This window comes from Monodelphis domestica, chromosome 4 (assembly GCF_027887165.1).
Source record: "Monodelphis domestica isolate mMonDom1 chromosome 4, mMonDom1.pri, whole genome shotgun sequence".
In the NCBI taxonomy this organism is placed as follows: Eukaryota; Metazoa; Chordata; class Mammalia; order Didelphimorphia; family Didelphidae; genus Monodelphis; species Monodelphis domestica.
Window position 1 is genome coordinate 302,243,700 of NC_077230.1, and position 288,358 is coordinate 302,532,057.

Here is a 288,358-nt window from a genome sequence, read left to right on the forward strand (position 1 = left end):
AAAAAAATCAACTATATCAATGCCCAAATCTTCAAGAAACATAGATATGTTTATTTGTAGGTTTATTATTGGAAAGGATAGGGAAAATAGATTAGAAAGCATTTGAGAAATTATGCAGCATTTTCAGTGAAAATAAACTATTAATGAATATTAAAAACTCAATTTCATATCACTTTTTTCATGGTGATGTCATCTGTGAATTTTAAAACTACTCCACCCTACTCAGACTATACTTTAGAAGATGTGATTTAGCTATTTCCTGATTTGTAAAAATGGAAATATTTGGTCTAACAGAATCAGGTCTTGGGAACTCTACATTGCTCCACCCTACTTAGTTTAACAAGGTCAGGAATGTCTGCACCCATACTCAAGGATTTAGTATCTAAGAAGATGGCCTTCAACAGACATGTGCAGAAACAGCTGACAGACCCCTGGGCTGTCCTAGCTAACATTGGTACAGATGAGATGCAGGAAAGTGACGTAAAACCGCCTATATAGGGCACGTCACTTCCTCTCTTCTGCCTCTTTCCACGGAGAGGCAGGTCTGACTGGCAGCGTGCTAAGCGTTCTGACATCTTGGCTGTAAAAATGGAGACTTGAATCCAGGACTTCAATCCCCAGAAGTCCTTGCTCCACTTCCCCAGAATGCTTTGTAATATCACTGAATTCTCACCTGGGCCGAGATCAAGATGGGGTATTTAACCTGATTGGAAAGGCTTCTGGGCTCTCTTATCTTCCTGTCTCCACTGGCAGGCAGACACGTCTCATGATATGAGTGAAATTGAATTGGGCCTCTTGGCCCACCTAGCACATGCCTTTCTTACTTGTATTTTTCTTAAATTCCCAACTTTTAATAAACCTCTAAAAATATCATACTCCTTGCAGAGAGAAACTAATTTCTACCTGCCTCAGTTTCCCTAAATTTTAACTGTTACATGGCGTGGTGGCAGCTATTTGTCTGGGTTTTGGCAGTGAGTTTGCCCTTGGGCTAATTCAGGTTCAGACATCTTGGCTGAGCCCTCTTGGAGTTCAGGCTGATTTCTTCCTCCTTTACTCTCCAAAACCTTACCTTCCTAGAGCCTCTAATCTTCCCCCTGGCACAAGTCAGGCTAGAGAAATCCTATACCCTTTCCTTCTCCCTTCTTCTTAATTCCTTTCCACTATATTAATTAAATCACCATAAATTTCCAGCTGACTTGGGTATTTTTTTTTAATTTGGGATATCCATGGCGACCAAATAATTAATAGAGTTTAGGTCACAATGCTAAAATTATACTTTACACATCACCATGGTTCTGAATTATAGAACTCCAACATCTCACAAGAAGATCAATTGCAATTGATCTAAAAGTCAAAGAAAAGAAACATCATAGTAAGTCACAACTTCTAAGTGCTTAAAGGCATCTCTTTAAAACTACAAGTTATAAGAGTTGGACATTATAAGTTATAAGAGTATGGACATTAGTGGAGGAAATTTTCATGCCAGCAATTCCCTCCATCAATAAAACAACAGGGTCAGACTCAAAAAGTAAAGAAATCAGGTCAGACTATCCTTTTGACACTTTTCTTAAGCTTTAAGAAAAGACTATTACTCCAGCATTTCAGATTATTAACTTTTCCAAGTAGTTTTCTGACATTGAGCAATCATCAGATGAATTCAAATTATATTCACCATTCAAAATATTTTTTGCATCTATCCATATTTACAGATTCTACCTGGTCTTCAGTAAGCCCCCTTCTACTTTTCTACACATAAGTAGACCAAAGGTTATTAATTTTTATATTTCATTAATTCTTTTGGCAGTATAGTGAGGCCTATGTATGATGTATATATAATGACTCTCTTCTCAGAATAATGTTATTAAATATAAAGAATTATAATAATAAAGAATAAAAAAGATAGGGAAATTAAATTATCTCTGTATGCATATGAAATTGAAATATTGTACAGCATTGTTCACTGACAATAAATTAAAGTTGCAAAAGTACAACTTCTTTACATTAATTTTTAATGGTGACCTCGAGGCTCTGAATCATATAATATAGATAACTAGACAGATAGACGGCTAGATGACATTTAGACGTCTAGACAGCAGCTAGACATCTAGACAGCAGCTAGACAACAGCTAGGAAGCTAGACAATCAGACAGCTATATATATGTATATATATATATATTTTTTTTTGATGGTTCAAAGAGGAAACTGACAACAGAGCCATCAATTTTATTATTTGCAATAATAGGAATGTACACTTGGAAGTAGAATGTAATCCCATAAGATTTCAAGAAAAAGACTAGGGTTCTACTTAATTGTAAACTTGTTATATCCTCTAAACAGAATATAAGTCCTTTGAAAACAAGGATTCTTTATATTTTTATTGAAATTTCTATAAAGCAAACCTAAGTAATGTTTGTTGATTGACTCTCAAATCATTACTAAGATTGCTAGAAAAGGTTTCAATGGTTTGGTTTTTTTTTAACATTTTTTCTTTATTTGTTATACTAATAGACCTTCTGTCTAGAGTGGCTTCTTGCTATTCAAATGGGAAATCTATGGGTCTTGTTTAACTATAGTACTGCTCCTTGTTAAGGTCTACCCTTGACTTCACTCAACTTGCATGGTTATGGACCAACTATGGAGATGTTTGCCATCAAGAAGACATAGAAGAGAATGGCCACCGATTTTAAGCATCTGACTTCATAGAAAATTCTTGGTTTTAACAGCAGACTTCACAATAGCTCATGTTGGGAGTGAGAAATGAGACAAAATTATGCTTTGGCTGGGGACCACAAGAAACATCAGAGAACACTCAGTGGAAGGTATTATGGTAATCTGGTACACAGTATTGTGGAATTTTGTATGAAATTTGACCATTTCAAAATACATTTTCTACTTTTAGTTTTCTATTAATAAAAATTACAGATATTGGAATTCACACAGTTTTTTCTCATGTAGTTTTCTATTTCTCCCCTTAGTAGCAAGTGTGGGAGAGATGTCAGGGAAGGAAGGAAAGGAGAAATGATGTGAATATTTTGTATTCTAAATGAAAGTAAAGCCTCATCAAAGCAAATTTTAAAAGATAATAGCATTGTGCTACAAATGTATTTTACCCAATGAATCTAGAGAAAGAAGGTAAATCAGTTTCCTTTATCTTCTGAGGCTTACTTACCTCTCATATATTTGAATAAGAATATGGTCTCTGTCCAAAAGAAAATTCAGGAGATATTGAAAGTGTGGTGTTTTATTTTGGTTGTTTTCAAATATATAAGATTATTCCTAAACATCTTATGGAAATAAAGCCAACAGCAATGTCCTTGAAATAAGTGAAGAGTAAGTCTTGGTTACAATAGCCTGGACATTTGTTTTTGAAAATGTATAACCAGTTTGCCAAACAGTAAGTATAATTTCTAACCTCATTTTCATCGCATATTGTAGGTAAAATTACAAGTAATCCAAAGGCCAATGGAAAGACTCATGTTGCCTACAAGTGGGCTATAGAACAGCAATTGGACAAGAGAAGGGGCGATCATCAGCAATTTGTCATCAAATTGTCAAAGATGTTTTGAAAAATAATATTACATAGGTGCAGCTGTTGAAAATTGACACCCTAATAAACAGTTGCTATAGTTTTAAGTTCAATCTTTTTTTAGAAAGGGTGTGAATTTACCTAAGAATCACTATAAAAAAATATTCATACAATCTTTTACCAATAATAATAACAGCAAAATTATAAAGAAGTTAATAAAATATGATCATAATATTAAACAGAGTGAAGAAAACAGAACCAAAAGAAAAAATATACATACATAGTGACATATTCAGTGTAAACAGACTATATATAAATAAAGCAGCAGCAAAATCCTGATAAATGCACAGGACAAGATGTTTAGAAGGGTCTAGATAACTTTTTTACAACCTTGTTAACATTAAAAGGCATGAATATTAATAACTTTTTAAAAAATTGATTAGGCACACATTTTAAATAAATTTTTTGAAATATTCTTTGCTAAATTAAAATATCCAATTAATTCTCTCTCACCCTCCCCTACTCCCATTAGAAAAGGCATACCTTAACAAAAAGATATATGTTTATATAAAACAATTTCTTACCTATTTCTATTTATCAGTTCATTCTCTCTAGAGGTGGACTTACACAAGTCATTCTTCAAAAAATATTTCTGTGGCTGCATATAATGTTCTCGTTGCTCTTCATTTCACTCTTCATAATTTCATGTAGGTCTTTCCACATTTTCCCAAAATTAACCTGTTCATCATTTTTAATAACTTATAACATTACTCAATCAATAAAACTTGTTCAAAAATACAGAGAGAGAAATAGATAGATAGATAGATAGATAGATAGATAGATAGATAGATAGATAGATAGATAGTGTTAGATTTAAAATAGTTTTGAGCGTTAAATAGTTGTAGATAAGAGAGTGGGAGCCATAAACTGTGATAATTAAAATGTTTGGGAGCAAGGGAAATATATAACAATTATGACCGCTGAAATATGTTTCTACTGTGTCTTGGGTTTATATAAATATAAGATGGTCGCCAGGGAATATATTCCCAATTTATGAATATGCCCAAGCCAACTGGGTTTTCTAGCGAAATTTAATTTATAATACACTGATTAATCAATAGAAAAAGAGAGAAAGTAAGAAAGGAATAAGAATGAATAAATCAGTCAGTTGGTTTTATCACTCACCCAAGATCTCTCTAGGTAAGGCTTCTCATGCCAACCTCAGGCTCCACCTTCAAGAGACCCTCCTTTCAAGAAATGTTTCCAGAGAATTCTCCTCCTGACTCCTCCTGAGTTCTCCTTCCACTGCCTCCTTCAAGATCTCTCCAGGAGCTCTCCCTCCAGGACCTCTCTCCTCTCAGACCTCCTTCAGAGCAAAATAGATAATCAGACAGATTCTCTATTGCTGAATAGTTATAATTCTGCTCTAGATATAGAGAGTATTAGCATATATACAGAAATAAATCACATAATTTGCAAGTAACTTTTGAATTTACTGTAGTTAACATACACATTTCTCTTCATATATTTTATATTTGTCTGTGTGTATGTATATATTTAGTTGTTATTATTATAGGTGGCTCAGTGATAGAGTGCCAGGCCTGGAGTCAGGAAAAGCTGAGTTCAAATCAAAACAATTTTTACATAGTGAAACATGTTTAATAAGTGATTATTAAAATAATCATAAATTATCTTTTCATTACCAAAAGACTCAAATCTTCCCCTATAATTAAAGTAACCATTTGATATCATACAAAAGTATTTTTATTGCATTCATGAATACAGACTCAATATTTCAATACAACTATGTATATGATTCACAAATCTAAGTGTCGGTGAGAAATTAAAATTTCTTCAAATACTTCAAATACAAAAAAAGGTTTCACATTGCATGCTATTGGCATACTTATATTCACAGTTTTCAAAGTAAGAAAAACAAATGTTTAATTTAATTTAATTTCTAAAACAAATGCAAATAATATAACACATTCACTAGTTCTGGTGTTTGGCCTCAGAAACTTATTAGCTGGGTGACCCTAGGCAAGTCATTTAACTTTTGTCTTAACCTAGGAAAAAAGGAAATGACAAACCATCCTACTATCTTTTCCAAGAAAACCCCACAGACAGTCCATGGGGTCATGAAGACTTGGACACAACTGAACAACAAAAACATGTCTATTTATGTGTATGTATATTTTTTGTCAACACAATGAAAAATAACTTCCTTGCCAAAATAAAGTCCTCCAGTGAAGGAAATAAAAGAATAAGAGATTAAGATCTGTTTAATGGAAATACGAAGGGGATAAGTGGAAGGAGGAGTGTGAGAAGGTAATCACTACAAAATGGAGCTGCCAAATGATTCAAAAGAAGAAAGAAGTGTCAACATTGATTGGGCATAAGGTCTTGCTAGGACAAGGCAGTAACTATGCCAATTCCTCTGTCCAGATTTAATCTGTATTTTAAGAAGCCCTTGTAGCGTATCTTTGTTTCTTAGTAATTCTCTGAAGTGTTTCCAGAACAACCTCTTATTCCAAAAATACATGAAGGTTCACTGTAATAACTGAGTGCTTACCCTGAACCTTTCATTAGCTGAGCTCAAAGCACTTTACCAACCCTGCCTCATTAAAAGTCTCATCATTACACCCAGGGATGAGAATATATTATTCCCATTTTTCAGAGGAAAAATAGAGGCCTTAAAGCACATCAAAAAGAGAAATAGGACCTAAAAATGTCTTTTCTGATTCCAAATCCAATGTTCTGGCCAGACACTCATGACCACCTCATTTTGGGTAACAATATCCATTTATTGAACATCCACTCAACTCCCCACCCTTTCTGATGAGCCTGAGTGTGAAAAGATGACTTTAATTAAACAGCTCTAATATGCATCGCTCAACACTATTATTCATAGATGTTAAATATATTCATTTTTACCCTATTTGATAAAATACATACAATTCCAGGACCATGCTTCCATGAAGAAACTCACAATCTCTGTTCGAATCAGATGAGCCTCTTTACAAGACAAATCTCTAAACTCCCAAATCAAGAACAAGATTCAACGGGAATTTCTTACTTAATCTCTTTGTGCCTCAATTTCCTTATCTCTAAAATGAAATAATACATTAACTATCATGTTGACCCAACTCACTTTTCCTACATTTACCTCTTCATTCTTGGAACCAAGACATAGCATTGATTCCAAGATGGAAAATAAGGTTAAAAAACAACTACAACGAGCTAATTATGTGCCAGGCATTGTGCTAAGAATTGGGGATCAAATACAAGTGAAAAGGAAGGCTGTCTGTTCCCTCCAGGAGCTTCCACTCTAATAAGGGAAAATAAAAGACAAAAGGGGACTGTAATAGGTGGGAGAGGTACCCACCCTTAGAGGCATGATGTTGAAGTCTGGAAAGTCAGAAGCAGAATGTGACAAGGAAATCACTTTAAAAGACTGATATATATTAATTTAAGGTCACCAAGGAATTTAGCTATGTAATTCCTTAATGAAAACTCAAGTCAGCAGTCAACCTTTTATGGAGTTTAATTACAAACAGGAGGAAGAAAGGTATTAGAGAGAGAGAGAGAGAGAGAGAGAGAGAGAGAGAGAGAGAGAGAGAAAGAGAGAGAGAGAGAGAAGGGAATAGGGCTTAATTACCCCCTCTGTTTAGGCTGGGCCAAAAGGCCCAAGCCCCTAGATAGCTGAGGCAAAGAAAGAGATCAGTCCCTATCACTCACGTGACCAAAATGGAGAAACAGTCTCAGGGGCCTCCACCTCCAGCTTCCTTCAGAGCAAGCCTCTCAGAGCACAACCTCTCAGAGCAAAACCTCTCCAACCAACCTAGTCCTCAGACCCCCACTATCTTTAAGGAAAACATCTAAGTTCCCTCCCCTCAGTTCTCACATCTACCAATCACTGTCCATGTCTTCCCTGTGCCAATGGTGGCTCTAGATTAACCCAGGACCACCCAGAGGTCTGTGGCTTTGCACATGTCTGTTGAAGATCATATTCTCAAATAATTAAATCTTGATCCTTTGCTGCAGCCCTTCCTAAATCCTGTTACCCTGAGTAGGGTGGAGATTGTATTTTCCAAGACCTGGTTCTGTCATTCCAAGTATCTCTATTGTATCAATTCTAAAATCAATCATGACTCAAAGAACTTCCTGTTCTATGCTTAAGCATAAGTCAAAGCCCTTTCCATTGTTCAGCAAAAGGTTTCTGTCCTAAAGTAGTCTTAAGTAGGGAGGAGAAGGACCCTCCCATGCCAAGGGGGGGTTCACATTCCAATAGACTATCAGTAGGAAATTTTTTCCAGTATGAAATTTCCCAATGGTGAAATTTCCAACATTTATAAGTCTAAGAAATTTTAAGGTTTACAAGAACTAGGGACAAATGAAGGTTGGCTCTCTGCTCCCTCTACCAAATAAAGGCCCCAGGAGAAACTCACCAATGGGAAAAAGCAGAAGACCAAACAGAGGGATCTTCCAGGATGAAATGTTCCAAAACACAAGAGAAATTAGGACTAATAAAAAGGCAACACTACTGTTGACAATAGGGTTTTTTATTAATTTTTTATTTTATTTTCCCAATTCTATATAATAACAATTTCAACTTACATTTTCTGAAATTATAAGATCCAAATTATCATCCTCTCTCCCTTCCCTCCCCTCTCTTAGAGAGATAAGAAATTTGACCAATGTTGTACTTGTTTGATCATGCAAAACATGCTTCCATATTGGTTAGACAATAGGTTTTTTGAGTTTTTTTAAACCCTTACCTTCTGTCTTAGAATCAATACTGTGTATTGGTTCCAAGACAGATGAACAGTAAGAACTGGACAATGGGAATTAAGTGACTTACCTAGGGTCACACAGCCAGGAAGTATCTGAGGTCAGATCTGAACCCAGGACCTCCTATCTATAGATCTGGTTCTCTATCCATCAAGCCACCTATCTGCCTCTGACAATAGGTGTTTAATAAACAGTTTGTCCCCCTTCACATAAACTCTTCTTAAAAAAGAAAGATTTTTCCCCAACAATACAAAAATCTAAATTATTTTATTAAAAATTTATTTAAAATGTATTAAGTATTATTAAAAAATATTAGATTTACCTAACATTCACCGTTCCCCAAAAGATTCCTTATCTTGGCATGGAGGTGACCTTGGATTTTCTAAGCCAAGTACATCCCTACAAAATGAAAAGACACTTGAATAGAGTCCAAGCAAGAGATGAAGCAACTGTTGTCTGAGGCCCTACTAAATACCTTCTTTGCCATGCTCCATGGCTATGACACAAGACTTTTTCTCCAAGGATACTATAACATATTACAAAATTATCCCACCTCTTCTTTGTAGGAAATACCTCATATCTCTTGGGTTACACACTTAATGCTCCAATTTCAGCAGATAATTGGTTTATATATTTATAGGCAGTATGGTGTGACTAGTAACTGACAATAGTTCCTTCTGTGGTCCACATGGCACATGGACTCAACTAGCCAGGCTGGTCCAAGAGGCCCCTGAAGGCCTTGCCTCTCCTGAATACACAAAGTCCCATGAATGATGAAAACAAAAGCAGCTTCCCACATCCTAGTAGCAGACCCAGCAGCAATAACAAATTTGAACTTCTGACAAAGAAAGTATTGGCTTTTGAGGGGAAGTACCCAGAACAAAAGAAGATTCTACTTGTCGTTTGTCAAACTATTCCCAATGAAGTTAATTAACAGCCTGGTAAAGACTAATGGGGTAGCAAGGTGACACAGTGTATAGAGTGCCAGGTCTGAAGTCAGGAAGACTCTATGTTCCTAAATTCAAATCTGGCCTCACAGCCCTGCAAGCCAGCAGCAGAGGAGACAGAATCTGCAGCTTTCAGAATTCCCAGTCCAAAGCAAAAAAAGGCTGGGAAAATGAGCAAACAGCAAAAGAAACTTCTAACCCTAGAAAATTTCTAGGGTGACAAAGACCGAAACATAGTCAATAGGGGACTGTGAGATTCAAGCAACCACGTGCAAAATGTCAAAGACAAATTAAAATTGGTCTCTAGCACTGTCAGAACTCAAAAAGGAATTCAAAAATCAAATATGACAGGTTAAAGAAAAATGGGGGGGAAAATGAAACTAATGCAAAAAGAAAACAACAACTTAAAAAGTAAAAGTGGTTAACTGGCAAAAGAGGATCAAAAATCCATTGAAGAAAATAATTTTTTTTAAACCAGAATAGACCTACTGGGAAAAAAGAGACAAAACAGTCTAATGAAGAAAACGAGTTCCATGAAAAGTAGAATGAATCAAACAGAGAAGGAGAATCAAAAGGTCATAGAAAAAAATCATTCTTTAAAAATTAGAATTGGGCAAATAGAATCTAATGACTTCATGAGGCATCGAGAAACATTAAAACAAAATAAAGAGAATGAAAAAAATAGAAGAAAATATGAAATATCTCAATGAGAAAACACCTGACCTGGAAAATAAACCCAAGAAAAGCAATTTATACCCTTCTGCCTTGGAACCAAAAGATAGAAGGGAAGGAAGGAAGGAAGGAAGGAAGGAAGGAAGGAAGGAAGGAAGGAAGGAAGGAAGGAAGGAAGGAAGGAAGGAAGGAAGGAAGGAAGGAAGGAAGGAAGGAAAACACAGACACAACTGAAACAACTGAACAACAAAAAACTAATGATGTCTCATTGATGGTAGCCTCATAGTAGATGTACTAGTTAGCACTAATAAGTTACTGGATTCTGCTCTAATCATGCTATGGTTATTATCATTTCTCATGAAGTATGAGAATAAGCTTCATGTTCTACTCCTGATTCATTTATACATCAAGAATCTTTTTATTCTCTCCCTTTCTGTGGAGAACCCTTCGACTTTTATCTCATATATATAACTAGAAACTTTCCTTAGAGTAGCTAAGGTGAGGATAAAGAGCCAAAGGATATGAGAATCAGGGAGCCTATTTTATCTGTTGAGAAACTAAATGATCCCAAAACAATGAACCTAGCATAAGCCTCATCAGCAGGGAAAAGTCAAGGATAGGTGCTGGTTGCAGGCTCCTGTGGCCTCCTGAATGGACCTAATGATCCACTTTTCAAGACTAGATTTATGACAGGGAAGTAAGGCAGGATGTTAGACAATGGCTGGAAAGGAAAATGACAGGGGTCCCTTTGCTGACTCTGGGTGCAAGACTTGTTTCATTGCCCCTACACAGATCCAGGTCACAGTCCTGGGTTATGGTCTAATCTAATACTATATTGATTCCAAGAGAGAAGAGCAGTAAAGACAAGGCAATTGGGATATAAGCAACTTCCTTGCCCAGGGTTACACAGTTCAAAGTGCCTGAGGTCAGATTTAAACCCAAGACCTCCAGGCCCAACACTATCCACTAAGCCACTTAGGTGTCCCCATATGAAGTGATTTTTGCAGATATTTCTGGACTCATTTGACCCTTGTTTTAAGTTGGCTATCCTCACTGAATTCAACTACTATCTGGTGCCTTCCATCAGGAAGAAAACAAGGTTTAACCACTATAGATTATAAATCATTATTTCCCTATAGTCTCTTTCAGCATTCTAAGCCCTGACTTAATTCTCTTTCTAGTCAAAAACCTTCTGCTGTATTTGGGTAGGCCTCAAGGAATACTAGAGTCCTTGAGAAAGAAGAGTGACCTGGAATTGGAGTAACAAAAATGTATACAAGGTAATAGAAAAGGATGGAATGAACCTCAAAAGAGGAGAGATTGCAAAGTGATAGTGGTAGAAGAAGCGGCAAGGATTTGGGAAGAAAGCAAGGAGTTGGGTATGTCTTTCCTCTTGACCAACTGTGTGGAGATTTTAAAGCAGGAGCAAGCCACATTAGAAAGTGGTGCATTTTTTTCTCAAGAGCAAGAACCACCAGAAGATGCAAAGAATGTAAAATAAATGGGTCCAAGATGAAGGGGTATTTGTCTACATTAAGGGTATAACGGTATTATCTCCTTCCATTTCAATCACTTCTAGAGCTCTAATCTCTACTCAGTAGGGATCTGTCTTCCCTGGTTCCAGTGAATTCCTTCTTCAGATTCCACTGAAAATGGAGAAGTTCTCACCTGCTCTCTTTTTTTGGATTTGCCGCAGTCAGGGTCCAGCCCCACTCGTGACTCCAGATCAGTCAAAATAAATAACAAATGGAAGACGGCTTAATCATTATGGCCATGGGACTGCTTTGCATCTGACAGCTGCTCCACCATTCCCAGGCTTGATTTTTATTTTTATACCCATTTTCTTGGCAGGCAGATTACATTACCTAACACATATATTCAAAGAGAGATAATTGGAAAAGTGATAAACTTTTTAACAAATCACCTAACATTCTATATTTTTGAATTGTGATTACAGACAGAATACAAGATAAATTATTTCATCACAGGTGGCTTCCTAGGGAGTTTGAGTTACTGAATTGTGTAATTGAGTCACTGAGGCATATTGAAGCTTAGTGTACCTATACTGTACCTGTACATATTGTATGGGCCTTTATGATTGATTTGTGTGCTGGCTTCATGAGAAAGTTTTGGTCTTGGCCTGTAGCTGCGGTTTTGCTGGGAATTATGTACCAAAGTTAACCCACAATAGTCTTTTGGGATTGGGTTTGAGGGTCTGATCTTTTGGTGATGTTTTAGAGAATTAGGGTACAGGTGTTTTGCTCTTGCATTATTTCTTTTGAGACTAGGGGGAATAATAATCATGTCAATTCATAGGTAAGGGGCATTGATGAAAGAAGTCATGCAAGGGGGATAGAGTGGTCACATCTCGCCAAGGACCACTCTGTGGTCTCCCCAGCTACCATGCATGACTCTGTCAAGGCGTTCTGGTCTGATGGCCCCCAGCATGGATTGAGGAAACCCTGAGCAAAAGATGATTCCATTCCAGGAGAGAAATGAAAGATTCCAAGAGACAATGAGAGGGACCAAGCTAAAACCAAAGGTAGCATGATGATGTAAGAAATATATTGGAATTAGAGTCAAAAAATCTGGATTCAGTTCCTAGCTTCTATATTTCATAGATGAATGACTTTGGACATCAACCTCTTTGTATCTAAGTTTCCCCATCTGTTAAAAAAAAAAAAAGAGTGAGTGGATTAAATGATCTTGAAAGTCCCTTCTAGCTCTAAATCCTATGTTACTATAAACTCAATGTTTATTATGTTTATTTAGTAGTATAGCTGGAGATTTTTGAAGATAGCAAAATGGAGCCTTCTGAACCTAAAACACAAAATCAACAACATTCCTGAATTTTTAGGGGAAGGAATAGAGAAAAGAATAGAACTGTGGGGATAGGAAAAGTAGTCCTCTAATTAAGTACCAGGCTACCTTTATTGGCAATGGCACCAGCAAATTGATACATAATCCCAAAATGTGTCAATCTTCCATGGGACCCCCCCCTTTTTTGGTGCTTTTTTCACATGAGAACCCTTACCTTCTGACCTGACTACCATCCCAGCTTTTCCATGGGTCCCTAACCCAGGAAGCCAACAATATAAAAAATTTGGCAGATATGAAGAAGAAATGAAAACTGTGGGAAAACATAAGTGGTGGTAATTATAAATATAGATGTTGAAGATAGAAAGATCTGTGTCTTTCCATAATGCTGTATTCTATTTTTACCACAACTAGATATCATACTGTAAAGTTCCGTTTTCTAACCAAGTTCCCCAAGAGTCATCCAAACTGATTCTTGTCATTTTAAATTTTTTTTATAAATGCATGGTGTCCAGAATTACACTTCCAATTCAACATTTTCCATTGCTTGGCATTAGTCCCCAGATGGAAAGAACAGAATTCTAAAGATATGAATAAAACTCAACCTTCACACATCAAATGTCTTTTTAAGATAGAATTCTTTTTGTTGAATCTTTGCCTCTGGGTACTCTATTTCAGTGGTTAACAATTTAGAATTTAAACTGTGATTTTTTTTTTGGTACCGTCCAAAATTCATACAGTCCACTTTTGCCAAACCACATTGGTTCTGGGTTTAAAGTTTCTAAATTTAAAAGGTTCTGATGGCATAATCATTCAGTAATGTGGTTTGGTCCATGCTACTGATATCACCCTCCCAAATTCCTATGTTAACCTCAGAATGGGCTTTCTGCTTTTTCTATATTGGTTCAATCTTTTTTGAAATTTGTGCTGTCTTCTTGCTCCCTATGCAAGGTTTGGCATTGTTTTGTTTTTGGTCTTTTTAATCCTTCTACAAGCTTGGAATTAAGTACAAAAAATACAGAGCTACCTACTACTGGGAGAATTCTTTTTTTTAACGTCTGATCCAGGGAGGGAGGAGGAGGCTCAGGTATCAGCAGACCAAAGGAGACCTCTTTCCCAACCTTGGCCACTTCCATCTCAGTCACCATGGCCACCAAACTGCCTGGCCGCCCTCCCCTCCCCCAAATGGCTTGTTCTCTCTCTGCTGATTGTATAACTCGCTCACGAAAATGACCCAGTTTGTTTGGCAAGATCTGATTTTTTTTTATAAACTCACCCTGCTTTTCCTGGTCACGATTCTCTCGTGGATGTTTAGAGAGTCTCGCTTAGTATTTGTTCGGCTGTGTTGCTAAGCTAAGGATTGATAGCTTTCTCACCAGCTGCTCCTTTGCAGGCTCCCTCCCTCCTCTCTCTCCAGCAGATCTGGGACACATTTGCCTTTATGCAGTGGTTTGCTAGCTCTGTAGTTATCTTCTAAATAGATTTTTTTTTTTAAATAAGACTTCTGATATAAGTTGACATTCAGGCCGACAGTTTTTTTAAAAATAGGCTAATTTGTCCTAATTAACAGGGATAAGGTGGGAGAGAGAAAAGCAGGGAGAATTTGTAAGGACTATGAATTAGAGAAGGTAATTAAAGAAATGTCCTTTTACTTTCAAGTACATCTGGTACCCAGAGCCTCATTTTGCTCTGCAAAGAGGGGATGAGAGACGCGAGCTCTCCTACATCAAAGGGCTGTTGTAAGGATCAAATGAGATAAAATAGTGTAAAGTATTATAATGGCAAAGCTTTTCTCCAAAGAAGAGATTTGAGGGTGTACCTGCGCTCATTTTTTGCAGAGCTAAGGGATTATAGATGTAGTACATTACCTAGAGCAACCCGTGGGTCAGCAAGTATTTATTAAGCACCTATGAACCTAGTATTTATGGGTAGCTAGATGGCATGGTGGATAGAGTGCTGGATCTGAAGTCAGAAAAATTCATCTTACCAAGTTCAAATCCAGCCTCAGGCATTTTATTAGCTGGGTGACCTTGAGCAAGTTACTTAACCCTATTGGCCTCAGTTTCCTTATCTGTAAAATGAGCTGGAGAAGGAAATGGCAAACCACTCCAATTTCTTTGCCACCAAAAAAAAAAACAAAACAGGGTCATAAAGTCAGACAGGACTGAAATGATTGTACAATAAAAACCAGATATTTCTATGTACTAAGTATTGTGAAAGGTAAAGATACAAATACAATGAATTAAATAATCTCTAGTAGGAATGAGTTTATATTCTAAAGGGGAGACAAAAGTATGTGTGTATATATAAAAGAAAACTTAGACATGCTACTGATGTCTATTTTAAATACATATACATTTACATGTGAATAAATATATATATATATATGTTAGCATGTATATAATAAAAAGTCTTAATACAATAGATTTAACCATAGGTGACCATGAGGGCAAGCACCAGCTTGAAAGACCAGTTATAGGGTCCATGTGCCTGAGCTGGGGCTTAGAAGAATGTCAAACCTGGTTGATGTATTTGTTAGTTTTGCTGCATGGGAGGATTTTTTTTCTTTTTTTCTTTTATTCTTGGTTACAAGGGTTGGCTCTTGGGAAAGGAGACAGAGAAGAATGAAGGATAGTGAGTGGATGGCTGATTTGACTGGAAAAAGGAACTGCCAGCAGGTCAGTCAAAACCTTTCCTAGAACTAACTGTCTTAAGCAAGTTGCCTAAGAGCAGCAATTCTCAAACTTTTTGGCCTTAGGATCCTATAGTGAATAGAGATTCATTTGATCACATTCCTTTTTTTTTTAAATAAAAAATACCAGGGAGGGAAACAATGTGATTATTGTAACCAAGGAATAATGTTCTAAATTGACTAAATAAACTTATTCAAATGGGAAAAATAAATAAATAAATAAATAAATAAATAAAGATTACCAGTTAGAAAATTTTAAAGGGAGAATTTAAGGAAATGAAAAGTGCTTTGTAAACTATGAAACAAGATTTATTAAGCACTCATGCTATGAAGAACACAATCCAGGAGCCGGGGATACCCAACGTTTAGATAAGATGCCGGCCCAACCCTTCAGAAGCTTTTAGTCCAGGAGAGGGATAAGCCATCAATTCACATAATTCTAATACATGATGAAAATGAACGCCCAGTCCTATAGCACATCACCCGGGGCCTTGATCTCCACCAAAAATAAGGAGTCACATATTAATGGGCTTTGGGATTGGTGTCATAAATGCATTAAATAGTTGAAATTCTATGAGAGAGAATGCTGGGGATCAAGAAGGGCCTCAAAGAGAAGGGGCTCTATAACCTGGGCTCTGAAGGATGTTTGATAACTTATCAGTCAAAGCAAGAGAGGAGGGGATACTGCAGTCACAAGGAGCAGCCGGAGTAAGCAAAAGTCCGAAGGCATGGAAGCACGTTGTCATACACTTGTCAGTGTGTACATGGAAGGGAAATCACATCATAGCTTCCACATGAGCCTCATTCGCACAAACCCAGATTTACCCAGATTTTAGCAAAGGATTTGCTATTCTCACAGAATAAATGAGGAGATGGGGGCTTTAGGATAGCGCTCTAAAATGATTTTAGAACTGGTTGAATTGCTGGAAATTGGTCATTGAAGAAATAATGTCATTTTTGAAGGGAAATATCCGACAGGGATTTGTGCTTATCCCTGAATTAATGTTTTTATCAATGACTTTTTAATCATTTTCTATTTTATTATTTAATATTTTTTTAATATTCTAAATCAATGACTTGAAGGCATAGCCTCAAATTTGCAGATGATACAAAGAAAGGAGGGATCATCAACATGCTAAGTGACAATCAGAAAGATTTTGACAGGCTAGAACATTGGGGTAAATCTAAAAGGAAAAGATATTGGCATTCTTTGTTTTTATATGACCATCATTTCCAAATCTCTCTCTTCCTCCTCCACATCTCGAGAAAGCCATCCCTTATAAAAAGAGGAGAAACAGAGACAAGGAGAAAGAGAGAGAAGTGGAAGCCATTCAACAAATGTAACTAATGTATCCATCAAGGCTGATGATATGTGCAATATTTTACATCCATTGTCTTCCACATCTGAAAAGAAAGGAGATAAATTTTCTCAGCTCTTCTTCAGATCCAAATTTGATCATTTTAATTACCTAGGGTTCAATTTCAGAGATCTTTGGTTATTCGGGTTGTTTCCATTTATACCGCTGTAGTCATAGTATATATTGTTTTCCTGGCTCTTACTTCATTCTGCATCAATTCACATAAGTCTTCTCCGGCTTCTTTTATATTCTTCATATTTATTATTTCTTCTGGCTCAGCAATATTCCATTACATTCACATCCCACAGTTTTTCTGGCCTTTCTAGTCCTAATTTCTGGTCCTTTACTTAAAAAAAAAGTATTGACATAAATATTGTCATACATTGAGTACTTTTATTTCTATTTTTGACCTCCTAGGATGATATTTCTGATGGTAGTATCTCTGAATCAAAGAGAATGGACATTTTAGTCACTCCTTAGTATAATTCCAAATTGCTTTCCAGAATCATTTGACCAATTCAGAGCTTCATCAGCGGCGATAAAGAAGCTGCTAGATGGCAGAGTGGAGGGAGCACCAGGCCTGGAATCAAATCTGCACATTTCCTAGCTGTGTGACCCTGGCAGGTCACTTAACTCTGACTACCAGCCGTTACTGCTCTTCTATCCTAAGAGTTAAAACTAAGATAGAAGGTAAAGATTAAAAACAAAATAAAACACTGTGGGTTTTTAAATTAATAACCATTAACTAAATATATTTTATAAAGTTTTATTAATAATAACTAAAACAAAAGAACTGCCTGATTCCAGCCCAGTCACAGGTCTAAGAGAGAAAAGAGGAGTTCCAGCCACTTAAATACAATCATGCAAAATGTGGGGATGTAGGAAAATGAAATTTTGAGAAATACTAAGGGACTTCTGGGGGATAAAGTCCAAAGGCTCAAAATCTCCATTTATACAACACAATGGGTTAAGTATGCCTACTTTCCATACAACCCCTCTGACATTGACTATTCCCATCTTTTATAATCTTTGTCAATTTGCTAAAACCTCAGGATTGCTTGGTTTGCATTTCTCTTTTATTAATGCTTAAAAACTGTCATAGGTTTGACAGTTTGCAAAAGTAAAAATGTAACAGATAAATGACAAGCCTTTACTAAGTACCTACTACAAACCAGGCACTGTTAAGTATTTTACAAATAGTATCTCATTTTAACCTCATAGCTACCCTAGGAGATAGATACTATTCTTATCCCCATTGTACAGATGAGGAAACTGAGGCAAACAGAGGGTAAATGACTTGCCAAGGGGTCATAGAGCTAGTAAGTATTTGATGTCAACTTTTTTTTTGAGTACAATGATTCTTTTTTATTTTTATTTTTTGAAAATTTTATTTAATTAGTTAATTTAGAATATTTTTCCTTAGCTACAAGAATCATGTTCTTTTTCTCCCCTTCCCCTACCCCCTCCCGTAGCTGATGCACAATTTCACTGGGTTTTACATGTATCCTTGATCAAGATCTATTTCCATATTATTGATGTTTGCACCACGGTGATCATTTAGAGTCTAAATCCCCAATCATACCCCGATCAACCCATGTGATCAAGCAGTTATTTTTCTTCTGTTTCTACTCCCACAGTTCTTTCTTTAGATGTGGATAGCATTCTTCCTCCTAAGTTCCTCAGTGTTGTCCTGGATCATTGCATTGCTGCTAGTGGAGAAGTCCATTACAGTAAATTGTGCCAAAATGTTCTTCTGGTTCTGCTCCTCTCACTCTGCATCAGTTCCTGGAGTTTGTTCCAGTTCACATGGAATTCCTCCAGTTCATTATTCCTTTTAGCATAATAGCATTCCATCGTGAGGTCAATTTTTATTTTTAATTCAGGTCTCCCCAACTCCAGGCTCACCACTCTATCACCCTGAAATGACTGAAATAGGAATAAAGTCTTATACCGGGTCAAAAAATCAACTTTACAAATACAAAATGGCCAAGGCATGGCTAGGCCCCAGGTCTTCTGAAAAAGGGTTGAAGGATTTAGTGGACTGCAAACTCATTACAAATGAACAGTGTGGTATGGCAGGCAATGAAAGCTAATGTGATTTTATGCTATGGTAAGAAGCAGAAGGGATTAGTGGATATGGAGTCCAGACTTCCATCCTGTCTGTAGTCTATAACCCTAGTTCCGAGGCTCCGACTTCTGGTCCTTCAGGGATTGCCCGGGTCCTCTGAAGCTGGGATGGAAAAACAAGAGAGACCAGAAACAACCCTTCCCAAGTCCATTTCTCAGAGTGGGAAAAAGAAGGAGCAGGACAAGTCAAGTCCTTCCCTTCTCACCAGGTCACATCCTGGTATCTTGGCTGCAGATGAACTAAGACCTTCCCCTTCACAAGCAGCAAATGGATGCCTCTGAAATGAGCTCCACGGAAAGATGGCGGGAAAGAGTCAAAAAGAGAAAAATCATCCCTGTCTCACAAGTTTTAAAGACAGGCACCCAATCAAAACAGGTCAAACCACCCCTCCCCCCATTTGATAAGGGACAAAGGGACCTTTTTTTTAGGGAGTCCAATGGGCCTGCACAGAGAAGCTGCATTACATGGCATTGTGTTCAGTGCTGTGAGCCACATTTTAGGAAGAGCATGGATAAGATCCAAGGGATGTGAAGGGCCTAGACTTAGGAAGATTGGCTGAAGGAACTTTTCATTTGGAAAAAAAAATCTAGAAGGTGTATAATTACCCTCTTCAAGTACAGGAAAGGCTTTGTGTTTCACAGAGGTAGAATTTGAAAAAAAGGCAAATTTAGAACTGATCTCAGAAAAAAACTAGGTAACAGCCAGAGCTACTCAAAATGAAGGAAAGAAGGAAATAAGCATTAATTAATCTCCTACTGTATGTCAGGCACTATGATAAGCACTTTACAAATATCTCATTTGATCCTGATAACAACACAGTGGGGTCAGGTGGCAGGTGCTATCATTTTCCTTATTTTATGGATGAGGAAACAGACAGACAAGAGTGGTTAGGGTCATGTAGTTAGTGTCTGAGGCTGGCTTTGAACGTGAGTCTTCCTGCCTCTAGGTCGTTGAAATTAGTAGGACCTTTAGTGAGATCTTTTAAGTGAAAGCTAAATGATTACTTTTGGGTATGATTTAGAGATTCTAGTTCATTACGCAGATTGGATTAGATAACCCCAGAGTAATCTTCCAAATCCTATAGCTCCACTATGACTATGTGTCAATTCTTCCTGACCCCATTTAGGGTTTTCTTGGCAAAGACACTGGAGTACTTGACTATTTCCTTCTCCAGCTCATTTTACAGATGAGAAAACTGAGGCAAGCAGTGATTACCCAGAGTCACACCACAAGTAAGTGTCTGAGGTCAAATTTGAACTCTGTGCCTCCTAGCTCCACCATGCATTTCTCTTTTTTTTTTTTAATTTTAAACATTATTTCATTTGGTCATTTCCAAACATTATTCACTGGAAACAAAGATCATTTTCTTTTCCTCCCCGCCTCCACTCCCACCACCTTTCCCTCTCCCATAGCTGACGCATGATTCCATTGGTTATCACATGTGTTCTTGACTCAAACCCATTTCCCTGTTGTTAGTATTTGCATTAGAGTGTTCATTTAGAGTCTCTCCTCAGTCATATCCCCTCAACCCCTGTAGTCAAGCAGTTGCTTTTCATCAGTGTTTTTACTCCCACAGTTTATCCTCTGCTTGTGGATAGTATTTTTTAGATCCCTGCAGATTGTTCAGGGAAATTGCATTGACACTAATGGAGAAGTCCATCACCTTCAATTGTACCACAATGTATCAGTCTCTGTGTACAATGTTCTCCTGGTTCTGCTCCTTTCTCTCTGCATCACTTCCTGGAGGTTTTCCAGTCTCCATGGAATTCCTCCACTTTATTATTCCTTTTAGCACAATAGTATTCCATCACCAACATATACCACAATTTGTTCAGCCATTCCCCAATTGAAGAGCATCCCCTCGTTTTCCAATTTTTGGCCACCACAAAGAGTGCAGCTATGAATATTCTTGTACAAGTCTTTTTCCTTATTATCTCTTTGGGGTACAAAACCAGCAGTGCTATAGCTGGATCAAAGGGCAGACAGTCTTTTATCACCCTTTGGGCATAGTTCCAAATTGCCCTCCAGAATGGTTGGATCAGTTCACAACTCCACCAGCAATGAATTAGTGTCCCTACTTTTCCGCATCCCCTCCAGCATTCATTACTTTCCATAGCTGTCATGTTAGCCAATCTGCTAGGTGTGAGGTGATACCTCAGAGTTGTTTTGATTTGCATCTCTCTGATTATAAGGGATGTAGAGCACTTTTTCATGTGCTTATTAATAGTTTTGATTTCTTTGGCTGAGAATTGCCTGTTCATGTCCCTTGCCCATTTATCAATTCGAGAATGGCTTGATTTTTTGTACAATTGATTTAGTTCTTTGTAAATTTGAGTAATTAAACCTTTGTCAGAGGTTTTTATGAAGATTGTTTTCCAATTTGTTGCTTCCCTTCTGATTTTGGTTACATTGGTTTTGTTTGTACAAAAACTTTCTAATTTGATGTATTCCAGATTATTTATTTTGCATTTTGTAACTCTTTCTAATTCTTGCTTGGTTTTGAAGTCTTTCCCTTCCCAAAGGTCTGACATGTATGCTATTCGGTGTTCGCCTAATTTTCTTATAGTTTCCTTCTTTATGTTCAAGTCATTCACCCATTTTGAATTTATCTTGGTGTAGGGTGTGAGGTGTTGATCTAAACCTAATCTTTCCCACACTGTCCTCCAATTTTCCCAGCAGTTTTTATGAAATAATGGATTTTTGTCCAAAAGCTGGGATCTTTGGGTTTGTCATATACTGTCTTGCTGAGGTCGCTTGCCCCCAGTCTATTCCACTGATCCTCCTTTCTGTCTCTTAGCCAGTACCAAATTGTTTTGATGACCACTGCTTTATAATATAGTCTGAGATCTGGGACTGCAAGGCCCCCTTCCTTTGTATTTTTTTTTCATTATTTCCCTGGATATCCTTGATCTTTTGTTCTTCCAAATGAACTTTGTTATGTTTTTTTCTAAATCATTAAAAAAAATTTTTGGAAGTTCCATGGGTATGGCACTGAATAGATAGATGAGTTTGGGTAGGATGGTCATTTTTATTATATTGGCTTGTCCTACCCATGAGCAGTTAATGTTCTTCCAATTGTTCAAGTCTAGTTTTAGTTGTGTGGAAAGTTTTTTGTAGTTGTGTTCATATAGTTCCTGTGTTTGTCTCGGGAGATAGATTCCTAAGTATTTTATTTTGTCTAAGGTAATTTTGAATGGGATTTCTCTTTCTAGTTCTTGCTGCTGAGCTGGAATTATATAGAAATGCTGATGACTTATGTGGGTTTATTTTGTATCCTGCAACTTTGCTAAAGTTGTTGATTATTTCGATTTAGCTTTTTGGTTGAATCTCTAGGATTCTTTAAGTAGACCATCATGTCATCTGCAAAGAGCGATAATTTGGTCTCCTCCTTGCCTATTTTAATGCCTTCAATTTCTTTTTCTTCTCTAATTGCTACTGCTAGAGTTTCTAATACAATGTCAAATAATAGAGGTGATAATGGGCATCCTTGTTTCACTCCTGATCTTAATGGGAATTGATTTAGTTTATCCCCATTGCAGATGATATTAGTTGATGGTTTTAGATATATACTGTTTATTATTTTTAGGAATGACCCTTCTATTCCTATGCTTTCTAGTGTTTTTAGTAGGAATGGGTGTTGTATTTTACCAAAGGCTTTTTCTGCGTCTATTGAGATAATCATGTGGTTCTTGTTGGTTTGCTTGTTGATGTGGTCAATTATGTGGATAGTTTTCCTAATGTTGAACCAGCCCTGCATCCCTGGTATAAATCCTACTTGATCATGGTGGATGACCCTTCTGATCACTTGCTGGAGTCTTTTTGCTAGTATCCTATTTAAGATTTTTGCATCTATATTCATTAGGGAGATGGGTCTATAATTTTCTTTCTCTGTTTTTGGCCTGCCTGGCTTTGGAATTAGTACCATGTTTGTGTCATAAAAGGAGTTTGGTAGAACTCCCTCTTTGCTTATTATGTCAAATAGCTTGTATAGTATTGGAGTTAGCTGTTCTTTGAATGTTTGATAGAATTCAATGGTGAATCCATCAGGCCCTGGGGATTTTTTCTTAGGAAGTCTTTGATGGCCTATTGGATTTCTTTTTCTGATATGGGATTATTTAAGAAATCTATTTCTTCTTCTGTTAGTCTAGGCAATTTATATTTTTGTAAATATTCATCCATATCACCTAGGTTGGTATATTTATTGCCATATAGTTGGGCAAAGTAGTTTTTAATGATTGCCTTAATTTCCTCTTCATTGGAGGTGCTGTCCCCCTTTTCATCCTTGATGCTGTTAATTTGCCTTTCTTCATTCCTTTTTTTAATTAGATTGACCAGTACTTTGTCTATTTTGTCTGTTTTTTCAAAGTACCAGCTTCTAGTCTTGTTTATTAGCTCAATAGTTCTGTCACTTTCGATTTTATTAATTTCTCCCTTAATTTTTAGGATCTCTAGTTTGGTTTTCTTCTGGGGGGGGGTTAATTTGTTCGTTCTCAAGTTTTTTGATTTGCATTTCCAATTCCTTGATCTCTGTCCTCCCTAATTTGTTAATATATGCACTGAGGGATATGAATTTTCCTCTAAGTACTGCCTTGGCTGCATCCTATAAGGTTTGAAAGGATGTCTCGCCATTGTCATTTTCTTCAACGAAATTATTGTTTCTATGATTTCTTCTCTAACTATCCAATTTTGGAGTATCATATTATTTAATTTCCAATTAATTTTTGATTTGACTCTCCATGTACCCTTACTGATCAATATTTTTGTTGCCTTGTGATCTGAAAAGGCTGCATTTATTATTTCTGCTTTTCTGCATTTGAGTACCATGTTTCTGTGACCTAGTGTATGATCTATTTTTGTGAATGTGCCATGTGGTGCTGAAAAGAAGTTGTATTCCTTTTTGTCCCTATTTATTTTTCTCCATATGTCTATTAACTCTGATTTTTCTAAGATTTCATTCACCTCTTTTACCTCTTTCTTGTTTATTTTTTGGTTTGATTTATCTAAATTTGATAGTGGTTGGTTCAAGTCTCCCACTAATATCGTTTTACTGTCTATTTCCTCCTTCAATTTTCCTAGTTTCTCTATTAAAAATTTGGATGCTATACCATTTGGTGCATACATGTTGATTAGTGATATTTCCTCATTGTCTATACTCCCTTTTAACAGAATATATTTACCTTCCCTATCCCTTTTGATCAGGTCTATTTTTGCTTTGGCTTTGTCAGATATCATGATTGCAACTCCTGCCTTCTAACAGTTGAGGCCCAAAAGGTCTTACTCCAACCTTTAATTCTAACCTTGTGAATGTCAACCCGCCTCATATGTGTTTCTTGAAGACAACAAATGGTAGGATTTTGGGTTCTAATCCAATCTGGTATTTGTCTACGTTTTATGGGTGAGTTCATCCCATTCACGTTCAAAGTTATGATTGTCATTTGTGGATTCACTGGCATTTTGATATCTTCCCCTAGTTCTGACCTTTCTTCTTTAGCTATCTCCTTTTGAACCAGTGATTTTACTTTAGGTCAGTCCCCCTAGTCCCCTCCCTTGAGATGCTTCCCTTTCTAGCCCCTCCCTTTTTATGCTCCCCTCCCCTCCCCCCTCTCCTTCCCTCCCTTTTTATACTCCCTTCCCCCCCCCTCCTTAATTTTCCTTTCTTTCTTGCCCTAATAGATAAGATAGAATTCAGGATCCCACTGGATCTAGATGTTCTTCCCTCTCAGATTTGATTTAACCGAGAGTAAAGTTTAAGTAATTCCACTTCACACTCTCTTCCTCTCCTTCTCATATGAGAGTTCTTCCCCTCCCCTTCCCATGTGTATCTTTATATGGGAAAGATTATTCTATTAAGTCCCCCCCTATTTCTTGAAGTAAATCTTAGTGTTATAGATGGTTCCCCCCTCCCTTTTCCTTTCTTTGCCCCCACTTTCCCCAAATCTTCTTAATGCCCCAATCTTTCCCTATGCATGTTTCTTCTAACTACTCTTATGATGCATACAATTTTTGAGAGTTACACAATACATTTTCCCCACATATTAATATATATAATTTGATGTAAACGTAGTCCTTATAGAAGAGAGTTTGACTTAAAGAAAAAGATAAGATTTATCTCCTTTTCCCTTTCTTTCATATTTACCTTTTCATGTTTCTCTTGCTTTCTGTGCTTGGATATCAAATTTTCCACTAAGTTCTGGTCTTTTCTTAGCAAATGCTTGGAAATCTTCTATTTTGTTGAATGCCCATACTTTCCCCTGGAAGTATATAGTCAGTTTTGCGGGGTAGTTGATTCTTGGTTGGAGACCCACCTCTCTTGCCTTTCTAAATATTGTGTTCCATGCTTTGCAGTCTCTTAGTGTGTTAGCCGCTAAGTCGTGTGTGATCCTTATGGGAGCCCCCTTATATCTGAAGCTCCTCTTCTTGGCTTCTTGTAGATTTTCTCCTTTTCTTGGAAGCTCTTGAATTTGGCAATTACATTCCTAGGGGTTGTCTTTTGGGGATTTAGTATAGAAGGTGTTCTATGAACCCTTTCTATTTCTATTTTGCCCCCTTGCTTCAGAACGTGTGGGCAATTTTCTTTTATAATCTCCTGTAGAATAATAACGAGTTTATTGTTTATCTCTGGTTTTTCTGGGAGACCGATAATTCGGAGGTTGTCTCTTCTCCCTCTGTTTTCCATGTCTGTGACCTTCTCAGTGAGATATTTTATGTTTTCTTCTAATTCATTAATTTTGGGGGTTTGCTTTATTGATTCTTGCTGTTTTATGATCTCACTTTCTTCGAGTTGCTTAATTCTGGTCGTTAGGGACTGGTTTTGCTTTTCAGCTTTGTCTGCCCTTCTATTGGATGCTTTGAGCTCTTTTTCCAATTGAGCAGTCTTATCTGTCAGACTGCTGATCTCTTTCTCCCATTTTTCTTTCCAGGTTTCCATCTTTTGGATAAGTTCCAGTTTGAGATCTTCCAGAGCTTGTTGATAGTTTCCATTTTGGGAGGCATGTTCTGATTTTTTTTTGGATTTCCTCCTCATTCTCCTCTTTTCCTTGGGTACTTCCACCATAAAAGTTTTCAATAGTCACCTTTTTCCCTTTCTTCCTGGAGGCTTGATTTTGGGCCATGTGAGCCATCCCTTTTGGGTAAGGGAATCCTAATCTCTGAGGAACTGAAGTCAAATGCCAGTCAAAGCATCCCTAAAGCATATGGTGGGCAGGGCATGACTATAGCACATTATAAGTGAGGAATAGTGCAGTAGAAGTGATGGAAGGAGTACCACCAAGAAAATGTAACCATAGAAAAATGATGGGCAATTCTTGTGGTAAACAACTAATCATTGAGAATGCTCTTCTTTAGTCCCACAATGTAAAGATTGCTTCAGACCTGCAGTCAGGGCATCTAGGACTCAAATCCCATCTCAGATACTTATTAGCTGTGTGACTGGGCAAATTACTGAACTCCTCTGGCTTTCTGTTTCTTCACCTATAAAATGAAGGGACCAGACTCCATGACCTCTATGTTTGCATCTGGCTTTAAATCTAGGAGCCTGTGAATATAAGGAGTCACATATAGTAGGAGGCTCTTGAAGGGTTAATTCATGGGAGTTGAGACAAGAGTTGAACCAGATGGGCAGGAGCTGATTGATTATAATCTACATTATTGGAAGGCATATATCCACATTGATGAGCCCACAGATCTTGTGGGTTTTTAGTCAATTCTTAATAATTTTTAATCAGCAACCATTTATTATCAATGTGTGCCAGGCACTGGGAGTACAAAGAAAGGGAAAAAAAAAAAGATTTCAAAATATCATTCTCCCCGCTCCCCTAGGAAGTGGGCTATTTCTTATAACAAAAACTTTTTTAAAAAAGAAAGGGAAGCAATTCAACAAAACCAACCAACCCATATATTTTAACTAAATCTTCTTAAGTACCATTGCCAATTCCTCCCAGAGTACTCCAGGTATTGGAGTGTTAAGAATCTAAAAGTGATGGTTTTGTTACAGTCATTGGTGAGACTAGGTTACCGTTCCAAAGAACTGTTCTATTGTTTCATCCATAAATCCTTAAAGGCAGATAGGAAGAACAGTGGATGGAGCGCTAGACTTGGGGTCAAGACAAGCTCAAATCTTGCCCTAAACACTAATTATTTAATTCTAGGTAAGAAGGAAAGTTATTTAACCTCTCAGTCACAGTTTCCTCATTTGTAAAATGGGGATAAATAATAGCACCTACCTCACAGAGTTGTGAGAATTAAATGAGTTAACAGAAAAAGTACTTTGAAAACATTCAAGCATTATAATAAATGCTCTATTATTATCATGATGAGTTACCCTCCTCCATAATATTTTATAAATGCACTCTGTAAACCGCCAAAATGTGGTTGCCAAGACTGTGAATGTTAAAAACTGTAAATGCCAAACTCTGTAAAGGTTTTGGCCAAACTGTAAAGGATAGTTTTTAGTGTCTTGACTTAAAATCAAAAATAAGTGGTTGCCATGGGAAATTCCCAAATATGAAAATACCCAAGTAAACTGGGATTTATGGAGATTTTTAATTAATATAAATGAAGGAATTAAGGGAAGGAGAGAGAGAAAGAGAGAGAGAGATTGAGAGAGAGAGAGAGAGAGAGAGAGAATAGCCAAGTAGTAGAAAAGGGCCTAGGCCAGATGGCGTAGGCCTGAGCCTAAGGGAGAGCAAGTCAGTCTTTATCACTCACCACAAGATCATCTCCAAGCAAGCTCCAGTCCTCACTTCAACTCCAAACTCCAACTACTCCGAACTCCAACTAAATCCAACTACTCAATTTCGAACTCCCCTTCCTTTTAAAGAAATTTTCTCTTGTGTCATCTCCCCTAAATTTTCATATCTACCAATCACAGCAGACACTTTTTCCCAGTACTGCCCATTCTTAGTTCTCATATTCTTTTGTTCTCACTTTCTCTGGTTAGATAAAATCCTCTGAGCACTTCACACCTCTTTTGTTAAGCTTGCCTTTTGTAAGTTGCTTGACCTTTTAGTGATTAATTTAATCTTTATAGGTACTTAGCATCCTTTTGTATTAGATCTAAAAAATAGTCCTAGCTTAAGGTTCTAGCTTTACTATAAGGTATGAGTTAGGGACTTTTCATTGTTCAATGAGGAATTTGCAATTTTATCTTCCCCTAAGGCACTGTCTGAGTAGGGTGGAGTAATTTTAAAATTTCTCAAGACATTCTTGATCAAGTATCTCCATTGTTACAATAAGGGACTAGCTAAACCAAATCTTCTAAGGTACAGTCTGAGTGGTTTTTAAGATTCACAACTCTAAATAGGCATTAACACCTGCACTCATCTTACCTTTCAATAATTTCCTGAACTTATCTAGCCATTCTGAAGGGCAATTTAGAACTATGACCAAAGGACTATAAAGCTTTTATATACCTTTGATCTGCTAATACCACTACTGGGCCTGTATCCCAAAGAGATAATTAAAAAGGGTAAAGGACTTACTTGTACAAAAATATTTAGAGTAGCTCTTTTTGTACTGGAAAAGAATTGGAAATTATGGGGATATTCATCAATTAGGGAATGGCTGAACAAACTGTGATACGTGGTGGTGAAGGAATACTATTGTGCTATAAGAAATGATAAGTAAGATGATTTCAGAAAAAGCTGGAAAGATCTGCAGGAACTGATGTAGAGAGAAATAACCAGAACTGGAAGAACATTGTACACAGCAACAGCAATATTGGATGATGATTATCTGTGAAAACTTGGCTACTCTCAGCAATGCAATGATCTGGGACAATCCTGAAAGACATATGATGGGGAATGCTATCCACCTTGTTGACTGGGAAAAAAACACAGAACTATTAAATAGTCAAAATCACTCTTTAATTAAGGTGAAAGGGGTTCAATGCAATAGTAGGCCTCGACACAGAGCTATGCAATACACGGCTGCATAGAATCCAAGGATTGAACTCTGGCCACTCGGGACACTGACCCCTGAGAGTGCCACCTTGCTAGATGTGGACTCCAAGAAACATTCACGTGACCGATCTGAAGGAAAGCTGTCTGTGGGCCTCCTCCCTGCTCAAGCTCCTAGCACAAACTGCTGCCTAGACCTATCCACAGGAAGTGAGCAAATTCCAGAGTCTCTTCCCTACCTCACTCCTGTGCCTCACAAGTGCCAATGGTGGCTCAAGCTTGGCTTAGGACAGCCCAGGTAGGCAGTTAGTTATTTCTGATTTGTCATTGACTAGCACATGCCCGTGTAGTGTGGGTGTGCACAAATTTGGGTGCTAGACCAAGCAAGATGGAGATTTAAAAATTCACAATGTAAAAGTCATTCAGAAAAAGTTGTTATGTTGTTGAGAAGAACTTATTCTAGAATTTGAAATTGGGAATCCTTCAAATCAGATTTGTTTAATGTATGTGCTGTCAGAATTGTAATGTATGTGCTGTCAGAATTAGCAGCAAGAACTCATGTGACACACAAGAAGTTTTTAAAGTGGTTAATCTGTGCATGGGATTTAATAATTGAGTATTTTTCAAAGGATGGAATTTTTAAATGGTGTCTTTGATCAAGGTTATATGAATTGTTTTTAAATGTGAAAAATGCATAGGAAGGGGGGAAGCTGGGTAGCTCAGTGGATTGAGAGCCAGGCCTAGAGATGGGAGGTCCTAGGTTCAAATCTGGCCTCAGATACTTCCCAGCTGTGTGACCCTGGGCAAGTCACTTGACCCCCATTGCCTAGCCCTTACCACTCTTCTGCCTTGGAGCCAATACACAGTATTGACTCCAAGACAGAAGGTAAGGGTTTAAAAAAAAATGCATAGGAAGGACTTTGTGATCTAGAGATGAACATGTATTCAGATACCAAATGCTGGAAATTAGTAATGGAGTGAATACAAATTATGTGTGCATTTGTATTTTGGAGAGAATTAAGTTTTACACCTAAATAAGTTAGGAGTATAAGAAATAAGAGTAATGAATAGAGGTACTAACGGATATTATGAATTCTAGTATGAAATAGATATAACAAATTATAAATTGGAATAATGTTGATGGACTTTAATTAGGAATGTAACAATGAGCTAGAAAGAAACTAAACTGGAGGTTCTATTCTACTTTAGACAGGTTTGAGAGAAGTACAGGTAAATGCTTTGCACTTCAGCTTGGTTACACTGAAACATTGCTAAAGGACTTAATCAGAGTTATTTGGAAGTGTGGAGTTCAAACTGAAATCCACTGAGAGTAAATTATTATGAAAAGGTTTTGATACATTCAAACTTTTAAATTATAGTAAGCTCACTGGTTAAAAAAGGATGGGACAAGGTTGCTAAGTAATAAAATCTAAATCAAGCCAAGCAGCCTTAGGATAAATTTCTAAGAAGCTATTAACCCCTTCCTTGTACACAGGAAGGAGAAAGAAGTGCTTATAATTGTTCCACACTGATACTTAGGGACTGAAATAGGGATCTAAAGAAGTTGACAATCACTGTGTGATAGAACTTAAAGATGAGTATATTTTAATTGTATATTTTGGAGGTTTTAAGGTGCTCAAGCAAGCAAATATTTCCAGCCCTGTCTGACCAAAAAGCTTGTTTGAAGCTGTGGAATCTTAATGCAAACATTCCAGGTCCAGAGTGATAAAATGAGTTGAGTGATGTGTAATTGATAAGTCACCTCACACGAGTTTGGGAATTTGTTGGCTGATATTTTGACTACATTTTTATCTGTATAAGGATATATGTTGCAAACAGTAGCCAAAGAGTGCGTAGGATGTTAAAAATGGCATATATGTGAAGAATGTTTGCTCAGAATTTTATGATTGTTATGTGAGTTGATGCTAAAATATGTGTTTTAAGTATTGTTTGGATGTGAACAAAAGCTCATTGTAAACCTGTGCCATAGATTTTGTTCAATAATCAGTGGTTACCTCAGTTTACCAATTAGTACTATTAGCTGAAATTTATAATGGATGAGCCCTATGCTAAAGATAGTGTTTCAATGATGTAATCCTTTAAATCAGAATTTGTTTGGGTTACCAATTTGTTTGATATGAGTTAGTCAGAGAGGGTGGGATGGTGTGTTGAATTTGAATTTGGAGGGAAGGGACTTTGATCTAAAGTCCATAGAGCTAACTTAGTGTGTGGGTTTGTGAAGGAGGAATGGAAGTTGTGTTCTGCTTTCTAAGCAAAGGGGTTTTGAAGGAAGAAAGAGAGAGAGAGAGAGAGAGAGAGAGAGAGAGAGAGAGAGAGAGAGAGAGAGAGAGAGAGAGAGAGAGGAGAAGGTGAAAGAAAATGGATGGATGTTCTGCCCTTATAACTGGATCCCTGACCTAGGGATAATCGCTAAAATTAATGTATGTGTTGTGGGAAAATCACACATGATTCTTTAATTTCTCTGGACAGTTGCCCTGGAGTGATTTCTGTATGGCCTGGTCTTAGTCTTTCTGAGGGCCTAGGTCCAAGAGATGATACAGCTCTGATTTATATTACTATGGAGCTACTCAATTCAGCACTCATGTTCTTATTCCAGGCTTTGTGACTAAAGTGTGATGTGTAAACTATTGACAAAATACCTAAGAATAATTGAGTGATCAGTCTTGTAGAGATATAAAAGGCTTGTTTGGGGGAATGGAGATTTGTTTCTGGATTGCTGATAAGCAGAATTTCTCTCAGCTAAAATGGGTGAGACTTGTCTTTTACTACAAACAAAGGCTTCTGGAATTTAATGGTGACAAAGTACACCAAGGACAGTGAATGTCCTGGAATGGTTACAGGGGCTCACCTCAGAATAGGACCTTTTTCTGAACATCTAGGCTGTTGATTACCTGCCTGTGAAGCCACTCACTGGGTCCTTTGGGACCTGAGGACATATTTCCCTTGGTAATAATATCCCATGATCAGCATATAATGCAAATTGTGATATTAAAGTTTCCATTTCCTCAAACAACCCTAATAATTTAAAATTCTCAAATTGTTAGGAGCATACTTTGAAAAGTAGGTGAAGTTTACTCATAGATGGCTTGTATTTGCAGCCTTAATTTACCACAGTTGAGGTTTGGATCTTGAGCTTGGAAATATATAGCTCAAAGCTTTCTTAAATTTCCCCCAGTATCTGGGGTAAAGCAATACATCTGTTAAATATTGTTACTCCAGTGTTTATAGATGTTATAATTAATGTTTACTATGCAAAAGGGTATTCTTTAAAAGAAACATCACATACCAGCTCTTCAAACAACTCAGGAATCTGATTTCCTAAAGGGATCTATTCTTGACAGAAGATGATTTCTGAAGATGAAGTCTGTTGGCTAAGATACCCAAATGCAAATGTGTGATGCCAATTACTGTTGTACTAATGTTCTGTTTCTATCTGGTGTTCTAGTTTTTGCCCCGGTGCTGGTTTCTACTCTTCTATCTTAGGGGCTGACTCTCCTTCTTGTGACCTGTCTGCCAATCGGGGGGAAACAATGGCTGAACACCCTTCAGATCTCCAAGCAGGTCTCCACCGACCTGGGAACCCAGCATTCACTGAGGACATGCCCCTAAAGACCCTGTGTCTGCAGCCTTTCCCTCCCTGTTCAAGTTTTGGCTACTTCCCTGTGGGATATGTCTTTGTATACATTTGTCACGTTGGCAACTGTTCCAGCCTGAAAGCCCTGGACATTGCCTATAGCCAATGCCTCTCTCCTGACCATAGGCAGGGACAGCTCTACACCCCTTCTCAGCTCTGAAGAAGCTACAGAAGACTTGGATCTTCACCCTTTTTCCCTTAGATACTTGGAGAAGGGAGGGGGCACTGAACCAGGAGGGGTTCCTCACTGCTAGTACAAAGATATCCGGAACGGGCCTGAGATTCTGACCCTCCTGAAGGCTGTATGGTTCCCCTATGGAAGGCTGGGCCTGCCAGATGGCAGGACTCACCAGAAGCAGTGGGGAGACAGCTAGCAAAAAGAAGACATGACACCACACATAGGAGAGGCACAAACCTGAGTGATATACTAGATGGAGATTTTTTTCTTTCATACTATGCAGCGAATCTAGAAAGACATCCCTTAGAGATGTGAAACATCTATGCGGGTTAATCAAAAGAAGGGACCAAAGGAACCAGGGGGCACCCGGTGAAGAGGGCTGGAGTCAGGAGAACAGTGGGAGGTAAACATTACAGAAATCAAGCCAGGGACATATGGGTACAGGTGCCTTTTAGTCTTGATAGACACTTTTTCAGGTTGGGTAGAAGCCTATCCAACAAAACATGAAACTGTATCAGTGGTAGTTAAGCCTCACCACCCTGATCTCCACTATAGCCAGACTGGTTCTTCCTTATCACTTTCGGGCCTTGTCAGCAGTATCAGGCCCTGCCAGACCCCCTTGATGGCTACGCTAATGCCCTGCCCCTGGAGGTCTCCGCTCGCCCCTGAATGAGCATCATAAAATAAAAAGAACTGGGGAATGAAGGGGGTGGGGGTTGCACTGTGTCCAAGTGAACAGTTCCTGGAAAGAACTGCAAGGCCATAGTTGATAGAGATCCTAGAAGAAACTGCAAGGCCACAGCTGTTGAGACAGATATCTTGCTTATTCCCCCTTTCAAGCTGCTCTCTATAAATATGCACTCTCGGGTTGCCCTGGGACGATTCTTTTTGTTAATCGTCCTAGCAAGCGGCATGCTAGAAATAAACCTCTCCCTGATGCCTTTTGCATTGTCTTTGTGTGTTCCTTTGTGGGGTACTTCTACTCGGACCCTAACAGTTCATGATTTCATACATAACTATTGTTTTGATTCTTTGTATGTGGAAACATTCATGCTTGTTTCTATTTGTTAAGCTACTAATAAAACAAAGACAGTTGGAAGGGGAAATTGATTTTCCTCCTTTTTATATGTTTTTGCAAGAAGTGTCTGCGAAACCAAATTACTAGTGGGTTCTTTTTCTCTGGATATTTGCTCTAGCCACATTGTTCTCTTTAATAAGCTTAATTAATATTAATTCATTGAGTTTCCTTGATCCTTCTTTTCCCTGAGATTTTAAACTGATTAAGCATGAACTCCCACACTCTCTTTTCCATTCCTTGTTCTAACTTGTCCTTAATCTTTGGGAAAATGCCTCAGATCTTCCTCATTCTCTATTTTTCTTACAGGAAAACTGTCTTGTCATTGACTTCATGGCTCATATTCTCAAGTCTCCCATCTCTTCAGACATCAAAATCTTCTTTATCCTAATCTTCTTGTTAAGTATTTAGTAGACATTTAGTACATTTAGCATTATTTAGTAATACTGAATATCTTTGAGTGTGTTCCTTCTTTGGTACCAGCATAATGCACATTTATATTCATTCTAAGGGTTACAAAGATAAAGTGTCTAGGACAAGTGTTACTATCCCCATTTTGCAAATGAGTAAATGGAGATTCAATAAGTTGGAGTGACTTGCTCAAGGTCCTAAATAGACCCTGGCCTGGAATCTGCCAGTGCCTTTTCTAGTTTCTTTATTTTAAATCAGAATCCATTTTTTTAGACCCTTACCTTTTGTCTTAGAATCCATACTAAGTATTCAATTCCAGGACAAAAAAAAAACCAGTTAGGGCTAGGGATTGAGGTTAAGTGACTTGCCCAGAGTCACACAGCTAGGAAATATCCAAAGGTCACATTTGAACCTAAGCCTGGCTCTATGTACCGAGCTACCTAACTGGCCCCAGAATCAATTTTCTATTGTCTCTAAAGTATTACAATACAACATATTTTAATTTTTAATATTTAAATAAGCGATCATTTATTCTCAAACTTTGATTAAATTTAAAACTATTTTCATGGTAACATTATGGTATAATAAAAGATAGCATTAGGTTGTTACTAAGACATTTATAAATGTAAACAGAACTGTGGTAAGTACCTGCCTACCTACCAGTGGGCAGCACAATGGAGATTTACCTGATGGGTTATACCAATTGCAATATGATTACCAAAAATAAATAAACATTCAAAATGGTAGAATCACAGCTGATTGTTTGAAGTCATGTGAAAGGCTTACTGTTTATATACAAGTAAATAAAGTTAAAAAGAAACCCCAGGATAGTTACTGGGATAGAAAGACCCATAGGTTTCCACAGAGGCAAGGATTGTCTCAATCAGGCTGAATTTCAAATCTAATATTGCCTAATCTGGCCATTTTTTTATCTTCCCCAAAAAATCAACTCTTCATTCTGACTTCCCCATTTCAATAAACTCAGGTTTTGAACTTTGATGTTACCTTCTTGGATTTGTTTTTTTTTTCCTTTTCCCTAAAATCCAATTAGTGGTCAAACCTCGTTTTCTCAGGAGCCTGTCCAATCTTTTCCCACTCAGGGTGCTTCCTCCTACCCCATCATCACCTTAATTCATTCTCATTTCCTCTCACTGTGCTAATAGCCTCTTAATTAGCTTTCCTGCCTCTAATCTCTTCCCCATTGAAATCCATCCTTCACACAGTTGCCAAAAGTTTTTCTAATACACAAGTCTGATCAGGGCATTCTCTTGCTCAAAAACCATCTGTAACTCCCATTCCTAATAGTAATAAATGCAAAATCCTTAGCCAAGCATATAAAGACTGCCAATAAATTTGCCTCCCATCTACTTTTTAAGCATTTTTTTCACATTACTCCCCTTACACCACTCTGTATTCCAGACGAAAACAAACTGTTGTTGAACTGGAAAAAACACAGAACTATTAAATAGACAGAAAAGTCAGTCTTTAATCAGGAGAGGGGTTCAGTTCTTTCCTCAAGGCCTCCACACAGAGTTGTGCCCTCAAAATCCAAACAGAGCCCCAGGACACTGGCTACTCTGACTACTGACCACAGGGAGAGCCATCCCATCAAGACTGACAGCTCAGAGAAACAAAAGAATTTGGGGAATTTATAAACCTTTTAAGGAAACTGAGGGTAGGAGAGTATAGTTGATTGGCTTTACAATGGCTACAAAGAAAATGAGGAGTCCTAGACAAGATTATCTGGGAGAGGCTTATGCTTTACAATGAACACAAAAGGGAAAGATCCAGCCTAGGGCTGGGCTTAGAAAGGGCTTTGACACAAATGGAGACACAACCAGGACCAAAGGAGGTCTCTTCATTGCCTGATTAAGACTGCTAACTCCACCTAAAATACTTTAATCTGAAGCTTGTGAAGTTCCTGTGACAAGGCCAATCTTGAGGTCTTCAACTTTCAAGCTAACTGAACTTGGGGGAAGGGGGTGGGGGGTTCAGATCCCATGTGGCTATAAGTTTGGGGGTTTCTAGATTCCACCTTGACACTAAACTAGCATTTCTCTAAGATTTTCACCAAGTGAAAAGTATCTGGAGTTCATTCTCTTTTCAACAATTCTTGAAAACCTCCTCATCCTTCAAAATCCAATTTGAGGGGCTGGTAGGCAGCTCGGTAGATTGAGAACCAGGCCTAGAGACTAGGAGGTCCTGGGTTCAAATTTGACCTCAGACACTTCCTTAGCTGTGTGACCCTGGGCAAGTCACTTAATCCCCATTGCCTCACTCTTACCACTCTTCCTCTTTGGAACCAATAGCTTGTGTTGATTCTAAAATGGAAGATAAGGGTTATAGAAAAAAAAATCCCCTTGAGGAAACACCCCCTTCTAGAAGCCTTCCCTCATCTCTCCTGGTGAAAGTTACCCTGCCTCCTTCATGTCCTTTTGACATGGGCACTGTACCCCCAGAAACCTGGGCGAACTATTATCAGGAAAACTCCCTTGAGCGCTTGTATCCTCTTGACTCTGAACTTAGAAACACCCAATGACACCCCCCCACCAGGGTCCTGAGATGTTTATCCTCCTTGATTGTCCTCTAGATTTAAGATGGACAAAGAGATGACTCTTTATGCCTCCAGGCAGACCCCAGTCAGATGGCCACCCCACCCCACCAAATGCCTGAGGGCTTACCACTCTAAGTCTAGTCCACACCAGGACATAGCATCTGTTGTAAAAAGTATAAAAGCCCCAGGACTGTCCTCCCAGGAACTGCTCCCCATCTTGCTGTCCCACCTTTCTATCCTCCTGGCCATTTTCAACATTACTCCCTAAATAAATAAATTTATCTCTTTGGTTTTAAGCTAAGTTTTGGAGTCTTGCATTCTTGCAAAAGGTATCCTTCCTGAACCCCAGGGGTACTCATCCAAACCCCACAACACTTTTAGCATTTTGTAGGGGCTGCTGGGTGGCGATGGGATAGAGTGCTGGGTCCAGAATCAGGAAATCCTGAGTTCAAATGTGAACATAGTAGCTGTGTGATGGTGGGCATAGCACTCAACCTCTGTCTGCCTCAGTTTCTTCAACTGTAAGGTGATAATTATACCAGTTACCTATAATATAGGTGAGGATCATAATACTGGCAAAGTACTTAGCACAGAAACTACCTGCATAGTTGTTTTCAGTCATATCTGAGTCTTCCTGACCCCACTGGGGGTTTTCTTGGCAGAGACACTGGAGTGGTTTGCCATTTCCTTCTCCAATTCATTTTACAGATAAGAAAACTGAGGCAAACAGAGTCACACAGCTAGGAAGAATCTGAGGCTGGAATTGAATTGCCTGCAGGCCCAGCTCTCCATCTGCTGGGGCAGAAAGTGTTTACTAAATGCTTTTCCTTCCTGCCTTCATCCCATTTCGTTGTGCATCCTCCTTATTTGGGCATATATATTCCCTGCACCTCAAGTACCAGGTGGTCTTCTTCCCATTCCTCTTAGCCTCAGCAGCCACAGTCTCCTCCTCCCTCCTGGCAGGTTCTGTTTTTCTTATTTAGCCCAGCTTGGAAGTGAGAATCTTTCCAGCCCTTTGGTCCCAGCGGTGGCCTGGGTCTGTTCTGCTCTCTGCCTAGTCCATGACCCTCACCTGTAGATATCAGTCTGCAGAGGGGGTAGCCCATCCCCTTTCTAGACCTTCAGCTCCTTCTCCATCCTGGTCTTGGATGGGCAGGGGAAGAAATTAACATCTCCAACAGCACCAACATAGATAACCGAGATGATGGCTTCAACAGATCCTCCTCTGTTCCCTCTTGCCAGGGAAGGCAGGGAGTTCATGGACAGTTAAAGCCAGAAGCCGCTTTTAGCCCACTTTCCTCCTTTTATAGTGATATGATGAAATTACCTGGCTAAGGGAAGGGAACCTAGCTGGTGAAAAAGTCCAGGCCACATACTCTCCCACATGATGTTCTCTCAATTTCATCCCCATTTCCTCCCACGGATTCTCCTGCTGACAGCATAACATCTCCACCATCAAGCAAGCAACATGCGTTTATTTTTTTAAACCCTTACCAGCTATCTTTGAATCAGTGCCCTTCACGTGGAATTGTAGTCTAGGCAGATCCGATGAACTCCAAGTTTTGGGGCTAGCTTGTAAGTTGGAGACCCCAAAGCTTGTACTTGTTCCCAGGGGCATCCACCCCAAAGGGAATCTCTGGCTAGCAGTTTCAGACTGAATAATGGACCCCTTGGTAATTGACTGTCCCAGTTAGGTGGTGCTAAGTATATGCTAAGTATTCTTAGTCTTAGGTAGTCTGCCCCATTGTATCAGAGACCCTTTCCCAAGAAGACCCACACCTGGGCAGGGACCCTCCTTTTAGTATCCATTGGAAGTAGCCCCTTCCCTGATACCCCAGCCTCTGGCTAGGATTCCTTTCCTAATCTTGATTGTATCCTGTCTGTATAGTCTGAACACTCCCATTTCCTTGTAGCTATGGTAATGTCAGTCCATCATCTTTCCCTGCCCCTGAATCTCCCCAAATGATCCATAGGTTCCCCAAATTCTTTTGTTCCTTGGAATAGTCAATCTAGGGGTTGTTTTTTCCCTAGAGTCAGGGATTAGAGCAACCAGAGTTCGATTCTCACACTCTGAGTAGGTGTGTGGTGTGTAGGGCCTAACTCTACCCTGGACCCCTTACCTTAATTAAAGTGTTTTTTTTTTTTCTGACTAATAGTTCTGGGTTATTTTCCCAGTCAACAATTTCAAGGCAGAAGAGCAATAAGGGCTGGGCAATGGGGTGAAGTGACCTGCCCAAGGTCACACAGCTAGGAAATGTCTGAGTTTATAGTGAACCCAGAATCTCTGGTCTCTAGACCTGGATTTCTATCCATTGAGCCACCAAATGCCCCAAATATTCATTTTGTAAGCCATTATATCATGTGCCTTGTGAATCTTAAAATTTCTCAGACTTGTGAATCTTAAAAATTCTCAGACTCTACTTTAGAACATTTGGTTAGGACCATTCCCCATTTTAAAACAATGAAGGGACTTTAGTCAGGAATGTAGGTGGGAACTCTAACATTACTCCACCCATACTTAGGCATACTTTAGGGGAAGATAAAGTTGTAAACTCCTGATTGAACAATGAAAAGTCCCCAACCCATACTTAAAGTGAAGCAAGAACCCTTAAGCTAGGTCTGTTTTTAGATCTAATACAAAGGGGTGCTAAGTACCTATGAAGATCAAATTAATCAGGCAACTTGCAAAGGACAAAATTAGTCTACTCAGGTGTGAATTACTCAAAAGTTTTAGTTTACTCAGGTGTGAATTAAGAATGGTCAGTCCTTTGGAAAATGTCTACTGTGATTGGTAGACATAGAAATTTAGGGGAAGTGACATAGGAGAAAATTTTCTTTAAAAGGAAGGGGTTTAGGGCCTCTGAAGGGAGTTCAGTTTAGGAAACTGAATTGGAGGGCTCGGTGGCTGAACTTAGTTGAGCTCAGGAACTGAACTGGAGGGTCTCTCTGAACACTAGAGTTTTGCGTGGGACAAAATCTTGTGGTGAGTGATTAAAGACTGACTAGTCTCTCTTAAGGCTCAGGCCTGGGCCATGTTGGCCTATGCCCTTCATACTATATTCCTCTTATTCTCTCTCTCCCTTTTCTTAATTCCTTAATTTGTAGTAATTAAAATCTCCATAAAACCCAGCTGACTTGGGTATTTCATATTTGGGAATTTTTCCCATGGCGACCACTTTATTTTTGATATAAAATCAAGACACTAAAAATTATCTTTACAGTTTAGAAATTAAAAGTCTTGAAACCATATTTTCACGGTCACAGTTTAAGGCAGCCACTCTTTTGTCTGTAACAGCATGTGAGTGGGTACTGTTGACTTTGAAAAAACAGAACTATTAAATAAGTCAGAAAAACATTCTTTAATCAAGGAAAAGGGGTTGGTTCAGTGAGATACTATGCAGAGTCCAAGGATTGAACTCTGGATGCTCTAGACACTGACCTTGGGAGAGCCAACCATGGTAGACTGACAACTCCAAGGAACAAAAGAATTGGGGGAACCTATAAACAAACCATTTGGGGGAAATCCAGGGGCAAGGAAAGATGACTGACATTACTATAGAGCTACAAGGAAATCGGAGTGTTCAGACTATACAGACAGGATACAATCAAGATTAGGAAAGGAATCCTAGCCAGAGGCTGGGGTGTCAGGGAAGGGGCTACTTCCAATGGATATCCAATGGATACTAATGGATAGTCCCTGCCCAGCTGTGGGTCTTCTTGGGAAAGGGTCTCTGATACAATGGGGTCCATTATTCAGTCTGAAACTGCTAGCTTGAAATTCCCTTCTGGGTGAATTCTCACAGGAACAGGGAACAAATACAAACTTTGGGGTCTCCAACTTACAAGCGAGTCCTAAAACTTGGGGTTCATCAGATCTTACTAGGCTACAAGTTTGGAGTTTCTAGATTCCATGTTGACAGTATAAATATAAAAGTTAGTTTCTACCCTGGAGCAGATTATACTCCAAGGAGGTTTAGGGGGAAGCAAAGAGAAAGCTTTCATGTATAATGAAATCCAGTATATACACAAAGCCCCCCAAAAGTTATTTTGAATCAGGGGCATTTTGTTGTTGTCGTTACCTACTAGTAGTGTTAGTATTTAGTATACTTAGTATAACTCAGAATAATTAAGTATAACCACTAGTAGAATGAAGAAAGATCTCTTGAGTTGAGTACTGGGATCTCTACTAAGTAGGCATAAGGAAAGAAAAGAGGCATGAGGGACAGATTGAACAAAGAAACCAATAAAGGTGGGAGATAGTGTCAGGAAGATCACCTCCACCCTCAATTAAGCATCAGGTTTAAATTGGACAAGATTTCTTTGGTCCCAAGATCCTGGAATCAATTTTTCTGATTTCTGTTTCCTTATCTGTAAAATGAGATGGAGAAGGAAAGAGCTAACCACTCCAGGTTCTTTGCCAAAAAGATTCCAAATGGCAGGGGCAACTAAATGGCACCAGGGAATAGAGCCCTAGGCTTGGAATCAAGGTGATCCATGTTCATGAGTTCAAATATGACCCCAGATACTTCCTACCTGTATGACCCTAGGCAAGTCACTTCACCCTATTTGCCCTGGTTTCCTCATCTCTAAAATGAACTAGAGAAGGAAATGGCAAACCACTCCAGTTTCTTTGCCAAGAAAAGAAGAGTCAGATTGAACAACAACCATCTTTTCAATAAGAAATTATACTCTGGGGGCAACTGGGTAGCTCAGTGGATTGAGAGCCAGGTCTAGAGATGGGAGGTCCTAGGTTCAAACCTGGCCTCAGACACTTCCCAGCGGTGTGAAACCTGGGCAAGTCACTTGACTCCCATTGCCTAGCCTTTACCACTCTTCTGCCTTGGAGCCAATACACAGTATTGATTCCAAGACAGAAGGTAAGAGTTTTAGGGAAAAAAAAAAGAAGAAATTATACTTTGGTTTAGAACAGTTACAGGATGGTCTCCTACTTTGAAGCAAACAATTAAAAATAAAGTCTTGCTGACTCAATGATATACTATGACACGGGGGCAGATGGATGATTTAGGACAGCAAGTCTTACTTCTCTCATGGCTGTGGCTTGTGCACCGGGGTCATCCCGGAAGCAACAAAAGAGAGGAAGCTTTGCCCCAATAGCCACTAACAGAACAGGGCACAGGTGCACGGAGGTGCAAAGAAGTCGGGGACAAGCACACACTCTGGTGAACTGAAAAGAACAGAACAGATGCACGTGTAACTGGTCTAACTGCCAGGCTTTAACTTCTGCAATCCTAGGCCTGGGGGAGGTGGCACACACCACCATGGCCCTGTGGAACCCAGACTGACGTAGAAGAGGCAAAGCAGAGCCTTTCGGGTGAAGGAAGGTGACTGGATGAGGGAAGGGACCAGGAGAGGGGGCCACAACAGTCAGGGAAGGTCAGTCCCCCAAGCAGGAATGCTGCAGTTCAGAGCTTTGCGAAGCACAGAGACCTGGCAGCTGGCATGGGGAGATTACAGATATGTTAGGCTACTGGAGCATGGCCAGTCAGTTACAAATGAAGGCTTGAATGTCTGTTGTTGTCAAGCTTCCTTCAGGTTTCTTTTATCTTTTTTTTTTCTGTGCAGAAAGACCTGACTGCTTTTAACTGGTCAGACCAGGCTGCTATGTTGTGACCACATCTCCAAAGAAGTTTTGCTTCGCTTTCTTTCATCTTCTGCTTTCCTGGCTCATGAGTTTTGCCATTTGAATTCCAATTGTGTCATTTGTAAAAATCGACAGCCTGGCATTGATTTGAACCAGAATGGTTTTGTCTTTGGTTCCAATACTGTAATGTTTGGTAGCTGTTATTGCATTATACCTGCTTCAGTCTCTTTATCATAATCATAATAATATTATAAATAATATTTTAGGATAACTAGGTGGTTCAGGGAATAGAATGCTGGGCCTGGTCAGGAAGATTCACCTTTCTGAGTTTAAATCTGGTCTCAAGACACTTTCCAGCTGTGTGACATTGGGCAAGTCACTTAATTCTGTTTTCCTTATTTATAAAATGAGATGAAGAAGGAAAGAGCAAACCACTCCAGGATCTTCACCAAAAAAATTACAAATGGAGGGGGCAGCTAGGTAGTTCAGCTGCTAGGGTGCTAACAGGGGGTCCTGAGTTCAGCTACTTCCTAGCTGTATGCCCTTGGGCAAGTCATTTAACCCCAGTTACCTAGCCCTTAATGTTCATCTTCCTTGAAACACACATAGATCCTAAGACATAAAGTGAGAAAATTCCAAAAGGGATCACAGTCAGATACAACTCAACAACAAATAATATATATAATAATAAATATCTAACATAATACAATGTAATATAAAATAATATATATGTGCCAAATACTGTTAAGCACTTTACAAATATTCTCTCGTTTGATCCTCTCAAACAACTCTGACAAGGCGACATGATTTCCCCCATTTTACATATGAGCAAACTGAGGCAGGCAGAGGTAAAGTGCCTTTCCCAGAGCCACAGGGCTGGCAAACATCTAAGTCATCTCCTGCCTCCAAGCCCAGTGCTGTGTGCACTATGGTGCCACCTCCCTGCCGAGGCATACTTCGTGTCATGGATGACGGCCACATCTGGATTTCGATTGGACTCTGCATTGCTTTGACAACCCTGCATTTTCAGTGACAGAAAAGGGCATGGCAGATCTCGGGGAAAGAAGGGACCTCAGAGGCCCCGGAGTCCCGCTCGGCCCTGAAGGATAATCTCTATAAAACTACAGGACACCAGGTCGTTCCATCCCTGCACTGGACAAGGTCGGGCAAGCAAGACTGCATAGAGGAAGAGGGAGGTTCCGCTCTGGCCCCCGGGTGAAATCTCAGTGGGCACAGACCGCTGAGGGATTATTCAGTCAAGAATGGGAGATCAGATAAAAAGGCAGGTCCTGCCCTGCCCTTTGGGGTGCACAGGGCTCCAGGGGGGCCACCGGCTCGGGTGAGAGGAGCTGCACGCTGCTCAGCCTCCTCTGGTGTCCGTCCACCTGGCACCCGCCTCTCCTTTGGGGCTCCAAGAAGCCGTAGCATGAGCAGCCAGCAGCTTCATCCGGGAAAAAGTCTCCGCAAAATGGCTAAACCGGAAGCCTCGATACCCGCCAAGTGGAAGAATGGAAGGGTAAGAACACGTGGTTCCCATGGCTACCGGGGAGGCTGAGACAGCGGCTTGGAGCCCATCAAGCAGCCCCGCCTACCTCCGCTAGTCCTAACTTAGGTCTTGTCACTGTACCTCTGTGACTGGCAGAGACAGGCTGAGAACGCTGTGCAACTCTGCCGCACTCAAATCCAATTTGCTTGCAAGGTAAGACATCACCTGGCGATGTCACCCATCCTTTTCAAAAAAGGAAGACTAAATATAACAATGTGGCAGCTAGGGGGAGCCGTGAACAAAGCACTTGGCTTAGACCCAAGGGAAACAGAGTTCAAGTTTAGCCTTGGACACTTTCGAGTCACGTGATCCTGAGCCACGAGTCACTTACCTCCTGCCTGCCATAGTTGTAGTTTCTTCCGTAAGATGGAAATCATTATACCACCTACCTCCCAGGATTTCGGTGAGGATCATGTAAGAGGATAATTGTAAAGCATTTAGTAAGCATTACATAAATGTTAGCTTTTACTATCATTATTATATTGGGAAATGATTAAAACAGAACCTGACACATAGTAGGCATTCCAAAAGAGCTATCATTATAATTACTATTATTATTAGCGTTTTGAATTTATTTGTGATATGCATACATATATACATGCTAATATATATTTATATGTATATCTAGGTGAAGCCAAAATAATGTATTTGAAAAAGTTGCAAGCATTAGTACCGGGCCTGGCAAGGGAATTGGTGAAAACACCCCTCATTAACTGATTTCCCATCCCAAGCATGCCTCAGGAACCACAGGTTAATTTACTGGAGATCAGTTAAGTGACTTGCCTAAGGTCACAAAGCTAGGAAGCATCTGAGATCACATTTGAACCCAAGACCTCTTATTTCTAGGCCTGGCTCCCAGGCCACTGAGCCACCTACTTCCCCCCATTTGGGGGATTTTTTTTTAATGGCAAGATTAAGGCCACCTGAAAAGGTTGTCTTTCGGGTTGTGTCCCACTCCTTGTGATGTGTGGGCCACAGCACCCCAATGCTGTCTATGGGATTTTCTTTGGCAGAGAGACTGGAATGATTTGCCATCATCCTTCTCCAGTGGATTAATCCAACCTAGGTTAACGGTGGCTCAGGGTCACACAGTAGTCAGAGTCTCCTGCTGGATTTAAACTCAGATTCCAGGCCAAGACTCTGCCACTTCACCCCCTAAATGTGGATAACCCTTGTAAAACCTCCCTTAGCCAAACTCAGCAAAATAATGATCCAGACAGTTCTGAGGGACTTATGACAAAGAATGCTATTTACCTCCAACGACAGAACCGGGGGGGGGGGGGGTCGGAATGCCGATCAAAGCATATGATTTTTCACTTTAGTTGATTTGGGTTTTTACTTGGGGGTTTAAGTTTTATATTAGTATTCTCATACAACAGTGAACACTATAGAAATATATTTTGCATGATAATATATGTATAACCCAGATCCAACTGCTTACCTTCTCTGAGACGGGAAGGGAAACAATTTGGATCCTATAACTTTAGAAAATCTATGTTGAAAATTGTCATTACAATTATAATTGGGAAAATAAAATATCTTTTTTAAAAACCTCCCTTAAAGGGTAATAAGGAGTATCAAAGGTGATAAGGACCTAGGGAAAGCACTTTCAATGGGCTTTTTTATAACTACACTTGCACAGGTTATTATCATTATTACCGTTCCATGATTTTGTTATGTTGTCCAGCTAACCAAACTATCTTGGATGCGGCCTGGCAACTTACTCTCCCAAAGAACAAAGAGAGGGTTTTTGTTGTTGTTGTTGTTTTTGTTTTTTAACTTAAACCCTTACCTTCCGTCTTGGAGTCAATACTGTATATTGGTTCCAAGGCAGAAGAGTGGTATGAGCTAGGCAATGGGGGTCAAGTGACTTGCCCAGGGTCACACAGCTAGGAAGTATCTGAGGTCAAATTTGAACCCAGGACTCCCATCTCTAGGCCTGGTTCTCAATCCACTGAGCTACCCAGCTGCCTCCAAGAGGTTTTTTTTTTTTAAATCAATAATAATACATCATATCAGACACGATATACATATACATTAATGACAAAGATCTAAAATAATTTCTAATTAAAAATCCATATACATTCCTTCACCCAACACACAACCTTGAAAAAAGCTTCATAATTCTGTAAGAGAATTTTTAAAAACTTCAAAATTCTTGGGAAAGAACTACCTAGGAGTCAATAAGAGTGAAAATTAATAAGAAATACTTAATGGATTTTGGAAGAACTTTTCTGAAGAGCATGTGGCCACAGATTCTCTTTGGTTTGTGTTCAGAGAAGATTGTCAAAGAATTTGAAGTCAAAGGTTTCACCAACCAGAGACAGAAATGTCCTCAAAGGTCATCTATTCCAACCTCTTCATTTTTCAGATGAGGAAACTGAGTCCAGCAAGCCTTGACAGTCAGGATTCAAACCCATGTCCTCTGACTCCAAATCCTACCTCATTTCTATTGTCCCAAGCTACCTCTCTATGCCTCTTGGATGAGATAAATTCACTAGTATGAAGAAAAAGAATTTTGAAAACTATTTTCACTTCTCTAGAAAAAAAAAGAAATAAAATATTTAACTCAGTTGCTGGGGAAAGAATTCTGAGCTTTGAGTTCTGCTTACACTAAGGAAAAATGAAGTTGGGCCCCAGGGCATTAATACTTTAGGGACAGCTTGCAATACAACTTCCTTCAGAATAGGGGAGTGAGATGATAAGTAAAATATTATAGTTTCTCAATTTGACTGTTCACAGAATTTGAGTGGGAAGGGACCTCATAGCTCTACTAATAATAGCTTGAATTTATATAGTGCTCTAGGGTTTGCAAAATGGTTTACACAGATTATCTCATTATCTCATATGTCACAACAACTTGGAGAGGTAATTGTCATTATTATCTTTATTATTATCTCCATTGTACAGGTAGGAAAATTGAGTCTGAGAAAGATTAAGTGACTTGCCCAGGATCCCAACTGCCATAAATCTGAGGTGAGACCCTGGGCAAGTCACTTAACCCTGTTTGCCTCAGTTTCCTCATCTATAAAATGGGGCTGGCAAACCACTCCAGGATCTTTGCCAAGAAAACCTCAAATGGGGTCAGAAAGTTATATTCTCCTGGAAACAACTGAACAACAAAAGTTAATTAAGTCTAGCTGACATATCAGCTAATGATCATAGAAAGAACCATTTGTGAGTTACAGTCATTAGAAAAGACACCCCTGGAGCTCTTTGGGGTTATAATCCTAAACCCTAGAGAGTATTGTGTTGGGATATGAAGCTCCAGGGTACAGGCTAAATGAACCAGCCGGAAAGAGAGGGCCATGCAAAGAAGCCTGAGCCTAGAGATCCCCTGGAAAGTTACTGAGCCTTCCAAAGGTTTGTATTCATTGCTTGGGCTTTGGGGGAGAATGAACTTCCTGCCTTTATCTGGCCCAGTGATGGACCAGTGCTGAAAGGACTTGGCTCTGAGAATGATGTGGCAAACTTGAAGTGGCTCCTGGGTCTTCTCCGCCCATAACAATGGCAATGAGATGGAGTGTTGCTTCTGTTAAAAGAAGAAAAAGCTTCCAGATGAATCTGTCTCTCTTAGTGGCAAAGCTCTCCACTGAGGGTTGAGGAAGGACAAATTTCTCTCTCTCTCTCTCTCTCTCTCTCTCTCTCTCTCTCCTCTCTCCCTGTCTCTCCTCTCTTCCTGTCTCTCCTCTCTCTCTCCTTTCTCCCTGTCTCTCCTCTCTCTCTCTCTCCCTGTCTCTCCTTCTCTCTCTCTCTCTCTCTCTCTCCTCTCTCTCTGTCTCTCCTCTCTCCCTGTCTCTCCCTGTCTCTCCCTCTCTCCCTGTCTCTCCTCTCTCTCTCTCTCTCTCTCTCTCTCTCTCTCTCTCTCTCTCTCTCTCTCTCTCTCTCTCTATCTCTCTCTCCTCTCTCTCTGTCTCTCCTCTCTCCCTGTCTCTCCCTGTCTCTCCCTCTCTCCCTGTCTCTCCTCTCTCTCTCTCTCTCTCTCTCTCTCTCTCTCTCTCTCTCTCCCCCTGTCTCTCCTCTCTCTCTCCCTCTCTCTCTCCTCTCTCCCTGTCTCTCCCTCTCTCCCTGTCTCTCCTCTCTCTCTCTCTCTCTCTCTCTCTCTCTCTCTCCTCTCTCTCTGTCTCTCCTCTCTCCCTGTCTCTCCCTCTCTCCCTGTCTCTCTCTCTCTCTCTCTCTCTCTCTCTCTCTCTCTCTCTCTCTCTCTCTCTCTCTCTCTCTTTCTCTCTCTCTCTCTCTCTCTCTCTCTCTCTCTCTCTCTCTCTCTCTCTCTCCTCTCTCTCTGTCTCTCCTCTCTCCCTGTCTCTCCCTCTCTCCCTGTCTCTCTCTCTCTCTCTCTCTCTCTCTCTCTCTCTCTCTCTTTCTCTCTCTCTCTCTCTCTCTCTCTCTCTCTCTCTCTTTCTCTCTTCTCTGTTTCTCTCTGTTCCTCTGTGTTTCTCTCACACTCTCTCTTATCTCATGTGGTACCTAATGCTTGAGGGCTACAACTAAATGAGCTTATTTATACATGGGTCCCTGGAAACCCCTTCCTTTTATGTGTTTTCTTTCAGCTAGGTGGCTTCCATTCAGCCACTAAAATAATTTTACTAAAACACAGGTCCTATCATGTGATGCCCCCTTACTCAAGAAACTCCAGTGGCTCCCTATTGTCTCCAAGAGCAAATACAAAACTACAAAACGTTGTATGGCTTTAGAATCCCCGGGTAAGGTAGCAACCCTCCTACCTTTCCAGTCACCTTAGACTTTACCCCCAGACATGTACTCCTCAATCCAGCAACATTAGCCTCCTGGCTGTTCCATAAACAAGATACTCCATCTCTTGGCTAGGGCCATTCTGTCTGTTTGGCTGTCCCACTGTGCCTGAAACAAATCCTCTTCTTTCTTTGACCCAACCACTAATCTCCTGGACTTCCTTTATGTCCCAACGAAAATCCACCATCTACAGGAAACAATCCCTCTTAATTCCACGACCTTCCCTCTGTTAATTATTTTCTCTTTATCCTAAATATCAGCTTGCTTTGTTTACATGTGTTCTTCCCCTTAGATTGTAAGCTCTTCGAGAGCAGGCACTGTCTTTTGCCTCTTTTTGTCTCCTGAGCACTTAGCAGGCATTTAATGAATGTTGACTGACTGACTGACTGATTTGGGTTTGAAAAATCTAAAAGTCCTGAGCCTGGAAGCTCTGGTGTCCCTGAAGCAACAGTGGCTAACAGCAGAGGACTTGTCTTCCCTTGCAGTGGATGGCCATGGATCAGAGAATCGTCCCAAGCCAGGCCTGGATTTCACTAAGTCGACAGGAGAGCGGAAATGTAAACTGGGAATACCATAAACTGTTTTGTATTCTGATATGGCTTCGATGTCAGCTTTCCAGTTCAGCCTTTCAGGGAAATTATTGAATCCTCTTAATCCTGTTCAGTTGGGCTGTGCTTCTTCCATGATTAGCATGTTTTTCTATGTAGGAATAAATTGCTTTGTCCCATACCTAATTCTTATTGTATGTTGAATATTTTTTTTAATTTCCCTCTTTAGAGAAAAAACCCTAGCTTTAAGCCATATTTTTAATACAACTAGTATCATCCCTGGGACACAGTGGGGAAAACTTGTTAATAAACTAAAGAATATCAGAAAAACTATCGCTCTCTCAGAGGAAAAAGAGGTCGGTCTTTCCCAGGACTGAACCCAGGCCACAAAAGTAGGACAAGGAGGCAGCCCCCAAGGCTTTGTGGATTCCAGTGGGAAGCCCTCTGATCAAGCACTCATGAAGAGGAAACAGCAAGAAAAAGGAAAAGGAGCATTGAATCAGGCACCTGGATGCCAATCCTCCCCCTCCTTTGCTTACTTGTTATCTGGGTGGCCTCTTAGCCAAATTTTCTCATCTACAAAATGACCTAAAGGGAGGGAGGAACTCAGGGACTTCTGAGGTTCGTTCCTTCTACCTGTGGAACTCCGTTCTTAAGTAGAAGAGGGGTGCTTGGGGCCAGCTGGGAGTGGGAAAAGGTCAATTTTGATGCAAAAGACAGGAATCCCCACCAGTAGGGGGCACTGTGGCTGAGCTCATGGTAGGGGAGGGTGATGAGCAGACTAGATCAGCAGAGAAAGCATGCTAGAAGCCCACATCCCAGTGGAGAAGCTGTTGATGCTTAGAGAGAGTCTTATTGTGAATGAAAATGTTTAAACCCTTGGCAGGGCAACATTGGGGGGGATGAATATTCATAAATAAAAATATTCTGGGATATCGAGGGCTTGTAGGTTACTATGGCCCAAACATTACAGAATACAGTTATCTTTTTTTTTTTAACCCTTTCCTTCCATCTTGGATGTTTTGGTTCCAAGGCAGAAGAGTGGTAAGGGCTAGGCAATGGGGGTTAAAGTGACTTGTCCAGAGTGACACAGCTGGAAAGTGTCTGAGTGCAGATTTGAACCTAGGACCTCCCGTCTCTAGGCCTGGCTCTCAATCCACTGAGCTACCCAGCTGCCCCCTCATTTTTTTTTTCTTAACAAAATATTCTTCTCATACATTGAGGCCAATGTATTAAGAAGTGGTAGGGACAGCCTAATGGGCCATTCAGTGGATTTTTTCTGGACTCCTAAGGCACCACATTAAAAAAAAAATGCGACTCCCTCATAAAGTTACAGGATTCTTTCCAAAAGAGGCATTGTCCACATGAGGTTTGTAAAGATCATACAGAAAATTTCAGAGATGGAAGGAAATTCAGAGGGCAACTAGTCCAATTTATGTATGAACAAGAGAGTGGAGACTGAATTTTATTTATCTCAGCTTAGCAGAGTAGTCTGTGTGTAGCAAGTATTCAATATTATTGAATTCTCTTCACTTTCAATGAATTTGGACATTGAATGAATTGGGGAAGCTAGGTGGAATGGTAGATGGATTAAGGAAACTCCATCTTTGTGAGTTCAAATCTGGCCTTGTGCACTTAGTAACTGGACAAGTCACCCAAACTTGTTTGCTTCAGTTTCTTCATTTGTAAAATGATCTGGAGAAGGAAATGGCAATCCACTCCAGTATCTTTGCCAAGAAATCCTCAAATAGGGGGCAACTGGGTGGCTCAGTGGATTGAGAACCAGGCCTAGATATGGGAGGTCCTGGGTTTAAATCTGACCCCACACACTTCCTAGCTATGTGACCCTGGGCAAGTCACTTGACCTCCATTGCCTAGCCCTTACCACTCTTCTGCCTTAGAACCAATACACACTATTGATTATAAGATGAAAGGTAAGGGTTTAAAAAAATAAATAAAAAAAAAGAAATCATCAAATAGGGTCATGAAAAATTGGACCTGACTGAAAATCATTGAAAAACAAATGCCTACAGGAATTTACCTGGATATCTAGGAATATAACCTATGTTTTCCTGGTCTGATCTAATCTCACCCAAAAAAAAAAAATTAGAGAAACCAGTGAAACTGCTTCAGATTTACCAGTTTCATGAAGTCAACATCACAATGTGGCAATTGTTTTCTACACTGTTACCCATCCTGTTGGTATTCACCAATTTCCATTAATTCATCAATTTTTAAAAATTCTAAACTTAATGTAAGTGAATAGTGGATTTCTAATCAGTTGATTCTAACACTATACTTAGGAAGACATAATAAGAAATAATAATGAGGTACTGTGAATTTTAAATTTACTCCACCCTGCTTAGTCTTAGAATTCTAGTAACCAGGAATGTATACACCCCTACTTAAGGATTAAGTGTTGAGAAGGATGGCCTATGACCTACATGTGCTAGCAAGTGACAAATAAGAAACAACTGACAGACCCCTTGGGCTATCCTAAATCAAGCTTAAGTTACCATTGGTACATGTGAGATGAAGGAAGTGATGTAAAGAACTGCCTATATATTTTGCATTACTTCCCCATCCCCACCCCCCCACCCCCAGGTTGGGAACTCCTGGCAGCAGTTTGGTATATGCAGCTTGCTGGTGAGGTGACTGGGAGAATCTCTGTAGAGTAGGTTAGGTGAGGCATCTTCCCTGAGAGACCTTGGTGAGGTGACTGATTCCTCCTTTCCTCCTTTTTTTGACCTCCAACTCCTATCTGGCTTGCCAGAGCAGTCCAATTCCCTTTCCTCTCTCTCTTCTTAATTTCTTCCTACTATTGTAATTAAACCACCATAAAAATCCCAAACTGACTTGAGTATTTTATTGAGATTGAATTTTAATCCCTGGTGACCACTAGTATAATATATTCAATCAACAATCCTAATTTTTACCCTTAACAGTCCTGATGATGTTTTAATACCATCAATATCTTTCTCTAATTGTAAGAGACAATGCCATTGTGGATAATAATAACAATAATAACAGTTAACATTTATATAGTGCTTACGATATATCAGGCATGGTGCTAAGTAAAACCTTTACAATTATTATCTCATTTGATCCTCACAACAACTCTGGGAAGTAGGTACTATTGTTGTCTCCATTTTACAGGTGAAGAAATTGAGGCAGATGGAGGTTAAGTGATTTGCCCAGGATCACATGGCTGGTATGGTCTGAGGCTGGATTTGAGCATAAGTTTTCCCTGCTTCAAGCACATCATTCCATCTACTGCATCACTTCACTGCCTCCTGAAAAGGAAGCTGAAAAGGAGGAGGGAGAGTGAGCACTTCCAAGATGGAACAGTGGCCTAGGACAGAGATGCCAAATATATGGCAGCCTACAACACTCCCAGGTCACTGGCCTGATCCAGATTAAAGTAGAATTGGGAAATATTTAACAAAATAAATTAAAATACAATAAAATATTGGTAATATTAATATATAGTTTTCTTAGACCTCATGCACAATTTAGTGGCCTCCATTCCTATCTGAGTTTGGCACTATTTGTCTCCGTAATTGTACGAGAGTGTGCCTGAAGTTTATATGGGGAAGATGTTTGATTGTTACTTTTCTGTACTTCAACTAGATGACTTCCAAGATAGCCGATATAAAATAGGATGATTCTATTCGCCACCTCCATCTCCCAATACTATTTCTTTAAATGTCTTTTGCTTCTTATGATTGTCTAGGACAGATAATCCCATCAGTGGAGGTCTATGGGTTAATGGGTTTAAAAACAAACAAACAAACACTTATCCTCTGTCTTGGATCAACACTAAATATGGATTCCAAGGCAGAAGAGTGGTAAGGGTTAGGCAATGGGGGTTAAATGACTTGCCCAGGGTCACACAGTTGGGAAAGGTCTGAGGCCATATTTGAACCCAGGACCTCCTGTCTCTAGGTCTGACTGTCAATCCTCTGAGCCACTCAAATTTGGGTAGGCTTGCCTTGGGGACCTGTTATACAACTTGGAATTTGTGTGTGTCTCTGTGTATATATACATATACATAGATGTATTTGTGCACACGTATGTACATGCATGTATATGTGTATGTGTAATATATAATTTATATTTCATGAACTTATATTATTACATTTATATATCATTATATTTATATAATCTATTTTAATTATATATTTATAAATTATAGATATTATATCTCTATATAGATGAAGGATGCCTAGGTGCTAGATGAACTTTTACATAGCATTAACCATAGTCCAGGCTTCCACTTGGACAGTATTACCAAGCACATGTCTAAACCATTGCTCTCAAGCTCAGGCCAAGGCTTTTCCTGATATTCCCCCCGTGGCAGAATATATAATCCAGCCAGGCCTAACTGGACAGCTTTAGATATTTGGGGCCCTGAAGTCTCAATTACACTTTCTGATTTGTTATTACTGACTTCTAGGAAGAAAGTTCATAGCTCCATAAAGCTGGTATTTTGTTCTGAAATTAGAGTATGAAGGCTTCAGTTTATCTGAAAAATCCACTTTGCTCATATAACATTAAATAAGTCTCATGTGCCTAAGAAGGTTGAGAATATCACGCACCTGGAAGCAGCATTTGGAGCTGCAAAGGCAATAGAGTGAGGGCATTAGGGACTTCCTCTTCTCATATTTGGTAGTCACAGGACACTCCAAGGGGGAGCATATTTCAAGCAACTTAACAAGTCTATTAAACTTTCATTCATTGGATTCTTTTTTCAGTCAAACCATGTGTCTGAACACCCACAGGGCCCCATCTTACAAGCTCTCTGACTCAAAATATAGCTGCAGAGTTTGTTCTACTCCTTTATTTTAAATCAACAAAAAGACATTTGAGGATATTTTGTCGAACCAACAGGCGACCACAAAACAAAAACTGAAGGGTAGGTGTGAAAGAGGAAATTTAAAAGAATGAATGAAGCAATTAACCCATGACTCCTGGGGCTCTTGCTTCTAAAGACTCCATCTTAGAAAACAGAGTGCCTGCCCCCATAATCACATTACAAGGCTTCTTCAACCCTATGGATGCCATAGGTGAAAGGAATGATAATAATAATAGCCAACATGTATATAATGCTCTTTAGGTGCCAGGCAATGAGCTAAGTACTTAACCATGATTATCTCTTCTATAGCTGTTGGGGCAGGAGGAGAGAGAGAACCCTAGTTTCTTAAGTTGGATATTAAAATATGTTTTGTTTTATTTTTTCCCATAGATTGGTGTTAAAAAAAGTCCTTTGGTTTTTTTTTTTTTCGGATTAATTTCAACTGCATTTAGTTACCATAAAACACAAACATGGTAAGCAACTGCCTTCTCTAATAAAATCCCAGCTAAACTGTTCAATGATGGAAGCCTTATACCTTAGCCAGGATTTTGTAGACTAGCCTGGGAACCTAGGCACCCTTCATTCATTCAGTCATTTAAGAAATAGAGAGAGAGAAAAATAGACAGACAGACACCATAAAAACCATTGGAACCTTTTTTTTCATCCACAGAGGAAAAGAGGAAGAAGAGACAAGATGAGCAATTTTGAAAACAATGTGTAGAATTTATCATATACTTTCTTTTAAAACCTTTACCTTCTACAGTATCTTGGTTCCAAGGCAGAAGGGCAGTAAATAACTATGGGGGTTAAGTGGCTTGCTCAGGGTCATACATTTTTTGAGGCCATATTTCTTTTTAATTTTATTTAATTGATTAATTTAGAGTATTTTTCCAGGATTACAAAAATCATGTTCTTTCCCTCCCCTCCTCCTAACCCGCTGCCATAGCCAACACACAATTCCACTGGGTTTTACATGTCATTGGTCAAGACCTATTTCCATGTTATTGATATTTGCACTAGGGTGATCATTTAGAGTCTGCATCCCCAATCATATCCCCATTGACCCATGTGATCAAGCAGTTGTTTTTCTTCTGTGTCTCTACACCCCCAGATCTTCCTCTGAGGCTATATTTAAACACAGGATGTCCCATCTCTAGGCCTGAGTCTCAATCCACTGAAGCACCCAGCTGCCCCTTCATATACTTTTTTTAAAGCAAGGGTTATGAAATAGAGATTCACACTTTCATGCAGAATCCTCTTTGCACATTCTGCTATATGCATGGAAATGCATTTTTTTATATTTCAGCTCAGATTTTTTTTTTAATTTTTAACTGAAGATAGCAAAAGACTAAAAATAGCCTTGGTGGTCAAGAGCCTTGAGATCACTGCATATGAAGATTAGATGAAGGAAATGGAGATGTTTCCCCTAAAGAAGAGGAGTCCCAGAGAGAACACTATAACTGTCTTACAGTATCTAATGGCTAAGAGCGAAAAGGGTCATTAGCCAGTCATATTCTGCTTGGAACTGATAGGCACGACTAGAAATGATGGGTGAAAGCTGCACAAAGGCAAATTGAAGTTTTATATAAGGAAAACAACATCTTTCTCTAATGTCTCATAATAGCATGGTGGTAACCTTGAGTTCTTGAAGACTATGGCAGCTCTCCCAGAAGAATACAAGCTATGGCAACAGAAGGTGTGAGGTTTTTTCCCAAGGACTGGCTGAGCAAAGTAGGGAGAGATTCATCACCAGTTGGGCAGCTAGCTGGTGATGAATTCTTTGATCCCAGCAACCCCTGAAACAAAGAAAATAAACAAAATGACCTTCAATATAATGGATAGCCTATTGCAATGTCAGAAGAAAAGGAGAAAGAGGTGCTTCCCCTCCTCTTTGGGCAGACCAAATGGTGGCAAACTTGTGGAAGAAATGTAAAGATTCTACAGGACAGGCAAGCATGGATGAGATGGGTAGGGGTCTGCATCACTGGATCCACATTAATGGGATGATGGCCCTACTTTAGTGTTGAGACTCTAAGGGGAAAAAACTTCCCAACAAACTGTACTATTCAAAAGTAAAATGGGCTGCCTTGGGAGGCAGTGGGTTTTATCTTAAACAGTGTTGGATATCTTCAGTTAAAAGCTAGATGACCATTTGGCAGTGTAATAGAGGAGATACTTAGTCAAGTATGGGGTATGGGTAAGACTACATGGCCTCTGAGGTCTCTTTCAACTTAGAGGTGCTATAATTGGTTAAATTATGGTGCAGCTATACATTTATATAGTGTTTTCATTTTTATTAGCTAACTACCTGATTTTTAAAAATATATAGCCTAATATCTTTGAGGCCAAGAGATTTCATGCCAATATGTAAGACTGATTGGAAATTTTCCTTGAAACTTAAAGACAACCAGCTACCAAAAATTACATTTGAACCTCAAATCAAACGATTCCTGAGCAAGGTCTTTTAGCCTTCTTAGGGCTGTTTACTTGTCTTTTAAATGACTTGTAAATTTCCTTTCTAAGAACTGTTGGAGAGTAGGACCGCAAATGGAAACATACTATTTTTCACTTCTTTATTTGGGTATGTTTTGGGGTTTTTATTTTTTTATTATTCACTTACAAAAATGAACAAATATGTTTTGTGCGATAATACATTTATAAAACTCAGATCTAATTGATTGCCAGCTCTGGAAGAAAGAAGGAAGACAATTAGGATCATATAACCTAGGAAAACTTATGTAGAAATTTGTTATTAGCCATCATTGGTAATAAATAAATAAATGAATAAATAAATAAAAATAAAAGTAAGTTTCCTTTCTATTCTAAATAGTATGATTCCTATTATGAATAGAAATGTTGTTCTTGGACCACTAACAGTGGTTTAGGTCTGATCTTTATTTGGGGCATAAAAAAATATAGGGGGAATCCTACAACTATGTCCTCCAGGTAACTCAAGATTAGGAAGAAGGTGGGAGCCAAATCAGTCAGACAATGAACACCAAGTATATACCAGTTAAGTGCTGGGTATACCAAGAAAAGTAAAAGACAGCCCATGAGGAGCTCAAAAGCTAATGGAGGAAACAACATGCAAATAATTATACACAAACAAGCTATACAGAAGACTTTCCTTATCCATAGTTTTCCAGTCAACTTTAAATTCCAGGGGAAGGAGGGCAACAGGATAGGTTCTGATACCTTGGTACCGATTTTTAGTATTGATTCAAAGATAGAAGATAAGGGCTAAAAAAAAAATTAAGTGAGAAATGTCTATACAGGGTTCAGCTTTGGTTTACCATAGGTTGTTAAATGCACCCCCCTTTAGATATGGTCCCTAGGTATACAGGATCAGATTTAGTTGGGTTGGGGTGTTTCTACACACACACACACACACACACACACACACACACACACACACCACCAAGCATGTGAATCCCTAATGCTGGGCCTCTGGCTATCAATTTCTGGAGAGAATCACTTAACCACCACATGCAACCTTTTCCCACCATAAGGAAAATCATGACTATATCAATCAAGCAAAAGGTCAGCTACTCAGAGGGAATAATCCCATCTTCTATAGAATTCACACAGTCAATCAAGTAATAAGTGCCTGTTGTATGCCAGGAACTCTGCTAGGTGCTGGGGATACAGGGACAAAAAAGAAGCAATCCCTATAAGAGAGGAGCATATAGAGTGGTAAGACTTACATTCTAAGTAGGAGTAGCAATTTCTGCTCTTCTTCACCCAGTAACCCCCTTTTTTGCTATTGTCAAAAGCAGGAAATTGAAACTTGAGTCCAGCAGGTGGATTGAGCAGCTGCAGTATAAGGTAGAGACTCTATTTAATAACTTCTGACTGAAACTGGGGCTCAAAAGTATTTCTGAAAGCCTTAAGATTTTACTTGAAAATACTGGCTTAAGACTATTTTTTGGTTATTTTCTTTCAGGTCCACTAACTAAAATTAAGTGGAATAAAACTGTATGATTTCAAATACCCCACAGAATTTTTAGTGTGTAATGTGGGATGAACTTCCTTAGGAGGATACAAAATTTGTACATTTCTATAGAACCAGGAAAGTGTAAACTTCCAAACCTGGACCTGAGCTGAGGATCTGTGTAAACTGATAACTTGGGTGAGTAAGAGATAAACATTATCCCGTTAACTGTCAGATAAGCTTCCCTGGGTTACACCACCTGTTCTGCCCTTCATCTGCTCAAACAAAGGGGTGGAAAGTCAGTTTACCAAAAGCTAGTATACCACGTACAAAATCTTCCTTGACATCCTTTGGTTGTCAAAAAAAAAAAAAGGAAAGAAAAAAACTTTTATTAAAAGCTTGAGAATTGTATAAATTGTATAAAAATATAGTAACCCATTAATTCTACCTTAACACTCGCAAGGAAGCCCACTCATAGAACCACAGCAGGTATCCTATAAATGGTATAGCATAGAGGAATCTTCTGTACATTTGAAAGCAGGTTCATGTCTGTAAATCAGCTGTCTTTGAGAGCTGAGCCAGCAGTCTCTCAGAGGGTAAGGGTCCTCTGCCTAAGTGTGATGGTCCAATTGAATAATGGAGTGAGAGACACTGTATGCTCTATCCCACCTGTGTAGGCATCACACAGTGTTCTGCCATGGCACAGGGGTTGGTTTATTTTATAGGTTCAGTGAGTATATACTTTCTTGGCACACAATCATTTCTCAATATACATGTTTCCATAGAACATAACAACAAACGCGAAGCCTAAGGAACATTGTTGCTATGACAGAAATAGATGAGTTATATTAACAGGGTGATCTGGAGGTTAGTTCTCCCTGACCTAGGGGTTGACCAGTTAGGAGAACATTGTTATTTTTGGTCAATTTTCACAATCAATCACAATTACTTAGGAGATGGGTAACAAAACATTTTCATAGCTAGGTACAGGGTTAGAAGGTAATTTAAGACTAGAATTGGGACTTTCCTCAATTTCCAAGTTGCATTTTTCTTGTATTTCACTCGGGTACTTGGAGATGTTGCTCTGGCTATTGTGACATAGCAAACCATCGAAGTGTATCCTGTCAACCTGGGCTTGAAAGGTGATTGATGTTCTTGGCTTGCCTGGCTTATAATGGGAGTGAATGTAATTCTGTGGAGAGGGAAAGGAGGGGGGTAATGGGTAATGATCTTTAGGTTTTAATTCTGTGAATGTAATCTTTTAGGGTAATAATCTGGGTGGATTAAGGTGGAATATGTGTGTGTTAACCTTATAAGTATTTGCTCTCATATTATTTCTCCTATATTGAGGAGAGAACAATAATAATAACAATTCCATTAGAGAGAGAAGTCACACAGAGTGGGGTTCAGTGGGTGCCTCATCTTTTCTGAAGGCTGCTTTGCAGATTCCGTTTCTCCCAGACTGTGACTCTATCAGACAACAGGGGTGATGACTCTCTGCATGCTGTGAAAATATATTCAATCAATTGATAGTAGATGTTAAATGCCTACTATATGGCAAGCTTTCATTCTTTTGACGGAGACAAGAGGTGGGGGAGAGAGGGAAACAGAGAGAGAGAGAGAGAGTGAGTTATTTATGTGTATATATATATATATATATATATATATATTCTTTTATGGGAGACAACATACACACACACACACACAAATGTATATGTGTGTGATCTAAGTGGTGCAGTGGATGGAGTGACAGTCTTCAAGTCAGAAAGATTCCTCTTCCTGATTTCAAATCTGGCCTCAGACACTTTCTAGCTATGTGACCCTGGACAAGTCACTTCACCTCGTTTGCCTCAGTTCCTCATTTGTAAAATGAGCTAGAAAAGGAAATAGCAAACCCCTCCAGTACCTCTGCCAAAAAAACTCCAAATAGGGTCATGAAGAGTTGGACAGGACAAAAATAATATAATTTTATATAAATATAAAATAAATACAAGTTAGTTTAAGAAGGAGAACACTAGCAGTTGGGGAGTATCAGTAAAAGCTTCCTAGCAAACAATAGTATTTGAGCTGAGTCTTGAGAGAAATAAGAGATTCCACATGCTGAGATAAGGAGGAATGAATGGACGGGCAAAGTCATGTAGTCCCATGTCTGAAAAACAACATGGTCAGTTTCATCCGACTGGAAAGGTAGATTGTAGCCAAATTATAAAAGGCTTTAAAAGTCAAACAGAGGGGACAGTGGGTGGCTCAGTGGATTGAGAGCCAAGCCTAGAGACAGGAAGTCCTGGGTTCAAATCTGCCCTAGACACTTCCTAGCTGTGGGACCCTGGGCAAGTCACTTAACCCCCATAGCCTAGTCTTAACCACTCTTCTGCCTTGGAATACAGTATTGATTATAAGTCAGACGTTAAGGGTTTAAAATTAATAAAATAAAATAAAAGCCAAGCATAGAAGTCTAAATGATGTGGACATAGCAGACTAACTGATTTCCCTCCCTACTCCACCTTCTTCAGAAGATGAAATCACAGAAGATAAAGAGACAGTTAATAAAAGCATTAATGTCTTACAGGAAATGCAAAGATGGATTTTCCCCTTTTCTATCTCTTTTCAAGGAAGAAGGAAGTTATCCTTGTTGGAATTACAGGAAATATGGACATTAAGTGGACAAAAATCAGCCATGCCTCTGGTAAGACTTTAGAAAACCAACTTTCCAGCCAAGCAGTCAGTAAGTGGCACTAAGGACTCTTTGGAAAAGAGAAGAGTGGCAGTTCAACTCCAAAGAAGGGAAAAAATATTTATGTAGCACCTACTGTATAAGGCACTGTGCTAAACATTTTTTTTCAACAAATATCTCATTTGTTCCTCACAACAATTCTTTAATATTATCCCTATTTTACAACAGAGGAAACCTCAAGCACACTGTGGAAATTCGTTTATGTTCATTTTTTAATCATGATTTTAGTTTCACATAGATCTGAGTTATTTATGGACTACAGGTCAATAGAAAAATGTTGGGATCAACTAGAAGTCTCAGAATAATCAATTATATCTACTTAATTAAGGCAGCTTGGTATCAAAGCAGATTTTAAAGCTCTGGACCCAGAGTCAGGAAGAACTGAGATCAAATCCAGCTTCAGACTAGAATGTAGTTCTTCACAAAGATTGGATGCTTTTTAATAAAGATCTGTTTGAATTTAACTCACAATCCAACTGGGAGGCAGAGAAGATAACTAATATTCAAATACTTTATACACTCAAACCTGGCAAGCAGGTTAAAGTGGTGGACTTGTAAGTCAGTAGTTTTGAACCTAGTTGAAATTCTACCTTGGATTACTTACTAGCTGTGTGACCCTGGACAAGTCACTTAATTTCTTTCTGACTCAATTTCCTCAACTGTAATAATAACAACAGGGCTGTTGTGAGGATCAAATGAGATATTTGTAGTGTTTAGCATACCTGGTACAGAATAGTACTTAAATACCTGTTCCCTTGCCCCTTTATCTCTTTTAGGGAACTCCATCCCTCTCTGAAGCTTTTTAGAATTTGTCTGATTTTCATTTGTCCTAGAAAGAAGAGATGTCAGACCTCCATTTGGATTGTCTTGTATGCTCCAGGGTTCCAGAAGGGGAATTTGAAATGCCCTAGATGTATCAGGGACACTGAACAATGTTTACCTGAGATAGTCTGGTTTTTCAAGACCTCTGTAGGGATCAAGCTTTCTCTGATTTTTCTTTTTCTCTTTCCCTTTATTGTCTTTGGGCTGGGGCAAAACCTTCCCAAATACTCAGACCAGCTGTAACCTATGAGATTTTTGTAAAATGGCATTTGTTTGAGTTACACAGCCGTATATTTGGGTGTGGTGGGTCTACCAGCTATAAAAAGACTAGAAAGTAATGGAAAACAGTTTTTGGACTAAGTATGGAACCCCATGAACTTTGCTTAGATGCTTTGGTAGAAGACACTTGGGGGGAAAAAACTAAAAAAGACCTAAGTTTGAACTTCCTCAAGCCCCTAAAAAGCTATGGCCTAAGGAATATGACTCCACTAATGTCCTCTAAGTGTGTTCTGTACTCTTTGCCCAGACTCTGGGTGTAGTTATGGAAAGTGTACCATAGGTTGGTGGGTTGGCTTAGGGTTCAAGGGAGGTATCACTAGCATAATTGCTAGCATGTATGTGGCTACTTAAGGTTTGCAAAAACTTGATGTTTTATCATTTGATCCTCACAACAACCTTTATAAAGTAGGTGCTATGATTATCCTCATTTTACTGTGAAGAGTGAATCAAACTTTATCTAACAATTAGCAATTTTTAAATTAATCAGTCAAAAATTTAAACACCCCTACTTAACACTGAGTAAGAGAATTCGCAAATCACTTACTAAAGTGGGTGACAAGTCCAGAGGCCATTGCCTTGCCTCTGGGCAGTGCTAAGCAAATTGAAAGACTACAATTAGTTCCCATAAAGTGGAGGAAAGGACAGAAAGTGACATGGAAAAAGGACTATAAAAAGTCCTGAACTTCCTGTCAAGGTGACTTTAGAGCTTAGACCTTTAATCTTGGACCTTGGACTTTTGAGTTGGGACCTTGGACTTTGGCTCTTGGACACCTTCTTGGAGGACTGCTCCTGGATCTTATCCTTTAGATTTTACTGTTGGAGGACTTTGCCTTCAGTTTTCTCCTTTGGAGTATTAGGTGAAGAGCTGGCCTTCCTTTCCTGGTTTCTGGAGAGTTTGGTTTTGGAGATCCCTGCCTTGGTTTTAGAGGAGGGTGTGTTGGGGGAACTCTAGCTGAAAACACCACCGGTCGTGGGGAAGCCCCTGCTGAGTTGAGCCTCACTTCAAGAGAAAAGGACTAGTAGGCTTGTTAAAACCAGTCTCTTTAGCTACCTTTTCCATTTTTTCTTTTTTTTACCTCTTTGTAAATAAAGTTACTAAAATCATTTTTGACTTGTTATATATAATATCTTTACAACAGTGAACACAATATTACTATAGAATTCTCATTTAAATAAAACATAAATTTCTTTTTTAAAATGTTGTGTTAAAAAAGTGCTAAAAAAAAATCCAGTTCAGCTCAGGATGCAATGTTTGTTTGAGTTATGGGGTGTATGAGTCAATTATTTAAAAGAAAAGAAAAACAAAACTAAAAGCATTAGGAAAAAAATGGAAGAAAGTTAAACTTTTGGGAGAAAAAGAAAAAAAATTCAAAATCAGAATAAAAATACCAAAATCTATGTGTATAAAATGTTGAGTAAGCAAGAATAAATTCATAATAGGCCCTTGTGCAGGTCCAATTAAAGTCTGTAGACAGAATGCAGTAATATTTCACTTACCCATTTGCAGCCAAGACTACAGGAAGTTGCCATACTATTAGAAGAAAAGGAACTAGAATTTTATTTTGATACGGAAGTGTCATTCCCTGGTCTGATTTTACCTTCATTCTCAGGGATAGAGGGAGCCCCTTCATTGTATTTGGGAAGTTCCTTGGGCACCCCCCTGAAGGGCACTCCTCTGAGGGGCATTAGCACCCCGAGTATTTTTTGGATGGGCACCACTTAAGCTATATTGTTGTGGAGTCATTTGGTTTAAGTTATCATTTTCTCAATATCTATTCCTATAGTTTTCATTCCTAAAGTTGTAGTTTCCATTATCATTATTATAGTTATTTCTATAATTATCACTGCTATAGTTGTTATTAAACTGCATATTCCTTCTTATTACCTTGAATAAAGTTCTACACTCTATCATTTTGGGGCCCTTCTTCTCACAGAATTGGCAGGTAATGGATTAATAATTAGATTCCTGGAGAGGGGCAAGTGTCATTGGTTGAGTATCATACCCACTTTCCTTTTTAGCCATATTATCTTTTAAGCATCTCAATTCTTTCTTTATTTCCTCCATGAGATCATTATTTTCTTCCTCCTTGCCTTTGTTTCCCTTTGAAACATATAGGGTTGTTTTCCGCAATTCTTCAAGGTCCATCTCTGGCCATCTTGGGCATTGTGTTCTAAAATAATCCCTAATCACTTTGCAAGAGTTATTGACAAAGTGCCTTCTAACTTGTCTTATGCAATTTTCTTTAGATAGGTCAAAATCCAGGTATCTACCCCCAAACTTGATCATTCTGTCCATGAATCTGGAGGGTGTCTCTTCCTCATTTTGCTTAATTTTTTCAAATTCCGTCCACTTATCTGTACTGTCTGCACATTCTCTCATTGCTGTTAAGATGGCCTCTCTACAATGGTATAGTTGTAAAAGATGCTCAGAGTTGTTATAGTCCCATTTGGGATCCTGAGATGGCCAATGTGCTACATTGCAGCCCCGTGTTTTGTTGACATGAGCAATTATTTTATTTTTCTCATGTTCAGTTAAAAAAGCCTGTAGCAAGTTTTCAATGTCCTTGTAAGATGGATTATACTGAAAAAATATGTCTGTCATCTTTTTTGTTACTAGAAAGGGATCTTGTTCATATGTGGAAATATTTCGTGTAAATTCATTTATTTCTTGGGGAATAAACGGTATATTGTGCCTTAAAGTCATCACATCCCTGTTCTGTCCTATTTCAGGTACTTCTCTTAGAGGAAACAGGCCTCTAATTGAATTTGGTACCGGTGGGTCAGTTTGACGAAGATGAGTTTCTTTAGAAGGACGAGATTTCCTTTGGGCTAGAATTTGGTTTGTGTAGGAGAAGAAACATGAGAAACTAGGATTTCAGGAGAAGGGTCTTGGGGATTAAGTTCAGCCAAGATTTGCAGACCATGAGAGAACAAGTCTGTTAACTGAGCTATAGGGAAGATGTTTTCCATCTCTATTTCGGGGAAGGGAATTTCCTCATTTAGAGGTTCAGAAACAGGTCTGTCAGGTCCAGACCTGTTTCTGATGGAGTGGATATTTGCCAGTTGATCCTGAAAGAAACATTTTAAGTTATCCAATTGGGCTTGTATGTTCTCCTGCATTTTGGCCTCAAATTTTTTTATCTTTTCCTGTGTTTTATCTTGCATATTATTTATAATTTTCTGTATTTTAGCTTCAGCTTCTTGCATAATTTCTTGTATTTTAGCTTTGGAATTTTGCATGTTTTTCTGAATTTCAGCTTCAAAGAATTTTTTTATGTTAGCATCTCTAAACACATTACTGAGGAGTACAAAAATGACATTACCTAATAATATAAAAAATTGGAGGTATGCAGAACTCCTCAATATCCCTAATTCTTCAACCACCATATAAATGTCGAAGAATGTATTATTCATTTTTATATATATGTTTTGTAATTATTTTCCTAGCGGGCTTCACAAAACACATGGGGAGCAGGACAAGGCCAAAACTCTCTTTAGGTCCCCCTCACTCCTAATTAAGAGTAATCTAAGCAATTGTTCCCTGAAGGAAAGGGGATTCATAGCTAAACAGCTCTCCCAGTCCTGTCACTTTGGATTAAAAAAAAAAAGACAAACAGCTGTATTCTATCTAATTTAAGGAGGGAAAAAAATCCAAATTTACTTACCTCTATAGCTGATCAAAATAAGCTTTTAAAAGCTGAACTTAGGGATAGGCACAGTACAGAAAAGGTTTGGGAAAGTTAAGAAGATTGAGGGTATTTTGTCAAAACCAACGTGGTCAGCCAAAACTGTAAAGAATAATTTTAGCATGTGTGTATATTAATTATTGGTCGCCATGGATATCCCAAATTAAAAAAAATACCCAAGTCAGCTGGAAATTTATGGTGATTTAATTAATATAGTGGAAAGAAATTAAGAAGGGAGAAAGAAAGGGTGTAGGATTTCTCCCACCTGGCTTGTGCCAGGAGGGAAAATTAGAGGCTCTAGGAAGATAGAGTCTTGGAGAGTAAAGGAGGAAGGAATCAGCCTAAATTCCAAGAGGGCTCAGCCAAGATGCCTGAACCTGAATTAGCCCAAGGGCAAACTCACCGCCAAAACCCAGACAAATAGCTGCCACCACGCCAAGATGTTGGAACTCTTAGCATGCTGCCAGCCAGAGCCACCTCTCTGGGAAAAGAGACCGATGAGAGGAAGCTCCGCAAAAAAACCTAGACGATTAAACCTTACTTTCCTCTGTCTCCTCTGCCCCAATGGTAGCCTAAGTTTGACTTAGGACAGCCCAGGGGTCTGTCAGCTGTTTCTGATTTGTCAATTTCTCTATCAAAGGCCACCCTCTTAAAACTCAATCCTCAAGCATGGTTACAGACATTCCCGATTTTGTTAGACAAAGTAGGATGGAGTAATTCAAAGTTCCCAAGAGATCCCTGATTTTGTTAGAATAAGCATCTTCATTGTTACAAATCAGGAGATAGCTAAATCCAATCTTCACATTTCTTACGCTACAGAAAGGGAAACTGAGGGTGAGAAAAAAAGGAAATGGAGGGTCATATAGCTAATAAATGTCTGATGCACAATTCAGACTCGAGTGTTCCTGACTTCATCCACAGCACCAGCTAGCTGCCTTCATAGCAATGATCACTGAATCCATGAAAGCCAATAAAATCACCAACCATGATAGGGAGTATGAAGCAGAGCTTTTCAAACTTTTTGGTCTCAGAATCCTTTTACATTCTTAAAAATTATTGAGCACCCCAAAGAGCTTTTGTTTATAGGGGTTCTAGCTATTGATATTTACTATATTAGACATTAAAACTGATTTTTAAAAAGATTTTAATATTTATTTGTTTGTTTAAAAATAGTAAGAAACTCATTACAGGTTAACAAAAATAACATATTTCTTTGAAAAATAAACTATTTTCAAAACAAATTAAAATGTAATGAGAAGAATGGCATTGTTTTAAACATTTTTTGCAAATCTCTTTCATGTCTGGCTTAATAGAAGACAGATGGATTCTCATATCTGCTTCTGCATTCAATCTGCTGCAATATGTTGTTTTGGTTGAAGTTTAGGAAGAAATCCGGCCTCACAAAGATATGTAGTTGGAAAAAGGAAGAGTACTTTAATAGTCAAATAACATCTTATTAGTATAAAAATAGTTTTGACCCATGCCCCCCCCATCTCCCAAAGAGGTCAGGGATCCCCAGGGGTCCAAGGACAACACTTTAAGAATCCCTAGTATAGAAAAAGAAAAGAAGGTTTTGTTACTATTGTTCCTAAGATTCCATCTCAGTAAATTCCTTTGCTTTCAGCTGACTGAGTTTATTAGCTGATCTGTGAGGATTTGAGCTGTGGTTTTGGGGAAAGGCAGATAGACAGTCTTGAACCCAAAGTGACTACCCTCCCCTTCCAGGAACCAACCAACTAGAAAGAACTGGACGATACCTCCTGGGGGGATGGATGCTACATATATTTTATCCTAGAGGCAATAATTAACATTAAAAAGTGCTTTAAGGTTTGCAAAGTGCTTTATACATATTATCTCACCTAATTCTCACAATGGTCTTGTGAGGTGGATGCTGTTATTATCCCCAATTTACAGATGAAGAAACTGAGGTAGGCAGTGGTGAAGTGACTTGTCCAGGGGCACACAGCTAGTGTCTGATGTGGAATTCTAACTCAGATTTCCTAACACAATAGTCTAACACTCCAGGATAATACATGTATAAACCAGATCAAATTGTTTACCATCTCCCAGAAGGGGGAGGGAAGAGAGGGAGGGAGACAATTTGGATCCTAAAATTTTGGAAAACATACGTTGAAAATTGTTACTACATGTGATTGGAAAAATAAAATATCACAGCTTACAGAAGGAAAAAAAAAAGCCTGGGCTAATAGGCTAAGAAAAGCACATACCTGCCAGGGTTGTGGAGAAGGTCAAATGAGACACTGGCAAAGTGGTTGGCATAACGCCTCACACATAGAAGGCACTTAATAAAGGCTTATTTATTTAAAAAAACAAATCTAGCACTCTAACCCACTTCACCAGCCAGAAGGAATGAAGATGGAGCGGATATGCTATTGTTTAGCCATTTTTCAGATGTATCTGACTCCTTATGACCCCATTTGGGATTTTCTTGACAAAGATACTGACGAGGTTTGCCATCTCCTCTGGCTCATTTTACAGATGAGGAAACTGAGGCAAGAAGGGTTCTGTGTCTGGCTCAGGATCACAGCGAGTATATGAGGTCAGATCTGAACTCACAAAGATGAGTCTTCTTGACTTCAAGCCTAGTACTCTATCCATTGCACCAAGCAGCCACCCCTTGAGTGTACATACCATCGGGAAATTATGTTGTCTTTCTTTGCCTCCCAGTTGGGCTTGTGAGTTAAATGGAAACAAATCTTAATTAAAGCATCTAATATGTGCCAAAAAAAGGCTTCATTCTATAAAAATAATCACTGGACTTCACTGTTGTTACTTCCCAACAAGAAGGTCTTTATTAGAAAAGTACATTGTAAATCTTTAAAAGTTTTACAGAAATATTAACTAGTATCACCATCCTACCCTTCCTTGTGGCTTTCTGAGTTCCTTGATATTCACCCCTGTGCCTTGTACCCAGAAGCTCAATAAATAGGACCTGATGGTTGATTACAAAAGGAAACTGACTTGGGCCTGGGTGAGATGGACAGACGGCCTCCCTGACCTCCCCTGGCTCTGCCTCGACTTCAGGGATACGGTCAGAAAGACAAGGGCATCTGGGCTTTGCCAGGATGGGAAAGTAAAGCGAATCCTGCCTTCCCACACAGGTCTAAAGACGCCCTCATCATAGGATCATGAGGAGACACTGCAGCCCTTTAAAGTGCTGCATAGGTGTGAGCCATTATTTTCCAAAAGACTATGGTGGGAAATATTCTAAGCAGGAATGAGTTTATCCATTTAAAGTTTCATTGTTGAAAGGGTTCCTTCGCTTAGAAAGCCTGTCTTTTAAGTCAAGTATCACTTTTAAGGAAAATTAAGGGTGGTACCAAGGCAGAACAGAGAAGTATATATAATCTCTGGTCTCCAAAATCCAAACAAAGCAGTGTTTTTGTTTTGTTTTGTTTTTAACAAATATTTATTAGGGGAAAGCTACTAAGTAGTCCAGTGATTAGGCCCCAGGCCTGGACTCAGGAGGACCTGGCTTCTGACACTGCCTAACTGTGTGATCCTGGGCAAGTCACTTAACCCTAATTACCTATTTCTTACTGCTCTTCTGTCTTAGAATTGATATTAAAACAGAAGGTGTTTTAAATAAATACCATTAAATATTAAAAATAATACTAAATAATATTTATTAAGCAAAAAAATAAAACTAGTCAAAATGAAAACATTTTTGTGTGTTTTATATCCACTGTGATAGGTCTGTGGCTACAAACTTGAATAACACACATTCTCTGCCTTAAAAAAAACATATAACTTAACAAAACTATAAATAATCAACAAGCATTGATAAACATACCTACTATATGCCAAATGAAGAGCTAAGTGCTGGGTGATACAGACACAGAAATGTCAGGGAAGCAGCTGGGTGGTGCAGGTGGATAGAGTTGTTAGGGGTCTGGATTCAGGAAGACCTGAATTCAAATCCAGCCTCAGATACTTACTAGCTATGTGACCTTTAGCAAGTGACTTCACCTATTTGTCTCCATTGTAAAGAAATTTTTAGGGTTGTGACTTAAATCTAAATTAATTAGTCGCCAGGGAAAAAATCCCAAATAAAATACCCAAGTCAGTGTGGAAATTTATTGTAAATTTAATTAATATAGAGGGAAGGATTTTAAGGAGAAAGAGGGAAGAGGGTATAGGATTTCTCCCACCTGGCCTGTGCCGGGGGAGTTCAAGATCTCCACCCCTAGGTCTCTGAAGGAGATTAGAGGCTTCTAAGAGGATAAAGTTTGGAAAGTAAAGGAGGAAAAACTCAGCCAGAAACTCACCACCGAACTGGACAATAGCTGTAGCCACTCCAAATGCCAAAAGGCCCAGCATGCTGCCACCAACCAACTCTCCACCACCAAAAGGTACTGGCGAGAAAAAGTGATGTGAAATATATAGACCTTTTACTCTTGTGTCCCCTCCTCTCAATTTTCATGTCTACCAATCACATCAGAGGTTTTTCTCCAGGGCTGTCCATTCTTTAGTTCTCATCTTCTTTGATTAGATTATATCTTACTTCTTTGTTAAGTTCACCTTTTGTTAGTTACTTAACTTTTTTGTGATTAATTTACACTTTATAGTTACTTAACACCTTTTTGTATTAAGATCTTAAAATAGACTTAGCTTAAAGTTCTAGCTTCACTATAAAGTAAGAATTAAGTACCTTCAGGAGATTACAATTTCATCTTCTCCATAAAGTAAGATCTAAGTAGGGTGGAGTAATCTAAATTTCAACCATTTCCTCCCATGTAAAATGGAGATGATAATAATAGTTCCTTCCAGGACTGATATGTGGATCAAATGAAATAATATTGTTAAGGGGCCTAGCACAATGCCTGGTCCATAGGAAAAAATATATAAATTTATTATTATTATCTGCTGATAATAATAGCACCCACCTCATGGGATTGTTGTAAGGATTAAATGAGATCACTTATGTACAGGTCTTTGCAAACCTTAAAATACAGGCATCCCTTCCCTTTCCCCATTGCAATTTCAATATGTCCGAGGTTGGCATAAGAAATGAAATGGGAATTTTGGGGGGCATTTTACAGAAGCTACAGACGGTACATGAAGGCAAGCAGACACTAAAAATGTTTAGAAACTCAGAAATGCATAAAATACATGTATAGTATTACATAAGATCAACATATTTTATATTTTAATACATAAATAGGCACAATTTGCTTTTTAAAGTTAAAATAAATAAAAAGTTAAAGTTTGTAAAAAGAAGGCAAAAGCCAGCAGATAACACACAGAAGCTATAAACGTTAACACTGACCTACATATGTCTTAGGACCAGAGTTAACCCAAATTTTACAATATGGTACTGAAAATCCCCTAAAAGGAAAAGACAAAATTCAGACATCTGATAGATGGGAAGGAGGATTTTCTGGCTCCTGGGTGCTAAGCCCCAGCCCTGCCACCCACTCCCCCATGGAAAAGGGATACCCATACTATGTAACTGCTAGTGATTATTATTATAACGTATAAAGCTCTGCCTTGGAGAGATTTGTATTGGAGGAAAGATGTACTTAGATACAAACATACACAAAATAACTCATAATTTGAAGGGGGTTAGGGTTGGTTGAAACTATGAGATCTGGAAGAGCTTCCTATAGAAGATGGTGCTTTGAAGGAAACCAGAGATTTTAAGAGCATTCCAGAAGTGGGGAAGTCTCCAAAGTATAAAAATTAAATTAGTTTCTCTACTAAAAGTATTATATTTTTAGAGGTTTATTAAAGATTATTAGAAATCAAAGATATAAATCAATAAGTCACGTTTCTAGGGCTGATAAACCCATTCAATTTCACTCACTATTCATCACAATTTCATCTTGAGAGGTGCCTGTGCTTAGAAGCCGAAGAAGAGAGACCACGTAGGTGGTACAGTCAGTTTAAATACAAATTTTGTTCTCTGCCCAGGTGGGGATCTCAGGTGAGATTATAGGGCATTCTGGGAAGTGCCAAGGACTTCTGAGGATTGAAGTCTGGGGTTCAAATCTCCATTTTTATAAAAGCAAAGGAAGAGAGGCATAGAAAATCATGTAGGAGAAACTCACTAAGACAATGAAGAAGACTGGAGCAAAGGATGCAAATAGGGGTGATATATTATAGGCAAATTGGCAAAGGGGGTATAGTGCCAGGCCTAAAGTCAGAAGACTCCTCTTCCTGAGTTCAAATCTGGCCTCAGACACTTCCTAGCTGGGTGACTGAGCAAGTCATTTGACCCTGTTTGCCTCCATTTCCTCATGTGTAAAATGAGCTGAAAAAGGAAATGGCAAATTATTTTCATATCTTTGCCAAGAAAAACACAAATGGGGTCATAAAGAGTAGGACACAACTGAAAAACTACTGAAAAACAAGCAGGCTCAGAACGATCAATTGGAGCCAGGTTCTGAAGACTTTGAAATGGCAAAGGAGTCTGCACGGCTCTGGAATTTATTGGGGCACAGAATGACTTGGTTGGACCTGTATTTTAGGAAAATCGCTTTGGCAACAGTGTGGGAGATAAACCGCTTTAGAAAGAAACTTGAGGAGACTTCTGCAAAGACTCTAGGCAATGAGGGCCACAACAGAGAAGGTAGCCCTTTGGGCTGGATGGTAATGATGTTGTCACTTTAAGATTTGTGAGACACTTTCCATGTGTTATTTCATGTAATCCATAAAAGCACCAAATGAGTTAGGTGCTGGGATTATCCCCCTTCTAGGAATGAGGAAATTGAAGCTGAAAGAAGTTAAATTATTTGCCCAGGGTCACACTGGTGGTAAAGATCTTGATTCAAACTCGGATTTTCTGGAATCAGGGACAACATACTATTCACTCCCAGATCTAGCTGCTTCCCAGGGGAGCCCCAATGGGTGATGGTGATCCCGGGGAGACAGTATTGTCAACATGGAAATATAGAGATCCCCAGTTTATTAGTTTGAGTGTAGAAACCCCAGGTTTTGACCTTGTCACAGGAGAGGTTTCCCCCTGAGGGAAGGTCCCTCTTCACCAGACAGTGAACTTCCTGGTAGTTTGGGTGGGAACAGCTAATCCCATCCAATATTAAACATCCCTTTTGTCCCAATGATTTCTCCCCCTAGGTTAAAGGTGACCCAGCCCTGGGCTGAGTCTTTCCCTTTGTGTCCATGGTAGGGCATCAGCCCCTCACTATTATTCCTGTCTGGAACTCTTCATTTTCCTTTCTTACCATTGTAAAGTCAATCAACTGTCCCTCTAATCCTAAAGCCCCCAGGTCATCTAGAGTGGTATGTAGGTTCCCCAAGTTCTTTTGTTCCTCTGAGTCCATCCTGAGTCGGTGGCACTCCCAGGGGCTGGTGACCGGGGAGTCTTGACTCTGTGCAGTCTTGGAAAGCAGCTCTGTTGTCGTATTAGTATCGCTAACCCCTGTTCCCTTGATTAAAGAGTAATTTTTGACTATTTAATAGTCCTGTTTTTTCTAGTTGACAGTATCCAGGAGATCTGATAATGTCATGGACATTGTACCCCCCCCCCCCCCCCCCGCAAACTATTATCAGGGAAATTCCTTTGCTTCCTTACAGCCTCTGACTCCCAACCCAAAACACCTAACCCTGGGAGGATTGTCTTCCTTTGATTGTCCCATAGATTTGAGATGGACAAAGAAACACATCTCATCCATCAGTCTTCCAAATCATGAGAACCACCCCCATGCCTTCCAGGAAACCTCCTCCCCAGCCCCTTGCCCCAGAGTCCTCATTGCTGTAAAAGAATATAAAACCCCCAGAACTGAAGCATTCTCGAGCAACCTCAGTTGCTCCACTCGTGCTGTCTTGCTTGCCAAAAAGTCAATGTCGAAAAGTCAATCTCTCTTTACTTTTTAAGTTTTGGAGTCTTGCATTCTTGCAAAAGGTATCCTCCCCGAACTCCAGGAGTACACCGTAACCCCACAACAATAACTCATTGCATATGGGGGGAAAAGAGGAAGTGAGCATGATTCCAATGTTGGAACCTACTAGATGAATGGAAGTGTGGTGGGACCTTCAACAAAGAAAGGGAAGTTGGGAGGAGAGATCGGTTTGGGGACAAAGAGTGAATTCTGTAATGAGATCTCCAAGGGACATAGAGCTCAAAATGTCCAGCTGCTTAGGAGAAAAGACGGTCAGGCAGATGGATCCTGGAATCATCTACATGGCAGGAAATGCTGAGGTCACCATTAGATGGGGAAGAAGGCAGCTCAGGAGGAAGCCTTGAGGTATATAGATGAGAGCCCAGCAAAGGCTTCTTAGAAGCTGTTAAGAAATAGGGGACCGAAGAAAAACAAATGCTTAAATACATGGGTCGATGGGATATGGTTGGGGATGAAGACTCTAAATGAACATCCTAGTGTAAACAACAACATGGAAATAGGTTCTGATCAAGGACACAAGTAATACCCAGTGGACTTGCACGTTGGCTGCTGGGAAGGGCAGGTGGAGGGGAGGGAGGGAAATAATGTGATTATTGTAACCAAGGAATAATGTTCTAAATGGACTAAATAAACTAATTCAAATGGAAAAAAAAAAAGAAATAGGGGATCTAAAGGGAGGGGAAGGGGGGGAGGGAAGGTGGGAGATGGGAGAGAAGCACAAGAAAACCCAGAAAAGAGTCATCAACGGTGTCACCTGTTAGAAAGATGAGGACGGAGAAAAGGCCATCAGATCTGGCAATTAAGAAATCAATGCTAATTTCAGAGAACAGTTTCAGTGGCGTGATGGAGTCAAAAGCCAGATTGTAAAAGGTTTTAGAATTGAGTTGGATGGAGAAGAGGCTGCTCTGGGAGGGTGGAAGGTGGTTTGTAGTTTGGCTCTGAAAGATAGGTATGTTAGCTGGAGGGGATGGGTAGGGCCAAGAGAGGAGGAGGGTGTGTTTGTAGGAAAGGGAAGGAATTAAGATTAGAGCAGGAAAGGGTATCTACAAAATGAGACCAGCTGGCTGGGTTAAGGACAACCAGTGACTTTGTTCTGAAAGGTCCCTCTTGGGAGAGGTCACCTATATTTAAGGTAAATATCATGGAAGGCATCATTTGATGGTATCTGAAAATTGGGGATTGAGCAATATCCACTTATTAGAGTGACTGAAAAATAACAAAGGATTTGGCCTGAGGTTTTTTCCTCAATAGTCTTTGGTGGAGATCTGAGTCTTCTACAGTGCCCCAGGTACAGCCTCCCTTTCAGCAATCTCATCATCACAGCTAGCATTCATATAGCACTTTCTATGTCCTGTCCTGTCCCTGTGCTAAGCATTTTATAAATATTATCTCATTAGAGCTCTCAATAATCCTGGGAGGAAGGTGCTATTATACAGATGAGGAAACTCAAGAGAGAAACTGAAGGGAAGTGACTTACCTTCACACACAGCTAGTAACTGGTCTGAGGCTGGATTTGAACTCATGTCTTCCTGAAGGGGATTAACCTTGAAAAGCATGGCTGTGACACTTTTAGACATTACTATCAAGTGTGAGCTTGTGGGGGCAGCTAGGTAGCACAGTAGATAGAGCCCCAGGGCCACAGATGGAGGTCCTGTGCTCAAATGTGGCCTTACTTTCCTAGTTCTATGGCCCTGGGCAAGTCACTTAACCTTCACTGCCTACCCCTAAAGCTCTTCAGCCTTAGAATTAATACATAATAGCATTGATCCTAAGATGGAAGGTAAAGAGTTTTAAAAAATGGGGTGTGGGTGAACTTGTCTGACAAGAACAGCCACAAAAAGAATAACCCTTTTCTGGCTCCTGATCTTAACATGAGGATGTGTGGAGTGGAAATTGAGGGCCCCTTGGACATTTCAAAGTTCACCTTTTACCACTTATTAAAAATCTATGGCTGTGGAAATTGATCATTTAAAATATAATTTTATTACAAATGAGAGATGGGGGTCCCTGCTTCAAGTTATTGACCCAAGACAAGTGCCCAAAAATTCACAGAAAAATCTCCTTTTTCTGGGAGAATCTCGATGTAATCAAGTCTCCCAGAAGGGATTATAACATTTTACAATAGTTACAGTTAGACTAGTTTTACAATGGCTTTACAATGAACACACTCTACCTAATTAACATCTTCAAGAAATTGGAGAAAAGCTTCACAATGGATACATCCAATAGTGTTTACCTCCATAATCCAAATACAAAGATACAATAGAAGAGTCTACTGGGAGAAAAGGATACTCAAGATGGGCATTTAAGATTTTCAGCCTGGGACTCCTGCCTAGGACAATTCCCAGACAGACTCACTTAAAGCTATAAAGCTTTTGTGGGAGGGGGGGAGGCCTCGACCAACTTTTAGATATTAATAACTATTAATAACACTAATTTCTCACTCTACCCCAGGGTAATGGTCAGCTGCTGATCCTTATTGAATTAGATGGTGCAGTAGAGTGCTAGTTCCAGAGTCAAGATCAGATTTTAAAACCACTCTCCCTAACCATGTGACATCTGCCTCAGTTTCCTTATTTGTAAAATGAGCATAATAACGGTTCCTACTTCCCAGGGTTGTGGAAAGGCTCAAATGTGATCATATTTGTCAACAGGATGGGGGAGGGTGGGCATTTGTTGTTCAGTGGTCCTCAACTCTTTATGACACCCACCCAATACCCCACACCCCCCAGGCCGGCTGTCCATAGGATTTTCTTAGCATAGATACTGGAGTGATTCGCTATTCTCTGGTTTTCTGCAGGCAGATGTTAAGTGACTTGTCCAGGGTCAGGGGTCATCTTTGAAGTCGGGTCTTTCGGATTCCGTGGCTGCCTCCCGGCTGCCCCAGCCTGACACACCGCAGGCGCCTAATAGATGCTTATTCCCTCCTCTCCAGCAGGGAGACTCTTTAGCCATGTGTCCATTGCCCTTCCTGGGAAGCAGAGATCACGTTTATTACAGGGAGTACATGGTATCCGGAAGCCTTTTGCTGCCAGTGGGGGAGGGGCAGCAGCTCGCGCTGTGGCGAGAGCGTTGACCTAATTAGCGCGTTTCCCTAACCGTGTGAGCGGAGGGGCTCTTCCCTGACCCCAAGCTCGGCGGACCCAGCGTTTCCACTTCCACTCCATGCAGTCCCAAGAAGCTGAGGCTGGATGATTCATCCAGTCTTTCTTTCGTGAGGCACCAAGGGGCCACCTATTCCTCAAAGTAGTTGCTGGGGTGGAGCACGAGGAGGGAAGGTAACTTTTAGAGGCGGCCAGATCAAACCGGCATCCCAGAGGGGAGGGATGGCACTTAAAAGACAGTCATGCAGTCCTGCCAGTTTCACTCCCTTAATTACTTTTGCTTGCCGTGAGAACATGTGATGAGTGAAGGAAGAGGGAAAAAGAAAAAGAAAGGGAGATCTAATTAAGTGGAATTCAGTTGCACGCTCCTGCAAACAATTTAAGTTGGCTCCATCCTAGAAACAAAGGGCGATGCGGAAGGATCTCCTCCCCTTCGGCTGACGGAGAGGTTAAAGCGACAAGGCTTCTCCGACCAGGCACACGTAGACTTACTTTTCAAGACTTGGTAATCAGGGGCCCGCCCACGCAGGGGGGTCAGAGGTCCGGCTGTACGGACGAGGGCTTTTGTCCAGACAAGTTATTCAACTCCACAAACACTTATTAAGCACCTACTTTAGGCACTGCAAACCTCAGCCCTCTCACCCGGCATCTTTTTTTTAAGTCTTTAAAACCTTAAGGACACTGGAAAAAAGTGTTTGAAATCAACCTAATGTGACCTCTTCCCCCACGCCCCACGTTAATTCTTTTTGATGGGAAAGTTCAGAACGAAAACTCCATTAGCCTAATGTTAATTTCTGCCGAGCTCCAGGAACCAGAAAATAGCCAGTTTCCCTTCTTCCTTAAACATGGCCCCCGAAATGCCCAATAACAATTAAAAAAAAAACTCTCCGTTTTCTTTCAGAACAAAGGGAATAGTTATTGCGCGGCGTTTTGGGGAAGATTCTCTGAAATAAGGAGTGAAAACACATCCAGGCCAAAAATGCACTCACTGCTGCTAAGGCCATTGGTCAGGATTTGTTTATTATCTACCCTACCGCTTTCTGTAGGAAGGATCCCCAAGTCCTCGCGCGATTACCCCGAGGAGACACCTCCCCCACTAAAAACCCCATCCCCGTCTCGGGGAAACCTCCCCGAGAGGTTTTACAAAGTAATCCTCCAGAAGTCTCACAAAGAACACGTTACAGAGCCGGGGGGAGGGGGACGTACAGATGAGCCGTGCCTGGGACTGCGCTCGTTCTTACCAGGAAAAGGGCTCCAACTCTTGATTTTACTTTTCACCTCTTGAGTGCCCACATGGAGCCAAGGGTCCCCCACCTCCAGTGCACCCCTTAGGGCTGTCAAGCCAGGATTCTTTCCAGGCCGGGGGAGGGGGGAGATGGGGGGGAAGGAGCATGCCGCTTTAATTAAAGTCACCACACTCCAATCCACCAGCCTGCATTCCGAGCATTTTCCTTCTAACTGAGGGATGGGAGAGAGGTGGCCCCTCCCCGCCCAGAGGGGCAGGCGAGCCCCGGGCCAGGGACCATCCCAGATCGGCCGAGGGGGGCGGGAGCCGCATGCCTAAATCCTTAATGCTCCAGGTTGGGGGGGGGGGGGGGCGGGAGAGTGGAATCCACTTGCTAACTCGTGGAGTGCTCTTCTTGCCCCGGGAGAGGGAGGAGGGTAAAGAAGCCTACCCCTTTGTCCCCCCGGAGTCTTGCTATGGATTTTGTTATAGATGGAGGCTTGAAAAAAAAATAATAATCCCTCTCCTGCAACTTGTGGCAGGCATTTAGTTAATGATTGCTGGGGTGGCCGCGCCTCCCCGCATGACTGGCGCATGTGACGGGTTGCCGCCTGTGGTTGATACTTGTTAAAAGAATCGAGCTTATGCCTGCTGTAACAAAAAAATAAAAAATTAAAAGCCTGAATAACTTGTCGGTGAAATAGGATTCCCCAGCAAATTGCACAACAAACTGTAGCGTTTGTCATTGCCTGGGGCATCCTACAGCTTCTCTACTGTGCAGGGCGCCCGGTTGTTTTCTAATGGCCAGGAAACAAAGCTTCAGTTATGTTTAGGAGTGGGAAATGCCGCTTTCCACGTGAAGCAAATGTGACGATTCTTGGAAATAAGATCACGAGATTGCTTTCGGTCTCTCCAGAACCAAGCACGGGCTTGCACTCTGGTGAGAAAGGAAGCGGAGGAGAGGGCCCTTTCCCAAGAGACCCCTTCCCTGTCATCAGCTGGGGAGCAGGGACTAGACCTGGGGTCTTGGGAGGAGGAACTCCTCTCTCCCAGAGCTGGACAGCCCATCTTTCTGCAACCAATTTTGCTCAGCTACTACGTTATCAGAGGTAGGACTTGAACTGAGATCATGAGTGCCCAGGCTGGCTCTTTATCCAGTATGTCATGCCGACTCTCACGTTATGAATGATAAAGATAATAAAAAGCACCAAAGTGTGGTTGCAACTGACCTAGAATTTGCAAGTGAGAGACTTGATGTGAGCAATCATTTAATTTCAAAGAACACAAGTGTCTTTAGCCCTTTAAAAGTTTTTTTTTTAAGCCATTATTATCTATTGGGGGGAGTTGTGAAGAATAACTTAGTTATGTATTCTAATTTTTAAAATTAATTTGTAATGTAAAATGTAACTTTCCTGTGATATTCCTAACCTGCAAACAGACACAGGGTAACATTTTAGTCTTACTAATAGAGTTTGTGGGCTATCCACTGGTTAACCTTTAGTCCTATGTTTCAGAGCCCTCTTATTTTTCCCTCCCAATTATACATCTGTGATAACCTTGTAAATATTCAAGAAGACCCAAGTTCAAATCCAGACTCAGACACTGGTCAAGTTACTTAACCTCTATTTGCCTTTTACCTCATCTGTAAAATGGAGGCAGCAATAGCACCTACCTTCCAAGGTTGTTATGAAGTGATCAAAGGAGATACTATTTGTAAAAGTGCTTAGCAGGATGCCTGGCACAGTCAACACTATTTAAATAAATACGTTTTATTGTGTGACTTTTTGTATTGGTATTGCCAACATGTCACAAGAATAATACTCTGTGTTTACTATAAAGCTTGCAAGTTAGATCACAAGAAAGTAAACTTCTAAGTTAATTTAAAAATTAAAGTACATAACTAAGTTTCTTACAACAAACCTAGGAGACAGATGATAGTTTATATGAATTCTTACTACAAAATGACTTCACCGTACCAAACTTTTTTCTGTTTAAGTTTTTTCCTTATTTTATTCCAGTAACAAATTTACATGTAAGTTTTCCAAGTTTAAACAGTTCAAGTTATCTCCCCCACCTTTCCCTCCCCTCTCTGAGTTGTCTTACCAAACTTTTGACATCCACTATTGAATTTAATTCATATAGCTCTGTTAGGTAGCTGCTGATTCAGTATTAGTATCTCTTTTTTTTTCCTGATGAGAAAAAAAATAATGGTTTGTTGTTTAGTCATTTTTCAGATACATCTGACCCTTCCTTGCCCCTTTTGGGATTTTCTTGGCAAAGATAATGGAGTGGTTTGCCATTTCCATCTCCAATGTGTCCCCATTTTACAGCTGAAGAACTGAAGCAAATAGGAATTGTGATTTGCCCAGGGTCATTGAGCTAGTAGGTGTCTGAGTAAACATTTGACAGATCTTCCTGATTCTAACCAGCACCCTAATGTTTATTGACCGACTGACTAATCAAGTATCTCTATATGCCAGGCACTGTGCTAAGTACTAAGGACAGAAAAGGGGGCAAAAGATAGTCCCTGTCCTTAGTTTATAATCTAAAAGGGGAAAGGGGGTATCTAGTTGCTTTTTTGCATATTATCTCCTCCAATAGATTGTGATCCCCTCCAGGAGAGTCTTTTTCTCTTTTTTGTACTTGAATGCTTAGCACAGTGCCTGGCACATAGTAGGCACTTAAAAAATCTTGCTTGATGGATTAAGACGACTGTAGCCTCTCTGTCCTGTGGAGAGGAAAGCACTGAAAAATGTAAAGTTCTGTAGAAATGTGGCCAATTACTTTTCCTTAAAGAACAAGCTGACCTTTTAATTATCACTAGAGAATATCTGTTGTCCCCATTTCTGATTCCACAGGTATTTAAAAAAATAAAAAAAGGCTTTCTATAGAAAAGCTTTATGGCTGCAGGCAGCATGGACTAAAAAAGCTGTGACTCAAACGGTGCGCTGGGCTGGCTCCTTCCATCACGGTGCTTTCTATCCTCCAGTTTCTCCAGCTCGTGAATCTTCAGTGTTTGGCCTTGGGAATCCATTGAAAATAACATGGGGGGGGGGGAGGGGACAAACACACAAAATAGAAGCCACGTGCCAGGCAGACCAGACCAGAGGCATCACGCCAGCCAGGTAAGGGCACTTGGAAATCTTCCAGGTTCCAGCCATGTTTAAGGCATTGGATATGGTTTTTATTCCTAAGAAAAGGATGCCACTTCTTCATTAGTGTTTACAGAAATTAACCTGAGCTGATGAGCTTGGTTTCTAAGTCTTACTCCTTATCTCGGCCTCCTAGATTTCCTCTCTTCCTTCAAGAGCCCACTAAAATCTCACCATTTCTAAAAAGTTTTTGCTGATCCCCCTTTATGCTGTGCCTTCTCTCTTTTGATTATCTCCCCTTTATCCTGTCTTTATCTTGTTTGTACATGGTTTCTTTGTACATTGTCTCCCCCTTGGACTGTGAGCTCCTGGAGAGAAGGTAACTGCCACTAAGCTCTCTTATGACTAAATCTGTGATCCGATAGTTTTCATGGGGCAGTTAGTGGATAGAACCCTGGGGATTAGAATTAGAAAGACTCCTCTTCCTGGGTTCAAATCTGACCTCAGACACTACCTAGCTGTGTGACCCTAGGCAAGTCACTTAACCCTGCTTGCCTCCATTTCCTCATCTATAAAATGAGCTGGAGAAGGAAAGGGCAAACCACTCCAATATATTTGCCAGGAAAACTCCAAATGGGTCATGAAGAGTTGGGTAAAACTGAACAAGAAAAACTCATGTATCTCTAAAAGATAAACAAGTAGTAACTGTCATCTTCTGTTTACAGAAGCAGACACTGAGGCACAGAGTGAAGAAGTTTTGGAAAATTTAGGAATAGAATCAATTATTCCAAACTGCTCCTTCCCTTAAAACTTATACCATTATCTACAATAAATTGGTCTATTTCTAAGTCTCAAGGAACAGAAATGCAGCTTTGCATGCTATTATTTTAACCACAGTCAGTTCTGGTATAATGCTTAGAGTGTCTTTTCCACTTGAAAATTTAACTTCGTTCCAACAGGACTGATAGATGCATTAGGGAACAATTTGAGTTTAACACCATTTTGTGTTTGCTTATGCTCAATTTTAGAGTCCAAGATTCCAGGAAAATTGTAACCCGGTGCATGGATGGTGGAGATGGTGACTGTGGGGGGAGATGTCTGATTCCAGTTGGAGGAAAGCTCCTCCAAAAATATCTCCTTTGATCCAGGATAAGAGAAAGGAAGACAGGGAGATAGCCTATGTGCCACCCTCTGGATGACTGGCCCGTTTGACACCCATCATCTCCTAGTAGGCACCTGCCCAGGGAAAAGTACTGGGGAGTAGGAGCCCATTGCAACACCACTCTTGTGGTCATACGGTGCCACCAGCCTTGACCCTCAGGAGGCAACAGCTGGCTCTCAACCCATGACTCAGATTCCATGGAGGGGGTTCCCACTGGGGCTACAATGGCTTTGAAGAGGGACCAGCTTTGGATACTCCTGTCCAACTTCAGGTCTTTTTCAAGGTAAATTGCCAGATTGTCTATTTCCTGATGCTGTAGGAGCTGTGTGTAGAGAAGGGCTGGATCACCTGCTACCTCCACACCTGCCATATACCTTTCCCTACCTTGGGAACCAAGGGGCTGCCACGCAGCAGCTCACCATCACAGATGCAGCCACTAGTTAATGGACAGTAATGACGTATCCATTAACCATTTTACCATGTATAAAGCTGTGCCACCTTTTGGTATTGCCTTCCTGTCTTTTTATAATGTGTTACTGATGAAGGTTTTTAGTGTTGTGTCATGAAGCCCATTTCCCCTATAAGTACTATATTTTTAATTTCATGATTTTCATATCAGAATGATTATTAGGAATGACTGCACTAGCTTTATTGATAACATCTAAACTACTAGTGATACACACTCATCACAGATATTTGAGAAAAGTGGAGCCTCTTTGACTGGCAGAGCCCAAGATAGAGCTCATGAAATACAGGCTGCCTCAGTTCTTTCCAAATCTGCAAAGTAAATATCCCTTTGTAAAAGCTATAATACATAATATTTTATATATAATATATAATAATGTAATATACAATAATAAAAAAAAATCTATAATAATTGGTTAAATGGAACTGGGATGCTTGTCATGAATGCCTAACTGTGTTGGTCATATACTACTGAACCAACAGCACTATAAAGACTCCCAGACTGTAAAGGACACCCCTAAACCCCAATAGGAACTGGTAGACAGCCTTTTTCTGGAAGAACAAGGTCAGAACAATCCCTACAAAAGTATAATAGCCTCTAAGCAAGGGACAACTAATACTTGACCCAGGTCCTCTGATTAGAAATCGAGAGCTCTCTCTACCATAAAAAGTCCCCCCATCTGCTGTCTATCATTAGTAGTAGTAGTAGTAGTATTTCATTTTTACATTTGTATGGTACTTTATGCTCACAAACTCAAACATATCTCATCTGAACCTTGCAACAAGCCTCTGAGTTAGGTAATAAAAATAATATTATCCTCATTTTGAAGATTAGCAATGTGGGCCTAGTTTCCTCATTCTACTCCTCTTGTTGCCTAGTACTCCTCCCTGTAATATCCAATAAGTGTCCTGGTTTTGACTTTACATAAACATCTCATCTTCTATCAAAATTCACTACTTCCTTATCCCATTCCCTCTATGCCCTGAATAAATTACTCATTACTGTGGATGGATGTGCTTTCCCCTTATTTTTCCACTTCATTTTAAAAGGAACCATTTGTAGTTATGAGGCCTTAATCCAAATAAATGACTCTAAAGTTGAAATTTCAGGTACTCTAATAGACCAGACAAGGAGATAATTGGGGGCAAGAAGGCATTTCTTGAGCCTCTCAACTCACCCTCCATATAGGACTAACTTTGAAAGGAATTATTGCTCCCAGACTTAAGAGGTGACCTTATTCCTCCTTGATTAATTGCTTCAGGGACCAAGTCATTAAGCAGAGAGATTAGTGCTTCCTGTAGACTCTGCCTTTATTTAATTAATCTAAGCCAATTGGTAAAGTGTTAACAAGTGAGGTTAGTACCAGCTCCTCAATCTTTTAATGGAGAATTTTAGTATTATCAGAAGATTTAAAGTACTAAAAATGAAGTTTTGAGAAATGTTGAGTAGACATTCCTAGAAATGAATGACTGAAGAGGGGATGGGAAGGTGTGGCCAACTACCTTTGGGTCCCTTCCTGGTACTTCTTCCTCATATTCTGTTCCTAATTTGATTTCCCAAAATAGGCTCCCATGCCAACAAAGAGATGTTTCCTATGGTAAAAAAGAATACATTTTCAAATAATAAAAATCAGTCTCCTGATCACCCCAGGCTAAGTGTAACAACAGGGTCCCAGATTGGTGCTGGGAGATGAAATATAAGAATGGAAAGATAAGGGCAACTTTATAGGCTTTGTCCTCCTCTCCCCATCCCCTACCCCAGTACTGCCCTAAAATCTAAATCTGATATCATTCAGAGTTCTCTCAAAACATAATTTTGACTTGAACTCCAAAGGTTCCAACTATGACTGATTACATTTACCATTAGATAGGCCCTTGTGTTTCAGTGATTAGTTAGATCTTTAACCAACTTCACCTGGTACAGTAGAAAGATAAATAGCTAGACTATAGATGGAGAGATGATGGAGGGATAGATAAATGATGGAGAGATGACAGGTGATAGACAGATGATAGATGTTGGATGGATAGATTTAGATGATGAATGGACGGTGACTGATAGTGGACTGAGATAATGAGCAGATGGATAGATTTGGATAGATGATAGCTAGATGGTGGATGGATAGATAAGTAGTGGATGGATTAGATGACAGATAATGGATAGATAATGAACAGATATAACAGATGAAAAGATAGATGATGGAGGAATAGATGGCAAATAGATAAATGGATGGTAGAGAGATGATGTAGATAGATAGATGGATAGATAGATAAAGCCCTTGAATGGATACACAGTCTCCTCCTTCAAAGATCTTACATTCTAAATCACATTAAAGGGAATCCAAAAAGCAGGGAAGGTCAGAGAAGCCCAATGAACATGGAGTCACAGGAGGTGGGTTCTAATCCTAGCTTTATCACATATCACCTGTATGACTTTGGACAAGACACTTAACCCTGCTGGTCTCGGGTTCTTTATCTATAAAATGAAGGGGTTATACTAAATTCCCCTCTGGCTTTGAATCTATGGTTTTATGACCCTTTTCTCTTTTCAAGAGTTGCTAGCAGGCCTTTTTTGTGTCCATCCATCCTCATCTGTGCACATTGCCTAGAGTATACGTAATATGCCAGTGGCATCTTTCTAAAAAAGAGGAATATATTCACCTCAGAGGTGGGGAAGTTCAAATGAGATTATGTATAGAAAGTACTTTGCAAACTTTAAAGCAAAATATGAATGCTATTTTTACTACCTGTTCTCAATAAGAAATAATGTCGTTTATCTGCCTAAGCTAAACAGAAAATACAGGCTTTTTTCATCCTCACCCTCTACTGTCTGCTTGTCAAGGCCAAATGAATTCAATACCCATTCTATATGCTATTCAATTAAGGCTGCCAAAAGTCCCATATTTCACACCTTTTCCATTTTCAGCTCATCTAAAGGTCACGTTTGAGGTTGGTCACATATTGCCGATGACTCCTATTAGCACATAATTCTGCTCCTCCCTCCCCTAGCAGAGTAGTGGGCAAGAGAAGTATGAAGGTTGGAATTCTAAAGCCTCCTTAGTGTGATAAATATGACACTTTGCCAGCTCTGCCTTCATTTAAAATAATGGACAATGGCTATTCTGCTCTTTTCCTTTTTCTTTTCTACTCAATTCACACTCAGTCCTTTAACCTTTTAAATTTACGGCTGTTTGGCATGTGTACCTGAGGTCTGGAATCCCAGATGGGAAGGTAATTCATCACAGCTAGTGTGAAAGTTATTGCATTCTGGTTCCCAAGTCTAGTTAAGGCCAAGATAAACATACCCTTCCCACCAATATACCCTCCCCACCATGTACTTAACTTTCAAAAACACACTAGTGGATAAAATGCTTCATGTAAAATAATAATGCCAACAGTGTAATTAAACTTCCAAAAAATATCAATTACCTTATGTTCAGAAAGAAATATGTGAGGGAAACAGGTCAATAGCACAGTGGACAGAGTTTGGGGAGGAACTGGGTTCAAATATGGCCTTAGATACTTCCTAATTGTGTGACTCTGGGCAAGTCACTTAACTCCATTTGCTTAGCCCTTGTCCTTTGGTCTTAGAATTATTACCAGGAGAGAAAATAAAGGTTTTTTGTTTTGTTTTGTTTTTTAAGTACATAAGAAAAGGCATCTAATCATCAAGCATTATTCTGTACTCCTTTTATACACACCAGGCACTGTGCCATTGTGAATTTTAAAACTATTCCACCCTAATCAGACCATTCTTTAGAAGATCTGATTTAGCTATTTCTTGATCAGTAACAATGGAGATACTTGGAATAACAGAATCAGATCTTGGAAACTCTACATTTCTCCTCCCTTCTTAGTTTAACAAGATTTGTAAGGTCTGAATCAAACTCAAGATTTCATTATCTAAGGAAATGGCCTTCAACAGACATGTGCAGAAAAAAGGACAGACCTCTGGGCTATCCTAAGATGAGCTAAGTCAAGTCATCATTGGTACAGATGAGATGCAGAAAAGTGATGTAAAACTGCCTATATAAGGCACATCACTTCCCCTCTCCTCCTCTTTCCCTGGAAAGGCAACTCTGGCTAAGAGTGTGCTAGACTCATCAACATCTTGGAGTGCTGGTGGTGAGTTTTGTCCTTGAGCTGATTCAGGTTGCGGCATCTTTGCTGAACCCCTTTGGAGTTCAGGCTGATTCTTCCCTCCTTCACACTCAAAACCTTACTTTCTAGATCTCCTAATCTTCCCACCCAGTACTAGCCCCTTCCTAATTCCTTCTTCTTAATCTCCTCCACTATATCAATTAAGTCACCATAAAATTTCCACCTGAGTTTGTGTTTCATTAGGGTTTTATAAATAAAGTCCTTGGCGACCAAATATAATTATTACATTCAGTCTCAACCATAATTTTAACCCTTACACCATGCAGTGGGCCCATGAAGAAAGGCCAAAACAGTTCCTATTCTCAAGGATCTCATAGTCTTAATAAAGGGGGGGAATCAACATGCAAACAATTATGTACAAATAGTATATATACAGAAGAAACTGCTAAGGCAGCCTCAGAGATAAAACATCAGCCTTAAGGAGGCCCAGGGAAGGCTTCTCTTAGAAACTGGAATTTTAGCTGAGATGAGAAGAAAGCCAAGAAATAAGAGATCAAGAGGGAGACAATCATAAATGAAAATCTCCCCCAAAATCCTTCCACTTAAATTCCTCACGTTGGAGTGAATAAAAACAAACTGTGTTACTCTTTAAGGATACTATTTTTTAATGTTACAGGACTGGAAAAGGGTATATCTAGATGTGTTCAGTACTTTCTAAGTTCCTTCTCATAGGACACATCCAAGTGATCCTATTTATAACTAGCCCTGTGGACCAAGAGAAATAATGGACATGAAAGGCCTTTGAAAAGTACAAAGTGCTATATCTAAGATATTCCTCAATATTTAAAAAGATCTATGATTTCATCAGTGCAGATACTCCCTTCACATCTCAGTAGTTTTCTGAGTTGGCATGGACTCCAAATTTGTTATTTGATGACCAGCCTTTTAGTAATAAGCCTTTCTTAAGTTAGCTAGACTTCTACTGTGACAGACTCTAGGTTTATGCAAGAATCCCTACTGCAAGCCTTGGCCAACAGGACCTACTACAGCCAATCCTTTTGGGGCATAACTTTTGAGAATTTAGGGTCATGGTCATGTCATGGTCAAACTTTGAAATAAGCCATTAGAGAAAGGGACAGCTAGGTGGCACAGTGGATAAAGCTCTGGCCTCAAACACTTCCTAGCTGTGTGACCCTGAGCAAGTCACTTAACCCCCAAAAAAACCCATTTGTCTAGCCCCTGTCCTTCTGTCTTAGAGTTATAACAAAGACAGAAAATAAGAATTTTTAAAATAAAGAAGAAACAGGTAATTAGAGAAAGTCTATATTCAGGGAGTACCTGATTTTGGGTTGCTGATGGAAAGTAGGATCAAGTTAAGCAACTTGATTATGTGAAAATGAGTTTTTGGAGGGAAATGAGACAAAGGCTGCCAGCTTCATCTATAGCCCCTTTCCAATCGTTCTCTCAAGGTGGGAGCGTGATGAGAACTGAAAGAATTCCCTTTCTCTCTTTCCCTCTCCTTCTCTTTCTCCCTTTCTCTCTCTCCCTCTCTCTCTCTCTCCCTTTCTCTCTCTCCTTTTCTCTCTCCCTTCCTTTCTCTCTCTCTCCCTTTCTCTCTCCTTTTCTCTTTCTCTCTCTCCCTCTCCCTTTCTTTGCCTCTCTCCCTCCCTCTCTCTCTCCCTTTCTGTTTCTCTGATTCTCCCTCTCCTTTCTCTCTATTTCTCTGTCTGGCTCCCTCACCCTTATCCTCTTCCCTCCCTCCCTCTGTCCCCCCTCCCTCTCTCTTTTTCTCTCTCTCCCTCTTTCTCTGTCTCTATGTCTGTCTGTCTCTCACATACTCACAGCCAATTCCTTTGCAGTTTTTGCTAAATGGAATTTCTAGAATGATTTGTAAAGATCCTAGGTGTCCTGGCGTTTGATGGGAGTTCAAAGGAATTTTCTGACCACAACTCAAATAAATAGTTTAAACTGAAGGTGTATGAATGGCAGCAGGGGAGTTCAGTTCAAAAGCCTGAGGGCTTTCTCTAGCCAGCCACCCAGGCTTAACTGGCTAGAATCAAAAATTATAAAAGAGCTAAACAGGCCCTGGAGCTGGGATCTATAGAGCTGGAGGCTGCAGACCAGTGGAGAGACCAGTTCAGCAGAGAGAAGCAGAGAAACTGGAAGCCTGATTGATGACCAGAGGGAGTAAGCAGAAGTATCTGGACAAAGAAAAGCTTTTTCGCAAGAATGTCACCTTAGACAGGCCTCTCCTAAGCTACCTGTTTTCCCTGTATGTTCTCCCCACCATCCCACCCCAGAGTTTATCCCTGTTTGCATAGGGAGTATGTTTTGTTGTTCCATGCTTGGCTAAAAGAAACTCATTGTTGGGAGCTTGTAAACTGTACACACACACACACACACACACACACACACACACGTATACACATATACATGTGTATACACATGTGTATGTGTGTACATTTTAACTATATTTTTATAACTTGTAAACTACATATGAAAACAATGTTTTTATGACAAACTATATAATACACATGCATATATATATTTAAAAACTATTTCTATAACTTATAAACTATATATGAAACTATCTTTTTCTATAACAACTATATATACACATATCTGTGTATGTATTTTAAAACTATGTTTATTACTTGTAAACTATATATAAAAACTATTTTTAATCTAACTTACAAACTATATATACATATATGTATATGTTAAAAAACTATATTTTTATAACTTGTATAAAAACTATTTTGTAGTATAAACTATATATACACATGTGTATGTATATGTTTTAAAACTACATATCTTTTGTAGAATTTGTAAACTATATATAAAAACTACATTTTTATATAACTTATAAACTATATATATGTAAAACCCTTACCTTCTGTCTTAGAATGGATATAGGTTCCACGGTAAGAAGAGTGGTATGGGCTACCTAAGGTTGAGTGACTTGGGTTCATACAGCTAAGAAGTATCCAAGGGCACACTTGAACTCAGAATCACCACCTCCAGTCCAGGCCTTGAGTCTTAGGGTCACTTTCAGGGGATCTCATTATGATAACTAGTGGTCAGTTCATGGTGCTAAAACAAAGTCACAGGTATGATTTCATGAAAAAAAAAAATTAAGTTTAAAGAGACAAAAACAACATTCTTGTCCAGAGATTGTACTGAAAGAAACTCCAGGCATATCTATTAGGGTCCTGGATGAAAAAATCATGGATGATTTAGCTCCCCAAACAATCTATTCAAATTGTCTTGGCAAGGAACTTCATCTCCAGAGAGGAAGGAAAACACTTCATCTGGAATAATGCAGGCTTTTAAAGAGGAATGGGCGCAGAGGACCTGTTGAAATGGAATTCAGACACACAAGCAGAGATAAACAAAAGCTATTACCATGGAAGATTCCTAAAATCACACTTCATGGGCACACTGAGCTCCTGATGATGAAATTGATGCTATCTGGGCAGAGAGCAGCCCTGGAAAAACTTTAAATAACTCACTGCTTGCACGCATGCCCTCCTGGAGCTGCCCAGGCTTGTTTACCAAGAAACAAGGCCTCTACTTGCTAGAAGGAAAGGCAAACAAAACTTGCAGCCTGGCCTGGTGGTTTTAAGGTGCAATAACAACACTACTCTCCATCCCTCAGTTTAGCCAGGGCTTTCTGGGTGGGTTCTGATTTCTCATTTTAAAAGCTTCTCCACCCTAACTTCTTAAGGTCCTCAGGACACCGGGAGGGAGCTTATGCAGCCCATAAGCTTCCCGGCAAGCTTGTTTTTATGTAAGACTCCCATTTAAATATCTTTAGAATTTGCTTTTGCCTTGAAGCAATAGACAAGTATGTGCTGCTCTCTTCTAAATATGGGAACAGTAAGTACAAATAGAAGATTGAAGATCTGCTTTGAAGCTAAACTCTGTAACTGGGCAGGCTGTGGGAACATCAGAAGCGGCGGCAGCCCCAGTGGTGGAGGCGAGGAACATCTTTCTTCTCTTAATTGCTAAGTGTCCTCATTCTGGGAGGTCTCTTGTCAGAGGAGGGGTCGCGGTCTGATTGGGGCTTTCCTGCTAATGGAGATCTTGGGGAGTGCTAGGATGATTGCTGGGATATGACTAATAATTAATGATGATAACGTTGTCTTTAGTGCCTTTCATCCCCCAAAGACTTCAGACCTCTCCATAATCACCCACTGTTGACCTGGAGCTGACTTAGGCAGAGAATGGGGCTCAGGTTGCACAGGACACAGCAACAGTAGGCTTATTTAAAACACGAGTGAAAGAAAAATACCAGTTCAAAAGTGAAGTGTAAATTTTGGGGGTAGGCAAGCTGTAATTATCCAACTTGGAACTCTGCCAGGAAACACATTTTATTACCCCCTTCTCTTGCAAGAAGCACACAGAGTGCTCTCCTGACCATAAGCAGGCCTTGGATTTTTATCTCCTCTGCAACTCAACACCTTCCTGAGCCCGGAGAGGAACTCCGAGGGAAGGACAACTGAAGAATCCAGATTTCTGCCTGCCATAGAGGTACAGGTTGATCCTGGACAAGTACTGACACACCCTGACCTTAAAATTCAGAGATGCCTAAAACAAAATGGCACCGTTGCTTCCAGGGGGAGGGAAAACATTAAAATGAATAATGCCTCAGATCACTTTGCTCTGCACTCATTTTGGCTTTGGTTTGTTTTTAACTTTGACAAGGTCTAAGGGGGTCTATAGCAGGGCAAGACTCAAGTAACTTCAACATCCCTGTTGACCACTTTTCAGATTTTTTGGCTTGATAATGTCTCATCTTTTAAAATTTCTTAGGAGCTCCCTCTTTGTGCCTCAGACCTTTTTACTTTCCAAACACAAATTCTTTGCTTCTCCCATTTTCCAGTCACATCCACAAAGGCTTCATTCATCCTTCCACCCTGACCCTGATCCAAACCTCCAACCTATCGCTTTTTCCCATTTCCCCCCAGTTCATTGGCTCCACTCAATCTGGTCCTCCACCCATCTGATCCAAAATCAAGTCTTTCCTGGTGGCTGGATCTGAAGTCCAACCCCCTAATTTCTAACCTTGCACCACCTGTTTACTAACAATTTTTCCTCACTTCAGCTTCTGAGCTGCAAAGAGTTGTTGGAGCTAAATACAGAATTGTAGCAGTCTAACCAATTATGCAGAATCATCTGGTACATTCCATCAAACTTATCAGAAATTGTACAGCTCCTTGATGCTTATAGCTGTGTAACCCTGGGCAGCAGGGCATGGTGGAAAATTTAACTCATATCCAGCTTAGAAATAAATGTCACACTCCATGTAAAATAAATTCATTTTAGGAACATTTTAATGGAAATAAATTGAAGGGGGGGCTCTATCTTAATTAGATGGCTAAACATTTTTCTGAACTTAGTCAACTGTAACATATACATATCACCAAAAGCTGACAATCATCAGGGAGAATAAATTAACTTTAAAGTACACCTCACATGTACAGTTTTCCCTCTTACAAATGCATTTGCTGAATGTCAGTCCTAGAATTCAACCTTGGGGTCAGAGGAGCTGGTTTCAAATATAGCTTTGCTATTTACTACTTAGCAAATCACTTAAGCTCTCTGGGCTTCATGTGATTCCTTCATGTAAAGTAGGGGATTGCATGAAATGATCTCCGTAAGATCTCTTTTAGATCTGAAACCTAAGATTCCTAGGACTAGGACTAAATCACTTTGCACCTCAATTTCCTCAGAAAATAAGAAGAGCTTTTTTCCTCACAACAATTCTGTCAAGTAAGTCATATAAGTGTGACTGCTTTTATCTTCTCTCTTTTTAAAATGATTTCTCAAGCACTTAACTTTCAACAAAAATAAGGCTAACTATGCATGCATTCGCAACTACTTAGACTTTTAAAAAGTGGATTTATTTTCTTCTGTTTCCTAAACCCTTACCTTCTGTCTTAGAATCAGTACTATGTATTGGTTACAAGGCAAAAGAGAGGGAAGAGTTAGGCAATGGAGGTTAAATGACTTTTTCAGCTAGGACGTGTCTGAGGTCAAATTTGAACCCAGGACCTCCTAACTCCAAGCCTGGCTCATTGATCCCCTAAGCCACCTAGCTGCCCCTTAAAAGTTAATTTCTACAAATAGTACATCCTAATAATTTATTGATTTTCCCCTCTATTTCAGCTATCCATTGGTCTGTGTATTTGTCATGTAGTTTCCCACTTACATAGTCGGTGCCTACTCAATTGTTGGTATAAGGTTTAAAAACAAAACAAAACAAAAAAACGGGTCAGCTAGGTGGCCCAGTGCATTGAGAGTCAGGACTAAAGACAGGAAATTCTAGGTTCAAATCTGTATGACACCGGACAAGTCACTTCTTGCCTATCCATTATCACTCTTCTGCTTTGGAATCAATGCATGATATTCATTTTAAGACAGAAGGTAAGGGTTTAAAAAACAAAGAGATTAAAGAGGAAAAGGTCCTAAACATGCAAGAATATTTATAGCAGCTTTTTTTGTAGTAGCAAAAAGCTGGAAACTGAAGGGATGCCCATCAATTGAGGAATGACTGAATAAATTGTGGTCCATTAATAACAACAGCATTCTTTATTTGATACTTAGCCTACGCCGGGCACTGTGCAAAGCACTTTATAAATATTATCTTAGTTGATCCTCACCACCCTGCAGTTTAGATGCTGTTATTATCCCCACTTCACAAGTAAGGAAGCCCAAGCCCTCAGAGGTTCCGTGGCTCGTCCAAGGTCACTCACCTCATCAGAATCGGAGGGCAGATGGTAACTCGTCTCCCTGCCTCTGGACCCAGCTCTCCATCCTTTTCAGGGCCTGCCTGGGATGAATGCGAGAGGATAGTATCCTGCTGGGAGAAATGAGGACATCGATGATTTGGAAAAGGCATGGAAAGACATGAACCCATGAGAAGGGAACGGAGGCAGAAGAATTTACACTGTGACACGGATATGAATAAAAATGAACAGTTCTGAGGACTTTTATCAAGTGATGAAGAATAAGGTGAGCAGGGTCAGGAGCACCACTGATCTGATAATGGCAACGCTGTCAAAAGCAATAACTGAAATCTGGGAGGTCTTGGATCAACACGGTGACCAGTGGGAGCAATGATGAAGCATGCTATCTCTGGCAGATGAGATGTAGGGGTTTTTTGCAGAGGGCTACTGAAGGAATTTGTTTTGCTTGACCATACATATTCATTAAAGCAGAATTATTTTTCTTGTCTTCCTTCCCTATATCCACTCCCTCACCAATGGGATGAGGAGAAAGAATTATTGAAATTAAAAATAGAAGGGGAAGGAGCATTGCTACAGATGTGGAATATATACTTTCCCACGAGGTCACTGAGTTGTTGTCTTATTTAATTGCTTTTTGGTTTTTGTTACAGGAGACCTTTTAGAAGTGGAGAAGAGAGCACTGGGCCTGGAGTAAGGAGAACCTGAGTTAAAATTCTGCCTCAGACACAGACTATTTGTATGGGCCTGGGAAAGTCACTTTTCTTCTGCCTGCTTCAGTTTCCTTATCTATAAAATGGGGATAACATCACCTACCTCCAAAGTAGTGAAAAGTAACAAATGAAATAATATTTGTAAAATGCTTAGCAAAGCCCTTGGCACACAAGCAGCCGTTTTAAAAAATCCTTACCTTCTGTTCAGTTATCTTACTATCAGTTCTAGGACAGAAGAGCAGCAAGGGCTAGGTAAATTGGAGTTGTAGCTTACACAGGGTCACATAACTAAGAAACAACTCAAATTAGATCTGAATTCAGATCCTCCTGATTTCTGGTCTGACACTATCCATTGTGCTACCTAGCTGCCCCCATAGTATTCATTTAATTAATTTTAAAAATTTTAATAACAAATTTCCACAGAAGTTTTCTGATGTTATACGATCATTATTGTCTCCCTCCCTTCTTCCTTCCCCCCTCCTGAAGCTGACAAGCAATTCAATCTGGGTTATACATGCATTACCACAAAACACGTATTTCCATATTATTCATTTTTCTAAGTAAATAATCTCATAAAACCAAAATCCCAAAACGTACTCAAATAAACAAGTGATAGGCTATATATTTTCATCTGCATTCCTACTCCAACAGTTCTTTCTCTGAAGATGGATAGCATCCTTTTTTCCCAAGTCCCTCTGTTAGTAGCAAAGTCATAGTATGCATTTAATATATACTTGTTTCCCTCTCAAGGAATGAGGTTAATCTGTAAATATCTCTTGTGTTAAAAATGAAACACATCAATAAAAATTTTTTAAATAAATTTACATTCCTAATATCTAGCATTTTAATGACACTAAAGTGTTTCCTTACATTAGCATATTATAGTTTATTCCACTATTCATATTGAGGTTATTTCTAAATCTTTGCAATTACAAATAATGCTACTGTATTTTTTCTATAGCTTTCTTTTTTTCTTTAGGATAATGCATTTAGGAGACACTCCCAATAATGATATGATGATTCAAACTGCAAGGTGATTTTTTCCAATTTGTTTAATATTATCATATTACCCTCCAAAGAAAATAATAATACTAATGTGCAATTCTACTAAAAACATATGAGTATGCCAATTTCTCCTCAACTCCACTTCTCAATAAATTAATCTAACTATAGAGTCATTAATGATATAAAGACTAAAATGTTCACTTATCCCCCCAAAAAGGGATGAGATGTACAGATCCACCTGGAATGAGGTTAGGAGGAAGAAGGTACCCCCTACTCTGTCTGGTTCAAGGAACTGAGATCATCAAAGTTTGTGGCTGAAACCAGACAAGTGAGGTAGTCAAGGCTACTGAATGGTTCTAGATGGATGGTTTTATACTGAGATAGACAAGGAAGATGCTAGCCTCCTTCCCATCAACTAGACCTATAGACAAGAGTTGGTAGAATTTCTCTGAGGCTAGAAATAACACACAGGATCTCAGATATTCATCTGTCACTCTATCAGGATGCCACTTCTTTCTTTGGGAGATAATGATGAGACAGAAGATTTGCCCCAGTATATATTTGTCTGTCTTTCTGAGATCTCAATTTTGTTCCATTGATTTGATTTTCTTTTTTCCTTCCTTCCTTCCTTCCTTCCTTCCTTCCTCCCTCCCTCCCTCCCTCCCTCCCTCCCTCCCTCCCTCCCTTCCTTCCTTCCTTCCTTCCTTCCTTGAAACTCTTACCTTCCATCTTAGAATCAATACTGTGTATTGGCGCCAAGGCAAAAAGACTGGCACAGGCTAGGCAATGGGGGTCAAGTGACTTGCCCAGGGTCACAGAGCTAGAAGATGTCTGAGGCTAAATTTCAATTCAGGTCTACCTGGCTCCAGGCCTGGTGCTATATCCACTGAACCACCCAGCTGGCCCCTTTTTTCTTTCTTATTTTTTGCAGTCCCAGATGTCCCTAGCACTTAGCTCAATGCCTGGCATGTTTATATGTGTGGTATATAGATATATTCCACATGAATAATCTTGTCAACAGGTATTCATTAGTATGTATTAATCTACTAATATAGTTATCTTATATAATTATATATGATTGTGATATATTATTTTAATATAATTATATATACTGTAAACCTTAAAATTTCTTAGACTTGTGAATGTTGGAAATTTCACCATTGAAAGGTTTCATGCTTGGAGGGAATTTCCTACTGATAGTGGGAACTCTATTGGAATGTGAACCCCATTGGCATGGGAGGGTCCTTCTCCTCCCTACTTAAGATTACTTTAGGACAGAAACCTTTTGCTAAACAATGGAAAGGGCTTTGACCTATGCTTAAGCATAGAACAGGAAGTTCTTTGAGTCATGATTGATTTTAGAATTGATACAATGGAGATACTTGGAATCAAATTAGAAGATGAATAAAGGAGAGTGAACAAGAAATTGCAACAGCTTTTCCCTGACCTATTTAAAGGAATGTTGGATGTTGAAAAAAGAGAAAAAGGAAGATACTGGCTTTGATTATCATCATTTCCTGCAAATTTTAAATTATATAAAATTATACAAAAGACCATGACTAAGAGACCAGAAAGTCTCAGAAACCATCTTAATCCCAAAATACTTGATCACCACACCATATAGAAATACCTGGTGTTTAAAATAGAAGTAGTTTAGACTAAAAAATTACTTATAAAATCCTGTGGAGGAGGATGGTGAAAGTTTAATAAGCAATATCTCCTCATTAAAAAAATGTTAAAAAAACAATAGAAGTGAAAATAAATGTATAAAAAGCTTAGCATGAGATCCCTACTGAGTGATATCAACCCAACAACATCCAGAGATGAAATGGGCAGGAATATAGCAAATGACCAGAAATGGAAAAAATTAAGTTCTATAAATGATTTTTCATTATCCGTAATTGTAATATCACCAGATTTGGACCCCTTCTTCAAAGATGTGATATGAAAGGTTGAAATACTACATAAGGAATCAGATTTGCTCAGGAGCCGTATGAGTCACAATATACACCAAGAAAGACCATAGTGAATATAATAATAATATCTTTATTAAATTAATATTAAATTAATATCTTTAAAGATATTAATATCTTTAAAAGCATTGGAGTTGTTGAATAAAATATATCAAGAAGAATATAAGAGGAAAAAATTATGAATCCACAAAAGGTAATAAAAAAGCTGATATATATACCTACTTTATCTTTATAAAATGTTTTAAAATAATAATAAAAAAATCTGTGATTTCCCCACTCTAGAGCATTCCCAACACTCAACTTCTATCATTTCAGGTCAGCACATTCTCAGCAACTGGAGTAATGAGAGGTTAAGTAAGCGCTTGCCCAGGGTCACATCACTATCATAGAGCAGAGGCGGCGCGTGAACTTGGGTCTTCCAAGGCCAGCTCTCTAGCCATTGCCGTGGTGCCTCTCAACAGGACGTCTTTATAAGAATGATCCATATTACTGTATATCCATTGTGCAAAGTGGAAAAGGGAACAAATTCATACGAGTGGTTTTCTATGCAGATATCATCTTTACAGTTACGCAGCTGACTGAGAGGCCGCAAAGGAGGGAGATCTTCATAGTATTGTTTTAAATATATACACATATATATTTTTTACTTTGTAAAGCCAAATTACAGACTTAAAGGAAAGGATTCATTCTCCTGAGGAATTTACATCCTGCTGGAGGAAATAAGCAGTACCTCTAGGCGGTCTAAATAGAAAGTGAATAAATAGATAGTGGTTAAATACAAAGTAGTTTGGGAGTCCAGGGAAGCCTTTGCAGAGAAGAGGGTGCTGGAGCTGGTGGAGGGAAGGCCCAAGCGCACTCCCAGGCACGGGGAATGGCTAATGAGAAGGTGCAGAGATGAGAGAGTGGCGGGTGAGGAACAGAGAGAAAGCCAGCTCGGCTGGATCACAGAGCGCAGGTGGAAAGATAGGTTGGGGCCGGGTTGTAGATGGCTTTGAAAGCTAAGTAGAGGAGTTTCTATTCTATCCTTGGGGCACTAGAAACCCACTGGAATTGAATGACTCGGGGAGTCATTGATACTTATGGAAAATTATTTTGGCAGCTATTGTAGGATGGACTGGAATGGAGAGAGATGGAAAGCAGAGAGACCATTTGCAATAACCTAGGCCAAGAGGGGTGATGGACGGAAGGTAGTTGTCCTTATCGGTACTGTTCCCTGGTCTGGGCAAGCAGGGTCTCAGGGACTGTTTTGGAGGAAGCCCATCACCAGAGGTCCCCAAAATGTTAAGATTAAAATTAAATATTCCAAAAAAAAAATAGTCACCAGCACCACCCCTCCCAGCCACAACTGATAACTGGCTTCAAAAGTGACTGGCTCAAACCAGTTCATTTGTGGGGCAGCTAGGTAGCATGGCGGATAGGGAGCCAGACCTGGAGACTGGAGGTCTTGGGTTCAAATATGACCATAGCTACTTCTTACCAGTGTGACCCTGGACAAGTCATTTAACCCCAGTGGCTGTTCTTCTGACTTGGAATTCATACAGATTTTGGGCCATGTTTAACACCACAAATAAAAAAGTTACGTCATGGAGAGAATAGTAATTTGTGGTTCTCTGAATCACTACCAGAAAGAATCCCTTTAACATCATTAACATCGACAAACAAGTGAATATTGCCTTCTTTGCATGGATATATTGCATGGAATATGGGAATGGATGAATATACCTAAATGAATCTTGTTGTTGGACTATGTCAATAAATCAGGAAACACTAATTCAGTGCCTATGCTGTGCTAAGCAGCAGGGATACAGAGAGGCAAAAAGACCATCCCTGTCCCCAAGAAGCTCCCTATCCAATGGGAGGAAGTCAACCCGGGCAAGGAAGTTGAAAAGGGCAGGGAGGCAAAGGGCGATAAAAGACTGTCTGCCCTTTGATCCAGCCGTAGCACTGCTGGGTTTGTACCCCAAAGAGATAATAAGGAAAAAGACTTGTGCAAGAATATTCATAGCTGCGCTCTTTGTGGTGGCCAAAAATTGGAAAATGAGGGGATGCCCTTCAATTGGGGAATGGCTGAACAAATTGTGGTGTATGTTGGTGATGGAATACTATTGTGCTCAAAGGAATAATGAACTGGAGGAATTCCATGGGGACTGGAATGACCTCCAGGAATTGATGCAGAGTGAGAAGAGCAGAACCAGGAGAACATTGTACACAGAGACTGATACACTGTGGTACAATCGAACGTAATGGACTTCTCCATTAGTGGCAATGCAGTGATCCTGAACAATCTGCAGGGATCTAGGAGAAAAAACACTATCCACAAGCAGAGGACAAACTATGGGAGTAAAAACACCAAGGAAAAGCAACTGTTTGACTACAGGGGTTGAGGAGAGACTAAATGAACACTCTAATGCAAATACCAACAACATGGAAATGGGTTAGAATCAAGAACACATGTGATACCCAGTGGAATCGAGCATCAGCTATGGGGGGGGGGGGGTTGGGAAAGAAAATGATCTTTGTCTCCAATGATTAATGTTTGGAAATAACCAAATAAAATAATGTTTTTAAAAAAATAATAAGATTCAGCTCAAATGTCATATTTACAGGAAGAATTTCCTGGTCTCCCCAGCTGCTAATGCCTTCCCACCTATTTTGTATTTGTTTGACAACATATTGTATTATATAACCTGATCTATATAAGTTTTTGTCTCCTTAACAATAATATAAGCTTCTTAAAAGAAGAGATCACAGTGCCTGGTATTGCCTAATAAAGACTTGTTGAATGATTTTTTAAAAATAAATTAATTAAAACAAAAAAAAAGAAAAGGGCAGGGAGGGTCCTCCAAATGGAGTGCAGCGAGTTCAGGGCCAGCCTTACTCACAGCTTCAAGGGTCCTCAGTTAGGTGTAAGGACAAAGGGGTAAATGAGTGATGGAAGACAGCTATGTGTATCAGCCTGGGGCCAAGCTTTGCATGGAACTGCTTCCACCAGACCCAGGGTTGGTTTTAATTTTATACCCCAATGAATACATATTTTTTGGCATACAGCTACATTATTCAACATACATGTTCAAGGCATATAATTGGATAAGTGATACATTAACTTTTAACAAATTGTTTGATTAACATTCTGTGATCATTCTATGTACTTATATTGTTACTATTGATTTTGACAGCATATACAAAGCTTTTGTAAAAGATAAATGATTTCGTCATAGGCAGCATAGCTAGAGGTCAAGCACAGTGAAGTGCTTGAGCTTGTAGACGAAGAAAATCATTTGGTAATTTTAATAAAAATAGATAATCAGAAGTTCTAGAAGACAATCAACAAACATTATAGCCAAGTCGAAAGATCAAAGGGGTAATAGAAACATAACTTAGTTTTAATATTAGGCTAATCTTATTTCAGTGTTTCATGGGGAGTTTCCAAGATGGATTTTGGTTAGTAAATCAAGTTACTGAGGCATGGTGTACAAGCCTCTTCCTAGGATGATTGATGTACTGGCTTAGGAGAATTTGTTCTGTACATGGGAGTGAGGGATTTCTGAGCACAGCTTTCTTAGAGGTCATATGCATAAGCAGAAGTTAACCTATGGTAGTCTTTTAGGTTTGGTTTTGTAAGTATGATCTTTTGATGGTATTCTGGGGGGATAATGTGGTATATTAATATTAATCCTACAAATATTTTGCTCTCATATTATTTTTCCTGAAGCTAGGGAGAGAAGAATATTCATAGCAATTCCAACAGTAAGGGAAGTTAGTGGGAGAAGTCACATAAAATGGGGGCTAAGTGGGTATCTCATCTTTCCAAGGAGCCACTTTGTGATCTCCTGGTTTCCACGAGTGACTGTGTCAAAACATTGTGGCTTGACGGCCCCCAGCAATGGGATATGATGGAAGTGTAACCAGATGGGAAATGAGGAGATGGGAGGAACTCTCTACAGCTCCTCCACCAGAGGGTACAGAAACCCCAGGACACCCCTGAAGGCCCCAGGAGGTGGGAGTTTCGCAGCTAACATTCCAGAGAGCATGCTGTGATGGTATAAGGTGGCTGAAGCCAAGGGAGCTAAGCTATGGGTGGCTAAGGTGGCTGTATCTCTCCTGTGACCCAGTAGCCTTTTCCCTTTCCAGAATGAGCCGTTGGGGCTCATCTAATTGAGTTTAATTAATCTCCCTCAAAAGCCAGTCCCTGTAGCCATGGATGACCCAGGAGTCTGAGGCAAGGATGGGTGAGGGGAGAGATAAAACCCCCTCATTTTCCCCCAAAGCCCCAGATCAGGCTGGTCCAGATGTATTCCCCATTCTACCTTCCTCAATGGGCTAGGATGTTGGGGGGGGAGGGGGAGAGGAGGGGACTGAACCTGGAAGCAGGACCATGAGCTAGACCAGTCTTGGATCATCTAACTCAGAATGATTTTTCCAGGTATCCCCAGAGCCCCATGTGTAGCCCAGGGGTTGCCTTGGCTGTCGAGGATGCTATAGAAATTTTATAGCAGGATGCCATGGAAATGGCCTTCCACAGTATGGAAAAGTCATTCTGCATGGGTCATGGAGAAAACTGTCACGGCCAAACTGATCTCTTTATCTTTCTCTCAGACTTCAGAATGAGATAGGTAAATGTATCCTGGAGGTTCCAGGTACCAAGAACACAATGGAGACATCATCATTAATAATAATAACAACAACAATAACAAAAACAGCTACAATTACCCAGCGATTTAAGGTTTGAAGGTCATTTATATGTGATCTGACTTAATCCTTACAACATATGAGGTAGAGGTTATTATTATCTCCATTTTTCAGGTGAGAAAACTGAGGATGAGAAAGATTAAGTGACTCAGTCAGAGTTAAACAGGCAGGAGTATAAATGGAGGTCTTCCTGCCTCCAAACCCAGCACATACTTCCCTGTACCTCCTAGACTAGACAACCCAATCATTACCTTTGAAACCTTGGAAATAATCAATTTAAATTTGGAAACATTTCACATTCTCTGTTGTTTGAGAACAAAAAGACTATATAAGTAGTGTGTATAATCTGCAAGAAGACAAATTTCAGCTCAGGATAAGGTCTTGTTGAGAGCTTTTATTTGCTGTGTGAGCCTGGACAAGTCATTTTATACCCTCAGTGATAACTCCTTGATCAAGAAATAAAGGTAAAATAAACCATTTTAAATTATTTTATTAATTAACAGCTGCTATTGTTGAGTCTTATCTGTCTCTTTGTATCCCTATTTGGGGTTTTCTTGACAAAGAAACTTTAGTAATATGCCATTTCCTTCTCCAGGTCATTTTACAGATGAGAAGCTGAGGCAAAAGAGAGGTAAGTGATTTGCTCAGGATCAAACAATTAAGTGTCTGAGGCCAGATTTTGAATTCAGGTGTTCCTGATTCCAAGCCCTACTCTCACTGTGCCAACTACCCGTCCTTTTACTAATGCTACAAAAACCCCTTTTTGTTCCTGCTAAAATATTAATTTTTTAAATCGTTAAATATTGATATTAGTAGCACACACTCTATGTTCTGAGCAGTTAAACTACTGCTTTTGAAGTCCTATATTTACTTCACATTTCCCACACTGGCTTTTTAAGAATTCTGGGTACTTAAATTCTTAATTCACAAAATAAGCTACTATTTCTTCAACTTTGTTTTAAAATACATTATAAAATGCTATAACTGTTAACTATAAATATAAAAATTCTCCTGTCTAAAGAAGAAGCAGATGGTTGGTTGCCATCAAAGCGAATGTACATGTTAGTTCATCACACTGTGTAGGATAGTGCCTTCTGTTATGTAATGTTACCTTTCAGATCAGAATATTTTAATTTTGTATTTTTCACGTTTATATGTATGTTTAAACTGTCATAAACAGTAGTGCAAAAAACAAGGCCTAGTGAAATTTTAATATGAAAATATTGTTATAAGTTTGTATCAACAATTTTAAAGTGACATCTGACTTTTTTAAAATTATAATTTTGATTTATCTTGTCTATTTAATGCAAAGCAATTATTTATTTAAATTCTGAGAAAGAGGGGTTATGGCACCTGAAATTTCAAAAACCAGATCACTATGAAGCACAAAGGCAGTATTAACATTCCATTTTCTGATTTATTTGTACTGCCAATACCACAAATAACACTCTAACTAAACTTTGGCATAAGATTAAATAAAAATTATCTATAAAATTATTTATTTCATAAAAACAAATATCATTACTAGAACTTTCTAGGGGGGAGTGTTTTTTTTTTTAAATGAGAAACACACCAAAACAAAGTTTCAATCTATGTTAAGGTTTTTATTCATCAGGTTTAATTCTCTGACACATACTAGAATGTATATTATTGAACAGTGAAATCAGACTCTGATATATTCTAACTTCTGGGTATCAGCTGTTGAGTGGTCTTGAAAACACTTTCTGAAAATAAAGAATGAAGCTGGAGATACTTGTGGTATTTTCAGGGACTGTGGTCAACACAGAGAGGAGATGAACAGCCACCATTTTCCTGGAATTTCTGAAGAATAGTGTTTCAAACAGCTGAGAAGATGGATGGGGGGGATTCACTGTCAGTGGTCAGACAACTGCTGTCTAGTAGCCATTTATAGTAATACAAATTTAAATAGTCATTTCTGTTATGTACAGTTCAGTGTGCTTATGAAAAGGCAAACGATGTAAGCTAATTCTTCTAAATCTTCATTAAAAAATGAGTATATCTTATACAGGCGTATGAATCTTTTAAGCCCTTACCTTCCATCTTAGACTCAATACTAAGTATTGGTTCTAAGGCAAAGGAGGGCTAAGTAAGGTTCCAAGGCAGAAGAAGTTAGGAAGTGACAGGCCAGATTTAAACCCAAGACTTCCCATCTATAGGCCTGGCTCTTTATCCACTGGGTCACCTAGCTGCCCCTGGCCTGTTAATTTTGTTATAAAATTTTTAAATAGAATTGTTTATGTAGAGAGGGACCCCACAAAAAATGTGGCCTAGAGCAGCCCCTGGTTAAGTAAAAAAGCATTAGATAGGAGTTATTGGGGTTATAGATATAAAATATACACATTTGACAACCAATTGCATATATGGGGTAGGAGAGAGTAAGGAGTTGAGGATAATGCTGAGATTACGAATCTAGGGGGCTAGAAGAAGGGAAGTTCTTCCAAAAGAAACAGGAAGGTTTGGAAGAATGGATTTGGAGAGGGAGGAGGAGTAGCCAGACAAATGAGAAAGAACCAGGAACAAGTAGTAGAGCTTTTCTAATTATTAGTCACAATCAAGGAGGATACTGCCCAAGATCCCAAAGGAAAATGGCATCATTACAAAAGGTGAAGTTCTCCAGTTTTTCTTTTCTGTAAAGGACATTATACTGGTTGCATCAAGCCCAAGAATGTTGTAGGGTCTCCTCAATGGAATCCAAGGTCCAAAGAGATTGATCTAATAGTCCATAAGGGAAAAATTAAGTGGATAAAAACACAGACAAGTTGTGACAGGCAGTTGGATATCCAGCCTATTGAGTTAGCATCTTAGTACATATATGTGGAACAACCACTGCAAGAGATTATTATGTCTAGAATTAAATAAGAGAGGGAAAAAGCAAGCTAGTTTATATTTGGGAAATAGTGCCAGGCTTTGATGGTTCCCATGCTGATCCCCAGCACAAAAACACATCTTTTTTAACTCAAATATATCAGACAACACTGTATGGCATCGATTAATGAAACAGCAGTTTCTGAAGAACTGAAATAGTAGGTGACCCAGAAGGCAATAGTGTGACTCAGTAATAGTACAAGTGGCTATTTCCAATGTGTGCAAGAAGTGGTATGAGAGATATTATCAAACAAAAATGATGAGAAAATGTCAGGTCATTAGATCAAGGGAAATAGATGGAGGCTTCCAACTATAATGGTAAAATGTCTAAAGGCAGACTTCCAGTACTTTGGGTTGATCCTCTGTGAAGGATTTACCTGTAAAGAACATGGATAAAATTCTGACAGAATGAAAAGGTGTAGGCTGGTTACTATCTGTACAAGTGAAGGTATAAACCCAGATCCCTGAATATTGAGGCTCTGGAGCCCCTTACTACTTTTCCCAAGCTTAGTAGGAAGTATTTTGGACAATCAGTTTTTCAAATCATACTGTAAGCCTCCGCCAGTAGGATGCTATCTTGTTTTGAGAAGTAATAGAAGCCTAAATGCAAAAGTATTTAATTAAAATAAGGAAAATTAATTAGTAAAATTAGTGATTAAATTAGTTTTTCTTTCAAAAGTGGTAAATGGAGAAGAAACCTCAAAAGGAAAATGTATGAGCAGTTAGAGAACTATTTCTCAGTGCTTTTATGGATTGTGTGAGCCAACTGTCAATTTTTCCTTCATCTCTCTTTAGCCTAAACCTCAGTGGCCAGCTCATTGATGCTCAGTAGCACACCAGGACACCCTTTTCCATCTTGTTCTCCATCTGTTTGCTTCTATATTCTTTTCCAAGTTTTTGCCCCCTGGACTCTGACATCTTGGAGCATCTACCAGTAAACAGCAGAGTAGCCCCTTTATCTCATCATTTGGGGCACACTAGACCACAATGGAGAACTCCATTAAGAACAACCAGTTATGCCCATATTTTGAGCAATCACAAATCAATTGAAGGGAAAGCCATTTCTTTTTTAATTGGTATTTAATTAAATCTACAATTTAATTCTGAGAGGACTGTCATGCATCCTATGTTTAATAGAACCCTTTCATAATTCAGGAGTCAAAAAGACAGAATGAAGGTTGTATTGATATAATAATGTAATGATATAATAATATATCATTATTAAAATTATGCTTTGACTTTGGAAACAATTCTATTCTAAGTCTAAGAAAGGGCAAATGGCAGAGGGCACAAAACAAGGAATGGTATCCATGAGAAAGATGGGTGGACAGCCATTCAAGGTACCTTTCCAGAAGCTGTTCACAAGAGAAAGGAGTACTGAACCCTAATACAGGGGTGCTAAAGGCAGTGGAATGATATTTCATTGTCTTGCCAGGGAGTGATGAGATCCCTACATCAGTGTACATTTTACATTGTGGATGCACTTCTGAAAAGTCACACATATAGATCGATTTTTTTTACCTATGATGAACATAATGCACTAAGAAAGCTTTATATTAAAGCAATCTTATAATGGGTTATTTTGTAAAGTAAATAACTGTTTTGATTTTCAGCTCTTTCTAAGTCTAGGTTTTAGTGTATTGGATTTGCTGAAAGGAATGCATGCCTTTATATGTGAGGATCAAGTACAAGGTCTGGTACAAGCCATAAGATTTAGAACTGAAAGAGGCTTAAAGAGTATTTGATCCAATCACCTCATTTTATAGATGGGGAAACTGAGACCCAAAGAATGGACTGACGTGCCTACGGTCATATAAATCACAAACAACAAAGTTGGAATATGAAACCATATTCCTTCATTCTAAATTCAGTGTTTTCCAACGATGCCACATAGTCAACCAGAAGCAGCTAGACCATGGGTTTATGCTTCCCAAAGCTGGGTCATTTTAGGGACATCTCTGAACACCCTGATCCAAGGCAAGGCAGTGAGTTGATTACAAAGGGGAAAGAAGGAAAAAGAAAAGGCAATTATAAACCAAAAAAGGCAAACTTCTCCAGGTCAGAGCAGAACTGATTTAAAGATCTTCTTAGGAGGAAACAGGGATTTAGGGAATGGCATTATGTGAAGATCCCATGAGCCATTTCCAGGCCTTGATACTGAAGCAGCTTGGTAAATCTGTTTGGCTCAGCAGGGAGGAGCCATACCGCAAGCATTGGGCAAAAAGCCAATTCGCAGTAGTCCTGCCTCTTTGGTCTCTGTGAATGGTTAGAATCTCTGCTTGTGTTTCTTGGTAAATTATGACTGTCAATCTTTATGCCTTGTAGGAAAAAAAAATCTGGAAGTTCAAGCAATTCCATCTAGGGGAAACTGATGGGAATGAACAATGCCCAAATGTCTCCTCCTCAAAGAAAATCAGGTTATGGAAACCACAAAACACAATTCCCATTTTGTTTATAACTTCAGAACCCCGTAAGTTAACAGGAGCCTGAAGAAACCAGATCAAATGAGGCCTAAAAAGAATGTAATGAGCTTTTTGCCTCTCTTTTCTAAGGACATGGCATGAATGCTAGGGATTTTGTTATGAGGGTCTTTGACCCAAAAGATGGGGAGTAAGGGCAGCAAGTGGGATGGGGATGGTGAAAGATAGCTGGGGGTTGGGAGGAGGCGAAATGGGCAGTGTAAACACAGCATTAGTAATTTGTACAGTTTTGTTTTTCTTGATCTCACAGTGAGTGGGGGGGGGGTGGCTTGGGAGGGAGAGAATTTGGAACTGGAAATAAATAAAAGTGTAATAAAAATATAAGAATAAGAAGCAGTGGGGATGGAGGTCCAGCCTCAGGGTAAGGAAGACCAAGGTCAAGCCCTGACTCTGACACAAAAAGGTTTTAACTACCTCCAATCTATTTGTATTTACTCTATATATTTACACATGGATCTCTTGACTCCTCCCACAATCTGTAAACTTTTGAGAACAGAAACTTTTTTCTTCTATTTTTGTCTTTGTATGTCCAGCATCCAGCACCAAAGAAGCCCCCTGTGGTTGTTTTTCACAGTCATATCTGACTTTTCACAACCCCATTTGGAGTTTTCTTGACAAAGATATGGGGGTGGTTTGCCATTTCCTTCTCAGGATCATTTACAGATAAGGAAGCTTGAGCAAACAGGGTGCTGACTTGCTCAGTCCCACTGCTAGTAAGTGTCTAAGGCTACATTTGAACTCAGGTCTTCCAGACTCCAGGCTTGGTGCTCTATCCTAAACTACCATAGTGCCCCAGGAGGCCTGAATAAATGTTTATTGATTGACGGACCAGATGCAAACCATTTAACCCCTCACTGCCCCATCTAAATGAGATAACGTAAGCAAAGCACTTGGCCAACCTTAAAGCACTCCAGAAATGCTAGTTGTTACTGTTATCTAAGGCTATAAGTGATTGTTGGTGTTTTTCATCAGAGGTCTCCACCCAAAAGGATGAGATCACAGGTCCAACACAATTTTATATTTGTGTATGGGGATACACGCATCCCACACACAGGTGTGCTGGAGCCAGCTAGAAGCAACTCTCAGGCTCATTGTTCGGTTTACCGGTAAGTATTTACACTGAAGATGGGCAAGCCTTAACAAGGGGTTTGGTATCTTGTTTTGTTTGTTGTCTAGAGGACATCCTGGAAAAAATGTTAAATAACAGATTAAATTTTACGTGTCTTGTATAAAGTTTTTTTAGAGCCAGTTGTTAAATATTCACCAGCACAATTGTGTGTATACACATATTTATGTGTCTCTGAGGGTATGTATGTATATATACACATATATAATGTGTGTATGGGTAGAGGTATGCATAGAAGTATATTTGGAGGGATGTGTATGTCTATAGGTATAGGCATGTGTGTCTAGGCATATATGTATTTGTATACTGTTAAGCATGGGGTCTGTAAATATTACAGATATGTGCATGTGTATTACAGGTGCATTTATAAATGTGCACACATATGTGTAGGTGTGAGTGGCGGGCGGGTATGTGGATATGCTTGAAGGTGTTGGAATGGTTATAAGTCTATATGTCACTCTGTCTCCGGGTGACATGTGAGCACACACTCGCGCACCTACACGCGGGGTCCCAAGTCTTGGCGCTGCCTTCAGTTTGCACGAATATCCCTGAGGATGTGCAAGGTCAATAATTATTTAAAAGATCAGTGTGGATCCGAATCCCCTGGTTTTGGCGTTCCTAATCGCAGACGAGGTGGCCCGGGAGCGGAGCGGAGCATTCAATACCGATTCGACTTCTCCCCAGCACAAGGTTACCCAGCAGCTAGAACTCCCCTCCTCCCCCTGCAAGCACAGCGCGTCAAGCGCCTTACTTGACTCCCCTGTGACGTCACAGCTCTGGAGCCCGGTGGGGGGCGGGGGAGGGGCAGGGCTCACTTCGGCCTGCAGGGCCAGGCTCCACCGGCAGGTGTCACTTCCCCGGCTTCAGGCGTCGGCTCCCACCAAATGGAGGCTGTGGAGTTGAGCAGAAGGGAGGAGGAGTTAAGAAGAGGAAGCCTGGGGAGGGGGCGGGGGCGAAGGGGCCTCGCGCGCGCCCGTTCCTTCACTGTTTCTGCAGTCCCTCACCTTCGGTTTCCGCCCTGGATGAAGCCTGGTTTGCGGGGGAGGGGAAAGAGCCCGCCCCCGGTCCTGAAGGGCCCCCCTCCTCATGGGACTGTGCGCTCGGGGGGATGCCTGGCAGTCCCCGGGCACGAGCTTCTCTCCTTCCCAGAAAGCAGTTGGAGGAAGGAACTGCCCTGTTATTCCCTTGGAGGAAATTCAGTTTCTCAATAAGTCCTGTTTTGAAAGAGGCCGCTCGCTCTGTTGGGTAACGACAGCAGCTGTGGCCCCAGCCAAGCCTCCCCTGGCCTCAAAGGAGCTGGCCGGCCGAACCAGGCCCTGCTGGGGACCGTGGAGACCGCCACAACTCAGCTTCTCCCCTCCCCCGGGTCGAGTAGGTGAAGATCTGAGGCATTGTTTGCCCAGTGCTGTGGTTTCAGGAAGGAAGCCAGATCGGGCCCCTAGAGCAAACATACAAGTGTGGTTTGTGGGTACAGGGCTAACTCCCCCAGATTAGGGAACAGGCCTGGTCCAGCTGAGATCCTGGAGAGGGTGACACCCACGTGAGCCAGAGAAGGCCCCAGACCCACAGCCAGCCCACTGACTGGCCAATAAATCCCTAAAGAGAAACGGGATGAGAAGAACCCATCACCAATATTTAAAAACACACACACACACACCTCAAACCTTACTTATTGATGGACACCTGTGAAAGACAAGCCTTCACACATTAATCTGCCATCGAAAATAATCCCTATATATTTATTAGCCCTGCTCTACCGGATGCTCCCTGATCCCATCTTCCCCTTTTAATCTGCTTTCATTTGTTTATTCATTTTTTCAAAAGCTACCATGTATTAAATAACTGATTTGGCAATCAATAAGAGAATATTGAGTGTTTACTAGGCATCCTGGCAGAGAGGCTAAAGAGCCATCCCTACAATCAGGAAGCCTGGGGTTCCAGCCCTTCCTCAGAGATATGCTCAATGACCCTAGGCACTTAACCTTTCCATGCTCCCAGGCAACTCCCTCAAACGGAAACTTGTATGGAATTAGTTCTTTGCTGCTGGATTGATAATACATAGCGTCAAAATTATCAATATTCTTCCAATCATATTTAAGGTCATTGGACTCCAAGTGTGCAGACACAGTCTATAGTATGTGGATAGTAGAGTTCTATTACTCATTTGGAGGGTTCAATTGAAAAGGTACATCTGCTAAGTGATGTGATCATCAAGCTTAATTCCACAATTAAACACTGATGAATATACTTTTCCTGAAGGATAGGATAGTGTAGTCCTTTTTTGCATTATCAGCTAACCAGGTTAAGGGAGACATGATTATTTCGTTGTTTGTCTCTCCTGCCTAGCCTAGTGTAGGCCCTTAATAAATGCTCATTGATATATTGATTGATTCCCTGTATTTAATTTAATTCAGTTCAAGTTGCCAAACATTTTATTAACAATCTGCCCAGTAAGAGGCACTGTGCTAGGTACTAAGGAAATGAAGATAAGAATTCTACAAAAATATGTGCAGCCCTTTGGATTTTTTGTTGTTGTTTTGTGAAAGCATCAGATGTACAGGGGTTTCCAGGAAAGCCTCTCTCCTCACTTAGTAGGTCATCAGAGGACCAGAGTAGCCTCAGCCCCCAGATTCCTCAAGCAGTGACAAATTCAGCAGTTCAGAGAAAACAATCTGAAATTCCCACGGCATACTTATCTTTGCTCTTGGCCTGCTTCTAAAGTGGAGGAGTGTCTTAGTGGTCAAAACATTAGCTGGGAGCTGCCTGGAATGCATCTGGCTGATTTTGTCCTCTCTTTTTTCTGAGTTAGCTACACAGACTGTCTTGTACACCTGCACAGTGCCTGTAGGTTTTTTCAACTTAAACCATCTATAATAAAATAATATATAAATACATGTAAAATTATTATATGTATAGTTGTATATTGTATATGTTTTGTGTTTATGTATATAACATATATTTTTTAAAGCTTAGCACCCTGAATGCTGTGAAGATTTCAAAGACTTGATGGAATTTTCAAAAGAGAAAATGTTTATGTAGCAGAAGATCATAGGAAATGGAGCCCAGAGTCTTTGTTTTTCTGCCCATGCCTACCTAAATCCCAAACTGGTCATCTCAGTTGTCCCTGCAGTTATAATGAAATAATTCATTTCCTGTTGTCAGCTTGAACATATACAGCATTGCAGTTCTCCGTGGAACTATTTCCCTGCTGTGCCCTAAGGGGGAACACTAACATCCCAATGAACAATATTTAGATTAGTGGGAAAAGTGTGATAATCAAAGTATATCCACTGAAGATCAGAGGATGTGGAGATGGGAAGGACCCATCTAACCTGACACCCCACCCCACCCCCCCCCCAGTAAGAAAACTAAGGATCAGAGACAAGTTTGCCCAGAGTGACACAACTAATAAGCTGAAGAGTCAGTGCTGAAAGCCAGGTTTGTTCTTTTTTCTTTTTAAAATCCTTCCCTTCTGTCTTAGAAACAACACTAAGTATCAGTTCCAAGGCAGAAGGGTAGGAAGGACTAGCTAGGCAGCTGGTATAAAGTGACTTGCTCAGGGTCACACAGGAAGAATCTGAGATCAAATTTGAATCCAGTTTTCTTGTTTCCCAATACAAAAGACTAGTGCCTCCCTATTTGTAAAATGAGACATAATTTGGTTGTGAGTAAACTTGAAAGGCAACTTTGGTATAATGGATAAAAAGCCAATTTGACAGTCAAGAAAAACCTTAGTTCAAATCCTGTCCCTGACACATACTAGCTGTGTAACTCTGAGCCCCTTAGTCAGATACTTGATGGGGTTGGGGAAGGAGAGGGGTGTCAAACTGATCTCTAGAACTATAAATTGCAGAGCATTTGATGAGGGAGTTTCCTCACTAAGAATTCTCTATACCAGTGATACCATAGGCAGAATCTGAACCATCTCTTCTCATTTCCCAATAAACTTTAGAAGTATACATTCAGAAGATTCTCTCACCTGGCAAAAATATACCCTTTTATTCATCAAATAGGTATGTTTGCAGAAAAACAATTTCTGTAAAATGAATCTTATAAATATAAATTTGGAAATTAATACTATAGTTAACTGGACTGAAAATTGTCAGTGAGAAAGTACCTGGCCTACCTGGTAAAAATTCCAGGCTGCATTTGCTTTGGTCAGGTCTGGTAGGCCCAGCTCATTTTTCCACTGTAATGCCTTTGTAACTCACAATGCTTTCCCAACTCTGTGGCCTCCATTCAGTCATTCATTGGCTGCTACATCATTCACTCTCTGTGGTTCTGGGTTTGGTTTGCTGGGACAACAAAGGTAACTCCCCAGCAGGCACCCTAGGGCTCAAGAGCTTAGGGCCAGCAGGGCAGAAGTGGGCCTGCCCAAACTGGCCAGAACCACGATCACCCATTAGCAATTTTAAAGGGCTCAGACTGTGGAAGTAAAGCTAGTGCCAGGAGCAGGGGTACAAGCATAAAGCAGGTCTCGAGTTGACACAGTGGCCCCACACTGATCAAAGAGGCTAGGTAATAAATGAAATAAAATCTATAAAATGCACATTTCTTAAAAGTTCTAAGTGAATGCATAATAATAATTACTATTATGATGATTATAATCATTCTATCAATCATCAGAGCAAAGGTGTGCCCTTAATGATTGGGTCAGTCCCTTTCTGAGCGCCTTAGGAAAGGTTATTAAAAAGCAGACAGGTGTAATAGGCAACTAGGAAGCTCAAGCAAAATCTTACAAGCCCCAGAAATGTTTCCTATACAGTGTCCAGGATTGCCTTAAATTAGTATTTCATATTAATTTGCACATATTCCTCTGGATCACAATCATGGGGCTAACAGATCTACCAGCAGGATCTCAGAGCTGGAAGAGATCTCAGGCATAAGAGACATATGCATTTGTAATCCTTTTGTTCCCAGGGAGAACAGCCCATTTGCCTCCTTCTAACAGAAGCTTTTCCAGATTTTCCTGGTTGTTAGTACTTCCTCCCTCCTCAAACTACTGGTATTTACTTATCTGTGTACCAATTGTATCCTTCCAAGAGAATGTAAACTGCCTTGAGGGCAGAAACTTTCTAGTTTTATCTCTGTGCCACCAGTGCTTTGCACATAGTATGCACCTACGACCTTTGTTATAAATCACATTTAACTCTGGGCCTCAGTTTCTTTATCTGTAAAATAAAGGAGTGGAATTAGATGACTTCTGAGGTCCACCCCATCCAGCTCTGAATCTATGTTCCTAAAATCCTTGTTTAGGCTTGGCCTGTAGTCAGAGGACAAAGAGAAAAAAATGTAGAGATTTTTCACCATACTTATAACAATGGGGTTTTGACCCCATGGCCCCACATTTCACTCATGAACATCCCCAGCAGGTTGAATGATAATGATCAAAAAGTATCCCCCGGTTACTGAAGAGGTGATTGGCAAATAGCTTCTTCCCACCACCTGCCTAGTCTGTGCTGCACTAAATTGGCACTTCTAGGAATATCAACCCTCAAACAACTGACAAAGGACAACAGATTTCTAAAGGTAGCAATCTTTAGCAGTAAGAAGCAACAAAACAAAAAAGGTAGATGGAGGTGGAGATACGAAAAAATAACTTTTCTTTTGAGTTTTCAAAATCAAGGCTATTTGAAGCCTGAAGGGAAAGGACTAAACATTTATATAGCACCTACCAAGAGCTTTTAACAAAAGTCACGGAATCCATGTTGACAGTGGTGAGGACTAGGCAATGGTGATTAAATGATTTGCTGAGAAGTCTCTTAGGCTGGATTGGGACTTAAGTCTTTCCAGACTTCTAGATGTAGCTCTCAAACCACTGAGCCACCTAGCTTCCCCCAGAACCATAGGGACCTAAAGATGATCAAATCCAACCTCCTTCAATTTCTAGATGAGAAAATTGAGGTTCAAGAAGGCCTAGGGACATGTACTTAATTAATGGAGGAGCCAGGATTTAAATCCAGTTCTTTTGACCCCCAAGTTCAGTGTTCTTTCCACTCTAGAATCTCAGAATCTAAAATTTAAGAAGGATCACAGACCAGTCCAACTTCTACCTCCACAAGAATCCCCAGACAAATGTTCATCAGCCTTTCCTCAAAGATAACAGTTTGGTACAGAGGAAATGGCACAGACACCTGAGTCAGAGGACATCTAATTCTGCCCTTTTGTTTACTAACTAGAAACAGAACATTTCAATATCCCTGAGCCTGGTTTCCTCTTCTTCAAAATGAGGTTAGACTAGAATGTCTCTGACGTTCTTCCCAAACCAAGCTCTACCATCTTTCTAGTAGAAAAGAAATCCCCTACTTTTTAAATCAGCCTATTCCATTTTAGGAAAGCTCTCATCATGGTTCTCCTACTCAAAAATCCTAAAGTTTTAAGGGATCTTTAAGGTTCTCTATCTAAACTTAACCCTTCATTTTACAGATGATGAAACTGAAGTTCAGAGAAGTCAAACAATTACTGGCAGAACTGGGACCAGAATCTAGTTCCCCACCCAATGCAGTAGTCTTTCCACTATGACCTAGATAGATGGAATAAGAGTGGTATATGATTTGAGGAATACAAAAAAGGCTAGTTTGCCAGAAAATCTCTCATATTGGCTTTCAGAGCTGTATAACAATCACTCTGATTAGAGTTGTGAGATTATTTTCCAGAAAGTCTCTGTTAAAATGTACATCTGTTCCTGAAGGAGTAAATTATTAAGTCACGAGGACCCACCAGGCATGTTAGCATGGATGAGTTTATCAGATTAACTGGGAATGGGATACTGGACAAGTTACCGGGAAGATTTAGCCTGGAGAATTGAGGAATTTAGCAAGAATTAGAAATCCATGTTCAAGTATAACAGAAATTGGCACCTACAGAGAATACCGATGACAGACTCTCCCCATGTAGAGGAGACCAAGCAGCCTCTTTCTGAGTTATTCCTGCTAATTCCTCGAAGAGTGCCTTGGAGAGACTGGAGCATGTATAAATATTCCGTAATTTATTCTGGTCTGCGAACTGCAAAGTTAGAAGCCGTTTTGATTGGCTGTCTAGTTAGAACTAGGGGAGACTTCGAAAAGCAGTAGTAATCAGATCATTGACTATCTTCTCTCCCCAAGTATTCTCTTTAGATGCTCTCTCTTATTTCAACTCCTGCAGTGACAGCATTTTATGAGAGATAGTGTTGTAAAGGAGAGGCCTTGGGCCTTCCTCTCTTCAAGGACACGTGGCTCCCAGGCCTTGTTTTTTTCATTTCAGGCTTCTGAGAATTGCAGGCTGAATTTTGAAAAGTCAGGAATACAAGCATCTAGGCATCTTCATGTCCCAAAGTCCTGCTTTTACAATGGGAGCAACTCTCAAGAGTAATTGACTTTAGAAAAATTAGAGTTAATAGATATATGGAGAAAAATAAATAGGGACAAAAAGGAATACACCTTCTTTTCAGCAGCACATGGTACATTCACAAAGATGGCAAACAAACACAGAAAAGCAGAAATAATAAATGCAACCTTTTCAGATCATAATTCAATAAAAATAATGATCCATAAGGGTATGTGGAGAGCCAAATAAAAAATTAATTGGAAATTAAATAATATGATTCTCCAAAATCAGTTAGTTAGAGAACAAATCATAGAAACAACTAATAATTTCATTGAAGAAAATTACAATGATGAGATATCCTTTCAAAATCTATGGGATGTAGCCAAAGGAGTACTCAGGGAAATATTTATATCCTTACGTTAATATTAACAAATTAGGGAGGGCAGAGGTCAATGAATTGGAGATGCAAATCAAAAATCTTGAAAGTGAACGAATTAAAAATCCCCAGAAGAAAACTAGAGATTCTAAAAATTAGGGAGAAATTAAAAAATTGAAAGTGAAAGAACTATTGAACTAATAAATAAGGCTAGAAGCTGGTTTTTTGAAAAAACTAACAAAATAGACAAAGTACTGGTCAATCTAATAAAAAAAAGGAAAGAAGAAAACCAAATTAACAGTATCATAGATAAAAAGGGAGATTTCAACTCCAATGATAAAACTATTTTGCCCAATTATATGGCAATAAATATGCCAATCTAGGTGATATGGATGAATATTTATAAAAATATAAATTTCCTAGATTAACAGAAGAAGAAATAGAATACCTAAATAACCCCATATCAGAAAAAGAAATTGAACAAGCCATCAAAGAACTCCCTAAGGAAAAATCCCCAGGGTCTGATGGATTCACAAGTGAATTCTATCAAACATTCAAAGAACAGCTAATCCCAATACTATACAAACTATTTGACATAATAAGCAAAGAGGGAGTTCTACCAAATTCCTTTGATGACACAAATATGGTACTTATTCCAAAACCAGGCAGGTCAAAAACAGAGAAAGAAAACTATAGACCAATCTCCTTAATGAGCATAGATGTGAAAATCTTAAATAGAATACTAGCAAAAAGACTCCAGCAAGTTATCAGGAGGATCATTCACTATGATCAGGTGGGATTTATACCAGGAATGCAAGGATGATTCAATATTAGGAAAACCATCCACATAATTGACCATATCAACAAGCAAACCAACAAAAATCACATGATTATCTCAATAAATACAGAAAAAGCCTTTGACAAACTGCAACTCTCATTCCTATTGAAAACACTAGAAAGCATAGGAATAGGAGGGTCGTTCCTAAAAATAATAAACAGTATATATCTAAAACCATCAGCCAATATCATCTGCAATGGGGATAAACTAGATGCATTCCCAATAAGATCAGGAGTGAAACAAGGATGCCTGTTATCACTGCTATTATTTAACATTGTACTAGAAACACGAGCTGTAGCAATTAGAGAAAAAAAAGAAATTGAAGGCATTAAAATAGGCAATGAGGAGACCAAGTTATCACTCTTTGCAGATGATATGATGGTCTACTTAAAGAGTCCTAGAGAATCAACCAAAAAGCTACTGGGAATAATCAACAACTTTAGCAAATTTGCAGGATACAAAATAAACCCGCATAAGTCATCAGTATTTCTATACATCTCCAACATAGTTCAGCAGTAAAAACTAGAAAGAGAAATCCCATTCAAAATCACCTTAGACAAAATAAAATACCTAGGAATCTATTTCCCGAGACAAACACAGGAACTATATGAACACAACTACAAAACACTCTCCACACAACTAAAACTAGACTTGAGCAATTAGAAAAACATTAATTGCTCATGGGTAAGACAAGCTAATATAATAAAAATGATGATCCTGTCCAAATTAATTTACTCATTTAGTGCCATGCCCATCTAACTACCAAAAAACTTTTTTAATGAAGTAGAAAAAAAAGCCATAACAAAGTTCATTTGGAAGAACAAAAGATCAAGGATATCCAGGGAAATAATGAAAAAAAAATGCAAAGGAAGGTGGCCTTGCAGTACCAGATCTCAAACTATAATATAAAGCAGTGGTCATCAAAACAATATGGTTCTGGTTAAGAGACAGAAAGGATCAGTGGAATAGACTTGGGGTAAGGGACCTCAGCAAGACAGTCCCAAAGACAAGTCCAAAGATCCCAGCTTTGGGGACAAAATTCCACTATTTGATAAAAACTGCTGGGAAAATTGGAAAACAGTGTGGGAGAGATTAGGCTTGAATCAACACCTCACACCCTACACCAAGATAAACTCAGAATGGGTGAATGACTTGAACTTAAGAAGGAAACTATAAGTAAATTATGTGAACACAGAATAGTATACATGTCAGACCTGTGGGAAGGGAAAGACTTTAAAACCAAGCAAGACATAGAAAGAGTCACAAAATGTAAAATAAATAATTTTGATTACATCAAATTAAAAAGTTTTTGTACAAACAAAACCAATATAACCAAAATTAGAAGGGAAGCAACAAATTGGAAAACAATCTTCATAACAAAAACCTCTGACAAAGGTCTAATTACTCAAATTTACAAAGAGCTAAATCAATTGTACAAAAAATCAAGCCATTCTCCAATTGATAAATGGGCAAAGGACATGAACAGGCAGTTTTCAGCCAAAGAAATCAAAACTATTAATAAGCACATGAAAAAGTGCTCTAAATCTCTGATAATCGGAGAGATGCAAATCAAAACAACTCTGAGGTATCACCTCACACCTAGCAGATTGGCTAACATGACAGCTATGTAAAGTAATGAATGCTGGAGGGGATGTGGCAAAGTTGGGACATTAATGCATTGCTGGTGGAGTTGTGAACTGATCCAACCATTCTGAAGGGCAATTTGGAACTATGCCCAAAGGGTGCTAAAAGAATGTCTGCCCTTTGATCCAGCCATAGCACTGCTGGGTTTGTACCCCAAAGAGAGAATAAGGAAAAAAAGACATGTCCAAGAATATTCATAGCTGCGCTCTTTGTGGTGGCAAAAAATTGGAAAATGAGGGGATGCCTTTCAATTGGGGAATGGCTGAACAAATTGTGGTATATGATGGTGACGGAATACTATTGTGCTAAAAGGAATAATAAAGTGGAGGAATTCCATGGAGACGGGAACAACCTCCAGGAAGTGATGCAGAGAGAAAGGAGCAGAACCAGGAAAACATTGTACACAGAGACTGATACACTGTGGTACAATCGAACGTAATGGACTCCTCCATTGGTGGCAATGCAGTAATCCTGAACAACCTGAAGGGATCTATGAGAAAGAACACTATCCACATTCAGAGGATGAACTGTGGAAACAGAAACATCAAGGAAAAGCAACTGCTTAACTACATGGGTGGAGGGGGTTATAGACCCTAAAGGAACATCCTAGTGCAAACATATCAACAACATGGAAATAGGTTCTGATGAAGGACACAAGTAAATGGAAAGGGCGGAGGGAGGGGCGGGAGGAATAGATTATGATTTTTGTAACCAAGGAATAATGTTTGAAATTGACCAAAGTAAATTAAAGAAAAAAACTAAAAAAAAAAGTGATTGACTGACTTTCCGGAATTATCCCAGCAGTAGCTTTAACAAAGACTTACGGGAGGGCAGGGCCCCATCTGGCTGTGAATTTGGTGGGACCAATGTCATATAGAAACTGTACTGAGTTAGCCCACTCTCCCCAGAGACCCAGGTAGTGTAAGGGGAAATTTACCAAAGAGTGATTGGAAAAAAGTGGTTTGTATTTTCCTTATGGCTGTGTATTTGAAGTATATGCTTTTAGACAAGCAAATTGATATTAAGTGGTTAAATGGACCTGGGGCACTAGGCAATGGGAGCTATCAAGGAAGAAAGAGGATTTCACCAGTGGGAGCTCAACTGATGGCCTTAAAGACCAATGCTTCCAAAGTCCCCTAGAGAACCCTTGAACCCTGTGGGGGTAAGGTGAATGTAACAGGCCCCCCCTCTGGCACAGTGGGTCAGAACATACTACACAAAGGTTTGAAGGGCCATCATATGAAAAAGGAAATAGATGTGTTCTGCTTGGCCCCAAAAAGACAGAACTTGGGGCTAAAGGAGAAAATTACAGAGCAGCTGATGCTGGATAGATGGAAAGAATAATGTAAAAATTAGAGCTCCCTTTGAGGCTGTGGCCTCCCCCTTGCTAGAGGCCTTCAGCAAACAGATTCTTATTAAGGTACAATGTGGGTTAGATAGCTTCTAGTTCTTCTCCATCCCTGATTCTTGCTGATTCTCTACATTTTGATAGGAAGACAGGAAAAGTCTAGACAAGGAGTTCTTAACTCTTTTATGTTCTGGATTCCTTTGACAGACTAATGAAGTCTTTGGACCCCTTCTGAGAAAAAAAATTTTAAATAAATAAAATAAATACATGGAATTACAGAGGAAATCAATGATACTAAAGACAATTAGCAAATTTGTAAACCATTTTTAAAAACACATCTATTTTAAAACAAGTCCCCAGATCTCAGATTAAGGACCCTTAAGCAGTGACATCCAACTTAAGTAGAAACAAGGCTACTAAATAGTACACAAGGATCCCTTTAGACTACAGAGTGACTTATAAAACTACGTATTAGCATTCTTTCTATTCTGTTGTGTTTTATTTATTTATAAAAATGTTTCCCAATTACATTTTAATCTAGTGTGGCCCACACTCAGCTGTGTTTTGCCTTGTGTTTTAAAGACTTCTGTTGTAGAGAATAGGACATCTGGGAATGACAGGCCTAAATAACAGATCTTGCTGGGTAGGGACTGCTGAAGGAGGACCCTAAGTGTGTTGTGGAGGACAGTGTCCAAAAGGTAGAAAACATTAAAAAAAAGGACAAAGGGCTTTTTTCCCCCACTTGGACCCAAATCCTGGCAGCATGGATAGATGCTAGAGTCTCCCTATCAATCAATCAATCAACATTTATTAAATGCCTACTGTGTGTCATGCAGTATGCTAAGTGCTAAGGATATAAAATGAGGGAAAAGACAGTGATACTCTCAAGGAGTTTACAATCTAATGGAGAGGATGATTCACAAAACCAATATATATAGCAAATTCAAGTAGCCACAGAAGAGGCCAAAAGTAACATGGCAGATAGTATTGGAAAGTGCTTTTTGGGAACTACCTGACTGCCGTCTTATTTGGAGTAGCATTCTTGCAAAAGGGATTTTCTTGGGAAAAGGTAATATGAAAGCCAAGCAGCCCCAATCCCACCATCAGAAAGTGGGTCAGATTCTAAGAATTAGGAACAACAAAAAATAAATATCAATACCTTTGTTCCAATGAGGGCTACTTGAATTTTATTGAGGCGTATCTTGAGATCTGGGTTACTGGAATTGATCATGAAAAGTCCTGCTGTTAATGACATTCCTGAAGTCCAGGCTTCATTCAAGGCTGAGAAAATCTCCAATGTTTCTCTTCTGACCTTGTACAAAGACAAGAAGCAAAGACCAAGGTCATAAAAATTTTATGAAGCCGTTGTCATAATAAAGAGTTTTCATTCAACAAATGTGGTGTTTCTCTACCCTTTCAGATGGGTTCTTTGTAGTTGGAATCTGTATTTTAAAGGTATACCTGTCTTTGTGAGCAAAACCTTTTAAAGAATAGTAGCTAAATGACATGTGTCAATCAATAAGCAATTTATTAAGTACCTACTTTGCTAGGTGCTCAGAGTATATACAAATATAGAAATGAGATGTCTTCAAGCAGATTATATTCTATTTAGGAAACACAATATGACATTTATGAGTCTAGCCAAATTTTTATTTATTTTTTATACACTGGATTAATTCATTTTTAAGTAGGTATCCCAAGCAGTGCCCAGTCCTTTGAACTGGATATATTTATTTGTTATTATTACCAGGTTCTGAGGAAGAATACCTAAGAAAATGATAGTTTAAATGTTTACTGGGTTATTTTGAATGAAACAATTTCTTGAAAGTTAATTTCAAGGAGCCACTAGGTAGCGTAGTGGATAGATATAGCACCAGGCCTAGAGCCAGGAGACCTGAATTGAAATTTAGCCTCAAACATCTTCTAGGTCTGTGACCCTGGGAAAGTCACATAACCGCAGTCGTCTGGCCCTTTACTGTTCTTCTGTCAGGGTTTTTAAAAGTAGAAAAAAGAAAGGGGGAAAAAGGGTTAATTTCAGACCAAAATGGAAATTTAAATAGCAATACTTTAAGACAAACATTGTGACCTTTGTTTCCAAAGAAATTTTAACTAACTTATTCAAAGAAAATATGAGCTTGCCTAATATATATGGTATGGATATTTCATACCTGTTATATATGCCTATCTAATATATATGAAGGGAATATTTTTATGTATGTTGTATGTGCCTGTCTAATAGACATGGCATGAACATTTTAATGCATATTGTATGCACCTATCTAATATAGATGGCATGAATATTTTTATGTGTGTTATATGGTCCTGTTTAATATATGGTGTGAATATTTTTATGCACATTTTATGTACCTATATAATATAGATGGCATGACTATTTTATGCATGTTATAAGTGCCTATCTAATATATATGGTATAAACATTTTTATGCATTTTGTATGTGCCTAACACTTTTCTTATAATGTAATCAAGGTGGATATGTCCCAATTTTGTCATTTGTTTCAGTATTAGCTTTTTTTTTTGTTTTTAATAAAGCTACTTATTAAAATAGTATAATAAGAACAGCTGGAATAAAACATCCCCCAAAAGTGAGACAAAGAAAAAAGACATCACCTTGTGCATATAGAAGGATCCTTGGGAGAATAGCCCAAAGATTAAAGTACAACAGCAGAGATGAAAGGAATAATGAACAGGAGGAATTTCATGTGAACTGGAATGACCTCCAGAAACTGATGCAGAGCAAAAGGAGCAGAACCAGGAGAACATTGTACACAGAGACTGATACATTATGGCACAATCAAATGTAATGGACTTCTCTAGTAGCAGCAATGCAGTGATCCAGAACAATTCTGAGGGATTTATGAGAAAGAACGCTATCCACATCCAGAGGAAGAACTGTGGGAGCAGAAACACAGAAGAAAAACAACTTCTTGATCACATGGGGATATGATTGGGGATCTAAATGATCACTCTAGTGCAAATGTTAGTATAGAAATAGTTTTGAACAATGATACACATAAAACCTAACGGAATTGCTCTTTGACTCCACATAACCATGGGAAAATATTCTAAATTAATTAAATAAAAACTTTTTTTTAAAGTACAACAGCAGAAAGATACACTATATACAGTGTAGAGAATATGTGTGGTAAAGGGGTGCCTCCCAACTTCTGCCACCAGAAAGCCTTTTCTTTTTTTCTGGAGAAATCATGAAGTTCATTGTGGGGCACGGTGAGCTGCTCTGCTGGCCTGACTGATCACAGATCAAAGCATCCCTGATGGATTGATCCAATTTGTTGCTGGGCTAGGGTATTCAATATGAGCTTTTCTTATATAAAAATGCTAACAATATTTTTTAAAGGACATAGAAGAAACCTAAAATAAACCAATCATCCCTTCCCCAATAACCATCCCTTCACAGTTTTCCCCAGGATCAGCCCTGAGTCTCCCCTGTGAGGGAGGAAAACTCACCTGCAACCTAACCCTATTAGTCAACAAATTATCAGAAGTCCAGAGGTCCCAGACCTGAAAGAATTTAGCCTGGGAGTGAAATGAATTGAACCATGGTTAGAGAAGAATTTGAATGTACTTTAGTGGTTTGAGCCACTGTTTTTCCAGTGAATTCATGGAACACTGACTGCCCTCCCAGGCATCACTGCTGTGTGTGTGTGTGTGTGTGTGTGTGTGTGTGTGTGTGTGTGAACACCAAGTGAGCTAGTAAACATGTTGGCCTAATCAGTAAAGTGCTCTGACCCTCTCTGCAAAACTGTCATTCATATTTTTGGCATCTGTTATGAGTCAGCTCCCTGTCACCAGAGCAACTAGGGAGATTTAGCCTGGGGAAAGAAAGACTTAGGGGAGAGATGATAGCTGTGTTAAGTGTTTGAAAGACTGTCACATGGAAGAGGGATTAGACTTGTTCTGCTTGGCCCTGGAGGGCAGAAGGTGCTAGAAGCAAAAGGGAGAAGTTCCAGAAGAAGATTTTGGCTTGATATAAGGAAAAACTTCCTATTATTAGAATTGTACAAAAGTGGAATGGGAAGGAGTGGGCTCCCCATTACTGGAGGTCTTCTAAGGGCAGCTGGATGAGTCAGAAATGTGGCAGAGAGAATTTCTATTCAGGCTCTACCGTCTCTGAAGTCTCTTCCAATTCAGAAGTACTGAGATTGTGAGCTCTTTGAAGTATTATGGTAAGGGTTGTAGAAGGTAGGTGACCTCAGATCTGTTCCCACGTGAATGTTATCATGGTTCTGAGATCCCAGGCCAACAGAAAGAACGACCGGCTTATTCTCCTTGTAGTTGTATGTATCTGCAAATATCCCTTTGGCTCAGTTCTTTTTTGAGTGTAAGAGACAGTTGATCATGGGTGGCTGGCCGCACTGTGGCTGCTGCCCCAGCTCTATTCTTTGGGTCTCAGGTGAGATGCTGGAGAGTCCTGGATCAAATATGACCTTAGGTAAGGACTAAACTTCCTTAGGCTTTCACCTGTAAATAAGGGGGATTGTACTAAATAAAGGCAGTCTTCTCTGGGTTTCTATGCTTAACCAGTGTAGGAAATATACCCAGAAGGACTTGAAAGCTTCTCATTTTTTTCTGAATGAGGCATTAAAATTCCCTTGATAAAGTTAGCTCTTTGATAAGAGGAGGCCTTCCCTGGGTGGGTCTCTTTTGTCTCTTTTAATACCATACTGAGTTAGCCGCTCTTAAATTTAAAGCTAGAAGGGACCTTGGAAATCAAGTCCAGCTCCCTCGTTTTACTGAGGAGGGAATTGAGGTGGGATGACTGATTACCAGTTCATACCCACCTTATGTCTGTCCTCGGAGACCCACTGAAAGAGACAGGGAGAAAAAAGGTTCCAGAAAGACTCCCAGGAGAGGAAGCTTGCACCCTAGACCACTGCAGCCTCTACCTGGGTCTCTCCAGGGAAACGTGTGCTTCAAGAAAGCACTGTAGCCCCGGAGTAGGGTGGGGGCAGAGAGAAGCAGAGATGGGGCAGCAGGGAGCGCTTGTGTCAGGCCAGTACCTGTTAGAAGACTAGCCGGCAGCAGCTGAGCAATAGAAAATTTTCCTGGACCAAGTGGGAGGCAGAGTCAAAAAACAATAAAACAGAGACAGTGGAGGGCCCCTGCCCTGGCTTTGCCATTCCCTAGGACTCTTAGTTTCGGGGAGGGACTTTACAGGGCTCTGAGAAGCAGACCCTGGATGGTTTGCCCTTTTGGGGAGGATTCAGTCCCACTGTGGTATGTATTATAAGTCTAGAGGACTATCATAAGACAATAAGCCTTCCCAGCTGTGTGACCCTGGGCAAGTCACTTGACCCCCATTGCCTAGCCAATACACATCATTGATTCCAAAATGGAAGGTAATGATCTCAAAAAATAAACAAACAAACAAATAAATAAGCAGTCTAGGAAAGGGATGGATAGGTTGGGTGCTTTCTTTTTTGGGGAGGGCAGTTAAGGGGCTTCACAGGACAATATTCTAAGGACTATACGCAGTCCTTTGGGGAAAGGGGCTACCCAATAAATAACAAAGGAAGGAGAGATGTTTTCATGGTTTATGGACTTGGGAGAAAGTCCTCTGTATTATTTGTCTGGTTAAACAAAGCTTGTTCTATATTCAATCAGAGTGGGTCACTGCAGGGAAACAGGATTCCTTTTCCTTCTCTTAAAGTGACCTAGATAAAAGTCAAATTCTGATTTTCCTAGAGAGGATTCTAGGTGGATGGGATGTAGAGAGTATGTTTTAGAGCAATGTGATTCCTGATTTTCCCCAGTTAAAATCCTCCTCCTATTCCTTAGGCAAAACTCAAATGTCATTTCTTTCATGAAAGCTTGTATGGGGGAAGGGCAGGGAATAGTACCTGCACTACCAAACTCATAGGGTTGTTATAAGAAAAGTGCCTCCGGCCTGGAGTCAGGAAGATCTGAGTTCAAATTAAACACTTCTAGCTGTCCTGGGACAAATCACTTAACATCTGAAAGACACAGATAATAACAGCACCTATATCCTGGGGTTGTTGTCAGGACCAAATAAAAAAATAATTGTAAAAATGCCTGGCACATATTAAGTGCTATATAAATATTAACTTTTATTATTGATTGGAATAATTCCTCTAAATTCCATCTGTTTTCTCTACTTCGAATGTCCTTACTATTCACCATATCCACCTGCTCATTTTCCATTCTCCCCTCAAGTCCCAGGTCAAATATTGCCTCCTCCCTGAAGCCTTCCCAGATACCCCCAATCAGAAGCAAAACTTTGCTTCTTCTCACTCAATACAGCACTTTATTATGCCTTTCTTTCTTTTTCTTTTTTTTTTTTATGTGTGTAATCTGTTTTATCTCTTCTTGTGGGTGTGAGATCCAGGAAGTCAGAGAGTACATCTTTCTATTTCCTACACCAGAACAGCACAGTACCTTGAACATTGTAGACTGGAAGTGACTTTAGAGATCATCTAGTCTAAATTCCTCATGTGACAGATGAGGAAACTGAGGCCCAGAGGGCTTGTCACTTGCCCAAAGTCACAGAGGTAGTGTAGCAAGGGATTTGAATTAGGTCCTCTGACTCCAAACTTAGTCTGCTGTACCACACTGCCTGAATAAATATTATTTGAATACTCAGTGAGTGAATAGTTTCCTTAAGGAAAAATATTAGTGGAAAATGCTAAGATGCTAGGGAGCCTGCTGATAAAACTGTACCAATAATGAATGGAACAGAATGGTTGCCTCTGTACCTTTTGTCAGTTCAAAGGCAGTATTCTTCACTTCACAGTATTCTTCACAGTTTAGTAGTAGAGACAACATTTATCCTGGAGTTAGGAAGCCTAGCTCCTATCTCACCTTTCACTAAGTATGTGACCACTCTTTTTTTAATTTAATTTTTAACTCTTTTTAAAATTTTTTTATTTTTTTATTGTAGAAATTGTCCTTTAATAATGTCAAACTCAAATAGAAACAGAAGACAATAAACCCTATGCAAGGAAACCTGCTAAATGGATGGCTTAGAAAACCACATACTAACATTACTTGTGTTTTATTGTATTTTAATTTATTTTGTTAAATATTTTCCAATTACATTTTAATCTGTGTGACCACTCTATAAAATGAGGGAATTGAGATCATCTGATTTCAAAGTATGGCCTAGATCATCTGCTCTCAAAATGTGGTCTGTGAACCCTTGGGGATCACCAAGACTCCTTCAGGGGATCACCAAGACTCCTTCAGGGAATGTACAAGATGAAAATTATTTTCATAATAATACTAAGACATTATATGACTGTTAAAATAGACCTCCCTTTTCCAACTACATATCTGTGTGAGGCCAGATTTTCTTGCTATACTTCAACCAAAACAACAGATTGCAACAGATTGATGCAGAAGCAGATATGAGAATCCAGCTGTCCTCTATTAAGCCAGACATGAAATAGATTTGCAGAAATGTGTAAAAAATGTCACTTCTATTTTTTGTTTGGAAAAAATAGTTATTTTTCATAAAACATGTTATTTATGTTAACACATAATGGGTTTATTACTTTTTAAATGAATAAACATTTTAAAAAGTTATGCTTTTAAATTTCTAATATAGTAAATATCAATAGTTAAAACCCACATAAACAAAAGCTCTTTGGGGTCTTCAATAATGTTTAAGAATATAAAGGAGTACTGCCTGAGAACAAAAAGTTTGGGAACCAGGCTAGAACATCCTGAAGGTCTTTGGTCAGGGTTCAGATCCTGTGAGTCTATAAAATGATACCATCTGGTCAAATCACTTAGGTAACTGCTTAGCAATCCAAGGGAAAGTATTATAAACAAACAAAACCTTCCCCAACTCTCTTCACCACTTCTAGAGGAAAACAATTGGGATTTATATTGAGATTGGAGGAAGTAAAGAGATGGTTATTATTATACAATTTTTTTAAAGTTTTTTTTTTTAATTTCTTTTTTAAAACCTTCCCTATCATCTTGGAATCAATACTGTGTATTGGTTCCAAGGCAGAAGAGTGGTAAGGGCTAGGCAACGGTGGGGGGTTGGCCTCCTGTCTCTAGGCCTAGCTCTCAATCCACTGAGCTACCCAGCTGCCCCCTCTCTTTGCCAATTTTTAAAAAAAATTTGGGGGGCAGCTGGGTGGCTCAGTGGATTGAGAGCCAGGCCTAGAGACGAGATGGGAGGTCCTAGGTTCAAATCTGAACTCAGATACTTCCCAGTTGTGTGACCCTGGGCAAGTCACCTGACCCCCCATTGCCTAGCCCTTACCACTCTTCTGCCTTGGAGCCAATACCAAGACGGAAGGTAAGGGTTTAAAAAAAAAAATTGGCAAAGAGGGGAAATCTCTCCATATTTCTTTGGGAGCTTTATTTTTAAATTATTCATTTATTTTTATTGGATCAGATCAGTAACTGTTCTGTAACCTTTAGGGCGTCACTGGGAGCAAGAATAAACACTGGCTAAAAACTCTGGCAGCCTTTGGGGGGTGTGGGGGTGGGGAGGAGTGCCAGGCCTCAGGGGGTCCTTTCCTCGTGTCAGACCCGGGTGAAGACAGTGCTTAAATATCTTGCCACCCATCTGTTAGCAGTTTCCCATGGAAATGCCCCCTGGAGAAGAGAGGTGTGGTGCCCTGGGTCCCTTCCCCATGCTCCACCCCCAGTGCCCAGGACGGCTTTCCCCACTAAATATAGCCAGCTTGTAAACAGTAAGAGGCCGAGGTCCTCAGTTGGAAGATAAGGGGGACAGACCCGTTTGGTAAGAATCTGACTCAATCATTTCTGTTCACCTGCCCGGTCACTGCCCAACTGCCCAATGCTTATTCCTGCTCTCCAGTCGCTTCTGCTGAGCAAATGGCTCTCTGGCACACCCGAGGAACAAAGGATCCAAACTGTATTCTCCAGTTTCCTGGGCTGGGATACACACCTCGAGCCAAGGTAGTAGGCAAGGTTCTCTTCCTCCCCCGCGGAGCATCCCCCATCCGCCTCCCTCCCCCCAGACGCCCATCTCTGGTTACCCTCTGCTCTGCCTCGTTCTTTCTCTCGGCTTCCTCCTCAAAAGCTAGGGGTGGAGGGACCTTCCAGGGATCCGCTCGTCCCACACTCCATTTTAGTTCCACTCTCCATTTTACAAAGGCTGAGAAGTGAAATAAACGCCTAGCTCAAGGTCACAAACAACTCATTGTATCCTTCTTCCTTCCCTCCCCCCAATCTAAGCTTAACACTGGCGCGCACACGGGCCCGGAGTTACATTTTTAAAACCACTCTTAAAGAGCCTTCCTCCTGGAAAGATAGTCCCTGAAGATGACAAGCCCCTAGGGAAATAAACGTCTTTATGTAACAGGTGGGGGTTTTCCAACAGAAAAGAGTTCATCCCTTCAGGCGGAGAAAGATTCATTCCGGGAGAAGAATAACGTCCGGGAGTTGATGTAGGAGACTTCTCTGACTAGAACTCTCCTACGTGTAACTGTAACCCTTGTCACAGTTTCTAGGCAGATCTGTGAATGTCAAAATGAAGGAGACTACAGAGATGGGAGTGGGAGGGGGGAGGAGGGGAATGAGCCTCGCAGTCAGCCAGAGAGAGAACTGCCCGCCCGCCTGCACGCATGGGGGGTTTATCACACGCGCGCTCCCCGCCCCCGCCCCCCTTGGTAAAAGATGAGGTGGATACATAAGTTGTTTTTTGTAAGGAGCTTAAGACGGGCGAAGAAAGAAGGCAGCTTGCGGGGTGGAAAGTGTTGTCGAGTTTTGCTTTGCTTTTAACGTTGCATTAGCTTCCATGAAATACTACCTCTCTCACTCACACACACACACACACACACACACACACACACACACAAGCACAAACGACTGACCCCTGACCCAGTAAGCAACAGCCAGATTCTATTTTTCCTGGGTTGAACTGAGCCAGCGCCCGCCGCCGGTACTTAACCTTCTCCTTTCTCGCTGCCAACACTGGGTGGCACTAAGTAACTCGGGGGCCCGGCCGTTTTCCAGACAGCGCGCTCTGAATGCAGTGCTTGTAATGCCCAGACAGGGCCGGGGCCTGTCGGAACAGCCAATGGTTTTGTTTGAGAAACTTTGCGCTCAGATGGTTGTAACCAGAGAAAGGGCCGACCTCACGTGGCACATTCTGTACTTCCTTGGTTTGTTAGATGGCTGCGCCTGGAGCTGCGGCGCACACTCGCTCGCAAGGGAGGGCTCTCCATGTGCTGGTGCTGTCGCTGCAGCTGCTGTGGCTGCTGCCGGCGTCTCCTAGGCAGATTTCCGGGAGGGGTGGGGGTGGGGAGGATTCCCCTCCAAACACAATCTTTTAAAAACAATTTTTAAAATCCCTTAGTTTCCTTTGTTGTTTCTGGACTTAGGGAAGGAAAACTACAAACCCTAAAAAAAATTAAAGCTTTAAACATAAGATTAGGACCCCCCCCTTTTTTTTTTGCATTGTGTTGTATGTTTAACTTCCTGCAGTTACTTTTTTTAGTTTGGTGTGTCTTGAAACAAATCTTTATGATCTCTCTTGCTGAATCTACTTCGCTGATCTGTTTTTTAATGGTGACTTTCTTTTCATGAGCCCCTAAAGTTAGGTTACTCGGGCCTTAGTGAGTGGGGTTGAAATAAGCCCAAAAAAAAAAGGCTAGGCGCGCTGGAAGAACCGGAGGTCCAGGGAGGGGAGGGGGATGGGAAAGGGAGGGGCAGTACAAAATTTGGAGACACGGGCTACTGAGAAGGAAGAGAGAAGGGGGGATGGGCAGCAAAAAAATTTGGAGCCACTGGCTACTGGAGGGAAGGGAGGAGGGGAGGAGAGGATGGGGGTGGGGGGAGGAGGCGGCCAGTCTTCTAGAGCTGCGCCCAGACTTCGGAGAAAACAAGGCCCGCAAGTCCCGCCTTCCAGTAGTGAAAGCCTCGGCGGACTCTTTCTGAGCGCTTTTGTAGCCGCTGGCTGGCTGATTCACCCTCAGCCGGGCTCCCTTCCACCGGGGAAGGTCGCTCCAGAAAGCCGGGAACGTCACTGGCTTACTGATTTATAATGCTCCGCTTGTTAGATAATGTAAATTTCATCTCGGCCACTGCCGGGGAGGAGACTGGTTCTTTTAATAAATAAAAATAGAAGGAGTTACTAGGACGCCGCCTCCCTCCAGCTAGGAAGCAGAAAGCCCCAGAGCCATGTGCTGGGGGGTGGGGATGGTAGTAGGAAAATCCTAAATGCAAGACGAGCGGAGAGATAAAAGTGGGAGGGGAGGAGTGGAGATGGAGAGGGGGAGTTCTTTAAATTGCAAAAGAAAAAAATTATTTGCTTTTCTAAAGGGGTCAGGCCACACAGGGCCAGGATTAGGAGAGCCTAATGGCTAGGATGAGGGGAAGGGGGGAAGGATATAAAGCCAAAAAAAAAAAAAAAAGCCCCGGGCACTTGGAGGTCGGTTCCAAGAGAAGCTAGAACTTGTCCAAAGTTTTACCACGTTAAAGTCAACAACCAAACAAAGTACAACTTCATTATCGCGTCCCTTTTTTCCGGGGCACAGCTGTTGTGTACAGTGAAATGCACCCGTGCTTTTAAAAAAAGAGCAATTTAATTCTTCCCTGGCTGGGTTTCTGGGCATATAATTTATGTTTCCAAATCAGCCCCAGGATGCCTTTGTAGACTAACTAGAGATAGCGATGGTGAGGATGCGAACGTGGGACAAAATTCACAAATATGTAATCTAAAGCAATTTAAAAAACCCCGATAACCTAATCCTGCCCATCCAACATCATGGAGTTTTCCACCCTCCAGCCCAGGTGTTCTTAAATCTTTTCATCGTATAGTCTTGGTGACATCTATCTGGACTCCTGCTCAGAATAATGTTGAAAGAAATGCTCCATTTCACTTAAGTGGTTAGTGAAAAAATTTTTTTTTCTCCCCTCCTCCAAGTTCAAGGACTCCCCGAAATCTCTCCACAGAAGCCCCGTTAAGAATCCTGTTCATTAAATAAATAAACTTAATTTAAAAAAAAGTCCTGTTCATTAACTCATCACACTACGAGATGGGGAAACCCTTTCTGTAGTTAATTCGACTGCAGAGACCAGAACACCACAGAAGTCGCTGGTGACACAGAAACTCTCAGACAAATTGGTGTTTAATAGACCACGTTCTGCATACATTACCTGAAGCCATGTTTAACAGAATGTTCAGGTCCTGTAGTGCGTTGTATTTCATTCACTGCCTTCTCTTGGGCTTCCATTGCTACCGAGCTAAGGCTGGGTTGGGTGGGCTCCAGGGAAGGCTGCTCCTAGGAGAGAGACACAGAGAGAGGGCAGTGTTAGTCAGCCAGGACTGCCTAATTGACAGGGGTTGCCCAAGGACCCATCCTCAAGAGAGGGTCAAAGAGGAGGAAGTTCTGACCGACACACACGTCCCTCCACTGGGCTGGCCCCTGCTTTGGCTTCTGCCTCCTGGCTTAGGGCTCCTGGATCTTTGGCCACTTGCTGTGGCCCCACAAAGATGTCTTCTGTTGTTGCATAGAGTCTCTAACTCCTGTCTTCATGCCCAGGCAGGGGGATTTCCGACCCTTCCCCAAGTTCTGTCTCACCTCCTCAGGGTTCTTCCTCTATTCCCCCCCTTAAAAAACATATCCTGACTGCTGGGTTTGGGATGGAGGCATTTCCCTTCTCCATTTTCCCAGGGCACCAACCAAAATAAGTTCTAAGAAGCCTAGACCTTAAAGCTCCCTCTAAATGGGGTGATTTATTATTGGGGAACAGTGTGATTCAGGATTAGGAATCAGAGAATCTGCTTTTTAATAATTAGCTAAGTCGACTTGGGGCACAGTGTTGGACTTGAGACTTGGGTAGATCTCATTGTTTCAGTCCCAGTTTCCTCCTCTATAAAAGGGGTACAAAAAATAGCACAGGCCCCCTAGGGTTATTGTGAGGACCAAACTGTATAAATGGTTCTCCAGTTCTGCTCATTTTACATCAATCTATAAAGGCTTCCCAGTTTTCTCTTTGAAAACATAATACACTATTTAAATATTTATAAATACAAGTAAATTTATAAATATCAATAAATATTTAAATAGCTATCATTATTACTATTACTACCTTGATGACCTTGGGCAAGTCATTTCTGGCTAGACCTCTACTTCCTCCTCTTTCAGATGACTGGATGCCTCCAGGGATGGCTTCTGACAACCCAGGGGTTCAGGAGGAGGACTTTTTGTACACTTTTGCTGATCTTAGACAAACTGAAGTTAGTGCTGAACACATCTCTCTTCTCTCTTCAGATCCCGATGGTAGCTATTTACCAGGTCCTTCTGTCTGTTTTCTCCAGGATTTGAGTACCTGGCTCATCCTAGGCTCTACCCTTAAAAAAAAAATTCTGAACTTAACAAATAAAATGAACATTTCCATATATTGTGAACAAGAGAGATTATAATAATAGCTAGTAATTCTATAGTGCTTTAAGATTTGCAAAGCATTTGACAAATATTGCCTCATTTTATCCTTATAACAACTCTGGGAATAAATGCTATTGTTTATGCACATTTTACAGAGGAGGAAAATCTGGCATGATAGAGGTTAAATCATACAGCTAAGAAGTGTCTGAGGCAGAATTTTAACTCAGATCTTTCTGACACTGAAACAATGAATATCTACAAGGTATAACTATTTTTCTTTTAAAATATGTAAATATATGTTTTATAGGGGGCAGCTGGGTGGCTTAGTAGATTGAGCGCCAAGCCTAGAGTTGGGAGATCCTGGGTTCAAATTTGGCCTCAGATACTTCCTAGCTGGATGACCCTGGGCAAGTCACTTAACCCCCATTGCCCAGCCTTTACCACTCTTCTGCCTTGGAATTAATGCACAGTATTGATTCTAAGATGGAAGGTAAGTGTTTAAAAAATAATAATAATAAAATTTATGTTTTATTATACATATCAAAATGACGTGTTCATATATAATTTTCTTTTGAAATATATAAGTTCAACATGTAATTTTTTTGAACCCTTCCCTTCTGTCAGGCAGTAGAGTGGTAAGGGCTAGGCAAATGGTGATAATATGTTGTGGGGTGTAGAGGTTTACCCCTGGGGTTCAGGAAGAATACCTTTTGCAAGAATGCAAGACTCCAAAACTTACTTTAAAAACAGAGAATTTTATTAGTAAAGTTGAATTTTTGTTTAAGCAAGACAGCATGAGTGGAGCAACTGAGGTTGCTAGAGAATGCCTCAGCTCTGGGGGTTTTATATTCTTTTTTTTTTTTAAACCCTTACCTTTCATCTTGAAGTCAATACTGTGTATTGGCTCCAAGGCAGAAGAGTGGTAAGGGCTAGGCAATGGGGGTCAAGTGACTTGCCCAGGGTCACACAGCTGGGAAGTGTCTGAGTTCAGATTTGAACCTAGGACCTCCCATCTCTAGGCCTGGCTCTCAATCCACTGAGCTACCCAGCTGCCCCCGGTTTTATATTCTTTTACAGTAATGAGGACTTGACTCTGGGGTAAGGGGTTGGGGAGGAGGTTTCCTGGAAGGCATGGGGGTGGTTCTCATGATTTGGAAGACAGATGGATGAGGTGTGTCTCTTTGTCTATCTCAAATCAGTGGGACAATCAAAGGAAGATAATCTTCCCTGGGTTAGGTGTTTTGGGTTGGGAGTCAGAGGCTGTAAGGAAGCAAAGGAATTTCCCTGATAATAATTTGCCTGAGTTTCTGGGGGTACAATGCCCATGACAAAGTGACTTGCCCAAGATCACACAGCAAGGCCATGTCTGAGGCCTGTTCAACATCTAAGTTTCAGAGCTATACTGTGCTTTACCATCAGTGTTTCTGGTCTTTCTGTTCTCTTCTATGCATTAAAAAAATACCTCAATGACCCTCTTTTCTTTTTTCTGGTTCTATGGCTAACCCCTACTACCTTCTAACAAAACCTCAATTAAAAGATGAAAACACAAAGTCTTTTGTAACAAATAATCTTAGTCAAGAAAAAACAATTCACACTTTAGTTGTATCTAAAAATTTATGTCTTTTTCTGTGTGTCTATCACCTCTCTTTCATAGACTCCATCATAGATCTTTTAGAATCATGGTTGGTGTTTACATTGATCAGAGTTCTAAAGTCTTTCAAAAATTCTTGACTTTAAATAAATTGTTCTCCTAGATCAGAGGTTCTCAACCTCTCAATTTATAGCAATGAGAATACATAATGCATATCAGGTATTTACATTCCAAATCATAACTGTAGCAAAATTACAGTTTTGAAGTAGCCACCAAAATAATTTTTTGGTTTGGGGTCACTGCAACATATGAGGAACTGTATTGCGGGGTCACGGCATTAGAAAGGTTGAGAACTACTGTCCTAGATCTTTTCACTTCACTCTATTCACTCTACATTAATCCAAACAAATCTTCTCAGTTTTCTCTGAAATCTTGTTTCATAATTTTTTATAGCAAAATAATATTCCTTTATAGCCATATGCCAGTTTGTTTGGCCATTCTTCAATTGATAGATATTTCCTTAGTTTTCAGTTCTTTGTTATAAGAAGAAAAAAAGTGATATAAATATTTTTGACAGTATGGGTTCTTTTCCTCTTTTATGTTTTAGGAGTAGTGGCCTATAAAGTGGTATTTCCAGGTTAATGAGTGTGACTGCGAAAATATGGTTTTAAGACTGTGTATTGCCAAAACTGTAAAGATAATTTTAGTGTCTTGAATAAATAAAATATAAGTGGTCGCCATGGGAAAATTTCCCAAATATGAATACCCAAGTCAGCTGGGTTTTATGGAAATTTTAATTAATACAAATGAAGGAATTAAGGGAAGGGAGAGAGACAGAGTAAGAGGAAATAGTAGGAAAAGGCTAGGGCCTAGGTCAAATGGCCTAGGCCTTTCTCTTTAAGAGAGACTAAGTCAGTCTTTTATTCACCCACCACAAGATTTTGTCCCAAGTAAACCTCTAGTGTTCAGAGAGACCCTCCAATTCAGCTTCCAAACTCAATTAAGTTCAGAGGCCCCAGCTCTGAGCTCCTGACCTCCTTTTAATGAGAATTTTCTCCTATGTCACCTCCCCTAAATTTTCACAACTACCAATCACAGTAGACACTTTCCACAGGACTGACCATTCTTAATTCACATCTTTTGTTATCACCTTGTCTGAGTAGACTAAAACTTCACACCTCTTTTGTTAAGTTTGCCTTTTGTAAATTGCTTGTCCTTTTAGTGATTAATTTAACCTTTATAGGTACTTAGTACCTTTTTGTATTAGATCTAAAAATAGATCTAGCTTAAGGTCCAAGCTTTACTATAAGTATGAGTTAGGGACTTTTTCATTGTTCCATCAGGAGTTTACAACTTTATCTTTCCCTAAGGCACTGTCTAAGTATGGGTGGAGTAATGTTAAAGTTCTCAATACATTCCGGATCAAGTACCTCCATTGTTTAAATGGGGAATAACCTTAACCAAATGTTCCAAGGTAGAGTCTAAACAGTTTTAAGATTCACACTAGTATGCACAGTTTAGTAACTGGGATAGAGTTTCAAATTGCTTTGTGGACAATTTCAAATTGTTTTCTGGAATGACTGGAGTAATTCACAGCATGTGCCTATTTTCTCACAACCTCCCCCCAACATTTGTCATTTTTCTTTTTTGGTCATCATTGCCAAACTTTAGAGATATTATATTATTCTTTTCCTTTTCTGCTTTATCTCTTCCAGGTTTAGTTACCATGGCCATGTTTGTATAACAGAGTGTAGAAAAATCCCTTTTATTCTTATTTTTTAAAACTGTTTATGTAATTTTAGAATTAATTGTTCTTTAAATGATAGGGCTCACTTGTAATGGAACCCCAGAGTTGCTTTAATTTGTATTTCTCTGTTGATAGTGATTTGGAAAATTTTTTTTATATGGCTATTAATAGCTTGAATTTTATCCTTTGAAAACTTCCTATTTATATCCTTTGACCATTTGGCCTAATGGAGAATTTCTCTTGTTCTTATACATTTAAATCAATTCTTTATATATCTTAGATTTGAGATCTTTATTACAGAAATTAGCTGAAAGGATTTTTCCCTGTTTAACTTTTTTCCCCATCTAATTTTAACTGAACTGATTTTGATTGTACAAAATCTTTTAAATTTTACATAATCAAAATTATCTTCTTTGATCCTCTCCTATCATTGTTTGGCTATATAGACTCTTCCCCTATTCATAGTTGTGAATAGTATTTTCTTATTTGTTCTTTTAATTTGTTCATGATGCTACCTTTTAATGTCTAAGTGTTATAATCATTTAAAGCTTATCATGTAGTATGGAATGAGGTGTTGGTCTATACTTAATTTTTACCAGTTTATTTAGTAGTTTTTGTCAAATAATGAGTTTTTATTTACATTCTGAGATCTTGGGGTTTATAGAATACTATGCTATTGTGGTTGCTTGTTTTTGTGTTTATGTACCTAATTGATTCAGTTGATCAATCTCTTTATTTTTTTTCCTTAGTACCAAACGTTTTTAAGGTCATTGCTTTGTAGCTTAGTTTAGGATCTGGTACTGAAATGACCTTCCCTTTCCAACTTTTTTCATTATTCCCTTGAGATTCTTGACCTTTGTTTTTTCCACAGGAATTTTACTTTTTTCTCTACTTCTGTAATCTTTTGGTAGCTTGATTAGTATGAAACTAGGTAAATAAAATTCAGTAGTATTGTTATTTTTATTATATTTGTTTGACCAACCCATAAGCAATTAATGTTCTTTCAATTATTTAGGCCTGGCTTTATTTCTATAAAGAAGGTATCTGTGTAGGTAGATAAGACTCCCAAATATTTTATACATTCTATAGTTATTTAAAATGGAATTTTACTTTTTAATTCTTTCTCCTAGGTTTATTAGCAATATACAGGAAGGTTAGTTATTTATGTGGATTTATTTTATATCCTGTCATTTTGGTGGTTAGTGTTTCTATTCATCTTTTAGTTGACTCTTGGATTATCTAGATAGTCTACTTTATCATCTACAAAAAAAATAGTAGTTTTATTTCTCCTTTGACTATTGTGTAATTAGAATTTTGTATTCCTGGACTTCATTTCCCAGAATTCTACTTGTCTGTGTAGCTCTGCTCTCTCTCCTGCAAATGCAGTCAGGGTAAACTCTTTACTCAGGCTATTTTATTCCTTTACTTTAAGTGATTATTAATAAATTTTATAAAAATGTAATACTTGGAGTATTGGATATTAATTTTTAATCTTACACTGTTTATTCTCTAGATTTCTTTTTTCATGTTCTATTTATAGCTAGCATTAATCTATTAAATAGTAGTAGTGATAAATGATATCTTTTCTTTCCTCTTGATTTTTTTGGAAAAGCTTCTATTTTTTTCTCTAGTACATATATTTGGGCTTTTGGTTTTAGGTAGATGTTACTTATCATATTAATCAAAGATTCATTTATCCTTTTGCTTTCTGGTGTTTGTTTCTGGTGGTTGTTTTTTAGTAGAAATGAATGTTGAATTTTGTCAGAGACTTTTTTTAGCATCTATTTATACAATCATGGTTTTAATTATTTTTATATATATGTAGTATTATTTATAGTTTTATAATTATGTTTATATAGTCAATTAGGTTTATAGTTTCTTATAATTTGTTATTTTTATGATGAGTTGAAGCTATCCTTCATGCCTAGTATGAATCTAACCTAGTCATAGTATATAATCTTTTAAATATGTTGTCATAGCTGTATTATAAGGATCCTTCCCTAATAGTTTATTTGGTATTTTGTGTCAGTTTTCACTAGAGACATTAGGCTCTTATTTTCCTTCTCTGCTTTGTCTTGCCCAGGTTTAGTTTATCAAGGCCTTATTTGTATAATAGAGTTTGGAAAAATCTCTCTTATTCCTATTTTTGCAAATTTTAATATTGGAATTAGTTCTTTGAGTGATAGGGCCCACTTGTAATAAAACCCTCTTAGCCTAGGGTGTTTGTCTTTGGGGATTCATTTATATATTGTTCAATTTCTTTTTCTGATATTGAGTTATTTAAATCGTTTATTTCTCTTGTATTAATTTAGATATTTTGTATTTTTTAAAATACTCATTTCTTCTATCAGTTTTGTTGGTATATATTTAGGCAAAAGAGTTTTATTTTCAATTGTTTTGAATTCTCCTTTTTCATTTTTGATACAATTTGCCAACCCCTAACTTTATAAAAAAAAAGGACTACTTCAGTATATACATTGATATTACCTCAAATCTAGCTTGGTTTCCTAGTTCATTCGTCTTCATTTCTCCTGACCTACACCTTCACTCTCAGCCACACTGAGGGATGAGCATATTTTGTACATCAACACCTTTTACACTTTTATGATCAAGAATTCTGAAAGACCTCTATCCATCCATAGCTTGCTTCTCAGTTCTATGGAATCTAGTTTATCATCTCATCTAGCAACTGACATTGCTCCCTTCAGAACTACTAATGGTCTAAATGGTGGAACATGGTGGTGAAGGAATGCTATTGTGCTATAAGAAATGATAAACAAGATGATTTCAGAAAGAGCTGCGGAAATTGATGCTGAGCAAAATAAGCAGAACTGGGGGAAGATTGCACACAATAACAGCAATACAGGACAATGATTATCTATGAAAATTTGGCTACTCTCAGCAATGCAGTGATCTGGGACAATCCTGACTTATGATGGGGAATGCTATCCACCTTGAGAGAAAGAACTGTTGGAGCCATCTTTCAAATCAGCCTATGTTTGGTTTTATTTTGGGGTTTTGGTTTTGTATGAGTGTACTATTACAACAATGACCAATATGGAAGTATATTTGGCATGACAATTAAAAAAAGAACTACTAATGTTCTCTCTGTCTCTGTCTCTCTCTCTTTCTTCCTCTTTTAAACTCTCATCTTCTGTCTTAGAATTATTTCTAAGTATGTGTCCCAAGGTAGAAGAGTAGTAAGAGCTAAGTCAAGGTTTTCTTAATGGCCAAATCCAATGACCTCTTTTTGGCCCTTATTTTTCAAGCATTTTCTGCAAGCATTTGACACTGTCAACTACATTCTCCCCCTGGATATTCCTTCCTTTATAGATTTTTGTGTCACTGTTTTGTCTTGTTTATGCAGCTTGTTTGCTCCTTCCCAGTCTCCTTTGCTAGATCCTCCATCAAGCCCTGCCCCCTAACTCAGTGCACATCAAGGCTCTCTCCTGGGCTCTCTTCTTTCCCTTGGTCTCAATTTTTATCTCTTAGTGACATCATGGCCTATGAGTTTAATTATTATCTTTACGCAATTGACTCCAAGATCACATATTTAGTCCTGGCCTCCATCCTAAATTTCATTCCCACAACATCCTCATGGATATTTGAATTGTGGAGGTCTTGTAGATATTGCAACACATCCAAAATAGAAATTCTTACCTTACCTTTATCTCCCAGCTGGACCCTATTTCTAACTGCCCTCTTTCTGTCAAACACTCCATCTTGCTTCCAGTCACCCAAGTTCTTATAGATAGGGCATCATATATCACCTGCAAAAAAGTGATCATTTTCTTTCTTCTTTCCCTAAGTTTATTTCCTTGTTTTTTTGTTTTGTTTTGTTTGGCTGCTATTGCCTGCGTTTCTAACACTATGTTAAATAATAGGGATCTCAACATGTCCAAAAGAGAATTCATCTTCCCCATCCCACCCTACCCCATCCCTCTTCCTAACCACTCCTCGTTGCACATATCTGATGAGTTGTTTTGCTGTGTTAATTCCATCTCCAGGTTCACCTGGCATCTGCCTCATCATTTCTTACCTGGACAATTGCAGCAGCCTTCTAATTGGTCCTCCTTCTTCATTCTCCTGTGTAAGCCATACTCCCCTCAGCTGCCAACTTGAGAGTCTTAGAGTAAAGATCAAATCATGTTCCCCTCATATTGTAAAAACTTTGGTGACTCTTGGATACATCTAGGAAAAAATAACAAACTTCTGTGTGTCAATGAAAATATTTCACAGTCCAATTGTAGCTTTAAGTTATTGCAGAATTATCACAGGTCACTCTTTTTCACAAACTTTGGGGTCCAATCAAACCAGGCTCCTTATTGTTCTTATGCATAGCATTCCATCTCCTCTCTCCTAGAATGCACTTCATTTCAATCTCCAACTCTTTTTTTTTAAACCCTTACCTTTCATCTTGGAATCAATACTGTGAATTGGTTTCAAGGCAAAAGAGTGGTAAGGGCTAGGCAATGGGGGTCAAGTGACTTGCCCAGGGTCATACAGTTGGGCAGTGTCTGAGGTCAGATTTGAATCCAGGACTTTCTGTCTCTAGACCTGGCTACCTAGTTGTCATTCTTTATGCTTGTCATGATTCATTAACACTTAAATTTCCTTTTTAAAGTTATCAATAATAGAAATTCTTCTATCTAAAAAAAATTCTCCCTTTTAGCAAATAAGTAAATCCACACATTGACTTTATCCAAAAATATATTTATTACTTATTTGATACTTTTAGTCCATCACCTCTTTACCAAGAGAGAAAATATGATTCAACATCATTCTTCTGGAATTGTGATTGACATTCCCTAAGTCATATCTTTCACAGTTGTTTTCCTTTATAATAGTGTTGTTGCTGTGCATTGTTTTTCAGGTTCTGCTCATATCACTTGTATCCATCCTGTGTCATCTCTTACAGTGCAATGATATTTTGTGATATTCATATACTTTGATTTGTTTCAATTTTTTGCTAAAAAAAGATACTATAAATATTTTTGGAAATGTATACTCTTTGGAACATAAGGAAGAAAACACGCACTTATTAAACACCTGCCATGTGTCAAAGTGCTTTACAAAGAAGCATTCTCTGGTTCAAAAGGCATGTTGTATTGCTTTTCAAAGAGATTTCAAAGAGATCAAAGAGATCATAGTTTCCATCACTTCCTAGCTATTGTAAAAATTAAATTATTATCTAGTAATAAAATATTATATTTTAAGAGGTTTATTAAGGATTATTAGAAATCAAGGAATAAAGAAGATACAAATAAAAAAAAAACCATGTGCCCTTGGCTGATTAGCCCATCCAAAATCCCTGTGCTTAGCTTAGCTTACCATTATACTTCCTACATCATTGCAATGGCAGAGAGCCCATGGTAGGCACTACTGCCAGTTAAATACTAATTGTGATCTCCCCCAGGTGGAGTCTCAGGTGAGATTATAGGGAATTCTGGAAAATTCCAAGGACTTCTGGGGATTGAAGTCTAGGGTTCAAAATCTCCATTTTTACACTATGTGACCCTGGGCAAATCACTTAACCCCATTTGCCAGCTCTTGCCTTTTTCTCTTAGAGTTCTTAGTAAGACAAAAAGGTAAGGGTTTTTAGTTTGTTGGGGTTTTTTTAATAGTGTACATTCCAGGCAGCTACTCAAAAGTGCAAGTGTTATGGAAAGTGAGCCATAATTGAATACAAACTAAAGGAAAATGTGAGCAATCCAGTGAAATTGTCATCTTTTCTTTAAAAGATGAAAGCATTAAAGGCTCATTGCCAAAGTTACCCAAAATGGATGTTATTACCCTATGATAGAGGTAGCCCATGTGTAGGTGGTTGATTGTGGGAGCTCCCTGATTATCTTAGTAATGTTATATGGAGTTGAACCTTTGTTTAGGACTGTGGTTATTTCTTCCTATGGGCATACTCCTTGGAATTTCATAATGGATGAGTTTGTGGATAAACTGATTGACTTGTATTAATTTGACAAGTATCACTGCCCCCTTTGAGAAGCCTAGAAGAGGAAATAATCACTCCTCTCCCCAAAACCCTTTCCCCTTTTCGGAGCTCAGGGTCCATGGAGCATACTGTAGTCCTACTGGAGGACACCTGCTCTTTGAGCTCTTTGAGCAGGTGTCCCCCAGTAGGACTACAGTCTGAATATATATATATATATATACAGTCTGAATATATATATATATTCAGAAACTGACTGACCATCTTCCCCAAAAGGGCCACTGTGAAGACAGTAGCAAAACATTTAGACTTTCTGAATCTGGAGTTATTGGGTCCAGAATACTGAGAAAGTGTCAGAAGGATACATGCTCAGCACTGGTTGTCAGTCATAGAAAAGGGAACTACATGGCCGAAATGACAGAAACTCCTAAACCCCAATATTGTATAAGGAAAAGTCACTCAGGTGTTGCAGTTGCTCTGTTATTAATCCTAAATTCCAGAGTTCTGAGCTCTAGCCTTCAAGAAAGAGGAGAGTGAAACGATCACCCTAGTGCAAATATTAATAATATGGAAATAGGTCTTGATCAATGACCCATGTAAAACCTAGTGCAATTGTATGTTGGCTATGGGAGGGGGTGGGAGGAGGGGAAGGAAAGAACATGAATCATGAAACCATGGAAAAATTTTCTTAATCAATTAAATAAAAATTTTCAATTAAAAAAATAATTGCTCATTGGCTATGGAAGAGGGGTGGGAGGAGAGGAGGGAAAGAACATGATTCATGTTCATGGAAAATATTCTAAATTAATTAATTAAATAAACTTAAATTCCTTTTTTTTTTTAAACCCTTACCTTTCATCTTGGAGTCAATACTGTATGTATATATGTATGTATGTACGTATATTTTATATATATATATATACATATATATATATATATGTATATATATATATATATATATATATATGCAGTGAGACCACTACCCACTAAGACAGCCCATCAGGACCTCAGAACAAGCCAAATCACTAGAGTTTTTCTTTATATCAACTGAAAAGTAAAATACTCATCCATTACTCTAGTTAAAATGTCTAGGGTCAAGTAGAATATATGTGATTCTTCTTCTGCGTTATAGCCTTTTTTTCCCTTTTGATAAAAACCCTTATCTTCCATCTTGGAATCAATACTGTGTATTGGCTCCAAGGCAGAAGAATGGTAAGGGCTAGGCAATGGGGGTCAAGTGACTTGCCCAGGGTCACACAGCTGGGAAGTGTCTGAGGCCAGATTTGAACCTAGGACCTCCCATCTCTATGCCTGGCTAACCAGCTGCCCCATAAACTTAAATTCTTAAAAAAAAAAAAAGAGAAGAGTACCAGAACAATATCTCTTAGAAAGAGTAGGCATCTATATGGTTGCCTCCAAAACTAAAGAAGTCATCAAAGGGGTAACAGAAGATCTAAAATTTGCCCCGGGCCATTATCAAAATTTATTTGTAAGGTGTAGATCCTGGGGAAGTTTTGCTTAGCTAGTAGCCCTATATACTTCACTTCCAAGGGAATCTAGGATGCTCCAAGTCTCTCATGGACCTAGCTGCATCTCTGGAGCCAGCGGGAAGTACTGGTTAACCGCCTCAAGTTCCTTTACCTTCAAGGAAGTGAGGAGAAGGTTGGTATGGGTTTCTAGCATGAAAGAAGAAGGTCTGTGAATAACATTAGAGAAGGAAAAGGAATTGTATCCACTTAGAAGTCTTTGTGTTTTTGGATATTCTGTGAGATGCAGTCAAGGTTGTCCATCAGATATATGTATCCTTGCTGTAATTGCTTATCATGTAAGATCTGGAGACAAGACACATTGATTCATATCTATAGAGACTCAGACAGGAAATGTATTCAAGTTATATTTTGAGATTTGCCAAAGGCAACTAGAGGCAGAGACAAAATGAGCCACGGAGTGATCATTTGGAGTGCCTCAAAGCCTGAATCTGGTCTGTATAATCATAGTGCCTTAGGTTATATGTACAATAGCCTGATTATTATTCTCTATTTTATTACTTATTCTATATGCAATTTATTATATTATAGCTAAGATAGATAGCCTGATGTTGGGGACAGAGAAGTGTAATATGCTGGAATCCTGGAAGTTACACGATAAAACACAAAGAAAAAGGATCCTGTTTCAAGCTGTGAAGGAAAGGATCAATACCTCGATTTGAATCTGGCTTTGGTCAGGAAATCCAAGCAGAAAGGAGGGTGGAAGGACAGGGATTAAGGTGGTAGAGATGCTCATTCTGTTCAGCAAACAAGCTGCTATGTTTTGCACCCGTTGCAACTTCTGAAGGAGACCTTAGCTTTGACACATCATATTTATTAGAATAATTCAGCGAGGTCATTGAAAAGAACAGACAATCATGGGAGGAAGGGAAATGGTCATCTGGCCAGTTACTGCTTTGAAATTTATAAAAATCTGGCCATTGCAACCTGCCAAAAATCTAGAAAGGAGGGTGTTTGTGATCATAATGAACCTGCCAAAGAAATAATAGGAAAGATAACTACAGAAAGTTCTTCTGTACTCTTCCCTTCCCCCAACTAGTCCTTGCACAATGAAGCCTTTGGGAGAGTAATCCAGAGTCTATGATCCACTGGAAAATTAGGGAGGCTTCATTAAAGCAAGTGAGAGGGCCCAATGAACATCAATACAGTATTCTACTCCTTTCTGTCCCTTTTTTCATTACTTTTCATGGAAATCTGGTGTGGGAGGAGGGAAAGAGGGGGAAGGGCAAAGAAGGTTTTGTCTTTACCCAAAGCCACAATAATAACTGGCTAACCTATTAAAAATTCATTGTTCCCTCTTGATTTTTGCCTTCATATTTCATGAAAGCTTTCACTAGTTATTTTTTTGGACTAATCTGTCCGGTGGACCTAATATTTAGGTGCTGTGTAGTCTGAGCCTGTATGATGCACAGATGGTTTGGGCTTAGCACAGGAGGAGCACCTGGAGCTGGGGGGAGCAAGCAGGGATTAAGGTGGCCACATTGATGAAGCTTATGTAGACTGTACTGAGTAACCTACTTCGGCCCAACTTTTATGCTATTGATTTCTTTTTTGGCCAATCACGGCCTTTGCAAGGCTAAAATAAAGTTGGGCTGTTCTTTCATTTCTCTCTCATGATGTTTCTGTATTCTTCCCTTAATGCCTTTTCAGCTTGAGTTTTTTTTTTTTTTAATAAACATAGTCCTGGCTTTTGCAAATCTGTCTCCGTAAAACAGAGATGGGCCTTCTCTGATAACACAAACACCCTCCCCCTTCTTCCCCATCACTCTCCTGTTTTTCATGTTCTTATTTTAAATACTTGTCTTTTATGAAGGTTTTGTTTGGACACGTTCCCTCCCCCTTCCCTCCGCCCTTCCTCCAACACCTTAATTTATCAGAACTTTAATTAAGCGATCAAAAGGCCCAAGCTCCTTTTTCTTAATCAGATGAGAGGCTTCTCCAAGTGTTCATCTGGAAAAATCTCCAGAGACTGCACTTTTACCTTTAACACATTCTGGGGAATGACCTTTCTCCTTCCTCCTTTCTTTTTTAAACCTTTACCTTCTGTTTTAGAATCAATCCTGTGCGTGGTTCCTGGGCAGAAGAGTAGTAGGGGCTTAAGTAATGGGGGTTAAGTGACTTGGCCAGGGCCACCCTGCTGGCAAGTGTCTGAGGCCAGATTGGAACCAGTTATCAATCCACTGAGCCACCCGGCTGCCCCTTTCCTCCTTTTTTCTAATGGCCAAGGTCCCCAAGGCAGGGGAACACAAAGCACCGGGGCTCCTGCATCCCAGCAGCCGTGGCTTCGTCGGAGCCTCTTGTCTCCCATCCTGGTTAAGGGAGGAAAGTGTGGCTGCCCTGGCTGGAGGAGGATGGCTTTCTCGGGGCACCAAGCCGCGGGGGCTCAGCCAGCCTCCGGGGTCACCCGGCATTCGTTTTCACTCTGGCATCCCGTGGCCTTCTCAGTGGAAAACGCACAGAGGGGCCGGGCCTGGCTGGCAAACGCGGCTGGGTCTGAGCTTCCCCTGGCCCAAGCCCTGACACGGAAGGTGAAGTTCTCTTTTTCCCGTAGTGCGTCGGGGCTGGGGGTGGAGGGAGGGTGGGGCAGGATGCAGCCTCTCCGAAGTGAAACCAGCGCGCTCTGCTCGCTCGCTCTCTTTGTCGTGTTTCTGGGCCACTGGAAGCCGCCGGGACGCAATTCTCACCATTAGAGAATTCAGGGAGGGTTCAGAGAAGGGCGACAGAAGCCCGGGGACTGACTCCGGAATTAGAGAATCAAAAGTGAGCCAAAGAGGGAAAGGATTATTTGGCAGGGAAAAAACCAAGTGGGGATAAAGGGGAAGGGTTTGGATCCAGTAGGTACAAGGGAATTCGCTTCAGGGACTTTCCAGACAACTAGGATTTTTTTTTTTCCAAGTACTCATTTGAATGGATAGTTCTCAAACCTTTGAACCCCTTTACACCCCAAAAAATTGTCGAGCACTTACTTCAAAGAGCTTTGTCTTCTGTGGATGAAGTCTATCGATATTGACCCTATTAGACATGAAAACAATCTAATAGTATTCTTTAATTAAATATATATAATTATTTAAAACTATTTTCGTTTTGACCTCACCGACCCAAAATGGTTTGGGGGGTGGGGGTGGTGAGAGGGTTTAGTAATCTAAGTTTTGGTTAAGCATTCCTCTAAACATAATAATATAAAAATTATTTTGAGTGAGTCCCCCCACAGTATATGTAAGCCATCCAGCATTCTCCAGTCTAATCCAGTGCAATCCATTCCAGTGAGTATTTAAAAAAACAAAAAAGGGGGCAGCTGGGTATCTCAGTGGATTGAGAGCCAGGCCTAGAGATGGGAGGCCCTGGGTTCAAATTTGGCCTCAGACACTTCCCAGCTGTGTGACCCTGGGCAAGTCACTTGACCCCCATTGCCTAGCCCTTACCACTCTTCTGCCTTGGAGCCAGTCAGTATTAACTCCAAGATGGAAGGTAAGGGTTAAAAACAAACAAACAAACCTTACTTTTTGTCTTAGAATCACTACTGTGTATGGGTTCCCAGGCAGAAGAGCTGGGCAATGGGGGTTAAATGACTTGCCCAGGGTCACTGAGGTAGGAAGTGTGTTGATCCAGATTTGAACCCAGGACCTCCTGGTCTCTGGCTCTCAATCCACTGAGCTACCCAGCTACCAGCTCCAGTGAGTATTTGCTAAACATCTATTTTGTGTAGAACACAAGTGCAGGAAGCATACTGACAAAACACAAAAAGAATGCTTGGCCTCAAGGAGCTTATCTTTTATTAGTCTTCGAAATCTGTCTCTCATGTAGATGCCAGAGGATATGTCTCCTCCATTGTTGGCTTCATAAGGTTAGAAATATTATTCATACATTCTTATTTTCCCTAAGAATAACTCATTACAGATCCATCATCAATGAATGAGTGTAAACTATGCCAATATCTATTTTTATTTTCTGCCCAGACTAAAATTTTAGCTCCTTAGGGTAATGATGTCCATAACCTGGATGTTGAACAAAGTTCTCAGTTTTTATTCAGATGTTTGACACTGTAGAGACAGCCTTGAAAACAAGATTTCTGGCAAGTGGATTTATCTCCTGCTGATTAAATAGCAAACCTTCAAGCAGATTAAGGAACAGCATTGCTAAAGATGACTACAGATCAGGCCTGAGCTCAGGACAAGGAGTCCTATCTGCTGCATCATTTTGGATCCATCACTTGACCTCTCTGTAGGAAAATGAGGATGCCACAAAAACTGAGAAGTAAATTATTCCAAAGCCCAGTGGCAATTTAAAAAATAGTGTGAGTATATGATGGGTAAAAATAACATCCATGATATGGGCTTTATTTAGTTAAAATATTTTAATATTACCATTTTTGAGACACCCACAAAAACTTGAGGTCAGTTGTCATCCCTTCTTCTAGACCTGTACTGTCTACACAACTCATACTATCAATAGAGGATAAGGTCTGGGTTTGCTTTTTCTTGCATTTTCTATGTTGTGATTTTCTTCCTTACAACTCTTTGACTTTGTCATTGATCCAGGAACTCCTCAGTCCACAAAGTCCTTTATTTGTGCTAGGAACTTCTCTGATACTTTACCATTGTGGTTCTAATACTGCTGTTTCTGGGACTAAGGCTCTTTGAGATTCCCTTTCTCCTTTCTCTCACTTAAGTCTTGAATTCAGTACTGTGTATTGGTTCCAAGGCAGAAGAGTGGTAAGGGCTAGGTAAGGGGGGGTAAGTGACTTGCCTAGGGTTGCACAGCTAAGAAACATCTGAGATCAAATTTGAACCCAGGACCTCCCATCTCTAGGCCTGGCTCTCAATCCACTGAGCCACCCAGCTGTCCACTCCTTTTTATTAGTCTTAAGCAAAAATCCTCTCATTGCCTTTCTGGTCTTCCTTTTAAAGGCTCTATCAGGTCTTGATCAATGACACTTCAAACCCATTAGAATTGCTCATTGGCTATGGGAGGTGGGGTAGGGGTAGGGTTAGAACATGAATCATGTAACCATGGAAAAATATTCTAAATCAATTAATTAAATAAAAATTTTCAAATAAAAATAAAGGCTATATCCAAAGATATAACTCAGATGCTAATTCTATCAACAAAGAGGCATTGGTTGAGACATAAGTGTCCCAAAAGTCTCCATTCCCAAGGTGGGGTTAACTTAGCAAAGGCCAGGTCAAGGCTGACTCATGTCTCCTTCAAGAGCCTCCTCAAAGGAATTTCACAGCTGCTGACCTATCGTCAATTCCAGGAAAAGTCTTTGTAGGTGGCATTTTGCACCCAATTGGGTGAATTTCACCCTTGGACCCAGGTTATTGCCTCAACATAACCTCCATTTACTGAGTTTTAAGATCCTTTTTTTTTTTAATTCTTAAAATTAAAAAAATTTTTCATGGTTCCATGATTCATGTTTTCTCCCTCCCCCCTCCTGGAATTGACAAGCCATTCCACTGGGTTATACATATATAATGAGAGTTTAGATTCTCAAGAGAGGCAATATGGTATAGTGTGAGACTATATTAAGTCGAATGCAGAACATATTCATTCACATTTCTGCTCTAACACTTACTAGCTCTGATTTTGGGAAAATAATTTATTTAAAAAAAAAACCATTTTCCCCTTCATAAAATGTGGAATAATAATAAGGAGGAGGATGGCCGTTGGACATTTGCCCCACAGAATCGGCAGGCAGAAAGGACTCTGTGAACCCACAAGGTAAACCGAAATGGGAACTGTTCTTGTTAGACACGGGTCTCTAGTGTGGAATGCCCAGGGGGGTCCTCAGAATTCCAATGAGGAACTGGGTTTCTCTAAAACCTATTTTCAGCTCCTTTCTCTCCTCTCTCGAAGTGAGCAGATCCGTGTTTTCCTAACAGAAGCTTTAGTTACTGGTATAATTACAGGCTTCAGGAAGATGTCCTGTCACTGCTGTTTGAACATTCCCAGTTGTTGCTCCTTTCCCCAAATATACATATTTCATGCTCGTGCATGATCTCTTGGCAGCCTCGACACACTCATGCCATGTGCTGGAATGCCTTTGTTTCCCGTCACTGGGGCATGCAAGCAAAATAGATTTATGACAGATAATTGTCAGACAGCTCGCTGTTAGGCATCTCCTTCCACTTTATAGAAGAATTTAGTTTGTGGCCAAGGCAAGAGTAAAGCCCTGGGCCTAGGGAAAAGCAGCAATTATCTAAAATTTTTGCAAGAGAATTTAAATGTTAATTTTTGGAGGTGGGGGGTAGATGGAGGACATCCTGGGCTTTAGAGCTAGGAGGGGCCTTGGAGGTTCAATCAGATGAGGAACTGAGGCTACAGAAGCGGTAAGTACCAGATGTAGGATTTGAACTCAGTTTCAGGGACTCTTTCCAAAACATCACAAGAACTCCATGATGCCTATAGCCACATTAAGGCAGCAAGATCATCCACCATTCTATCCAGTCGGGAATCTAAACGTCAACTTGTACAGGAACTTTTTACAGAACTCAGGGCCAAGTCACGAATATAAATGATTTAGAAGAAATTTATACATCTTAACGGTAGCATTTGGAACGATCAACATGATGTTAAGCAATTCCACACACACACAATAATGTGTTGGGGGCAGCTAAGCTGGCTCAGTAGACAGAGAGCCTGGCCTGTACATGGGAGGTCCTGTGTTCAAATCTGGTATCAGATATTTCCCAGCTACGTGACCCTGGGCAAGTTGCTTAGTCCTTTCCACTCTTTTTTATTTATTTATTTGTATTTCTTTTTCTTTTTTGTAACCCTTACCTTCAGCCAATTCTGTGTTGGCTCCAATGCAGAAGAGTGGCTATCTCCCTGTGTCTGGAATGTCCTCCTCCTTCGCCTCTCCCTCTAAAATCAAATTTCTTGGGGGCAGCTGGGTATCTCAGTGGATTGAGAGCCAGGCCTAGAGATAGGTCCTAGGTTCAAATCTGACCTCAGACGCTTCCCAGCTGTGTGACCTTGGGCAAGTCACTTAACCCCCATTGCCTATCCCTTAGGGCTCTTCTGCCTTAGAACCAATACACAGTATTGATTCCAAGCCGGGAAGTAAAGGTTTAAAATTTTTTTTTTAAATAACAAAATTAAATCTCTTCTTTCCTTGAAAGCTTAACTCTAGTGCACCTTTTCTTATGTGAGATCTTTCTTGATTTCCCCAGATCCTAGGGCTTCCCCCTAAGATTACCTTGTGTCTTTGGGACAATATTTTTATATACCTTTATAAATACACATTTTCTCCTGTATAGAATGAAAGTCTTGTGAGGGCAGATATTGTTCCATATTTTTCTTTGTGTTTCCAGTGTCTAGCTGTGTGTCTTTCAGGAATTAAAACACTTCAGGATTATTATCAAAAGAAATTTGACTTTGTGGACCCCCTGAAAAAATTTTGGGAATCTCCAAGTTCCATATTTTGAGGACTGTTGCTATAGAGCCTGTCATCTTTACATTTCTCACCCGACTCCTGTCTATTCCCAAAGAAGCTTGTAGAAATATTGGAGTGGGAGGAGACACATTTAAAAGCTATTTCTTATGCAGATAAAAACATACAAATTTTCAGTTGTTTATCTAGGTTTGTGTACATTTACAAAAATGAACAATATGCAAATTTAAAATAAAATTAAAATTAAAAAGCCATTTCTTAGGCCTTACATATAAGGGTTAATTATTTAGCCATTTTTTCAGTTGTGTCTGACTCTTTGGAACCCACTTTTGGGATTTTCTTGATAAAGATACTGGAGTGGTTTGCCATTACCTTCTCCAGCTTATTCTACAGATGAGGGAACTGAGGAAAATGGGGTTAAGTGACTTGCCCAGGGTCACACAGCTAGTAAGTATCTGGATTTGGATTCAAGTCTTCCTGATGCCAAGTCTGGCACTGTATTCACTGAGCTCCCTAGCTGCTAATATATAAGAGCTAGGTTATGGGCTGATTTGTTTGTGGGACCTAACCACTCTGTATAGTCCGGAAAAAAAGGGAAAGTAAATTTTTTTTTAAAACTCATACCTTGGAATCAATACTGTATATAGGTTCTAAGGCAGAAGAGTGGTAAGAGCTAGGCAATGGAGGTTAAGTGACTTGCCCAGGATCACACAGCTGGGAAGTGTCTGAGGTCACATTTAAACCCAGGACCTCCCATCTCTGGGCCTGGCTCTCAGTCCACTGAGCTGTCCAGCTGTCCCCAGGAAAGTAAATTCTTTGCAATGACCCTCTCACCATGGCTGATCTCACAAAAAAAATGTTGTAGTGGCACCAGGAACCCTTCTATCTAGAAATATGAGTTTGGTATTACAGATCTCATAAGCACATTTCCATACAACGTCAAGAATCTACCCAGAAGTTAAATTTTTTGAGCCCCAAATTATTGGACTATTACTAAGAAGATCAGATTGATATAGTGGGTATCTCACATTACTCCCAGCACTGATGAAAAGAACAAGGATGGGACAAGTAGGGGTTTTCTCTAGGATACCTAAATTTAGAGGCTCGCCACCCACAAATTTAGAGGGTGAAATTTAGGGATGTTGACAGCATGCGTAATGTATTAGGAGGGAGAAACAATTGAGCCTAGGACCTAGTTAGCAAAGAATAATTGGCTCTAGAAATTATTTGTCAGTGAGTTCCTCCTATGCCCAGCCTCACTCTCTTCTCTCCACCTTTGGTGGCCTCCCCAACAATTCCTTCTTGGTGTCCAGGATCTCTTTCCTATTTGGACATTGTGTTTCAAGGTCCATTATCTCTTCTTGGACTCCAACCATCCCCAATTGAATTTGTCTTGGTGTTGAATGCATTTTATTTTCTCTTTCCTTCCTTCCTTCCTTCCTTCCTTCCTTCCTTCCTTCCTTCCTTCCTTCCTTCCTTCCTTCCTTCCTTTCTTCCTTCACTCCCTCCCTCCCTCCCTCCCTTCCTTCCTTCCTTCTGTCTTTTTTCCATAAAAGTAAATGGGGGTAAGTAACTTGCCCAGGGTCATACAACCAGGAAATATCTGGTCTAGATTTGAACCCAAGTCCTCTAAACTCTAGGCTTGGTACTCTATCCACTGTGCCACCTTACTGTTCCCTTGAATGCATTTTATGATACATGGTCTAGGTGTGTCCTGGGGAGGCTGTGTGGTATACATGGAAAGCATTCTGGTTTTGAAATAAGGAAAAACTGAATTCAAATCCTGACACTTAGCTGCAAGATCACAATAAATCATTTCACATACAGGCCTCACTTTCTTTATCTACAAAATGGGAATAATAATATCTGTAGTGTCTATCTGGCTTATAATGTGGTGAAAAGAAGAAATCTGATAATATCTGTAAAGCATTATGTGATTGTCACTTATTACTATTATCTGAAAGGAAAAGATAGAATTGGAGGAAATCACTTGAGGGTTCTTAGGACCTAATTTTAAATTCATGGCTCAGTACTAGAGAAGATGGACATCACATCTTCCTCATTTCTGGAGAAGAACACCATTTCTTGTGTAGTCGGATTCAAGAGGCCAGTAGGGAAAATCAAAACTGGCTTTACTCAGACACTGTAATTTTGTGTATTCTAAAAATGTCTCACGTGTTAGTTACCACCGGACGGTATGTTATACAATTTAACCAAGATTAACAAAGCTAAGCGTTTCAATTATGGTCAATTCTATCTAAATGCTAAGATCAGAGAAAGGCCAGATCAAATGTGAAATGAGGCTTTGAAATTAATCACTTATTAAGATAATTGAGCAAGTTCTCACCTCGCTTCGTGCTCTTCTTTCTAGCTCTCTAAGGAGAGGAAACAAAACATCAGTGAATTAATTTACAACCAAAGGCTATTTTTGGAAGCCAAAAGAGTTAGACACCTCTATATATACATGGGCACACCATCATAAAAGCTGATATTCTTCCAAATATGTGAACACAGCAGGTTTAGGAGACCTTAGAAATGGTCAGTGGAAGTTAGACTAATACGTGAGGATTCGAGACCCTGGCCTTGTGAATTTGTCCAAGAAGCTGCACCCTTTGATCCGTGTTCCGCGATGAGCTGGGGGGTAGCTACTGAGCTCCCTTCCAGCTTGGATATTTGGGGGGACACCTCATTCTTGAGCATATCCAAATTTCCCGTGCTCACTAATTGGGTTTGTTCCCATTCTCTCATCCATCATGAGCTCTTCCAGTAGCCAGGACTGACTAAGCTCTTTGCAAGTGCCCCGTTTGACAAACTGGATTTGTGTGTCTCTGTCATAAGAACATGGGGAGACAATAATGCGTGAAATTCTGTTCTCGGTAGGACTCGGCTGTGTTGCTGCTGTTGTTAGAGGACACTGTGGAGCATTTGCCTTAAATGTTCCTGTTTGTCTTTGATCAAATTTGTGACTGGAGCAGTGGATGACTCTGCCTCCAGGAAAATTCACTTTTGGGTGCAGGGAGAATGAGTTTACACTCTAGAGAGAATAGGAGATGCTCTGTTGCTGAAATCTGTCTCATTCCCCACCTCTCTTGAGACTGGAATAATGGGGAGGTCAGGAACAAGGAAAAATTTCCTGGCAGTAAAAGTCATTATCCAAATAGTTACCGAGAGACTGTTATTGATCACCAGCCTTCCAGACAGGTGATAGGATAAGGGCTCAGGTGTCTAGAACAATTGAGATGTAGACCTTTCCAGAAGTAAGGGATGGGATAAATAACTTCTTAAAGGCCACGGAATCTGAAAAATCCTTGATTATCACCACCTTCCTAGACCTTCACTCAGGAAACACTCTCACATGAATTATGAGAAGCTTCCCGGCTATGAGACATATGTTTCATATTAATTATTAGAATATGATTCTCAAACTCTTTACAAAATTTACAAATATAAAACATACTTTGTGGGTGAGTCCTACAAATTTAAAACAATTATGCGGTCAGATTTACCATTCTGGTTAAGGCTCTGAAAATCTGATTTCTCAAGGTATTGAGGGAATTATTTACCAGAATCATTGTGAGGCATCCTATGATATTTCCTCCTCAAATATTTTTCCATGACTTCACTGCAAAAGAAGACCTTGATAATGACATCCCCCCCAACAGTGCTAGTTGTATTTATTGCTATTTCATCTTTTAGGTAATTTAGTAGAGCAACTGGAGCATAAAGAAGTTAAATTATTAAATACTATATTCTCTTCCTACTGGATATCAATATATAATTTTTAATATTAATATCTTCCTTACTGTGGAAAAGTTGAAAAATGTAAAGTCATTGGGGTAGATTGATAAATGAAAAACTTTATTGGAGGAAAACTTTCAGGGAACTAGAGAATGCTCCATTATTAAGTGAAAGGGATTCCTGTTTCAAGTATTATATGTGTGTTCTAAGTATAGCTGTGTGCTCTACCATCTACAATGATGTTTCTTTTTCAGAAATACTTTGTCAGTTTTGTTTGCCCTAACTCAAGAGCAAATCTCACCCATCAAAAGCTCACTGTCCTATTAAACGCTGGAGATGTGGAAAAATTGGGATGCTAATGGCCTGGTAAACAAATCCAGCCATTCTGGAGAGCAGTTTGGAACCATGCCCAAAGGGCTATAAAACTCTGCATCCCCTTTGACCCAGCAATACTACTAGGTCTGTATCCCAAAGAGATCAAAGATGAGGGTAAAGGACCAATATGTACAAAAATACTCATAGGACCCTTTTCAGGGTAGCAAAGAATTGGAAATAGTGGGGCGAAGGGTGGGGGGATGGATACCCATTGGTTGAAGGATGAGTGAACAAGTTATGGCATAGGTTATGGGGGAACACTATTGTGCTGAAAGAAATAAGGAGCAGGATGGTTTCAGAAAATCCTGAGGAAATTTATACAAACTCATAACAAAGAGTGAGCAGAATCAGAAGAACATTGTATACAGTAACAGCATTATTGTAGAGGTGATCAACTGTGAAAGACTTAGGTATTCTGATCAAAGTAATGATCCAAGAAAATTTGAAAAAATCCATGATGAAAAAATACTATCCATCTACAGAGAGAACTGATGAAGTCTAAGTTCAGAGTTTTACTTTTTTTATTTTTCTTGGTTCTGTTTGCTTTTGCAACATGGAAATATGTTTTGCATGACTTCACATGTATAATTGATATCAAATTGCTTGCCTAATTGAAAGGAGGAGAGAAGAGAGGAAAGAAAATAGAAAATTTAGAACTCAAAATTTTTTAAAATGATAAAAAATTTTACATATAATTGGGAAATGTTTAATAAAGATATATCTTAACCATAATACTGGTTTACAAAAACACAGTTTTTTTTTTTACCTAGTTGGTAAATGGGCAAGGGACATGAATAGGCAATTGTCAGATAAAGAAATCAAGACTGTCAATAGGCACATAAAAAAGTGATCTAAATCTCTTATAATTAAAGAAATGCAAATTAAAACAACTCTGAGGTACCCCCTTATACCTAGCAAACTGGCCAATATGGCAGCAAGGGAAAGTAATAAATGTTGGAGGGAATGTGGCAAAATTGAGATTTTAATGCATGCTGCAGGAGTTGTGAATTGATCCAACCATTTTGGAAGGCAATTTGGAACTATGCCCAAAGGGCTTTAAAAAACTGCCTGCCCTTTGATCTAGCCATACCATGCTGGGTTTGTACCCCAAAGAGATAATAGTGAAAAATATGTGTACAAAAATATTTATAGCCATGCACTTTGTGGTCACCACAAAATTGGAAAATGAGGGGATGTCTATCGATTGGGGAATGGCTGAACAAATTGTGGTATATGTTGGTGATAGAATATTATTGTGCTGAAAGGAATAATGAACTGGAGGAATTCCATGTGAACTGGAATGACCTCCAAGAATTGATGCAGAGTAAAAGGAGCAGAACCTAATACACAGAGACTCATACACTGTGGCACAATCAAATGTAATGGACTTGTCTACTAGCAGCAATGCAGTGATCCAGGACAATTCTGAGGGACTTATGAGAAAGAACGCTATCCACATTCAGAGGAAGAACTGTGGGAGCAAAAACACAGAAGAAAAACAACTGCTTGATCACATGGTTCAATGGGGAAATGATTGGGGATATAGACTCTAAATGATCACCCTAGTGCCAATATTCATAATATGGAAATAGGTCTTGATCAATGCTACATGTAAAACCCAGTGGAATTGCATGATGGCTGGGAGGGGGGGAAGAGGGGAGGGAAAGAATATGAATCATGTAACCATGGAAAAATATTCCAAATTAATTAAATAAAAATTTTCAATAAAAAAAGGAATTATTCATTGACTATGGGAGGAGGGGAGAGAAGTGGGGAAGGAAAGAACATGAAACACATAACCATGGGGAAAATATTCTAAATTAATTAATTAAATAAACTTAATAAAAAAAAAGAAAAAAACACGAAGTTTACTATCCTGTCCGTCACAGGCAGCACAGCAAAATTAGTCTAAAAGTCCTGGCTGGTGTGTAGCACACCAAGTAACTAATGACCAGTTTACCTGTAGCCAATTTTATCAAGGGGATTCTGGGCTACAGAAAGAAAGAATGAATGGAAGATTATCTCCTGCCAAATTCTGCTTGAGAGGTAGTGAGGCATAGTAGATAAAGAAATGGAATCAGGATGAAGTGGGTTTGAATCCTGCTTCTGATATTTGCTAGCTACATGACCATGGGCAAGACATTTACTATCTGTGTTATCTACCTTACAGGATGATTATGAAACTCAACTGGGATTGTGTAAAGGTTTTTACAAAACCTCAAAGTATTCTTAGCTCCCACCTCTAATTTAGTTTTTATGGTAAACATAGTTCTCTCCTTCTACTCTGGGAAGATAAAGTGGGCTCATTTTCCCCATTCAGTTCCCAGAAGGATGATTGCTACTTCAATTCACTTTAATTCAGTCAACCTTTATTAAGAGTCAAGTAGGCACACCAGGCACTGTGCCAAGCACTAGGATTACCAATAAAAGAGACAGTCCTGCCCTCAAGGTATTTACAATCTAATGGGGAAAGACAACACAAAAAAGGAAACTGAAAAGAGGAGAGGAATGGGGAGCCCCAGGAGCACCCAGCACAGCAGCACCTTGTTATAGGGAATTTAAACCAAGCAGAGCTCCAGATGGAAGGAGAAGAGTAAGCAGGAGAGTCTAACACCCTGTCCTTTATAAAGGAAAACTTTACCCTTCAGCCCTTCAATCAGAGAGGAGACTTCAAGTCCTTGGAGTAACTCTGTATGTTATCCTTATTAGCCTCCTAAGCCCCTACCAATGTGTCTCCCATTAACAATCAGCCAGTAGACTTAATTAGCTATCAGAAAAGATATTTTTTTGAATTTCATAGCAAAAATAGGAATGACAAATTTGGCCTCAGACACTTCCTAGGTGTGTGACCCTGGATAAGTCTTTTAACATTGCCTAGCCCTTACGGCTCTTCTGCCTTAGAACCAATACCCAATATTGACTCTAAAATGGAAGGTAAGGGTTTTTAAAAAATAGTAATGACAAAATACTACTTCCAAAAACCTGGGACATGTTCTCCCAGCAGAGTGGAGAAAGGGGGTGGGTATATTATGCTTCTAATTAGATTGTAGTGTATAAGAAAGCTAGAAAGGGAGGTTGAAGCTTGACCATTAAGGACTTCTAAATGGAGGAGTTTATGTTTGATCTCAAGAACAATAGGTACCACTGGAGTTTAATGAGTAGGGGAATGTGCTAGGTGGCACAATGGATAGAGCACTGTGCTTAGAATTAGGAAGACTCATCTTCCTGAGTTCAAATCTGGCCTGACAATTACTAGCTGTGTGATCCTGAGCAAATCACTTAGCCCTATTTGCCTCAGTTTGTAATCTGTAAAATAAGTTGGAGAATTAAATGGCAAACCACTCCAAAATCTTTGCCAAGAAAACCCCAAATGAGGTCATAAAGAGATGGACCTGACTAAAAAATGACTGAACAACAACAACAAAAATAAGTTCTCTCTGGGCATGTTGAGAATACATTCAGTTTAAAATATCCAATAGGCACTTAGTGATGAGTGTTTAGAGCTCAGAATAGAGAATAGAGTTAGATATGTAGGCCTGTAGCAATCAGCACAGAGGTGATAATTAAATCACTTGAGTAGTTTGCTCAGTGTCCCATAGCTTGTGTCAGAGGCAGGATTTGAAGACAAGTCTATGAATATGGAGGCCTCATCCTATCTCCTATACTATGTTGCTAATTTGGCAATCTGGTGGAATTAATGGGGAAACCAATAACCCTATAATACTTTGACAAGTATTTACTTTTTTTAAAACTCCTTCTGTCTTAGAATTGGTTGCAAGTGTCAAGTCTGAAGCAGAATAGTGGTAAGGGCTAGGCAATTGGGATAAAGTGACTTGCCCAGGGTCACACAGCTAGGAAGTACCTGAGGCCAGATTTGAGCCCAGGAACTCTTGCCTCTAGACCTGGCTCTCCATCCACTGAGCCACCTAGCTGCCCCTTCAACAAATATTTACTAACTGCATATATATGTACCATTTATTAGAGAAAAAAATGGCCAAAAAAAGAATGCCAAATTTCAAGAAAAGCTTATGGAGACTTGAAAATGCTTCCCTTCAACTGCTGTGTGTTTATTTCTGACTTTTCAGATAGATCAACATGTCTTAAAATACCAAATTAATCAACTTTCTCTATGAAAAAAAAAGGGTGAATAGAATTAAGATCAGTATTCGTAAATCTAATAGGAATTTGTTGTTGTAGTTTAGTAGTTTTAGTTGTGTCTGACTCTTTATGACCCTATTGGGGATTTTCTTGGCAAAGATACTGGAATGGTTTGCCGTTTCCTTCTCTAGCTCATTCTACAGATGAGGAAACTGAGGCACACACGGTTAAGTGACTTGCCCAGGGTCATACAGCTAGTAAGTATCTAAGGCCAGATTTGAACCCAGGAAGATGAATCTTTTTTTTTTTTTAAACCCTTACCTTCAGTCTTGAAGTCAATACAGAAGAATGATAAGGGCTAGGCAATGGGGGTCAAGTAACTTGCCCAGGGTCACACAGCTGGGAAGTGTCTGAGGCCACATTTGAACCCAGGACTCCCATCTCTAGGCCTGGCTCTCAATCCACTGAGCCACCCAGCTGCCCCCTAGATGAATCTTTTGACTCCTGGCCTGGCATTCCATCCCCTGCAGTATTAGTAGCAATCTATTTATCCTTAAAGGCTCCCATAGCCAAATTGATGGTGTACATTCCAGTCTGCACTCTCATTGTCATGGATATGTGCCACCTATAGCTATAGAACAGTGAAGAAGGGTTCTATGATTTCCAAGAACTTACAGTCTAAAAGTTTCAGGTTACAATTGGATTTTGCCCAACAAATTCTTTACCTAGGCTGTGTATAAAAAGCTAAGAGATCTTTTTTTCCCCACTGAATTGATCATTTCAGTTAGATATCTTTTATTTATAAAAGTTTACTTCATAAATTTAAATGTAAACAGCTATGCTAAATAGTGGGGAGAAAAACCTGAAATAAAGACAGTTCCTGCCTTCAAGGAATTTACATTCCAATGGGGGAGACTATGGTAGAGAGAGGAGTGCTTTGGGTAGGGAAGTGAGTGGGAGTGGATGGAGCCTTGAAGAAGATAATGGACGTTCCCTTTCCAATATGGATGGAGCATTGGTTTGATTATGGTAAGTCAACCATTAAAGAGATTTATTAAAAAAAAAGTGTCAATTCTTCTCACTGATTTTCTTTATTTTGAAAATATTGTCATTTTTCATAAAAATATGTGTATGTTAACATGTGATGAGTTTAGGAGCAGCTAGGTAGCTCAGTGGATAGGAGAGACAGGTCTAGAGATAGGAGGTTTTGGGTTCAAAACTGGACTCAGAGACTTCCTCATGGTACAACCTTGGACAAGTCATTTAATCCCAATTGCCTAGGCCTTATAGCTTTTCTGCCTCAAAACCAGTGCACAGTATTGATTCAAAGATAGACGGTAAGGGTTTAAAAACAATATAATGAGTTTATTGTTGTTATTTTCAATGAAGAAATATTATTATAATTCATCAGTTTTAATTTCTAATACAGTACATATTGATAGATATAACCCACATAAAACAAAAGCTCTTGAGACTCCTCAATGGATTTTAAGAGTGTAAAGGAAACTTGAGACCCAAAAGTTTGAGAACTACTGTGCTCGATCAGGAATGGTGCTGGTGTGTCCTCTAAGAACCCAGGCTCATCCTCTATATCCCAACAAGTTAAGGGGAAGAGAATGTAAACTTGACTTTCTTGGGTACTGTTGTGATTTGGCACAATTAATTACCTAATTTGAGTTGTTAAACTCCTTTATTAATTATTTTTGTTTTCCTTTTTGCACACAGGAGCTTACCTCTTGCTAGCAATATAAATTTGACAAGTCACCATCTCCCTGGGAGTCCAGGGAGGACTTAAGCATACAATTTCTCTTTAAACTACTGGCATTTGTTTATCTCTCTGACTCTACTTCCTAATATCCAAACAATCTAATGGGCTCACTACCTTCTGCAATGCAGAAGACCAACTGGAGGAGGAACAGAATTTGAGATCTAAGATACCATAGAAAATCACCCAAGTATATTAAAACATTAGTGTCTTTTAAAACCCCAGTAGGACCTAAATCTGTGGTTTCTGTTACCTTATTTCTTTTAAGCATTGGCTTATTTTATTTTTTGTTTCTGTAAGCCTAGACTTATCCAGCAGTTCACAAAAATGATTCATGAAAGTTAGAGGAGACAATTAGGGCTGCCTTTATGTATCTACAAGGCAGTTGTGTTAACATTCTGAATTTAGATCCCCTCTAGGGAGTAGTTAATTGGCCAAAATCACTCTCAGGCAATAGAAAAAAAAATTGAAGTAAGAGACAACCCTGGATGAAACATATATTTGTTAATGCTTGTTTGAAATTTAGTTAAAAAAAAGATTTTATAGAGATCAAAAGATAGGTATATTGATGGTTATTGATAGTCTTACAGCTTCTAGTCTTGGTATTAACTTGTCATTTCCCCCCCATTGTTTGGAATTTTCTCCCCTTTTATATATCTTGAAGATCCTTCAGTATCTCAAAATCCCCTTTAACATGAGCCTCTTCTGTGGGTAACTGGCACAGCCTAGCCATTCTTGTTTTTTTAGTTTTCTTTAGAGAAAACAAGTGGATAAAGAATGTCTGTTGTCCAAGGAAAGGACATGCAGTTGGATGAAGAGCCCCAAGAGTTGGTTCAACAGTTCATATACCCTGATCAAAAACTGGACTCAATAGAAAGACCCCAGGCTTCTTCTTGAAATGAAATCTCATTTTTTTTTAACATCAGTATTCTTCTTGGTGATGATTTTTAATGAATCATGGAGCACCATGCTCTTCAAGGAACAATAATTGTGACTTCCCCAAAGGTGGGACTCCTGATGGACATAAATAGGCAGTAGTATGTTGTCATCAGTGAATGAAGCCATAAAAAAATACTATTGAGGAAATGACTGGAATAGGAAGTGGGGCCAGATGTGTAGAGAGAGTGAGAGGTAACAGATGAACTCTTGTAAGAGATCAAAAGAGTCCGCCAGGGTGGATTTCTTTTGGACTTCTCCATCATGCCCTTGGAGGAGCCTTATTGGGAAATAACATCCTACAAGCTCAAACCAGTCTTGGTATTCCTACCCCATCAGTACCCTTTTGCTTCTCTGATGAGAGAGCAGAGTCATGAGCACCAAAGCTTTCATTTGAAGTGGAGGGCCAGGAACAGCTAGGTGGCTCAGTGGATAGAGAGCCATGCCTGGAGATGGGCGATCCTGAGTTAAAATCTGGTCTCAGACATTTACTAGCTGTGTGACTCCACCACCCTGGCATCATGCATTGAACTGGTGAGGGAGGAAGGGCTACTTTCTTCTTCTTCCCTTTTTAGGCCTTATGGGTCTGGGGTTTGTTTGTTCTGTTTCACTTGTCCTTCCCAGTTTGCAGGTGAAGGAGGTAATCCTCACTCGAACCAGAATCATGGTATCAGGTTGCTCTCAAACCCAGGACTCCTGACTGGAGAGAATAGCCAGCCAATCTGGCTGGGGATTCCAGAGAAGCCAGGAATACAACCCAAGGGGTCTGTGGGCTTGGAACGTGGGACTGTGATATTTGGAACTGAGCTAATTTAATCCCTTCCCCTGGTCCCCAAATATGAGGTCATATGGGGAGATTATGTCCCCTGCGTTGGGGAGTATGTTTGTATATTTGTTATCATACCTTTAAAGTAAATATTCTTTTGTAAAAGCTAATCTGATTCTTAAGTGGTTAAATGGAACCAAGGGGCAGAGGTGCTCCTACACCTGGGAGAACCCCATCAGGAGCTGGAGTCAATGGCAGAGAGTGGAGATACTGCCAAATCCCCCTAAAGGTACTGGAGAGTCCAGGAGGGGTAGGAAGTGAGTAATGCAACCCACCTAGCTTTCTTGTAGTGAGGATCATATACACACACACATTATATATATATATATATGAGATATGTATATATCTTTACACATAGAAAACAATCCGTGCACACCCATATATATTTATATATGTATCTTTTCTTAGTTCTCATTCTTTTAGAAGTCTCTCTAGAACTGGACACCATTGGCCCCCTCTCCTTTTAGATTCTCCATCCAGTTCCTGGGTTTTCTTGACACTACTCAGTCAGGGTTCTCTTCTTAGCTGTCCAATCAGTCATCCTCGATGTCCTTTGTGCTTTCATCATCCATGTCCTTACCCCATGTCGAGGCTTCCCCCACAACTCCATCCTGGGTCCTCTCTTTTCTCCTCTCTCTTGTATACCCCTTCTATGGGCTTCCTGGTCCTTTCAAGGTATAAGATGTTGCTGCTTGCCATATTATAGGCACCCCAACTTTCCATGGGCTGCCTGGCCCATTCAGGGTATTAGATGTAGCTGTTTGCCATACTATAGACACTGCAACACCCCAGCTTTCCAACCATGATAGCAGAGACACTACTGAAAAAGGTAAATGAGTTCTAATTTTGTTTTCGGGATTATTTTTTGTTTTGTGTTCAAGTCAGCATTGCCTATGGTGCTCTATAAATAGCACTAATATTTTGAACTTGGGACCATGGCCAAAAGGAAAATGGGATTTTTACAATAAGCACAAAACCCAGGAAGGAAGTTATTAAGGAGACTGTAGGAAAGGCTTGGGAGAAGTAAGAAAAGGTTGTTTCTAAGAGCTTGAAGATCTGGATTTTATTTGGTTCCTAGGATTAAAAGCTGTAAAGGATCCTCCATTTTATCTCATTGAAACTCCTCATTTTATAGATGGAGAAACTGAGGCACCAAACCTTGAAAGTGATGTCCCTAAAGTTACATAAAGTAAATAAGAGCCTCTAACCTTTGATCATTATATGATTATTATTATACCTCAGCTGTCTCCTTGGGCAAATACAATTACCTCTCGGTACCTCAATTTTCCCATCTCCAATGATGGAGTAATAATGAACATTTATCTAAGAGAGGCAGACTTGATGATAAATACAGAACATTTACAGGCAAACATTTTCATCAGGCTATCCTTCCTTACCAGCAGTGTTCAAGTAAGAAAATAAAATCAATATTTCATCCTTCTGCCCTGGCACAAATCATTATTATCTTCAGGTAAACCAGGCCATTTACAAGGGAGTTTTGAAGGCTGTGGCCAGAGGCAGCAGCAACAGGGCTGATGCTGGCTCTTTTCCAGGGAAGTTGCCTTCAGATGCAGCTGTCCCGAGCTATTTGCAGCTCCCCACATCCTGAGAAGGAGCTGTAGGGGCCCAAACCTTTGAGGTTGTGAATGGAGAGGGAGAGGGAGTTGACTGGAGAAACTAGGAGAGAGGTCAGGGTCTTGACCAGGCCAGGAAATGGCCTGAGGAAGTTGTGTGATATCAGTTAGTAAAGGCTTAGGGAACTCTTCTGATTTGCCTGCCCAAGTGAGCCCTGGGGAATTAGTCCAAGTCCAATCTAATGCTAAAGAATAAAGTAAAGTCAATAAGGGATGAAAGTTATAATATAACCCAGGTTCTTAAATTGATTCCATTGTACTACCCACTAATCCGTTGACTTTCTGGGATCTTCAAAGTAGCTATATTATACAGGTCATAAACACACAGTGAGAAATGTGAATTTCCTGGAGGAATTTTCTGTAGTTTTGCTTAATCGTGTCTGACTCTTCATGACCCTGTGGACCTCATCCTGCCAAAACTGTTCATGGGATTTTCTTGGAAGTTTGCCATTTCCTTTTTCAGTGTATTAAGGCCAACAGAGGTTAAGTCACTTGCCCAGGATCACACAAGTAGTGTCTAAAGTCAGCTTTGAACTCGGATCTCTCTGACTCCAAGTCCAGCATTCTATTTACTAAGCTACCTCCTAGGCAAACAAGAGGGTCACACAGCTAGGAAGTGTCTGGGGCCATATTTGAACCCAGGACTAAGTCCTATATCTAAGCCTGGCCCTCTATCCACTGAGCTACACAGCTGCCCCAACAGCACTATTTCTAATGCTGTAAGGGGAACAAAGGGGTTATTTATTAAAAGGTTGGACTGGATTATATTTAAATATAGGGTCACCAGGAATTTATATTAATTCCAAAGAGATTTATTTACAATTTATTTACAAAATATAGAAAGAGTGAAGTAAGAAAATCAGGGAGAATAGGGTAAGATATCTAGCCTAAGCACTAAGTAATTTACTCCCAGCCCCTGGCTCAACCTGAGCAGAGAGAGTTAGTCCTTAGGCCTCAGCAAAGCTGAGGACCTGGGGAAGTCTCTCCTGAAGCTAGTCTCTTCAGAAAATCCAATATGAAAGGAGTGAATGTAAAAGTTAAACTTAAATCTCAATAATAAAAATATTATATTTTAGAGGTTTATTAAATGATCATTAGAAATCAAGGAGTAAAGAGGATACGAAATAAAGACTACATGCCCATGGCTGATCAGCCAGTTCAAATGCTCGCCTTACTACTACCAAGCTTGGGACAGAAAGTAAAGATGTGGGACCCTTCATATCTTTGCCTAATATCCCCTGTCTACAGGAAGTATGTAAGGACAGGAAGTCAGAGGACTCCTGGGAAATGTAGTTCTTTTTTTTAGGATAACAGATTTTCAATTACACATCAGCCTTTCACTCACCATGTCTAGGGTCTAGTCAGCAGATTCTCCACCAGTTTCCACTCCAAAGAAAGAAAGAACTGTCCCTTACAGGACATTGTAATTCCTTTTAAAGACACTTTCTTTTGCGTCACTTCCTGTTTCTTCCTTCACTTTTTTTGTGAACAAATCATAGTCTAAAGCCTTGCTTAGGACTGTCCAGGAGGCAGTCAACTGATTCTGATTTGTCACCCACTATTGTACATGTGGGTCACAGACCTCCCACTTAATGATTAAGTAGGATGTTTATACTTTTGGTGATTAGATCTAAAAATGGGCAGATCTCCCCACTCAACTTTTAAGTAGGGTGTTTATACTTTTTGTGATTAAATCTAAAAATGGGCAGGGGTTAAAATTTAATCTTCACAATCAAGGGAGAGTTAATTAATTTCATTTTAATAATCAAGGGAGAGTTAAATTTACTCTTCACAATGCATAGCTCAGAGAATCAAGCAGAGTAATTAGGATTTATGGTTTAACTTTATAATTTAAGAAATACTTGCTGTTGTTGTTTTGTGGAATATTATAAAAAGTTTACTTTGAAGAAAAACTAACACATTGAGAAAGATTGTTATGAAGAATTATAGCATTATGGGTAGAAATCTGGACTTCGGAGTCCCTAACACCTGCCTGCCAGTGACAGAATGCAAAATCATTTAACAGCTACAAATCTCAGTTTCTCAGTTGTAAAATGGGGGTAAGGTTTCTTTTAATATTTACCTTGAAGAGGACAATTCTGAGGGACTTATGAGAAAGAATGCTGTCTACATTTTAGAGGAAGAACTGTGGGAATAGAAACAGAGAAGAAAAACAACTGCTTGATCACAAGGGTTGATGGGGATATGATTGGGGATGTAGACTTTAAATGATCACCCCAGTGAAAATATCAATGGTATAGAAATGGGTCTTGATCAATGACACATGTAAAACCTAGAAGAATTGCATGTCAGCTACAGGAGGGGGTTGGAGGGAGGGCAGGGAAAGAATATGAATCATGTAACCATGGAAAAATATTCTAAATTAATTAATTAAATAAAATGTAAAAAAATTTACCTTGAGGGTTGTCTTAAGGCTCACATGAGATGTAAAGGGCATCACAAACCTTAAAGTGTTATGTAAAAATCACCTGTTTCATTATAATCTGAATTTGAATATGATTGTTTAATAAAATTTTACATCTCTTATTTTTCTTTTAGGTACATCTCTGATTTCATTGATTTGGACAACTGCTGTTGTGGGAACTCCACTCCAATTCCCTCCACTGATGCAGACTGTCAACCTGTCTGTAGCTTAGATTCTATTGCCTGGGGGCGATGAAAAGTGACTTGCCCATGATAATACAGCAAATATTTGTCAGAGGAAGGCCTTAACGCAGGTCTGGTTGATTTTAGCTCCATGATTCTTTCCTAGTTTACCCCCCTTCTCTTCCTCACTTGGCCACCAACCTCTTGTTGAAATTGTCTCCCTGCTTACCTTCCCCAATCCGTCCTTTACATAGATGAGAAAGTGATATTCATAAAGTACCACTCTCACCATCTCACTCCTTTGCTCAAAAAACTCCAAAGACTCCCTATTCTCTAGAAATACAAACTCCTGTTTGACATTTGGAGAACTCTGCCAGCTGGTTCAGATCTACCTTTCCTGCCTGCCTTATTTTACATTATTCATTTCAGACAAACAGGCCTTATTTTACTCACATATACCATCTCATCTTTGTCCTTTTGCTTGTCTCTCCTGCCTAGAACAAGCTCTGTCCTTACCTCTGCCTTCTAGAATATCTGGCTTCCTTCAAATATCTCCGTCATCACAACTTTCCTGATGCCTCCAAATTACTTCACATTTTTTGGTATACATTTTAGATGTATTTATAAGCCCCCTTCTCTTCCCCAACTGAAAGCAAGTTCTTTGAGGGCAGAAATTATTTCATTTTTGTCTCGTGTATCTGTCCGAAGCACCTACTACAGCTACTAGAATATTGTTGTTATTTAGTAGTATTTAACTATCCATGACTCCATTTGAAGTTTTCTTTTTTTTTCTTTTAATTTTATTTCATCAATTTAGAACATTATTCCTTGGTTACAAGAGTCATATTATTTCCCTCCCTGCCCTCCCTCTACCCTTCCCATAGCTGACACGCAATTCCACTGGGTATTACAGGTGTCCTTGATCAGAACCCATTTCCATGTTGTTGATGTTTGCATAAGAATGTTCATTTAGAGTCTACATCCCCAATCATGTCTCACCAACCCATGTAGCCAAGCAGTTGTTTTTCTTCTGTGTTTCTACTCCCACAGTTTTTCCTCTGAATGTGGATAGTATTCTTTCTCGTTGATTCCTCCAAGGTGTTCAAGATCACTGCATTGCCACTAATGGAGAAGTCCATTATATTTGATTGTACCATAGTGTATCAGTCTCTGTACAATGTTCTCCTGGTTCTGCTCCTCTCACTCTGCATCAGTTCCTGGAGGTCATTCCAGTTCCCATAGAATTCCTCCACTTTATTATTCCTTTGAGCACAATAGTATTCCATCACCAACATATACCACAATTTGTTCAGCCATTCCTCAATTGATGGGCATTCCATCATTTTCCAATTTTTTGCCACCACAAAGAGTGCAAGTCATGAATATTCTTGTATATGTATTTTTCTTTATTATCTCTTTGGAGTACAAACCCAGCAGTGCTATGGCTGGATCAAAGGGCAGACGGTCTTTTATCGCCCTTTGGGCATAGTTCCAAATTGCCCTCCAGAATGGTTGGATCAATTCACAACTCCACCAGCAGTGTATTAATGTCCCTATTTTGCCACATCCCCTCCAGCATTCATTACTTTCCTTTGCTGTCATGTTAGCCAATCTACTAGATGTGAAGTGATACCTCAGTGTTGTTTTGATTTGCATCTCTCTGATTATACAAGATTTAGAACACTTTTTCATGTGCTTATTAATAGTTTTGATTTCTTTAACTGAAAATTGCCAATTCTTTTCCCTTGTCCACTTATCAATCAGAGAATGGCTTGACTTTTTGTACAATTGATTTAACTCTTTGTAAATTTGAGTATTTAGACCTTTGTCAGAGGTCATTTGAAGTTTTCTTGGCAGAGATGCCAAAAGTGGTTTGTCATATCCTTCTTCCAATCATTTTACAGACGAGGAAATTGAGGCAAACTGGGTTAAAGGGCTTGCCCAGCATCATACAGCTAGCAAGTGTTTGAGGTCAGATTTGAACTCAATTCATCTTGACTCCAAGTCCAGAACTCTATCCACTGAGATACCTAACTGCCTACCAGTACAATGTTAAATAATAGAGGTGATAATGGGTATCCTTGTTTCACTCCTGATCTTATTGGGAATGCTTCTAATTTATCCCCATTGCAGATGATGCTTGCTGATGGTTTTAGATATATGTTTATTATTTTTAGGAAAGGCTCTTCTATTATTATCCTTTCTAGTGTTTTCAATAGGAATGAGTGTTGTATTTTGTCAAAAGCTTTTTCTGCATCTATTGAGATAATCATATGATTTTTGTTGGTTTGCTTGTTGATATAGTCAATTATGTGGATGGTTTTCCTAATATTTTTTTTTACTTTTTAAACATTATTTTATTTGGTTATTTACAAACATTATTCATTGGAAACAATGATCATTATCTTTTCCTCCCCCCGCTCCCCTTCCACCACTTCTCCCAAAGCCGGCTCACAATTCCACTGGGTTTCACATGTGTTCTTGGTTCGAACCCATTTCCATGTTGTTGGTATTTGCACTAGAGTGTTCATTTAGAGTCTCTCCTCAGTCATTTCCTCTCAGCCCCTGTAGTCGAGCAGTTGCTTTTCATCGGTGTTTTTACTCCCACAATTTATCCTCTGCTTGTGGATAGTGTTTTTTAGGTCCCTGCAGATTGTTCAGAGACATTGCATTGTCCCTAGTGGAGGAGTCCATTACCTTCGATTGTACCACAGTGTATCAGTCTCTGTGTACAATGTTCTCCTGGGTCTGCTCCTTTCGCTCTGCATCACTTCCTGGAGGTTGTTCCAGTCTCTGTGGAATTCCTCCACTTTATTATTCCTTTTAGCACAATAGTATTCTATCACCAACATATGCCACAATTTGTTCAGCCATTCCCCAGTTGAAGGGCATTCCCTCATTTTCCAATTTTGTGGTGACCACAAAGTGCATGGCTATAAATATTTTTGTACACATATTTTTCACTATTATCTCTTTGGGGTACAAACCCAGCACTGGTATGGCTAGATCAAAGGGCAGGCAGTTTTTTAAAGCCCTTTGGGCATAGTTCCAAATTGCCTTCCAAAATGGTTGGATCAATTCACAACTCCACCAGCAAGGAATTAATGTCCCTACTTTGCCGCATCCCCTCCAGCATTCATTACTTTCCATAGCTGTCATGTTAGCCAATCTACTAGGTGTGAGGTGATACCTCAGAGTTGTTTTGATTTGCATCTCTTTGATTATCAGAGATTTATAGCACTTTTTCATGTGCTTATTAATAGTTTTGATTTCTTTGGCTGAGAACTGCCTGTTCATGTCCCTTGCCCATTTATCAATTGGAGAATGGCTTGATTTTTTGTACAATTGATTTAGCTCTTTGTAAATTTGAGTAATTAAACCTTTGTCAGAGGTTTTTATGAAGATTGCTTCCCAATTTGTTGCTTTCCTTCTGATTTTAGTTATATTGGTTTTGTTTGTACAAAAGCTTTTTAATTTGATGTAGTCGAAATGATTTATTTTACATTTTGTGACTCTTTCTATGTCTTGCTTGGTTTTAAAGTCTTTCCCTTCCCAAAGGTCTGACATGTATACTATTCTGTGTTTACCTAATTTACTTATAGTTTCCTTCTTTATGTTCATGTCAGTCACCCATTTTGAATTTATCTTGGTGTAGGGTGTGAGGTGTTGATCTAATCCTAATCTCTCCCACACTGTCTTCCAGTTTTCCCAGCAGTTTTTATTGAATAGTGGATTTTTGACCCCAAAACTGGGATCTTTGGGTTTATCATATATTGTCTTGCTAAGGTCACTTGCCCCAAGTATATTCCACTGATCCTCCTTTCTGTCTCTTAGCCAGTACCAAAGTGTTTTGATGACTGCTGCTTTGTAATATAGTTTGAGATCTGGGACTGCAAGGCCCCCTTCCTTTGTATTTTTTTCATTATTTCCCTGGATATCCTTGATCCTTTGTTATTCCAAATGAACTTTGTTATGGTTTTTTCTAAATCGGTAAAGAAATTTTTTGGAAGTTCTATGGGTATGGCACTAAATAGATAGATAAGTTTGGGTAGGATGGTCATTTTTACTATATTGGCTCGTCTTACCCATGAGCAGTTAATGTTTTTCCAATTGCTCAAGTCTAGTTTTATTTGTGTGGAGAGTGTTTTGTAGTTGTGTTCATATAGTTCCTGTGTTTGTCTCGGGAGATAGATTCCTAGGTATTTTATTTTGTCTAAGGTGATTTTGAATGGGATTTCTCTTTCTAGTTTTTACTGCTGAACTATGTTGGAGATGTATAGAAATGCTGATGACTTATGTGGGTTTATTTTGTATCCTGCAACTTTGCTAAAGTTGTTGATTATTTCAATTAGCTTTTTGGTTGAATCTCTAGGATTCTTTAAGTAGACCATCATGTCATCTGCAAAGAGCGATAGCTTAGTCTCCTCCTTGCCTATTTTGATGCCTTCAATTTCTTTTTCTTCTCTAATTGCTACTGCTAGTGTTTCTAGTACAATGTCAGATAGTAGAGGTGATAATGGGCGTCCTTGTTTCACTCCTGATCTTATTGGGAATGCATTTAGTTTATCCCCATTGCAGATGATATTGGCTGATGGTTTTAGATATATACTGTTTATTATTTTTAGGAACGACCCTCCTATTCCTATGCTTTCTAGTGTTTTCAATAGGAATGTGTGTTGTATTTTGTCAAAAGCTTTTTCTGCGTCTATTGAGATAATCATATGATTTTTGTTGGTTTGCTTGTTGATGTGGTCAATTATGTGGATGGTTTTTCCTAATATTGAACTAACTGCCTTCCTAAGATATAATAAGAACTTAATACGTGCTTCTTGACTGTTTAAAGGATTAGTTGAAATTTTTTAAAAATCATTTATTTATTTAAAAGCATTTTTCCATGGTTACATGATTTATGATCTTTCCCACCCCTCTGCCCTCCCCAATTCTAGAGCTGACAAGCATTTCCACTAAGTTATATATGTATTATCATTCAATACTTATTTCTACATTATTCTATTTTGTAAAACAGTGATATTTTATTTTTTTTAATTGAACAATTTCATTTAATTAATTTAGAATATTTTTTCATGGTTACATGATTCTAGTTCTTTCCCTCCCCTCCTTCTCCATCCCTATAGCTAATGAGCAATTCCACTGGGTTTTACATGTGTCATTGATCAAGACCTATTTCCATATTATTGATAATTACACTAGGGTGATCGTTTAGATTCTATATCTCCAATCATATCCCCATCGAGCCATGTGATCAAGCAGTTGTTTTTCTTCTGTGTTTCTACTCCCACAGTTCTTCCTCTGAATGTGGATATCGTTCTTTCTCATAAGTTCCTCAGAATTGTCCTGGGTCATTGCATTGCTGCTGGTAGAAAAGTGCATTATAATTGATTGTGCCACAGCGTATTCGTCTCTGTGTACAATGTGCTCCTGGTTCTGCTTCTTTTGCTCTGTGTCAATTCCTGGAGGTTGTTCCAGTTCACATGGAATTCCTCCAGTTCATTATTCCTTTCAGCACAATAGTATTCCATAAAATGATCTTTTAAAATCAAAACCCCAAATCCTATACCCATATAAACAAGTGATAAATCATGTTTTTCTCCTGCATTTCTACTCCTACAGTTCTTTCTCTCAGAATGGATAGCATTTAAAGGATTAATTGATTACTCATTCAAGGCTGGCTCATTGTCTACTATACTTTACTACTTCTGTATATCAATACAAATAAATAAAAAATTCAGAAAAACTCAGAGGTAGAACTAATCATGATGGCAGTGAAAACTCAGTTGGTAAAGGAAGATTAATGTTACTTAACTTAAAAAGTCTTCAAGTCTAATGAAGTAACTTTATTAAGACTCTCCCCTAATTTTGAATATTTTATTCAATTCAACAAATATTTATCATCAGCTGTGTGCAAGGTATAGTGTTAGGTTCTGGGTGGATGTAGATAAAAAGGAAACACTCTTTGCCCTCAAGAAGTTTATGTTCTACTAGGCTGGTAGAACATATACACAGATAAATAAATACAAAATGATATGAACATAAGGAAGGGCTTGAAGATACCAGAGTTGAGCCTCAAAGGAAGAGAAGGATTTCAAGAGGCATTCAATAAGAATACATTGTACGTGTGTGGAGGTGGGAAATCAGAATGTCCATTTCAATGGTCAGTTGAGTCTAATTGGGCTGAAATATGGAGTTTGTGTTGAAGTTTCAGACTAGGTTGGTGGCTAGTTTGCTTCCTTAGAAGCATATGAGATAGCAAGAAAAACAGCTTGTTAAAAAGAGCCATTTTTTAGTATTAGTTCCAACATTTGGTTGTACTGTGAATATATCAATAAATACTGAACACATAACAATGATTGTCTATGGCTGGGGTGGTCCAAAATGAAATGGGAAAACAAGCCTGACTCTGGAATGTGGAAAAATGGAAGCAAAAATTCAAAGCAAAACAGATTAATGGAATATGGGTGTCATCTGAAGGAAAACCGCTGCTCCCTAGAAGTTTCCATCACCAAATTTGCCAATCTAGTCATAAAAATGGTCGTTTTGGTACCCAGGGCATTGTCGACTCTATTAAGATAGTATGGATAGCCCCTGGTATAACTATCATAGCCTCTAAAGTGTGTACAGCCTGCTCTACCTACCAAGCATATAACCAACATGCATTTCATGGCAAAGCCTTTGGTGGGCATCCTCTGGCTTACACACCTTTTGAGCACCTACAGATAGATAGATTTCATAACAATGTCAAAGGTTGGAGATTATAAATTTTGTCTAGTCATAGTAGATCAACTGACCAGATGGCCGGAAGCATTTCCTGCGACCCAAGCCACAGAGGCTTTTGTTGGTAAGGTGCTTTTAAAAGAGAGTATTCCTCACTTTGGCCTGCCAGCACATATTCATTCAGATCAAGGAAGTCATTTTACTGATTCTGTCCTAAAACACATATATTCTTGCTTAGAGATAACTCCCAAATTCCATGTTCCATATCATCCCCAGAGCTCAGAGCAAGTTGAAAGAATGAACAGAGAACCTAAAACTATGATTGGCAAATTATGCACTGAGACACATTTAAAATGACCTGAAATTCTTCCTCTGGCCCTATTTTATCTTAGAAGCAGGCCTAGAGGAGATCTACACATCTCACTATTTGAGATGCTTTTTGGACATCCACCTATATAGGCTAAGCCTTTTTTTCCCTGCATATATATCACTATTAGGGGGAGATACTACTATTGCTTCCTATATACAGGAATTACAGCACAAACTGCATGAACTCCATGAATCAGGAGCTGCAGTACAAGCCGGACCACTAGACTTTTCACTTAATGACCTGAACCCAGGAGACAAGGTGAATATTAAGAATTTCCAGCATACTGGAGCAATTCAGCCTTCCTGGGAAGGGCCATTCCAAATATTGTTAACTACTCCAACATCTATAAAAATTGGAGAAAAGGACTCTTGGATTCATTGCTCACATGTAAAAAGAGCATCTTCTCTTGAGACTGATTGACTGTACCCTATCACATGCATTGGAGATAATAATCCATTGACAAGTGGATGCTGTTTTTCGAGAACACATTGAATTCATGATTTTTTTCTTTCCCCCTTAATTTTTACTATTGCCTTTCTTTTATTTTGATTAGAATATTTGGTTTTTTCTTTTTTTTCTCATTTCTTGTACTAAAGGCACATACAATTAATATTATTTTTTCTGTAGTAATATAAGTTTAATAAATATATACTTGCTATAATATTAATGCATACCCAAAAAGCTTTAAACTGTGGGAAACTGCTATTATTGATAAAATGTTATGGGACTGTGATTAATTTTTGTGTCTGATTCCATAAAAAGGGATAAAAACAAGGAGCACAGACTTAACCTGAATAGTGCCAAAAAGAGCATACAGGAAAAACTAGTGTGAGACTCGAGGTTGCAACGCTTGACATATGTCAAGTCGTATGACTTCCTTGTATCTACATTCTTTGTGAAGTACTGTGATATTGAAATCACTTTAAAAGACTGATATATATTAATTTAAGGTCGCCAAGGAATTCAGTTATGTAATTCCTAAATGAAACACTCAAATCAGCTGCCAATTTTTTTTATGGTGTTTTAATTACAAACAGGAGGAAGAAAGTATTAGCGGGAGAGAGAGAGAGAGGGAGGGGGGGAAAGGGAAGAGAAGGAAAGAGGGCTTAAATACCCACTCTGCTCAGGCTGAGCCAAAGTGGGCCCAAGGCCCTGGATAGCCAAGGCAAGTAAAGAGATCAGTCCCTATCATTCATGTGACCAAACTGGAGAAAAACAGTCTGTGGGTTCCTCCAACTCCATGCCCCAGCCTCCAACTCACTCTTCCCTCATCACAGGAAGTCCCGAGAACTCCAGAGGCTGTTCCCTACCTCACTTCCTGCATCTCACATGTGCCAATGGTGGCTCTAGCTTGACCTAGGACTGCCCAGAGGTCTGTCCTTTTTTGCACATTTCTGTTGAAGGCCATATTCTCAAATAGTTAAATCTTGAGTTTTGCTGCAGCCCTTCCTAATCTTGTTACCCTGAGTAGGGTGGAGATTATAGTTTCCAAGACCTGATTCTGTTATTCCAAGTATCTCTATTGTTATTGATCAGGAAATAGCTAAATCCTATCTTCTAAAGAATGGCCTGAATAGGGTAGAGTAGTTTTGAAATTCACAGTACTCAGATAAGTACCAAAGTTTGACTATCATCCTGGCTCCCCATATCCCTGAGAATGACAAAAAATCAGACCAGGCAATGACACTTCCCTATCAAAATAGAGTTCTAGTTCTTTTTCTTCTTATAGTATGACAACTTCCTGTAGTCTCAGCTGCAAATGGGTAAGTGAAATATTACTGCATTCTGTCCTACAGATTTGTGGGATAGAAATTACTTTACATTGAACCTATACAAGGGACTGTTAGAAATTTATTAAACCCAAATAAGGGCATATTTTGAATTTTTTTTCTTTCTACCAGAAGTTTAACTTTCTTCCATTTTTAAAAAATATTTTTGTTTTTTTGTCTGTTTTTCAATTCTTTTGATAATTGAATCATACACTCCCATAACTCAACATTGCATCCTAAGCTGAAATGAATTTTAACACCCACTTCAGGAGGGGATTGTACTTTAATAAAAATCCAAGATTTTGAAATTTTGAGAAAAGATCTTCAAGGAAGAAGCTTGATAACTCCTAAATCCAGAGAATGAACTGTTATAGAAAGGTGCCAGAAAACCTACATACATGATTGAACGGAAGTTTGATTGAACATTTATTGTAAATGTGCACTTTTATGCCAAAGGGGATTGTCCCTAATTTGGCTTTTTGTCAGTGCACCTAGCAAAACATTGGTTTTGCTTTCTCTCTTTTCTATTTCTCCCTAACTATTGTAATTCCCTCTTAGAAATTGAATATTGTATACATCTTTAGTTAGAAGTGCTTTAGGACTACAAGATGATTATGTTAAATGATCAATGGGGAGACTAGTCTTTCAATGATTATGGGGGGGGGGTGTGAAATTTAGATTACTCCACCCTACTTAGTCTAACAAAATCAGGAATGTATTGTGAACTTTAAATTACTCCACCCTACTTAGATCTTACTTTATGGAGAAGATGAAATTGTAATTTCCTGACTGAACAATGAAGGTACTTAGTTCTTAATTTATAGTGAAGCTAGAACTTTAATTTAAGTCTAAACCCTGACCCCTCCAGGTGTGATTTACCCAAGGAGGTCACACAGGTAGATTCAAGACCAAATAAAACTGTAAATCTAGTTGTGCCTCAGCTGATCCCCAGATAGCATACTTTGAAGTCACCTTACTCTCTTAGTTTGTACCTAGAACTGCATACAAATTCGCTAAGTGTTCTTTAATAAGGTCAGTGAATAATGAGACTCTTTTTTTCCTAAGTTCACTAAACTTTTAAAATACTACTTTTTTTCAAATTATTTAATTATTAAAAATTCAAATTTTTCCCTTTTTGGCTACCATTACTGCATCCAATAATGAAAACTAATAAAACAAAAAAAAGATATAAATGAAGCTGCCAAATATATCAAGCGTGACTATGGCACTAGGTTAGGCAAGTACCACAAATTAAGACTGTCCCTCTAATTATAAGTTGGTACTTTCCCTTTTTTTAAAAAATAAAAAGTGTGCCTACTTAAAAATAATCAGTACTATGGATAACATGTTAAAAAATATTTTTCTGAAGTTTGAACATTAAATCAAATTGGGATTCATACATATTTACAGAATGAACTTATTTGATAAATAACCAACTTTTTTCTGCCCCTACCCTCTTTCTGAGATAACTAATCCTTTTAGATTACAAATTAGATTAAAAGGGTCCCTATACCTGATCATTTTAAGTCATAATAGATTTTGTGATTTCTAGCTTATTCTCTTTGCCCCTCAACATCTTTTAAACCTTTCATCCCTGCCCACCTAAATATACTACAGCTCTTTTCCTCCATTTTTTCTTGATGTTTTAAAAAATACCTGATTATTTCCCAGTTTGATCCCTTGTCATAGAAACCGCCTTTATGACAAAGAAAAAGTTATGAAAACCTGAATCAGAGCAAACATTTCAGAGAGCCTACACAACCTTAAGTACGAGTACTCTCCTACCATCTTGTTTGCCAGAAACCGTTTTGTTTCTTGTAATTGATTCATACAACTGACTTTTCTTCCTTATTTCTCTTCTCTTCTCTTCTCTTCTCTTCTCTTCTCTTCTCTTCTCTTCTCTTCTCTTCTCTTCTCTTCTCTTCTCTTCTCTTCTCTTCTCTTCTCTTCTCTTCTCTTCTCTTCTCTTCTCTTCTCTTCTCTTCTCTTCTCTTCTCTTCCTTTCTCAACCAGGTCCTGTGAAAGAATTGGAATTGAAGGACAAGACAACTCAGGGAACATCAGCTCCAAACATCTCAGGATCCCTCTTAAAGTCTGCCCAAGTTATATAGAGAGTAAAAGGAGGAAAAGAAAACACCAAACTGTACAGAAAATACCATGTTTGAGCTTGGAGGAGAACAAATGACTACCTGCCTCAGGACTTCGCCCTGGTTTTCTTAGGAGAAGCTAACAAGGCTCCTGGAAGAAACTGCTCTTGAGCCTTCACTGAGCTTCTCCTGCACCCTTAGTCTCAAGAGTATATATTTCCAGGGACAACGAGGGGGCTCAGTGGACTGAGAATGAGACCTAGAGATGGGGAGGTTCTGGGTTCAAATTTGACCTCAGAAACTTCCTATCTGTGTGACCCTAGGCAAAGTTACTGGTCCTGTTTGCCTCAGTTTCCCCATTTGTCAAATGAGCTAGAGAAAGACATGGTAAATGACTCCAGTATCTTTGCCAAGAATGCCCCAAATGGGGTCTCGAAGCCTCAAACACAACTGAACGACCACATTTGAGGAGAGGAGCCTGAGACCAGGGGATGCTTAGGAAGACAGGCTATTGTCGGCACTGAAGATTTTCCCCTTCCATACTTTTCAACTCTAGTTCTTGGGTATTTTGGAGAAAAATAGGATTGGATTCTTTATAAAGGAAAATTCCTACAACTTGTCAGGTTGAGCCCATAGAGCATAACTATAAACATCCCTTTTTTGATGTGTGAGACAGATGCATTCCTGAAAAATTTCCTGGAAAATAAACTTTGTCCAGTGAATTCCATTTCCATTGATTACCATTATACAAGGGGAGTGATGTTATTACTGGAAAAAATTTTTGGCTTCAAGAATTATAAGATCATATTGAAGAATGAGACAAACCTTTCTTTAATTAGACCTTTTTTTAGTTACATATATAAAAGAACAGAATATGCTAATAAAATATTGATAATTCTGACTGTTGTACTAAGTGGTAGGACCAGAAATTATGGGGAGAAGCAGAGTTTAATGGCAGGCAGGTCATACTCAGAGTCAGGAAAGACCAGAGTTTGAATTCTGCCCCTGATTATTATTATTTTTATATTATATTATTTATATATTATATATATTTATATTATATATATATTATATAATTTATATTATAAACCCTCACCTTCCATCTTGGAATCTGTACTATGTATTGGTTTCAAGGCAGAAGAGTGGTAAGGGCTAGGCAATGGGGGTCAAGTGACTTGCTCAGGGTCACACAGCTGGGAAGTGTCTGAGGCCAGATTTGAACCCAGGACCTCCCCTCTCTAGGCCTGGCTCTTAATCCACCAAGCTACCCAGTTGCCCCCTTCTGCCTCTGATTCTTAACTAGCTGAATGAAGAAGGCACTTAATCCTTCTGTCTCAAATTCTTCACCTGCAAAAAGAGGGTAATAAAAAGCAGTATATGCCTCATAGAGTTGATGGAAGTATGAAACAGTACAATGTGTCATCTTGATTGTAGTTTATTGGTACCCAGACTGCTTCCTTCTGTTTGCTGGTGGTAGGATTTTTTTTCTTTGATGTGGGCACTCTGGATTTTGGCTATGACATTCCTGAGATTTTTTTTTCCTTTGGGGTTTTCTTTCAGGAGGTGATCAGTAGATTCTATCTTTATTTTGCAGTCTGGTTCTAATAGATGTGGGCAATTTTCAGTTATAATTTCTTGAAATATAAAATCCATATGCCCAAAGGTTTCTAAAACTGTACATTACCCTTTGATCCAGCACTACTACTAAATCTGTGTCCCAAAGAGATAAACAAAAAAAAGGGGGAAAGGACCTAGTCCTACAAAAGTTTTTATTGCAGTTTTTTGTGGTAGCAAAGCATTGGAAATCAAGAGGTTGTCAATTAGAGAATGGCTGAGCAAACACGTCTTTTGTGATTGTAATGGAATACTATTGTAATGTAAGAAATGATAAGCATGATGCTCTCAGGAAAACATGGAAAAACTTACATGAACTGATGGAAAGTGAAGTAAACAGAACCAGAACAACTTTGTACACAATAAAAGCAATATATATATAATTCCCCCCCCCATAAAACCTTTACCTTCCTTCTTGGAATTAATACTGTGTAGTGGTTCTAAGGCAGAAGAGTGTTATGGGCTAGGCAATGGGGATTAAGTGACTTGCCCAGGGTCACACAGCTGGGAAGTGTCTGAAATCAGAGTTGAACCCAGGACCTCCCATCTCTAGGCCTGGCTCTCAATCCACTGAGCCACCCAGCTGCCCCTAAAAGCATTATTTTTTGATGAACAACTGTGAATGACCTAGTTATTCTCAGCAGTACAATGACCCAAGACAATCCCCAAAACTCATGATGACAAACATCATCTGCTTTCAGAGAAAGAACTGATGGAGTCTGAATAAAGACCAAACCATACTATAGTTCATTTTTTTCTTCTTTTTATTTGTCTTCAATCTCCCACAAAATGACTAATATGAAAAAAATGTTATATATGATTGCATATGTAAAATCCACATCAGATTGCTTGCCATCTCAGAGAGGAAGAGGGTAGGAAGAAATGAAGGAGGGGAGGGGAGGATGAGGAGGGAAGGAATTTGGAACTAAGTTTGAAAAAAAATGAATGTTAAAAAGTTGTTTTTACATATTATTAGGGAAAATAAAAAAAAAAAACATTTTTTTAAAGTCCACACTTAAATTTTTTTTTAAATCATGGTTTTAGGAAATCTAATGTTTCTTAAAAATTCTCCTTGAAAGTAATGGACTTCTCCATTAGTGGTGGTGTAATGTCCCTGAACAATTTGCAGGGATCTAGGAGAAAAAAACACCATTCATAAGCAAAGGATAAACTATGGGAGTGGAAACACCGAGAAAAAGCAACTGCCTGAATACAGCAGTTGAGGGGACATGACAGAGGAGAGACTCTAAATGAACACTCTAATGCAAATATTATCAACATAGCAATGGTTCAAATCAAGAAAACATCTAATGCCCAGTGGACTTACGCGTCGGCTATGGGGGGTGGGGGGGAGGAAAAGAAAATGATCTATGTCTTTAACGAATAATGCTTGGAAATGATCAAATAAAATATAAAAAAAAATTCTCCTTGACTTGTTTTTCAGGTCATTTTTTAAAAATTGGATATCTGGCATTTTCTTCTATTTTTTAAAAGTTCTTTGATTTTCTTTTAACATTTCTTGCAACCTCATATTTAGTCTGTTTCAATTTTCAGAGAGATCCTTTTCTGAGTAAGGTTAACTTTTTTCTTTGAAGTTTATTCTCCTTCTAATTCTTTCTTCCAGGCTTTTAATTTAATTTTTCAAGTAAATCCGTTCATTTATTGTAGGCATTATAGAGAATCCATTTATTTCCCTTTTAGTTAATGCTTATAGTTGTTGAGTTTCTCTCTTCTTTTGAGGAATCCCTAGATTTACAATACTTTTTTATACTACTATTTGGTAGTGGCTTAAAAAAGAAATGACTCCTCTCTCCAGCTTTAGTTTCTGAATTTCTGCTGGGACAGGCTCTGCATCCTGCTACACTTCTGGGTGACTTTAGGGTTGGCCCTTCTTGGTCTTATGCTGGGTTTGTGGCTGATCTTCACCTCCTGGGGTGGGCATGGGAAGCAGACAGAACCCATCTTTGATAGCCAGAGTGCTGAATCTACAGAGCTCTCAATGGTATCTCAGGACAGACTGCTAGGGACCTGAGAGCCCCATGGCAGCTGAACTCCCCTGGTCACTGCCTCCCTCTGGGCTTTCTAAGGCCCTCTCCTGAGACTTTCTGACCACTGTAGGGCTCTTTGACCTCCTCCAGATGTTCTTGGGGGCCCTCTGGTTTTGCTGCCTCCAGACAGCCTTGAAGACGACACATCTGGTCCTCCTGGGAGCAGAGCTTGTTTGTCTGGGCTGGCATTGGCTTTGCTCATAATTCCCTTTCCCCTTGCCCAAGGGCTTCTGGTTGGCTTGTTTGTGCAGTTTTGTGGTGGAAGAATTCACTTCTAGTAGTTCCTCACTGGATTTCTGGATCATTTTTCAGCCTTGTGTGAATTTCAGGTTATTGCTAGAGTATGTATGTGGGAGCTGGTCAGTCTGCTTATATTTAGTTAGGAATCTTAGTCTGGAAGTGACTTCAGTTCACATTTGCTCATTCACAAGATACTAAAATCTGCAAACATTTTGACATTATGAAGGATGGGGCCTCATTTGTGTCTCTCGACCAGAAGCAATAAAATACAAGGGCAGGGAAGGAGGCTTTTACGTGACTGGATTTCCCGGCGTCTCCCTGATTTTCTTTGAAGGACTTCTTGTCATCTTCCTCTCTGTTCCCTAATGCAATCCTTTCTGAAATCATGGACTTCTTAACATTTCCCATTCAGAATTCATACGTTGGCAGGATTATTTTTTGGGGGAAGTTTCTGCTAGCGCTCAACTACTCTGAAAGGAGGCATCAATGATGTTGCGTGCCAGAAACTATAAATCTGGGCAGAATATGGGCACGAAAGCAGAGTATCATTCAGAGCACATTCTCCAGTCATTACAATGAAGTATTATCTCAACAGACCAAGGCAATTCTGGTGCTCTACGCTCTGGGAATGGCTAGGAAGTGCCCAGTCCAGGGACCTCCTGTCTGGTTTTTCTGTCTTTGAACTCCAATTGCAGTGGAGGCCTCCTATATCCTCTGTTCTGTTGCCACTCTCCTAGGATATCAGACTAAAAAACTGAGCAAGGTTGATAGGAGGCCAGGGCTGAGTGAGCCTGAGCAATTAATACTCATGAGTCTTTGGGTAATTTGTTCTGAATTCCTTTCCTGCATGATAAGTCTGACTAATAGAGAATGCTTAGTGTAGTTTTGTGTGTTTTTTTTTTTTTAAATAAGAACTACCTGTGTTTGGTATGCTTCCCTTCAAAACTCATGCTTTAATTTAACTTGGTGGATATTCAAGATGGGGTTTCCCATTACAGTTGCTAACAGCAGTCAGAAAATCACAGAACCAACTAATCACAAAATAGACTATAAAATACACAAAAACCACATTCTATGCATTTACTCTAATTTCATAGCCTGACTCTAGCATCTTATTAATTTGATTTTTTTCATTACAGGTTTCATTTGTTAATTTTTTTCAAAGTTAAATTTTAGAGAATTGTGATATAACTGACCTCAGAGACCAGTTTTTGATAGTTACTCTGAAAAACAAACACAGAAAAGCAAAAGAAAAGGTGGTATTTGGTGGTACTTCTCTGAGGTGGCACAGCATAAAGAATAATGCTAGAGTCTGGAAACTTTTTTTCGTACCTGTATGATGATTTCAGGACTTTTCCCCCCTCTGGCCGGCTCCTCACCTAGAAAATGAGGCTATCATATAAATTCTCTTCCAACTCTTAAGTCTGTGATTCTACTACCAGAAGGTGTTATGCCCAAATTCCCTCAAACACAGGCATTCTTAATCTTGGTGTACCAATGGATCCCTTTGGCAGTTAGTGAATCCAGTGGACCTTTTGTCAGAGCCATGTTACCAACTATATTTAAGTGAAGAATTCATTTTTTCCCCCTCCAAAGTCCATGAATTCCAGGTTAAGAATCCCTGCTGTAATGTGGACAGTCTCACAGCAGGAAATAAGGTTGCTTGTCCACCTCTTGACCTGAGCTGTATTGGGGGGGGGGGGCTTTACTCTTATATCCCACATATTTGTGCCCTCCGTCCAGGTGGAGCTCTTGCATTTCCTCTTCTGGCCAGGGAAGCAATGTGGTCTCCTGAAGACTGAGTGTGAGCTGCCACCACCCCCAGGCTGAAGTTACTATTTGTTATCTTAACCTGTGTTCCTCCCATTGACCTGTTACTTTGGCTCCTCAGAGCCAGCTCCAAGCAATGTCTGTTATGGAGCTCTGCTCCTGGAGTTCCCAGCCAGCAGCTATTTACATTAGGTTTTACCGAATCTCCTATTGTATTAATTTCCACTTAGTTTTAGGGAAGCTGAGTTCACTATGTAAGAGTGAGTTCTAATCTGGGTTCAAAACATTTCATGATGGTAGGTAATTAAAACCCAATAAAATGAAAATATAGCAAAGGCCACAATTATACCCTATAATTCAAAGAAGCCCCACTTAATTTCACATTAAAGCCTATAAATACAATTGGGGTTAGAGTAAGGTTATGCTTCACCCCAAAGCATCCAAGCAGCCAACTGACGACCTTTCCTAATGGCCCAAATTTGAGTCCCAACTATCCAGAATGTCTTGGAGCCATCCAAGTTTACTGGCTCTTTTCCGGTTTATTGTCATTCTCCTTTAGGATTCAAACATCTAGATTAAGTTGTTCCTCACTGTGCATCATTACTTTCCTCCCTTGAAATGCAGAGGATAGTATTTATTTTTCATAATGAATTAAGTGTTGGCTGTCAATTCAATGTACAGCTGTTTTAAAAACATACAGGATTTTAAAAAATATATAAAATTAAACACTGCATCATCCATTCTCTTGGCCTAGTAGCATAATAAAACCAAGAAAAACTGGGGACATCACAACAAACCTTAATGACCATACCTGGTGTGCCTACAGCCTTTTATCTTAAACCCTTAGCTTTGGTCTTAGACTCAATACTGTATATTGGTTCCAAGGCAGAAGAGCATTAATAAGGGCTGGCTGATGGGCATTTTATGAGTGGCCATCTCTAAGTCTGGCTCTCAAGCCACTGCGCCACCAAGCTTAAATCCCCCCTCCCCCCTTACTATATTGATGCCTTGTTTTCTGGCCTTGGCTGGATTCTGGTGTTGGTAAAAATAGCTAACATTTATATAGCAAAAGCACTATACATTACATCATGTCGTCTGAGCCTCACAAAAAGCCTGAGATAGGTGCTATAATTAACACCTGTTTTGCATAGAGGCTAGATGATTAAAGTCATACAATTAAGTGTTTGAGCCTTGATTTCAATCCGTGATCTCCTAGGCCATCCAAGCCAGCACTTCATTTACTACCACCCCTCATAGGGGTTGTTGAATGTTCTTTGAAATACATGCTTACAGACATCTACTAGCCTCAAGTAATTCCTCAAACTCCCTTTATTTCCCAATCTATAGATTTCAATAAAACAAGGCCCATTTTTTGGGGGTCCTGTTGAGAAACATTTCCTGGTATGAACTAATGTTCCACAATGAAAATTGTTTGGAAGATCTGAAATTCATCTAGGCCCTTGATTCTAGTAGTTTAATACAATTAAACAGCATAAACCTGTCCAGTACAACCTTCTTAACCTGGAATCCATTAATTTGGCATTTTGATGACCATGAAACAAGGGTTTTTTTGGGGGGGGATAATCTTTTAGGCACTAAAAAGGGGTCCATAGGCTTCCCTGGCTAACCAAGAGGGCTGTGAAAGAAAAAAGGTTAAAAGTTTCCAACAGCATATTAGTTTGCTTCTCAACCAGAATAACATTTTACCTCCTTTGTCCTCTACTGAATGATCTTTGGCTTGGGCCCAGGGAATTTCCCAAGTTTTATGTATTAAGTGCTAGCATGCCCATTCATATCTTTTTGCTACTGTATGCAAGGGAATAAATAGGAAAATCATTCTCTGGTAAAGCCAAGACCCAAGGAGATATAAATGAAAGCTTGTGTAAGAAAGGTCCAGATGAGGGATCTGAATGTCTAGAACACATCTTTATCAACATTGGCTTGGGGGGGGGTTGAGACTTTTAATTTTAACACGATTTCATATTATATTGGAACAAAACACTATGGAAGTATTAGTCAGTGGTTGATTAATTCAGAAACTGAGGTTTTTATGTACCTCATCCAGGTAGTTTGTGGCTACTCAGTGAATCTAACTCAGGACACATGAATTTCCTTCTTGTATTTTAATACAATTAAGCTGCATAAATCTGCCAAATACTGTCCTTAATTCAGAAGGCTGAAGCAAATTACCAGGAAAAGTGACCTCTCATTTCAAACCCGGGAAATAGGATGCTCTTATTCTGGTCAATGGGAATTGTTATTTTCAAAGAGCTTAAGCACAATAATATAATTTGACTCGGGATACTTCATGATCCTAGTGCCTAAAGGCAAATTATATTATCATTAAATATCTAAGCATTAACAGTCGGTCCAAAATTAATAGGCCCAGGTGAAAATTTTGCCGGATCCTTTCCATCTCATATTCTATTGAAGTGTCTGAATTCAACTCAATATTGAGGTCTACTCAAATGTTTTGCACAGTAATCCAAAATGACAGCTGAAATGCAATTTCAAGGAAGTTTAGAAACTCTCGTCTCAAATGCTTAGCATTGCAGTTACATTCCACTTACAAGTTACCAGGTCAAATGCAAATTCATTTTTAACCAGACAAAATGTATTGCTTAAAGATGCTGAAAAACAAGACTAGAGGAAATCTAAATTCATGTTGCTACTACAAATCTAATATAATAAGCCATAACCTCTTTGATAAACCTTGGCCAGCCACAGGGGTATATAACAAATAAAAAAGTACATTAATAACATGATCTACTTGGCCAAAACAAAACCCCAAGTTAAGGTATTAGATGCCATCATCTCTAATGATCTCAATATAACTTTGATGGAAAAACTAGGCTTTTCTGGACAGTTTCACTTTTCAGTGTTCATGTTCATTAGAACCAGTAAAATTTGCTTCGTCTTTATACTGAACATACTTTGATTAGTGTTTTGTAAAGGCAGAGATTTAACTACCTACTTTAAAAAGAACTATTTAGTGGCAAATCTTTTTTGGAACAAAATATTTTAAAATATATTTAATAAAATCTTAGAATATTAAGTGAAAGTCATTTAACTAAATATTTTAAAACCTCTGCAATTATTAGTTTATTAGTATCATCCAGGATTCAGATGTTCAGTATTTCTCCTGAAATTATACATAAACAAATGCAAAACTGAAATTAGAATCTGAAAGTTGAAATTGTATAACAAAACAGTACTCCATCACAAAAGCGTGTAAAAGTACAAGAATGCTATTTAAAACACTGGCACTTAAAAAATCATAATTTCAAAACCACAAAACTGCCAAATTATCCCCCCCAAATGGTAAGCAGATAAACATAAATGGTCAGTTTTAATGAATACAGTTAGCTTTGATTTTAGAAGGGAAAAAATATTTCAAATTAGTTGTTTGGTGTTCAATTTATCATAATGCCAAATTTTGTGTATTTTCCATCAAGGCCTGCTTTTTAAAGAGGTTCAAATATTAGTTATCTATAAACCCGAATTAGGAAAAACATCTCTTTAAATAGACTGTACTTTATTTGGGACTGACTTAAATCAAATCTGAATTTTTCAGTTTTAAGAATCTAAAAAGTTTCCCAAGGGCCATTCACTGTCAGCTCCTTCATACTATAACCCTACCTAGTCTTTAAGTCTACTGCCAAAGATTACTGTGGCAGTCTTGCATTTCAACTCATGGTTTTTTTTGGGAGGATAGTCTCAGCTTTTCTGAAGGAAATTATAAACATAACTTCAGTTACATAGTAATAAAGTTGTGAATGTTGTATAATCCCTCACACAAAAGATCAGAGCACACCTTTCTATTGGTCTTTCCAGGACAGAATTTTAGTATGTTTTACTCAAATAATTCCATGCTGCTGATGTCTATATTCTCCACTTGGTAAATGTTTTAACTGGATAGAATACTGTACTATGTGAAATTTGAGTTTATTAACTGGGAACTTCTGATTTCCAGTTATGGAAGAAAATAATTTCTATACAAGTTTTATTACCCCATCAATATTATGCAGGGCATGTAGATCAAAGCTTTTTTTTTTTAAAAAATCAACTAAATATACGAAAAGATGAAAACTGTAATAATTCATGTGATCCCAAATGGGCATACAAAAAGCAAAGACGAGCTTCCCCTCAAAAAGAAGTTATGATTTAAGGGCACCTATGAAAAGGACAACGATACTAATAAAAAAAATTGTATTTACTTAGAAGCATTCAGAATGTCAACAAAACAGCTGCAACTTTTTTTTTTTTTGCAATTACAGAGTGGTATTCAGTTAACAGAACAACAATTATTTCATATGCTGCATCAAAGACAACTGAAGATGAAAATGAACTACATCCCCATATATAACTAATTTGTGCTGTGCACCAACAAGAACCTGCTTTAAATTTCCATGCCAATTTACAACCCCCATACTGTACCAGGCAAGGTTAGTGGCTATTGAAAATACCACTAAAGGACAGGGCTATCTAAAGACACATTCGGTAGTGTGTTAACTATACAAAAAAAGACACTGTACAGTTTAAAAACAAATCTTACACAGCCTTACATTTCAAATTTTTTTTTTCTTTAAAAGGAGTGAGTTGTGTACAGGGGGGTTAAATGCTTTATAGACAAGAAAAAAACTGCTCTAGAACAAACTTATTCATCGTCATCATCATCTTCCTCTTCCTCCTCCTCATCTTCTTCATCATCATCCTCATCTTCTTCATCTTCCTCATCTTCTTCCTCCTCCTTCTTTTTCTTGCTCTTCTCAGCTTTGACAACGCCTCCCTTTTTACCCACATCAGGTTTTCCTTTAGCTCGGTATGCAGCAATATCCTGAAAAGTGTATGGGTATAGTGGAAATGAAAGAAATGGGAGGGAAAAGAAAAGATTTATATCCATTAAAGAAAATTTATTGGACTTATAAGTTAGGCACCTGCAGTTCCAATGCAACACTATAAATAACTAAATCCTCAAGAAATGAATGCAAAAAAAACCACCATGAGATAATTATAATTAGCCATCCACAACCTATCAGAATGACATGGTCTTAATATTTGCAATTGCTATGCCTCAGTGAAGTGCAATTATGTACAGCATTCCAACTGTAGTTTTTTAAAAACAAGAAATGCACAGGGACTTTGATTAAAGGGTAGACACTGCCACCTTCTGAATGCAAAAAAATTACTCTTCTGGTCTCTAACTCCAAGACCCTAATCTGCAGAACTAGATCACTCAAAAGTTTTAAGAGATCTTTTAAGACAAATACCTTAATGTCAAACAGGTGAAATAAGATTCTAGAATGAAAAATATTTCCTTTAACATGAAAAAAAAAAAGATGGGAGGAAAAAACCTTCAGGTAACAATATAATTTCAAGTGTTTCAGATCTGATTTTAAACAGTCATGTTTTTCTTTAACATCATGATGGCATTGACTATACTGCAAGAGTTTATAGAACAAAAAGAGTAATAAAGCTAGGCTTAAAGGACCTATGGAAAAAGAATGAGCAACGAACCAAAAAAGGGAGGGAAAGGAGTTTTAGGTTATATTCATGAGAAGGAACAACTTTCTAAATTTCAATTACTTCTCAAGTTAAAAAAAAAAGAGCTCAATTAAAATGTTAGGAAACCACAGCACATTGTCAATATAGGGATTGACAAACTGAACTCTAGATACTTGATTATTCTAGGCTTAATATTTCAAGTAACCAAATCCAGAAATTAAATTTCTAATATAATTCTCAAGGAAACCTGGTATTGGCAAGAAATGTTTGCTCTAAACAAACAGAAAACTGGATACTAAAAAAGAATTCACTTTTGAGTTCATTTGGAGAGCAATTTAACTGATGTGACTGAATATGTAACATTTTCATTATCTACATTTACTTTATTATACCAGGAAAATTGCTCCTAGTACTTTATACTTTAACTCATTACCTTTTCATACTTTTCCTTCAGTTTAGCTGCCTTCTTTTCATAAGGTTGTTTGTCATCTGCAGCAGTATTATTCCACATTTCTCCCAATTTTTTGGCCACATCTCCAATAGAAAGACCAGGATGCTCCCCTTTGATTTTTGGACGATACTCAGAACAGAATAAGAAAAATGCCGAACTGAAAAGAAAAGTTCAATTTTAAAATGAGAAATTAAAAAATTTAAAGTTTTTTTCCTCTATTCATAATCAAGCAAGAATGGGAAACCAATTGTGCTGCCAATTGGCCTTCATAATCAAAGTTGTGCCCAGTGTTAATTGTGACAACTCTGAAGAGAAAGACCAGGGCTTTCTGATTTCTATAACCTGGAGTCTATTACATTTACTACACTATGTGCTTGCTTAAGTCTATAAGCTAGAACCAATAAACTCTGGAAGGCCTTAACCCCTTCTTCCATGTTAAAACATTTTAAAAAAGAACCTCCTAAGTTCTGTTGGCTGATTTCTTGTGTTACCTAGAATTTCTTATAAGAGCAAGCATTTGGGGCACATTAAAGATTTAAATGAGTCAAGATTGTAAATACAGAAGTTCAATTGTGTTTATAAGCAAATTTTAAAAATCTGAACCCACAAAAATATGTAAAAGATAAAATAAAAATCTAAAGATGCCATGCAAACCACTTTTGGTTTAGAAATGTGGTTAACACCTTAAAACTTACAAAGTGTCTTAAAAGAGCAGAAGACCTGAAGGCACCAGGCAAAATTTTTCTTCCAAGGAGAAAAAAAAAGGAAGGAGTACTCACGGAGGCCTCTTCGGTGCATTGGGATCCTTAAACTTCTTTTTTGTTTCTCCTTTAGGTGGTATGTAGGTCTTCATTTCTCTTTCATAACGAACCTTATCAGCTTTTGCCATGTCCTCAAATTTTCCTTTCTCTTTAGCTGACATTGTCTATAAAATATATTAGGTTTAACCAAACAGAAATCAATAGCTTTCAAATCCTACTAAATTTACCCATAATTAACTATTAATAAAAGACCCAAACTTGTAGCACACTACTAAATAGATAAGACCCCTTTTCACCACAAAATACCCAAACTCGAAATCCCACTTATATACACATTAAAAAAAAATTCTTTTTAAAAATCTTAATTGCCATAAAATTGGTCTTTCTTTGTACCAGTCTGCCAAAGTGCCTATAACACTACAGGGAGGAATGGGTGACCTTTTGCATTTCAAAAATTTCTTAATTCACCAGTTGCCCCCTTACCTTCCACCTTTCTGAGCATTTTTTAGAAAATTCTGAGAAGTTCACAGAAGCATCTGGGTGCTTCTTCTTGTGTTCCTCCCGGCAGGTTTGCACAAAGAAGGCATATGAAGACATTTTCCCTCTCGGCTTCTTAGGATCACCTTTGCCCATTTTTGATTATTTTCCTTAAAAACAAACACAAGACAATCATCTAAAAATTTCAGTATCTTTTAAGAAAGTTAATAAAATCGTCAAAATCTGCTATGGGCCTATATATGGTCTTTTTGAAAAGGTCTGGCAGCCTATGAATGAATCTACATTAACACATGATGCTAAAATACATGGCTTTCTTAACTATTCAGAGAGGAATAAGTATGTGCTGTCCTAAGGGGATTCCATTCAGTCCACATAAAAAGTACCTAAACACTTTAGCTGTTGACAAAATGGAAGACTTAAAAAACAAACAGCTAAATAAAGTATTTTGAACATTCATTTATCTTATTTTTACTTTTGGGGATTTTAAGTTGTAAACAAATTGGCACACTCTTTAACAAAGTACAAATCGAAAATTTTGAAGATACTAAGATTGGAGTAAAGGGAACATAAGTAGGTATAGGAAGTTCATTGCCTACAGTCTCCAGTAGGTAGTTGAGGATTTCTCAACCCCTACTTTAAAAACACTGACTTCTCCCCTTTGTATTAAACTTTGCTCTGGGATGGGAGGAGTGGAACCACTTGTGCACACTGCACTAAGCTGGGGCATTCGTAGGGCTGCCCGTGGGCCTGTCGGCTTCATTTGCTTTCCCTTTGCCCAAGAGGCGGATTTCTGCTCTGACTAAACACGTCCGGTTTGAAGTTTCTTTGAGTAAACAAGGTTTAGGGGCTGACAAGAACCATTCCAGCCAGTAGTGCAGGTTAAAAAAAAAAAAAAAAAACTTTCCTCCTCCCATTTAAACTAGTGACTATAAATATCTTTTACAATTAATAAGGGAGGGAGAAAGCGCTCAAGACCAGGGCTTCTTTCCCGTCTTCCCGCCACTTTGCACTTGCCCCCCATGTCTCTTCTAAACTTTGCAGAAGTCCTGGGGAGGGTTGGGGGAGGGGGACTGGGCGGAGTAAATCAGAGATCAAAGAATCCTTTAACATCTAATTTCTTAGAGAAATAAGGGAATGGGGGGGGGCGCCCTTGGGCCACGTGTAGACCCCCCCCCCCGCAGGGAGGGTGACAGCGAACTTGGGCAGCGGGACCCTGTCGGAGGTGCAGGGCTCGAGCACACGCGGCGCGCTGCCACCACCGCGGCTCTGCTCAGCCCGGTCGCCGGCCCAGCCCCGGGCTCTCTCCGCGTGCGCAAGGCGGCCCGAGCAGGCCCCGGGCGGCTGCGGCGACTCTTTTTCCTCCAGCTCCTCCCCGCCCCCCCATTTTGTAAGAACCGTCCGTCGTGCGCCAGAGAGCAAAAGTCCCCACTCGAAATGGGGTCTGGCTCCGCCCGAAGCCCGCGCTTTAAGCGGGGGCGGGGAAAGGAGGGAGAGGTTGGGGGGAGGGGAGACGGCTCGGGCCGCGGGGTCCCGCGTGGCGCGTGAGGGTGCGTGTGTACCCGGCGGCGCGGCGCGCACGGAATGGCCGCTGTTCGTCTTCCTCGCCTGCGCCGCCGAGAGGGCGAGAGTGAGAGCGAGAATATGGCTCCTTCCCTTTGTGTGTGCGTGCGTGTGTGTGTGAGTGTGGGAGACTGAGAGTGAGAGAGGGAGGGGAAGGGAGGAAAGGGGAGGAGGGGAGTGGAGTGCGCGGTGCGCTCTGGCGCACACTCAGCCATTACAGGCAGGGGGAGGGGGAAAAGACGAGGGGGAGGGGGAGGAGCCAGGGGGTGGGTGGTGTGGGGGGGCGCGGCCCCTCCAGACCCACAGCTAGAACCTGGGGTGGGGGGGGGCGCCTTCGCACCCCGGGAAAGGGCGCCTACCCCTCCTTGCCAGAGCCGCCGCCCGCTTTCCCCCCCAAATCCCGCGCTTCCCGGGCCACCCCCGCACGGAAAACACGGGGCTGTGAAAAGGGAGGGGGGAGAAAAAAAAAAGTTGCCTCGGACCTGGTGCGCCCAGCCAGCTCCCCCTAGCTCTGGCTCTCGCCCGCCTTGTTTTCTCTCCAGCCAGCAGCGCCGAGCTGGAGTCAGCCATGTTACAGCGAGCGCAGCGGCGCCTCTCCCCCCTGCGCCGCGCCGCGCCCCGGGGAGAAGAGGGCGCGGGGAGGGGGATCCCCGCATCGCCGTCACCCCCCACCCCGCAACCGCCCTCATATCCCCCCCACCCAGCCCGGCCCAGCCCAGCCGAGCCCCGGCCGCCCCCGCCCCGCCAGGCTGGGAAGCTCGCTTGGCGGCGGCGTCTGGGGCTCTATCTGCAGCAATGGCTAATGCAATGCACTGTAAGCAGCTTAGGCTGAGCCTCCCGAGCCCCGCGCCCTCACTGCCTCGAGCGCGGTCTTCTCGTCCCGACCCCGCGCTCCGCGCACAGCGGCCACGAGCCCCCCCAACCAAAAAATGTATTAATCTTTTTAATTAAAAAAATTTTTTTCTTCGCTAGGATTAAAAAAAAAAACTCGTGGGGTTTGGGGTCCCCAGCAGCCTGAGGGGCTACGGGTCCGCGGGCTCCCGTCGCCGGGCAGGGTTCAAGCGCCCGGGAAAAAAGGCTCCCGTCCGTACGCAGTTCCCCCCACGATCCCCCCTCATTTGCCTTTGTGTGAATCCTGACCCGCCGGCTCCGGGCCGCGGGGATCTGGCTCCCGCGTGGGGTTCGGAGCTGCCCGGGGCGCTCTCCCCGCCGCGGCGCTGCCCCAGACTCACCCTCAGCGCCGCACAGAGTAGCCCAGTGCCCGTCCGGCTCTTACTTGCCCCGGCGCTGTCTCTATGGAGCTCAATGTACTGCAATGGCTGTGAGAGCGCGAGCCAGACGCAGCCTCCTCACTCTCTCCGTTCTGTAACATTACTCTCCAGGCAGCGCTGCTCCCATTGGCTACCGCCAACTCACCGCGCTTGCTCATTGGCGGGCTCCCTCCCATTGTCCTGACCAGAGCCCGTTTTCTATTGGCTCGTTCCGGAGACACGTCATCGAGGATTGAAACAGCGCGCAAATCTGAACCTCTATGTGTGCCGGGCAAAGAGGCTGAGGCGGGAGAGGCAGAGGCAGAGGCAGCAGCTGCTACGGGAAAGCAGAGCTCTATGGTGTGTGTGTGCATGTGTCTAACCCAAGCTAGCCCCACGCCGGAGTGGCCGCCGGAGCGAAAATGGCCTGGCTTTTCTGCAAGCACCTCCAACTCCTCAGGCAAGAGAGACACCCACAGGGCTCCCCCCCCTTCCCCACACTCACTCCCTTTCAAATAAGAGGCCTCAGGCTTTTTAGGGAACATTCTAATGTGAGGGCTAGGGTGTGGGATCGCCCCCTTGAGAATTAGGGGCACTGCTGTTGCAGACAGGGAAGGGCGGGCGACTGCTCGCCCCCTCCACTGTGCAGGGTTGCATTACACTTGAGTGTTCCATAAAGGCATGGCTTCTCTCCTGCCTGAAAGTGACATGATCCAGTAAGCCAGCATTTAAAACCCCCTTTTCTAGGCCCAGGTGCCCAAACTGGCGGTCACGCGGAGCAGCTGGAGTCCTGGTTCACCAAACACTGAGCAAGGCATTCAGTTTCACCTTTTCTCTGGGTTTGCTCGTGTTTCCCAGCATGTCTAGAATTTTTTTTTTTAATTTCAATACAAAGCAACGTCTTAACTTCCTGGAAATCAAATAATTATACCACGTAATTAAAGCACATCCACTTAGTTTTGATAAGGTATACTCACAGGTAGGAAATATTTATGAAGGCCTGCTAGAATTAGCAAATTGATTAAAGGCTACGTTTTTTAGCTGTTGGGCTATTTTATTTGACTTGGTGTGGATTACTGTTATAATCAAACGAATCCTTGTGATACTATCTTTCGCTCCCATCACACCACTTAGTCCATCCATGTAACTGCTCTAGGATTACAGTAGTTGTGGGTATATTGTTACCTGGAGGATTAGACCGGTGCAGAGAGTGCATATGCCCAAATCTACAGCCTGTGGTTCATTTAGCGTGCCAACCTGGTTAATATTTCTACCACACCAAAAAATCCTGAATAAAGTAGATTTCTGCTACAAGGAAAATCTAAGACCTCTAAATAGGAATGAGCTGTTATGACCAGGTTATAAAGAATATTCTGCTGTATCAGTCTTTTATAAAACTTAAGGTTTTTTTTTATCCCCTCTTCCTTGACTAGACCACACCTCTATTCAGTTAAAACAGACTTCCCCTTCCCCCATGTTATATTTACACACTTTAAAATTTGCTGAGCTTCACCTTACGTTCTGACCAAATATACAAATGTGTATGAATTAAAATTGTATTAAAACCAATTATTTGTATGCTTAGACTATAATAGCTTCTATCAGAAACACGTAATTAGCTAAATAATTTAAGTTTACTAACTTTTTTAAAGAAAGAGTAGATAATCTTTTCAGTGCCTATAAATTTACGATCTTTTAAAAACAGTGTTTAATTGACTATAGTGTAGTTTGGGGGTTAGAACCTACCATTTAAATATGAAAAAAAGACTAAAGTATAACAAAGCAACATATAACCTAATTAGTACAGTACTGAACTACCTTCTCAATGCCTTTAACTTTTTTACTTAATCCTCCCCCTTTCTCCTAGGAAATGAATTTTTGACACCATTTCAGTCTACTCATTTATTAATCTGTGTCCTATTTTACAAAATATTTGTGACTACATTTAAGGCACTTAAAATTTATATTCATGGTAGACATAGTTGTATCTTATATATAAAAATGACACTACTTATCTCCACTGTCCATTGGGTAGAAATTTTTACTTTTCTCTCAGCACTGATGGATTTGCCTTAACCCTGCCATAGAGTGATATCCTGGCCTGGTTAATAACAAACACTGTTAAAGGATTCAGCCTATGGGGGAAAAAGGCAAACCTGTCTGGCCCACTCAGGGATGGAACCTCAGCCACATAACAAAGGAATATTCAAATTATGTACTGAATAACCTTTAAATGGTGTGGAAACTTCCTTGGGTGCCATAAGATATTATGTCAATTTAATAGTTTCACAAGGGAAATTGTCTTGGGTGTACACTATTTGTGAAATTACTGGTGTTTTTTTCCCCGTCTCCATATTTTAAGTCTGTATGAAGTTATTTATGACTTGAATTCCTGATTATCCAAATTTCAAATTTTAAAAACCAAATGTGGTTCAGAATGTTAGGTTTGAGTCTGGAACACCTGGACAGTGAGTTTAAAGCACTCAACCTGGAGCCAGGAAGAACTGAGTTCAAGTCCAGTCTCAGACACTGCCTTGCTGTGTGACTCTTGGAAAGTCACTAAACTTCTGCCTTATTTTCTTCATCTGTAAAATGAGGACAATAATAGCACCAACCTCCCAACTCTGTTTTGAGGATAATGAAATATTTGTAAGGATTTTGAAAACTTTAAAACTACTATGCAAATCCAAGTTGTTATTACTAAAATTCTACCCCTAACACTTACTATCTTTGTGACTCTGGGCAAGTCACTTAACCCTTGTATACCTAAAGCAACTTCTTAGGATATATCTATTTAACCACAGAAGCCTTTTCCCAAGCTGATAAAATTTATCCATATATCCTGACTTCCTTACTCCAGGCTAAACTTTCTATCTACTCTTCCTCCTAAGCAGTTGTTGTGGAGGTCTATGTGGATGTATATTCCCTCTATACTATATTTTCTCCTTCACCTTTGAGGTGAGGGAGGTGATTTGTCCCCAAGTGTCAATTGGACCCCCTCCAGAAAACAAAAAAGTATAAATATTGACACTCGTAGCCAAAAAACTTTTGCCCAGACAAACATTTTCAAAAACTTAAACCTTTACCTGTGAACATTTTTACTCTTCTATTTACTTACCTATCATTTATTCCTTTACTAAAATTCTCTTCTGATGCCATATGAAGACAATTCCAAGTTCTTGAAGGCATGAGAAAAGTTTTGGAAAAGAGTAAAAAGCTAGAAAAGTTTTGAGTAGAGAATAACCATTTATATTATACCTGCTATATGCCAGGCATTGTGTACTTTACAAACATTATCTTATTGAATTCTCAACCAACCCTGCAAGATAGGTGCTATTGTTATCCTAATTTTACAGTTGAAGAAACTAAGGCAGAATTAAGTGATTTGCCCAGGAGTACACCATTAGTGACAGACCAGATTTAAATTCGGTTCTTCCTGACTCCAGGCCCCAAGTTCTCTATCTACTGTTCCACCTAGGAGTTGGTGTGGATGAGGGAGTTGCTGTGTTTTTTGAAGGCCAGTTTTGCTGAATAAGATGGGCTCATCATCAGAAGACTGGCCACTAACAGTTGGAACATTTTTTTGAACCATAACAACTATCTGCTAAGGGCAGTGATTGGAATAGAGGTGGGGGAAGGGGATGCTATCATCTATGTCAATGGAGGAAGTGACTATGCTAATGAAATATTAATAACCAACTATTATACAGTGTTCTAAAATTTGCAGAGTCCTTTACATACCCTGTCTCGTTTAAGCTTCAGAATAAAACTGAGTTTTTTCCCAATTACAGATGAGAGAAATCAGACTTAGCATAAACATTTTCCCTATCATTATTAAGTTTCAGATCTGTTTTTTTTTTTAACCCTTACCTTCCACCTTAGAATCAATACTGACAAGAGTGGGGCTAAGCAATGGGGATTAAGTGACTTGCCCAGGGTCACATAGCTAGGAAGTGTCTGAGGTCATATTTGAACCTAGGGCCTCCCTTCTCTAGACCTGGCTCTCCATCCCCTGAGCCAAGCAGCTGCCCCCCAGATCTGGTTTTTAACCCAAGACTTTCTGATTTCCAAGTTTACTTGGTATTCTAGCCAACAGATAATTCTCTCCTCCTTTAAGACATGAATTTTTAAAGAAATAAAGAAATAGTCTTAGTAAACGAATTTTAGATCGTTCTCTCAAGATAGAAAATTGGATATAAAGGCTTATCAATGTTTTTTTTTTAATTTTTATTTAGTCAGTTTAGAACATTATTCCTTGGTTACAAGAGTCATATTCTATGCCTCCCTCTCCTACCCCCACCCTTCCTGTAGCCCACGTGCAATTCCACTGGGTATTACAAGTGTCCTTAATCAGAACCTATTTCCATGTTGTTGGTGTTTGCATCAGGAGGTTCATTTAGAGTCTATATCCCCAATCATATCCCCTCGAACCCATGTAATCAAGCATTTGTTTTTCTTCTGTGTTTCTACTCCCACAGTTTTCCCTCTGAATGTGGATAGTATTTTTTCTCATAGTTCCCTCCAAGTTGTTCAGGAACACTGCATTGCCACTAATGGAGAAAATTTTTTGTTTTTTAAGCAGCATTTGTCTTATATTTGTGGAGGAAGGTGGTGGTGGTGGTGGTGATATATGATTTTACAAGCATTGAACTCTCAATATGCAATGTCCTTCCTGTGGACTAAGATTGACAACTACTTGGTATCTTCCAGTTTTAGAAAAGAGTGGTTTGGCACTGAAAAGTGAAGTGATTTGCCCAATGTCAGAGCCAATTATTGTTAGCAATATGGCTTGACCGCTGGCCTCTGCGATGCCAACACTAGGCCTCTTAGCTATCAGACCATATTTTGTCTCTTACCTTCAACATACATACACACACGCACATGTATATATTTTGTATACATTGCAATGTGTATATATCAATTTGTTTATGAATACATGTACACATATGTATACAGCACATGTATTTATACCTTCTAATTTTATTTGTATATATGTACACAGCACAGTGTGTATCATATAGAAGTTATGTACACATACACACATTACATGTATATAGCACGTGTGTATAATATATAATTTAATATACACACGCACATATGTGCAATGCATATAATGTTCATGTATTGTATCTATGGCACATGTGTGTATATCATGCCATGATTTATATACATAAACATGTTATATGTGGAACACACTGAGTATTGTTCCTCCTTCATTTCAAAGAGGACCAGTACCACAAAGGTGATGTCTTGACTTTCAGGGGAATGGGATCTAAGTGAAGCCACATCATATAAAGCAGTGAGTCTTAACTCTTCCAGAATCATGATGTCTGGTGGCAAGACAAGCCAGGACAACTGGCAATGGCACAGGATGCGATGGATGACCTTGACATCTTCCCTGTCTAAGTTCTAGAGTTCTCCCCAGTGCTGCCTCCATGGCTGTTGGGACAAATTGTTCTTAGCTGCCCATTTCACTGGGAGAAGGCTTCTCATGCTTAGGGTAGACATCTCCCCAACTAACTTATCACCTGGTTTGTAGCCTTTTGCTTACCCCCAACCTGGTTTTAGTTGCCTCCCTAGACAATTTTACTGGAGTGTAACTGCTGCACAGCCTGTAGATTGTTGAAGCCACAGGCAAGGTGGATACCAGGGGGACAACCAAAGATGGACAAACAGCTGATATATGTCCTATCTATACACAGGTATAACATGTATACAGTATACAAATATATGTAACATAGACATATAGATGTGTAAAATATATAGGTGTTATATGCTCAGATATGTTTCTGTATATCCTTAAAATGTCCATTTCACAAAAAATTCTGATTTTTCTGTTTTTGTAATTAAAAAGTTCTATGATTTCTGAAGTTTGAAATCCTTTGTTTTGGACAACAGTGATAGGCCATCATGGGCCTGGAAATTTTATAAGGAGAAGGAGATTTGTAGTCCAGACCACATTTAATTTATCTACTTTAGTCTTCCTCTTCCTTCATCTTTACCCATCAGTTTATAAGTTCTTATTATCGATGGAATAAGAAAAAGGGGAAGTGTTACTATAGTTATTTGTTCAATTCCTCCCACCTTATTCACAAGCAAAGCAGAATGAATCATGTGGATAAATGATCCATCCAGTTTGAAAAGTTGCCACTTAACAAAAAAAGACCTTCAGAAAGGTAGGGAAGTAGAAAAATTCCTTGGTGGATAGAACGAACAGAGGAAAGTCAAAGGAGGATTTATCACAGAAAATGGCAAGAATGTCTGCTCAAAGGTTGCTTCCAATGGGCTTTTGAAATCCAACTCTAATGTGAAAAAATGAAACTCACACAGGGGCTTTAAGACTTTGCTTGGCCAAGGGATAGTGATATCCTTCCTAATGCAATGAATCCCAAAGTCGAGCTATGTGGATTCCATTGTTGTCTCCTACACTAAAAGAGCCAGTTTCTGGAGAGGAATAGTAATAGTAAACCACTACATTTGATAAGGTCATTCATACTAAAGATCCAATACCCTTAAATCATTTTGGGGGGCTAGGAGAGGACTGAAGGGAATTCAAGAGAAGGATAGTAGTTTAATGTTATAGTTTAGAGTCATAGTTTAATGAAATCTGGACAGTAATGGGTTCGAATTCAAATTCTGCCACTGACCGACCTTGGTAAGTCTTTTAATTTCTCTTCCTCAGTTTTTCCATCTGGACAATGGGAATAATATAATACTTGAATCCTTTCTGCTTTGTAAAAATGTTTCTAAACCAAATGAGTATTCTTTATTCTTTGATAGATAGATGCTATATGAAATATCCATCATTTTCAGTTGATAATTCCTCTAAAACTTGATGTTTTCAAAAATTGGAAGGGAGAAAAAGCATAAAATCTTATTTTGCCAAGATATATACGCTTCTGGTCAGCAGAAGAGGGGTATTTTAGTGGTAAATGCAAAAAATGTAATTTAGGAAGCACAAATATTTTTGCGGTGTGATTTTTCAAGAGAGTCAAATGGCAACCTCCAATTTTGCATCTTTGACTATCAGGAATCCTATTAAAATTTCAGGAAACCTTCAGAATAAAATGTAACATCCTATAAGAGGTAACCAGAAGCTGAGTAGAAAGAAAAAAAAGGGAGGGTATAAGACACTGAAAAAAAACAAAACAAACTTTTCTTCTTTATAGAGTAGAAATAGTCCTGGATTTAGGGACTAAGTTTGAATCTCATATTGGTACCTCAATTTTTGACTTGGGGAAGTCTTTTTGTTTCTTTGAGCCTTAGTTTCCTTATCTATAAAATAGAGACACCCTTTCACTCAACTATTTTATTTTCTATATACTGATATGTAGAAATGTTTTGCCCATAGAATATAAATTTCTCAAGGGCAAAGAGTTTTGTTTATATCTTTTTCTCCTGTCACAGTGCTCAGCACTTAGTAGGCATTTAATAAAAAATACTTGTTAGTTAATTGATTATTTATTAATAAGGTTTTTTAAGGAAAACACTTTGTAAAACTTAAAAAAGTACTATATAGGAAGTTATTATTTACTAACTTTGACTAACACCTTTCCTGGATATCCATCTTTACCTTGCCACTTGCCTCAATACCTGGTTGTATTAGGAAAACTTCATGGACAAAGAAGGCAGGCAAGTGAGAAAAGGAGCGTTCTAAGTGAAAGATGACAGGTAAATTTGTTTGGTTTGTCTGAGCTACGCAAAGTGACCAGAAGGAAGGTGAGCCAGTCTTGCTCTGATGATCCATGACCTCTCAGAAAAACACAGCCCTACCCTGTCCACTTTCTCCTTCCCTCCCTTTGCAAGCAGAGAATTTAGGGTTAGAATCATAGCTCAGAAACATAGAATTTTGAGAGTTGGAAGGGACCTAAACAGTTAGCTGATTCAACCCACTCATAAAAGGAATCCCCACCCTAAGAAACTTGTCAAATACTCATCTAGCCTCTTATTGAAAACCTTCAACAAGGGGAGGAACCCACTACCTCTTGAAGCCCCATCATTCCACTTTTAGAGAGCTCTAGTTTTTAGGAGGGTCAGCTAGGTGATGGAGTGGATAGAGAGCTAGGCCTGAAGTCAGGAAGATTCATCTTTCTGAGTTCAATTTTAGCCTTGGACACTTCCTGGCTGGGTACCTTTGGGCAAGTCACTTAACCGTGTTTGCCTCAGTTACCTCATCTGTTGAATGATCTAGAGAAGGAAATAGCAAACCACTCCAGTATCTTTGCCAAGAAGACCTCAAATGGGATCACAGAGTCAGAAAGACCTGAAAAACAACGACAAATTTTTAGGAAGTTTTTCCCTGACTTCAAGCCTAAATTGGTCTCTTTGCAATTTCAGCCCAATTGTTAATGGTTTTGACCACTGGGCGAACAAGCTAAACTTAATCCTCCCTCTACATGACAGTTCCTCAGATACTTGAAGACAGCTACCAGGTCCATTCTCATTCTTATTTTCTCTAGGCTAAATATACCCAGTTCCTTCCACTAATCCTTACATGTCTCTTGGCTCAGGGCATTTTCTCTGGCTGTTCCTCATTCCTGGAACTCTCTCTTTCCACTACTCTGACAACTGACCTCCCTGACTCTAAGTCCCAACTAAAATCCTACTTTTTACGGGAAGCTTTCTCCAATCCCTCTTAATTCCAATTCTTCTCATCTGTTAATTATTTCCTATTTATCCTGTACATAGCCTGCTTTGTATATATTTGTTTACATGTTAGATTGTAAGCTCTTTGAAGGTAGAGACCACCTTTTTGTCTTTTGGCCTCTTTTTGAATCCCCAGTGCCTTGAACATAGTAGGTGCTTAATAAATGTTTATTGAATTGAACAAATTGAACAAATGATTGAATGTCATGGATTCAAGACCCTTTATCTTCCTATTTGCCCTCCCCTGGACATTAGAAGGACTGAGTAGCTCTGTCTTCTCTCTGATGTCAGTTATCATTAGCCCATCTTTCCTAACAAAAATCTTCTTTTGTTGTTGTCTTTCCATGTAACTGGGGGGAAATGTCTTTGTGATTAGATTTAGCTTTCCTGATCATCTTCAGCTCATTCTGAGCTTTAACATTCCTGACAATTTTTTCCTTCTACATAATAAGAACTTAGTAATAGTCTTCTGAATTCATTTAAATTTAATTTCCCCTTTGGCTGCTGTTTGTCAGGGACTTCCCAGGCCCTTTTGATAAACAGCCAGAAATTCTGGCCAAGGTGGGACATTTCCCAGTAGATACATCCAGACTATAAAACCATTTGTATCATCTATAATTTGGGTACCATATTTTCTAATGAGAAAAACTATGAATGAAATGGGGCATGGAGATGGATGACATTTTCAAGGGTTGGTGATTGTCCTGAGTCAGGTAGAGAAGGGTTGATTGTCCACATGGCATTCAATTAGAAGCTGGTGACTAGTGAAGTGAAATGATGTCAGTGGTGTTTGAGGAAAATTTACTTTATCAACTGTGTAGAAAGTACTAACTCAGGCATAACTCAAGTAGAACCAGATTTCTGAAATAAGCCAAACAAGGGGAAAATGTAACAATGGCTTTCCCCTTCTCAGCTGCATATGGAATTCATGACTTTTTTTTCCCCAAGTGAGGTGGTAAGAAGGGTGACTTTTTGGCTTTGGAAAGAAAGACTATGGAAATGACAAAAATAAATCTGAATGAGTAGATTAAACTGTAGCACATTTTAGCAAGTTAGCGTCCATCTTAAAGAATCTGGCTCACTCATCTAAAATAAATGCAAAAGGCATAAACAGAGCCTAATTCAGGAATGAGCACAGAATCCCTAAAGAGTGACTGCATGGGCTACTTACAAAGACAGAAAACTGATGCCTCATTAACGCTGTACCCTATTTAATATTTTAATCCCCAACTTCCATTCTTAGTACAGATTTATGAATAGGGCCTCTCTGATAGCAATATATCTTGAAAATAGAGAAAATGATCACTGATGTTACACACTGCTTTAAGGTTTGTAAAGAGCTTTCCATAATCTTGAGGGTGGTTTTTTCCCCTTGTTTTTTAGTTTTAGTTCTTTTTTCAAAAAATGTCTAAGTCTGCAATATAAGCATTCCCTCTAATAGTGCAATTTATATTCTGTGGGCACCTACAGGTTAAGTGATTTGTTGGGGGTCACATAAACCAGTATGTATCAGAGATAAAACTTGAATTTGGGTCTTCCTGGCTCCACAACCCAAATGGAAAGGTAGTGTGACTATTTTACCAATTTTATAGATAAGTGGTATGGCAAACTATTTCCTGGGTGTCAAATCTGGCCCTGCCTGTATATGTAAGGCCTATAAGCTAAGAATAGTTTTTATATATTCTAAAATACAATAAAACTTTATTTTAAAATGTAAAAACCATTCTTCCCTTGCAGGCTGTTGTTTGCCAACCCTTTTATAGATGAAACAACAAGCTTAGAAGATTTAAGTGATTTGCTCACAGAATTAGTAATTAATGGAGCTGGAATTTGGACTTAAGTCTTTTTGACCAAGTCTAGCATTCTTTCTACCAGACCACATTGCTTCATAAAGATGCTTCATCTATAGGGCCAGAAACTTGTGGCACAAAGAGATGATTGGCTGGAGTTATGGAGAGAAACATTATGACACTGTCCCACCAACTGACCATTCCGTGGAAGTTACTTTCAGCATCTGGATTTGACTCAGTCCTTGGCTAGGTGCCCAATATTTTTTCTGTTGGCCCCTAATAGTGCATCTGCCAATGGACTCAGACCCTCACACTTTGGGGTGCCATGTTTTTTAGTTTAAAAAAAATGCTAGAATTTGGGGGCAGCTGGGTGGCTCAGTGGATAGAAAGCCAGGCCTGGAGATGGGAGGTCTTGGTTTCACATCTGGCTGCAGACATTTCCTAGTGGGGTGACCTGAGGCTTAACCCCAAATGTTGATCCCTTACTACCATCTCTCCCTTACTTACCATCCTTTACTACTGTACTATCAGTTCTAAGACAGAAGATAAGCACAAAAAAAAGATACTAAAAATTCAGAATAGCTTTTGTGGACAGGGGAATGATTGCAATGACCTACAAGTGACTGCTCTCTCACCTCTGCAACTTATAATGGAATGAAGCACCTTCCCTTGGCTTGTTGTCCCCAATTTATCCAATCTAGGTATACATTTTTTTTTTTTACATTTTATCTTCCATTAGACTGTGAGATCCTTGAGAACAGGGACTGTTTTTTACTTTTCTTTGAATCCTTTGCAACTAGCAGAGTTCCTGGCAGATAGTAAGCTTAATACTGGCATATCTTGTAGATATTGTGGGTTCAGTTGCAGACCATAGCAATAAAGCAGATAAAAGGAGACAGAATTTTTTTGGTTTCCCAGTGCATTTTTTAAAAATCAGGACAACACTATACTGGAGTCTCTTAAGTGGGAAATAGTATTATGTCTAAAAATATATCTATATACCTTAATTTTAAAAGATTTTATTGCTAAAAATGCTAACCATCATCTGAGCCTTCAGCAAGTCATAATCTTTTGCTGGTGGAGAGTCTTGCCTTGATGCCATTGGCCCAGAGTATGCAGAGGGGCTTATACAAGAAGGTGTTATGAATGTGACAGGACTTAAGTGTAAAGAGTCAAGGGTGGCACCTAGGTTGTGAGCCCAGGTGACTGGGAGAGTAGGGGTGCCCTTGATAATAAAAGTAAAGTTAGGAAGAGGGGAGGGTTTTTTTTAGTCTTTTTTTATTAATTAATTTTTAAATTTAGAATATTTTTCGATGATTCCATGATTAACGTTCTCTCCCTCTCCTCTTCCCTCCTCCCTCCCTGAGCTGACAAGCAATTCTACTGGGTTGTACATGTATCATTGTTCAAAACTTATTTCCATATTATTCATATTTGTAATAGAATGATCATTTAAAGTAAAAATCCCCAATCATATACCCATCAAACCACATGATTGATCATGTTTTTCTTCTGTGTTTCTACTCGAGGGGAGAGTTTTTGAGGAAATATTTAAAATTTTAAAGGTAAAATTTGGATATATTGAGTTTAAGATGTCTACTGGACATCCAGTTCATGGATGAACATGTCTGCAAAGTAGTTGGAAATAAGAAACTGGAAATAAGTGGAGAGGTTAGGACATGTTGTGTAGACATGGGAATGAAATCCACTAGAGCAGATGAGATCACCAAACAGAATCTAGAGAGAAGAGGTGATGGACAGTGCATGGTTGGTTGTGAAATGATTGAAGATCTGTCTAAAGAAAAAGAGGGGTGGTCAGATGGGTAGAAGGAGAGCCTGGACAGTACTGTCATGAAAACCTTAGAAAGAAGAGCATATCAAGGAAGGGCACTACTTATATCTATTTGTTGGTAACACGCTATATTAATGCACCTACATGGCACAATGGATAGAACACTGCACCTGGAGTCAAGAAGTCCTAAATTCAATCCCATCTTCAGACCCTTTATAGCTGTATGATCCTGGGCAAGTCACTGGGACTCAGTTTCTTCATCTGTCAAATGGAGATAATAGTAACACTTCTATCCCATGGAGGGTGTGAGGATTGTGTGAGATAATATTTGTAAAATGCCCTGTAAACTTAAAAATTATTATTTGTACCCACCACAAACATTTCCCATACCCTTTAAGATTGAATATTTCAATCCACTGAAAATGTGCTGTTCGTGACTTGTATTGATACAGCATTTTCTAAAGACTCAGATTGTAAAAAGGTGGGATTTCCTGGCAATGAGCCATTTTGGGAACATTTCTTATTTACTGGCATTATCCTTGCTGCTTTATAAACATAGCCCTGTCTTCTTCCCCATCTTTAAAAAAAAAAATTCCCCAAACTTTCATTTGATAGGCTCTTTAAGCTATTGACCTATATTTCTCTTCCTATCACAGTTAATTTTCTGGTGAAAGCAATTTGCTTCTACTTTCTCACCTCACTTTACCACTCATTTTGCAATCCCTATGAATCCCTGAGTTTCTTTAGCATTGCTGGATGGAAATTGTCCTCTCTAGGACTATCAATGATCTTTTAATTGCCAAATCTGATGACTTTTTCTTAGTTCTCATCCTCTTCAAGTTTTTAGCAACTTTTTTTAATCCTTAATTTCTTAGTATCAGTTTTAAGACAGAAGAGTGGCAAGGACTAGGCAATTCGGGTTAAGTGACTTTCCCAGGGTCACACAGGAAGGCCACATTTGAACCCAGGTCTTGAACCCAGGTCTGGTTATCCACTGTGCTACCTCGCTGTCCTCAGTGATAGTTATTACTCTTCCACTCCTCCTACATATTCTCTTCTTCCTTTTAGCTTTTTGGATGCTGTTTTCTTCTGGTTCTCCTTCTGAGTTTTCTTTCTTGATAGATCTTTCCCTGGGTATATGTCAGAGCTCTGTGCACTTCCTTCTCTCCCTGGTGATCTCATCAGCAAATACGTTTCAATTATTTCTATTATTGAAATATTACAGAAAAATCTATACATTCTAGCCCTAACCTCTCTTCTGAATTGCATTTCTGTGTCTATCATTGGCTGCCTACTGGAGACCACCTGGATGTCCCCATAAACATCACAACTTTAATGTGTCCAAATTTATTTCTATTGGGGACACCAATAAAAGTTCAAGTTTGGGGGCGGCTGGGTGGCTCAGTGGATTGAGAGTGAGACCTAGAGATGGGAGGTCCTGGGTTCAAATTTGACCTCAGACACTTCCCAGCTGTGTGACCCTGGGCAAGTCACTTAACCCCCATTGCCTAGCCTTTACCACTCTTCTGCTTTGGAGCCAATACACAGTATTGACTCCAAGATGGAAGGTAAGGGTTTAAAAAATAAAATAAAAGTTCAAGTTTGCAACCTTGGAGTCCTTGAATCTTGTAGTGCATTCCCCTTTTCTCTAGGACAGGAATTTTTATTTAATCTTTTTTCTTTGGGAAGCACTAGGTGGTACAATGAGGAAAGTGTTAGACCTGGAGCTAGGAGAACCAGAGTTCAAATGGAATCTAAGACATTTGTTAGCTTCATGACCCTAGGCAAGTCACCATATCTCAGTCTACCTCATTCTTCTCCTGAACAAAAGGACAACAATAGCACCTATCTCCCAGGGTTGTTGTAATGATCAAATGAACTAATGTTTATAAGGTCCTTTGCAAACCTAAAAATGCAAAATAAATGCTATCAATAATAGCAGTATCCAAGGCCCCTTTGAAAATCTAGTGAAGTCTATGAACTCCTTTTTAGAATAATGCTTTTAGATAAATGAAATATTTAAAACACAAAGGATTGTGAAGGAACCAGTTATATTGATATATGCCTATCAAAATAATTTTAAAAGAAATTCATCAGCATCAAGTTAAGAACCTCGCTCCAATTTTAAACCCTTTAAATGCTCTGATTTTGGCATTTAAAACCCTTCACAATCTTGCTCTAGTTTATTTTTACAGATTAATTTCATATTGGTCTCTTTGATGAATTTATATTTATATTTCAGCCAAATTGCTGACTTCTCTTTCCTGAATTTAACATTCGGTCCATCCACCTTTTCAATTTTGCTCCTACTGTGGCCCCAACCCAGTTCAGTCTTTTAAAATCTTTACATTTTCAGAGCTCCCTCCTCTGACCTCAAGTTACCTTTTATTTACTTATCAAGATAAAAGCTGGATCCTCCTAGTGGAATGTAAACTCCTTGAGAGCAAGGAATTTTGTTTGTCGGTTTCTTTGTCTTCCTATTCTCTGGGCCTCCTCAATACTTTAAAAATGCTAACTGAATTTATTTGAATTGAAATTTCCTAGATCTCATTGTTCTTTTCAGTTTTAAAGCCCAGTAATCCAGTGGAAACACCTCTTCAAGATATGTCTTGAATTCTCCTCTGAAGGGCACCTCCCAGGACTGAAGACCCTTTTTTGGGGGGACACAAGGAATCCCATTGATTCATACTCAGGACTTCTAAAGTTCAGAATCAACTGTGGCTTGGCCTAGGATTTTGGAAAGTTAAAATGGGAAGAAGCAACTGAGTTTCTCAGTGGGGAGATTTCAGGCCTGGAGATGAAAGGTCCTGAATTCAAATTTGACCTCAGACACTTCCTAGCTATGTAATCCAAGACCAGTCTCTTAATCCCCATTTCCTAGTCCTTACTGCTCTTCTGCCTTGAAACCAATACATAGTATTGATTCTAAGATGGAAGATAAGAGTTAAAAAAAAAATAGTACAACAGACTATTTGTAGAATCCTCTAAATGCAGCTTAATCTGTAAACTGACTTAGTTTAAGATAGAATTTATTTGGTGAGGTTTGTTTCCATAGGGGATATGTAATTTTTTTTCCTATAAGAAAAAAAGCCTTGCCAAAATATTCATGATTGTTCAAGTTTTCTGAGGCCTGGATTTAGACCTGAGCATAATTTTTTTAGCATTTTTTTTAACAGAACTCCATAATTTCTGTGTTGAAGTAAATACACACTTGGCAGTAGTTACCCAACACACGAATTCAGATTGGGGATATTTTTCCAATAACACCTCCAATTTACTCTGTATAGTATATGTGGTTGTTTGCATATTGTCTCTTCCATTAGAAAGTGAGCTCCTTGAATGGGATTTCATTCCCCTCTGCAGGGAGGGGAAGGGGGTAAGAAAAAAGTATTTATACATACATATATATATATATATGTATATGTCCTGGCTACCATACTCTTTGTTGTTCAATCGTTTTTCAGTAGTGCCCAACTCTTTGTGACCCCTTTGGAGTTTTCTTGGCAGAGATAGTGGAGTGGTTTGGCCTTTATTTTTCCAGCTCATTTGACAGATAAGGAAACTGAGGCAAACAGGGTTAAGTGATTTGCCCAGGGTTGGACAGCTAGTAAGTATCTGGGGGCAGATTTGAATTTAGGGACATGAGTCTTCCTGACTCCAGGCCTAGCTCTCTATCCACTGACCCACCTTGCTGTCCCTGTGCTTCTGTTCTAAATAAGCTCTCTACAAATATTATCTTATTTAATCCTCAGTAATCCTGGGAGGTCAATGCTGTTATTATCCTCATTTTACAGTTTTAAAGTTTTAGCTTTTCTTTATTTCCCCAGTTCTTAGAACAATACCTGGCACATAGTAAGGGCTTAATAAATGCTTGTTGACTGACATCCTGTCATGGAATTCATCCTGAGTTCTCAAAGGCTATGCCACTGTAACTCAAGTTCTGGCAGGTTCTACCAATCTGGAAAGCCTATGAGTACATGTTGAAGGTAAGCTGTTGAAGAACCAGCCTAGTGGAGTTTAGAAAGCTTCATTAGAAAACTTTGCCAGAAATTGGGACATTAATGCACTGCTGGTGGAGTTGTAAATTGGTCCAACTGTTTTGGAAGGCAATTTGGAACCATGCCCAAAGAGCCATCAAACTGCGTATATAATCTTTGATCCAACAATACCACGACTAGATCTGTATCCCAAAGAGATCAAGGATAGGGAAAAAGGACCTACTTGAACAAAAATATTTTTAGCAGCTTTTTTTGTGGTGGGAAAGAATTGGAAACTGAAGGGATGTCCATCAATTGGGAAATGGTTGAGGAAGTTGTGGTAGATGATTGTAATAGAACACTATTGTGCCATAAGAAATGAAAGGACACTATGATCATTTAAAAAAAATCTGGAAAGACTTATATGAAGTGATGCAAAGTGAAGTGAGCAGAACCACGAGAACACTGTGCATAGTAACAACAATAATGTACAGTGATCAACTGTGAAAGACTATTATGAGCAATGCAAGAATCTTAAGACAATTCCAAGGGACTCCTAATAGAAAACAGAAAATGCTATCCACTGCCAAAGAAGGAACTGATGGAGCCTAAATGCAGATGGAAGCATGTCTTTGCTTTATTTCCTTCATGAATTTTCCTCTAATATAAGTGATCTGTGTCTTCTTTCAAATTATGATGAACACAGAAATATGTATTGTATAATTATATATGCATAACCTATATCATAATATTTGCCATCTTATGGAAAAGGGAAGAATGGAAGTAAGAAAGAGAACATGGATCACAAAATGTCAGAAAATTATTATTAAAAATTGTATCTAGGGGGCAGCTGGGTAGCTCAGTGGATTGAGAGCCAGGCCTAGAGATGGGAGGTCCTAGGTTCAAATATGACCTCAGCCACTTCCTAGCTGTGTGACCCTGGGCAAGTCACTTGACCCCCATTGCCTAGCCTTTACCACTCTTCTGCCTTGGAGTCAATACACTGACTCCAAGATGGAAGGTAAGGGTTTAAATTTTAAAAAATTGTATCTACATATAATCTAGAAAAAAAGAAAAAAAGGGGGGGAAAGGGAGCTACTAAATGATGAATGCTTTATCCATAGAAATCTTGAAAACAGATAAAAAAAATTCAAATAACTCAATTTGTTTAGTCTCCTATGCTTCCACAGTGGCAGTGGTAGAAAAAGGGTCAGAAGGAATGATGAATCATAATTTTTATATTATTTACAAAACTTAGCTGTTGATGCTTTTAATTCATGATTTAATTTATGATCAATGACCAACAGAAGAAGAGAAACTGATTTGCATATATTTTGAAATTCTTCTTATAAAGGAAACCAAAATTTGGCCACATAAAAGGATGGATCACAGATTCTCTCTAGAGAGGTGAATAAGGAAGGTAATAGAATATATTTCATCAGGTAGCCAAAGGCATCAAGAAATAAAATTTCATGGCAAACTTATTCATCTTGCTTTGTAGTTTCTCATAGTGAACACAAGCAAACAGAATTCCAGGAAGAGAATTATACTTTGTTCGTGAAAAATGGAGATTTGAACCCCAGACTTCAATCCCCAGAAGACCTTGGTACTTCCCAGAATTCCCTATAATCTCACCTGAGTCCCCAAGATCACAATTTGTATTTAAACTGGCTGTAAGGCCTACATCGGCCTCTCTCTTCCTCTACTCAGTGATTGCAAGATAGTAGTGAGTAAAATGTGAATGGGCTAATCAGCCCTAGGCACGTGTTTATTATTTTGTATCCTTGATTTCTAATAATCTTTAATAAACCTCATAAAATATAATACTTTTATTACTAGAAACTAAAATTAATTTTTACAGGACTTCAGAGAAGACCAGATTGTACAATCTTTGAAAAATTTGACAAGATAAAGTCAACATACATGAAGAGGCCAAAGACTCATAGAGTACTTAGAAGCATCCCCTCAATATACCACTCATACGTTCTTCAAGAACAGAATTAGAGGGGAAGCTGGATGGCTCAGTGGATTGAGAGCCAGGCCTAGAGACAGGATAGTCCTAGGTTCAAATCTGGCTTCAGATACTTCCCAGCTGTGTGACCCTGGTCAAGTCACTTAACCCCCATGGCCTAGCCCTTACTGCTCTTCTGCCTTGGAATGATTCTGAGACAGTAAGTAAGAGCTTAAAAAAAAAAAAAAAGGAGTATTGTGAGGTCCTTGTTGGGTGTGGCCGTTAATGAAATACATAATCCAAAATGAAATCTACTAAACCTTAGCAGACAGGAAACAATGATTTGCTTATGCAGAGGTCATTTCAAAACCTGTTGTCTGGGCATAGATGACTGATTTTTGAAATGACAGCTATATCAGGCAGATCTTGGATTGTCAGCAACTGTCAAAATCGATAGTAGAAAAGGAAAGAAGAATCAAGATGAGAAGACCTTATGTTTGCCTACAGCAGCTTCAACCCATTTTGCTCACTAAAGAGATGTCAACTACTAAGAATGGGAAACAGATAAAAGATGAATCAGTAAACCTTTATTTAGTGCCTGTTCTGTGCCAGACATGCTATGTGCTAGAGATACAGAAAGAGTCCAGAGATATTTCCTGCCCTCAAAGGAGCTTAGCATCTAATGAAGAGACAACCAAGTTGTACAAAGCAAGCTATATTCAGGACTTATAAGAAATAATTAACTGGGAAGTCACTGGAATTAAGAAGGGGTAGGTCCAGTGGAATTTGTGTCTGGGGGTGGGGGGGGGAAGGAGGGGAGGGAAAGAAGAATCATGTAACTATGGAAAAATATTCTAAATTAATGAATTAAATAAAATTTTTCAATAAAATTTCAATCATTATGTAAAAAAAAGAAGGATTAGGAAAGGTTTCCAGTAGAAGATGGGATTTTAGTCAGAATTTAAAGTAAGCCAGGGAGGTGAGTAATCAGCACAGAGGAGGGAGAGCATTCCAGGCATGGGAGAAAACCAGAGAAAATGCCTAGAGGAGAGAGATGGGAAGTCTTGTTTATGGAACAGCCCTAGAGGCCAGTTGTCCCTGGACTGGTCTGAGTCTGGGAGGAAGGTGTAAGAAGACTGGAAAGGAGGGGACAAGCTTATTAAGGGCTTTGAAAGCCAAAGCATTTTGCTTTTGATCCTAGTGGTGATAAGGAGCCACAGTTTTTAAGAAGGGGAGTGATGTATGCTTTAGGAAAATCACTTTAGTGGCTGAATGGAGAATGGATTGGAGCCACCAGAGATTTGAGAAAGAGACCCACAACCAGGCCATTGCAATAGTCCAGGCAGGAGGTGATAAGGGCCTGCTCTGGAGTGGTGTTAGTAGTAGAGAAGACAGTGACTCTCATTATCCTAATATTTTTTTTTTGTTTAATCACTTCAAAACTTTTACCACCCTGAAGAGCTGAGAAACTGCTTTAGCCAGTAAACATTTGGTCTCCATGCTAAGCCGAGAGATGTGGAAATACAGGGTCTCAACTGCTTACAAAATACAAACTCAGGTATAAAATAGAGAAAGGGAGAAGGGCAGTTAGGTGTCTCAGTGGATCTCTAGAGTATCAGGCCTGGAAAAAGGAGGTCCTGGGATCTCTGGCCTCAGACATTTCCTAGCTATGTGATCTTGGGCAAACTACTTAGCCCTTGCTGCTTTTCTGTCTTAGAACTGATACTAAAACAGAAGGTAAGCGTTTAAAAAAAGGAGAGAAAAATCACTGGACTGTACCAAAAATGTGCAGAAATTATTAATAGAGGAGGTGAAATGATTTTTAAGGTACTTGTATTAAGAGAAAAAAAGAACTTTTAAAAATGGAAATAGACTTTTTGCAGTGAACCAAACAAATTTGCTCACAGACTGAAGATTCCTGTTCAAAAACAGAACTGTGTGATAGTAGGAGAGTAAGTCTCAGGAAACTTGATCAAAAAAGTTAAAACAGGGGCAGCTGGGTGGCTCAGTGGATTAAGAGCCAGGCCTAGACAAGGGATGTCCTGGGTTCAATTCTGACTGCAGACACTTGACTCTTCCTAGCTGTGTGACCCTGGGCAAGTCTCTTGACCCCCATTGCCTAGCCCTTACCACTCTTCTGCTTTAGAACCAATACACAGTATTGATTCTAGGATGGAAAATAAGAGTTAAAAAAAAAGTTAAAACTTAGGTCAAACAAGCATTTGTTAAGGGGATATTATGTGCTAGATGCTGTGATTAGTGCTGGGGATACAAAGAAAGACAAAAACCATCCCCTGCTTTCTAGAAGCAGTCTAAATGGAAGATACCTGGCAATATATATATATATATATATATATATATATATATATATATATATATATATATATATGGAATAAATTGGATAGAGCACTAGGCTTGGAATCAGGAGGACCTGAATTAAAATGTGACTTCAGACATGCACTGTGTGACCTGGACAAGTCACTTAACCCCCAGGGTATAGACTTTCTCCTTCTGTCTTAGAGTTGCTAATAAGACAGAAAATAAGGGTTAAAAAAAAAGTCAAAGTGAAGATAATTGTATTTGATCCTGGAAGTAACAGGGACCACCAGAGTTTACTGAGTAGGGGAATGACATGGCCAGACCTGAGCTTTTGGAATATCACTTTGATAGCTGAGGGGAAGAGATTTGAAGGGACACCAACAGGTTATTGCAACAATAAAGTCAAAGTAGGCCTACGCCAGAGAGGGGTCAGTGTCAGGATAGAAAGGGGGTACACAGAGTGCTGTTGGGATGGTACAATTAACAGGACTTGGCAACAGACTGAATTTAGGAGAGGAGAGTGAGGAGGGGAGGGTGACACCAAGGCTATGAGTCTGCATGACTGAGAGGAAAATGGTACCCTTGATAATGATAAGGAAATCTGGAAGGGAACAGGTTTTAAGATGTCTATAGGACATTCAGTTTAAGATGTCCCATAGACACTTTGAGATTCCAGACTGGAAGTCAGCAAGCAGGGAGATTAGGGATGAATGGATCTGGGAATCACCTGCATAGGGAAGATAATTGAATCCATGTGAACTAATGAGATTATCAAAGGAAGGGAGAAGAGGAGGCCCAGAATAGTCTTGAGGCTCCTTACTATCCTAGGAAGCATTTCTGAATTATACCACCAATCTGTGGAGATTTGAAAATATAGACATAATCCTTGGCCCAGAACTCCAGGATTTATTTATATGGAACATATTTGGAAACTTTTTGTTTATGTGGAGCAGGTTTAATTTTAGGAAGCTTCTCACAAATTACTTTTCTGGGAAGCTCAAAATTTGGCTTATACAGATAAAAAAAAAAAGGCCCTAAACTCCACATGCAGATTTTCAGTCTAGCTATCTATCATCTATATTTATTAATTTATTTTTTTATTTATCTATATACACACAGAGAACAGGTTTTAATTTCACCTCACAGGAAATGTTGAACATACAGAGAATTCATGGGAGCTATATGTTTTTTAAATTGAATACCATCTTCTCCAAAAACATAAAATTGTCCAAAATTGTTATCCTTGTGTTTTTTAAAAGATGTGCCAAAAGTTTCATGAGGTATACCTGAAAACTTCTCCTTCCATCCTGAAACTTCCCTATTTCCTCACCCATGCCACCAACTTTATTGCCTGCTTTTCCTGGTCTATCATTAGTAAAATACTAGCAAGCTCTCTCTCAGTTGAAGTTCAAAGCTATTCCCTCTGCTTGGACCAGTGGGAAAGTTGAAAGAAATGGGTCAGGGGGCAGGGAAGGGCCAGAAATAACAGAAGAATCAATTGCAAGGCCAACAGAATGGGTCTGGAGGCCCAACTATCTAGGAACCCTTCATTGCTGCCAACTTAAATGCTTAGCAAGCTGCAATTCCTCATGGCAAATAATATTGTGCCAATGGCAGAGAAAGTCTGAGAACCATTGTCTTAACTCCACATGAGGGTGAATATTCCTAGAAAAAAGATGCTTAGGGGTTGATAGATGATCTTTCATTCTCTGATGTGTTCGACTTCCCCACCATGTACCTATAAAGCCCTCCTATCATTTTAGTGTCATTCTGTGGTTGAAGCTTCTCTGGAAGGGAAATGGGCTTGAGTCAACCCCTTGAACTATTAGACCTATAATCTACTTAATCCTCAGTAGTAGTGAAAGGCTAGGCCATTGTTATCTTTGTCCTTTATTATCTATCCTATCCCTAGAAATTCCCTCTCCTTTCTCCAGAAGGCTGGATCTGGGAACTCTCCTCATTTTACCCTTAGCCCCTAACACTATCATCTCTTGAACCATATGGTTCCTTCTTCTCCTGGGGGTATTCGTCTTTGCTGCTGTCACTGCTTTTCCACAGCTGCTTTTTCTGGGGTGAAAAGTTACAAAGGGGCTTTGTGGACAACCAAACTTACTTCTCTGAGGATCTGACCTTGCTCCCTATATAATTTCATTCTCGCCTCCTGCCTCTGCTCATTTCTGTTCTAGTTCCTAATCTCTGGACTACTTCCTTTATTTAAAGGTCAGATCCATGGGTGTGACTGGCATGGTGCTCAGATCTACTTAAATGCTCAAATAGCCATTCCTCAATGATCTGATTCAGCCAATAGAGCTCAGGGGATAGGTCTAGAACTATCAGAGACATGCCCCATCAAGAAAAAGTAACCCAAGTTCCCAAATCAGCCATCCAATGGGATCTGTTATCTCTAGGACATTTCTCCACCATGCCCTCAGGAAACTCATTAAGGAAGCCCTTATCATCCAGAAAGATACTAAGGAGCAGCAGTGACTAGGCAATTTGGGGTCAAATGACTTATGCAGGGACTCATAGCTAGGAAGTATCTGAGACCAGGTTTGAACCCAGGTCCTCCCTACTCCAGGCCTGGGGCTCTATCCACTGAGCCATTTAACTGTGAGGTACACCTCTCACCTCTCCTCTCAGTGTCAGGGATCGGAGATACAAAGAGGATCCCAACAAAGGTCCTTTACTCGAGGAGTATATTTGAGAAAATGGAAAGGAGACTAGTATGTAAAGAGGATAGTATCTAATTTGCTGTGTAATACCTAACATCTTGTTCATGTTCAAGATGAATAAGCCAGCCTGTTTGGAATTTTCAAACTATTTAGATCTAATGGGCTTGAGGGCACATTTTCATCCTATTCAGATGTCATTGGGCAATATTTTTCTAGGCTAATAATTTAACGGGTTTTATTTTTTGTTTCTTTTGAGGTGATGTTTCGACATCATTTATAAGGATAGAAATAGGAAAGGTGGTCTGGTCCAGATCTGTGATTTCACTGACATTGGGAACTCCTGAATGAGGAAACTTCCTTTGCTAATACAAGGTACCAACCTTTACTCTCTGGATTCCATCTCTACTTTTCTCCTACCCTGCCACAGCAGCCTCCTCATCCTGGGAATTCACTTTGGTACAGGCCAGTTCATCTGCAGCCCCTTCTTCTGGCTGATTTCTCCCCTACTTAAAGAAAAAACATTCAGGCCATTCACATTTTCGTTCCCCTGCAGAGATCCACACTGGACTCTCCCAAGTCTTTTTTCTTTTTTTTTAATCTTGACACTATCTATGCCAGTGCTTTCTCTTCTTCCCTTCTCTTTTATGCTTCCTTTTAGTTATCTTCCTTTCAGTGGAATATAAGAATCAGACTAAGATCCTTGAACTCAAGGGCTCTTTCTATTTCTGTTTGAATTCCTGGTCCTTAGTGTAGTGCCTAGTAAATAACTGTTGTTCAGTCCTTCATCCAGAGTGATCCCATTTGGGATTTTCTTAGCATAGATACTGGAGTAGTTGGCCACTTCCTTCTCCAGCTCATTTTACATATGAGGAAAATGAGGCAAATAAGTTTAAGTGACTTTCCCAGGGTCACACAACTCTAGAATTTGAATTAAGATCTTTCCTGACTCCAGGTCCAAGGCCATGTTACCTAATTACCTTTCCCATCCATGAACATTTTTTTTGAGAGTCATACCTTAAGGGAATTACTGATGCATGTACTAGTAGTGAACAGGCAGGTTTTCAAAAGTAATAATACATAATAGAACCTAACTTTTCTAACAAACAACAAGATCTGACTGTACCTATTGTTAGTTGATAATGAAAGAAAAAAATCTGATTCAGTAGAGAACAAGAGTACCTTAAAGACTTTATGGATGAGGTGTCTACATCATTTATCAAAATTATTCAAGATTCCTTGCAAGATATAACAGAAGGAATAATCTTATTTCATAACTTTTTGATCATATCAGAGAAGGTACAAAAAAGAGAGACATATGCTTACCACATGTGAGAAGTCATAATAATGGACGATTTTCAGTGGAAACTGAAGAGGGATTTCCTGTGGATGGTGAGATCTTTAGGATGCATTTATTGTGAATGACATGCTGATTATATCAAGCCTTGAAACACAACAGAGCCTCCTGAAAGAGATCCCTAGCCCTCAAAAGAATTTATTCTAACTGTTTACACAGGAAAAATCAAGTGGATGAAGAATAAACATTGCTCAGATCATGACATATAGTTGGATAGTGAATTTTAGAGTTAATTTTCCCTTCCCTCCATCCTAGGTGGTTTTGTTACAGTTAAGATTCAACTGTTATGATTAAAATTTGGGGGAAACTGAGGCAGGTAAAATTAGTTTCTCTCTGCTAGAAGTATTATATTTTTATGAGGTTTATTAAAGATCAAGAACTTAAGAAAATACAAGTGAGAAAGCATGTGCCTAGATGGGCCGAAAGGCCCATTCAATTTCACTCACATCATGAGAGACTCATCGGCTGGGAAGCGGAAGTAGGAAAGAGCCTCAGTAGGTGGGGAACTCCTTTAAATAATAATTTGTGATCTTGTCCAGGTGAGAATTCAGTGCAATTATAAAGCATTCTGGGAAGTGAGCAAGGACTTCTGGGGACTGGAGTCCTGGGTTCAAGTCTCCATTTTTTACAGTTTGATCACAGAAAGTTAGAGATAATATCAGAAAAAATGAGGTGTTGAAGTATTCAACAAAGTGTAATGAATGTGTAAACCCTATTTTATCCCTTTATGAAGAGTGAAGTTTCTCTGAGGTAATTGGAAAAGTGTTGCCATTGCATGGCCTTCAAAAAGTTTATTTTGCCAGCCCTGGATATAGTTAAATCAAGAAAAAACTTGTTAAATTATTACCTCTAAATTTCTACCAAAGGATGGCCAAGATAGAGAGGATTTCCCTTTGCCTTCCCTTTCCTCATCATCTGCCATGGAATGTTGTAGTGGAGCTACCAACCTTGTAGGAGACAAGACTCTGGAAGAAGGACTAAACCATGTTGAGGGTAACTAATAAGCCTTGGACCTGTTGGTGAAGTAGGGGTTGTGTCTGCTCCCAGCATATGAAGACTTCCCTCTATGGAAATGGATGATGAGAATAATTTGTTCCAAAGGTCATGATGGCATCTGAAACAGGCTCTATGGAGCCCCTAAAGTTTGGTAGACATCGAAGTGCCAAGGTCATCTACTGAATCCTGGGCCATCATCAGTCATCCTGACTTTTGTCTTACCATTGGACGTTGATGACCCTAGAAGAGAGGCTGACAACTTTGTGCAAAGCTGTGCAAACCCTGCCTTGATTAAATCCAATTGACTCACAAGTCAAGATATCAGGCTGTGATGTCATTGGTTCTTATTGAATATGGAGGATGAACAACAGGAGACATTGAATCTAGCAGCAAGCATTTTGAGAGGGTTCAAGACATAGCTGAGACACATTATTGCAGTTGGCAGAAATATATATTCCCTACTATTGTGCTCAAAGGAATAATAACTGGAGGAATTCCATGTGAACTGGAACGACCTCCAGGAAGTGATGCAGAGTGAAAGGAGCAGAACCAGGAGAACATTGTACACAGAGACTGACACACTGTGGTATAATCGAATGTAATGGACTTCTCCATTAGTGGCAATGCAGTGATCCTGAACAATTCGGAGGGATTTACAAGAAAGAACACTATCCACATCCAGAGGAAGAACTGTGTGAGTAGAAACACAGAAGAAAAATAACTGCTTGACTACATGGGTTGATGGGGATATGGTTGGGGATATAGACTCTGAATGAACATCTTAGTGCAAACATCAACAATATGGAAACAGGTTCTGATCAAGGACACGTAAAACCCAGTGGAATTGTATGTTGGCTATGGGAAGGGGTGGGGGTGGGGAGGGAAAGAATATGATTCTTGAAACCAAGGAATAATGTTCTAAATTGACTAATTAAATAAAATTAAAAAAAAAAGAAATACATATTTCCTAGGTAGAACAGACCCAGAGAGAATTCCAGGTGGGAAGTAAATCTAAGAATCATGACCATGGCAGCAAAGAAGAGAGCCAGCTATGGATTCAAGAGGGAATTAGCATTGAAAATGGAGACTGGAGGGGTGGTTAGGTGCTGACCCAGGGAATCCAGTAGAGATACTGCTCTCCCATTGTTAGCTCAATGTGAGGATTTCTTGAGAAGAGAAAGGATTTCTGGGTCCTAAAGTAATACAGACCTGAATTGCTATGGCCACATGTGTTTCTTTCATGTTCCTTGGTTTCCTTTAAGTTACAACTAAAATCCCATCTTATGCAGAAAGCCTTCCTCAATGTCTTAATTCCAGTGCCTTCCCTCTTTTAATTTTTTTTCCTATTTATTCTGTATTTAGCTTGCTTTGTATATGTTTGTATATATTATCTCCCCTATTAGATTGTAAATTCCTTGAGGGTAGACTGTCTTTTTCCTCTTTTTTGTATCTCTAAGAACATATTACAGAGCTTGGCACATTGTAGGTGTTTAATAAATGTTTACTGAATTAAATTGAATTGATTTGTATATATTACTACCCTTGTATGCTCTTAGTGCCCACTCTTCTCACTAATACTGTGCATATTTATGGGATAATGTACCCTAGACTTATAGGATTATGTTTTATAGCTACTGTTCTTACTATATCATCTTAATAAATGCTTATACTTTGAGTTCATTATGTTTAATGGCTGATATTATAAAGGTAAGCTCTCTGGTGTGGGCTTGCAAGCTTTATTAAGGGCATGGATACACAATGAGCTTTTGGACTTGAGATAGTAGTAGAAAGTAGTGTTAGTAGTAGTTATAGTGGTAGTGGTTGGTAGTGGGAGTGGTGGTGGTGGTTAGTAGTAGTAGTAATTCCTTTGGGAGATCCAACCTTTGAGAGTACAAATCAATGGGAAGAGGATAGCTTTGAAAAGTGCTGCTACACACAAATAAGGAAAAAATGCCCAAAGAGGCACCAAAATGTATTGCTTAAAGTCACAGGTAAACTGCAGCAGCAGAATCTGACCCCAGTTTTTGCCTTGAAGTACTTTTTTGTAAACATGAGAAAATGGATCACCATGAAGACAACTGCTGCTTGCACACTAACAAATACTACAGAGAATGAACTGAGATTTTCTATGAAGAACTTGATGCAACTATCCAAAAAAAAGGTCAATATGTATTTTGACACTTGACTACTTCAAGGTTCATGCAGAAAAAGCAAGTGAAAAATATATTGGAAAATGTGGTTTAAGATCAAGAAACCATCTGAAAGCTTATATAGCATTTAGAGGCCTCAGTCCAATATATCATAATTATTGGGGACATCTAAGTGGTATGATGGTTAGAATGCAAGCCCTTAGAGGGAAGACTTGAGTTCAAATCCAGACTCGACACTTACTGGCCGTGATCCTAGGCAAGTCATTTTGTCATGGGCATTGTACACCTAGAAACTCAGGCAAACTATTATCAGGAAATTCCTCTGCTCCCTTAGGTCCTAGTGACTCCCAACCCAAAACACCAGACCTAGAAGATTACCCTTCTTTGATTGCCCCCTTGAATTGAGGACAAAGACACACACCTCATTCATTCATCCTCCAAATTAGGAGGACCACCCCTGTGCCCTCAGGTTAACCTCTTCCCCTCAACCCCTTGCCCCAGAGTACTGCAAGAGCAGAGGCTGCAGCTCATCAGCCTGCCTGCCCACTCATATTCCTCCTCCCTGCTCCTGTGGGAGCCCCACATGCCCCAGCTGCTTGGCCTGAACTGACCCCCCCCCCCCCCCCCGCCCCTGCTTGGCCCCACCCCTACATCCAGTGTGTGGAGCAGCCCTCCCTCAACCCCCCATGGGGTGGGGCATGGCCATGGCTGCAGAGGTGCATCTCCCCAGGCAGTGTGGCTCTCAGACCCCAAGTTGCACTGAGCCCACCTGTGGCCATGTGTCATTGAAAATGGCTATGTGTGTCAGTGTTGACATGCATGTCATAGGTTCGCCATCACAGCCCTAGACAATAATAAGGAAGATAAGGGTGGGAGGAGGATTTAGGAGAAAAGATAATGAATTTGGCTTTAGCTACATTGAGTTTAAAATGCCTCCTGGACTTCCAGGATAATCCTGGCAATCCAAGATAAAGAGTCAAAATCTCTGCCCATCTGTAACTCAACAGAGTCTTAGAGAATCACCTGTGAAGCTCACAGAACTTAAGTGACTCATCCAGGGTCTCACAACTAGTAAGTAACAGAAGCAGGATTTAGACCCAGTTCTTCCTGACTCCCAGATGAGCACTTGACTTACTAAACCTTGCTGTCTTTCTATTAGCAAAGTCACTGACCAGATGATATGGACACTTACACTGTCATCCACTGTCATTTCTAAATACTTGGTCTTCTAATCCTCTGACTGATTTGTCTTTATCCCCAATTCTGGACTCACAGATGACTTGGGCTGAATGAGACTATCTTTAGTCCTCAATTGGTCAAACCTTCAAAATACCCTTTGTTCCTTTGGCAGGTCCAGAGTTAGATTTTGTTGGGCCAGGGCATGGCCATGGCCACGGCCGCTGGCATGTGGAGCCCGCATGTGGCCATATGTCATCAAAAATGACTATGCATGGGGCAGCTGGGTAGGTCAGTGGATTGAGAGCCAGGCCTAGAGATGGGAGGTCCTAGGTTCAAATCTGGCCTCACACACTTCCCAGCTGTGTGACCCTAGGCAAGTCACTTAACCCCCATTGCCTAGCCCTTACCATTCTTCTGCCTTGGAGCCAATACTCAGTATTGATTCTAAGACAGAAGGTAAGGGTTAAAAAAAAAAGGCTATGCATGTCAGTGCTGACACATGTGGTATCATAGGTTCACCCATGGTCTTAGAACCATAAAAATTTAAGGAAAAAATCAAGACCAAGATCCATGAAGGAATTAAAATTCATCTCTGCCTTGATAAATATAAATAACTCAAAGCGTCTCCCTGAGGGTTCTGTCCTGGATTTTATCTTTTTCTCTATATTACTGTATTTCATTTCATCATCTCATTATCCCATGGAAATAACTATTAGTTTTATGTAGATAATTCTCAGATCTACTTATCCAGCCCTAACCTCTCTTTTAACCTCACCAGATTGACATCTCCAATTGCCCATTTCAAATTGGATGCCCCCATTGACTTGTTAAGCTTGTTAAAACTGAACTCATTATCTTTTCCCCAAACTCTTCCCCTTTTGAACTTCTCTACTGGTTATTGTCTTTCATACTTAAAGAGGACCAAATATGATATCAAGGGTGATGTCTTTTGACTCAAGTATAAATTGAATTGAAGAGATGCAGAGTGGCACAAAGTCCTCAGCTTCACTTTTTACCAAAGTCATTGAAGTCCAGTGGCAAGACAAATGTTAAGACCTGGTGATCACCCAGGATGTAGTGGATAACCTTGGTTAAGCTTGGATGACCTTGATTTCCTCATGGTTCATCAAGTTCTAAATGTTCCACATCACCCCTTCTACCAGAAGGAGTCTTCACATGCATGGGTAGATACTCCCCTCACTCAACAAAGGGCTAGAAGCTTGTTGGTTACCCTCAGCCTGGTGCCTTGGGTACCATCATCCTCCTAATAACTGAGACTTATAACCTAAACATGATTTTTGGCTCCTATCTTTCTCACCATCCATATCTAATCTGTTGCCAAGTCTTGTAGACTTTACCTTCATAAAATTCTCCTCTTTTCTCTTCTGACACTGCTATCACTTCAGTATAAGTCTTCATCACATTATACCTCTCATTATACTTTCATAGTTCACAGAATTTCAGAATTAGAAGGGATCTCAAAGTTCATTTAGCCTAATTCATGTCCAAGCAAGAGGGGCAGCTAGGTGGCAGAGTGGATAGGGAGCCAGAGGTTCAAATTCAGCCTCAGACACTAGCTATATGACACTGGGCAAGTAATTTAACTGTGTTTGCCTCAGTTTTCTTATCTATAAAATGGTCTAGAGAAGGAAATGGAAAACTATTCTAATATTTTTGCCATGAAAATCCCAAATGAGGTCACGTGGAAGATGCATGCATGCAAAGGACAGAAGCTAGAGATGGTCAAATGAAGATTCCATTTATATTCCAAATATCATCTGTGAACTTTAAAAACTACTCCATCCTACTTAGACCTACTTTAGGGGAAGATAAAGTTGTAATCTCCTGATTGAACAATGAAGGTACTTAGTTCTCACCTTATAGTGAAGCTAGAACTTTAAGCTAAATCTATTTTTAGATCTAATACAAAAAGGTGTTAAGTCACTATAAAAGTTAAATTAATCACAAAAAGGTCAAGTAACTCACAAAAGGTGAACTTAACAAAGAAGTGTTAAGTAACTCTAAAGATATAATCAAATCAAAGAAGGTGAGAACTAAAAGTATGGGCAGTCCTGGAGAAAAAGCCTTTAATGTGATTGGTAGATGGGCATTTAGAAGAGGAGACACAAGGGTGAAAGGTCTATATATTTGGCTCCCTTGCTGTCTCCGAGAGGATCTTGATTGGAAACACTCTCTTTCCCTTATTGGTGGTGGAGAGTTAGCTGAGAAGAGTGTGCTGAGCCTTTCAGCATCTTAGCGTGGCTACAAGCTATTGTCTGGTTCAGTGGTGAGTTTCTGGCTGAGTTTTCCTCCTTTACTTTCCAACTTTATCCTCTTAGAAGCCTCTAATCTTCTTCAGAGACCCAGAGGCAGGGATTTTAAACTCTCCCTGGCATAGGCCAGGCAGGAGAAATCCTATATCCTCTTTCCTCCTTCTCCTTAAAATTTTTCCCTCTATATTAATTAAATTACCATAAAACTCCAGACTGACTTGGGTATTTTATTTGGGATATACCCTGGTGACCAAATTTAAGTCACAACTCTAAAATCATCTTTACATATCTATTACAGTCATGAAGAGTCAGAATAAGAACAACACCAAGTACCCGAGTGAGAAGCCCTTCAACAAATCCCCAAACATGTGGTCATCCAACCTTTGCTTCAGGCCTCTAGTGAGGGGGAATCTACTGCCTCATCCACTTTTGGACAACTCTATTTATTAGACCGATTTTCTTTAGGTTAAGCCTAACCCCTCTACGGCATGTACTTAATTCTGAAAATTTGTGAACTATAAAAGTGCAATGAGAAGTTAAGGAAAGTAATTGTATGTCACCCTACTCTCACCTTCCTGACACTCACTAGTTCAGAATATAGTTTGTCTTAGATGCCATGGACTCCATTTCTTGAAAAGCTCAGGGATCTGTCCTAGATCCACATCAGTTCTAGCCTTTTAACTACTCCTAGTTTATCCTACTTAAGGTGGGTCTGGCGTTCCAATTCCGTTCAAGACTTCCACTGAACCTTTAAGTCAGTATGATTTGTTGGAGCAAAAGCAGGATAATTTCAATCAGAGGAAACCATTTACTAGATTTATTTAAAGAGATAAAATAAATGTGATGGGATTTGCTTTTAGATAATGCACAGATCACCTAACAGGGAGACACCCCTAAGGAGTTTTACCTTGGCATGTTCATGTCTCTTAAAATGGTAACACTTCTGTGTCCCTGACCATGTGGGTAGGGATACCTTCTCAACGAGGTTAATGCCCCCTACAAACTTGAAGAATTTGCTGCCCTACCAGTTCTGGAAAGTTTATTAAATATTAACTTCAAAGTTATGAAAATATTAAATAAGTCCAGATCTAGGACTGATCCCTTGGTTGGCCATACTTTTAGTTCTTTTCCCAGAGAAGTGACCATTTATTCCTAGCCTTTGTCTCCTGCTTCTGAGTTACTTTCTCTTCCATTAAAAAAGAAAAAAAAGAATTTCCCAATAATTAGTTAGCTTTGATTGGCTCTATTACCATAACAGGCTGTATCTTTAAAACTGGTGAGAGTGAAACAATCTTTTTCTGGTTGCTTACTGTGGCCTACAGCATCCAAGAGAAAAAGATTGTAGTTTACCCACATCTCCTTGAACGATTTTCTAAGTCTTCTGTTTTGTGAATGAGATGCTTCATATTTTCCTCAATTTTTTCATTCTTTTGGTTTTGTTTTATAGTGTCCTGATGCCTTGTGGGGTCATTTGATTCTAGTTGTTGTATTCTGGTTCTTAAAGACTGGATTTCATCCTTAGTTTTTTGGTTGTCCTTTTCCTTTTGGTCTGATTTTCTTTGGAGGTCATCTTTCATCCTCTTTACCTCGTCTTTCATCTCCTTTTTTCTCATCTTTCATCTTCTTCACCTCACCTTTCATCTCCTTTGCCTCATTTTCCAGCTGGTTGATTTTGGCTTTCAAGACACCATTTTCTTGTTTTAGTTCAAGTGCCTCTGTTTCCAGATGACTTATCTTAGTTTTTAAGTTCTTTTCCCAATTGTCTTCAGCCTCTCTTAATTGTGTTTTGAATTGCATTTTGAGTTCTTCCAAAGCCTGTATCCAATTCGCTGGGATTTCTGATTTTTCTTTTGCTGATCCCTCCCCCTCTGTTTCGTTCGCTCTTTGCTCATTACCTGTGCAAAAGCTGTCTATTGTAATTTCTTTCTTCTTTTTCTGTTGTTTGCTTGGGTTTACCCCTCCTTTGCTCCCCATATTTGTCTGTGCTCTTGCTCCTCTCATTTTTTTTTTTGGTTTTGGTTTGGGTCTGTCAGTCTCGCCTCTTGGAGCTTTGTCAGATCTCTTGGTACAGTCTCTAGGGGAGGAATGTTAGCTTCCTTGTCCTCTGGAGGCTTTTGATCAGATTAAGTTCAACTGGGTTGGGCTGTATGTGCTCTGAGGCCAAAGACTCCTGGAACGCTGGGCCACCCAGGCTCTCTCCAGTTTTCTCCAGCTGCTTCTCCGCTGTCCACAAGGTTCCCCAGTGCCTTTGCCTGCCTCCCTGAGCTCTGAGGAGTCTTGATGGGTTTAGGTTCAACTGGATTGGTCTGGATGTGCCCCAAGGCAATGGTGAGACTGGAGCCTGATGGAGGGACCCAGCCACGGCCCCAGTCTCTCCCTGGCTTCCTCCCTGCTGTCCACACTGGATGCTTGGTGCCCGGCATCCCACTGCTCACAAGGTAGACCCTCCAAATCAGCACCTTTGCCCACTCAGAGGTTCCCACTGCCGCTGGGGGCTCAGCCCTCTGGGTTGGGGGGGAGGGTTCCTGGGATCTTCCCTCTGCCTTCCCCTTAGCCCTGAGTATTCTCGGATTCCGGCTTTTGGGGGCGTACCTTTTGATTTGAGTCCAGAAGGAGGGTTCCCCACCTCTGTCCTGTTGCTCAACTTGAATTTCGGTGCCCTAGGAGCATTCAGTCTGTAATCAGTAAGGAAGGATCTTCCAAGGTCTGAACTTTTGCCGCTTGCTAAGCAGCCATCTTGACTCCGCCCACCCATAGTTAGACTTTCAGAAATTGGTTGACAGTGCTAACAGCTAAGCTAGCTCAGTATTGGGAGATTCTTTTTAATGGATGGAAAACTGACTCAGAGACAAGCAAACAAAGACTAGAAACAAATGGTCACTTCTCTGGGTAAAGAATTGCTAAAATATGGCCAACCAAGGGATCAGTGCTAGACCCGGTCTCATTTAATATCTTAATAATGTTAATATTAATATTTTAATAAACTTTCCAGAACTGATGGGGCAGTAAAATCTTTAAGTTTGCAGATGGCATTAACCTCTTCAAGAAGGTAAAATACTGAGTCAGAGAGGATAAACTGCAGGGAAATCACAGGATATTCAAGCAGGAAGAAAACATTGTAATGCAGTGTTTGAATATGGGCCAAGGGAAAAATAACCCATATATGGGTAATCTTTTGAGTATGCCTGGTTCTTCTAGCATAGAGCCAGATGTATCCAATACTATGACCAAAGACTGTCTTGAAAAAGTCACTGCCATCAAAGGAGGTTCCCCCTACCTGAGGGCTAGGGGATACATTGGACCAAACTGGGCATGCTTAAAAGCCTGGGCTACCCATTTCCCATTTGAAATTTGCTGCCGCTTACAAATAGGCAAGAGGTATTATAGAAAAAAAATTTAGAGTAACACTTTTTATTGAGCAAAGAATGAGAGACAAAGTAGATGCCTATCCATTGGGGACCAGCAAAACAAATTGTGGAATATGCCTGTGTAATTGGGAGCCAATGTAATTCCCCCATTTGGGAGAGGCTAGGGAAGCTACTTCTGGAAAACCATGATGACATGTAATGGAAGATTCCTGTTTCCTGATATGATGAATGCACAAGGGTTCTCTTGCTGGTTCTGGACTGCTAACCGTGTCAGAGGGATATGAACTGTGTTTGGATGTATAATCAGAATTGTGGTACAAGTTCAAGTGGAAAGAAAATAATGTAAGGGGAGAAGCTTTGGGCTCTTCCCATTCTAGGTTGTGGCCCATGAACACAGTATTAGAATTTCTGCCTCTTTGCATTTGTTTAATCTTGTTTCAGGTGAAGGAGATCACAGATGGTCACACTCTTGTGAACTGTGAAAAATCAGGAGATCAAGTTTGGAGATAGATGACTTGCTAAGATTTGTCAGAATCCAGATGCTGAAAAGAAAAGTCTCCATTCATTTCACCTATCAGCCATTGCTCATTTGGAAGTGAACTTTGATGGGTAGTAGCAACTGAATTAAATCTGGGGCAGCTGAGTGGCACAGGGATAGAGAGCTAGGCCTGGAGGTAGGAGGTCCTAGGTTCAAATTTGTCTTCAGATACTTCCTACCTGTGTGACACTGGGCAAGTCACATAACTCCAATTACAATTCTGCTTTGGAACTAATACACTGTATTGACTCTAAGACAGAAGGTAAGGGAGAAAGCAAGCAAGCAAGTAAACAAGAAAATGAGTTAAGTCTGAGCCTACTCTCCTCAGGGCTCAGGTAAGGGAGAGGATGCCCCCAGGTGTTGTGAGGAAATGTTTCTACTTCTTTTGATTTATTTTTCTTAGTAAGTATGCCTTTGTAAAAACCAGTAGATATTCCTTGATTAAATGGATGATGTAAATTGATTAAAAGGGATCCTAATCACTGTTTTCCCCCCAATATGCTAGGATGGAGGCTTTAGCCATTAGTATTAGAAAAGAGACTTCTCCCACCCCCAAATCTCTCAGAACTAGAGAATCTTTGGAATCCTGAAAGGGTAAGTGAGGTAGCTTTGTGTTGCTTTAGGGCAGGGGACCCCAAACTACAGCCAGTGGGCCACATGCAGCCCCCTGAGACCATGTATCCGACCCCCACTGCACTTCCTGAAGGGGCACGTCTTTTATTGGTGGTCAGTGAGAGGAGCACTGTATGTGGCAGCACTGCAAAGCGCAGCATTGGTCATGTACAGTACTACTTCTGGTGACATAATCCTTTGTGTGGCGCCTTAGAATGAGGCGCCTTGCAAAGGGGTGAGCAGCAATCTGGGGGAGGGGATCCCGCACTGTGTAAACGGCTGCTGGGTTAGGGTTAGGGTTAGGTTTTTATAGTCTGGCCCTCCAACAGTCTGAGGGACAGTGAACTGGCCCCCCTGTATAAAAAGTTTAGGGACCCCTGCTTTAGGGGATGAGTTCACTTCATCACTATCAATGTAATGGATTTATACTGTGACATAAGAAATGACAATATGGAAGATTCGAGGAAATCCCAAACTCCTAGTATGAACTGATTCAGAGCACTCAGAGAACAATATACAAAGACCTAAAGAGTGTAGGAGAAAATAGCCTTGAAAGACTCTGAAATTCTGATGCACACTTGGCATCCAATCCTGACTTCACAGATGACTATCTATGATTCCCAGGCCTCAGGAGAAAGGAAAGGTGGAACAATTAGAGATGCAGAATGAGGTAAAGATTTTTAGGCAAGGCCAATATGCCCATTTGACTATTCTTGTCTTAATGAATGCTCTAATGGGAGAGAAAATTTTGTCAGAAGTGACAGTAGTCTTCAAAAAAAGAAAAAGAACCTCAATGAAATACTTTTAAGAAAAGAAAACAACCCAAATTTTCCTTTTAGCAGGAATTCTTCATTTTTGTTGGAACCTTTAGCAGTCTAGTTAAGCCTACAGACCCCTTCTCATAATATTTTGAAATGCATAAGCTATATGGGATTACAAAGAGAACAAATTTTATTGAAATATACTTATAAAATATTTAAAACAAAGATTTGTAGATCTCTTGTTTATAGAATCACAGAACTAGAAGGTACCTCAGAGGGCCATCAAATCTGCCTCCTTCAATTTAGGAATGAAGTAATGGAGGTCTAGGAATGCTGAGTAGCCTGAGGAAAGTCACATAGAGAGCAAGCATAACAAGTGAGATTTTTCTTCTGTCAGTGAATCTTCTAATTGATGTCATTGTGAGTCATCACCTATAATTCAAAGAGAGGGTATTAGTTTTAGCTTCTAACACTGGGCTGAACTGTACTGACCTCTTGGAACCTTCCTTCCTTCCTTCCTTCCTTCCTTCCTTCCTTCCTTCCTTCCTTCCTTCCTTCCTTCCTTCCTTCCTTCCTTCCTTTCTTCCTTCCTTCCTTCCTTCTTTCCTTCCTCCCTCCCTCCCTCCCTCCCTTCCTCCCTTCCTCCCTCTCTCTCTCTCTTTCTTTCTTTCGTTAAATTTAATTTTGGTTGGACTCTGAATATTTATATAGGTGGTCACCAGGGATTTAACTTCTAAATCCCAAAATGAATTACTAAAGTAAATGGAATTTATGGTAGTTTATTTACAATAGAGGGAAGATATTAAGGAAGAGAGAAAAGGGGAGAGAGAGCGAGAGAGGCGAGAGAGCTCTGGCTTCCACTGATACTAGTTAGAAATTCTAAGCCCCAGCCAGGGGAAAAGAGCCTCAAGATGATGGGTCTTTCCTGGAGGGTTCGTGCCTCCAGAAAGGTGGGGTCACTAAGTCAGCCTTTCACTCACCAACAGTGACCATCTAAAAAGAAAGCAGTCTGAGGTCTCCTGCACCAGTTCCTCCAGGGTCCAGTTCCTCTTCCAGTCTCTCCTGAAGTGTCTGTCCTCCAGTCTTTACTCCAAGTCAAAGTTCTTCTTTCCCTAAACCCTTCCATGGTTCTCTTTTTAAAGATCTTTTTCTCTTGTGTCACCTCCCCTAAATTTCATATCTACCAATCACAGCAGATGCTCTGTTCTAGGACTGCCCAGAAGGCAATTAATCGATTCTAATTCATTACCCACTATCACACACGTGGGCCACAGACCTCCCACCTTATGATTAAGTGGGAGATTTATACTCTTGGTGATCAGATCTAACATGGATAGATCTTTCCACCCAACTTCAAGTACTGTGCTTACATTTCTAGGGATTAAATCAACAAATAGACAGAGGATTACAATTCAATCTTCACAATCAAGGAAGAGCTAAGTACCTTCATTATTACAATCAGGGGAGAGCTAAATTCAATCTTCATTCTTTCTCTCTCTTTCTCTCTCTCTCTGTCTGTCTCTCTGTCTCTCTTCCTTTCTCCTTCCATCTTAGAATCAATTCTATGTGTCTGTTCCAAAGCAGAAGAGCAGTAAGCACTTGGCAATGGGAGTTAAGTGGAACCAATACATAGTTTTTATTCTAAGATGGAAGGTAAAGTTAAAAAAAAAGCAAGAAAAAAGAAAAATCGTCTTTGGAGTTGGAAAGGCATCTCTTTGGGAGGGCTGGGTAGTATATCTTAGTGCCTTTCCAGGTCTCTTTCCCAGGGAGTTGCAACCTATGAACTGGATGGAACTCCCAAGGACTCACTTTTCTTAACTCTTCTTTATTTTCCTCCCTCTTTAAATAATTTTATGTTAAGGGAGAGAAGGTTGTAAGGGAGATGTGTATGAATAAAAGGCAAGAAGAGGGATACTTAAATAAGCCAGTTGAACCAGGGTGCTAAATGTCTAGGAAGGGAAATAAATGGTAGTTAAAAGTGGGCTGCCAAGGGCCTTGCACAAGTTTATGGACAATCCATCATTTTCCTGATTCTCAATACTTGGCAACTCTTGCCTAAGGTATCTATTGTAGGTTAAGGAGTTGGAAATGCATAAATAAGGGAGATGGATAAATGCTAGGAGGAAACTCGTTTGTTCTCAGGAAGTAGTGCATCTCAGTGGGCAATTCCTGGTTGATACGGGTTCTGTTCTGTCATTGACTTTTTTCAATACATAGGAAGGCTCACTTAACTCTGTTTTATTTTTATGTAAAGACTATAATTAAATATCAAGTGAATATTAGACCATAGAAGCCAAATGAAGAATTGACTCATTTGATGTTACTCATTTGATTGTATTATATGATATTTATTTAAAACCTTAACTTCCATTTTAGAATCAAGACTATGTATTGGTTCCAAGACAGAAGAATGGTAAGGGCTAGGCAATGGGGTTAAGTGACTTGTCCAGGGTCACATAGCTAGGAAATGTCTGAAGTCAGATTTGAACCCAGAATCTCCTGCCTCTAAATTCACTGAGCACCTAGCTACTTCCTTGATATTATTCTTTAGGTCACCTGCTTAGATGCTTTTTCTCATGTTTCACAGGTAGTAGAGGGTTCTGACCTTGTTTATGTAGTTTAGAGAAAAAGTAATTTATCTAAATTATATTATAATGAGGGGGCAGCTGGGTAGCTAGCTGAGTGGATTGAGAGCCAGGCCGAGAGTCCTAGGTTCAAATGTGGCCTCAGACACTTTCCAGCTGTGTCACCCTGGGCAAGTCACTTAACCCCCATTGCTGGGCCCTTACCACTCTTCTGCCTTGGAACCAATATACAGTATTGATTCTAACAGGGAAAGTAAGGGTTTAAAAAATATATATATATTATAATGAGTTGGTAATTTCTAATGAAGTATTTGTAAACTCTGTATAGAGAATTATCTGAGAAATATTTATCTTTTTACTGCAGAAAAAGGAAAGCAAACGAAATAATCATTTTTGCAACAACTTTTTCCTCTCAGAGAACCTCTGTAGTTATTTGATTTTATATATTCTCCAAAGATAGCAGCACATGTATTCCAGATAAGAAAAACTGTCCAAAATACAGTGGAAAAAGGAGAAATGAAACTGTGATTCAGGAAGGAAAGAAATATGTATATACATTCAAAAGACTAGGAAGGTAGCCTCTTGTCTGAATGGGGGATTTTAGTTTGCCAAATTTAGAACCCATTTGATAATTATGAGTTATAAAGTTCAGAACTATACCCAAAACTTTGGAGTTCCACAGTCCATTGACTTTAGCAAAATAAATTGCTAATTAATGAATTTTTAAAAATTCCCTTGACTGCCCTAGAATCTGGGAAAGATTAGAAAATTTTACTTTAAAACAGAATTCATTGAAAAAGTCATAAAAACATGTAAAACCCAGTGGAATTAAGCATTGGCTACCAGGGTTGGGGAGGAGGGGAGGGAAAGAACTTGAATCATGTAACCATGGAAAAATATTCTAAATTAATTAATTAAATAAAAATTTTCAACTAAAAAAAAAGTCATAAAACTACTTAGTTATAAAAATGACTTAAAAATTGTTTCTCTGATAAAACAATAGTTCAAAAAAAGAGAAAAAACCTATCTTGCCAAACTCACCCTCTAAAAAGTGTTTTGTCAAATAAGTACTTTACAAAAAAAAAAAAATTCTAGGGAGAATTAGCAAACTATACAAACTTTAGATGCTTGTATTCTTTAATTTGTGTAGCACATATCAGGATAAAAATATTGATATTATACTAATACATTTTTAATGATAGAATATTCAATATAGAACATAGAGTATTATATGAAATGATCAAATGAAATAAATTATTTCAGCATTCAATATTTCCTGAGTTGAATGTTGAGTTAATTTACTGTGTCATCAAAAAGAAAAGTTTCAGAATATCCAGCTAAGTACCTAAGGACAAAAAATACCAGATACAGAATCCAAAGTAGTGATCCCGAAACCCAATGATAAATGGTGATGGAGCCCCTAATACTGGCTGTTATCATAGGTAGTTGGGAGTTAGGCCTTTACAGCAATCATAGTGATAGACACCCATATTTACTGGCATCCCTGACCTTTCCTAATGCCTGGAATGTTCTCCTTCTTTAGCTCAGCCTCCTGGCTTCCCTGGCTTCCTTCAAGTCCCTGCTAGAATCCTGCCTTTTCCAGGAAGCTTTCCTGATTTCCTCATTAGTTCTAATATATTCTTTCTGTTGATCATTTCCAATATATTTAGTATATAGCTTGTTTTGTTTACATGTTGTCTACCCCATTGGACTGTAAACTTGAAAACAGGACTTGTCTTTTGGAACTTTTTTGTGATCCACCACTTAGCATAAAGGTCAGCAAAAATAAATGCTTCAAAAATGCTTATTGGGGCAGCTCCCCAATAAGGTAGTTCTGTGGATTGAGAGTCAGGCCTAGAAATAGGAAGTCCTGGGTTCAAATTTGAACCCAGACACTTCCTAACTGTGTGACCCTGAGCAAGTCACTTAACTCCCATTGTCTAGCCCTTATGACTCTTCTGCCTTAAAACCAATATACAGGATTGATTCTAAGACAAAAGATATAAAAGAATGTTTTTCTACTATCCGACTGATATAGTATTTCCTCCTTCCCTATGTAAAAATTAAAAATTTAATCTCGAATAATATATTTAAGGAGGTTTATTAAAGATCATTAGGAATCAAGGAATAAAGGAGATACAAAATAAAGACCACATGCTCATGGCTGATCAGCTAGTTCAAACACCTGCCTTACCACTACCAAGCTCAGGACAGGAAGTAAAGAGGTGGGACCTTCCATGTCTTTGCCTAATATTCCCTATCTACAGGAAGTACGTAATGACAGGAAGTCAGTGGGCTCCTGGGAAATGTCGTTCTTTTTTAGGGTAACAGATTTTCAATTATACACCTGCACAAGTTCTTCTTTTAAAAAAAATATGTATTTATCTTTACCTTCTTTATTTATTTAATTAATTAAGAATATTTTTCTATGGTTACAAGAGTCATGTTCTTTCCCTCCCCTCCCACCCCTCCCATAGCCGATGCAATTCCACTGGTTTAACCTTCTTTTAAAAAAAAAGTTGAGTTTCTAATTCTCTCTCCTATTCCTCTTCCTATCTCCTCTTCCTCACCCACTGAGAAGGCAAGCAATATGATATCAATTATACATGAGAACTAATGCAAAACTCATTTTCATATTAGCTATGACATACTGTCTTAAGATTTGCAAAATGCTTTACATATATTAGGTAGTTTGAGTGTCACCACAACTTTGGGTGGAAGCTACTAATTGATTTTATTGTCATCATTTTACAGATGAGGGAACTGAAGGTTAGAGAGATTAAGTGATTTGGCCAAGGTCACATGGCTACTAAATGTCGGAGCCTGGATTTGAAAAACCAGGTCTTCCTGGTTTCAACTTCAGAACTCTATTCACTCCTGATTGCCACTTATAAAATGGCAGTTGTAATATATATAATAAAATGTATATTTTATTGTTTATATTTTTAATTATATTTTTTCATTCAACAAGTTTATATATATGTATACTTGCTGTGTATGAGGTACTGTGTTAGGTCCTGAGGATCCTAAGACCACAGTAAGACAGGCCCTTTTAAGGAGCTAAATCCTATATGTTCCATATATCTTAAATTAAAAAAAAATTGAATGATTATGAATAAGATTAAAAAGTCTGGGCATTCAGTGCAAGTATTTGATGTAATAAAAATAGAAAAATGTGCAACTATCTCCCAAAGATTAATGCTTCCTTTAACCTTGCAGCGTGCAATCTAAATAGACTTCTCAGTGATTTTAAGAAGCAGTATTAGCAGCTGGTAGATTTGGTTCTTTCTTTTTTTTTTTTTCAGAATGATCACTGATCTAACAATAAAAGCCCTATAATTTTCAGTACTGAATGGATTTTCACAGAAGCTGATTGGGAGGAATCAAATTAATTCCTAGGCTAACATACTTCCAGGATGAATTTATTCCACTCGGCAGAAAGATATAGGAGTGGATAAAGGGACACAACATTAGGCTGCCCCTGATTCAACTCAACAAACATTTCCTGAGTACCCATGTGATAGGATCATTATCTATTCTTAATCTAATTGGGACCCATGGTGGTAAGCCTGGAGGGCCTCTGCATCTAGGTTAGTCTTTCCTTAAAAACAGCAATTCTCAAGACTTAATTGGTCAAGGGGAAGAAAGTTTGAATCATTATAATAGCTTCCTGGTCACATAAAATATAGAAGTCTAGCACATGAGTTGTTTTTTCTCCTCAGGATGGATGGATTTCCCACTGCTATGTAAATCAACACGTAAGTCTGACCAAGTATGCTAATGTGCAGTTGAGAGCTGTGCCCAATTGAACCAAATTTTGCATTTTTTGCAGAAAACCTCTCTATGATATTGTTGAGTAAACTTTTGTTAAATGTTTTATGTTTTCCGGGTATCTGATTTTATTTAAAACCTAAGCAGACCTAGCCCAGAACAGTTCATTTCTTTCAAGGTGCTAACATAGATGCATTGATGGACTTAATGTAGGTATTTCTACATCAGGAGAGACTGAAATCCTTCCACATTCTCATCTTGTAGGAATTTTGTCCTTGTCTTTCTGAAAATATCCCATAGAAGAACTACCCAATACACTGATGGCCTTATGTAGATTCTCTTATATTTGAAAGATACTGATGCACACAAATAATCTAACATGGAAGATGCCCTGGAGGGGCTGAATCTGAGGTGAGTGAAAAGTAGAGATGAGGATGGAGTATGTTCCAGGTATGGTTATGTCCTGAGAAAATGCAAAGGGGTAAGATCAGCCAGGATGAAATTAGGGAATAATTTCTAGTTTAGCTATGAGGGAAAAGGTTTACAAAGATAAGAGTGAAATAAGGTTGGAAAGGAAAATAGAAGATTAATTGTCAAACACTTCAAATGCCAAATGAAATAATTTGTACTTTGTCCTCTAGGCAACAGGAGGACCTTACATTATATGAATGATGAAGTGGAGAATGGATGAGGGCAAGTTAAATATTAAAGTAGTTTAGTTGAAAGGTGAGGGCCTGAGCTAAGATGGCAATTATGTGAATGGAGAAGAGGGAATAGATGTGAGAGAGGTAAAAGAGATTTGGGCCAAGGCAGGAAGAGAATGATAAATAAGTCAAGAAGACTGAAGCATGGGTGTTGGTGGAAGGGGAGAAAGTTGGGAGTTTAATAGGGTTAGGAAAGAGCAGTGTCATGGAAACCAATGAGTAGGGATAATCCAGAAGTCAAAGTTGATTAAACAGTGTCAGATGCTATAGGAGTCAAGGACAATAGGACTGTCAAAATTATTAGATTTAATAATTAATAAGTGATTGGTGACCTTGGAGAGAACATTTTTTGCAGACTGAAGGAGTCAAAAGCTAGAATAAAAAAGCAAGAGGGTGAGGAATGAATGATTAGTGAATTGGTATGAACTATTCTTTCTAGTTTAGCAGAGAAAGTGAGGAAAAACATAGGGAAGTAGAAGAAATGGCATCATGAAGGGAAGGATTTAAAATGTTTAAAAATTCAATTGACTTCAACATGTATTTATTTTATTTTTTATAGGGCAAAGATTTAAAAAATTCTTTATTTTTAGTTCTAAATTCTATCTCTACCTCTTCTCCTCTCCCACTCAGTGTGAAGACAAAAATACAAAAACCGATTGCAAGTATGTATAGTAATGCAAAAGGAATTTTCATATTAGCCATATCCACCTCCACCTTCCCCCCACCAAAAAAAAGCAAAAAAAGAAAAAAGAAAAGAAAGAAAAAAAATTATACTTCAGTCTATACTCTTAACCCATTAGCTCTCCATTTGGAGGTGGATAGCATGTTTCTTTTCTCAGTCCTTTGGAATTGTGGTGAGTCATTGCATTGATCAGAATTACTAAATCTTTCCTATTTGATTATTTCTACAGTATTGCTGCTATTGTACTGGTTCTTCTCACCTCACTTTGGATCAGTTCACATTAGTCTTCCCAGGTTTTTCTGAAACCATTCCCTTCAATAAAATTTCTTATAGCATAACAGAATTCTTTCATATTCATATATTGCTATTTAAATTCTCTCTAAATTCTTCTACCTAAATTAAATTTCTAACTTTCTTCCCCAAGGCTGGTTTCAACCTACTCAGTGAAATAGGAAGTGATGTCATGTATTAAGAGAGGGAGTGAATCAAATTGAAGGCTTGGGAAGGCAAAGTATGAAATAGTCACCATAGGATGTGATAGGAAGCCAGCAGAAATGTATACAAAGATTGCCTCAAAGCAGTGAAGACTAGTAGGCCCAGTCTGAGACTTTCTGGAGTCATATTCAACAGTTCAGGTTTATTTTTGGCTTTTGAAGGAGAAGGTTTTGTGACAGAAGGTGCTAGAAAAGATGAGCCAAATAATGAGAAAACTCTAAAGGTGGTTTGGGTTTTTGCTTCTGAAGAAAGTCAGAAATTGAATTCAGAGTGAAGAATTTAGGGAGACCTTGTGTAGAAGTTGAAGTAGAACTCAAAGAAGGAAGAAGAAAAGTTTTCAGCCCCCAAATGGTCTTAATCTGAGGGTGTGGAATTGAGAGGGATCTGAAGGAGAGAAGAAAGCAGAAAAAGGTAAACAATGTTTTGTTGAAATATGGTAAGAGAATAGTAAGAGAAGGTGAAATAAGTTGGGTATGGTTGTCAAATAGTTAAAAGTAGCTAAAGGTGCTATCAAAAACAAAGAAAGTCAGTTAGATTCATCTTGGAATTAGGGGTTGAAAGAAAAGGACAATGATCTATTTCATTTAGTAGGGAGAATAGGGAAATTTTTGCTCTAAATGTACAGTGCTTATATAGCTGCAGTAGACAAATTTATAGACTTTTAGCACCCTGGCTCAATTCACTTGCCAAAATATCCCTTTCCTTACCACCTACAGGCATCTCTTATATTACAGGAATTCCTTATAGTCTTGATCAAATTAAAGTATTTTAGAAAAGTAAATTAAAAAAGAGGAGTGAGAGACAAGGGAAAATGGCATCATTTGGTGCTCCAGTAAATTAAATGGCTGAAGCTCAATGGGAGAAATGCCTAGAAATCACTTGGAACTTTTATCATTTGCTATGTTCCCCTGAAATCATGCCTTTCCAAGTCCAACAGTTGTTTTCCTTGATTGTTTTATATAGCAACTGGGCATGAAGTACATTAATCCAGAATAATAAATGTGATTCTTATACACAACCGATAGCAGAACTTCCCTTTTGGCATCTATCTATACTTGCTTCTGTATATTCTGTATATATCATATTCTGTCTTCTCAGTTCTTCCAGTATAAAGAGGAAACCATGAAAAAAAAAGTTCTCTTCTCATGTGTTATCAGTGTATAAACGAACGTGGTTAGGGGAATTTCCTCATCATTTTGATGAGCTTATAGAGCCTTTGCCTGGAATTTTGGATTGCATCTTTTTGTAGAGGGTGGACATGTTTAGCAGGAATTTGTTGAAGAGGCTAGGACATCTAATTAATACTCAATGATAAGCAATATCCCCAAGTTGGATAAGTTGCTTTGGAGCTGCCCCAAATGTCTCATGAAGGATGATTTTCCTAGTAAAGGCTGCCCTCAAGACAAATTAGTTGGCTGAGAGTCTTGGGAAGAGTCACTCCTTTGAATTGGTCTATTAAAGCCAAAAGATGGCTATCCGTCTTCTTTTTTGCTTGTTCCTTTTTGCCCTTTTTTCCCCCCACAAAGAGTTTAGCAGGTATATGTGTAGGGACCATTAATGGTAGCTTTTATAGTGCCTATTTATTCATCACAATAGCCTATATAGGCCACAGATAATATGAGGAAACAGACATACAGAAATTAAAATTTCCAAGATCAGTTAGAAAATAAAAATTCCAAACACAAACTCAGATTTCTAGGTGCTTAGTCTGTTGAGTCAGTTGCCTCTGGATGCAAGTTTTTTGCCATTTTACAAATTTATTTTACAAATAATTTTGCTTCAAAATTTTAAAATTAAATTTCATTTCTTTGGACCTTATCCTTTTTTTTTAACCCTTACTTTCCATTTTAGAACCAAGACAAAGTTTGGTTACAAGAAAGAAGAGTGGTAAGAGCTAGGCAATTGGGGTCAAGTGACTTGTCTGGATTCACACAACTAGGAAATATCTGAGGTCACACTTGAACCCAGGACCTCATTCTTTTTAATTTACTCTTTCTATTAAATTTGATCTTTCAACTTGTTTTCTTTTTCTTATTTCATTTTTTAACGTTCTTATTTCACATTTGTAAAAAAGGGTGGGAAATGAGCATGTAGGTAGCCAAAGAGGTGATTTTTGAGCTAAAAGTAAGGCTTCCCTTTTGATAATGGATTAGACAAATATCTGGAAACTTTTGTACTGATTTCCACATTGGGCTTTGGAAACAGAATGATTCAGTACAAGTATTATTACCTCCTTTTTACAGACAAGGAAATTGGGGCTCAGAATATAGTACAGGAGAATTTTTTCAAGAAAGAGGACAATGTAGACTTTGAACCCTGACTAGAACATGCCACTGCTATTAGAAGAAGCACAACTGATGATTATCAGGGAGCCCCAAGGGCTGAACCCAGCCTCACAGTCTAGGTATCTTGAAGATGGAATGCTCTAAAACTAATGTACTTGAATGAAGGCTCTGGATGGTCAATCTGGTGGTTCTGAAGGTGTTTATTATTTAGTTGTTTCAGGTGTGTCTTACTCTTTGTGACCCCATTTGAGGTTTTCTTGGCAAAAATAGTGGCATGTTTTGCTATTTTATTTTCCAGCTCATTTTACAAGTGAGGAACTTGAGGCAAAAAGGATTAAGTGATTTGCCCAGGGTATCACAGGTCGTAAGTATCTAAGGGCAGATTTGAACTCGGGTCTTCTTGATTCCAGGCCCTGCATTTTATTCATTGCATCACTTTGCTGCTCCACTGAGAGAGTAAGGGACATTTAAATTAAGTTCCTAACTACCATATAAGAGAACCTGGAGAAAGTCTTTATATAAGGATTAAGATCTGGTTTGGGCAAAGGTTGAGGGACTACTACAAGGGCAAAAATCAAAATAACATTAGCTGTGCAGTGTATTGCCCAAGTGATGGAAGAAACATGATGACATAGTGGAAAGGGTACTGGATTTGTAGTTAACTGACGTGGGTTCAAATACTGGTTCTATCCCTAACTATCTGTATGACCCTGGAAAAATAATGTATTTCTCAGGGATTCAGTTTTCTCATATGTAAAATGAAGTAGGACTAGACACCCATTAGAGTTTCTTCTAGCTCTAGATTCATAGGATCCCATGACTTGTTATTGTTTTGACTATAGCTATCTGAACAGTGGAAATATGCCCTAAGCTTCTTAGAACTGATATAGTCATTTAGGAAAATAGAGTCATAAAGTTTTGGGGAAAAAAAGAGTAACTAGAAGATATAAAAATTGGTCCCAGGGGTCCCTAGCAATTTACTCAGGTGTGGTTCACTGAGACCAAAACAGAGTAAAACCTAGATTATACAGACTTCATTGAAAAAGTTTGTCAGGCTTACAGTTTGTTGGGCTATAATTTAGTCATTTCCCCCAGCAGGCCAAGGAGTCTTGGGTATAGAGCTCAAGGTTTCCTCCTTCTGGAGTGGTACTGAAAGAGTTCACTGAAGTCCATAGGGCAGTATTTGTTATTACTGTGAATGAGATGGGCAAAAAACGTTTTGGATGCTCTTAACATATAAAACCTGGCATTGTGTTCCTAGAAACTCAAGTCCATTGGACTGGCACTGAGAAACAGGAACAGGATTAGAGATAGGAGTCACCCCAGGTTCTTATAAGATTAGCCTCTGTTCTAGCCACTGATTTTCTGAGTCTTTTCGAGCTAGACTTACAAAACATCATAAGAATTAGAGAATAATAACATCAAACATGGATCAATAAACCATGATGTGAATTAAGGGCAACTAGTGGTTTTCTTAGTTTCTTTTTAAAATTCAGTTTTATTTTATTTTTAGTTCCGAATTCTTTCCTTCCCACCTCTTCCTCTCCCACCCACTGCAAAATAAGAAAAACAAAACCTGTTTACAAATGTGTAGTTAAGTAAAACAAATTCACACATTAGCCTTGTTACACACACACACACACACACATACATACATATTTCAATCTACACTCTGAGGCCAACACTTCTCTATCTGGAGGTGAATTGCACATTTCATCATGCTAGAACTGTTGATTCTCTTGATTGGTTCCATTATATTAATCAGAGTTCCTAAGACTTTCATAGTTTGTCTTTATAGTACTACTATTATTGTAGAAATTGTTTTCTTATAGTTATCAAGTGACAACATTTGTACAACCCAGGATTGCTTATCAGTTCTGGGAGGGAGGAGGCAAGAGGGGAATCATGTAAACATGGAAAAATATTTTAAAATAAATAAATAAATAAGAAATTGTTTTCCTAGTTCTGCTTACTTCACTTTGCATCAGTTCATTCAAGTCTTACTAGGTTTTCCTAAAACTATAGCACAGTAATAGTTTTTTACATATGTATACCATAATTTGTTTAGCCATTCTTCAATTGCTGGGCAACCCCTCAGATGCCAATTCCTTGCCACTATGAAAAGAACATCTAGTGGTTTTCAGTTTATATTCTAATGGGGGAAAATGACATATAAGAGGAAGCTAAGGAGGAGGGAGGAGAGGCATAGCTAGAGAGGGGATAGTATGGAGAAGCCTAGAATATAATCTGGTGGGAAATGAAGAAATGCCTGGCCTGGGTGTCCTCCTTAAATGGAGGTCCTGGGAGGAGTGAGCCATTCAGTCAGAGGGAGCAGCTGTAGGAGCTGAGGAGTGAATTCTAGGATATACTCTTCTGTGTCATGAGGAACAAATCTGGAATTCAGCCTGGTGAGAAATAAATGAAATGGGCATTGACTGCAGGAAGATAAAAAGACTGATGGTGTTTAAATGGTCACAAAGGTAATTGAGGTAGAGTTAAGACTAGAATTCAGGTCTCCTTCCTCTCATGCTAATAGACTTTCCACTATGGTATAAGACATGTGTAGGGATTAGCTCTCAGGAGGAGAGATTTGGAAATATAATTTAAAGAAAGCATAAGAAAATAGATATGAGAGGAACTTGTCAAAGTGAAAAGGAGAGTAACCACAAGACTTGATACTTCTGTGATTTGACCTGTTATTTCTGTCATTCTTTTTTTTTAAACCCTTACCTTCTGTCTTGGAGTCAATACTGTGTATTGGCTCCAAGGCAGAAGAGTGGTAAGGGCTAGGCAATGGGGGTCAAGTGACTTGCCCAGGGTCACACAACTGGGAAGTGTCTGAGGTCAGATTTGAACCTAGGACCTCCTGTCTCTAGGCCTAGCTCTCAACACACTGAGCTACCCAGCTGCCCCCTATTTCTGTCATTCTTAAATAATGGTTTATAGTCACAGGAAACACAGAATAATGGCCTGATGGAGAATGACCTCCAACCAGGTGGTTGAGAGACTTGGTAGCTTCTCAGCCTAAAAAAGAAATCCAAAGAATGGCCAGAGCTCTATAAAGATGATCTATTGGAACCACTTGTCTATACCAGTATGTAAAAATTAAATTATATCTCTAATAATAAAAATATATTTTATGAGGTTTAAGGATCATTAGAAATCAAGGACTAAAGAGGATACAAAATAAAAACCATGTGCACATGACTAGTTAGCCATTTTCAAATTTTCCCCGCCTTACCATCATCACTGCTAATGCTACATCATGCAAGAAGAGAGAGAGAGTGCATGGGAGATGTTACTGCCAGTTAAATACCAATAACTCGATCTTGCCAACATGGAGATGCAGGAGAGATTATAGGGAATTCTGGGAAATACCAAGGACTTCTGGGGAATGAAGTGTAAGGTTCAAAATCTCCATTGATACATTCCCTCCCCCCACCACCCCAGACTTGTAGAAGACTAGTCTCACACAGATAGGCAGGCTGGCAGGCTGCAGCTGCTGCTTTAGGGCACCCCCAGGCCAGCCAGCTGGGGTGGGGTGGTGCTGAGTGGGAAGACTGGGTGGGGCTCTGGCCCATGTGCAATGGAGGAGTGCCTGGAACCTATTACCAGACACTTTTAGCAACCTGAAAAATATAGCAATGGCTTTACTCACAATTTTTCCTTCTACAAACTTTTGTGAGACCTTATTCTCAGTGTTAAATAAAACCAACAAAAGAAACAGATTGACAGATGAAATTAACAGCGCTTGGTTGGTCTTGAAGTATACAAAATACCAACCTTCAATTGACTATTTAGCCAATGAAATTCAGCAACAAAAAAGTCACTAATAGGCAGGTTAGTTCAAGAATTTCCCCTCCCCCTCACTTATATTAGTTCATAGCACCCCACACAAGTTAAATAATATCAAGACCAACAAAAGAAACTGTCTGACAGATGAACAAGGAAGTCACTAAGTAGGTAAGTGAAATAATTAGTTTTTGGTATACAGTTATATATTGCAATTATACCTTTTTGTTATTTAAACTACAAATATTGTGAAATTGTGGTTTTTTTTTCTCACAACACCAGAGTTATGCTTGGTTTTTGGGCAAATTTTGACACACCAAGCTTAAAAGGTTGCCCATCACTGGTCTAGGGCAACACCATCTTCTCAATCCCTCAGGCTTACATCCTAGGAGTCATTTTGGATTCCTCACTAGCTCTCACTCTTCCATAGCCAAGCTGTTCCAAGACCTATTGATTTCATCTTTGCAGCATTTCTTAAAAATGTCCCCTTCTTTTCTCTGACATTGTTACCACTCTGGTACAAGTCCTTATTATCCTTCACCTATACCACTCTAATAGCCTGCTGGTGAGTCAGCCTGCCTCAGATCTCTCCGCATTCCAATTTAGCATCCATTCAGCCACCACAGTGATTTTCCTCAAGCTCATTTCCAATCATGTTATCCCATCCCCTTCCCCTACTCAATAAATGCTAGTGGCTCCCAATCAGCTCCAGCATCAAATACAAAATCCTTTGTTTGATATTCAAAGCTGTTCATAAACCAGCCCCCTCCTACCTTTCTAGCCTTCTTATACCTTGTTCCCCATCACATATTTTTTAATCCAGTGACCCTGGTCTGTTGGCTCTTCCATAAACAAGGTACTCCAACTCTCAGCTCTGGGCATTTTCTCTGAGTGTCCCTCATTGTCTGGAACTCTTTCCTCATCTTCACCTACAGCCTTTCCTGGCTTCTTTTAATTCCCCCTTCTAAAAGAAGCATTCCCAACCCCTCTTAAGTCCTGTACTTTCTCTCTTTTAATCATTTTCAATTTTATCCTATAAATATCTTCCTCTGTGTGTACTTGTTTGCCTTTTTTTTTTCTCCCCCATTGTGAGCTCCTTGAGGGCATGAATTGCCTTTTGCCTCTTTTTCTGTCTTCAGGGTTTGGCACATAAAAGGTAATTGATAAATGCTGATTGATAAGAAGAATTCCCACACTGAAACTAAAAATCCTTGATGTATTGACATGGTTTAGACTGACCTATGGTGTCTGGTGATGACTGAGATGATCTCATCTAGTACTTGCTGGTATAGCGCTGGCTACTGCCTTTGGGAATCATTAGCATCCATTTACTAGAGATGATTATATCATTCTATTTTGTGGTGTTGTGTAGCATGCACCTGCAAATAACTTATGTATGTAGTGTACTTTGTCATGGATTATAACATCTGTGACTGAAGTACAGGAGAGTTTTGATGAAGGGCAGTAGAGTGGCACTGGGATAACAGTTAACAAAACTTTATTACTAATCTTTCCCACTTTTCTTTTATAGTACTGCTTTGCATATTTTTGTTTGTGTATTGTCTCCCCTATTGTGAATTCCTTGAAGGCAAGGACTGCCTTTTTCTTCTTTTTGTATCTTTAGTACTTAGCATAGTGCCTGGTACAAAATAGATGGCTAATAAATAATAAAAGACCTGGAGAGGAGGAGAACAGATGCCAACAAGGAACAGTCTCTGTGTGTACCTTTCCTTGCCCTTAGTTGAGGGTAGCACATAGTAGGGTGGCTTCTGGACATAGAACCATATGACCAGAGGCCTTCAGGGATCAAAGTTTAGAGTTTTAGACAAAGATCTGGCTGGCACCAATAGAAGACTGCCCTGTTGTTCATAAAGGAACATAATTGGGACCAGGGAATTGAGGGTATTTTCTTCATTGTATATTAAGGAGTAAGGAATGAGGGGCAGACACCTTGGGAATTTAACTCTAACCATGTCATCTAGAAGAGGTTGGATGGGAGTAATGCCTAATCTCTAAATTTATTTATTTTAGTCTACATATATCCTGAAGGTTTGGGGATATACTAGTCAAACCAGTTTTCACAATGACCTATGACTATAGTGTAATACATAGTGGTGTGTATAGGCTACATCTCCCATAGGAATAATATAAGCTTGGTATCATTTGTAGAGTCTGCAAATTTTTTACTTAGTGAAGATTATATTAGGCATAATCTTATGGAAGTGAAGGCAACCATTCTGTTTCTAGATGGGTTGGATTAAAAGTCTGAGAGTACATATGCAGAAAACACCAAACACCTACCTAGGAGCTCTGGAGTGGATGGACCACATGGGAGGGGAATCCACAGGAAAGGAATACACATGAGGGTATGAGGCCAGGTTCATATTAGAGTGAAGGAACCCCACCTTTTAGTGAATGATGAGAAATATGATCTGGATGAAAGGAGATGTTTCTCACTGGCAGTGCTCTGCTGAAAGATATGGCCTAGAGTAAGGGAGCTCTTATAAAACCAATGGCACCATTCTTTTTAAAAATTTTTATTGATTAATTAATTTAGAATATTTTTCTAAGGTTACATGATTCATGTTCTTTCTTTCCCCTCTTTTCCTCCCCTCCTGTAGCCAATGAGCAATTCCACTGGGTTTTACATGAGTCATTATCCAAAACCTATTTCCATATTATTAATATTTATAATAGAATGATGAATTAAAGTCAACATCCCCAATCATATCCCCATCCAATCATGTGATCAATCATCTGTTTTTCTTCTGCGTTTTTACTCCTACAGTTCTTTCTCTGGATGTGGATAGCATTCTTTTTCATAAGTCCCTCAGAATTGTCCTGGATCATTGCATTGCTACTAGTAGAGGAGTCCATTACATTCGATCTCCAGTGGCACCATTCTGACTCAGCAGAGGCTAATAATAATGATCACAGGTATTTTTTTTTTTTAATTTTAATATTATTTTATTTGGTCGTTTTCATACATTATTCACTGGAAACAAAGATCGTTTTCTTTTCCTCCCCTCCCCCCCCCCCCCCCCCCCCCCCCCCCGCCTTTCCCTCTCCCGTAGCCGACGCATGATTCCACTGGTTATCACATGTGTTCTTGACTCAAACCCATTTCCCTGTTGTTGGAGTTTGCATTATAGTGTTCATTTAGAGTCTCTCCTCAGTCTTATCTCCTCCAACCCGATCACAGGTATTTTTAATAACACTTTAAGATTTGTAAACTGAGGTTGAGAGAGCGGTTAAATGACTTTCTCAGGGTCACCCAGTTAGGGAGTGTCTAAGGTTGAATTTGAGCTTTGGTGTTCTTGATTCTAGGTCCAGAACTCTACCAACTGTTGTGTTATAAGCCATAGTATGATGCAGGTTACAGCAGTGATATTTGTAGTCTAAAATAAGAAGAATGTCTAAATTTTCTGTCCCCAGCATGAGATGTTAAAGGTAAAATAAGTACATGAGGTATGAAGATGTGGGAATGGCAGATGCTCAAGAAAGTGAATTTTTGATAAATTGGAGTCACTTTTTGGAGATCTAACTTTTCCTACTTCTTTGAATTGAGAAAAATAGTGGTTATGCTATAACAATTTTGAGACTCACACTGAGGAGGAGTTTCTAAAATGTTTTGCTTTTCTGGGTTTCAGAAGGCAAGTACTATTTTAGTACTTACTAGGAGAAGATCTAGTTAGTTGGGAAGAAGGGAAGCATCAACATTCTAGAACCACAACTCCATATTTATTGGTTAAGTGATATGTACAATATGGTTATCTAATTGGGATGATCTAAAGAGCTCCAGAAATGCCCCTCTACCCCAAATATTTCCCCAGTGGTCTATCTTTATACCCCAAATTCCAAAATTACAAGTTCATTCTTTTGGGAAAGACATGTAAAATATAATGTCCTTGTAAGGACTATTCAGCCATTATTCGTTAGCACTTCAGGGAGATCAGATTTATTTTCACAAGGATAGTTGGCAGAGAGGGAACATAGAACAAGATGAAGTCAGCTATTATGTCCCTGAGAAGGAAGAAGATGTCTGGAAGATGGGGAAAGGCAGGTCTGGGAGGGACAACCCAAAGGAAATAACATAAAATCATAATGTAGTTTCTTGTAAATAGGAAAAGAAATTTCAGGCAAGAGCAATGTGGGACTAGAATATAAATTCATTTTGGGGCAACTGGGTGGTTCAGTGGATAGGGTCCTTGATTTGGAGTCAGGAAGACCCTAATTTTTTCTTTTAAACCCTTAGCTTCTGTCTTAGAATCAATACTGTGTATTGGTTCTAAGGCAGAAGAGCTGTAAGGGCTAGGCAATGGGGGTCAAGTGACTTGCCCAGGGTCACACAGCTAGGAAGTGTCTGAGGTCAAATTGGAACCTAGGACCTCCCATCTCTGGGCCTGGCTCTCAATCTACTGAGCCACCCAGCTATCCCCAAGACCCTAATTTCTGAGTGCAAATTTGGCCTCAGACACTACTAGTTGTGTGACTCTGGGCAAGTCAATTTAACACTGTTTGCCTCATTTTTCATTTGGCAAATGAACTGGAGAAGGAAATGGCAGGCCTTCCAATATCTTTGCCAAGAAAACCCTAAATGGGGTCATGAAGAGTTGTACAATACTGAAAAAACGATTGAACTTTTTAAAAGTAAATTAATTTGTAAAATAGTACAGAAAATGACAGTGGAAGATTATAAACATTATTACCTTATGAGAGCAATAAAGTCAAAGAATCAGCAGAGAACTTGGATTATTTAGTCCAATATCTCACCTCTTTCTCCCCCTGTACTCCCTCCACAAAAAGCAGGACTCTCTTCTACAGCCTTGAGTCATCTATCCTATATTTGGATAATTTTTTATTTTAAAATAATTAAAAATTTTTTAAAATAATTGTTTATTTTATTTGTATCAAGACAAAATATGCCTTCTATAATTATTGTCAATCCCCTTCTTGTCTTCCTCCAAACCTTTCATCCTTCAGATTTACTTGTAAGCCCCAATTCATCAATATTCCTCTTAAGAACTTGTGTTGTGCCAAGAACTGACTTCTGTAGACCAGATGTGGCCCAACTACTACAGAGTACTGTGAGGCTGTTACTTCCCTTGGTGTGTACCCCATTCTGAGTTCAGAGTACATTAGCTTTTTGTTCTGTTTTATTTCTTGTAGCTATATCTCATAGTGAATTTACATTCAATGAAAACCTTCAGGTTACCTTGGTGGAATAGGCTAAAAACACTGGGTGCCTGGGGAAGGGAATGTCAAGAAATAAGAGAGTAACAGAAATGATCTTCCCTTATTCACTGTTTTGCCTAGGGATGGTCTTGCTTACTTGCTCCTGATATCCGCCTATCTTTTCCACTCTCCATTCTCCCTTCTGGCCCTGTACCAATTACTTACTCAATTTCAGGGCTAGATAGAAAGTTCCCTCCCAAAGAACTCATCTTCTCCACTCCCATTTTAAAAGTGAGGTCTCCACCCTCTGCCCTGCACCTCCACCCTCCAACACTGGCTTTGTCTCTGAAATGGAGGGGCACGTCTGGCAGTAGATTAGAAGGAAAAATAATTGGTAATTGACAATTATCAGGAAATGCACTCGGTAGGCAAAGCAAGCTTACTAGGATATAGAAGCAAAGGCTCCAACAGTTCAAACTTGAAATGCCCATAAAAATACCAGAGCATAATATGTATTGGTATACAAAGAAATCGAGACTTTTGGGTTGGATGAAACCATATATTTCCCCCCACCCCCTTTCCCCTTCCAAATTCTCTCCCTCCCTTCATCATCATTAAGAAGTCAAGAAATATGATTCCGATTATACATATGATATCATGCAAGACATGTTTTCACATTAGCCATGTTGCCAAGAAAAAAAAAGGCAAGAAAAATAAAGTGAAAAAAATATGCTTCAATCAGTATTTAGAGTTCATCAATTCTCTCTACAAGTAGATAGGATTTTTCATCATGGGTTCTCTGGAATTGTGAATGATTGTCCTGATCAGAGTAACTAAGTCACAAAGCCATATATTTCATAAATTTATCAAGTCATCTAAGAAAGAATGCTTTTCATTTAATCTTTAAACCCTTACTTTCCATCTTAGAATCAATGCTATTGTATTGATACCAAGGCAGAAGAGTGGTAAGGGCTAGGTAATTGGGAGTTGCCCAAGTGACTTGCCCAGGGTCACACAGTTAGGAAATGTCTGAATCCAGATTTGAACCCAGGATCTCTTGTCTGGGCCAGGTTCTCAATCCTGTCACCTAACTGTCACCTAACTGCCCCTGAGAATGCTTTTTATGAGGAAAGAAGGAAACAAACAAACATTTATTAATTGCCTATTATGGGCTAGTTAAATGCTTTACAAATATTATCTCATTTCATTCTCTCAATAATTCTAGGTGGTAAGTACTATTATCATACTCCTTTCACAGTTGAGAAAACTGAGTGAGATAGAAGTTAAGTGACTTGCCCAGGATCACATAGCTAGAAACTAGATTTGAACTCAAATCTTCCTGTCTTTAGGCCCAGCATTCTATTTACTTCTCTACCTAGCTGCTCTACCAAAGGGATTTTCTCCTGAAAACCCTTGTTGGCTAAGAGATTTCAACACCTAGCTCTGTGTGTGTATGTGTGTGTGTGTATGTATGTATGTATATATATATATATATATATACATATATATATGTATAGTCTTCCTTCTTTGAACCAATTCCAATGATATTGAGGTTCAAAAGTTGCCTGCTATTCCCTCCATTTTCCCTTTCACTGTAAAAGCTCTTCTTTGTATATCTCTTTCATGCAAGATAATTTTTCCCATTCTTCCACTCCCTTTCCCTATCACCCAGGCTAACCTTTTTTCTCATGCCTTTATTTGTTTTTTGAGATTATCCCAACATAAAGGACTTATATCCCTGCCCTCTATCTGTGAAGACTTCTTTTAACTGCCCTAATAATAAAAGGTTCTTAGGAGTTAATGTATCATTTTCTCCTATAGGAATATAAACAGTTCAACCTTATTAAGTCCCTTATGATTTATTTTTCATGTTTGCCTTTTTATGCTTCTCTTGAGTCTTGTGCTTGAATGTCATATTTTCTATTCTGTTCAAGTCTTTTCATCAGAAATTCTTGCAAGTCTTCTATGTAATTAAATATCCATTTCCCCCCCTGAAGGATTAGACAGAGTTTTGTTGACTAAGTTATTCTTGTTTGCAATCCTAGGTCCTTTACTTACTGAAATATCATATTCCAAGTCCCCTGATCTTTTAACAGGGATGCTGCTAAATCTTGTGTGATCCTGATTGTGGCTCTATAGAATTTTAATGTTTGGTTTTTTTTCTGGCTACTTGTTATATTTTCTCTTTGACGTGGGAGTTATGGAATTTGACTGTAATATTACTGGGAGATCTCATTTTTGGATTTCTTTCAGGAAGTGATTGGTGGATTTTTTTCAATTCTTATTTTACTCTTTGATTCTAGGCTAATGGAACATTTTCTCTTTATAACTCTTTGAACTAAAATGTCTAAGCTCTCTCTCTCTCAATGGTTTTCAGATAAGTCCATTAATTCTTAAATGATCACTTCTTGGTCTATTTTCCAGGACAGTTGTTTTTCCAATGAGATTTTTCACATTTTCTTCTATTTTTTCATTCTTTTGACTTTGTTTTATTGTTTCTTGATGTCTCATGGATATAGCTTTTACTTGCCCAATTCTAAATTTTAATAAATTATTTTCTTCAGTAAGCTTATGTACCTTTTTTCATTTGGCCAGTTCTATTTCTTTAAAGAGTTCTTTTCTTCAGTTTTGTGTGTGTGTGTATGTTTGTGTGTGTTTGTGTGTGTGTGTGTCTGTTTTACTAAACTGTTAATTCTCTTTTCATAATTTTCTTACTTGATGAATTTCTTTTCTCAATTTTCTTTCCACCACTCATCTCTTTCTTTAGTTCTTCCAGAAATTCTTCTTGGGCTTATGTTCAGTTTACATTTTTCCATTGAAGCTTTCCTATAGCTGTTTTCACATTTTCTTCTGAGTTTGTGTCTTGAGCTGCCTGTCACCATAGAAGCTTTTTATGGTCAGATTCATTTTCTTAGCCTTTTTCTTGACTTTTAACTTTATGTTAAAGTTGGGCTTTGCTCACTTAGGGGTTTTACTGTCCCATAAGCATTGGGCTTTTTTTGGGATTCTGTTTTCAGAGCTAGTTCTGGGAGTCGATAATTTTTAGTGTTTCTAATGTGCATGATCTGAGGAGAGGTATGATCATTGCTCTCTTGATCCATGCTCTTATCTTTAATCAGGAAGGTCCCCTGCAGTTACAATTGTTAGTGTTCTTCTTTGCCTTAGAGAATCTCTGGGTTGAGAGTTTTTGAAGGTGGTGCTGCTGCCTCCAAAGCTCTGATATTGGCCCTGTGTGGGCTTTCAGACAGACCCTCCCGCAGTCCCGTAGACCTCTCCTTCCAATCTCCTAAGTTGTCTTGGGCAAGAAAAATGTTTCACCTCAACCTTTTTCTTTTTTTTTTTGACTATGCCACTTCAGAATCTATTTGACATGTTATTCTAAAGTTGTTTGGAGGGCAATTTTAGGAGAGTTCATCTGGATTACTGCCTCTACTCCACCATCTTGGCTCTACCAGTGTATTCAAATTTTTTTTTTTAAACCCTTACCTTCTGTCCTGGAATCAATACTGTGTATTGGTTCCAAGGCAGAAGAGTGGTAAGGGCTAAGCAATGGGGGTCAAGTGACTTGCCCAGGGTCACACAGTTGTCTGAGGCCAGATTTGAACCTAGGACCTCCCATCTCTAGGCTCTCAATCCACTGAGCTACCCAGCTGCACCCTAGTGTATTTAGTTTTTTTAAAAATCCCTTAGTTCCTGTCTTGGAATTAGTACTAAGTATTGATTTCAGGGCAGAAAAACAGTAAGAGCTAGGTAATGGGAGTAAAGTGACTTGCCCAGAGTCACACATCTAGGAAGTATCTGAAGCCAGATCTGAACAGAGGACCTTCTATCTATAGACCTGGCTCTCTATCTACTGAGTCACCTAGCTGCCCCTCAGTGTATTCACTTTTTAAAATAGTCTTTTTTTTTTTAATCAGACCTTTTATTTCATCTCTATAGGGAATTCTTGGTGAAATCCTAACAAGACAGGCACCTGTTCTTTAATTTATAGTCTGAGAGATTTGCCTGGAGCAACGTTCTTGCCCAATACCGTGTCAGAGGTAGGACATGAGCCTAAGTCCTTTTGAGACCCAGGCTGGCTGTTTATTCACTAAGCAATGCGGCTTCTTTAATACCAAAAAACCAAACAACAACAACAACAACAACAAACACCCCCAATCCCATACCCCACAAAATATTAATACCTCCAAAATGTAACCAAGAAGATTGTGAAAGGTTTGTAAATTATATAGAAGTCTCCTACCTATATGAGTACTTTCTTCAAGAAGAGAGTTAGGAAAAAACCCATCTATCTTCTGAAGGAGACATTCTTTCCCCAAACTCACCACTTCAGATATTTATTATTTAAAATTAGGCTAATAGTCAATAATAAATACTTATTAAGATTTTCTTTATACCAGACACTATGTTAAGCACTGGGGATATAAAATGAGGCAAAGCACAGTCCTTGTCATCAAGGATTTCACAATCTAATGGGAGAGACAACAAGCAAACAAAAATATATTAATAAGCAATATTTAGGATAAAAAGGAAATAATTAAAAGAGTTAAGGTACCAAAATTTAGAGTGACTGTGAAGGGCTTATTGTGGAAGATTGGATTTTAGGGGGACTTGAAAGAAGCCAGAGAAAGCATTAGATGGAATTATGAGGGAGAGCATTTAAGGAATGTGGGACAGTCAGAGAAAATTTTTGGAGCTGATGAGTTTCTAATAAGTTAACATACTAATGGATGAACTGAATCATATCAATATTGACATTCTTGCTGTAAATGAAACCAAAAGTTCTCAAAATTGCAGCTAAATGGAAGGATGGTTCACAGGTGCTCTTTGAAAGTCAAATAAAGGAGTTGGTGTGGTTACTTTTATTATACTTCCAAAGGCAACAAGAAATATCATTTAATGATATAACTTGGTAATTTCACCTTGTGGTACTCAAGGGAATCATAAACAAAAATCTTACCATGAAAGTAATTGTAGCTTATTTACCAACATCTGTTACAGAGGTTGAGAAGATAGAGAAATTATATGAAAAATTTGCAAAAATTCTTCAAATTAAATCAATTTGTACTTTCATACTTAGCAACTTCAATGCAAGAATGGACATAATGAAGGAGAGCAAAAAATATGTTAGAAAATATGACAGGATCAATACATAAAAGAGGCCAATGGTCTCTGGAGTCCCTACCAACTCTCTCTATTTATGATCTTATGATAATACAAACACAAAAATGGAAATTAACTATGTCTTAGATAATAAATTGCTTGATACTGATATGGGATCATTTCTAAATTAGTTGTAGATAGTTAGATCATCAATTTTTTATAGGAATGAAAAATCAACACCAAATTAAAGGGAAGAAAGATATGTCATGCAATTAAAATCACTCCAAAATGATTTTTTTAAAACAAGATAGTGATGCTAAAAAATGAGAAATGGTTAAGAGAATAATCATTGACATGGATTAAAATGATCTGCAATGGAAATTTTGTTATTCAGTTTTTTTCAGTCTGGTCACACTCTTTATGATACCATTTAGACTTTTCTTGGCAATGGTATTAGGCCCGATTTGAACTCAAGAAGAATTTTTCCTGACTAGTTATAGAGCTCTATCTACTACTCCACTTAGAAGTTATCTTGATATAAAACAATCACCATGAAGAGACCAAAAAAAGCCTAAAATTGCCTTTAGCAGCAAACATTTGACTTTCTTGTAACTAGGAGAGAAATTTCAACCAAGAGCAATATTGTATTGAACTATAATTTTGTTTCTAAAATTTCATAGAAAATGACATTGGAAAATTATAAATAATATTAAGAAGCAAAAATTTGTAGAAGGGAAAAATGCATTACATGAGACTCAGTTAAACTAACAATGAAGAACAAAAGTGGAAGAAGTACACAAAGATGAAAAATAGAAAAGATCTTTCAAGATTTCTACAACAAAATATTTTCTCTTTCAACAATAGTGAAGATACATTTGGATTCCACACTGTAGTCCCAAATATGCTGCATGAGAAAGTAGAAATGGCAATAAGAAATAAAAGACAGAAAGAGCAGCTGAACAAGACTAAGCTCACACTGTGTGTTAGAGGCAATGCAATTTTGTGAGCTTTGAAGGATAAATTCTCGAAATATCTGAAAGATATAAAGATTCTAAAATGATGGAAAAAATCTTACATGATATTAATGGTCCCAAAAAGGATACTGAGACAATAGCACAAACTATTGATATCTTAATGGATCAATATTATTTGTAATCTTCCACTGTATTTCTCTGTGATATTTTACAAATAAATTTCCAGGTAGGATGGCCATTTTTTATTATGTTACCTCGTCCTATCCTTGAGCAATTGATGTTTTTCCAATTGTTTAGATCTAGTTTTAATTGTGTGGAGAGTGTTTTGTAGTTGTGTTCATATAGTTCCTGTGTTTGTCTTGGCAGATAGATTCCTAAGTATTTTATATTGTCTAGGGTGAGACCACGTAATTTTTTAACCATACAACTGACTGAAAGATGAAGTCAAAAAAGCAAGATCCAAATGGGTTTATTGCCAATTAATTATAAAAATACATTTTTTATTTGATAGAAAAACACTCTGACTTAAACCATTTCTTCCAGTGAAACCCATAAATATGTGAAAATCAGAAGAGATTCTTTGTAAGATAAAATGACAGAAATAACTTAATTTGATTATCCTCTGGTTATTACTATCAATTAGGCATAAAATAGGGAGACATCTACTGGTCAGCACCATTTGCCACTGAAATAGAGAAAATTCAGTGCCCAGTCCAAATGAAGAGAGATTCTTCAGAGATGGCAATGTTCTCTAGATATTCCTATTTGTAAGATGTAATCATGTTGATTGTATTATACTTTGGCATACTGCAGAACCTCCTAAATGATAACTATAATCATGTAAAAGAGTTTGGCCTAACTATTGAGGTAGAAAGGATGAACTGGATAAACAATATCTACTGTCCTGACCGATGGCTCTCAAACATTATTTTTTTTTTATTGTTGTTCAGTCATTCAGTTGTGTCTGACTCTTTGTGGCCCTGGGAACCATACTATCCATGTTTTGTTTTGTTTTTTAATTTTTAAATTTTATTACATTTTATTTTTTTTATTATGCAACACATAATTCTATTTTGGTCATTGTTGTAAGAGCACACTCATACAAAATATTTCCATATTAGCCATTTTGTTTAAAAAAAGAAGCAAGAAAAAATAATGAAATAACAAAATATGTTTCAATCTGCATTGAGAGTTCATCATTTTGTTCTCTGGATATGGATAGCATTTTTCATCATGAATCCTTTGAAATTGTTTTGGATCATTATATTGATCAGAGTAGCTAAATCTTTCCCAGTTGATCATTGTTACAGTATTGCTCTTACTATATACACTATACACTATATATACACTGACCCTCACCTGACACCCAGCTCTCACTTGTGGCTCCCAGTAGCTGCTAGCATGCGGCAGCGGCCACACCCCAGGCAACAGCTTCGACAGGCCGGCCAAACCTTGTGAGGGTAGCCATCGGGTCATCGACCCCTGGTGAACCAGGGCTTTGCTCACCCAGCATGTGAAGACTGCTTCGGCGGAACAGGCGGAAGAAACCAATAAGAAGGTTCAACGGCTGAGATGGCGACGCAACAAAGCACTGTGGAGTGCTCAGGGCATGTTGGAGCACAAAAGACAACACAGCCATCCAATGCAGCTGAGGAAGTCTCCAGGTGTAACGATTTTTCGTGCCACTGGACCCAGGCTTCCAATGCCGAGAGAGTGGGGCTGTCTTTGTGCATCGACTTTTCCACTTAAATCTCCTTCATGCACAAGTGTCTTTGTGCACACTCATCTATACATCATAGATGAAAATGCACAAAGACAATCGTCATCCTCGATTACCGAGAGACTACTACTACTATATACACTATTCTCCTATTTCTGCTCATTTCTCTTTGTAAGGGCTCATGTTAATCTTCTTAAGTTTTTCTGAAATCATCCTAATTGTCAATTCTTAGAGCACAAAAATAACCCCTCACAATCACATACTACAGCTTATTCAGCTTCTTTGCCACCATGAAAAGAGCTTCTCTAAATATTTTTGTACATATAGGTCCTTTTCATTTTCCTTAGATCTTTGGGACATGGGCCTAGTAGCTGTATTGCTGGTATGCCTTTTGGGCATAATTCCAAATTGTTAAGATCCACCAATAATGCATTAATATTCCTATTTTTCAATATCCTCTCCAACATTTTCCTTTTCTGTCATTAGACAATATTGATAGCATTGATTTTCTCTTAGAAAACTACCCATTCACATTCTTTGACAATTTATCAATTAGACTCTTTCAAAAAAATTATTGAGAATCCCTCAAAGCAATTTTGTTTTTTTGGATTCTATCTATTGATATTTATCAGAGTGGAAATGAAAACATCTTAGTATTACTATGAAAATAATTTTGACTTTGCTGTTCCCCTCAAAAGCTCTTGGGAGCTCCAGTGTTCCCTGGACTATACTTTGAGAACTTTGATTAGGCTATATATATAAAATTAGATGGATATTAAAAACTAAATCTATCTTGAAGACATTGGGTATAGATTATAAACTAGTCTCAGAATTGAATAAGAGGAAAAAAGTGGGCTAAATTGCACTTGAAAAACTGTACAACATTTCCAATGATCTCAAATTCTCTCTTGAAACAAAAGCCCATTTTTTTAAACATTGATATTTTTATGATAATTGTTTATGGCTAGAACATCACAATTCATCAGAATTCAAAACTGTAAGTCACTCAAAGGATAATACAGAGACTCATGGTAAGCAAAAAAAACTGCAGAATGTTACCAAAAAAGTGATTGTGTGTGTAAAGCAGAGTAAAAATGATCTTTGGAGAAATTGATGAGGGAAAGAAGAGGTAGCCCAGTCATGGAATGAAAGGAATAATAGATGGATAGCATGTGGACTATGATAGTATTTATTTATTTATTTATTCATTTTAAATGGCATTTTATTTTAGTATATTTTTGGAAAATTTTATTTAGCCAATTTAGAACATTATTCCTTGGTTACAAGAATCATACTTTTTCCCTCCCTCCCCTCCCCTCCCCCTTCCTGTAGCCAATGTGCAATTTTACTTGGTTTTACATGTGTCCTTGATCAGAACCTATTTCCATGTTGTTGATGTTTGCACTAAGATGATCATTTAGAGCAGGGGTCCCCAAACTTTTTACACAGGGGGCCAGTTCACTATCCTTCAGACCTTTGGAGGGTAGGACTATTAAAAAAACCAAACTATGAACACATCCTTATGCACACTGCACATATCTTATTTTAAAGTAAAAAACAAAACAAAACAAGACAGGAACAAATACATTTAAAATAAGAACAAGTAAATTTAAATCAACAAACTTATCAGTATTTCAGTGGGAACTATGGGTCTGCTTTTGGCTAATGAGATGGTCAATGTCCGCTTCCATATTTGTCACTGCTATCTGTAACAAGTGATGCAAGTGTGCATCAGTTAGTCTAGATCTGGTTCGAGATTTCAGATGTTTCATTCTGGAAAAAGTCTGTTCACATGGAATGACCTCTAGGAATTGATGCAGAGTGAAAGGAGCAGAATCAGGAGAATATTATACACAGAGACTGATACACTGTGGTACAGTTGAATGTAATGGACTTCTCCATTAATGGCAATGAATTGATCCTGAACAACTCAGAGGGATTTACGTGAGAGAACATCATCCATGTTCAGAGGAAAAACTGTGGGAGTAGAAACACCAAAGAAAAACAACTGTTTGATTTTATGAGTCAAGGGGGATATGATTGGGGATGTAGACTCTAAATGATCATCCTAGTGCAAACATCAACAACATGGAAATAGGTTCTGATCAAGTACCTGTGTAAAACCCAGTGGAATTGTGTGTCAGCTATGGGAAGGGGTAGGGGAGGGGAAGGAAAGAATATGATTCTTGTAACCAAGGAATAATGTTCTAAATTGACTAATTAAATAAAAATTAAAAAAAAAAAGTCTGTTCACAGATATAAGTGCTGGCAAAGATGGTTGCCATTTTAAGTGCATGGTTCCTGAGATTAGGAAATGTCTCAGAGGGGAGAGATGCATAGAAACTAGGCAAGCTGCTTGACTTGAATGTGTCTTTCAGAGAGTCACAATTCTGTTAGCCAGTTCCATTTGGTAAATTGTATCCACATTTTCAGTGTCAATAGAAAATGGGTTATGGAAAAGCTGTATGTCCTGTTCATGGAGATGAAGCTCTTTAAATCTGAATTGGAACTCCTTTTGCAACTTTTCCAGGGAATCCACACATGTTTCTTTTGGGAATGCAATCAAGGGTTTTTCCACTAACAGATTTTGAGTTAAGGGGAGATGGCAGAAATTTTCCTCCTTCACTTATTTGATAAGGAGGCCTAATTTTACTTCAAATGCTTTCACATGCGATTGCATATCACAGATGAGCTCCCCTTTTCCTTGAAGTTGCACATTGAAACTGTTGAATAGCTCTGTTACATCTGTCAGAAAGGCGAGTAGTACTGTATGTGAGTGCTGCCATGCTTTGCAGCGCTGCCACATACAATACTGCAGGAGCATCCTGTGCTCCTCTCACTGACCACCAATGAAAGAGGTGCCCCTTCTGGAAGTGTGGTGGGGGCCAGATAATGGCCTCAGGGGGCCGCATGTGGCCCACGCCATAGTTTGGGGACCCCTGATTTAGAGTCTCCATCCCCAATCATATTCCCTTTGACCCATGTAATCAAGCAGTTGTTTTTCTTCGGAGTTTCTGCTCCCACCATTTTTCCTTTGGATGTGGATAGTGTTCTTACTTGTAAATCTCTCTGAGTTGTTCATGATCACTGCAGTGCCACTAATGGAGAAGTCCATTACATTCAATTGTACCACAGTGTAGCAGTCTCTCTATATAATGTTCTCCTGGTTCTGCTCCTTTCACTCTGCATCAATTCTTGGAGGTCTTTCCAGTTCACATGGAATTCCTCCAGTTCATTATTCCTTTGAGCACAATATTATTCCATCACCAACATATATCACAATTTTTTCAATCATTCCCTAATTGAAGGGCATCCCCTCATTTTCCAATTTTTCTGCCACCACAAAGAGCACAGCTATGAATATTCTTGTACAGGTCTTTTCCCTTATTATATGATAGTATTTATTAATGTCTCAGGGACCTAAAGGAAGGTTCCCATTCCTCCAATTCCATGTATTCTTTGGATTCCATCTAAGTAATTTATAAGAGGATATGAAGAGTCAGGCCCAGAGATGGGAGGTCCTGGGTTCAAATTTAGTCTTAAATGCTTCCTAGCTGTATGACTCTGGGCAAGTCACTTCTCTGAAACTGTCTAGGCTTAGCTCTCTATCTACTGAGCCACCTAGCTGCCCCTTAATACTTCTATATTATCTTGCTTGGTGATCTCATCAGTTCTATGAACCCATCATTTCTATGAAGATTATTTTCAGATCTCTTTGTCCAACACTAACTTTTTTCCTGACCTCTAGTCTTACATTTCCAACTACCTTTTGGACCTTTTGAACTGTATGTCATGTAGATATTTTAAATGTAAAATTTCTAAAACTGAACTCATAATATTCCTCTCACCCCATTCTTCCCTCCTAACTTTCCTTCTTTTGAACTTTCCTGTTATTTTCAAGGGTACCAGCATCCTCTCAGTCACTCAGTCTTCTAACCTAGTTGTCACCTACAATTTCTTACTCTCCCTCATCCCACACATCCACTGTATTACCAAATCTTATTATTTCTATCATTACATCATTTCTTGTTTATATCTCCTTTTTACCTCCAAGACAGATGCTAATCTGCTATAGGCTCCTTATCACTTCAAACACAGACTATTACAATAGCCTGCTGGATGATCTCCCTGGCTCATCTGCTTTATGATCCAGTGATACAGACTTTTTCTTCCTCTTCTTTTTTTTTTAACACTTTCGTTTTAGAATCCATACTAAGTAGTGTTTTCCAAGGTAGAAGAGTAGTAAGGGCTAGGCAATTGGGTTTAAAGGGGTCACCCAGTAAGGAAGTGTTTGAGGTCAGATTTGAACTTAGGACCTCATGTCTCCAGGCCTGGCTCTCTATCCACTGAGCCATCTAGTAATTGCCCTTTGATATTAGCTTTTTGCTATTCCTCACACAAGACACTCCATCTCCCCAGAGGATGATGCCCCTCTTTTCCTTCTCCCTATCCATCATATCTCCTCCTCTATACTTTCTGGCTTCACAGGCTTCCTTCAAGGCTTAGCTCAGATCCAGCTTCTGAAGGAACCTTCTCGCTCTCACACCTCCCCTTATACTTCCTTCCCTCCAAGATGACTTCTTATTTAAGCTGTCTATATCTTGTATGCACAGAATTTTCTGCATGTTGTCTCCCCTGTTAGAGTATGAACTTCCTGAGGGCAAGGCTCTTATCTTTGCCTTTCTTTGCATCCTTTGTGCTTACTTATCACTGTCTCCCCCATATAGTAGTAGTAGTCTCTCGGTAACCAAGGATGACGATTTTCTTTGTGTGATTTCATCTGTGATGTAGATGAGTGTGCACAAAGACACTTGTGCGTGAAGATTTAAGTGGAAGTCTTCAGAGACAGTCCCACTCTCTCGGTGTTGGAAGCCTGGGTCCAGTGGCACGAAAAATCGTTACACCTGGAGACTTCCTCAGCTGCATTGGATGGCTGTGTTGTCTTTTGTGCTCCAACACGCCCTGAGCACTCCACAGTGCTTTGCTGCGTCGCCATCTCAGCCGTTGAACCTTCTTATTGGTTTCTTCCGTCTGTTCCGCCGAAGCAGTCTTCACATGCTGGGTGAGCAAAGCCCTGGTTCACCAGGGGTCGACGACCCGATGGCTACCCTCACAAGGTTTGGCCGGCCTGTCGAAGCCGTTGCCCGGGGTGTGGCCGCTGCCGCATGCTAGCAGCTACTGGGAGCCACAAGTGAGAGCTGAGTGTCAGGTGGGGGTCAGAGGCTGGAGAGCTGCCCTAGGAGGGCACGACAAACCCTCCATACCAGAGATACAACCCCTCCCTGAACACTCCCATATACAAAATATACAACACCATACACCCCCATATACAAAATGCTTAACAAGTACTTCTGGATGGTCTACTATAATACTTGTTGATTATCAACAAAAGTGCCATCCTCATGGTCCCTTAGATACACAAGTTTAAAAAGTCCTCTTTAAATTCTCTCTTCTTTGCCACATATTTCAAAGTAATCATTAAATCTCTTTAATTCTTTCTTTATAATTTATTTTATTTTTGTGAAAGGTTATATTTACTTTTAATTCAATTCTGTCTCTGTTTAGTTCATACAGCCATGTCCAACTCTTTGTGACCCCATTTAGGGTTTTTTTGGGTAAAGATACTGGAGTGGTTTGTCATTCCCTTCTGCAGCTAATTTTATAGATGAGGAAACTGAGGCAAAAAAGGGTTAAGTTACTTGCCCAGGGTCACAGAATGAGTAAGTGTCTGAGACCAGATTTGAACTCATGATGAGTCTTCACTATGTCACATCTAGTGCTCTATTCACTATACCACCTAGCTGCCTCTATTCAATTAAATGCAAGTTGTGATTGAGCTGTTCTTGATTAGGTAAAGAAAAAGATCTATTTCTGAGGTGCCTTAGCAGAAAAGTTTTACTTTATGAGCTAACTTTTAAAGGTTTTAGAGCACTGACCCATTACATACTTGTGGATGGTCTTTCTGAAACCATTAAAGGGTTTTTGGGGGCACTTTGACCTTGGTACACATTGAACATCCTCAGTAGACTTAGACACAGATAGATGGCTTTTGTCTGAATGCAGAGAAGACAGTTTTTCATAATTAGTCTGAAGATAACATACCTTTAGCCTGTTTGGAAGGCTTAAACTAGGCAGTTCTTATTATTTATTATAAAACAGTATAAAATTATGTATAATAATATAAAATAATTTTAAATTAAAAACAATTAGCCTACGGATAAAGTTCATTCAGCAGCCTTGCAAAGGACATTGCTATTTTATATCCAGTGCAGAAACAAATCATAATTATAAACAGAAGAAACCACTGTTATTTAAAGTAGGATTTCTTATAAAATTTGCAAAGGGTGAAAAACACTTAGCACTTATAAATGACTAATCAGTAGTAGTGGTAGTCTCTCAGTGATCGAGAATGACTATTGTCTTTGTGCATTTTCATCTACGATGTACCCTCATGTGGCTTTGGAGTCCAAAGGCTGAGGCGCACAGTTTGTGGCACATGGGGCATGGGACGCCAGTTGTTACGGGAGGTGCGGTTGTGGCCTGGTGTCGGCGTTCAGGCGCAGCGGCAAGACATCGATGTCGCTCATCTTCAAAGGTGGGGGCGGCATGGTGAATGTGGGTTCGCCAGCTGCTTCTGTCAGAGGCAGCGAGTTCTAGTTGCTTTGGTGTCATGCCAGCCCACTCCAAGTTGGACTTTAGCTGATCCTTGAATCTTTTCTTTGGTCGGCCTTGTTTCCTGAGTCCAGCTGACAGTTCACCGTAGAATACCTGTCTTGGTATTCGCTGTGGGTCCATGCGGATGACGTGTTCAGACCATCGTAGCTGGGTCTTGAGGACCATGACTTTGATGCTGGTGGAGTTGGCTCTGTCAAGGACTTCCTGATTGGTGATTCGGTCCTGCCATCGGATCCTCATGATTGACCGGAGAGAGCGTTGGTGGAATTGCTCCAGCTGTTTCATGTGCTTCCGGTACAGTGTCCATGTCTCACAACCTTACAGGAGCGAGCTGAGGACCACTACCTTGTACACTTTGAGATATACATATATTAATTTAAGGTTGCCAAGGAATTCTCTTATGAAATTCCTAAATGTAACACTCAAGTCAGAATGGAGTTTTGTGGTAGTTTAATATTACATGGAAGATTATTACATATTACATAAAAAATGGAAGAAAGTTAAACTTTTGGGAGAAAGAAAAAAAATTCAAAATCAGAATCAAAATACCAAAATCTATGTATATAAAATGTTGAGTAAGCAAGAATAAATTCATAATAGGCCCTTGTACAGGTCCAATTTAAAGTTATTTTATCCCACAAGTCTGTAGGACAGAACGCAGTAATATTTCACCCACCCATTTGCAGGCAAGAATACAGGAAGTTGCCATACTATAAGAAGAAAAGGAACTAGAATTTTATTTTGATAGGCAAGTGTCATTCCCTCATATGATTTTTCCTTCATTCTCAGGGATAGAGGATAGCCAGGATGATAGCCAACTTTTGGTACTTGTCTGTAAGTATTTTCATGAAGAGTGTGGATACAAGGAAGGCCTACATCTTAATGTACGTCAAGCATCGCAACCTTGAGTCCTACATTTGGTTCAAGTCCTTAGTATTGGCTTAGAAGTGCATCAATCCTACCTGGATTGGTTTTTTGATTTGTTGACCTGTGAGCTCTTTTGGCACTATTCAGGTTATCTCTGTGCTCCTTTTGACCCTGTTTCCTAGAATCAGATACAAATATTAATCATAGTCCCATAACAATTGTCAATAAATGGCAGGTTCTCACAGTATAAAGCTGTTTGGGTATGTATTAATAATATAGCAAGTATATATATTTAAACTAATATTATTGTAGAATAAAAATTAATATTGATTGTATGTATCTTGAGTACATAGAAATGAGAAATTGGTTTTGTTCTTTTTTCCTCTTATCCTCAAATTATTGTAATCCTTAAGTTGATTATGTTTTCATGATCCTTTTGGGGAAAATCTTTTCCCAAACGATAAAATGGAGAATTGTAAAAATGGAGATTTGAACCCTGGACTTCAATTCCCAGAAGTTCTTGGCCACTTCCCAAAATGCCTTGTAACCTCACCTGAATTCCCACCTGGGCCGAGAACAGAAATTGTATTTAGGCTGACTCTCTGCCTACTTTGGGTCTCTCTTGCTCTCCCTTGGCTTCTGCTTCTAGGGACATATGTCTCCCAAGATGTAGTGAGTGAAATTGAATGGGCCTTTCAGCCCTCCTAGCCAAGTGCTTTTTTATTTTGTATTTTCTTTATTTCTTAATCTTTAATAAACCTCATAAAAATATAATATTTTTATTACTAGAAACTAATTTTAATTATAACACTTGTAGATGATTGGACAAGAGCTGGAGGTTTGAAGGGATTAGAAAGTAAAAGTGTTAGCAAAATAAATAGAGGTAGAATGAGGATTTGAATCCAGATCCTGTGACTTTAAATACAGTGTTTTTTCTACTATACATTCAATGATTATATTATCATTAAAAATGTACATTTAAGAAATCAAACATTTGAACTTTAAGAATCTTTATTACAAGTCTGGTAAGCAATATAAAAATATAAAAAGGGAATGCTTAAATTAAGCATTCTAATTGTAATACTATGGCAGATCTCAGGATCTCTCCTTTTGTTACCTGCCTGAAGTCAATACTCCTTGCATTTACTCTTCTGTTGCCCACTTTTTTCCCCCCTGTGTTTTCTTCCCTCTATTCTCCCCTCCCCACTCCCATACCCTGCTTAGTTTTTTTTCTGGGCACATATCTCTGGGCCCATAGTCTATGAAGTAACATTTTCAATATGTACAAATTCAGGGTATTTAATGGAGGTGATGAATACAAATGAAAATCAGAATTTAATATGTAGAAACAAAATAATTTAACAAAGAAAAATGCTGTATTAGTAGTGTTTTATATTCATATGATTAAAAGCAACCTAGTGGAAACTGTTTCCCAGAAAGATAGGAGAGGTGAAACTCAAATTTAGTGTTAAAGTTCTTTAAGGCAGCATTGACCCATAATACACGCAGAGCATCTTTCAAATCACTAAAAAGCATCCTTTTCCCCACAGCTACTCAGAAATAAATGTAAAAGTTAAGAAGCTTGCGCCTACCACATATACACTTGCCATGTAAAAATGACACTCCCTATCGAAGAGAAAAGAACTGCCTTCTAAATGTTTTTCCTTTAGGGGACAATGTGGCCTGAGCCCTCTAGAAGAAGACTGCAATGAACAGTAATTTGCCTGAAATGGTTTTAGGGGAAGTCTTTCCTGGAGAAAGGGAGAGGAAATTGATAAAGATCAAGACCTTTGCAATGTTGTGAGTTTTTCTGTGGAATCAAGAATGAGGTAATTTTGAGGATGTCATAAGTTTCCAAAGAGGAACCCTTAGAACATTTTCAAAATAAAATCGTAAAGATGTGAGCTGCTAGCCCATCATCAACTGGTAAAAAGAGATTGTGCTTGCTAGAACACTTCTGTTCTCAGGGTGATGGTTTGTTTATTTAACAACACACATTAGGGTTTGTTAGTAGATTTTAAAAGGATTAAAAAACCAAACCAAACTACAATAATTAGATTAATGGCTGGTCTAACAAACTCACTGTCATGAGTGGCTGGAGTTCCTAAAGCAGTCAGGTGCAGATGATTAATTAAAGAATAAAGATATCAATCTACCAGTGCATTGATGATCATGGGTGGCTATTACCTCCACTAAAATTATGCCCAAGTGCCTTAGAGCAGGGTAGAAGGGAACCTGGATTTAAGGGGGCCAACACCAATGGTGAACATGTTCCTTAAGATCTTTTTTTGTTTTAATTAAAAATTTGTCCTCAATTATACATAGAAACAATTTTTTGACAATTGTTTTCTGACATTTTGCCATTCAGATTCCTGTGGTCCAGTTCTCTAGCTCCTTACCCCCCATCCCCAGGTAAATAGTCTGATATAAGCTATAGCAGTGCTTTCATGAAAAACTGATTTCTATATTTCCCATGCTGTGACAGAAGACACATACTATAAGCAATAAAAAACTCACAAAGGAAATAACGTGAAAAATGGCGTGCTTTGATCTGCAATCAGATTCCAACAATTCTTTCTTTGGTTGTGGATAACATTTTCTTTTTTTTAATTTTTAATTTTTTATTAAAACCCTTCCCTTCCCTCTTGGAATCAATACTGTGTATTGGTTCCAAGGCAGAGGAGTGGTAAGGGCTAGGCAATGGGGGTTAAGTGACTTGCCCAGGGTCACACAAGCATTTTATAGCATGAGTCCTTTATTTTTTAATTGAAAAATTTTATTTAATTAATTAGTTTAGAATATTTTTCCATTATTACATGATTCATGTTCTTTTTCTCCCCTCCTCCCCTCCCCCTCTAGCCAATGAGCAATTCCACTGGCTTTTACTTGTGTTATTGATCAAGACCTATTTCCATATTATTGATAATTGCTCTAGGGTGATCATTTAGAGTCTACATCTCCAGTCATATCCCCATCAACCCATATCATGAGTCCTTTAGAGTTATCTTGGGATCTTGTCTTGCTGATAATAGTTTAGTCCTTCATAGCTGATCATTGTACGTATTTCTGTTACTGTATACACTGTCCTCCTGGTTCTGCTCATTTTACTTTACATCAGTTCATTTAAGTCTTTCCAGGTTTTTCTGAACTCATCCTTTTGTCAATTCTTATTCTATAATAGCATTTCTATTACAACTCTATACCACAATTTGTTCAGCAATCCCCCAAGGGATAGACACTTCCCTAGTTTTCAATTCTTTGTTGCCATAAAAAAGAGCTGCTAAAAATATTTTTGTACAAGTAGGTCCTTTCCCCCTATTGCTGATCTCTTTGGGATAACAGACCCAGTAGTGGTATTTCTGGGGCAAAGGGTATGCTTAATTTTATGACCTTTTGGGCACGGTTCCATATTGCTCTTCAGAATGGTAATAACAGTTCACAGTTCTACAAGCAGCATATTAGTGTCCCAATTTTGCTACATCCCCTGCAGCATTTATCATTTTCCTTTTTGGTAATGCTAGCCACTCTGATAGGTTTGAGGTAGTATTTCAGAGTTGTTTTAATATGCATTTCTCTAATCAGTATAAATTTAGAGAATTTTTTTCATATGACTATAGATAGTTTTAATTTGTTCATCTAAGAACTGCCTGTCCATATTCTTTGAGCAATTATCAATTGGGGTTTTACTAGAACGGAAAGACTTTGAATAGGGGATTGGTAATAGACTGTGACTGTTGTCCTAAGACCAGCCTAACTACATGAGGGACCCATCACCAAACTTTGGGCTACTACCTGATAAATTTTTCAGCCATGGAAACTCAAGAAATTGAACAGAGTAGGGTTAGGAGGGTGATATGTGATATACATGATTATATATGTTTATATATGTAGGAGGGGTGTGCTGGGAAAATCAGGAGATGCAAAAACCAAAGGTATCAATAATTTTGGGTTTTTTGAAAATAAAACAAAAGCAACAGTTGAAGAAATACCCACACCAATGATATCATATGTCTTTCAAAGTGTCACAGTAGTTTGATATCCAAGATATATAGGCATCTAATAGGAATAAGAACAAAATCCATTCCCCAATAGATAAATGTGTACAAGACAAGAACAAACCCAGCTATTAACAACTACATGAAAAAAATGCTCCAAGTCATTAACAACGAGAAAAACACAAAGCGAAATAACTGAGTTTTCATTTCAAAAGTACCAAATCAACAAAGATGACAAAATATAGAAGAATAGACAATATTGGAAGGGTTATGGAAAGAAAAGCACATCAATGCATTGTAGGTAGAATTGTGAATTAGTTCAACTCTTCAGGAAATTATGATAGAATTAAGTGATTGAAAGGACTAAAATGTTCATGACCTTTGATCCAGATCACAGCTGGTCAAATACTTTAAGGAAGGCAATGCCAAAAAAGAAAGGATTTATGCAAAATAACTATAGCAACATTTTTTTGTAGTAGTAAATAACTATAAAGAAAGTAATGCCCATCAATGAAAGAATGGTTAAATAAGTTGTAGAACACGAATATAATGGTATATTACTGTGCTCTAAAATAGAAGTATTAAATTCAAATAGAAATGGATTACTGCAGGCTGTATATTGACTTGAAAAGCTACAAATTAACATTATCTATGTTATATTGTTTTAAAAATTTATCTTGTTAAATATTTGCCAGTTACATTTTAATCTGGTTTGTAGTTTTTCAGGCTTTGAGAATTTGATACCTCCACTAAAAGAAATGGTGAAATTAAACATGGTGAAAACAAGGAACTGATGCAAAATGAAGTAATTTTTTAAAAATAATTTTTATTTGATCATTTCCAAGCATTATTCATTAGAGACAAAGATCATTTTCTCCCCCCCCCCCCCCCCCCCCATAGCTGACTCGTGATTCCACTGGGTTTCACATGTGTTCTTGACTGGAACCCATTTCCATGTTGTTGGTATTTGCATTAGAGTGTTCATTCAGAGTCTCTCCTCAGTCATTTCCCCTCAGCCCCTGTAGTCAAGCAGTTGCTTTTCATCGATGTTTTTACTCCCACAGTTTATCCTCTGCTTGTGGATAGATCCCTGCAAGTTGTTCAGGGACATTGCATTGATACCAATGGAGAAGTCCATTACCTTCGATTGTACCACAGTGTATTAGTCTCTGTGTACAATGTTTTCCTGATTCTGCTCCTTTTGCTCTGCATCACTTCCTGGAGGTTGTTCCAGTCTCCATGGAACTCCTCCACTTTATTATTCCTTTTAGCACAATAGTATTCCATCACCAACATATACCACAATTTGTTCAGCCATTCCCCAATTGAAGAGCATCCCCTCATTTTCCAATTTTTGGCCACCACAAAGAGTGCAGCTATGAATATTCTTGTACAAGTCTTTTTCCTTATTATTTCTTTGGGGTACAAACCCAGCAGTGCTATGGCTGGATCAAAGGGCAGACAGTCTTTTATCGCCCTTTGGGCATAGTAAAATGAAGTAATTTTAACAAGGAAAACAATATACACAAGGACTATAATAATATAAATGGAAAGAATTACAATAATAAAATAATTCAGTATTATAAAGTTATAATGTCAAGCTTGACCCCAAAGAAGAGATATAAGAAAACACTGCATCCTATGCAATGCATAGTGTCTATTTTAAAGTCATAAGACTCATCTTCCCAAATTCAAATCTGGCCTTAGACATTTAGTAGCTGTGTGACCCTGGGCAAGTCACTTAATCCTGTTTGCCTCAGTTTCCTCATCTGGAAAATGAGCTGGAGAAGGAAATGGCAAATTGCTTAAGTTTCTTTGCCAAGAAAACTCCAAATAGGGTTAAAAAGAGTCAGTCATGACTATGATTGGACATGATTTAAATTATTGGGAAGGACTGAAACTACTAAACAACAATAACATGCTTCATTATAGAGGTGAAGAGCCAAGGGTGTACAATTTTGACTATAATGTCAGACTTTCTGAGTGCATTGATTAATTTTATTGACCTGTTTTTCCCCCCTCTTTTAAATTCCAACTCTTGTAACTCTTGGAGGTATGCAAGAGGGATCTTTGGAAAATTTAGGTGATGTAAAAACCAAAGGCAACAATAAATGGTGGGATTTTTTGAAAGAAGAATCCCTCCAATCACAGTGATTATATCCACAATTTGATGTGGCCAAAGAAATGTTTTCTTTTTCTTTCTGAAGTGATGCCTAAAGCCCCTGTGAGGCTCTGAATTGACTGTATCTACATATTGAAAGCCCAGGAATGTAGTTAGACTGGTTGAAGAGACAATACCCATGTCTCCTGGGCTTGCCTTGTTTTTCTATCTGTTCCTTACTCACTCATCTACAAGAGATTTAGGGCCAAAGAACTGGATAACCCCAAACCTGTTTGATAGTTATCAAACAAATAGTCATCACCTAACTTATAGTCTAGCCTTCAGACATTAAAAATGGAATGTATATGGAGTGCTCACCAAAAGTGAGGGTAAGATTAAAGGACCCAAAATCTTGTACTAGGAAGAATAATCCAAAGAAAAGACTAAGCCTGAGGGCATTAGCTCACTGGGAGAGCCAGAATCACAGAGTTTGAGAGTTCCAGCGAGGGGACTTCAGTGGTCTTCTTATCCAACCAGCCCATTAAAGGAAATCTTGATATTACCTTCTTGACAAGTGGCTCTCCAGTCTACTCAAAGACCTCTAGTCAAGGAGAAACCCACCACTTTCAAGATTGTCCATTCGATTTTTGGGTAGCTCTCATTATTAGGAAGTTTTTCTTGACGTCAACTTTAAATTGGCTTTACAATTTCCACCCATTGTTCCTGTTTCTGGCCTCTGGGGCCACATACAGCAAGTCTAATCCCTCCTTTACATCACAACCCTTCAAATCTTGATAATAGCTCTCATGTTCCCCTTGAGTCCTTTCTTCTCTGGGGTTAAATATCCCCAGGTCTTTCAATTGGTCCTCATACAATATAGACCCAAGGCCCTTTGAGTACTCCAGAAATGGCTGGCTAGTCCTTAGTAAGTAGGGTAGAGAAAAGGGCACCTGAGCAGACCCAGTGCTTTTTCCAATCCTTCCTCACATTTTCTGATCCTTTCATATGCAAATGTATCTCTCATAGTCTGAAAGGGGCACATTCTTATAACCTGTAAATACTACTGCTTAAAGTCTGAAAGCAGCTGACCCTTATTTCCTATTGTCTCTGTTTTCTGCCTCTTAGATCCTGTAATTTCATCAAGTGGATTTGGGGGATTTGTTGGATTAGGAGTCCACTAATCAACCCCTTTCCCCCTTCCCCCTTACACTGTGATTGTTGATAGTTTGCATTTCTTCTTTTAAAAACTGCTTATTCTTATCCTTTGATCATATCTACTGGGTAATATGGCAGTCGTTCTTCTCTAGCAAAGTATTTTGCAAATTTGTTTAATTAATAAGTGTTTGTCATTGTGGGATTGAATTTCTAGTACAGGAGGAATCAAACTCAAGTTCTGAATGTATTAATTCTTTCAACAAACATTTATTAAGCCCCCTTTCCATGTGCTACCCAATATAAAAGGGCTACGTGGGCAATGTTTATGCTTTCTGGAGCAACAAAAAAAAATGAGGAAATCAACATAAAGATTAAAAAGAATATCCAAATAACAGAAATTTACTTTCTAGTATTAATCATTAGCACTAATATATGCATATATTAGCAGTCATCAAATTTTATTAAAATCTTTAGTAATCAAGGATTGTTCTTTAGAAAACAATTCAATTAAGTAAATATATATTAAGTTCTTGCTAAGCACAAGGCAATATGCCTTGAGATGCAAAGACACTGAGATACACAGACAAAAAAGGAGATAGTTCCTGTTTTCAAGGATTTTACATTCTATTAATGTACCAATGCTAGTAAATTGCTAGAGTTTTAAAAATCTCATGAAAGTGGGCAAAAAAGTCCCAAATAAACCAACCAAGAAAGAGCTAATTTTACATATATTAGAGTCAAAGAATATAAGATCTGAAAGAACATAAAAAAATTAATAAACCTTAATTTTTAAAAGAGCTCAAATACATTATCCACATCATCCTCCAAATTATGAGCTCAGCAGTGTTAGTGATAATAGTTTTTTTGCTTTTTTTATTTTAAGATTATGGGAAAATTAAAGTGCCCAGGAAATAATGGACTCCAAAATTACAACAGAAGTGAGTAGTGTTAGATAAAGCTGAAAAGAACAGTTAAAAATAGAGCTCAAAATACTTATTTGGTCATCTATTCATTCTCAGACCCATTGAAAGCTGTTTCCTTAAATGTAGTTTTTCTCAAGTTTTATCTAGACTAATTTAATGAAAAGAACAGTGGCTTCAAGGATTGAATACTGAATCTGGAGTCAGGAAGACCTGAGTTCTACTTCAACCTCAGATCCTTATGTATGATCCTAGGGATGTCATTTAACCCTTTTTGCTTCAGTTTCCTCAGCTATAAAAAGGGAATAATAATAGCACTTACCTACCAGAGATGGTATGAGATATAAATGAAATAATATTTGCAAAGCACTTAGTAGTGTCTGGCACATAGTAGCCTCTTTTTTTTTTTTTAAACTCTTACTTTCCATCTTAGAATCAATACTAAATATTGGTTCCAATGCAGAAGAATGGTAAAGGCTAGGCAACTGGGGTTAATTGACTTGGCCAGGGTCAGCTAGCTAGGAAAGAAGTGTCTGAGGCCAGATTTGAATCTTGGACCTTCTGTCTCTGGGCCTGGCTCTCTAACCACTGAGCCACCTAGCTGCCATTTAGTGTCTCTTAAAAAAGCCATGTTTTGTTAGCTCTTTCCCTTTTTCCTTCTCTTCTCTTCTCTTCTCTTCTCTTCTCTTCTCTTCTCTTCTCTTCTCTTCTCTTCTCTTCTCTTCTCTTCTCTTCTCTTCTCTTCTCTTCTCTTCTCTTCTCTTCTCTTCCTTTTTATTACTTTATGTTTTCTTCTTTTCTCTTACTTTCTGTCTTAATAACAACTCTAAGACAGAAGAGCAAGAGCTAGCCAAATGGGGTTAAGTGACTTGCTCAAATTTGAATCCATGTCCTCCTGATTCCAGGTCTGACACTCTATACATGATACTACCTTGCTCCCCACCTCCCTTTCTTCTTTCTCCTCCCTCTTTCCTTCCCTCCCTCCCTCCCTTTCCTTCCTTGCTTCCTTGCTTCCTTGCTTCCTTCCTTGCTTCCTTGCTTCCTTGCTTCCTTCCTTCCTTCCTTCCTTCCTTCCTTCCTTCCTTCCTTCCTTCCTTCCTTCCTTCCTTCCTTCCTTCCTAATGATGTTAAAAGGATTTCCCAATATTATTCTGACATTTTCTTTTTCTCACTAAGTGATGTTGTGAGTGAAAAATCCCCTACCCCCTCATATAAGGGTTAGATTTTAATGTGAGCAGTAGTATTGAGTTATTTATAACTAATTCTAAGATAGATTTTTGAATTAAGTAAATAATTGCTTTAGCATAGGTAATCATTGTTAGTATAGGCTTTAGTTTTGGGTCTTAGCCTTCAAAATTGCTGTGTCATGCATCCTCAGCAATAATGATGGTCTTGGACTTGTGATCCAGTATAGGCCTGACCTGGGGTTCAAAGCCTAATACCACCCAATACCACCTACTCTTATAATTTACATCATTAGTTCAGGCTCCCCCCCTTATCTATCAAGTGACTCTTAAGTCATCAACAAATGACTTCTACCAATGAGAAGTATTTCCTGATTACTTTAATCAGTCCATATCTCTATTTTTATTACTGTCCTGAATTATTTTTAAACTGTCTAATTCTTTCGGGCCTAAAAGAAGTCCTCTCACAATGGTTGGGGTCTTTTGATCTTGACCAGAAACCTGGCTTTATTGTGAGATCAGCCCTCTCCCAATAAACCTATTTCTTTTTGGCTTAGAGACTTTGATTTGTGTTCCTGTGCTTAGAAATTATGCAACATTGGAAACTTTAAGTTCCTTTACTATTCCATTTTCACATATACATCATTGATCTGAGAAAAAAAAATTTTTAACCTGTTAGCCCCTCTATGTCTTTATTCAGGATAGAAACAGAACCTGCCATTTCATTGGTATAGGGAACTTCTGGGTAATGGTTTAACTTTCTCTGCAACTTTTTGTCTAAGAATTGCATAGAGCAAAGGTATCAAACTCAGAAACAGAGCCTACTAAACCATGCATAAAGGATCACTATAGGGTGCCTCTTGACTTTATTTTAAAAAAAAATCCTTACCTTCTGTCTTAGTATCAATTCTAAGACAGAAGGAGTGTTTTAAGAGCTGGGCAACTGGAAGTAAATGACTTGCCCAGGTCAGATAGCTAGGAAGTGTTTGAGGTCAAATTTGAAACCAGAATCTCTGATCTCCAAATCTTGTACATTATCTACTATGCTACCTAGATGTCCCATGTATATTGATTTTAAAATGTAAAATATAATATATGCTCCATTGTATTTTTACTTATTTAAAAACATTTCCCAATTACATTTTTTTTAAAACCCTTACCTTCTGTATTGGAACACTGCATGTTGGCTCCAAAGCAGAAGAGTGGTAAGGGCTAGGCAATGGGGGGTCAAGTGACTTGCCCAGGGTCACACAGCTAGGAAGTGTCTGAGGTCAGATTTGAACCCAGGACCTCCCATCTCTAGACCTGGTTCTCAATCTACTGAGCCACCCAGCTGCCCCCTCCCAATTACATTTTAATCTGTTTTCCAAGGGCACTTGAGTATTGCCTTCAATGTGTGCCTGGGCTGGATATTTGACATTTCTTTCCTAGAGTAGTATAAGGTGGGTCTTGAACCTAGTCCTGGTTTCAATTCCCACCACTCAAATCTGCTATACCTCTCATGTTCAAATTCTTCATTTTTCTTTTCAAAAATCAATCTCATAGTTATTACAATCATCCCTTTTTTCTTTCTTTACCTTCTACTGCCTAGCTCGCTCATCAGAGCACTCAGGTGTATCTAATTATCCTTATGAATCAGCCACACATTTCCAATGAAAACATTAGAAACATTTTTCTATTCTTTACTGAATACCTAAATACCAAGAATTACTGGTTTCAGCCACCTCTGCTTCTTCTCCGAGTCACTTGGTGATGTGACTATAGGAGAATATTAGAGAATATATCTGAAATAAATTTGCTCAATAGTAGAAAATACAAGCTAATGATTCTCTTGCAATGATGTATAAGGCTGATGTGAACATCATCAACCTCAAGAAATTGACTTGGATTGACTAGAGTCATGTTTTCATTGAAATTCTTAGATGCACTCTGCTTCATATTTGATTTTGAATTCTATGCTGATACCTATGATTTTGATGGATTTTGATGCCTATGCTGATTTGCATTGATCTAAAGAGATTTTAGAGAGATGCTTGTATATCTTTGAATCTCTCATAATTTGATGGCCTTTTGGGAAGGGAGCTTAGAGAACATTTGTTCCAACTCATTTTTATAGAGGAAGAATCTGATTTCCAGAGAGAAGAAAAGCTTGGTTCAATTCCTATAGCTAGCCAATAGATTTGAATCCAAAGCGGAGTCCAACCCAATCCCCTCATTTTATATTTGAGAAAACAAAGAGATTCAGTGATTTTCTGAAGGTCACACAGAGTGGCAGAAGCAGGCCTTAAACCCAGGTCTTCTGATTCCTGAGTCAGTTCTCTTTTTAAAAATTTATTTTTATTTTTTTATTCTTACTTTCTATCTTAGTAACAACTCAAGACAGAAGGGCAAGGGCTAGGCAAATGGAGTTAAGTGACTTGCCTAGGGAAAGTGCCTGAGCTAGGAAAGATCTGAGGTCTAATTTGAACCCAGGCCTTCCTGACTCCAGACCTCGAACTCTATCCACTGAGCTATTTAGCTGTTCCTGCCATTGAACTACTGTTTTTCCTCTTTCCTTGTAAGCAGTTGATATTTAACAATGCAATAAAAAATTAATAAATAAATAATAAATAAAATAATAATTAATAAAAATTAAACTGTTTTTTAAAAATCAATAAAAAATCTGCTTTTTTGAGAAAGAAAAAAAAAAACTTGTTATAAATACATATAGACAAGTAAAACAAATTCCTGCATTTGACATGCTCAAAAAATTATGTCTATATTCCAAGCCCATTATGTTTCTTTCAGGAGATGGGTATCATTGAGATCTCAAAGTTGTTTGACTTTACAATATTGTTATTACTGTATAAATTATATTACCTTGTTTTAGCCTCACCAAAAACCTGGGAGGTAGGTAGAATTATTATTTCCATTATATAGATGAAGAAACTGAAGCAAATAGAGGTTAAATGACTTGCCCAAGGTCACACAATTAGTAAATGTCTGGTGCTATATTTTGTGAAAGGTCACTAAAACCATCTTTTTCATTATTTTTATAACATAGTATTTCATGGCATATAATTTCTTAATATTAATACTTAGTATTATAGTATTTCATCATGTTCACATGCCATAATTTGTCTAGACACTTCCCAATTGATGGGTATTCCCTCAGTTTAAAAATCCTTGAAACTGCATATAAATATTTTTATACATTTTCTTCTTCTTTTTAAAAATCTCTTTGAGGAATGGACCTAGTATTCCTGAATTATGCACAGCTTAATAACTTTTTGGGCATAGTTCCAAATTGTTTTCCAGAATGGCTGGATCATTTCACAGCTTCATCTTAATGCAGAAGTATCAAACTTGCAGCTGCAAAACCCGTGAATGCCTTGGAACCATATTAAAATGTACTTGAAACATATTTAAGAAATATCTCTTTTTATAAAATGAGAGAGAACAAATGTTCTCTAAGTTCTCTTTAATTCAAAATCCTGTTAAATTATGAGAGATATAAAAATATACATTTATATCAATCTCTCTCTTTAGGTCAATGTAAATCAACTTAGGTATCAGATTCTAAGAGATGAAGCAGGGGGCATATAATAAAGAAAAATACAATAAAACATAGATAATGTTAATTTGTGGTTTTCTAAGTCAATATGCAGTCTACACAAATTTATTTCTATTTGAGTTTGACATCATTGTTTTAAATGTATCTATTTTTGCATATCATTTGTTATTTTCCATTTTTGTCTTCTTATGCAATCTGATGTTTATGATAGAATTTAAGAGCTGTTTCAGTGTCCATTTTCCTAGTTATTAGCGATTTAGAGTTTTTTTTTTTACATGGCTATTGAATTTCTTCCTCTGAAAATTTGCTGTTCATATCCTTTGACCATTTTTCAATTGTGGAATGACTCATTTTTATAAATTTAAATAATTTCCCTTGATATCTTAGAAACAAGACCTTTATCAGAGAAACTTGCTACAATGATTATTCTTTTGTAAGCATTTACCTTCTGTCTAAAAATCGATACAAGTGTCTTTTCTTAGGTAGTTAGAGGTAGGCAATTGGGATTAAGCGATATGATCAAGGTCACACAGGTAGTGTATTTTCATAAAAATCCAAGATTTACAATTTTGTTTGAGAAAAAATTTTCAGGGAAAGAAGCTTGCTATCTCTTAAAATCCAGAGAATGAACTGTTTGCAGAAAGATGCCTACAGAAACCTACCCTGCATCAAGAAGATCCAGAATGAACTTTGGGGTGCGATTGATTGAACTGAAGGGGGTTAAACATTTATTTTGAATGTACACTCTTATGCCAAAGGGGACTGCCCCTTAATTGGTTTTTGTCAATGCACCCAACAAAACATTGGTTTTGCTTTCTCTTTCTTCTTTTTCCCTCTTATCTCTAATTATTGTAGTTTCCTCTTAGAAGGTACAATTTTGTATGCACCTGTAGTTAGAAGAATTTAGAGGTACAAGATGATTATGTTAAATGATCAATTGGGGAGACTAGTCTCCCAATCATTATCAGGGGGGATTGTGAAAATTAGATGAACTCCACCCCACTTATTCTTTAGATTTTTAGCCACTAGGAATGTATACACCCCCACTTAAGTATTAAGTGTGGAGAGAGGAAGGTCTATGACCCATGTGTGCTGGCAAGTGACAAATCAGAAACAACTGATTGACCCCTGGGCAGTTCAGAGCGAAGTTTAAGTCATCATTGTTACACATAAAGGTTGAAGGAAGGCACAGGGAAGGCACAGGAAATGATGCAAAGAACTGCCTTTAAATTTGGTGGCCACTTCCTGTGAGGGCTTCTTTGCCTTGGAACTTGACCTTGGAGGAGCCTGGGTTGAGATCTCAGACTGCTTCCCTTTGGACTGACATGTGGTGAGTGAAAAGGCTGACTCCGTTTCCTTGGCTTTCTGGAGGCACTAGCCTCTGTAGAGGCCCCTCATCTCAGAGGAGGCCACGTGGCTCGAAGCCTTGTTAAGTTCAAACTCTCAAATATTCAGTCCAACCATAATTTTTACCTCTTATAGTTGGAAGTATATGAAATCATATTTGAATCCAAGTCTCCAGGCCTAGCAACAGAATCACCTAATTGCCCCTTGCAATAAATTTTTTTTTTTGGTCCTTTTACTTCTCTTATCATATTAACTGTATTGGTTTTTTTGTGCATTCACAATTATGATAATTAATTGTATAATTCCTTCCATCCATCCTTTTAATACTTTTCCTTCTCTTAGTTTTCTATCCCTTTTTATAAAATAGAAGAGAGTGGTGAGAAACGTGTATGCTTAGCACCAGTGTTCTGAATTTGGTGTAATCTATTTCTGTTCCCTACCTCCTTTTTTGTATTCTCATTCAGAGCCAAATCCCAGTTTCATTTTTTTTCCTTCCTTTTCTTTCAGACCCTTCTTTGAGATCTACCCTCCTTAGTCAGAGTATGTTCTGCTTAGGACTAATCCTTTCCTTAATCTACCCTATATTCCCTCTACTGTTTCCCTTTTTCCTCTTTTTTCTTGTTTAATAAAATGTATTCTATGCTCAACATTGTGTGTGTGTAGACATGTGTATGTGTTCTTTCCTCTGATAGTTCAGATAAGAATGAGGTTCAAATGTCACACGTTCTCCTTACCTTTTTTTCCTTGTTTGTATGATCCTTTACTTGTGAACCCCCAATATGTGAGATAATTAATTCCATCCTGCCTCTCCCTTTTCCCCACTAGTACATTCTTCTTTTTCGTACTTTCTATTCTTCTTTTGATATCATTAAAATATAATAAAATCACTCATAGGCTCTCCAACTTATAAGACTACCTGTATAGGTTTTGATGATAATAGGGTTCTGAGGAGACGTATGTTTAGTTCCCCATATTAGAATGTAAACAGTTTATACTTTTTTTAGTTCCTTATGATTGTTTACTGATGTTTTACATTTTTATGGTTTTCTTGACTCCTTGTTTTTATTTAAAAGTTTCTATGTAGGTGGGTGTTTTGTTTTTTTCCAATTAGGAATGCTTAAAAGTTTCTTGTTTCATTAAAAGTCCCTCCAGTTGTCCCCACCCACAGTTTTATATTCAGTTTTCTTAGTTAGTTATTCTTGGTTGTAAACCTTTGTCTTTTGCCTCCAGTACTAAGATTTTCCAAGTTCTCAGCTTCTTTCTGATGGTGGATGCTAAATCTTGTGTGATCCTGATATTAGCTTCTTGGTACTTGAATTTTTTTTCCTTCTGGCAGTATTTTTTCTTTGACCTAGAAGTTCTGGATTTTTACTATAATATCCTAGAAGTTTTTATTTTGGGGAAATTTATTATTTTGGGGAAAATAAATATTTATTTTCTTTTAGTAGATGACTGTGTTAACTTAGAAATAATACAGAATTACCAAAGTACTCAGAAAAACCACTCTTCAATCAGGAATAGGGATAAGGTCCAATATTTGGCCACCGTACAGGGCCCAATGCTAAATACCACAGGGCCTACACCCCGGGGATTCTGGGAACCATATCCCTTCAGGAGAAAGAACCCTGCTAAATGTCAGCTCCGATACCAACTCTGCACTGGGAGAGAACACCATTATAAGTGGCAACTTGGAGGAGAAATGGGACTTGGGGGAGTGTTTTATATCCTCTGGAGAATTTGCTTAGCAAAGCAAGCAAGCCTGCAGAGACAAACCATGAACAGGTTGCAAACCTCTTTACAGCCAGCTTCAGGGGTATTACCTAGGGGTGATCTATACTACATCAAAGGCAACGGTCAAACTCAGGAGCTGGGCTCCTCAGAGGAGACTTTAACATAAAAAGGGAAGCCTCTAAAACAAATAAAAGGCACTTAACATTAGCTATGTCCACAATTCCCACCTAATCTGGGGGTTCCCAAACTGCTCTGAAGTCCATAATTCAACCCCTAAACAGGGGTGCTTGCTACTGAGGTTTCTCAAAGGGCAGGGGTAAATATTGAGTCATCCAAATTTCCCATTGACAACTGGTAGATTCCTTTTATGTTCATTTTGCCTTCTAGTTCTAAGAGATCTAGTCAGCTCATTTATGATTTCTTGGAATATGATGTCTAGCATCTTTTTTTGTGTGTATATGGTTTTTCAGATAGTCCTTCCTTCCTTCCTTCCTTCCTTCCTTCCTTCCTTCCTTCCTTCCTTCCTTCCTTCCTTCCTTCCTTCCTTCCTTTCTTCCTTCCTTCCTTCCTTCCTTCCTTTCTTCCTTCCTTCCTTCCTTTCTTCCTTTCTTTCTTCCTTTCTTTCTTTCTTTCTTTCTTTCTTTCTTTCTTTCTTTCTTTCTTTCTTTCTTTCTTTCTTTCTTTCTTTCTTTCTTTCTTTCTTTCTTTCTTTCTTTCTTTCTTTCTTTCTTTCTTTCTTTCTTTCTTTCTTTCTTTCTTTCTTTCTTTCTTTCTTTCTTTCTTTCTTTCTTTCTCCCTTACCTTCTGTCTTAGAATCAATGCTGTGTATTGGTTCTAATGCAGAAGAGTGGTTAGGCAATAGGGATAATGTGACTTGCTCAGGATCACACAGCTAGGAAGTGTCTGAAGCCAGATTTGAAACCATGATCTTCCCTCACAAGACTTGGCTCCCTATTCACTTAGCTACCTAGCTGCCCCTTGATTATTCATTCTTCTAGCCTACTTCCTGATTTCAGAATTTATGGTAGGGTTGAGCTTTGTACAATTCTGGATGGTATGTCTGGGCTAAACTTGATTCCTCTTGGATCCTATGGCAGTTTTCTTGGGTAATAAGTACTATGTTATTCTATGATCTCTGAGACAGCTCAGGCTGTTTGGCAAGCTTTCAGTGCTCTCTAGGATAAAGTCTGATTCTCTCCTCCTTTTCTGGTCTGGGATTGCTCCTAGTTCTGTACATAGGCTAGAGCCCAAGACTTCTTCTCATCCTAAATTGCCAACCCTAGCCATGGGTCCCATCCTCAATGTGCTCTGGATTTGTAACTTGGAACTGGATAGTGAGCAACAGAATACCAGTTGATACCTATTTCTGCATCCTGCATAATTTTGGATTCCTGTTTGTGGATCTGGGACCTTTTCTTGCCCTGATTTTTCAGTCTTTGAGTTGGAACATTCTGTAAGACTATTCACAGAGTAAGGAGAGAGGATTTAAGAGTAAGAAAAAAGATGGGAAGTAGTGAAATTATAAAGGGATTTCAAAGCCAAATAGAGGATTTTCTATTTGATCTTAACTAAATTGGTCCTCTAAAAGCAGATCTATGCTATTTTGAAATCTTTCTAGCATGGTAGAAATTATGAAAGGTCTTCTGGCAAAGCTTTTGAGAACCTCAGGTCAGTCCCATACCATAAGGCAGCGGAGTCTAAATTACTGAAGGAACTTAACTATTATTAAAAGTAAGAGGCCTTAAGTGGATAAATGCTTATCATTTACCTACTTGAAATTATCTCTGATAATAGTGTACAGGAATAACCTTGATAGGTGAAATCCTCTGTGAATAGAAAACTTCATTTTATCAGGATTGTTATGACAGCTTCTTCCTCTTTTCCCATTAAATTTTTATAAGAGCTATTAACCAGTAACAGTTTTGAGTGATTTGAGTTTCACAAGCTTTTCATTCCTTTACCACTCCCTTTGTGGAGGTGCTAATGAACAGTAAATTGGCCAAAATATGGACAGTACAGCCCTGAGCAATCAAGATTTACTTGCCATCAAAAGGGATACATACTAAAAGTGAGTGGAGGAATAAACTGATAAAAAAGGAAAAAAGAAAGGAGCTGAAGGAGATCAGGCTCCTAGGGCATGCCTTTCTGAATACTCTTGTATCTCCTTCCCCTAGAGAGTATATGTAGCAGTCCACACCTGTCTATGGGCAAGGGGAACAGTTAGTATGTACAGATTGTCTTAGAAGACTGAGCATGCTCAGTCTTGTGCTTGGCTAGGAAAGCCTCTGACCCTTGACCTCAGCTTCCCCTAGGTTAGGCGGAAAACAGGTTTCTTTGTGCTCACCTGGCTAAGAGAAACCACACCTATACCTTGTCGATAACCAATGATAATCATCCCTATGTATTGTGTATATTTGCATATCAAAGATTGAATACAGCCACAGCAAGCTCCACCTTTCCTCTTCCGCTCTTCTTCTCTTCCCTTCCCTCTCTTCTTGCTGGATCTCAGCTCCCACTGATGTCTGTCCTTGCTGGAGCTTGGCCTCTGGCCAAGCTCCATCTTTAATCCTTCTTTATCTCTCTCACCTGGGACCTGGCCTTCGGCCAGGCACTTTCTTTTCTCTATCATCTCTCCGACCTGTGTGGTATTAAGTTTGGATCATTGGACAGGTACAAGCCTTCTGCATAGTCCACTGATCAGTGTATTGCTGTGGTTCATTGATAATTAATAAGGCCTGGATTTCTGACTCATTCCTGCCACCTCATATCTATAATTTGGCTCCGCCATCCCCCTCGTGGTATCCAAAACTTCTATCCTTCCTCTATCTTCCTACCTTAAAGTTTCTCTCCCCTCGGGAAGCTTTAGTATGTCCTCCTCAGGTGTGCAAAACTGTCACCCTCTGCTTTTATTTAGCAAACTCTTGCAAAGACATCACTCTTGCAAGAAGAATTCACCAAGGCTGCCCATTCTTCCCCAACATATGTTCTATTTGACTTTTTATTTAAACACTTTTATAACCTAGGCCCTTCATACCTTTCTTTTCTGATCTAGTGATGCTAACCTTCTTGCTCTTCCCCTGGGAGGGAAAACCCCCAAAATTAAAATCAAAACCAAAACCTTCTATCTTCCAATTCCATGAATTTTCACTAGCTATTGCCCATACCTGGAATTTTCTCTTTCCCTTCTCTCCTGGCTTCCTTCAAGTCTCAGGTAAAATTCTACCTTACAAGAAATCTTTCCTGATTTCAGCCTGACCTATTTGATCATTTCTTTGACACTGAAAAATTCCAACTGGATAAAATAACAGATATCTAGTCTATTACAATTTCAACCAATCAACAAATGGGTATTATACTTTTACTCTGTCCTAGGCACTAAGCTAAGCATTGAGGACAAGAAGAAAAAGTAAAAACAGTTCCTGTCCTGGAGGATTTTACATTCTACTGGTGGAGATAATACCTATAAGTAAGAACAGATCAGATAAATACAAAGTAGATAAAAGTAAACTAAGACAGAATATCAATAGCAACTGAAGAGACCAGAAAAGACTTCTTAGAAGAGGTGGCCCTTACAAAAAAATGAAAGTAAATAAAATCAATGAATTGGCAAGCATTTATTAAGTACTGACTATGTGCCAAGTGCTGGGGAGAAGATGTCAAAGTGCAATAGTACCTGGTCTCAAGAAGCTTTCAACCTACCTGGGGGAAGCAATAAAGAAGTAGATAGGAAATAGACACAAAATAATTTTTGGGAACTGTACCAGAAGTTGGGGAGATGTAAGAATGTAGAAGGTGGAGCTTGAGCTGAGTCTTAGAGGAAACTGGGGATGTTGAAAGGTAGAAATGTACCCATTCCAGGCATTCCAGGAAGGAGAACTAGCAAGGACAAAGGTAGGAAGATAGGAGATGGAATATGGTGAATTAGGAAAAGCAAGAAAGAAGGCCAATTAGACTGTACCAAAGAATGTAAAGCAGAGTAATGACTAATTAGGATAGAAAGGTAGGTTGAACCCAAGTTGTGAAGGTTTTTTTAAAAGTCTTACCTTCCCACTTAGAATCAGTAGTATGTATTGGTTCCAAGGCTATAAGGCTAGGCAATAAGGGTTAAGTAACTTGTCCAGTGTCAAAAAGCTAAGAAGTGTCTGAGGTCACATTTGAACCCAGGACTTCCTGACTCTCAATTCACTGAGCCACTCACCTGCCCCTTGGGAATGGTTTTAAATTCAAAAGAGAGGAGCTTGTATTTGACCTTGGACATAATTGGTAGCCCCTGGAGTTTATTGAATAGGGAGTGGTGGGGTCAGACCTATTCTTTAGCAAAATCATTTTGGCAGGAATGTAGAAGATGGATCATAAGGGAGATATCTGTAAAAGGAAAACCAATTAGGAGCCTATTGCAGTAGACCAGGAGATATAATAAGTATGTGGAGTAGGGAGGTGGCTGTGTGAGTTGAAAGAAGAGACTACATACGAGAGATATGGAAGTAGAAGTGCCAAGATTTGGCGAATGATTGGATATGTGGGGTGAGTGGATACTAAAGTGTTGAGGATGATGCTGAAGTGAGGAACCTAGGTGAATGGAAGGAGGATGGTTTTCTTTTCTTTTCTTTTCTTTTTTTGCTTTACTAACATTTTATTTCCCCCCAATTACATGTAAATAGAACTTTTTAACATTCATTTTTTTTAACCTTTACCTTCCATCTTAGAATCAATACTGTGTATTGGTTCCAAGGCAGAAGAATGGTAAGAACCAGGCAATTAGATTTAAGTGACTTGCCCAGGGTCATACTGCTAGGAAGTGTTTGAGGCCAGATTTGAACTTCCTATCTCTAGGCCTGGCTCTCAATCCATTGAGCCACCCTGCTACCCTGCTATTGATGGTGTTCTTGACTGAAATAGGTAATATATTAGGGGACTAGTCAATGATGGCTCAGCCCTGGAAGCATATGCCTTTGGTGAGTCAGGTATTAGAAATGCCTGATGACATGGAATAGAGGGGTCCTGCACTCTTCTTCATAAGTATTTACTGATATTTTACGACTAATCTGCTAACCCCTTGATAAAGAAATGGCTTTTTTGGTTGGCTTCTGAGTCAAAACTGAGAACGTATATAAAAAGCACAATAACTCAACCTTGTTATTTTTTCAGTCTTGCTGCATTCAAGTGAGAAGAGATTGACTACAGCAAGTCTGAGTGAAAAGAAATGATTAGTGTGGGCAGGCTATTCTCACCTCCTATATTGATATGATACCATGAGTACATGGCCATACTCTTGCCTCTGTTTCTATTTTGCTTGTATTTTCCTGCTTTTAGCTGAAGAAAAAATGGAGAAAGTGATGACTATGAGTTGTAAAAAAATTTAGAAGAACAGGACACCAGAGATCTGGAAGTTGGAGCTTTTGTCAGAATTTGTAGGCAGCTGAGCCTGGTTGTCTAATACAGACCTGAGGAATACCCATGACCAGCCCAGCAGTATAATGACATTATCTTATGAGCAAAGGAGAGACTCTCTCCATTGGCCATACTACATTCAGAAGTGATTTGGGAAGGGCAAATAATTTGTAGCAACTACTTTAAATTGAACACTTTCTTCAGGGAATGAGGTGGTAGAGGGTGAAATATTATTCTGATGTAGAGGGAAAACGTTCCTACTTTTGTTCATGTTATATCATTTCAGTAAATATCTTTTTATGAAAAAATATATCTTTTGTAAAAAAAATTAATTGACATTAATTGGTTAATTTACTGGGCACTAATCATTGGCATTTAATATTGGAGGGAAGATCCAAGAATGGGTGGTTAAGCTGATACATTAGAATGATATGCCCAATTGTCATGTAACCAATTGTGAGCTTTCTGGAAATCTGACTCATTGATGGGAGGGAGAATTGGGATAAGGAACCCTAGAGTCTTATAAGGCTATACTAAATTTGGAAGAAGGTAGATTGTCTAGAAAAGATAACAAGTTCTGTTTTTAACATGTTGAGTTTGAGACGACTATGTGACAATCAAAGCAAACCTAGAACAGATCATTTAAAAAATAACATTTCCTTCTCTAAACAAGTTATTTTGAGTTAATTGTGGGAAGCCAACAGAGCTCCACTAGCTGACAAAGTCACAGCTTGGGAGATGGGAACTGCAAGGCAGACCCCCAAGAATGAGGCCCCCCACTGACCCTGCTCTGTGACTTCTCTCTCTCTAACTTTTCTTACTAATGGACTTGTCATGATTATTGTTCCCTCCCTAACACAGGAGAAATATGAAAGCAAAGACTTACAGGGTTAACACACATATATCCCACCTTAATCCTCCCAGGTTATTACCCTAAAAGATTACATTCACAGAATTAAAACTTAAATATCACTACTCATTACCCCCTGTCCTTTCTCTCTCCACAGAGTTACATTCACTCCCATTACAAGCCAGGCAAGCCAAGAACATCAATCACCTTTAAGCCCAGGTCAACAGGATACACTTTGCTTGTTTGTTATATTATAATAGCTAGAGCAACATCTCCAAGTACCCAAATGAAATACAAGAAAAATGTGACTTGGAAATTGAGGAAAACCCCAAATCTGGTCTGTCATTAAATTGCCCTCTAACCATGTACCTAGCTACAAAATGTTTTGTTACCCATCTCCTATGTAATTGTGATTGATTATGAAAGGTGACCAAAAGTAACAATGATTCTCCTAGGTCAAGGAGAACTAATCTCTATATCACCCTGATTATGTCATTCATCTATAGCAGCAATGTTTTGTTGACTATCTCTTTAGACTTTGCATCTGTTAAGTTTCATGAAAACACATATGTAGAAATTTGATTGCATGCCAAAGAAATATGTAATTACCAGCCTATTGTAAAAATTAAATTTATATCTCAAATTATAAAAATATTAAATTTTATGAGGTTTATTAAATGATCATTAGAAATCAAGGAATAAAGAAGATACAAAATAAAAACCACGTGCCTATGGCTGGTTAGTCATTTTCAAAATCCCCATTCACCACCATCACTGCTGATCGTTGCTGTATCATGCCCAAAAAAGAGGATGTGGGAGGAGTTACTGCCAGTTAAGTGTCAATAACATGATCCCACCAATGTGGAGATGCAGGAGACATTATAGGGAATTTTGGGAAATACTAAGGACTTCCAGGGAAGTCAAAGGTTCAAAATCTCCATGTATACACTATATAATAAACGAACCTCTGTGCTATGGCAGAACACTATGTGACATTCATGCATGAGGATCTGAGCACACAGTGTCTCTCATCTCCATTACTTGACTGGATCATCACATCTAGATGGAGTAAGTCC

The 288,358-nt window shown here is 39.0% G+C and overlaps 1 protein-coding gene and 3 long non-coding RNA genes across 10 annotated transcripts; 1 reads left to right on the forward strand and 3 right to left on the reverse strand.

Moving 5' to 3' along the window:
• Positions 1–2,203: 2,203 nt before the first annotated feature.
• LOC107648993 (uncharacterized) lies at positions 2,204–129,159 on the reverse strand. Of its 2 annotated transcripts, none has more exons than XR_008911383.1 (6): positions 128,638–129,159; positions 120,779–120,931; positions 108,857–108,996; positions 93,243–93,349; positions 4,712–4,892; positions 2,204–4,264 (listed from the first exon to the last, which is right to left on the reverse strand). It is a non-coding gene; the product is annotated as an uncharacterized LOC107648993 (long non-coding RNA). The 2 variants fall into 2 exon arrangements; XR_008911384.1 differs by having other exon boundaries at positions 93,243–93,346; positions 128,638–129,157.
• LOC103106192 (uncharacterized) lies at positions 75,303–78,014 on the reverse strand. The gene is made up of 2 exons (XR_468153.2): positions 77,684–78,014; positions 75,303–76,722 (listed from the first exon to the last, which is right to left on the reverse strand). It is a non-coding gene; the product is annotated as an uncharacterized LOC103106192 (long non-coding RNA).
• LOC103105724 (uncharacterized) lies at positions 76,142–94,772 on the forward strand. 2 transcript variants are annotated; one of them, XR_001622234.2, is made up of 4 exons: positions 76,142–76,616; positions 81,788–82,204; positions 93,313–93,501; positions 93,887–94,772. It is a non-coding gene; the product is annotated as an uncharacterized LOC103105724 (long non-coding RNA). The 2 variants fall into 2 exon arrangements; XR_001622231.2 differs by lacking the exon at positions 76,142–76,616 and adding an exon at positions 78,069–78,776.
• A 58,860-nt stretch (positions 129,160–188,019) lies between the features above and the next one.
• HMGB1 (high mobility group box 1) lies at positions 188,020–194,006 on the reverse strand. 5 transcript variants are annotated; one of them, XM_001367257.5, is made up of 5 exons: positions 193,832–194,006; positions 191,025–191,188; positions 190,560–190,705; positions 189,763–189,937; positions 188,020–188,661 (listed from the first exon to the last, which is right to left on the reverse strand). In XM_001367257.5, exons 2-5 carry the CDS (start codon positions 191,172–191,174, stop codon positions 188,482–188,484), a joined length of 651 nt encoding a protein of 216 aa, XP_001367294.1. In that variant the 5' UTR covers positions 191,175–191,188; positions 193,832–194,006; the 3' UTR covers positions 188,020–188,481. The 5 variants fall into 5 exon arrangements, with proteins under 5 accessions (XP_001367294.1, XP_016277351.1, XP_056650714.1 ...); XM_016421865.2 differs by having other exon boundaries at positions 193,876–194,002; XM_056794736.1 differs by having other exon boundaries at positions 193,722–193,948.
• Positions 194,007–288,358: the final 94,352 nt, after the last annotated feature.

Bases quoted from the DNA above. Each gene is read 5' to 3' on its own strand.
- HMGB1 (XM_001367257.5), bottom strand. From the start codon at position 191,174: ATGGGCAAAGGTGATCCTAAGAAGCCGAGAGGGAAAATGTCTTCATAT. The intron at 190,706-191,024 runs GTAAGGGGGCAA...TATATTTTATAG, and splicing joins AATGCTCAGAAAGGTGGAAG to ACAATGTCAGCTAAAGAGAA. The intron at 188,662-189,762 runs GTAATGAGTTAA...TACACTTTTCAG, and splicing joins TGAAGGAAAAGTATGAAAAG to GATATTGCTGCATACCGAGC.